Source organism: Telmatherina bonti (assembly GCF_933228915.1).
Source record: "Telmatherina bonti genome assembly, chromosome: 7".
Taxonomy (NCBI): domain Eukaryota; kingdom Metazoa; phylum Chordata; class Actinopteri; order Atheriniformes; family Telmatherinidae; genus Telmatherina; species Telmatherina bonti.
Genome location: NC_136625.1, coordinates 22016669 through 22303025, shown reverse-complemented (window position 1 = coordinate 22303025; position 286357 = coordinate 22016669). Strand labels below are relative to the sequence as shown.

The window sequence follows — 286357 nt, the reverse complement described above, 5'->3', positions numbered from 1 at the left end:
ATGGTTGTAAAATGGCTGGGAAGGAGAGTCAAGGCTGCCTAGTCAGTTTTTGAAGGGTGTAACCTGTAGCCATACCTTCTGCTTAGGGTTGTTTTATTGTTGATAGTAGATGACTTCTTTCCCTGCTGTCTCAAACTTCTCTTCCCTGTCCAGACTGTGGACAGTAAACAATGTGTGTATGGGTACCAAAGTGTGGTTAAATTTAATTGTTCCCACATTAGAATGGATATCCTTCTTTCAGTTTTCTTATACCATTTGAACTCATTTACATCATTTAATGGTTGCTACTCAATGTCTCTGCATGGTGACGCAAGCATTTAGAGGTAGTATCTGTCTGTAGGAACCAGTTTAAGTGACTATCAAAATACAATAACCAGGAAAAATCCGATAGTTGTAATATTTGTTTCTGGTGTGTCTACATCCACTTCTGAAATTCAATATTAGTAAAACTTTGTCTACATTTTCCAGTTTTACTTGTTTTACTTTTGGGATCTGCTCGCACTGTGACTGTGTTGCTTTTTAACAGAAGATATTAAACTGGAAGCAGTGCACATTTTTGCACATCTGCAGATGTAAAGAGACCCAAAAAAATAAGTTCAAAAGATACATGGAAGAAGACATTGGTGAATTCGGGAGAAATCCAGGCATATTTATTTAATTTCTCTTAATCCAATCCTGTTATCAGATAAAGCTCATTAAAATTTTCTGTCTACATGATCACTTGAATATCCTGGTAACTCCAGAAATACGATTATGATCAGATGTGTGTCTGCTAACAGGTTTAGACAGTCTAACGGTTTAAAAAATATAAATAAAATAAAATAAAATAAAATAAATTAAGATCAAATAAAATAAAATAAAATAAAATAAAATAAACATTTCCAAACCTGCTCAGTCACAAAATAATCTGGAGTGGTTCAAGTGAATGCTATAGTGATATTACACTGTCACTGTATACATCAGATATTTTGGTTTTATGGGTCCACATAATGTGTACAAATACTGGCTGTTAAGAAGATGCAGCACTAAAGAAAAAAGTTTACAAAGTAAATAAGGAAATACCTATACAAATCTATGATAAAACTCTATGTAAATTTTAATTTCAAATAGCTGCTGGCTCTGCAGCCCTTTAGAATTCCCCCATTCATTTCCAAATTAAGAGAAGTCAAACAGCTGTCTGAAGCACTGAAGCCTTCTACGCAATATCAAAATAAACAAATAACATAAATAACAGCGTATCCCTTTAACACTGAGATACAACACTGTCCATCAGTGACATAAATCTGTTTCTTACTACAACCTGAATGTAGTAACCTGTCAACTAAAAGAAAACTAAAAGCAGTGCTTCGGTCATGAACGTAATACAGGCATCATGATATAATAAAAAACATTGTTTGTGTGGAGATTCTTGGCAATAAAAGACTTGCACTTAAAAAAAAAAAAACTTCTTGTGTTCCCACCCCATTCACAGAATACAGGTGTCACTGTAAACCGCTGAAGGGATTTTAACTTGCAGCTCTAGAAACATAAAGAGGACATTTGTTGTCTTTGAGTGCAGGTTTTAATTGAGACAGCTCGGCTAAATGTCAGGGCAACAGGGAAGGCTGGATAATAGGGGCTTCAGTCTGTACTCAGTGTTGCACCCTAGAGAGAAACAATCGGATGCCTCTGGACTGACTAAGTTCGGGTTGACTCGGGTGATGTTACACGAACAGCACCCTGTGTGCCAACAAAATGGATTAGGTCCATGCCAGAGGACAATTCCTTTTTTTTTTTTTATCACACAGTCCCTTTTCAGATCTCCTGTGCCACAATGTTCAGCTCACCACAAATACAGTTCCCACGGTGTAAAGGCTAACCTGCTGGGACACACTGTGTTGTTCGTCCTGTAAAGGAGCACTAGTATGTACTTACCTGACTGTCTGTGTAACAGTACTTAGTATGCATGGAGACTGATAAAATGATACTGGGTGAACTTTGATTTGGAAATGTTAAGATGAATAAAAAGAGGAAAATCAAACAAAGAATAGCGTAACAGGCCACAATGAGAGTTAAAAAAACTGTCAGAGCGATTGTATGTTGTTGCTGATCTATAAACTTTCTTTAGGGAACCAGAATGATATACATGTGAAAATGATTCAGTGTAAGTTGATCCAGATGGAGACAAGAAAACAGTACAAGTGCATCCAGGTCAAAGTGTTTTTCTAAACCCATGCAGCCAATATGTGGGTTTTGAACATGAAGAATTTCCCTCCAGGCAAGAGGGAGGACAAGCTCAACCCTTTTTGCTGACTCAGGCAGTCTCTCCATTTTGTTTATTTAATTTACTTTTAAAAAACTCTAAAAGATTTCTCTTTGGTTCATATCAAAGCTTCTTGAATGAATCGACAGATGCCGGCATGAAATCTGGTTAAATGCTCCTCTCCAATATGAAGACACGAATGTTTACGGGACTTTTTTTTTTCATATCTACAAAGGAAATAATCATAAAATAGATCCAGATGTGTTCAGTGAAATGCACCAATGTTGCCACTTTTGATTACAAAGGAAAAGGTTCAGAAATTTTCCAAGTTTTATCTTACATCTTTTCAGTCTTTCCACATTTATGGACTTAATGTTTCAAATGTTTTCAATTAACACAAAAGCAGACCGTAAGGTAGTAAATCACAAACACATGAGCAAACACAGATATATGAAAAGATCATTTTGATTATAGTTCCCTTTATTCATTGTAAAGACTTTCTGAGTCTTCACACAGCACATAAGGATTATTATCCCTGGCATGTTTTCATGCAAAACCCCTTCTCCTCTGGCCACTGGAGGGCAATCCCTAACCTCTAACTTCACAGTGGTTTTAAAAGCTCAAGATGTACCCTTGACAGTACGAATTTGAATTTCTTGTGAGCTGAGTTGTAATGATACTTGTCAAAAAGTGCTACAAGACAAACAAAGAGTCATCAAGAAAAAGTTTTTGATGCAGCAAAACACATACCACAATGATAGGAGGGCACAGTGATCCGATTCAGTATAGTTTCTTAAAGTTAAACAAGCTTTACAAACAAGGTTTGATTAATTTATTAATGTCTCACTTATGCCAGTAACAAAGATTATTGTCTAGATCTTATTATATACTGGATACTGCTTGTGCTTCATTTAGACTTAAAAATAATACATATAGTAATTACAGTGTCAAATCTCTGGCAGTTCTGATCATTGTACATTTAATAACATATATTTCTAATGAAAGTTGTACTGGCAAATTAATCCTTCCAAGTTGCATAACATCAATGTGGAAACTTTCTTAAAGCTGTGCCTTTGGATCCAGCAAAAGCCACCCAGTGTGTACGATGTCATAGTGGGATGTCAGCAAAGTCACACTTGCAAAAACAGTGGGCCCTTCAGGGGGGAAGAAAGAAACATTTGAACTTCAACCTTTGTTTTCATTAGTTATCAGCCTCTTGGAAGAAAGAATGTGTTCCAATGACATTAACATATTTGGAAGAGGAAGTTGACTATAATCTTATTGGACAGCTGCTCTCTTGCATGTGAAAAACCTTCAGCAACTAATAACTGCACACGCTATCAAACATTAGAAACATTCTCATGAGAACATGATAAAGCTGATTAAATAAACGTGTGTCTCCATCTCCTAAAACTGTTTGAGCTGGTAAAAGCAAAGTATCTCTGAGAAAAATCCTGTCTTGTCTACCCAACCTGTAATCTGTCATTTTTCACCTTGCTGCTGACGCCTTGCAGACAGCTGCAATATCTTGCTTTTCACCAGGGTGATTATCATTATATGTTCTGTATTTGCTTCTTAGATTCTTTATTGTCGCTGTAAAACATACAAAAAAACTCGGCACACTCAAGGAGAAGTTCCATTTTTAAAACCAATCCATAATAAGTAGCTAATTAATAGCAATCCATCCATACCACACATGATTCAGGGAAAAGTGAGTGCTGAGTCTTTAATAGTTTAACATGAAATGTTTTTTTCAGCCAGAATTGTTGAAGCAAGTGTCCACATGACGGACACATAGCCAATGGAAACTTTATTGAACATCAAGACAAAAACTCCTACACCATTGTTCAACAGTCAAACTGCACAATCAGCTGCTGTGGATTACAGCAGTGGCAACCCTTTGCATTTCTGGACTGGGGAAGAGTGTTGTGTGAAGAAACATAAATGGAACAAGACTGCAGTGATTTTTGTTGAAGGCTAAAAACAACTTTGCTGCTGACATGGGTACATTCAATCACTTGTCCATTTACATGTTTGACAAAAGTTGACAAAGCCTGCAGAAAATAATCTATGTATGTAAAGAATGTCTATGTTCATGACATTTAACTGAGAACAGATTAGAGACTGAAATTTCAGCAAGTCATCTGTGAAGAAAAAAATTGAGACTTTGAAGTAGACTAACTTCCCTTCACCTCACTCCAATACAAGAGCTTTTTATGGGCATTTGATCGATCAGTCAATCAACTGTTTTAAAGTTCTCAAATAGTTTTAAAACAATTTTAGGATGGATGGATTTGAGGAAGAGCCCTTTACTTACACAGATGTTTGTTCTTTCAGTGAAAGGAAGGGAATTAGCATCCTGGTTACACAAGTTGATGTGAGCCACAGATGCACCTTTTAAAGGAAGCGAGGGTGATGTTACTAGAGACCTTAGTGCTGCCTTTGATACCGTGGACCATGCTAGCTTTCTAAATCGACTTCAGAGCCTTCCTGGTCTCTCAGGTATTGTTTCAAACTGGTTCAGGTCTTTTCTTGCAGCCAGACAGTTTTTTATTAACATTGCTAGGTCGAATTCCTGGAGATACAAACTTCTTACACAAAATTCTTTTTAACCTCTACATGCTGCTTATTGAGGACATACCATCTGAAATACAGTAAGTGAATCAAAAGCTTTAGCCTCCATTCAAGTTCCTCTGCAGCAGGGAGTATTGATATTTTTAAGGGTAAACTTGAAAAAATGCTAGAATGCTGGAGCCCATTGCTGCAATCATTGGGCGAAAAGTACATCCAGTCTAGAATGAACTGGCAACCTGTCCAGGGTGTACCCTGCCTTTTGCCAAATTATTTGCCGGGATAGGCTCCAGTTTCCCTTAATTGGACTAAGTGATTATGTAAATCAATAATTAATTTGACAAATAAGAGTTTGTCCTTATTCTAAACATGCTCAAACAGACCAAGATGGCTGACTAATCAAATGCTGACTTTTTCTGGCTTAAAAATAGCCTTGGCGTGCGGTTTCTATGACCACTTGCTTCTAATCTCCAGATGAGTAGCTGTTTTGCCATAGAGAAGATGTACTTAGCCAGCTCGAATTCTTTACATCATAGTTTGTTGTTGGAGGAGCTGCAAACGCCTTCATGTGGGTTCCTTGACACAGACAAATGACCCACAACCAACATTTAATATTTGTTTTTCCACTCAAGTCTCAGCAATAACCCACGAAAGAAAACTTTTGATAAACTCATAAAGACAATGACAAAGTCAACTTACTATCACTTTAAGAATGTATCAAGGGTAAAAGATCTTATGTACCAGCAGGATCTGGAAAAACTAGTCCATACTTTCATTTTAAGTCAGGTATCTTGACAAGTCTACTTAAAAAAATCATTTCAAAAACCGGCTCTGCTGCTCGAGTCTTCACTAAGACCAAGAAAGTGGATCATATCAGTTTAGTTCTGAGGTCTTCACACTAGATGCCTTTCAATCAGAGGATAGACATTAAAATTCTGTTGCTGGTCTATAAAGCTCTAGAGCTTTATCCAGTATGAACCTGTCAAACTCCTCGGGTCATTTGGATCCGGTCCTTCATCAGCTCTCAGGGTCAGAATCGGACACGTAAAATGCTTCAAAATGCATTCAACTTCTATGCTCCACATGTCTGGAATGAACTCAAAATAAGCCTCAGATCAACTGAAATACTCATTTTATTCTAATCCAGGTAAAGGACCCACCTGTTCTCAGCTGCATTTCAGTAGTTTTTTTTTTTTTTTTTAAAAATCCCAAATTTGCTCTTTATCTTTTAAGCTGAAATTTGTAAATCTGACGATTTTTAAGTAGTTTTCATCTAATGTTCTCGCGTTGTTCTTTATTTCTTGTTTTAAATGTCAAATTATGCTTCTTATGATCTCACGTTTTAATGTATCTGTAAAACACTTTGAATCACCCTGTTGTTGAATTGAACTATACAAATAAACCTGCCTTGTCTTGCCTGAAATAACTAAATGAAAAGCCTCCCAGATGAGAATAGTTTGTGACGTAAGATTAGCATGACAAAACATACGTCAGTTCTCCAGACACCTAAGTTTCTCCCTGCTTTGTCGTCACTTTTTTGTTGTTTTAAGCCAGCTTGTCAAACAAGTAATACGGACTACAAGAAGCTAGAGGACTTAGCTATTATTCAGCAAATACTGCTGCATCACGGTCATGCGTACATGGAAACTGCAAACTATCTGTGACCAAACAGATGACTAATCCTTATGAAGACTAAGATTGTAATTCGGGGCAAGGCACTCAAAAGAATTTGAGTTTAGTTATTTACATATTTCAAGCAAATGAAAACTGAACAATTGTTCTGCACTTTACAAATGAACAAATTACATTAGTAACACCTGATGAATAAAAATAAAACTGGTGGTTTAAGATGAGGCTTTGTATGACCTGTTTTGTTCAAACTTTTGAAATCTAGTGTGTGTGTTTTTTTCTTTATTTATTTGTTTTTAATGCATTTCTTATCAGTGTAAAGTTATTTACAGAGCTCTCCAAGTTTCAGTCATAAAACAACTTGTCAGACAAAATTCACAGTCAGAGATTGCACGTGACATGTGAGACATGCACAAAGAAAAGCCTGAGTGGTCCAAAAAAGATGAGAACAAATCTGCAGTTTGCAGGGCTTTTGGGATCATGTGGTCTGCACAGAGTTGTTAAGATAGACTTGCTTGGCCACCATAACAGCATGTTCAGGGGAGTTGTGAGATAAGAATCTCATGCAAGTGGTGAAGGTGAAATTTTATAGCTTCCTAAGGGATTGCACAAGAGATTTTTTTTTTAAAAAGTGTGGAGAAATGTAGAAAAGGGGCAACAACTCCTGTATTGAAACAACCATTTTGTCTTATTGTCACATTCTTGTGTGTTCTGTCAGAAATTCTATCTGTCTTTTTGTGTTGAACATAAGGATTTATTTTCCCCCTGGGATTTTACTTCAGTAAAGGCAGAGACTGGAATTACCATGATAGAATATCACTTGTAATACAAGAAAAAAGGTTGGTTGCCCTGTTAACAATTTTTTTTTTAAAATTTTCCTATCAAAGATGTATTAACCAGCAACAATTCATGTAAAATGTTATGCAGTTTCCTCTTTCCGCCCTTATCATTCCTCTCCAATGCCAGTCCTAAATATGATTAAGAAGTGTGCACTTAGTTGTGTTTACAAAGTATTATTGTCTCTCCAAAATGCACCATATTTTAAGGTAAGTTAAGGTAAAGGTAAATTTCAGTATAGTAAAGGCAAAGACTACAGTGAAACAAAATGATCAAAACTGAGACTCTGAAGATCCATCAGAAATGACAATAAATTTAGAATGATTAATAAACTTTTGGTTGACTCACATATAAATACACATGTGGAAAAGTCTTGGTCACATGTAAACAAAATATGTTACAATAGAACTTCCTACTTTAGATTACCGGGATACTTGATTGGGTTGAAAATTAAAACTACTTAAAGTATGATCAATCATCACATCATAATCGGGACTAAAATTAGTTTTTTTTAAAATATCATTGTACCCATAATAAACACAGCTATATTGGAAATTTTTTTTATTCTACTGAACTCTGACAGATTTTAGCACTAAGCGCAAACACATTGCACCAAACTTTCATGTCTTTAACACTTTCTATTTCCTCATGCTGAGGCAGATGATGGGTTTTGATCGCATTTTAAAAAACTGAAATTAAGTTAAAACGCATTTTATTTCAAAGCAGAAATGTCCATAATTATTGATCTTCATTCTCTCCAAAAACCTTTTAACAAAGAACTGAGTAAAGGATTTGAGTAGTAAAACAACAATCTTTTGGTGTTAATATTTATATAGACAATAGAAATACTCAACCTTCTTTTCTTCCTTTGGCATAATGGAAAATCCCAAAGAGTTAGAAAAACGTTTATCAAAAATTGTTTCCAAAAGTTCTTACAGACCTCTTCAATCTGTGTCTTACAACAAATGCTCTCAAAGTTACTTTTCTTTAAGAAAAAAAAAAGTGATCTTTATGTACATTTAACATTAAATTTGAATTAAGCACTAGAACATTTGGAAAATACTCCATTAAAGACTTCACCTTACAAAAGTGCCCTTTTCCATACTTGTGCTCTCCATGCATGTTTGAACCCATGTTTTTGGAGTCAAAGATAGACACGCATCTGTCTAATCATTGGCATCTCAGCAGTCTGCTGCAACCCTGTTGCCTCATGGCCTCTTCAAAAAGTCTTTCTCCATTGCAGTGATCCTATTACTCTGAGCAGGTTGCAGACGGACACCAAGAACAAGCCTGATGGAAAAATACGTCATCCCCCGTCTGCCTCACATCATTCTGGTTTGATTACTGTCCATGGATTTGAAGAAAATTGTTTCACCATGATGACAAGCTTTTGAGTAGAGACACAGCAGTTTTTCTTACTTTGCTCTCACTTCACTCATTTACTTGTTGTGCCTCAGCTAAGACTGGTGCTCATGTGTGTTGGATGTACTAGGGAAAATACAGGATTTGCTGGGATTAGGCCTTTGCCACAGACGAATGGCAGCAAGAAAACTTGTTGTGGCACCATCAGATGCATGATCAGCTTTTAATCTTATAGGCGCTCAAAGGGGTGTGGCGGGTTGGAGAGGGCACTGCTTTCGTGCAATCATCCTTAAATCTCCTGGTTAAACAAAGGCTCCAAGCTTTCTGAAGTGATTTGTGTGCTATTTTTGTCATTGTCTTTACGTTTTCAGAGAATATTAATTCCTTTCACTGAAGTAAATAATGACAAAAATAAAGAACAAGCGGGGGTCACTTTTGAGCCACTGACCACGATGACACTGTAACCAGACGTCTGCTCCACCACATGCAAATTATTACTAAAGCCCACAGGAAACAGACAGCTACAGTAAAATTATGTAACACCTGATTGCCATTTTCACCAGGAATTGTGCTTTGCAAAAATCTAAAACTTCAATAATGAAGCAAGGAGAAGATGTTAACAACTTGCATGACTGGTAAGCTGGGCTGACGGAGTTTAGGGCTTTATAACTTTGAAGCACCAGCTCAAGAGGGGAATTCTTTACCTTTTTTAAGCAGCTAAGCATCAATGTTGGAAGGCAGAAGACTGCACAGAATATGTATTTTTGCAACGTTATAAGGTCTTAGGACTTTGTTTAGCTATATTTGTCGGAGAACATTGAGAATTTAGCCCAGTTCTTTGCAACAAATATTATGGTATTCATTAGTTTGTATTTTAATACAGGTAATATTGTGGGGTGGGGAAAAAAAAAGCCTGTAGCACTACACGTCAAGACCAGCATCCAACTGGACTCCAGGAGTCCACTCGCAGCTTCACATGATATCCTCTACTGTATTTGATTTCGTGCTTGTGTTGTTCTCGCACTCATTTGTAAGTCACTTTGGATAAAAGCGTCTGCTGTGGCTGGGGAGAGGAAACTCTGGGGTTCCCTGCTTAAGCAGCAGCCCCCATGACCTGACCCCAGATAAGTATTAGAAAACGGATGGATGATATAAGGTTTATGTGTGCTTTGACATATTTTGTAACAAACTTTGGGTGTGACTGCTTGTGTTTGTTATGCAAAACCAGTTGCGTTTAACATGTAAACTACTTTGTGCTGCTCTGATGCATAAAAAGTCTTACAGAAATAAAGTTTCTATAACTCTAGCAACACTGAGGGAGAAACCACACGTTTTAAAAGCTCAGTTAACACAATACTGTGGCTGTAACAATGCAACTGACAGTATTTTTTCCAGTGTTCAGAACCCAAACTCCATAAATACTTAAAGATAGCAGTATTTTAAATATTGTACAATTATAGGTGTCACTTAATGCAAAGTTCATCTACTCTAATAACCTCGCCTCCTCAACATTGACTGATGTTGGACTTCTAGGATTGTGGATTGTGACACAAACAAAGATAAAAAAAAATGGATTCAGAATTGATAACTTTGTGAGCACAAGAATTATTATTATTATTATTATTATTATTATTATTATTATTATTATTATTATTATTATAAAAGAAATTAAAAGGGTATGTAGCAGATTTAGACTTGTACAGCATCTACACAACGTTGGACTGTGTCACTGCCTTATGCTCCATGTTGGTCCATGGTGGCTTCTAGGCACCCCTGCTTGCAGCGCAGTTACGTGGAAGTTCTGCTTTGTGTTTGATTAGTTTGTCATCGTGTATTTCTGGATTTCTGCAGCTTCTCACTGAATTGGTGCAGAAACCATGGAAGAGAAACTGCAATACGAAGCTGTAACCTTAAGTGGAGTGTGAGAGTACATTTCATTGGCATCAGCTGCGCTGGCCCTACCACATGCCATATACCATATACAATATAAATACACATGATAGAAACGTGAAAAGGTACAAAATCTAATAGTTTAGAGCATAAAGTCAGTGTGTTTACATGACTTATCATGTATGTAATGTGTTACTGAAAACTATATATATATATCCTGAAGATTACATAATCACGTGTAGGAGGATTTTCAACGAGTAAAAGCAGGTGCAGAACAGAACATGCCTAAAATATCTCTATCGGTGTACTAACCATTGCAACCCTTCCACAATTTATTTTGTGTAGCTTGTTTAAATCAACAGGTCATATGAGGTCCCTGAAACATCTCAAAACTGCTGACTCCTCTGAGATCGCTTACATTTCTAAGCTTGCCAAACTGGTTGAAATGACTCACAAGTGATGGTGTGGCTGTCTGGGTAGGATCTGCCCTTACTGCTTTTATTTACTTTTGTGTTCCATGACGATCAGGATATAATTAAGAAATGTTTGCTGAAGTTGTTACGTTACAGAGAACCAGGTTTACCCAGTCCACGAGTGAAAATATTCATCTCTAATTACGTCTGCAATTTCCAAACCCAGTGGTAGTATGTTTATTATTTTGAATTTCACAAAATGAAATTGACAGACTACATGGTACTTATTTTGACATTTTGGGAAAATGTGTTTTATCTGGATTTGTTATCATTGAGATCATGAAGGCAATAAGTAAAAAGATGTTCAGGAACATTTAATCTATGATGTCATATCAACTTCTAATTCATCCCTTTAGTAAGGCATCTTACACAGTGCTCGTCATATCTGTTTCTTAAAGTCAAAACAGATGAACAACATTCATATAATGAATAATCTCTTGCTTTCCATGAGCTTTATCAAAACTTCAGACTAGAAGTTTATTATTTAAAGATAAAGAAACACTTTTAAATGGTATTTGCTTCCTTTTTGTTTTGAGAAATAGTTATTTGCTTGTTTTCTAAACACTTCTCAGCTGGCCTAGATTACCAGGACAGTCACATGCACATGCATATGTAAGTAAATTTAAATGGTGGTTATAAAAACAGGTCAATGTCCTTCCTGGAAGAATAAGCATGTACTCTGTTACACATGTGAACATAGAAAAAGTTGTTTGGGAGGTAAACTGACAAAACAGGCTTCTCCTGTCTTAGCTGGTAAGGACTAAAACCACATAGATGGATGATGAAAAGGAAAAAAAAAAGCAGCACCTTCTGTCCTTCTACCATTGTTTCAGCTCAGGAAGTGCCTATTCATAAACAACTGCCTTTAACCAGGTTGTTTACTTCACAGAATTGGCCTTGTCTTTGTATTCTCTTTCCCATGCAGTGTGTGGTGCAGTGTGAGCAAATTACAAAGCAGTAACTGGTGGGACTGGACTCTGCATTAGATTTACAACAGCTTTCAGCTAGTTGAATCTGGTTTCTTTGTATTGTAAATTGCAATTGTGTTCTGTACACAAACCTTTTCTCAAAACAACATTTTGTTATATTTATAGGACTTTTTTATTATTCTTTCTGAATACACACACACACACACACACACACACACATATATATATATATATATATATATATATATATATATATATATATATATATATATATATATATATATATATATACATACATATATATTCCATTACAGTGATTACAAATAGTTTTGGCCTGCAGGAACAAACAGCTGTTTGTGGGGGCAGGGGTTAAACTTTCACCGAATTGGAAATTTTCACCGAATTTTTTCTTTTGTTTTGTTTTAATATATCATAAACCCACTGGTAACTGAACAAATAGCAGTTTAAGCTAAATTCAATGTCAAAATACAATAAACAAAAGGTATAAAATTCAGGGGTCATATTTACTCTAAACACAGCTGCCAAATCCAAGTGCAATTCTAAATTCTCAGCACACAGGAAGTCAGACTAACCCCAGTTGCCAGGTCGTACAGGGTTTCAGTACAAACTGTATAAACAAGCAAAGTCTGCCCAACAGTTCAAGGAGGACATACTGTAACACTAATAGGTTGGGTTTATGCTGAGTTAGAGCAATGACTATATGAGGTAAGTATATGCAGATGAACCCATCAGGTGAAATATAGTATCGAGCGAGTCTTGACAGGAGAAAACAAAGTGAGAAGTACATGATGAAGGGAATATATGAATGTGAAACAAGCTAAATAGTCTCTAATGTCCAGATTGCTATCATATTTAGATGTGTATAAAATGGAAAATTATTACAGTCTTCCTGTTCCGATTTTCTATGAGTTCAAACTATGCATAATTATCTTATTTGATTAGTGTTAAATAGTTTCTCTGTACTTTATCATTCTGGCTGAAGATGGTGGCAAGAGTGTTAAAGTCAGACTCCCATCATTTTTATCATCATCAGCTCATTGCATTGTTCATAATAAACATATATTTATCTTATGACTGTGAACTTTGAAGTCATTGTGTGTTCACACTAAATGATTAATTGCTATAGTTTAGTGAAAGAGCTGAAAAATACTTTTGATTACTTTGCTCCGACTGATGAGTCAGTACTTGCTGAGAGGCCAGCACTGACAATGAGAGGCAGTACATTTTGAAAGTGAGATGTATAAATGATTTTGAGAGAAACATATACTTATAATGTATCCAAAGTGTGTCCAAACTATTGACTGGTAGACTACTGTATTACCAGTTGGCTAACAGTCTGGACTTCAAAACATATTCTATATATCTATCTCAGCATAGTTATATGTGCATATATTTAAAAAACTATGTCACATATATGAATAATATATATATATATATATATATATATATATATATATATATATATATATATATATATATATATATATATATATATATATATATATATATATATATATATGTATATACATATATATGTATATATATGTATATACATATATATATATATATGTATATACATATATACATATATATATATATATATATATATATATATATATATATATATATATATATATATATATATATATATATATATATATATACAAATATCTCAACCCTAAAATTTACAGTAGAACACAAAGTGATGAAAAACAAAATGTAGGAAAGTTAAGTGTTATTTGTGAGATTCATTGATTTGCCAGTGAGTGGATGATCTTAAGGTTATATGATGTTAAATGTTGTTGAATGGCTAAAGTTCCACGAGGTTTATCCTGTCCGTCCATTTTTCATCTTTGAAAATCTGAGATGGAAGTCTTAATAAATGCATGTTATTGTATCACAAATCTTATTGCCATCATTCATGATCTGGTGTATTGTGTAGGTGTGTGTGTGTGTGTGTGTGTGTGTGTGTGTGTGTGTGTGTTTTCCAGTAAGAATGACTTTTTTTTCAATTCAAATCAAATCAAATTTTATATAGCACTTTCCAAACACACACGCACATTTCACACATACGCACGTACACAAGCTAACCCTTCCCCCGACCATTTCTGCCAAAATAAAAGCTACTAACTTCAGGATTCTATGTATGTACCTGGCTTCACACTGGTGCTAGGAAACGACATCTGGAGGATCTGTCTACATCAGGAGCTGTCCCAATAAATGACACAGTCACAGGAAACGCCCAGGCTGTGGCAGTCCAGGGCCGACACCACAGCCATATGGCTGCAGTGTAGAACCCCTACCAACAAACCCTGCCAGGCCAACCCCCACCACAATGACCAGGAAGGTCAAACAGGCCCAGCCCCCGACACATTTCCCTATGACGGAAAAACACTGGAGTTGAAAGGTTAAAAAGATCAAGTAAGAAAGACACAGAAGATATATATATATATATATCTTCTGTGTGTATATATATATATATATATATATATATATATATATATATATATATATATATATATATAAAAACCAAACTTGGTAAAAAAAAAAAATTGTAAAAAAATATGTAAATACAAAAAAAATACATAAAATACATAAAAAAAATTAGGTAAGAAAATTATGTATAAAAGATTTTAAAAATCAATTATTGACTAAATAAATACGTGAAAAGATGAATGAATAAATTAAATAAATAAATAAGACAAGAAGAAAATAATGTGGGCCTTGAGCCTGTTTTTAAAAATATCTATAAATTCTGCAGCCCTGAGGTCCTCCGGCAGGCTGGCGAGGGCCATTTGTTTTGTTGTTTGTATCTTTTAACTCTTGCTGAGAAAAGATGCTAAAAAGTCTCACCTGGATCACAGTCAAACAGGAATATCCCCTGAACATTTACAGAAGAGTGGGTCTATATAGCAGTGCAAATATTTAGACAGGACACTAGCACACAAAAGTTGTCCTCATAAGTTTGTAATTACTCCTGCTGACGCTCTTGATTGCAGCTAAACTGGAGGTAGTGCTGTCCGTGGTAAATCAACCTATTCTAGACTAAGTCTAAATGATAAACCCTGCTAGTTTTGACGTTTTCTGTCAAACCAGCTGTTGAGTTATTTCATGTGAGTCACTCTAGACAGTTTCCCGTGTTCTTCCCAGCAAAAGTAATTAAGGATAGCTCTTAGGTTACATGCTTACTCATGAAACTCCCCCCCCCCCCCCCCCCCCCCCCATATTAGTCACTAACTGATTGTACTTGCTGTTTGCACAACAGACCACATTGTAGACAGGAGCAGCCAATAAGGAAGTGCAATAACAAATACCATGGTAACAAAAGCTGTAAAGATAACTATGTTTGATGTTTAAAAAAACAAGAGAAGAAGTGCAGTACCAGTCAAATCACTGGACACGCTATCTAATTGTATGCTTTTTAGGAAACTTTAAAGTGGCTGCCGCAGGTCAAATTGATCAGCTGATCACATGACACCTGAACGAGCTGAGTAGATGTTCAGATTGTGGAAATCTGTCTCATGGAAGATAAACAGGTTTATATTTCAGGTGCTTTTATTACTCACTTTGAAGCTAATATAGTCGACACAAAACAGTTTCTTATCGTGTCTTTTGGCTTTTAACTAGATCATTTCATGAAATCTGAGTTGTTTTTTTCTTAATTTCTGAACTGAAATCTGCTTCACTGTCTCTCATAGCACATACAACTCAATTGCATCTACTGTGAAACACTTAAGTTTAGCTCTGAAAATTGCTTGAATATTTTTTATTTCATATTTCTTTATATTTCCTCTCTACCAAATAGTGTTTGTTTATAATGCTGTCATCAAATTCAACCACCCTCAGCGCGGTTACACCCCTTAATAATAGAGTTGTACTTGACACAATACTCACTCAGAGAATGGGATGCCGATGACAAGAACAAAACACTAAAGGATATTCAGATTTAGAAATTTAACAGTGATATGAGTATTAAAAGACCTAAAGAAACCTTAACATTTTTTTCGAAGTTGTAGACGCCCTTTTGGCTTGTGAAAACTTACAAAATAAAGTTGGGGCTTCTTTGTAATTTCACATTAAATTTAAACGCATTTCCCACTAAACCTTTCAAGGAGTTTAATTTATTGCCTGAAACCAAAGGGGACATTTTAAAAATTAAACATCACTGAAGAAACAAAGAAAAAAAATGGGTTATTAAACTTTTTTCTCTCTCTTTTTCATCACATGACCCCTAAGACTTAACTTAATAACATTCACAAATTTGGAAATGCTGTACTAAAGTTCTTAACAGCATGTGCGTAAGGTTAAAAATTGTCTTGCTAAGCTAAATATTTGAACCTTTGGCAGATTTTCTGAGTTGTGAACTAACCATGGTTAATTTGGCATCCATCTTCTATCCTGCTTGTAATCTGAGTTCTGTCCAGCCATTAAATGTCAGTCAAAAATTGACTTTTGACTTATCTCTTGCTCTGTCCCTTTCTCTCTTTCTTTTCCTCCCAATCACGCTTTTACGTTTCTCTGACGTATCATGGTGCACATACAAAATGGCGAGTTTGTCGATATCCCTTAATAAACTGCAAATGTGTGATTTTAGGGGATTGACACGGAGCTGGATTACAAGTAATTTTACTGAAAGACAATGGTTTGTGAAGATGGGAGAATATGTCTTTGGGTGTGTGTATTGCTGCATCAGTATTAGTCCCAAATTATTTAACATGTATATAGATAATATGTTCCAAGTCTCTAAATGACTAAAATGAATATTATTCACTAATTACACTAATATTTTAAGGAACTAATTATTAAAAACAAATAATAGGCTTATTTTTAAGGTAGATAAACAATGATAAACTATCACCAAATGAAGGGAAATTGTCATTATTATTATTATTATTATTATTATTATTATTATTATTATTATTATTATTATTATTATTATTGTGTTTACATAAGATTTATAAACCTTCAGACTATGTGCTTCTCATATATGCTTTGATGTTCCTGACTTCTATTATACACATTCGTGGACCTAAATGGCTCCGGAGCACCCGGGGACCGGGATAATAACTTTACAATTTTGAGATTTTAACCCCTGACCCCAAACTGATTTTTCTGTGCAGTATCACCATCATACACCCTTACACACCATTAACTAAATAACTAGATGATCCCTATATACTATGATAAAGTTGTTTTTTTCTTTAAGAAAGTTTAAAATAAATAAACAACCCTCAGTGACTGGTGCAGAAGATACCCAAGACAACAACAAATTGGAGAAATTAAGAAAAAATCTGAAGTATATGAGCACCCAAAAAAACATCAGATTGGCTTGAAATGAAAGCTGAGAGAAGAAATATGATATAGTACCAAGGTTTTGGTGTTGTTGTGGGTAAATTAATACAGATTTTCCATCTTGTTCTGTCTTATGTTTGTTTTTCTCAGCTATTGCTACAATAAAACTTATTAATTAAACTTATATACCAGACATTTATTGCAGTACTCTGTATCAATGCTAATGGAAAATAACACAGTTTTATGAGAGTGACATGTTCTCCATGTTATTTATCAGAGACTGAAACACAAGATATATAAGTTTACATGATATATAAGTCTGGGATGTTTGCAGCCTTTCCCCAATTCCTGTCATAAATTAATCATAATGTCCTGGAGTATGATGGTTGTCATCACTTTGTCTTGCACCGACTTGATCAAAAATTTGAGTTTGAATTTCCCCTCACGGATGAATAAAGTATTCTTGATTGATTGATTGATTGATTGATTGAATAAGCCCCGCTGGACAATCTTTTTGTGTTTCATCACTATAGAGGGTGGAAGGCATTGTCCAGCTTGTTCTACAGCTTGTGCAACATTGACTTCTCTGGACAGTCAGCGCAAGTGGTTTTAGATCAATCCCCAGCAGAGTCAGGCATCTGGATTCTTGGAATATAACATGGAGGAAAACTCTTTAACATATAATCATCCCATGTGCAGATCACTTCCTTTATTTCCAAGTTTAGGTACTGCAGAACTTTCTCAGCATCCCATTAACCTTGTTGTCTCAATCTGTTATACAGTCCTAAAACAGCAGATAGACACAACGGAGCCTGGGATATGTTTCAGCTGCAATGTCTCAATGAAATATTCAATTTTCTCATTTCTTCTGTGTACTTCTTAGTGCTTTAAGCTCATGCATTTTTTTTCAACCAATATTCTTATTTCACATCATGGTTGCAATAAATATTTTAAAGTTCCTGTGCTTTTCTCTCTGCTTCATCCCTGCCCTGCAGTCTTTTCATTTCCTCTCCTATTCATGTTGGATATAGTGTGTTACTTTGCTCATCAATTTGGTTTTGGAGAGCTTGATCAGCTGATCCCACTGGTAATTGAGTTTTCTATTGTCATGGATACTAAAAAGTCTGCAGAAAAACTGAACCCTTTAAGTGCTAGAGTTTTTAAGTCATGCTGTAAATGAAAAAAATGTTGATCAAGAACCACATGACAGTAAAATAACTCATTTAATTTTATATTGTGGTGTCACCGGTTGTATTAAATTCTATTACTTCACTACGAACTATACAGCATATATTTGGCTTTGGGGTGCTGGGTGGCGTTAGTGTGGTTGATTATTGATTAACTGCAGCCTATCATTTCATCATCATTCGGTGGAAAGTGGTAATAGGTTAAAACTCTTTTTGTAGACATGGCCTGGTGCTGCTCATGACTTTGGCACTTTAATGTTAAAACAGTATGATAACACCTCTTATGATTTCTGCCACCTAGCAGTGCATTCTAGACTTAATGTCAAATTTCCCAAACCTAGAGTAAAATGCAAAGCAGAACCTACCTGATTCTCTCCTGTGACTTTAATGTTATTTTATCAAGCTGTATTTATTCAAGAAAGTAAGGTTTAAAGTTTCTTATTTCCGGGGTTTGGTTACGGGGGTAGCAGCCTCGTCAGGGAAGCCTAGATTTAGCGCTCTACAGCTACAATTGTCAGCTCATCAGAGAGTATCCTGAGGCGTTCCAAAGGCAACTGAGACATGTACTCCCTCCAGTGTGTCCTGGGTTTTGCCAAGGGGTCTCCTCCAAATGGGACATACCACCAACACCTCACCAGGGAGGTGTCCAGAAGGCATCCTAATCAAATTCCAGAGCCACCTCAACTGAGCCCCTTGCAGATGGCTAAGGTTCTTACCCTATCTCAAAGGGTGCATTCACATCAGGATAGTCCGCTAGACTCGGTCCGATTGGGGACTCAGCTCAGTTGGGGCGTATCCATGTGGACCAAGATCGTGTTCCTGCTGTTCTTTGTTCAAAGGCACTAAACCTTTACAATGATATATCCCCATTCCCACCAAAGGTGGTGCTGCACTAGTATCTAGCAAAAGAGAGGACAAGACCCGCATGAAGATGAAAAATTCCTTTTCCTCCTCTAGCGAGCTAAACATGGAGCAGGAAACTATCGCTATCTTGGGTTTTTTATTTTCTATGCAAGTATCCTGCAGTATGAACAACATACGCGGCAGAGGATTCTTAACATGACTGCTATGTATTTACCCACAATGCAATATTACGTCAAATGCAGGATCTGCTTCCCGTATTTTGTCCACTTGAAACGGGTCAAGACCTACGCTTGTAGGCGGACCAGGTCCGCTTCTTTGATACAAATCAGAATTTGTTTGGTGCAGTCACAGCTTCCCAAATGAAGTGGACTTTCCAAGCAAACAGACTAGGTTTCGAATCAAAAAGACTGATGTGAATGTGCCCTAAGGGAGAGCCCTGCAGAGGAAACAAGTTTCAGCCGCCTGTTTTTGCGATCTCATTTTTTCAGTCACGACCCCACAGCTTATGACTATAAGTGAGGGTAGGCACATAGATCAACTGGTAAATCGAGAGCTTCGCGTTCTGGTTTGGCTCCTCTTCACCATAACAGACTGGCACAGATGCTCACTCAGATGCTGCACTGATTCAAATGTCTTCTCCAAGAAGGTATTTTAATGTAGACTGGTTGTAAAAACTCCTATGCTGATCTAGAGCTGGTATAGAGCTATTCCACTCAAATGCAATTATTATTTATTTAAGAATAGAAAAATTTATTTTCAAAATATAAGTATTTTCCAATTACAGATTCTGATTTGTAATTTGAAAGTTATATTTTCAAAAGAGTTTTTTTTTATTCTTCAGAAATTTATAGATATAACTGTAGACTTGTTTAATTATTTGGATGGACATTTGTTATATCACATTCTTTGTTTTTCTGAACAGTCTTTCTAGTTAGTCAGTTGCTTAATATTCTTATTTTGTGTTGCAAGCAGTCAGATACTGTGATCATTTTTTATCGGATTTACCTCATTTCAAAGTGACCCAGGAGACCAAAATGTTCTGGCTAAAGCTTTTTCAAATGTCAGAAAGTTTTTTCATGTTTTCTTTTCCGTTTTGTTGCTTGAGTACAAAATGGAAAATTACAGAGAAAACAGATTTGTGGGAGTTTACAAGTCATCCTTTGTTCTTTGTGGTAAAGGAGGGACCGCCCATGAAGATAAACCAGCAGGAGATCATCGGGGGAGGGGAGAACTTCTTGTAAATTTGGAGCTGCAAGTGCACTGGAATCTGGCCACTAGTTAGCTATTCACGTCATTGGGGTGCATACAGAACTGTGGTGGAACTAGACTGGACTGAAGGACTGGCTGTGGCTGGAACAGTTAATGAACTATAAAAAGTTACATTTGGTTAATTTAGAATTCTATTGTGAATTAATAACTGGTTTCAACAATGGAGAAGCAAAGTACAAAGATGTTGGATGATTGCACAATACAAATCTTTATTCAAGTCAAACGAATTAAAATACATGTTTCCTTCAGAAGTCTGATTATGTCAAGTAGGCTATTTCTAAGTCAGAACAGTTACCAGTTAATGCAGCAGGGGAGGGATGGAGAAAGGGGTTATTTTCCTAAATTCTTTAAATGTTGTGATTATGTTTATGAAAACTGGACCAATATCTGTACTCAGTTCTACAGAAACCCATCATGTTTAGTTTTCTGCTATGCCTTCAAAAACAAGCAGATTGTACCTGAACTGCAGCAGCACAGTCCAAACTGTGTCACTGTGTCATATGTAGTGCCTGGACCAATCACAGCACAGGTAAACTTGAGTGGCTGAAAAGGATTCTGCATCAGACCCAATCACACCAGAGGGCTCAGCCAATTGGGATACTCAAGTCATGGTACATCTGTGTTTGTAAAAACACTGACAGTGTGAGTGTACAGTTTGTGCGAACATGCAGCCCCCGCAGATAGGGCTGGGTAAGAGTGTGTTTCTGAGTGGATGTATGTGAACAACTTCAGCTTGCACAGACATGCATTTAGGAACCAACATTGTATAGAAACACCTATTGGTAAACAAGGTTCATTAATACAGCCAAGCCATTGAAACCTCATATCACCTATGCAGAAATTAATTGTATGATGAGATTTCACGTACTTCTTGCTTAGAAATGAGCCACGACGCAACCTTGTCTCACTGACATCTCTCTCCATCTTTTCCAGATTTACCATGCTGCATCTTGCACCGAATAACAAGCTGCTAACAATTTATTTTTAAGCTGTTCTAAAACACTTTGTCATTCATTACTTTAAAGCTCAGTTCTTTCCCCCTGTTTCATGCTGTTCAGTTGAGAGTCAGTACTAGTTTGAGCCAGTATGAAGTGTTACACAACAACACAGCATAAATGACTAGGATTATAATGGACACACTGACAACAGTGTCAACCTTTAAAATGACAGATGCTCGGTTCATATGCTGTTTTTAAAGATGCTCTACATGTAATCTTTCTGTAGATTACACGAATCCACCACTTTTAATATGGAGAAATGTAAAGGAAAAAGAAGTAGGGAATTTCCACCATTTGATGGCTTTGTGTGAGCACTTGCGAGCTGACTGTATTTGGCCAGGGGGGGTTATTGTGCAGCTGTTGGGGAAAATTGTTATGAGTTTGGTTTGAATTAAGTATTAGACATATATGCATTGATTTGCTGTGATCCTGCTGTGTTTTGTGTCTATGCACAAAGCTTTCTTTAAGTCATATGATCCTTGTCTGGAATGTGCAGACAAAGTCTGAGACAGGAAGAGTTTCCTGCAGGGCATCTGTTTTTGTCAACTGCTTGGTTGACCAGTTGTCTAAAGGTTAGAGGTTAAAGGTAATAAAGTAATATAGTGAGTGATTGATGCTTAGTGAGTTCAGTTTAGTCTTAAATAAGAGATAATGATTGTTTCATATGGTGTGCTCAGCAACTAGGAGGAGTTAAGCATGGTTTATAATCGGGTGTTACTTCAGCATCTGGAGAGAGAGTTCTCTCTCCAAGCTCCAGCGTGTGCTTGTATTAGTTTATAATAAAATGTTCATTGTAAGAAGACAGTTGACTCATAAATGTATTACAACTTCTCAAGACCAGAGTATTTTCCACCACAGTTTTTGGGGGCTCGTCTCGGGATCCTGCGTCAGTCCGCCCAGGTTGGGGATAGACGGGTTGGCCACCTGAATCCACAGATTCATCCTAAGAACCTCAATTAGAGTATTTCAGAGGACAGGACGTCTTTCTCCCACCCGTGGTCGACTACGCCAGGACTCCTTCTGAACCAGTGTGAAAAGACAATGGTGAGAAGTGTTATTCTAAATTTACATTAATTTTCAGACTCAAACTGGAGTCAAACATTACTAGAAATTTATCACAAATTAATAATCAATATTTTAATTAATAATCACAATATTTTTCTGTTTTGTGGTCAATTGTCTTCATTATTCTCATTGTGACAGGGATTCTCCTCCTCACCTCCTCATCGAAAGAATAACTCAAGGGATAAGAGAATAACTTAAGACGAGATCAGGTTGACGTCATAAATAAAATCCTGTGAGTTTAAGTTAAGTTTAAGTTAAAGTTTAAGTTAAAAATCGTGAGTAACAAGACCAAGTCGTAAGTGCTGTGAGCTAGACGTAGCAAGACCAGACCAGTAAATCTTGTGAGTTACAAGACCGAGACCAGTAAATTAGTCAGTAAGTCCTGTGAGCTCGAGAAGCAAGACCAGGCCAACCTTGAGTTAGAAAACTGAGAGGAAAGCCATCTTGAGTGAGGAGGAACAGAGAAGAAACTGTGTGGGCTGGTTTCTGGAGACATTGAGAATTTTGCCTGATAATTCTACAAAGGTGTGGGATTGACCCTCTGTGTACATCCGCTGCAAACAGAACTAGTTCCTTTGCAGTAGGAGGTTGATGTACAGCACCATTAAGAAGTTGAAATCTCTGTCTTCATGTGAGGGGAAACTGGGGTGGTTGTGTAAAATTTCTTGTGTTAAACTTGATTGGACTGATTGTGTGGAGAATTAAAACCACGTCTTGTGAAGCCACACCGGACTCTCGCAGGAGAGCCTAGAAGCTTGTGTGGGGGTAGACAAACGTGGGGGCACGACCCATTCACATGCATTCATCCAACTGTTGAAGTGAATTGTTTGTTTAAAATCTAATTTACTGCAGTAAGAAAAAAAAAAAGAAAAAAGAAAAAAAAAAACAAACAACAAAAAATGTATGAGAGAAGGAAGTGAGGAAAAGAGTGTGTTCATTAAAGGCCTTCTGCTCACTGAAGGAGATGATGTCATAGCATGTTAGGCAGAAACAAACATATAAATCCTGTGTAAAATAGCTGCTTGTGCTTTTCTTCCTAAAGCTTTTATAAGAGCATAAAAGCCACTCCCTGTATGAATGTGGAAACCTTTTCCTAAGGAAAAGCAGTTCTTTATTATCACCTGAGAACATTTTAAAGAGCAACAACATATTAAGAATGAAAAATCAGAAATGTGAGAGATGTGATTTATAGTATTAAGAACTTACTATGTTAAATTACTGTACATTGTGTAGGCAATAAGCTTAGGTTTCTGTCTGTTCCCTTTCAGACATTCATAAGGTGATTTTTATTCCTTTACTACTGCTATTATAAATTTATGCCTAGCATGTCTAAATAAATTTAGATAAACTGGAAATAAATAATGCAGCTAAAGGATGCTGAAACTAAGCATAATGTTAGGAAAAAGAGAAAATTCTTGACCTTAAAATAGGAATGGTGAACCAACGTAACTTTGCTAGAGTAAATTTCCCTTGCAATAAGTTCACTTTAGCTAAATGTGAGCTAACGGCGAGAAGAGAAGTTCTCAGAACAAGTGTATCTTCTTAGCAAGATCATGTTCAGCTTTCCCAGGAGAGAACTGAGTTATGAATCCACTGATAATATAGTCTCTCACACACACAATTACAATGTAATATTCAAGTTACATGATGTTCACAGCACAGAACATGGTCCACATAATATGTTTGCCACAGGATTCAGAAGAAAACTATTATAATTATGAGGCTATGATCTTTATTTTCCCCTTACTGGAGAAGAAAATACACCACATGCCCAAATGGTTCAGTCTCAAAAGCTCGTCTGCTGTATGGTGTTGGACGCATTGCAGCGTTTCCCTTCTAAACCCTTGTCAGCATGCAGCTTGGTCCACAGGGTCCTAAAATTGTCTATCCTGCCTGAGGGGATTCAGAGGAGGGGCTGGGGGAGAGTGAGTTCTTGATCCAGGTCACCGTAGAGTTCTGGGTGTCACGCGTGGTCAGTCAGGAGACTGGAGCAGAAACGGTCCCTACAACCTAAAGCATCATTCCACCTCCCTTCTGTGTCAGCTCTGAGTCCTGGAGCAGAACCTGATATGCAGATGTGGCTGCATGGACCCGGCCGCTGCTGATGGGGCCCGGAGATCCCAGAACCAGAGGGTCTGGCAGAGCCCTGTTGGTTGTGACTGTGAACAGTGTGGATATGGCTCCTATGGTGGACATGTGAGCTGGATTTTCACCTTTGACCTCTGGAGGTGATGGATCCTCCTTGTCCTCAGACTGTGTTTCAGTTGTGGGATTTTCTGGAAGTAAAAGACTAACAATGTGGCCGGCAGGCAGCACAAATCCCACCCCGACTACAGAGTCAGATGATGTTTTCTGGAATGAGCTGCACCCTGATTCTGTCAGAAAGACTGTTCGGTTCACTCAGTTCTCTGTGGAAAACCTGGATCTCCTTCCTTGAACTTTTGCCTACTTTCTGATCCTTTACATGTTACTCTTAATTAATTACACATATGAATCTGATTTATCTACCAGGAAGCTTTGATGAACATGTGTCGGGCACTTCCTGGCATGAATTTCTGATTGTATGCTGATTGGAGGAGAGCATGGTGGCTGTGGCGCGTCTGACTCCTGAGCAGATCGAGTGATACGAGCTGAATGATTATCCACAAGACCAGGCCAAGGAATGAGGCCCTACAACCAAACATTTACTCACTGTTTCTGCTTAGCTTTATACCACATTTATGAGCATGCATAAAATTTTGCACTCCTGCAGACTTCTGCAAGTGAACAATGACACAGACATCTCTGCTCTGCTGCAGGGAAGCTGAACAGTTTATACAGACAAGTCAACTTCTGGCACGCTGTGCCTTATAAAAAAAAAAAAAAAAAAGTGATGAATACTAAGTTTTTAATGTTTGAGACAGAATAGATGTCAAAAGAGAAAAAATAAGCCGCTATATGACATTAAATAAGAAGGTAGTTTTGTAATTTCCCGACTTCAGTGAATGCAACACAAGTACAACAATCTCCGTGTTTTATTTGCTGACAGCTGGTGTTTTATCCCTAATCTGAATTCATTATTTTGAATTAAAGCAGATATGCTCAGTGGTTAAAATACACATCAGATGATTTTTGTTTAAAGAGTAGAACCAACTCTTGCGATGGCTGCCAGTAAACAGACCAGTCTCTTAGTTAACACGCTTAATAAGTAAACAAACAAGTCATTTAAGCCCTGTATGTCCTCAAAATTAACATGAATATGAGGCAGATTATTTGAACAGTATTGATACTTCCAAAGTTAAGCTAACTATGCTAAACCGTTAGCCTTGGCCTTTTCTGTTACACACGTTTGCATTAAAATCATTAAGGAAGAAATGCTGCTGTGAGTGTGCACGTACATGCGTGTGTCGTGTTGTTGTGGATGTGGACAGCTTTACCATCAGTATTAGAAGTTTGTTTCTAAATGCTGCTTTAGTTCAAATGTAGATAGAAAACAAACAGCTTTATTATGACCTGAAGGTCTCTGGCTGTTCAGTACCTGAAGTCCAGCTGTTAAAGATGGGTTTACATCTTGTTGCTTTATGCTTATGCTTATGTTTACAATATATTTGGAATAGAAAGCCAGTCTTATTATGATCTCAGTTTTGTGTGTGTTGCTCCTGAATGGGTCTGTTGGAGTCTGAGAGAGATTAAATCAACAGTTCTGAATGAGCTTTATTTAATATATGCAGAGATTCTTCAGTGTGGTTCTGCTTCTGTCATTTAGCAGACATGACATAAACAACACGAGCAGTAAATCAGAAAGGAAATTTCCAGCATGGATAAGTGTTGGTCAGACTGCTGGGAGTCCAGTTTGACACATGTTCTGCTATGCAGTACTAGAGGATTTTTTCTGGTTGTTGGTTAAGATGAGACGACCTGATAGGAACTTTGCAATAAGTAATTAAATGAATTTGGTTACTTTGAATGATTACCTACCAGATAAATGAGTGGCCCTAACTGTTGCTTTGTATTGTTCATGTTTTACTCCATGACTGTTTAGCTGAAACTGACTATCCTCTGCACCCCCCAGGCCTGGCCCCTGACCGACCTCTAGTTGACCCTGACTTGATTTTCCTTTTGATGCTGTTTGCTCTGACTGTGACGCGGTGGAGGCTGCAGCTCTCCCGTCTCAGTTCTCATTACTTGAGCTTACTCTTTAGCTGAAAACAAGTCCATGTTTTGGCGCTCTCTTATGAATGACTTTCTGGATGCCATTTTCCTGAATGTTTTCCTCCCACAGGTTGCAGACGGGGAAATTTCCTTCTGGCTCTCTTTTCAGGTCTTCCTTGGACCAAAAGTACTTTTTCTGGTTCTGATGTACATGCGCATGCGTAACATGGAAACATGGGCTTTTTTGTGATTCTTTTTGCAGGACCCTCACCCAAGTGGGCATGGTTCCTTCCAAGACTGCCTGTTCAGACACAGCTCTGTGTGAAAGTAATGTTTTAACATATTGTCCTAACCTCATAAGAACCCTTTTCAGGCATTTGCACACAGGTGAAAGCTGCCCTTCATGAATCAGCATCTACGCAGCTCTATTCACTTCAGCCTCGAGATTTTGTCCTGATAAGAAGCTTTAAACATCAGCGCTGGAACCAACATCGATGGTTTAGGCCATTTCAGGTTTTCCTGACGACCCAGACAGCGGTAAAGGTCGCAGAGTGAGCTGCTTGGCACTACAGATTGCTTGAACCTCCTGAAGCTCTTCAGTCTGAAATTACAGAAGAATAACGCACCACCCAACAAAGGGCAGAATAATCCCTGTGGTTGCGTGGGTAAGTGAGATAGTCTACTCTCACACCTGAAGACCAGCCTTCGCTCTCAAGCAAGATCAGTGTGAAGCTGAAGTGAATGGCTCCTCACTATTGTAATTTCTGAAAGATTCTTTTAAAACCCGACAGGCATGAGGCTCCTGATGTTTTGAGAATGTTGTCTTCTGTATGTACTTTTGCGTTCTGATAACAATTTCTCTTCTTATTGTTGGTCCTGTAGGACCAAGAGGAGGGAGAGTGTTGGGGAAAATTGTTATGAGTTTGGTTTGAATTAAGTATTAGACATATATGCATTGATTTGCTGTGATCCTGCTGTGTTTTGTGTCTATGCACAAAGCTTTCTTTAAGTCATATGATCCTTGTCTGGAATGTGCAGACAAAGTCTGAGACAGGAAGAGTTTCCTGCAGGGCATCTGTTTTTGTCAACTGCTTGGTTGACCAGTTGTCTAAAGGTTAGAGGTTAAAGGTAATAAAGTAATATAGTGAGTGATTGATGCTTAGTGAGTTCAGTTTAGTCTTAAATAAGAGATAATGATTGTTTCATATGGTGTGCTCAGCAACTAGGAGGAGTTAAGCATGGTTTATAATCGGGTGTTACTTCAGCATCTGGAGAGAGAGTTCTCTCTCCAAGCTCCAGCGTGTGCTTGTATTAGTTTATAATAAAATGTTCATTGTAAGAAGACAGTTGACTCATAAATGTATTACAACTTCTCAAGACCAGAGTATTTTCCACCACACAGCTCCACTTATTAGACCCCGTTTCATTTTTTCCCCCCTTACACAACATGGATGTGTTTTTTTTTCTTCCTCCCACCCTGCACAAGAACCACCACGATCCAGCCTGTACATTCCGGTGGTTGTCATGGCAACAGGGCAGCATCCTTCTCCATCCTTTGTCCAGTGTTTCCCCATCGTTCAAGCTTCCCAGCGAGAAGGAGGTTTGGATTCTGCATGCAAATCGGACCCCATAATTGAGCCTCAAAGCAAGGAATTGGAAGAGAATTTTGTCACTGACTGAATGTCATTAAGTGGCTTTCACAGATCGTAGCAGGGTGGCACTCCGCACTTCCTGTGAAGGAGCTTGAAGACTTATGTAGTAAACAAGAGGAACAAAATATCCAAATGCAGTGACAGATATTTAAAGTGCTTCCTTTACCAGTGTGTTGATATGTATTCCAAATAACTACACCCAGGTGGAATAAGTGGGTGGCTTGCAGAAAAGGACATGGTGTCCCTTTCAGCTTTGCACTGGAAATACTGGGCTGAGTCAGGCATGAAGTGCATGTTAGAACTCCAACCCTGCCCCCCTGCACACTTGATGTTTTTATTTGGGTCTCAGATCAGCATTTTCCATGAGTGCACGTGTTGAAGTTTAACTTTGTCTTTATATTTCTCTATTGCTCTGAACTGAACTTGTTGACAAAGTGTAAAACTTTGAAGTTCTGCAAAACCTTTTTTTTTTTTTTTTTAAAGCATATGATTGCATATCTTTTAACAGTCTGTCAGTGTCTGGGCACCCAGTCCAAGAACACACTAAACAGGTTATAGATATGCGTGCCTAGTGCAGCCAAAACAACAAAAAAAAAGACCAAAACAAAGTAAAAGTACATTTGATGGCTTCAAGCCAAACAGGATCCTGACACAGGACTGAACTTGGTTTTTACTTTGTGATTGGCTGAGTAGTTCAAGGCAAAGCCAATCAACGAGCAGACAAACACTCTGCTGTGAATGCAGCTAGGATGTAGGTGAAAGGTCTCACAAACTCTGTGGCCCAACCCCCCCAAAAAAGGGAGAACAACGCAGAAGTACATGTTTATGTTCAGTGAAAAAAGAATAGTGTACTTCATATACAAATGTGATGCAACTGTCTCCTTGTCCAGACAGCATGAAAATTAGTTAAACTGAAAAACATGACCCAAAGTAGGCTGAAGCATCAGGAAATGGTCAGATAAGTTTGCTGCACTGCCCTAATGTGCCTTCAACAGAATCTAAAAGGGTCTCTAAACTAGAAAACTGCAGTACTACCAGGTTTTTGTCTTGTAAGATGACCCAGACAGACGGTCACATTTTATCGACAACAATTGTCCTGTGGAGCCGTTTGACACAGCACTTCTGGGATTATGGGCCTCAGGATGCCATAGTGAAGGAGTCTAATAACAGTCTCGTGAGTGCACGAGTTTCCAGTTACTACCCACGGGGTCAGAAAAAAACAGTTTAGACAAAGCAGCTGTTGAGCTCATGGTCAAATATAAGCCAGGCTGAAATGAGACATTTGGCAAAACAAGGCACATTTTCAGATACTTTACTAGTTACCTTAGGGCAGGCCTCACTGCACCATTTTGTGTTTACCTCTTTAACATACTGCTGCACCAGCTGTTTAAACAAGTTTTATGAATGCAAAAAAACTGTGCAGCAATCCAGAGAGTTGTTGGAATTCCTCATGCAGCCAATTAGAACTGCAATGATTTTTTATGTCACCTTTCATGACAAAAAAAAGAAATCCCATGTGCCTTTTATACAAGTTATGTAGTTGCCTTTGTGTAGGCAAAAGCTAACAGTTCATTACCATGAAAGGTCGGGAGAAAGTTTCGCTTGGAGGAACAATTTAAATAGTTTAAAAGGCTTTTGAAAGTAGACCACACCTATTAAGACTGCACGCAAAAGCAAAAAAAATTTAGTGCAACTGTATTTTCTGGACATTTGTGGACAGTCCATCCTCTATAAGAGCAAGTCTACTTAATTAGCTGAAAACTTGAAATAAAGAGTCACACAACTGTGCTGTGATAAAAATAAAAGTTTTAAATGTATCAATAAAAATCACCAGGTTCAGTAAACTTGGAAGTTTTACCAAATCAGGTGCATTACAATATCTCAGTTAACAGAAGGATAAAACTCCTTGAGGAAATCTACAAATGGCATTATGGACAGATCCACCACATTATAACAACTTACATCTGGGTACAGACATCTACATAGTGTACCATACAAGTTGACCCAGTGTGTCAGAACCTGAAGACACCAAACATTGCCATTTCAGAATTGACACATTGAGAGCATTAGTAACATTGAAGACTGGATATTTGAAGTCAGGTCAACATTAACAGAACACAAACTAGGTCAGATTTATTAAGTTACACATCATTCAGCCTTAGCAGCCCTACTGTGCAGTGTCCTTGTGCTTTAGTTCATTTTAGTCACTGACAGACAAGGGGATGATATGGCATCGGCTACAAAACTGTTTTAAAAAAAGTCAATCCCTGCTCAAGACGAGGGAAAGACAGACCCTGACATTACCAGCTCAGAAATACTAGGAATATCATCATCATGTCATATTTGAAGTTGACCAGCCAACTCGAAGCCATTGAAAATGTGGGTTAAAAATTATTTCAGTGGGAGAGGAGATACAGTACTAGTTTAAAAGATAATTTAAAGATTGAGAGGGCAGTGGGAGTCAGTTCATTAAATGTGGATTTAGTAATCCGTTGGTTCGTCGCCCTCCTCATTCAGCAAACAGGTGCGGATCAGGGCTTCGGTCACACCATATGGGTCGCAGTTGGCAGATGGGCGACGGTCTTCAAAGTAGCCCTTCTTGTCCTGGCCGACACTGCGAGGAATGCGGATGCTGGCCCCACGGTTTGCCACGCCGGCAGAGAACTCATGGATGTTTGAAGTTTCGTGATGGCCGGTAAGACGGCGGGCATTGTCAAGCCCCCCTTTGGGATCATAGGCACGGATATGATAGCGGTGCCTCTTAGCAAGTTTCTCGATGGACTCTTCAATGGCTCTGAAAGCAGACAAAATACAAGAATGCATTAGAAATTTTGAAAACAATTTCCCAGCAGGACTGGATAATTCCCTGTGAAGCCATTACTCACTTCAGTCCACCATCTTCCCTCATCTCTTTTGTGCTGAAGTTTGTATGGCAGCCTGCACCATTCCAGTTTCCTGGGATGGGCTTAGGGTCAAATGAGGCAACAACTCCAAAATCTTCACACACACGGTGCAGGATGAAACGTGCCACCCACAGATGATCACCCATGTTGATCCCTTCGCACGGGCCAACCTGGAACTCCCACTAAAGCACACAGAAGCAGTTAATTATTAAAAAACAAACACATTGCTGGCTATTCAAGTCAATATTCAAACATAGGTCAAGCCATTACCTGAGCAGGCATCACTTCTGCATTTGTTCCACAAATGTTGACTCCAGCATACAAGCATGCTCTATAATGAGCCTCTACGATATCTCTGCCATATGCCTTGTCAGCTCCCACACCACAGTAGTATGGACCTGCAAAGATGCAAAGGGTCAAACCACAACAATGCTCTGAATTTCGATTTCCATTGCACAAAGATGTCATATGCGCACCTTGAGGTCCAGGGAAACCATTAGACGGCCAGCCAAATGGGTGCCCGTCTGTGCTCAGGATGGTGTACTCCTGCTCCATACCAAACCACGGATGCTGGTCTGCCACCATTTCCATCACCTTATTGCATGTGATTCGAAGATTGGTTTCTGCAAGAGGAAAGATAGCTTTAGCAACAGTCTTCTTCAACTTCCTGTTTAAAAAAAAAAAACAACAAAAAAAAAAACACAAGTATAAGTGAGTGCTTTGGCTGCTGATTTAAGCTTTTCTTCAGGGACTATGAGTTACTTCAACATGAAATTAGACCAGCTTTGTACAAGTAGAACAAATAAAATTGCCAAACCAGTTCTATTCAACTTCCATGCTGTCAATGTTTGCTGCAATGAGGGAATTTATTCACTTAAGTTTCCAACACTAGAATGATGGGTGCACAACTGCCTTCATGTTAAAGCTCTCTTCAAAGCACTTCTGTGTGCTTACAAATGTCATGTTTACTTTGACCACTTTTTTTTTAATAAAAAAAACAAAGATGGTGCCCACATTCAGGTTTAAATTATATAAAAAAAGAAAAAAGTGCATTTAAAGCCTAAAGTGCTTAGTCTTCACTATACAGCCCTCATTTGGACCTTTGTTTCACAGCTTTACTGGTTTAACATAACAAACCACTAAGAATTAGCCTACAAAAATTAGCTGCTCACCAGCAGGTTTGCGGTTGTATTTTATGACTTCACACAGGACCAGTTTGTTGGGGTCTTTACGAAATGGATCACGAAACATGGCTGCAGGAATCAGATACATGTCGCTGTTGGAGCCTTCAGCCTGGTAGGTACTGGAGCCATCAAAGTTCCACTCTGGGAGATCTGTAAAAGGATGACAGAGGAAAGGCCATTATAGAGCTGCAGGTGCTGTTTGACCACCTCAGGATGATCCAGGAGGCTAACGCTTACCTTCAATGCTTTTCGGTTCAAAATCAAGTGTCCTGGTTTTGCAGCGTAGCCCCTCTCCAGTTCCATCAATCCAGATGTACATGGCTTGGACTTTATCCCCCTGGGGAAGATCCATGTACTGCTTCTTGACAGCTTTACTCAAGCTGGCACTGGCAGACATGGCCATCTTATTTGATACTATAACACACCTGAGAATGAGAACACATGTAAGATTGTAAGCAGAAGCAGGTGTAAGATTGTGATAGTCGCTGAATCACATGTTGCATAACGGGGTTTGGGGGGTTGGGGGCCAAAAACACCCAAACTGCAGCATTGTTTTGTCTTCCAGAAGGGGGAGGGGGTGGGAAAACAGGCAGAGGGTAAAAAGACTTTCTAGTTTGAGATTTTTCCCCCACTTTTGTTGGGAAAAAGACTTTCCATCGAACATGCCAATTAGAATACATTTTTACAATAGAAATTAGACTAAAGGGGAAAAACGCGAACCATGGTTGGGGGGGGGGGGGGGGGGGGGGGGGGGAGGCATAAAAAAAAATAATTTAAATATATAAAAATCGCTTGTTCTTTAGTCATCTATCCGCATCTATCCGCATCTATCCGCATTGATAGGATGGTTTTTCACGGAAAACCAGAACTGACGTTAAGACAGGCGACGTTGCATCATTTGCTTCCTAGTTATGATTCATTAAATACTACACACTACTAAAAGCCTCTCGACACAAAAAGTAGCCCCACAAAACAGCTAAATCTCAAGAAGACAAACTGCTGCCGTCAAAGGAAGATAAACACTTAAAATAAAAAAAGAGTAGGAAGTTACGGGTTAAAGTCTGTTAACAATGGAAAGTCTGGTACAAAAAGTACAAACCACCACCCTGACATATTAAAACAAAACAGAGACCCAAAGCAGAGCAGAAAGGGGAAGAGAATTACCTGGCCAAACGAGAAAACTGAAATAAAAACTAGACGACTGACAGGTCCAGTGTCTCAGACTATGATACTTTACTAGTGTCTCTTTCATTCTCCGATACCAACACCGCGCAGCAAACCACATTTATACGAACAGGAACTGGGATGGCGCCACTGTGATTGGTTGCAGAGGTGATGCAAGGCACATGCACGCCGATCATTGGACAATACCGAACCCCCCTTTGCAAGACCTGAGCCGCGTGTTACTATCTCTGCTCCGTGTCCGTGTGAGTCCCACCGCTGAAACAAATTAAACTGAATAAAATAATACAAGGAGTTTTAGATTAATCGATTAGAAGAGGAAAATGAAAAAGAAAAGAGGGTACCAGACAAGATGGCTTGCTACTTTTCTATAAAAACGTGCCTCAGTGGTGCAAACAGACTCTAACGTGAGGGACTTGATGTTCAGCACACGCCTTCCGGTGTGCAAGTTCGAGACGCCACCATGTGGTAGAAATCAGTAGCGTGGTGCACTGGCTGTAATGGGAGCTTATGTAATCTTCATCAGGGCACCTGAGAATCTTTCTGGTGCAAATAGGTTAAAAGCCTAATAAGTATGTAGGACAAATGTTTTTCACTTTGTTCCACTGAAGTATCATCCTTACTGGTGCCATGACAGCTAAAGAGGTCGATAGAAGTCAGGTGTTACTAATCAGAAAATGATAATTATCAGCAAGCACCTTTCTTTCTCACTCTCTCTCTTCGTGTGTGTGTGTGTGTGTGTGTGTGTATATATATATATATATATATATATATATATATATATATATATATATATATATATATATATATATATATGTATATGTTTATAATGTGGTCAGAAATCAGCTGTATAAAAATATATATATATGAAGATATATATGGTCTCAAAAATCAGCTTTGCAGCCATCTGCTGGGGTAGTAGCATCAGAACCAGAGACTTAAAAAGAATCAACAAAGTGATCAAGAAAGCTGCTTCTGTTCTTGGAGTAACTCTGGAGCCGCTGGAGCTGATTGTCCAAAGAAAAATGCTGCACAAGCTGATGAAGATGAGGATTCTTCACACCCTCTCCACAACACAGTGAAGAAACAACAAAGTGTGTTCAGCGATAGGCTTCTTCAGGTTCGATGCAAGACTGAAAGATACAGAAGACCATTCCTGCCAGCAGCCATCAGCCTCCGGAACAAGACCTCCTCAAATTAGTTATTATTATATACTACAATATTGAATTTCCCTTTGGGGATTAATAAAGTATTTTTCAATTCATTTTATATATATATATACATACATGTATGTGTATATACAAAACGTCTTAACAGTTTGCTGAATTGGAGTATATGTGTGTTTGTTAACACATAACTAATGAAGAAAAATACCAGCAATAAACTCCACGCAAGGCAAGTTTGTTTGTTTAGCCCATATTTCATGCACAAGACAATTCAAAGTTCTTTACAAAAAAAAAAAGATTAAAAGCATTCCAGCGAGATGCAGCAAGTATAACAGAAAACAACAACAAACTTTTAAATGTAAATTAAATAAAGAGAGAGAAAAAATGCATAAAATCGAGCAACAGTTTTTACTACAAATAAATCTGTGAAGGGCTATATGTCAGTTTTTATACAAACGAATTCATGAAGTGGAAAACATTCAAGGCAGTTGGTAATTTTTCCACCAGCAGTGTGTGTGCCAGCAAGTTCACAGCAAGGTCAAACTGTGCAAGGTCAAAAGTTTAGAGGTAGTGGAAAGAAACCAAGAACTAGATCTCTGACTCTCCAGGCCTCAGTTAGTATGCTAAATGCTAATGTCTCTGATGGTAAATTTGGGAAAAAACTGAGTAGGCATAGTCTGTTTGGGAAGTTCACCAGCAGAAAACTTCCTCGATCCAAAATGTTCATGGCAGCACACTTTAGAATTGCAAAGTTGACTCTTAACAAACTTTATGAAATGTGTCCTTTGGACAAACAAGACCAAAGTGGAAATCTTTGGCTACTATGCACTGACCATGTCTTATAGAACCAAACAGAGCATATCAGCACCAACATCTCAAACAAACCCTCAAAACCAGGGGAGGGATGGTGATTTTAGCTTGTTCTGCCACCAGCATCTGGACAGCTTGCAGGTTGTCATAAATTTATTTTACGATATGATAAATCTTGAAAATAAGACAAAGTGCTTTCTTTTTTAAATCGTGAACTGCACCAAAGAGGTTAAGTATTTACCTGTGTTTATCTGTTGTCAAATTTATGTAAACACCATGGAGTGGATTTTTGTGATTTTTCTTTTTCGATAATGGATCTTGGTCTAATTCCAAATATGTTGGAGTCATCTGGAAGGAATTGTAGACACAGGAATTTGAAAGGATTGTTCACACTATGGATGAATATGTGCTGCTTTTCTTTTCCATGTATGTTAATTTATCATTTTTTTAAAAACCTGTGTCTTACTTTGCAGATTTACACAGTATTTATAAATTTGTCTGAATAATAGTATTTATATGGTAGCACAAGTATTAAATGGCCAATTTCCGGTCATAAGTGATACTTTGTGAAATATGTTCCAACTTTCACCCAGGTATAATAATTTTATAGCAATTTTTTTTTGTTAGGGTCAGCAGAATTACTTAGATCAACTATGTTTTATTCAGCATAAAATTTATTGAACATAATAAATTTAGTTACAAAGTAATATTTTTTATTTTAAGTCAAATAAACAAATATATTTAAATGCATATATATTTTATTTTACTACAATAAGGTGTCAAGGAGGTGTCCTTTTTCATCATATATATAGTACCATTCCTGCAATATGTTTGTCAAATCATCTGTTGGCATGAAACTACTTGAATCATGAAACATTTAATTGAACAATGAAAACGCCTGTTTTCTGATGCATTCACTTTTATCTTTGGTGCTAAAGTCTGCCAACCCCCAAACTTCTATTTTAAAGTGAAATAAAGCTATCAGCAAATCCTGACATAGCAGAAACTGCAGCCTGATTCACCCATTATCACTGTTTTTTTTGGTTTTTTTTGTTAATCAAAGCAGTAATCCTTTCAGTGTTAATTTGTTTTTAAGATAAACTTTAGCTCCAAACCTCTGAGATATCGGTCCTGTTGAAAACTTTCTGTGAATAATAAATAAAAATGAATAAAATAAAATAAAACTTTCTGTGGATTGAAAACAAAAATTAAACAAAAAAAGAAAACTTTCTGTAAAGTTGTGGTCTCACATAAATCATGCTAGAGAGCAATAAAATATCACAACAGGCCTTGTTCATATCCTACCCACCTTGTGTCATCAAAATATAGCTTAATAGTTTCTAACTGTTTCAGTAAAGGTTGTTCAACAGGATGACAGGATCCTTCATCCATCTAATTCCTATACCGGCTTAATTCAGCGTAGAGTTGTAGGACTATGTACTGTGTTGCAGTTCGTCTTCTGTCAAACAAACACGCTCACTCAGCCTGCAACCTCCTGGCATTATTGTGCCTTTGAACCAAAATGTTAAGTCTACCTACCAAATCAGTTTACTCGCTCTATAGCTTGTGACTGTACTATCAAGAAATAACATCTTCCTTTGAATCTATATATCCCATAACAGCCTCTGAGTGCATTTTACATTTTTCAGTAAAAAACACAATTTTCTTTGTCACATATCTGTCAGGGTTTGTGGGGTTGTGGGAACCCAAATGCAGAACAGAGAGGCAGGAAGCAGACAGATTATGATAAATAATGGTGTAATTCAGGGGCCTCCAACTCTGCTCCTCTAGAGTTACCATCCTGCAGGTTTTAGTGTTTCCCCACTGCAACACACCCGGACTTAAATCAATGGCTCATTAACAAACAGGTGCAGAAGATGACAACAAGTTGTTAGAGAACCTTTTCATCAAAATAAAGTTGGTTGTACCAGGGAAACACTAAAATCTGCAGGATGGTAGCTCTCGAGGACTGGAGTTGGAGAGCGCTTAATCAAACAGAACGAACAAGAACACTGGACAGAGGAAACATGACAATGGTTTGACAAAGGAAACTAAGAAGGAACAGGTTCAATAAATGAGGAAATCAAACCAGGTGAGTTAATGAATGGGAAGTGAAAACAGGCAATATGCACAAGGGATAAAATAGGAAGCACAAACTAAAGACAACAAAAAAAATCCCACACCATGACTATGTCAGCCAGCTGAACTTGCACCAATAATCTTTTGAGCACTTTTTGTTTTGTTTTACTTCACAATCTCATCAGTTGAGTGTCTCTTTACTGTTTTTCTGCTCACAGGAGGTTACAGTGCCACCTCATGGACTGAGAACTCCAGAACAGTATAAAGATGAGGGAGAATCTACTACTTTGGCTGAACCAGATAATAAGAAGTTGCACTTATGCGCAAAAGAAAAACAAAACTAAGTTTAAGAGTTAATTTGAAAATACTTGGATTTATTTAGGAACAATGAGAGTCATATTTTAAATACACACTTATTCACATTTATAGTGGTTAAATAACACTAAACTGTAGATGAAGTAGGATTCCAATACACAACACAGAAAAGAAAGCTACCTGTATTATCAGAACAGGCAACTTTGTTTATTCATTCATACATTTGTTTATTCATTCATTTATGCATTCATTTTCTATAAACCCTAGCGATAGGGATTTCCAACTCCGGTACCTTGAGAGCTACCATCCTGCAGGTTTTAGTGTTTTCCCACTACAACAGACCTGATCCAAAATCAATGGCTCTTTAACAAAAAGGTGCAGAAGATGACAACAAGTTGTTGGAGGACTTTTTATTTGAATCGAGTGGGTTGTACCAGGGAAACACTAAAACCTACAGGGTTGTAGCCCACGAAGACTGGAGTTAGACCTAGTCGTGGGCAGCTGGAGCAGATCCCAGCAGGCCGGAGGCCAAGTTCAGTTGGACAGGTCACCAGGCCATTGCAGCAATAGGCAACTTATCATAGTTCAATCAAATTGGCATTAGTGCTGTCCTATTTTCTTTCTTTATCATTATTAATGTAAAAAAAAAAAAACAAACAAAAAAAAAACCGTCCAAAAACATACTTTGCATATCTGAGAAATGTTGCCATGGCGAAGTTCAACATCATTGTTCTCATTGTTCAAATACTTTGTGCACTTTGTCTGCAGAATGTGCAGTATGCAAAGTATTCAGATGTAATACTCTGAAATTCAGTTTCTGTGTGCCTATGTGATACATTAAAATATGCAAATCTCTTGTGTGTTTCAAGAGAAAACTTTTCACACAAAAAGCAAAACCCACAAATCTTCAGTTTGGGCAGCCTATTCCATTTGCTGGAAAGACAGAAAAAGGACACATTTTTTCTAAATACACCCACTATTATCATAATGCATTTGCCATGGTTGTTGTTTTGGATTAGCTCAATTACTAATTTATAAACTAGAAATCAGGTCAGAGGTATTCCATCTCTGCTGTGAATTCAGCTTATATAAAGTCATGCTGTCTTTTCAAACCAGCAAAACATGTTGAACTGTCACAGATTACTCGGTGTCAAGTTTGCCTGGGGGTGCGACACAAGCTGTTTCACCAGTCTGTTGAGTTTTCTCTGAACTGATACCTCATTTTTAAAGGGATAAGCAACCCACTTAAAATGTGAGGATGCATGGGAATTGTTATTCTTTGCTTTGTTTATTGATGATATTCTTGCAATTTTGCATGCCAATGAAATACAAAATACATAAAGTTACATTGGAAGAAGACAACAAATCAGACATAAAACTAAAATTATTTACTGTTTCATTTATGAAAAAGAAAGGAGGAAATATTTGAATTTAGTAAATATTAAAATGTGTTTTTTCATGCTTATCTGTGTTGACCATATCTCCATCATTACACAAAGCTTGTTCAGATCTTTGATCTGAAAATGAATTTCATTTGAATTAATTTCACTTTTGACTGGTAGTGTATTTATACATAAACACTTGTGTGCTGTCTTTACGGACATATGATGTTTTCTTGCTCTAGCCAACGACGTACATCTAACATTTCAACTAAATGCCAAAGGAACAGAAAGCAAGTCTATATTTAGCTTTTGAGTATGAGAAATTTGCAGTTTACTGTAACCAGGTTTCTCTTTGCAGGACTGCATAAGTGCCAGGTGAAATGTTACGCAGTACAAGCTAAGGCATTATTATTATCTTTTCATTCTAAAATCTTATTGTGCTTAACCTTTGAGCATGACTCTAATGATGAAATGGTCTCAAAGGCTACACATTAAATAAACTAATAATAAAAGTCATTTGATTTTTTAAATCTCATATTTTAGCTTAATTTATTTAAAGTCAAATAACAATAATTGATTGTGTGAGTATCGAAAACACAGCCAGTTGTTATTCCAGTTTATCCAGCAGAGGGCAGCAGATACCAATGTAAAATCGCATTCGGCAAAACAACTCAAGTACATAGTGAAAAAGACACAATTCACTTTTTAAGGACACTATTTTTTTTGTCAAACCTTGTCTGAGAAAATTCAAACAGCCTTGTCAAATGATGGTTTTAGATTTAGTAAGAAAGTATAAATCGATTTTTTATTGACAAAGTTGGTTCAACAGTTTTTTGTTTTTTTTATTTGCAAATGTATTAAAAGCCTTCAATCAAGTGTATGAAGTCAGGAATGAGGAATTTTTTCCCTTTCTTTTGACTCCCCCTTTTTCCTTGCAGCTAAATATTTCCATAGGCAGATCTTTGGTTAAGTGCAAACTTTCTCTCCAGACTTTATCCTCACTTCCTGGTTTGAATCTCTGTCACTCAGCATGGAGGTTGATGAATAACCCTCCCCAGTCCTTACACCTTCACCCCACTCAGCCTTTAAACAATTAGGCCCTAACCTCTGTGCTCCCTCAGTCATCGTATATCATCCTGTCCTCTAAACCACAGGACAACACTCTACCTTAAAAATTAATAAGGCTCACAACATACTTGTCGCTATTTCAATGCCCAGCATGTCCTCTGTGACTCATCAGTTCAGCTGTAAATCAGGCCAGGAGTAGCCTCAAGGGATTCTGTTTCTCTAAACCTCCTTCAAACCCTTTTATGTGGAGCATCAATAACCAAACAATTTGCAATAACACTTATTGGCATGACAGCATGAAAAACTATTGATTGTTCAAATGAAAATCAACAGGAGCACAAGCTGCAGCTTGGATCGTGGCTTTACCAGATTTTTGTCTATATTCTCCCTGTTGTATTGGTGAGGATGAAGGCAGAGCAGCATGAGGCATCATGGGTTATATTTAATCCAGCCTCGCTGTTCTTTGGGATAATAACTTTTTTGCTCTATTCCAGGACTTGTCTGTCATCTTGACATAGCAATATCTCCCAACTCCAGTGTTTCATAGTCAGTTTCATTTATTTCCAAATACCATTTCACACCCTGCTGGCTTTAACTAGGTATTATACAGCGTGTGGGGAGTGTGCTGCAGATTGAATCGTGACAGAGACAACAACGTTTCTGGTGAAATATACGAGGATATTGTAAGTGGCAGACTTTACAACTTTTTTTTTATTTTACACCATCCTCATTTCTGAAAATGATAGGTAATATCACCTGCTTTATTTATTTTATTATTTTGAATGATTCTCATAGATGGTGGGCAGGCATTTACTTATTTAATGAAAATTTATAATTATTCAATTTATTTTACAGGAGCTTGACTTCTGTTTGCATTCAGTAAGATAATGACCATTTAAAAATTAACTGGGATTTCTATAAGCTGTTATTGAACATTTGTTTAATTCTAGTAAATGTTGAAATTATGCACTTGGCATCCTAAATAGTGTAAAAACAATGCAGTGAGTCTGTTTAAAACCCTTCTGGAAAAGTCTAGACATAAAAAACAGACAAGCAAAAAAGCTGATCAGATGAACAACCAAAGTTGCATCTAGACCATGCCCATACCATGTGATAAAAGATGTGCATTAGTCGATTGCTTTTTGTTTTGGCCCCAAGTTGGGAACTTGAGACTGACAAGATCTTGTGACCTAGTTATCTTATTAATCTTACGGAAATTCGGAAATTTTGCGGGGTTAAAAAAAAGGTCTTGCATACTTTTCTTTCCTTTGCCATTAATTGTCTCGTTGCCCTTCAGCATTATTTGATACTAATATGTCAAACTGAACATACAGAATTTCAAACAAGCATCACCTACAACAGATACAACATCATTCAATCAGAAATCAAATCATTATTTCTACATATGTGCTTTAACTTAATTTAGCTGAAAACACTTATGTACTCAGAATGAAGTGAAACTTTTCAAGCAGTATTTGAGCTTGTTGTAGAAAACTTCATGTTATAAATGATACTTTACATATGAAAATAATTTTAATAAGTTATATTGATCTTGTTGAACAAACAATTCATGTCTATGAACCAGTTTGAAAAAGCAAAGACATTGTTTAATCAGTGTTATTTTTCTTTAAACATTGTCTGATGCTTTCAGTCTTTGGTTCAAGAGATTAACTCTCATGGTTCAGTTTGTTTGTTCGAGCATCTTTTCAGTACATTTAAACAAATAGACAAACAAAATGTTTAACTGGAAATGTTACGTGGTCCTGGGGACCCCCTGTCCAGCAAGTTTTAGATATTTATTTTCTCCTTTATCTGAATGAATGAGCCAGTTCATCAGCATAACCACAGGAAGCTAACACAAACATCTTTGTATTGACTTGAATACTCTTTTTATCCAACATTGGGAATAAAGTAAAAAAAAAAAGAAAAAAAAGAAAATAGTCTCTAAGGTAGAATTTTTTCACTTCACCATTTCTATTTCTTTTTAATGAAGATTTTAACATGCACTGAATTAATTATGCTGTGACATTTTACGAAAGGTAAATGTCATTTAATTGTCAGCGAAGGCTAACGTCTAATGTTAACTGTCACCTTCAACATGAATGTAATTTAGATAAACTGCATTGGCCAACAAGTGGTCTAAATGTCAATCACAATAAACATTTGGAGGTTGATATGTTGTGCTGTCTTATGTCCAGTTTGTTTTTTTTCAGAGGTGGAGCAGATGCCCTGTCGCATGTATCTGCATAAAACTGAGGATACTTGGGGATCCTCCTGTCAGTTTCTTTCCTTGAAATAAACTAAAAACGCTAAAACTGCAACTGATTCTGATAAATTTTACCCATTACTAACCTTCAGTCTCTTTTGTTCAGCAGTAGAATTAGGAGGTAAGAATGAATTTTGTCATCTTCTCCAGCAATTGCCATGCAAACACCCACTGGGGCCTACATCGGGATAGATTACCCATGGATTTGTAGTGCTGTGTTACCAGTAGGTGGTCCTGCCCATGGCTTGGTGGGTGAGCGTGGTATAGTCCCTGCTGCCACTGCCGCTGACATATCAGAGCTGTTTATTAAGAGGATGACAACTCTATCAAGCCCCATAAGCGGGCCCTCGTGCACAGGAGTTCTTTTGTTACTTTCAGGGAGGGTGTCATCAATCTTGCTGCCATGCTACTCTCTTGAGCTGTTGATGGCAAACACGATTCCTCCCTTTCTGCCTGGCCTCTCCCGCCTTGCAGGCTCGATTCAGGCGTGGTGAAGGGGATCGGGGAGATAGGAGGACTTTCCCCGGGAGTGCCTTTTCTTGACAGGCGACTGAGCGAACTGTTTGGACACCAGGGGTGGATATATGGGAACATGTAATGAAAAGACGCTGACAGGACCTGCTTGCTCTGTAATAAAGGTCCTCCTGAGCTGTGAATGGATACCCACATCTTTCACGCTTTTGTCTCCCTTCCTTTCCCACAGAATCAATCTCATCCATTTTAACTAAAAAAGAAGGTGCAAGAGAAGCATCCCAGACAACGGCTCATGGTGTTAAACATTTACATGCAAAGACGTGGTGAGAATACTTATCAAAAAGCAACAAAGTTGATTTTCACCCCCAATTTGAAACAGAATCCTGTCTGTATTAACCCATAAAGGTGTAGGGAATTTTTTCTCACTTTCATCAGTGTAACTTAAGACTGTATGTAGCTCACACAGATGAACGATGATGTATGTACTTACTTAAGCATTGACTGAGGTCACAGACTCCATAAATGTTTTGGACGAGCTTGATATTTTAATCTCTTTTTAGTGAGGGGATGTTGGACCTTTGCCCAATCAATACACAGGGCAACAGCCTTGCCAAGATATCTCATGGTAACTTTTCATTGTTCTGTCTGGAAGCTGAAATGTCAGCCAGAATAGAACTGCTCAAACTGGAGCTGAAATACGTCTGTCTGCAGTCAAAAACATCGTTCTTTTATGACCCAGAAGCTTCTGACAATAATGAACACAGAAAATGCCAAAGATGCCTGAGGAATAGGGGGCAGACTGACACCTGAAATTTCTTCTTTTTTTTTTCCTACTCTCAAATCAAATCCAACCTGTTTAATTCATCAGTCAACAAAAGCCCAGAATGGTAGGGAGGAAGGGGGTGGAGTTGTGGGGCTGCTGCCTTTGTGAGCTTTTGCAGCCAAAAATATCAAGACACTCTCTCACATTAACATTGCTAATTTGTTTGCCGATGGTTTCCAAGGCGCTGAATAATTGGCTTTGAGATATTGTTTGTTCAGGTGTTCTGCATAATTGAATTCTGTATTGAAAATAATGTGGTCGAATGTTGGAAGAATACTGAAAAGAATCATGCACTTTGTGATACATTTTCCTTGAAATGGAGTGATTGGTGTAGATTAATTCTCATCCCAATTGCGACAAGTGATGATTGCAGCACATTAATTTTCTGGCTAATGTACAAAGCACACACGTTTTGAATTATAAAACAACTTACGTTCACCCGTTTCCAATTAATTAATTAATTGTCCTGTTGTTGAAGCTCCTTTTGTGGGTGCTTTTTGAGATGATATGGTTTCCTTTGCACATGATGACCTTTTGAAATGTACAGATTGATTTCACGCATCCATTATTCCACCAAAATGCTGCTTTTGTCAGTGGTCTGCTGTGAGCTGTGTGCTGATAAGCCAGTTAATGTGTGTTGCTGCAGAGTAGGGCCCATATGCACATGTGGAAGTGATATGGCGTCCAGCTGGACACATGTTGACAGAGGCGGATGATGTATTTGATCATAGTTAGTTGCGAGGAGAGCTTAGGTTGGGCTTGATTCAGCTGTGCGATGCTGACCTAAAGCCTTGACTCAATCAGTCACCTTGTCCTCCCCTTGACTCCTAACCCCGTGATCTTCCACACCCACCCCAAAGGACCCAAGAAAAACAAGCCTCATGCTTGAAACCCTCCCTTTGCTCAAACCCTTGTCTGGATGAAAATAAATTATGTATGGAGTCAATGCTTGGTTCTGTTTTCCAACACATTTCAACCACAGATTTTAAACCATGAGCTAAAGAATCATTTTCAAATGACAGTATCATTAATAGAGGAATGATTGATTGATAAATGACCATGAAGCACATGGGGAAATCAAATCAGAAACTGCTTTAGCAGCGTAATTTTAATTACATTGGAAATAAGATCAAATAATTCTTGACATTGACATCATCTCCCAAAAATGGGTTGAGAGAAGCAGTTTTAATCTCATTATCTAAAATTAGAAGTTTGATTTCACAAAAAGTCAACTTATCAGAGTTCAAAAAGGAAACTTGCTTTTGAAACAATAGTTTTTTTGGTTCTTGTTAAACAGAAAAACAAAAGAAGTTGTAGATGTAAAAAAAGCCTTTTGACTTGAGAAATAAAATCTTCAATTTAATATGGTTTTACAAACAAGGAAGCACAGAGAAAAACGACATATCAGACCTCTATAAAGGTTTGGTATATATCTGTGACAGTGTTTTTTTTTTTTTTTTTTTTATTGTTTGGATGTTTCATCCACACAGAACTGACGTTTTAAAAGCCCAAAGTGCTCATCTTTTATTCCCAAAGTTCATAAATCTGAAATCCCATGGTTTGGTTTCCTTGATTGCAGCATATGCATCTTTCCTGAACCATTGACCCCCACCTCTCCCTTAACCTAATTACACAAATCCAACCAGCACCTGCAACTGTTTTATACCAACACCACCTCATGCTTTATAAGTTGGTGAGCATGATGTGGCTCATACAATCTTGAAACATATTAAATATTAACAATGACTTGCTAGCTTACTTATGTGCACACTTTTTCATTCGTTTGTTTGTTTATTTAGATTGTCATTAGCTCTTGACATAGCAGTTGCTATACTTCCTGGGGTAAATATCATCAACATATAAATGCATAACTCCTTTGAACAAACAAAGAGGATGTACATAAAACATTCGACATGGCAATTAAATATAAGGAAAAATAAAAGCTGAAACAATACATATAAGACAACAACAGAAATATACATATACAGGTAAAAAAAAAAAAAAAAGGATAAATATAAAAAATAAGCACTATATAAAACTAAAGGCAACTTTATCTCAGATTTATTGATAGTCCCAACACAGACACAATTTTACAATAGTTATCATTAAACTAAAATGTCACATACACAACATTCTCAACACAGCAATGGTACAAATAGGAGACTAACTCACAATGATACGTAATGGACATAGACCGTGTAATGGAACTCAATTTGGAATGGTGCAGTTTGTTTGTTTGAGCACCTTTGCAGTACATTTAAACAAATAGAGAAAATGTTTTACTGGAAATGTTATGTGAATATAATAAACTTTTGCTAGCTGTTTTCCAAAAACCTCAAGGCCATCAGCACTATGCTGCAAAAGCTGGACATCAGACAAACCTGTGAATGAGAGCGATTGTATGTAATTAAAACAATAATTTTACATGTTTAACATTTGATAATGGTAGTATGAAAAAAGATTGTCCATCATGAATCTGACAACTTAATGCTAAATTGTTAATAAGCAGTTAACGTAAGTTTACTTTAATGTGGTTTAAAACGTATCGCTTTTAAGGTAGGTAACTTTTTTTACCTTAAAAACAGGCGTTTCTGATTTGCTTTAACGGCATGGTGACATTTATTTTGTACATTCCTGGAGCCATTATTGCATAGAAGCATCTCTCTTCTGAGAAATTGTGTTCCATAACTTTTGCTTCCAGGTGTCACGTTCCATTTTCACAACATGCATCATGCAACATGCTAGCAAATGGATGTAAACAAACCGGCCATTTTGAATGTGTACCATGCCTGATTCATCAGAGAAAGACTAGATGAGATTATCAGAGCAAGAAAGTAAAAGAAAAAGTGAAAGGGACACAGAAATAAATAAGGTAAGAGTCAACATCAGACTGACATTTACTGGCTGGTGAGAGCTAATAGTACATGAACGACTCACCAATAAAATTTGCCAAAGTTCAGTCATGCTAGTTTAATACAAATTAGCATATAATTAGATTTTTTTTTTTCAATAAAAAATCCATCTGAAAGTTGTTATGCATCACATCCTTTGTCCCATTTGCAGAAGGGAAATGATCTACCAAAAAAACATATGTACAATGCTGCAACGCTGTGAGCTGTGCAAAAGAAATTTAATGCGTGTGCCACTTCTAACTTTCTCAAAGAGATCAGCAAACATATCCATATAATATGTCAAACATACCAAATTATATGCACAATTATATGTCTTTAAAAAGAGTTGAAACACTTTATCCAACTTAGTCTTAAGCTGGATAAAAATAAGAGACAACTTTAGCAATTTTCTGTGTTGTGACTCCACTGATTTATTCAGCTTTCATCTTGCATCATACCTGTACATCTCTCTCTCAGACAGTAAAAGACAATATAATCTTTTGTTTTTCGTTCTTTCTTCCTCCAATAATGCCTTCTTGCATTTCTTGCAAGAATGGCAGATTCAGTATTCTAAGTAATGTATTCACAAAAACATGCATGTTGTATCCTGTTATTTATTTTTTGTTGTTACTGGAGGCCAGTTTGAGAGAAGCTTATTGTTGGAGCAACTTCACATTTTCCAGGTGTGTAAGTTTGGCTTAGAGAACCTTAAATTTGTGAAATTACTGTCAGACTAAAGCCACTTTTTGGTTGGACAACCAATATTTTTTATTTTCTGATAATATGTCAACATATAGGCTGATTTTAGTGATCAAGACATTCAGCTGACAGAAACATAAAAATAGTCAAACTAGATGTTGGCGAAGTTGAGTAATCCTACCACAGTTAGATTACCTACCAACTGCTGCTTTACTGATGCTGTTTGGACCAACTGAAATGAGGGAGATGAAGAGACACTGCCCTTACTTTGTATTCACATAGTTTTTTTTTTTGCCCACACAGAAACAAAGTACTTTTTTTCTGGAACACTGAATCTACATACCTAATGGCTGATTTCAATGGCGTCATCATCATTTTTTTGTATGAATGTATACAGATGTGCTCCACTTATATGGACATGATCACATCTGAAATGTATTTATTGAAATATATTAAAATAGTCAGTATCAATATCTTACAGAAATAAAATAGTAACATTTTACTGATAATTACCAGTCATGTGATCAATTGGAATAAAAGATGTTTAACCATTACAGTCTTCAATTTGTTACCAGCATTTAAAAAAAACTTTAATTACTTATCATTATTATGTTTAATAGGATTTTTTTTTATTCTTAATTTATATTTTCATTTATTTTATTTTATTTCTACAAATTTTTTATTCTTTAACATCAATAGTTCATGGAGGTTCTGACATATGTTACATGTATGAAACAGACTTCAAGTAAGTTTACTCAAATAATAACATGAAATTAATTATTACAGACAAATACAACCCCGTGATTGGTTTTAACTCCTTCTGGGTTAAAACCGCCTGATTTTTATTGCTACCATGTACATCCTCATGGTGCCAGTACATCTTAAGCTGATTTGGATCTGGAGAGTACGATGACTGGGTGTTGGAAAAAGTCAATACAGTGACCTTCTTGTTGTGTTCTTTAAGCTGTTCCTAAGGAGTTTTTTAGGTTTTATGGGGTGCATTTTCTTGCCTGGAGGCGGGCATTGCTGTGAAGGAAGGCTGTTGCTATGGAGAGTGTGCTTGATCCACAACAATGTTAAGGTGGGTGGTACATGTCAAAGTAACATCCAAATGAATGCCAGGACCAAAGGCTTTGTAGATCACACTGCTTTGTACAGGATGAATATTAGTCACTTGTTGGTTTTAATGGTGTTGCAGAACAACACTATTCTTTTCCACTTCATTGTCACTATCTTTGCATATAAAACTCCCTCTTTGCCTTGCATTTATCTTAGCTGGTTCCCCTGGTGTTATCAAAGCTCCTCTCCTGCTTGTTTTTCAGTCTAGTTATGTATGTGTGTGCATATATGTGTGTATGTGTGTTAGAATCTCTAGTCTGATAATCAGTGACAGAGATGTTAAGGAGTGTGACAGAGTTCTATTTGCCATAACTGACATCTTCATCCCATCACTCCCTGTTTTTTATTAATTTGCTTTTTTTCCCTCTTTCTTTTGCAACTTTCCAAGTGCTGGCATCTGTGGTGTTTCCAGGCGGATACACTGCAGTGGACTGGGAATTCAGAGGATTCAAACAAGGCCACAACAATTCAGGCAGGTGGAGAGAATGAAGAGCTGTGCTTACAATCAGCACAGGAAGAAAAAAATCGGGGGTAGAGAGTGGGGAAAAGGAGCTGCTTCTTAGACTCCCAGACTTGAAGTATTTAGCAGACAAGCTGTCAGATTCAGAGGTTAGGGGGCACGATTGTATCGACAGGTTTTATTCGCTGGTCATAAGTGAAAAAGACTCTGAAAGCAGGCTGGAACCAAAAATGCTTCTGATGCAGAAACACACTATAAATCACCACATGCAGTTAGTCCTGAATAAAAACTGAAAGCACAAAACACCTGCTGAATATGTGGTCAATTTTCTCAGTACTCTCTATTAACTTAAGCATATTTGCTCCATCAGCTAACATGTCCAATCTAATTTGCCCCACATGGCTTTAAATTGAATTTGCACTCGGATTCATTGTCAAATGGCAAAACCTCAGTGGCATTAAAACTGAAAATACTTTGATTATGATTTATGAATATCATGCATAACATTTTCATTTGAGAGCTTTGTATACCTTAACACTGTATGATATAATGTGTGTGAGAGTAAATACAACTGCATAATGGTGTAGACAAGGAGCAGGCGTTTGTTGCATGTTGTGTTGTAGGTGTGTATATGTGTGATTTGTGGGTTTGAGATTTGGGAGATTAGATGGATAAAAACATTTTTTTTGTTTGACCATTATTTTTTCAATGTAAAGCACTTTGTGCAACATTTTTTATTAGAAAAGTGCTTTTTAAAGATTGATTAATTGATTGGTTGATTAATTGATTGATCGATTTTTTTTGTGAGGATTTCAGGTTTTTGTGATCCAATAACTTTAAATAATAGCATTCATATCAACATCCAGGCACCATTGTAGACTCTATTTAATGATTTCAATTCAAACTATTTCAAACATGTTTGAGCTCTTCTGTCTGCAGCATGCTCATTTGCCCATTCACAATTTATGCACAGAATTAGAGACAACTTTATGTTTACTGAACTAGGATTGCGGTAGAGGAGACTGTAATTTGAGACAAATGAGTAAATCTTTTCCTAAATAACTAATTATCTGCTTAGCTGGCAAACTTTGAAAATATAAAATAGGATGTTTGTGTTAAAACAATTTAAAGCAATTTTGTTGACAGGGCAATATTTTAAAAGAATAGTTAGATTCAGAAAATGCTCCTTCCATTGTGGTGGATAATCTAAATACTTATGGCTTGTTTACATCTGATGCTGACATGCATCTTGTGTGGTCCAATCACAGCTGACAGCTCCAGTGCACCTCTTTACACCCAGTATTACAAATATGTCTCCATATGTGTCTCGAGTAACCATTTTGGACTTCACTACTTGACTCTATATGCAAATTGACTTAGAGGCAGTATCACACAGTCATATCTGGTACGCAGCAAACACAGTTTTAACAGCAGATCGACAAGTGTTTCTGCTAAATCCTGAAATACATTAGATCTTTCATGGACATGTTGTTAGTTTTCTTATTAGCAATCACAATAGGTTTTGTTATGTAGTAATTGCAAATGAAAGAACATCAAACGATGGTTGTGGGATGATGAATCAGAAAACCTCGCCAGTGGAAAGACTTGCAAATGAAAGCATTTTAATGCTCTTCTCATTTTGAAACAGTCTCCATAACTTGACTTCCTGTAATAAATGTCCATGTTTTTTGGGCCTTATAATGTGCAACTGTCCACCCAGTTTTGAACTCTTGGTGTACAACTGCAGCAGAAATATTCATGATTTAACTCTAAACAATCAGGGCAGAATGAGCTGGAAAGAATGAACTGTCATCGACACCATGAAGATAATCATAACATTAACAATAACGGTGATGATGTAAACATCCACAACGATGAGTGTTAATGTTCTTTAGACAGTGGTGCCAAGCATGCACTGAGGAGCATTTCAGACCCAAAATACGCCCGCCCCCCCCCCCCTCCCCCCATTTAATTGTGAGTGCTGTCTTTTAAATCTAAATCTTATTTATATTTTATGCATAAATCTCAGTTTGATTATACACTGGAAACTCTTGGAGCAGACAAACACTTTGTACATTTAATACATAAATGGCATTAAATGCTTTAATCCCATGAAATATGTTATATTGGTGTTAATCTGAATAGAATGTGAAGATGTGGGAAATAAGAAAATGTGAGCTTAGAGATGTAGTTCACATAGCATACTGGTTTAACTGCTTTGTGTAAATGTTCAATGACAAACCAGCCATACTTTACCATCAATGCATGCACACTTTGTAGTAATTTGCAAATAATCCTGAAAATATTTGCAGGTATGTCATACCATACCCATTTTGCAAGCTTAGAATGAAGTATCTGTAAATATCCTTATGGAGCTACTTCATGCCACCGCTGTTATTCCTTACTCTTTCCAGTAAATGGCTGCTTTAAACACACAGCGTAATTCACTTTTTTATCATGCCTAATTCAATTCAGGGTTGTCGGAGGAGTTGGAGCTTATCCCAAGAGCCGAGAGGCAAGCCTACATCCTGGATAGGTCACCACGGGCCAGACATAACACAAACAACCATTCACGTGCTCACTCACTCCTAAGGTCAAGAGGATCAGTTCACCTATCACTCATGTGTTCGGACTGTGGAAGCTGGGGTGACAGGGGAACATTCAGACTCCAATATTCAAACCAAGATTTGAACCAGTGATCTTTGTGCTTTTACATGGCAAGAACCCAACAGTGCTTGCCATGTAAAATAAGAAGGACTCGTGTTTCTAAGGGTTTAGTTGGCAGTGGTCCATGACTCCTGATGCCACCCCTTTCTCTGTCACCACTGGTGCTGTGCTCTCTTTTCTCTCATCTCCGTGGTGACCAATGCTGCATGCTATTGTGTTGATGTTTGTCTACAGCAGAGGTGTTGCCTATGTTTTAATGGACCTCCCAGTCCACATCAGTGTCAGCTACAGCATGAGAGCGTAGAGGGTCCTGCCATCGTTTGTCCCCGGGTGTCAGCATTTGGAGGCAGTGTGGAGATGAGATACAGCTGATAATGGCTGCTTTGTTCCTTTGCTAGATGTGTTAAAGCTGTGCTCCTGTGGACCTTGAGACGCCTGGTCAAACAGAGACACACAAAGACTCTGGAAACAACTGGCCATTGCCCATTCTCCACAGTCTGTTGTGCTGCCAACATAAACCACCTTCTGGAGCCTCAACCTTTCACACATAAAAGCACTCTTTCGCCCACTGGAAACGTTGAAATTTCCCTAAAGTCAAATGCTTCTCAAGGATTCTCAATTGCACTTTTTTCCTTGTTTTTCTTAAGGTGATTACCCAGAGATCATAAAACATCATAGAATTATTATGTTGGCTCTGTATTTAAAGGTATTCAATTAATTCAGCTGTAAAAACCACAGCAGGATTTCATGACTTTAAACTGTAGTCAAGATTGATTTTTCACTACTTAAGATATAAACGCTGCATTTTGCTGTTATTTTTGTTTGATTGACAAGTAAAGTATGCACAAAGCCGGCCTGATATCCTGGTGTTAGAAACTGCACGGGAATTACTCTCCATCACTGCACTTTTACAGAAAAGATATATTATCACACACAGTGTTCAGGCTTTGTAGTTTAGTTATAATGGCCATTTTAACACTCAATAACACTGCAAACATCAGTAATGGCAAGAAATGATCTCTAGAGCAAATCCAGCATTTATCCTTATCAGACAACTGGTGTTTTAACCTCTTTAGCATAGTCCCTCGAGAAAATAAGGGAAATGATTAGGAATTCGTTAGCGGGCTTCTATTTTTATGCTGATGACATACTTTTTTTTTCTCCTTGGTGTGCAATGTTGCTAGCTCTTGACATTTTTACTGTCTTTTCTAAACTAGATCAGCTGTTTACCAGCATTTAAAATATGTGACATGAAGTTCACTGACTAAACTTGCTGCAATCAGAGAAGAGTGATAGCAGGCAGAGAGAAAACTCTCCTGTCATGTGAAATATGAACAATTTTCTGAAACCATTCTGAAGCTTTTTATGCATCTTTTGCTTTATTTTAAAAAAAAAAAAAAAAAAAAAGGGAAGAAAAGTTTCTGCAGATTCCTTTTGTTGCTGCTTTTTTTTTTTTAAAGCAGCAACAAGAGGAATCTGCTTTTTTTTTAAAGTTTCCACCAGTTGGTCCTTCAGCTGTGCCAAATGCTTCAACTACATACTATTGAACACAAAGAGGATACACAAAACCAGTAAAGGATGCCACACAGTTTTGTTGAAATCTGCGGGTTTTGTTCATCCTATCATGTTTGGAGCAGATTACAGTGTGTCCACACATCTTTGCTCCCCAGGGTGGCTTCTCTGTGGTTCAGGTATTGTGACCAGGCAGGCGGGCGAGTGGCCCAGGGCCCTGGGCGCTTTAGAGAAGAGAGGACAGTGGCTGCATTTGTTTCCTATTGAAAAGGATTACGGGTCCTGACGGCCATGATTAATCACCCAGAGGCAGACATCTGAATACAACCAGGGAAAGGTTCAACTTTTTAATTCATCCCACACACAATCTATTCATACCAGCTGTTGGCACTGCTCTCCCTCATCTCCCTGCTCTTTCTTCTCAGTGACCATTGCCTTCCACTGTCTTTCTCTCCTCATTTATGGTTCACATAATTATCTAGGGACGCAGTTGCTGTAATTGTGGGGGTGCCCAGACGATGCTCTGCACTCTATTTTTATTGGAGATGGGTTTCTTTCTTCTTTGTGGAAGAACATTTAATTGACTTTGTTAATGCATTTGGGGATCAGTGATTCCTCAACAACAAATGACCTTTATGGCACTCACACATTGTTTATTGTGTGTGTGTGTGTGTGTGTGTGCGTGCGTGCCCAAGCGAGCCACAGCCAACATCAGTGCATGTGTGCATGTGTGTGTGTGTTGATCCACTGTGACCTTTTCTTGTGTCAGGTGTGTTTGTGCAGAGGCAGAGAAATATTTCCCTCAAAGCTCCTTTTCCAAAACACTTCAAATTCACAAACATTTCTGTGCCGCTCCAGCTCTGACAGACAGCTGAAATCCGGTGTTTTGAATAAATTTCACATCTCACCATGTTCATATCCACTCATATGAGCAGGCCTTCTCATTAAGACTCAGCAGGTTATATGATGGTATTGCTAGAATCCCTGGAGCAAAATGAACAGGGACAGCTACACTGCTTAATGCAAGGTAGCCTAGCAACAGATAGTGGGATGGTGGTGGAAACATACCCTCATATTTATGTTTACATGAGAGAATGATTTGTCTGTCAGACTGATGGATCCTAATGTTCTCCTCTCCCCAGGGCTTTTCTTGTGCCGCACGCAGGCCTGACACTTACCCTGAAGGACAGGCACCACCTTCCCCAACACGCATGAATACTTAATACTGTTAGACTACATTTATGCAAAGAATGGAAATGGCACTAGACTGGAGAAGAGGGGGGTTAAAATGCATCAAAACATGACACAGTATGCATCACAAACATTGAGGGGGGCAAAGAGAATGACGGCAGACATAAGGAAAGACAGAGTAGCATATTGTTTCTTTTCTGTAGTTTTTTCTCTCTAACAGCATGCAAGTAATAACATTACATTTGAGTAGAAACCAGGAGTTTCATGTGCATGGCGAGCGTTGACAACTGACAATATAAACTCACGTCACTTCCAGCAAGTACAGAGCTATATGACTTGATAGAGTCTGTCTTTACTGTATGTCCAGCTCCCCCAGGGACAGACTACATCAACTCAATTAGCCTGGCACAGCCTGAGTATCAGCACCATAGATTAGATTTTACTCTGCCTTGTTTACCAGCATCCCACAGAATAATATCTATACAATTCTTGCCAACAGAAAAATGATGATAGTCAGTAGCAGCAGATATAGGCTTCTCCATGTGGTGTGGTGTGGAGTGAAAGGCTAGGAGAGATATAAAGAAGCCTTTGTCAGTATATAGGCATATCCCCGTTCATCCAGGGAACTTGTTTCCATAGTTACATCAATGTGGTTGAAGTGAGAAAATCAGGTATTCCAGCGAGTGATCTTTTACATGAGCTGTGTTCCTTTGCTATTGATTTTCATCCCACTCTGAAAAAGTCAACCCTCCACACAATATGCCTGAGATATTGTAAAAGTAATGAAAGGGTGAAACATGCTGGAAATGTAGCGAACAAGAGAAGAAAAAGACTCTCACATGTCAAGTCCAGGTTTTCAGGTGTTTGTGTGTGTGTGTGGGGGGGGGGGGGTTCGGGCAGAACTACAAACCACAGAACAGAACATGACCAAGGCTGAGACTAACAACCAATCATTGTCAGCAACACTGGCTGATGGCTGTGTTGTTAGCCACATGTCCATGTGTTACCAAGAAATCACCACAGCAGTGTGCTGCATGCTGTAATGCTGATGCCTCTGAGAAGAGAGTTAATCACTGCCGCGCGGTTAGCCACATGCTTGCCTCTTGCAGCGTGCTTGGTGTGTTCCAGGGGTTAGCAAAACACTGGCGTAACACATGATCGCTCTTTATGAGGCTGGGGCCTGCAAGAGGGAGAGGGGGCCCACAGACGATGCTAAAAAGACGGTAATGACAGCCATTCACTGCAATCCAATTATGCAAAAGGGAGTCTAAACAATTCCATCATCCCCTAAATTAGATTGTCCTAACGAGATAAAGGCACCAATTAATCCTGAATTAATTTCTACAGCTCATTTTCCCCAGAAAACACTCTAATATGCAAATTGCAGGGAGAGACAGAGAGGCATCTTTCTGCAGAGGTTTACACCACCTCTGCTCATTGGCTTCTCTTTCTCAATGAACTTATGAACCTGGACACATATTGTGGGGATGAAATGATGGAATGTAAGAAGTGCCATTGCGCCAATGCAGCTCAGGAGATATAAAAGTTAAATGCAGGCTTTTCTGAACTGAATGACATTGTTTCACTGGCATGAGGCTGTGTAATTCAATAAACTGGGAATAGTGTGGCAAATAAAATGATGGAGATCAAGCTAAAGTCAAAACAAAGCAAATATGTTTCAGCTGAGATATAGGCTTAGTCCATTCATATTTAATGGAATAAAATGATTTAAATATTTTAGATATTGTTGCACAATACTGTTTGTAGGTGGAAAAAGACAAAGCAATGACCTTTGACACATGAGCTTCTACCTCATGTGTTTCATAACGTCCACAACCTCCGATCCCATACCACCCACACGCAGGTGGGAAAGAAAAAGACGCAGGATGTAATTTTTTTTGATGATTTGACAGTATCCAATGAGAAGTAATGTGTCCTGTTGACTGCGTTCCAGATGACATGGACATGGATATCCTGTGCATCCTGTGTTTTCTACCTTGAACTGAGACTAACTTTCTCTCTCATTTTACATGCAAATAAAGCCAAAATCAAAGGCATTGTCTCAAAGTTATGCATATGGTGATTTTGTCAGAAGACTTTGCAGTTATTACATCAGGATTTTAGCTGAGCAGAAGCATGAAAAGGGCTTCAGAATATGAGCCAATATTTTGTCTTAATGGGCAGCTTTCTTCCATCTGAAAAAAGGAAGAGCACAATATGTAAATGAAAGCAGCTTTATAAGGAATTCAGCGTATTAAAGCACATCATATGCAAGTGCAGAGCAGAGAAACCAACAGTTGCAAAGAGTCAATGTTGGCTGATGCCAGGCAGAATGCAAATGCAACAAAATGACATCATCATCTTGTGACATCCAATTTTTTGAGCAATTCTCAGCTACTTTCCATTAAAAATGTCTGGCACCAAAGTTGTCTTTGTGCTAAACTGTCGAGTTTGGTTGAGCTACACTTAGTACCTACTTTGCAAAGGATAACGTAAACTAAAGAATAGGTGACAGATTTTTTTTTTACTTGCATGATTCAATAGAAGGAAATATAACTGTTTTTAAACAGAGTACTTTTTGTTAAATGTGAGGCAGGAAGTTGAGCTATCATTACAAAAATTGTAATGTCATGACTTTTTATACAAAGTTTTCAACTGTTGAAGTGAGAATAAATTTAAATAGTTAAGTTGTGAAACAATAAATACTTAAACATACGATCTTACTTTGGCTGCAAGGATTAAAACAGTGGTTAAGGTGGTCAATGGTTTTATAAGACAACATGTCTCATGCATTTCCTTAATATTTAGTAGCAAACATTGAGACAGAAGGCAAAATAACAGCTGCACCATTGATTGTATCAGTATCTGAATATGGTTGTTTTATCTCTCAGGGCACATGTACAACCAACTTTTTTATTCGAATCCAAGTCTATTTTGCTCGGAAAGTTTTGTTTGGGGAGACATGAATGCACCAAACAAATTCTGCTTCGGATCAAAGAAGTGGACTCGGTCCAACAACAAAAGCAGGTCTCGGTCAAGCATCAAGCAGACCAAATAAAGGAAGTGGACTACAAAAAAAAGTCACTTCCTGCATTTTGTGCTGTATTGCATTGTAGGTAAATACAGAGCGGTGGCGTTAAGGGTCCTCTGCCTCATTTGTTGTTCATACTGTTCATACACATTGTTGCAGTTAATTTCTGCAGTGTTCTTGCATATTTTGTCTTGCATAGGACAAAATAAAAACCCAAAACAGCAACGGTTTCATCTCCGTGTTGCAGATGGAGGAAACAGAGTTTTCTTCTTTACATGGGTCTTCTACTCCCTTTTGCTAAATACTAGTGCAGTGCCACCTTTGGTGAGAATGGGGATTTATATTTTTGTAAAGGTCTAATGGACTACTCTGATGTGAATGCGCCCTTAGTGTGTGTAGTCTTGTTTTGAAATCTTTTAAAACCTGTTTCTTATCTTTTTGTGATCTTTACGAAAATAGAATACAAGAACAAGAAGAAGAATAACAAGAAGTTATTTGAAAAAGAATCAAACTGCATTTTACATATAAGCATATTTCTAGTATCCAGTAACACGATTAGCATTGCAAAATGTGCTGCAATGAATTGTAAACAGTTGAACTGGGTACTGAAATGCACATTTATTTGATAAAAACAAAGTGTTGTACACAGAATCTTGTAAATATATCCTCATCAGCAAACAAAGCAATCAAAAATTTTTAAGATCATAATCATTATCATTTTGCATTCTTAATTGTCTTTCTGCCAGCTGTCTGGAGTTGTTATAATTGAATGATCTGCCACATTCCCTTGATAGAGTCTGAGATGTAGAGATTCAATAAAAATGCTTGTTCTGAGTTTTGATTCAAACTTACCTTGATGATGATATAATCTGAGCATAAATCTAAATAAAAATGCAGAAATGTCTCTTTAAGTCTATATTTGATCACAGCAGATGTCTTTATGAAGCTAGTTGGGGCCTTGAAGTGCAGTGTTTTATTGATCTGGTGTGAACCAGCACCACCTGTGCCTCCCCCAGTGATGACAGAAAACAACCAGGCTGTCAGTTGCCAGGCAATATTCACAACCACTGGCCCACATCAGCTAATTACCAGTAGAAATCACATATTGACATATGGGCCCATGCATATTGATCGGCCAGTGCTGCCACGTTCTAAATCAGCAAACGCTAATGAATCATTTCCCGTTTGGGAGAGAAGAAAAAAAAGCATCAGTCTTCTGTCTGACATCATACCTGCACTGCACAAAGCACATAACGTGAGTTACACACACATCAACCCAAACTCTCCCAAGACTGAAGCTCACACACACACACACTCTCTTCCTCCTTCCATGTGTGCCTCATCTCTCTGTCTGTCTCCCACCATCTCTCTCACCTCTGCCATCCCTCTCTGTGCTGCATGGCAGTTATTTTTCATAGCAGCGAGATGGTGGAGGCAGTAAATACCCCTCCCCTCAGACCTGCGGACCCAGAGTGACCCTGCAACCCTTCTGTCTCTGACGCTTCTCCCAAGGTCTCTCATTCCAAGGTCCCTGTGATGCAGCGCTCTGGTTGCAGCGTACACCCTGTAATTCACCGCCCTGCTAGATCACCTGCCAGCAGCTATTGATTTTTGTTTCCCCAATCTCCAAGAGAGAGGGAAAGAAAAGATTAAAAACACTTTGTCAGTTTGGTAGGGAATAAGAATTCTGCACAGGGGGATACCTGGGAGGGCACGGGGTCAAGGCTGAGATACTGTACGTCTTTATGGCTTTAACTATTTCCCCACCAAAAACATCTCTGTCTGCAGCTCTAAGCTTTGCTTTGTCTCACTTCCTCTGCCAAAACATTTCCATTTTTTTTCTGATGGATTACCCATTTGGCTTCTTTTGTACTAATGACGTAAATGTGTTTGAAATATACAAACACACAGAAAAAATGACTGAAGGCAGGACGTAGAGCCAAGTATTTACATGTGTTGCTGGTCTGACTGTTCTGAAACTCTTGTACTGAGACTTGCCAGTAATCAGACCACTAAAGTCCTCAGCCATTTCATGTTTTTATTGGATTTCTTTTTTTTTCCTTTTACAAAAACTGATACATTGCTTTATGGTTTGTTTTATTTCTCTTCTTTTAAACAAACACTGAATTGAATATGTGCAGAAAGCTCAAAACTATGAACCCAGTACTGCCTTGGTTCCCTAAAGTTGTTGAAAACACTCAAAGAAGTTAAAGTATAGGATCTTTGAAGGTTTTTTGTGTTTTCTTGCATCAGAATACTGGATTTCATGAGCTACAGGGCACAGTCTCTCATGACATCTGGCTTGCTTTAGTTCCTCCTACAAATGCTTGATCAGATTGAGAACTGGGAAGTTTGTAGGTCAGCGCGGCATCTTGGATCCTTTGTTTTGTATTTTTCCTAGCATTTCTGAGTGTCCTGCAAGGGGAGGGTACAGTCTGGAAGGATCACTGCCATGAGGATGTTGCTGTTGAACTGTGCAAATGTTCACGTGAGCATCATATAACAAAGTAGCATTCACATGAAAGACCTAACGTTTACAGGTTTAATTCCTTGATTTTCCTTTCTATTCAGCTGCCAAGTTAAAAAAAAAATGTTTTAACTGTGCATTTTAGCTAAACTTGACAATATGTGGATCACTGCCACCATCCTTCTTATCACTTTATAAGTGTGTTTCTGGATTTTAAAATTGCAACTAAATTCTCTTTAAAGCATGTTGAAGAAACTGTATGGGCTGCTAAAAAAAAGGCAAAAAGAAACGCCAGCTCTGGAAAACGTGTTTAAATTGAGGTAAAAAGAACAGCAATAGACATGTGACTCCACAGTAACAAAGACTTATTCAGAATATATTGTACCGCAGAATCTGTTCTCCTCGATTTTAGACACTATAAAGGTTTTTTTTTTTTAATTTTCTTTGCTACTGCCATCTTTCTCCACCACACTGTAGTTTATTTGTCTATTCTTCTCAACTCTCAGAGAGACAAACTACACTGATAACATGCCTCTGTCTTGGCTCTTAGCTTGGCAAAGGAAAAAGGAAATGACTACCTGCCTTTATTGCCTGAAATTAGATTAGTGCATGAAAGCATCAGATTGGTGTTCTGCATGTAAATGTCCGCAGTACTTGTGAGTTGAGTTTTAAACATCTCTGACTTTTGTTCCTTTTCGCCAAACAAGCAAGATGACGAATTGAGTTTTTCAGTTTCTCATTCTAGTCATCTGACAAAATCTACACATTCGCATAGACGCACACTCAAATACAGACATGCTAATGTGATGCCAATACATTACCCCATCAGATTGTGTTATGCATGGACGGCTCTTATCATTTCACCCCAACTTTCATCTCAACGTGGAGAATGTTTTTTCCTTGACATTAGGGTTTGGTAATGGTTTCTTTCAGGGCCACTCTATTTTCCTAAATAAAATATTCATTCACTGGCGAGGACAGTCTTAGAGGAAGTCTGTCTGAAATGTGAATTCATCGTTCCAGTAGATATTTCTTCAATATTTGATGGACCATCAGAGCTCTGTGTCTAATACTGTGCAGTTGTTCCAAATATTCATTTCCACTCGCTTCACTGTCTGCAGTTGTTAAATCTTTTTACAGTTCACAGCAACCACAGTGTAGGATCATTTATTACAAATATTTGGAGAAACTTTTAAACAAAAATCATCCTTCTTCATTTGGTGACAGTATTTGTTTTTTTCCTTTCAACAGGTTATCATGTTATAACTCCAATTTGTTGTGTGAAACCATCAGCAAGTGCACACTAAAGCAGCTTGATTGCATGCCAAGAGGAGGATAAAAGGCTTGGAGGTGGGTACAGTAATCCAAAGAGAGCGGGTGGTCTGCTTCAAGGCATATCATTTTATTCTCTCATGCATATTCACTTCTAAGCCTCTGAGTATGCAGATTAGTCTTGTTTGAACAGCAGACTCTCCAATCACATCCTACTTCTGGTTTTTCCTTTTTCTTCTGCTGCTCCTGCACCCCGCTGTGCATGAGTGCAGGCACAATGGATGTTATATGCGTGGATGTGTGTGTGTGTGTGTGTGTGTGTGTGTAAGTGTGTGTAGGGGGGGATTTTTTTTTTTTTTTTTTTTTTTTTGCTTGTTTGCAAGTTTGGGGGCAGGCGATTTTGAGCGTGCATACGTGAATGAAGTGTGCATGTGCATTTGTGTTGATGTGTGTAGTTATGTGTTTGCCAGACACATGGCTTTGTCTTGTCCTGGCACTGTGCTCGACTCACCAGATGTTCTCCTTTTTTATCATCCTCCACTTGCACCGTGTTCTTTGAGGTTTAGGGAATCTGTGTAGCTCACATTCAACTTGCTCTGTTGTTTTTCTGGTGTTTTGCACAAAAAACAATAAGCCCTTTAAAGGCTTTTTTGGGGGCAATTTTCACAGGAAAAAAAAATGGTGAAATCAAGGTTTTTCTCCTGTATAGCAGCTCATCGCCTGATTGTTTTGGCTTTTCTTTGTTGAAAAGAATAATATTCATGCAATAGAAAAACATAAGCTGTAATATTCCTTTGATTTTTTTTCTTCTGCTTGTTGAATGGTTGTTTGTTATAAATGCTAAAATATTATTTTTTTTCTACTCTGTATAATGCATATTGAAATATTAATATTTACACTATTCTATCAGGTAATCATTTTGCTATTTTTTTCTGTTACTGAGGATACTTTAAATGTGAAAGGAACTGAGAATAAAGCACTATAATCATAAATAATCTAAGGTTAAATTCACAATATTTTTGGATCTTTTAAACCAATTAGTACACAATGTGCAAATGATATTCTGGGTTCTATGAATCTTTACCAGTAAATGAAAGAAGAGGTTCCTGTGTATGTTGTAACTGCATATCCTTTGTTTCTCTGCTTCATGCTCTTGAAGCTGGTCCAGCCTTCAGCTCCTCTAAAACTTGCAAATTTTCTCATCTTCCTTTTCTGCACTCTCAAAAATAGAGGTACAAGATAAGGACATTTCTGTACCTATAGGTACATTTTAAAGAAATGTTCTCTCAAAAGTACAATACTGGTCTTTAAGAGACCAGAAGCACACCTTCAGAGTACGAAAAAGGGTTCAAAGTGACATAAAGTACAAATTTGTACCATTTCGACCATAAGGATACCTGCGGCATTGAAAAATGTAATGTTAATGGCTGTAATGTTACAAACTAGAGCAGAGTTGAGTGATGACAGTAGTACTACTTAACAGTCATTTACTACACCAGACAATGAAGGTCAGATGCTGCAAACTAAGTGTATGGCTGGTCAGTATTTTGAGTTTTTGAAGATTATTTCTAGATTAAAGATAAGATAATATTGCTAATTGGCATGGACCAGGCCTAATGCTGTGAAAACATAAAAAATATAACTTGTTAAGGTGAGGTTGAACTTGATAAGGTACAAAAATAGACAAGAACTGAAGGGTACAGAAATGTCTCTCAAAAGAGTACACCCCCAGCGACAAGCATTTGTACCTTTTTAGGTACAAGCTGGTACCTCTATTTTTGAGTGTGTGGATGCAGTGCGTTTTCATGCTGAAACATAGTAAGACTGGAAAAGGCTGTAGTTGGACTTAATTGTAATTTTTAGCTAGGTAGTCCATTCCTTTGTCTCACAGTTACCGCCAAAATTTGGTGTCATGGAATAAAATTCCATGTAAGAGTTGAGTTTTAATCCAAAGGTACAGCTTTCACCTTTAATGCGAGACTAATATGTGTGTCTTAGGGTGGTGGGTATACTGTATAACTTTAGCCTTCATACAAGTTCTTTGCAAACCACACAGCAGCAGTAATCTGATGATCTTCACTATGACATCATGTCTAATGTGTGCAACTATACAATGAAGATACTTGCTGAATTATTGCAGGATGGACAGAGGAACCTGGAATCTGATCATCACATTAGTGTGACGCAAGCTGAATGACTGAAAGTAATGTTTTTGTTCCACTACTGTACATAAATTGTCATCTTCACCCGTTTGCAGATCACTTGGAATTGTAATTCCATCTTTTTTTCCTTCCATGCTTTGTCTCTCTGCATTCTGGTATGAACTGGAACACGAATATTACAGAAAATGTTCCACAAGTTGTTTTCAGCTTGCTGAGTAGTATCCACCTTGTTTTTGGTTTTTTTTTGTTTGTTTGTTTTTTAATTCATAAGATGATACAAGCACAACACTGATCAATACGCAAGTCCATACTCTGCTCCTACAGGATTATGTTATATTCCCACTATACATATACTGCTACACAGTGAATGGTATCTCCACAATCCTTTCACATCAGTCATCATTTATCTGGAATGACCGCAAATTACACAGTGCTGGGCTTTTGAGCCAGCTGCTAGAGCTCTGCTACAAAGTGCTTTGAAGATGTTTCATCTATCATAATTGCCAATTAGGTAGCAAGGTTAACTATTGACTATTGACAGTTAACCATACAATGTATGTACGTATTGCAAAACCCTGATAAATACGTAGGTTACATGTTCACCTCTGTCTGTGCTTGGTTTATTTAATTTGTCTCCTGATCTTTCATACAAACCAGGTGATCATCTGATGAACTGATCAACTTCTTGCCTGCTGAACATTTCTCTACTTTTCATTATAAGCACTGTGAGTGTGAAACTATATGTTTCTAAGATTATGCTAAAGTTATACATGCATGTGATGAAATTTGTAGCTCTTTCACCCAGAGAGTTCAGGGTTGCACATTGTTTGGAAGGAATGCAGCATTTTGCGCAAAGACTTTTCACCAGAGCAGGGAAGATTGTGGGCTAGGTATAACTGTTCCCATTGTTGTATATTTACATTTACCTGCTGTTTTTGGTGTTCATATGCGCCTGATTGAGAAGCAGGACTGAAGTGTCACTAATGAAAATCATTGCAATACATTGCAGTCACACCCCCGTTGAATTTAATCAAGCTGTCACCTGGTCAGTGCCACAACCCACTAAACACACACAAACACATCAACAGACACACTCCCATCAAAGAACACAGAGAGCTGTCAAATAAAGCAACACTTGTAATTATGGGCGGGGGCGAAATTCAGATTTATTTATTCTAAAATGAAGCCTGCCGATCGACAGAGGGACAGCTCTCCTCCATCTGTCATCGTTGAAGCCACACGCATCTGACACAGGGATTCATTCGTCTTGTCGTCTTTGACAGTCGGATTTTCCCGGCGCACTCCCACCAAGAGTCGCACGGGATTTTTGGAGGCAGTCTAAAAGAGAAAACACTCTGTGACAAGCAGTAGGCTCTTTATGAATGCAAATGAGTCTGGGAAAATTCACAGAACAGCTAGCAGGCTCTGAGGCTCAGGCATCCGTCACATCTCCCCCCACCAGGCACAACCCACGCTTTGCCAAGAGGTCCAAGAGCTTACAGGGGCCCTACAGCAAAAGCAAAGACACTCATGGAAATCTTTTAGCTGACACACGCAGTGAACGCCACCGGTGACTTTTATTTTCATGAAAATGATAAGCTTACTGTTTTTACATGCCATGCACAGAATGGCTGCTGGGCTTTTGGTTTTATTATAAACCATTCATCTCCACATCCCTCTCTGTGTGTTTGAGGATGCGTCACTTGTATCACTTGACATTTGGCTCCCCTTTTATCCTGTTCCAAGGATAGTAAGTCAAATGCAATGTGACAGGTAAACCCCTTTATATCAGTCATCCTTCACCCTGACCCAACCTCAGCTGCTCAAAGATACAACCGCCTCCACCACGCCAAAAAGATCAATAAAAGTAGTGCTCAAAAGTTTGCCAACCGTCGTGCATACAATTAAAACTATCTAGAGCTTAATTAAACCAAGTACAGAAAAAAAATCTACACATATTTAATGGGGAAAATCATATAGAATTTGATATAAATGAATGTTACAGATGCACTACAGATCCAGGACACATTTTTTATGTGATTACGGCAAATTCAACATCGATCCTGCACCTTACCCGAGCTCCTTCCAGCCAACAGCAGTCTCATTGTGACTTTCAGTGGGTCTTTTCTCTCACTCTGCCTTTTTCCATAGTTGTTTTCATCTTTTCCTCCATTGTCGTCGTATGTTTCTTAACTGAATCAGCTCTGATGCCAGTTCAAAATGGTTGGTGTGTTTATACCTGCTAGCTAGTGTGTAGCACAAGCTAAACTCAACTGCAAAGTTGTGTGGAACCCTGGACGAAAAAGTTGTAACGAGTGGATTCTTAGTCTGAGGGTGCTGCTAGGCAGTAATGGCTCCTAAAATGCACATAATAGATGTGACACTTTTTTTTTTATGGTAAAAAAAAATGTTATGTATCATAGAAGTATGGCACCCTCTAGAATAAGGAAATATATTAAGAGAATTAAGAAATGCCTGACAGAAAGTTGCACTTGCACCCTCTTTTCTCTGACCTTCATTGCATTGTGTAAGTTTGTTGTGTTAACAAAAACTATTTCTGACTCCAACAATCCTTAAAAAAAAAAAAAAGGAAATTTAATGCCTTGAAATGTTTACTTAAAGATCCTAGATACTCTTTTTTTTTTTTTTTTTTTTTTTTTTTTTTTTAAAGAATGCACAGTTTTATTGACCTAACGTCAGTCTCCAACAATATTCATCTCATTGTGTGCTGTCAACTTATCGGAAAATAAGATAACGTGAACGGACAAAGGCTGATATATATTGGTTGTGTCATGGTTGCATCACATAGACCTTGCCCTGAAACCAGTGAGATTAATTTACATTTGATTTGGTATGTCATGAAAGAATTTTGTTGGACCATGTCTGCACAGCCTACTTTGCTGTTTCATTGGCAATACAGCCTAAATAAATTACTTAAACCAACAGACGTCAACCATAGGAGCCAAATGTCTAACTGCAATTCACCTTGTCCCGTTTACAAGGGTGCTGTATCATTACATGGGCAGGTAATATGTGTATATAAGGGGAAGATGTTGCTGGGTGTTTGGCCCAGAAGGCCAAAAGTTTTTTGACTTCAGTAATGCAGGTTTATACGATTTGTTTGGCCCAAAGTTACTCATATGCACAATCAACGGAATAAATGATTACTGAACCTGCATATAAAAGAATCAAAGTGGGCATTGCTATTAGAGACAGTGTATGGCGAAGAGGTGCGTCAACCTACTCCTGGGTCAAACACTCCCAGTAGCACATTAATAGACTTAGATCCTTTAACATCAACTATCAGCCACCTGCCAAATTAATAGCATTAACACTGTTATTGATATGAGCCTAGATTTAACAAGAGGTGCATCCCTATTTTTAAACCACATGCTTATAAAAGAAAACATGCTACAGAAATTTTAGATTTTGGATGGTTTATGCAATAAATGGGAATTTGGTTGAGGATAAAACCAAAAAAATCTTTCCCATAATTATTGTTAAATATTAGTTTGATGCAAAACTGGATGGAAATAAATTGTGTGGCATTGCAGAAGCTTATGGAAACAATGCCACAGTGATTGAGTATCATGGTTGAAGCTAAAATCATTCTAACCAGAAATTAGAAGTGTGACATTTTATTTTGGTAGTTACTATTTCCTTTTTTTTTTTTTTTTTTTCCTTTTCCTTTTGTCGCCCTGGTAGTGCATTTCCAGTGAATTACCTGTAATGTAATGGTATGCTATGCTGCTGGAGATGTAATTAGATCAAATAATAGAATTTTAGCTGCTCTGCAGACTTTGTTTTCAACTTATGGTTGTTTTGAGGATTTCCTTTACATGAGGTTAATCTGGGGCACTAGGAAACTGGAACTGGGTGGGCATTTAATTCAAATGTGGTTCAGAGGAGGATGGTCAGCTGCAGCAGAGCGAGGGCTTTGAAATGCTGACTCGGCTCCTGTCGCTTAATCTATTTGAGGCGTGATTAAAGTTTAATTCGTGCCCATCTCCTAATGCTAGCCAGTGTGTGTGCACCTCAGCAGTTGATTCGGTGAGTAGTTTCAGGCTGATCCCAGGTATTTTTTCTCTGTCCCGGCCTCACTTTATTCATGCCTGAGGGACGCCAGGAGCTGCAAACAACTGAATTTTTCATCAAGGTTACTTCCTGGAGAGATGTACCAGGCAGTTGCAGCTTTCTCCCTCGGCCTGTTCCTTCCTCATACATAACTTACCCTGCTGTGACCTGCAGCTCTCTCTGGGAGGAGCTATTTGACCCTGGTCCAGAGTTGAGAATATGGACTGTGGAGTGTTTTGTGAAGCTAAAAATGTCCTGGTTTGCCTGACATATAAATAAAGCTTTGTTCACTGAATAAATCATAATCTATCCTATATAAAGAGTTTGACCCACATTAACATCCTGTTGGGAAAATAGGCTAAATAAGATTTGTTTTTTATTTTTTTTAAAAACTCATTATATTTATATTTTGCTAATTTGTTTACGAGGTGTTTACTATTAATGTTCAACAACTACAGCATCATAAAAGGTGCACAATGGTTTTTTTATTTATCGTGGTTTCAAGTCGGTCTAATTCTTGGTACATTTTGTCTTCCTCTGCGTTTATCAGAGCAGCCTCACTGGATGATGGTAAACACAACACAACTCAACTATTTCAACTAGTTAACATTTCTGTTGGGAATACCCACATGCACATCCACATTTACATTTTTATTCTCAGAAAAACAACTCAGAAACTTCTGAGGAAAAACATGTACTATTTATAGGAATATTTTCACATCAAAATTCATTTGCAATTATAATCAAATCCTGTTTTTATTTATTTATTTTTTTATCAGAATATCAATGCTTGAGCAGCATGTTTGGTTTTAATGGAGGCAAAAGCTGCAATGTATGAAGATTTTTTTTCCTCCCTCTCTTCATCATTAAGGCTGCAAATACAGCTTTATGTGAAATAACAGTAATCAGAGTTATAAACAAGTTCTTATTTATTCTGTTCAGAGTTTACTTTCCCAACAAAATCCAGGCAGTAAGGTCATTTCTGTTTATTGGCTTACAGTGGAATAAATTTGAATTTAAAGTGAAAACAATGAGCTCTTTATATCATATTTCAAACTAATCAATGCTACTTGGATTTTTAAATCAGGATTAAGAAGTTTGAGAAGATGTGGGAGACATTTACACTGGCTGTGAACCAACACAAAATAAGTTTGGGGGGTTTTGTTGTTGTTTTTTGTTTTTTTTAAGCTGAATGATTGGGTAAAATATGTGGGCTTGATCACTTTTTTATGAATGCATTTTCACTTTGACGTACACATTTATAGCCAAGGCACCATCACCTTTATCAGATACAGAAGACAAAAATGATCCCTTCTCACATTATGACCCTGCTAAGCAGAAATAAGATCAAGCAGAATGGCTGTTGAACTGCAGACTTCCATTTCAGGACTGTGCTGTGCAGTCTTGCAACTCTTGAGTGTCAGACATTATCTCTTCCACTACCCTCAACCTCACCCTGCCCCTTGCGACAATTACTAGCCTACCTCCCTATTCAGCAGGTAATGAGAAAACTGACTGATCGATTTCTGTCCGACCGGTGTAAAAACACACATACCAGCCTCTGAAGCCCAGAACAGCTCTGTGTCCACATTATGACTTAGATTTTCAGTGTTAATGACACAGGATTAAATTATTCGTGCAGTTAGTGCTGCCAGTCATAATCAATTTGTTTGTTGATTACTCAACCAATGAAATTCTCACCATTAAGTGTGAGAAATGCACTTAGAAAAACCCCACGATTCCCACAAAGGCAACTGATGCTTGTGTTGACAAACACATGAAATCGTTCTTTAGGAAAATCTGGACATATTAACATTTGAGCGGGAGGGAAGCTGTGGAATTTTGGCATTTTGCTTAAATCAAAATATTCTGCATATTAAGCATTTAGCATAATTTTCCTGTTGCACTGGTGGGTATTTAATAAAGAAAAGAATATAAATTGCCCACAGTCTTTAACTCATATAGCTCATTCCTACATTACCCAGAATGACATTGAATCGCCTATGCTACCAAGTGTTTGGAATTAAAGTAGTGAGTATGTTTGGTGCTAGATGCATTACAAAGTTCAAACCAGGCTGCCTGTGACCCATTTAAATATATTTATATCTACTATGGTAACAAAAGGAAAAAAAAATACAGAAAGATTTATTTGCTAATAAAATACATAAACATGACTGACATTTAACCTCTGACGCAGTCGTAACATATCTGTCGATTACTGAATGCTTAAAAAAAGCTATAAAAAAACTATACTGAGTCAGATATTATTTCCTAGAGTCATAACCAGACACGGAGAAGCTGCATTTAGCTATTAAGCTCCACATGTCTGGAACAGACTCCCAGAAATCCTCAAATCAGCTCGGTTTATTTAAAACTCGGTTTATTTAAGTCAAAAGACCCACCTATTTAAATAGCTTATATTTAAAAGTCCAAGCTCAGTGTGCTTTCAAGCTTGCTTTTTAAAACTGTATCATGTTTTAATCGTGTTTTGTTTAATCTAATTGTTGTTTTTCTTTATTTTTTCTTTTAAATTGAGCTTCTTATTTTCTGAAGTGTCTGCAAAGTGACTCACCCTGGTGTCCAGTTCTACTATACAAACAAACTGGCCTTGCCAAGCTCAAAACATTTATAGCATCTTGTAACTTGATCATTTTATCTCTCAGTTGAAGTCTCCTAGCCACTAGGCAACCCCACCCACACACACACAAACACACAGACACAAATACACACACCGCCCCATTTTCTTTGAAACAACTAAATTAATGCCATTGCCTGTACTCATTAACATTTACCACATTCCAAGTGAAAAAAAAAGAAAAAAATGTATGTATGGGCGTACTATGTACATGTGTATGCATATACTACACACAAACACACACACACACACACACACACACACACACACACACACACACACACACACACACATATATATATATATATATATATATATATATATATATATATATATATATATATATAAATATATATATATATATGTATGTATATATATATATATGTATGTATATATATATATATGTATGTATATATATATATATGTATGTATATATATATATATGTATGTATATATATATATATGTGTGTGTGTGTGTGTGTGTGTTTGTGTGTAGTATATACATACACATGTACATAGTACGCCCACCATTTATTTATCTTTTCTTACATGCAAGGACAGAATGAATGGTTTTGTTTGACGTTGGTGCCACTCTTTTCACTTTACATGAAACCCAGTATGTTTTGGCACCGTTTGAAGACTCTGCAGCCTCACAACCTGGTTTACTTTCTCAGAACAGTTGACAGAAATGCAGTTGATCTGCATCTTGTGCTAAAATATTTTCTAAAATCCCTCATCAAATATGTTGGACAGTTAAATGGAAATGTGGCTGCCGTCAGCAATTCAAGCGTATAATGGAGCAGCCAATGTATATTGCAGCACTTAGCTTTGGACAGGGAGGGGATACTACTAACCTCACACCCAGCTGTATGTCAGATGAAACATTTTCTCAGATACTCCCCTCCCCCCTCCCCAACACCTGTAAAAAGACTTTGATACATAAACAAAGGAATTTTTTTTATATTTAATATTAAGTTTAGTAGTTTTCTTTTTCATTTAACCCCATCAAGGAATTCATATTAGTCACAAAAGCTGTGTGTATTTCGTAAGAACCACTGTGTGCCTGTGTTACAACTACAGGTTTATGAAATGCTTTCTACAAAATGCAGCCTGTTTCAATAAATTCATCTTGATTTATTATTCCTTTGACTGATTACACGGATGTAAATATTCAGCAGGAAAATATATAGTCTGGGTGACAGAGTGTCTTTTCCAAGCACCAACATGCTGTCCTGTTGGGTCAGAGCTCCACTGCCACTCACAGTTATTTATTAGGCAACATATTCACTCTCTATCCATCACTGCATTGCCGCCCAGTCCGGTCACATCTCTTAATGTTTATTACAGTGTCCCACCTTGCCCAGGAGGATGATTGACGTTTTCAGAGAGGACCGAGGTGGGACTTGCGCGCTCTTTCTTCTCCAATCGTGGCTCGAGGGGCGGAGGCTTTTCCATCCATACTCTGATTATGAGTCAGTTACCAGACATAAGCGAAACAATAACTGTTGGTGGCTACTTTGCACAAATCCTTCACAGGCAAGTTGACTCTTTAGCGCGTTTTGGCGCATCAAGCTCTCGATTATATAGGAGGTTTTTATAGGAGGAGCCCAACGCGCTCCACTTTTAATCAGATTAGGAGGCTTTAATGTTCAATCCTGTTTTTCTTCTTCCCTACAGTAGCGGTGCAGGAGTGGCCAAAGCCAAAAGCAGCGATTCAGATCAGATTTCACCTCAACCAGCTGGGAGAGAGACCGAGAGAGAGAGAGAGAGAAAGAGAGCAGAGAGAGGGTTTGTCAGTCTCCCTCCTCCCAAATCCAGAAAAGCTTACCAAGGAAAAAGGAGGAGTGTCGGAGCTGAGAGAGACGCGAGGAATCCAGAGGAATTTCCGAGGATATTTGCTCTTCTTTTCTCCCTCCCATTGATATCAGAATTTAAAAGTTGGAGGGGAGGCAGCAGGGACCCTGGTCAAGGATGGACGAGCAGCCTCGGTTGATGCACTCCCACGGGGTAGGCATGGCAGGACACCCCGGCCTGGCGCAGCATATGCAGGATGGCACGGCAGGGACGGACGGAGAGGGAAGAAAGCAGGACATCGGAGACATATTACAGCAAATAATGACCATCACAGACCAAAGCTTAGACGAAGCACAGGCGAGGTGAGACTAAACATGAACAGCTGGGATATTTCTCGGAAAGAGGAAAGATTGAGTGTGAAGATGGTTTGTAGAAAGACTGCCTCTAAATGAAAGCAATAACGCCCACTGAAGTAGCGTGACGGCGCGAAAGACCTTTAAAAAGAGCCGAGAAACTTGTCACAATTCAGATTTGATGTTCTGTAGCAACTTTTGTGGGAATATTTTGATCCCTATTTTTAATTAATGAGCGATTATTGCAGATTAAGAAAAGCCCTTTTTTTTGGCTGTGGACCTCTTGGCACCTCTGTTAAACTGACACTCTTTCCTTGTTACAAAGGAGCTTAACGTCGTAATCCTGTGACACAATAACATGATACAGATCCTATCCTATAGTTTGCACTCAGCATTATTATTAATAATGAGACGACATTTTAACAAAACAAGCAGTGGTGTAACTGGGTGCGTTTTGTTGCATAAGGTTTAGTAATAGAAATATAAATGAGTTTTCCATATAAAGTTTCAATCTGCATGTAATAAGAAATAACATGATTCATCGATTATTACAATACTTTCCTGTTCTTTGTTTAGTAATTTTATGACAGTGCATGACAGAAACATTTCAGCCAGATCCAGTCCTCTAAGTAGCCTATAGCTTTTTGTTCTGCTTTTCCACTTGTTTGAATATTGATTTGGAAAGTGGTGTCTTGTCCTCTTTTCAGGAAACATGCACTCAACTGCCACAGAATGAAACCTGCTCTCTTTAACGTCTTATGTGAGATAAAGGAGAAAACAGGTAAGCACCCACACTGATGAGAATGATTTAGATACTTTTTTAAATAGGATAGAAAAGCCTTCCTTTAGACAACCGCAGCATGGAAATGTAGATTTATAAGCACAAAGCAGAGGAGATGAAAGCCTAAACGCAAGCTACTGTTGATGAATTTATCACATATTTCCACATGTACTGCGATGACTGAGGTTTCTGTAATTGGACAGCAGCATTTTCATTTGGGTTTCTTACTCTTCCATATCTGTTTGATGGTGTGTGCTAAGTGAGCTGTTTTACATGCAAAGGCAGGTCAGAAGGATTTTCTGTTTATGTTCGCAACGAGGGTTAAAGTCATGAAAAGGAATGTGTGAATTATTACTCGCACTTAACAACAGATTAAAAGAAGAGCAGCTTGCATGATGAAAGCCTGCGGATATTCTCTGAGGGATGTGGCAGGGCGCTGCTTTTCAAGAGAGGAAATAAAAACAAAATATCCAATATGGCCTTATCTGGGAACACAACTTTGAAGCTGTCTGCGAGGTTATTGAGGGAACCTTGTCAGCTTGTCTGCTGCATTGTCGCATCACAGCCACGTGAGACGGCAGAGAATAAACATGGGGACTGAGAGGTATAGAAGCAATACAATTTTCATTGATATAACATGAAGTGTTCTCTCCTGACATTGCACTTGCATGAGTCAGAGTTTGGCACAGGTCTCTCCAAAAACAGGAGAAAGAACATGTAGACACTTAAGATTTTCATCAGATTTACAAAGAGAGCAGCTCATGTGGAGGAAGCTAGAAGAGGTTGGGGCCCTGCTTCTAAATGGCAAGGCTTAAAAAAAAAAAAAAAAGTGAAAGAGTAATGCCTGGTTCTTTGTAAACTGTCTGGCGTCTCCCTGGGTTCAACCAGAGTTCGTTTCCAAAAAGAAGAACAAAGTGACTTGGACCTTTTCCTGGCTTTTCCCCCTGCCTCTCCTCTCTTCCCACCGTTCTTGGCAACCAGAATTGCACAGAGCTTCTGACGAGTGAGAGGCTCCCCTCAGACTGCAAATTATCCTCCCCTCTGTTTAGTACCAAGTTTGGAAATGAACATGTTTCACCACAGTTTGAATTTTCTCTTTTGCTCATGTATTGAACTAATTATTTGAACTCTCTTTCTTTTTTTGTCCTAGCTGAAAAACATTCCCCAAACCTCAAAATAGAAAGCTCTAAATATCAGAAAGGAGTTAAACGGTAGGAATAGCGTAAACACCCTCCCCTCCCAAATAAACTAAAAAAAAAAAAAAAAGGAAAAAATCTCTCCTGTCTACATTTAAAGAGCTGAGCTGCAGCTCATCTTCACCCATAGGAGGGTTTGTGCAGACGAAACTGAAAATCCTTTCACTGCAGTGACAGAGAAAATGACTCAAAGCTTCACCATGGCATTTACAGCCAAATGTGCTGAGTGCAGTGTATGCGAGCGGAGTACAGCCTGTAATTTGTCAGGACTTTTTTATATTCTTTATAAAGAGTCAGCTTCTCCTTGCTTTTTACATTGTTGCAGTCAGAGTGTTTCTGAGAGGAGATGCGAGCGGGAGGAGATGAGTACAGCAGCTCAGATTTGAAGCGCCTCGACCTTTTAGTGAAAGACACGAAGCATTCCTCTACATCAGTTATTGTTTGCCGCATGTAGTTATTCACGTGTGAGCTGCGTGCACCTCTTCTGCGTGGTATATCAGTGGTGTGAGTGTTGACAGCAGCAATATGGGTCATTGCCGCAGTGAGGTGTCCATTGGCAGGCAGCTGACAAACAAGGCTGGAGCGCATGCCAATAGCGGACAGAGCAGGCCTTAACTGATGACCCCACACCACCCCTCTCCCTGTTTATTTGTGCTGGGGTCGTTCCCATGTCACTGCGTTAGGAGTATTTAGCAAGCTTAAACAAGCTCAGGTTCACACTCTGGCTTATGGAAAACCAACGACAAGGTCTTGTGTTACCGCTTAGAGACGTTCCTTTTGGCGGCCGAGGTAGTATTTCACAGAGACGTTTGCCCCGTCTCCCGGCCTCCCTCGACTTTTTTTTTTTTTAAAGCTATCATCATTGTTGCTACAGTTCCGGAGAGCACTTAGAATTTGTTTTCCTGCGCTTGCTTCACATCCTGTGAACAGAACTGGAGAGTGTCTTTGTTTGTGTGGAACCATTACGGCGAAGGAAGCTGGCACGTACAGGTTGACTAAGTAAGAGAAGCCAGACACCAAGTCAGTGTTTCTGGGTGTCAGATTTCAGGCCTGCTAACTGCCGCCCCCCCCCACCCTACCAAGTCCTCTCTCCCTGTATCTCTCCATCTGCGGGCCTGTGACTGTTTCATCAGGCCACTCTGTGTCAGCAGCCTCACATTACTTCCATGCAGACTCAGGTCAGATGGAGAGCTCCTGCATGACTAATATGATCAGACGGATAATGCATTACACCGCTTGAACTTATCAAAGCAGGAGACCTGCTGAATAAGTCCATCCTGCTAACTGCAGCCCCTATCCTCAAGCCTGAGCTGCTAATGAGACACATTGGAGATATTTAGAGTGATGCTGGTCAGGGTTTCTGCCAGAACTCACGAACACAAGGGAAAATGTTCCGCTTTTACTGATTTTCCTGTTATTTGTTACACAGCAACTAACCTTTGTGTTTGATCATAAATAAAAATAAAAAAAATTAAAAAGAAAAAAGAAGAAAAAACATGCTGAGCAGAGATAAGTATATTAGCAGCAAATCATCTCATTTCAGGAGCTAAAAAAAAAGAAGAAAAGAAATGCAATTTCTTATTTTATTAATGAGCCAAATCATGAACTGATTTCAAGAAGTAGGACGAAATTGAATATGAAGTATTTAATATGATGAATAGTCTGATAACTAACTGATAAATTAATCTGATGATTGTCTCTGTAAGCTTTAAATGGACCTGCAGGTGCATGGTGATAATGTTGAACTGCTAGCACTTCCTGTAACATCAACATTAAATGATGATGGAGTTACTCGTGGAGTTCCCATACAGCAGTGGATAAACTGGTCACTATGGCTCCCAGTGCTGCTGTTTTTCAGTATTTAATTGACATGGCTGTCCACGATGAGTTCAGGGGTTAGTGTTGCCTCTCTTTGTTACTCTCTTCTCATCTCCAGTGACAGATGGAGGCATTAGTCTCCAATGTGGTGCTGTCCTGAAACTAATGGCTATGTCCTTGGTTTCCCCGTGCTAGCTGGGAGACTGTATATCTGTCCCCGGCATGGAAGTGCAGAAGCAGCAGTTTACCCCCCCCTTCCTCGTTCCCCCCTTCCTCCTCTCCATGTTTTAGTTTCCACAGAAATAAGATCGAACAGGACTCTTTCTGTTCTCTCATAAATAACTTCAAATAAATAACTTCAGAATGAATGGGAACTTTCCTGAGGAAAGCGGGTTTAGATTTGCGAGTTTATAAGAAACTCTTCCTCCACTTACCCGAAATGGTAATCCGAGTAAATTATTATCGTAAACATGCAATGTGTTATTTTCACTGGGGTGCGCACATTGTAAGATAATCTTTGTCTTTAAAAAGAGTTGTAAAAAAAATAAATAAAAGGGAGCTCGGTCACAGATTGCTCTTTAATATCCAGATGCATAGCAGTTCACTTCAGAAGCAGCATCAAGTATTTCTGCTGTTCCCTGTCCTCTGATATAAACTCACTTGCAATTAGGACAGCTAATATATTATGCAAATGTTGACTGGCTTAATTGAGACATGTTAATCATGTTTTAAGAGGCTAATTACAGCCCTGTATATCTGAGGTGGGAGTAGTAATTAGCCGTGATAACAGATCTGGCTGTAGTATGGTCGTATTCTGTGTGGCGACATATGACAAGCGAGTGTGTGTGCGTGTGTGTGTGTGTGCATTTGCAAAAGCATAGGTAAGTAGTGAAGCATAGTCTTCGTGAGATATTCAACAGTTTGACCCAAATAAAACCACTTTTCTTGCATTTAATTTCCGTTTAGCTTCTTTACATGCATGCAAGTAAGTGTGAGTGCAGGAATGTTTCAGTTAAGGCTTTTCTCTGCATGCTTTTTTTTTTCTTTTAAATGTAACCCTCAAGGAAATTTAGAAAGAGAGAGGGTCAAAATATATCTTCGTACCTATTCAAGCAAGATATTAAGTCGTTGCATCAATATGGTGTGTTTCCTGCAGTTTTAGATCTGGTTATCTGATGCAGCAGTACTGACCATTCTAAATGCTGGGCTTTTATACATGACTGTGTTCTTAGTTTTCTGACAGAGATCATATTCACATCCATTATGCTAAGAATGCCTTCCCACTTATCGATATAAAATTGCTTTAGAGAGGAAATTTGCTCTATGGCAGAGCGGAGTTTCTTTTTTTATCAGATGTTTGTCTCTCGAGCAGCTTTTAGTGTCTACAAAACAGCTCCGGTGACATTATTGCCGTAGCAATTGCCTCTGCCATTGTTTTTCTTATTGGTGCTGTTTGGATTTGATTGGATTTCGCACAGTCTCACAGAATTGCCCCACACAGAATGACTTGCAAAGCATATATATATTCTCATATTGCTGCTGTTGAAACACCTGCAGATCTTATTATTGATATGTATGCAGAGCTCTGACTGTGCACTTCACCTCCGAATTATACACCTTGGTTTCTCGGTTTTTCATGGTGTTTAAGTCTTGTGCTAGCATGCATACAGCTCTGACCTTTTTTACTGTTTGACTAGAGCGATACTTGCTATTTTATATATTTGAAAAAAAAAGGTAACTCATACATTCAGAGTTTTTTTTTTTTCTTTCATTTTAATGGAGGTAGGTCGTCTGGCACCCTGCCACTAAGATGTAAGTGACGTGTTGGCGGCATGCTGGGGTTGTACAATGGACCCCCCTGACTTCGATGAACAGTCAAACATAAAATGGCAAGCTCTCTTCCCTGGCTGACTTAGTAAAAATGACACAAATTAATACATGCTGCTTAAACAGGACCAAGATTAATGGTTGCCTTTCGCAGCAGCTTAGATCCTCTGTCAGTCGCTGCTCACTGCCCAGATGGAATCAACACCAATCAATGAGGCTGCCGACTCTCGCTGGATATCAGCTCAGGATGCTGAGTGGTACACACAAATCTGCACTTTTGGATATAAGCTTTATGTAGAAATGCTTACCTTATTCAATAAAAAGTAAAAAAAAAAAAAAATTAAAAAAAAGACAATTACATCCTTGTATTCCTGCTTCTCTCATCAGCTTCCTACTGTATAAACTCAAAGGCATATCTTGTATTACATCTCATACAGTAGGATGTTCAATCAGGTGCCACAAAGTCAGATGGGGAAGAGCAGTGAGGCTGATGGCTCAGTAGTGATTGGATGTTTCAATTACTGATAGTAATGCCATGGTGTAGTGAGTCATGCAGTGCAGATAGCACCATTTATTTTAATCAGGACAGGAGAGAGATGGGTGTGGATGTGTCTCCCTCATTTCAGAGTACTTCCACATTTAAATGCAGAGGGGTGTGTGCATGCTCTCTTTCTCACTCACACTCCCCCTCTTTCTTCATGTCACACACAAATGCATGCACAGACACACACACACGCACATGCTCAGGTAGATTGAGGGTGGAGGAGAGGTTGCCGTGGGTAACGCTCAGAGACAAGGTACTCTTGGTGAGCTATTCTAATTTATGTTAATAAACCTTGCCGTTGCCGTGAGAGACAAAGGGGGCCACAGATGAGCCTTGGTAACCTCGGCACCTTCAATGGAAGGAAAAGCGCACACAAAGAAAAGCACAGACACACACAGTGAGGAGAGAGGAGATATTGAACTGTAGAGAACGACACAAATACCATGGCGGAGAGCGATGATAAATTTAGCTGCACAAAGAGTTGTTTTGTGGCTGCAAAAATCAAACAGTCTCATGCTAGCAATTTTCACTGTGGTGTACGGTGTCTACTGTGTCAAAGTGTGTGTCGGAGGGGCAAAAGTAGGCAAGCAGGCAGGTTGTCTCTGGGGATTGCTTCTGCTAATTCTGTGGGGCCACCAGAGACACGGGGTGCTGCACTTTTGGATCACGTCCCAGGGCAGATGTGACACCACAGGTAGCATTTAGCACAGTACAGCAAGAGCATGAATGTTAACAGAGGTCAGCACTTGGTATGGTTGCTTGGCAGTGTCAAGATCATCTCTGCGAGCTAGACAGTGGAAGTGGTATCTGCTCTTTGAGGCACAAAAAGATCTCTCAGCATGTATGTATCAAAGAAAACTTGCATAAGCTAATATTACATGAATTAAGATGATTCTTATTTGATTTGCTGCTAAAATGAACTAACTATTAAGGAGTATTTAATATTAGCTTGCGTTTCTTTAGCTAAAGAATCATATAATTAAAAAAGGCATTGTTGAGCCAGTTTTAATTATTAACTTCTTGTGTTGATTTGATTTGCTTTACTTGTTGATTATGTGATTTAAATCATTACCAGGCTATTATTGTGCTTCAGTGTCAAAACTAGCCCATCTCTGAAATTCTACGCGTAACATCAATGAGGATTGATGACACAAGGATGCCTCCTTGCTGGCTCCCACTGCTGTAGAAATCTGTATCCCAACTCAAAGAGTGAAAGCTGTGGATTTCCTCTGTGCCTTCTGTCTGCCAGCTTGCCTTTGGCGATGTTAGTTCTGGACAGTTAACTCCCACTGAAATTATGTTAATTGCTGTCATTTTCTTTTTTTTTCTACTTGAGCATAATCAGCAAATTATATACTTCTGTTCATTTATTACCGAGCCACTCCCAACGGGTTTTTTACCCTTCAAAGATCAAAAGTTAGGAGGGGAGGCAGTTTGCTCTTATGATATGTGTGCTCATGTGTGCTGTCAGCAATTTGTAATTTTGTGTATTAGTTTGTTTTTACATCATCCTTACTGGGTCATAAATGAAATGTTGGGCATGTTGTTTTAGTTATAGCATAGGACAAGACAGTTTATCATCATGCTGAATGCATGGCTTCTCACACTGTCATAGTGTTGAGAAATCTTTGTGCTGCAGGCATCCAAGGAGCACACTTTCTGTGTGAAGTTTGCAGCATGAATATTTGTTTGGCAGCGTGTCAGGTGGGTCCTTATCCTTTGAAGTTATTCTCATTTTGGCTTTAGCTCATCCACTAGGACACTATAATAGCTGTACTTGCTTTTGCAGTTTAATTACCCCGACTTCATGGTGTGTGTGTGTGTGTGTGTGTGTGTGTGTGTGTGTGTGTGTGTGTGTGTGTGTGTGTGTGTGTGTGTGTGTGTGTGTGTGTGTGTGATTTTTTTTTTTTTTTTTTGCATTGCTGCATAAGTTAATATAAACAAAAGCTCCCAAAAAATCAGATCTCGCACATAAATATATTACAGGAAGCCTTTCACTCTTCAAAATATTCTGTGCAGCCATTTTCATCTCTGATTTTCTGCTCCTCTGTGAAGTGACAGTTGTTTATGGAAATTCCCCAGGAAATCATTTTGTATGTGTATGTCTGCACACATAAACACAAGCATGCACCATGTGGTTGTCTGCTGAACACAAATAGACTCCCCTCAAAACTGCTACATGTTATTATTCCCAAAATAGGATGGCAAGTGTGTTAGTTTAAACTGATAGGACAAGAAATGTCATATTCCATTAAGCCACGCTACATGACATGAGGACAAGTATTTCCAGACATGTATTCATTGCTTCTCAGGAAAAATTAGAGGAAATGTTAAGTGAAAATGTAAGGAACATCCATCCAGCTTCCCCGGAGCAGAGGATACTGTCAGAATGTGCAGGTTGACTGTGAGCTTTGTTGTTAAAGGAAGAGTTCAGGGTTTCATATTTAAGCTTTCACCAATCCGTCCTAAGATTTGAACCGACAACCCCATCACTCCACGCGTTTCTTTCACGCCTCGAGGCGAGCAGCTCCTCTTCTTCTATTATTTTTTATTTTGCTTGCTGGCACCACCTTGCAGCCTCTTTTATTGGACATGTCCTTCAGCACCGTGTTAAGCAGTCTCCTCCCCTGGAGACATAAAATTCCTTTATGTTCCTATTACTTGAGTTTACGAAGAGCGTCTTCACCCCACCCCGCCCCACGATAAGATCATATTGATAGATTGATATTGGGAGAGCTGTAGTGTGATAAAGGCACGGGGGTTAAGAGCTTCTTGGATAGTTTAACCTTGATAAAACAGTTGTTTCAGTGAGGCTGATTTTGCCCCATCCGTCTTCATCCGTCAGGGCCCCGCTGAAGTATGCAAATGAAGGCAGTAGAGGGAAGCGCCGTGTGCGGTTAAATGGGGCGTTGCGAATGTGCGGTGTACCGCGCAGACGGGGTGATACTACTTACTGTCCAAATTTAGTGTGTCTTTTCTGAACACTACCCCCCCCCCCCCCCCCCCCCCCCCCCCCCCCCTCCTCTCCATTGCCCCTTTCCTTTTTTTGTCTGCATTTCAAGAATATATATATATATATACACCCTGACAGAAACTGTGCCCTCTCATAAAAGGATTAAAGCTTTGGCAGAAGCAAAACAATTTATGTGTTTATATTATTATGGATTTTAATGTTTTTTTTTAGCTCTACTTTCGTGGCTGCTTTTTTTTTTACTTTCAAGGTGCAGTATTTGCATCTACATGTTGTAGAAGACTTTATTGCATTCTCTGCCCATACATGGCGGTTTATGGTGCTAATTAGTGAGTCTGGAGGTGTAAGGGTAATAATCTTTGTGATAATAACTGTTTATGCCTTAACACTGCACTCCATTCACAGTTTATGTTGCTTGGGCAGATTCATTTGCCTGATTAGTTTTGTACCTACTCAGCAGCATTAAGGTTTTTTTTTCTTTCTTTCTTTTTTTCATACACGTGTTTGTGTGTGTGTGTTTGTGTGTGTGCGTTTGATTCTTTCATTTATCTCATGTGTCGGCATATTGATTGATTCCCCAGCTCACTCATTATTTTGTTCTGTTCTTCACAACTCATTTTCAGAGAGAGGGCCAGCACCAAGGCCAGAAACAGATACGGCGTCTCCTCTCTGCTGTCTGACTAGCCACCACACACATAAAGCTGTCAATCAGGAGCTTTCCTGACTGCCCTTTTGTTATGGAACGCCAGCTCTGTGGGTGGGTCCTCTGGGTGATAGATGGCTCCGTGAGCCTATCGGACTGCAAGATGCATCCATCTCTGTCTGGTGTCTGTTAAACAAGCTTGGGAAAGCAGCCATATAGTCCTAACCATCACTGGCCTCCACTAAAAAACCCCATTAACATTAATGAAGGATAGCTTTAAAAGTTCTTCTGTAATAGGCTTGAATTGGATTTATGAGTCAGATAGTTTGCCAGAGAGTACGTCATGAAAAACGTTGCTGGTAGATAAATGGAAATGAGCCTTTCAAAGGTCTTGGGACACTGTTTCAGGGAGGATTTCAGCTTAGCTTGGAATATTTTTTTTTCCTTCTTGTCCCTCAATCATTTTCTCTCACTGCTCTAAAAATCAAGCAGCAGCTTCAGCGGCTGCGAGGGAAGGCGAGGTGTTTGATGTTTTAAGCCCTTGCAAAGATAAAGCTGCTCATCTTCCACACGCTGCCGCTGCCTCCACAGCAAAAAAAATAAGTTCTTAATGCTTCTTTTTTTTTTATTTATTTAGTTTTTTTAAGGCCTTTCATCCCAGCTGGCACTGGCCATTTCAATATCTTGCAACTACCACTTTACCTGTCTGCAAGGTCCCTATAGATGGCTGATGTGAAACTGCCATTAGCCAGCCAATTCCTCTGCCACAGATTTCTGTTGCCAGTACGCGGTAATCACAATGTTGAAAAGGTCTGATTGCACTCCATCTGACCTACAAAGTGTGGCATAAATGGGTTTTTTGAAGGTCTGCAGTCGGTTGTTGATATGTCATCATAGTGCATTAGGATTGTCAGAAGCAAAATAGCAGTTTTTGAAACCTCTCTGTGAATGTTAAAAGGATGCACAAATACACTTGGAACAAATCAGGCAAACAAGGCCTCAGTCAGATTGTTCCGTCAAAGCATCTTCCGTGCAAGCAGCATTATGAGCATTTGCTTCAAATAATAATCTTTTAAATAATTTTGATTCCTCTTATATCCTCCCTCTGTCTTCCTTTCTTTTTGCTTTTTTTCTGGCTACTCTGCTCTCTGTTCACCTCTGATGTCATTAGTGTTGGAGGGAGGTTTAGGGGAGGGAGGCTTTGCTCTTCTTAATGAATTCTGCTGTGTCTTTCCTATCCCCCACCTAGTTAACCCCCTCCCCATCAATGCTCTAGGTGTCAAATTAGAGTAGCTGGGAAAAGGGAGAACAAGGGAATGAGCAAGGTACATCACACCCCAGCTCATTTCTCTACTCTCCTTCAAATCACCTAATACAACATAATATTCATGAATAGTATCCATGTAACAACTGTGCAAAAATGGTTGGATGCGCTTCACATATTCACTTTAATGATTAAGAAGCTGCTATTGCAGTTAATAACATGTTACTCACGCGCTGCTGCATGCTGATAAGTGAAAGTAGCCAATTGCATTTGTTCAAGCTTTTTCAGTACTTTTTGTTCCATTTTCTGCAGTATTTTTTTTTAGTTAAAGCTACAATATGTGATATTTTACACCTTAATAAAGCAGTAACCAGCTACTGAATGTATAGATGTGACTTGAGCACATAGTCTCTGCCCCTCTTCTGCCTTATAATTCCTACTCATAAGCTTTCTGTTTTCCTTAGCCCGTCCTGCAGCGAATTTGCACCCTCGGCTCTTTCAGAGCAACACTGAAGCCTCCACCTACTTCATTTTTAAAAGACTCACACAAAGAGCAGGATATGATTTTGTCCAAATATTTTATTCCAGCTAGAAAGATTTATGAGATGCTTGAAAGGCTGAATCTTAGGTTTCACTGGCAGGTTTGGTTGTGTTTGCTTTGGTTCGAGTTGCTGCTCAAGCACAACATGCAGTAGTTCTCTGAGGTCATATATTACCCCAAATAAATAAAGAGTCTAAACACTTTTCTACCACTTGTACTGCAACACTTACTTCAAACAGAAGTAAGTTTGTCATGCAGGCATTGAAAAAAAAAATTAAATTGTAGTTGTAAACTAACAAAATGGCCTTGATCAGTGTTGTATTAAAATATGTTACATATCGAATAATTTTTTAAATCTACTGTAGTTGACTGTAAAATATTTGGCACATTATCCCGATAACAAAGTAGGTTGATTCAATTGAATTCAATTCAGTTTAATTTGCATAGTGCCACTTCACAATGTGATTTTAGGAGACTTTACAGACACATCAATTTGAGCCAATTCATAATAAATAGCCTAGCTAAGGAAAACCAATGGATTGCATCCAATCTTGACTCTGATCCAATTCCCCATCCTGAGCATGCATGAGGCAAAAGAGGAAAGGAAAACTCCCCTAACAGGAAAGCAAAACCTCCGGCAGAACCCGGCTCAGGGAGGGCAGTCATCTGCCTCAACTGGTTGGGGTGGAGAGGACAGAAAAGACAAATCAGCATTTACCACAGCTTTTATCCCGGAGGACCTGCAGAAAAATGAGAAATATGTGACTAAATATGTCATATATTTATACATAGAGAAAAAAGAGCAGAGTTACAGCTCATGTTGTTTAGTTAAGTCCTTTTCTAAATATCTGAGAAAGATTCAGAGCAGTTCTTTTAAGAGACACTGAAAGGTAAAACTTTAATAAACAAAATTTTAAAATGATGTTTGCACCCTCCCCAACCCCACACCTTTAGGCTGGGAACCACTAACACACAATAAACTGGGAATCATTTATATTTCATCTGCTGCTGTAAATACTACAGTTTCCAAACTCCAGTAAGCAGAGGAGATTGTTAAATTGCAACATAACAGTGTGATAATTTGTCAAGTTCTATATAAAAATACATATAAAACCAGAGTCATTGAGATGCTCTATGCAGTTTCAGAACGCTACTCTTTCTTGTTTATTTTATGGTTCATCCTGTGATTGTAAACTCAAGTTGTGCAGCCGATTATTGTTCAAAGTATGTATTTAATATTGTACTACAGATCCCAAAGCAGAGATGTTCTCATGAAATTCTTTTTTCTGCAAGTCCAAGTCAAATGGCAAGTCTTATGGCACAAAATTAAGTCGCATATCACTCACTATGATGTGCAGTAATTTCCCACGCAAAGCTTGCTGTCTGCACTCTATTATAATATGCAACAATTTTAAAATCAGTCCTCAACCTTTATGTACCAGAATTTTGTAACATCACTTTTAAATGACAAATACTCTTACCCTCTCCTCTGGACAATGTTTTGCTTTACTGAATTTGGAAAAACGTTACATTTATTCAGATTAGTAAATATACTCTTTACATAATTTGCACAACGCTTTTTATGTGGAAAAAAAAATCATCTGGGCCCGCAGAGAGATTTTCTAAATAATACTGCAGTTCATAGCATAGTCTTCCTGAATGTGGAGAGAAGGGCTGCTATGCTACATTTGAGTGCAGAGATCACCAACCGTCCTGCAGGTTTTGGACATTTCCCTGCTGCAGTTCTCCAGATTAAAAAAACAGCTTGTTGTCAAGATGTGGGCAAGCCTCTTAATGACCCATTCATCATTTGACCCAGGTATATTGCAGTAGGTAAATGTAAAATCTGCAGTGGCTCAAGAGGTCCACAGTCCACAATCTTTCACTATCTTAAGAAATATCTCAATATTTTTTTTAAAGCTTAAAATAACTGTTTGAGATATGCAAAGAAAACATTAATTAAAAATTTTTTAAAAACTGAATTTGAAAAAAAAAACAAAAAACTGTTTTGTTTCCAATTTATTTAGATCCAGTACCTGCAGGTCCAGCAGCTATTCCTTACATTCACAAATCTGCAACAGCTGTACTTTTCTAATAAACACACGCATTAAAACTGTATTGTTTACAGTGGGTTTGATCCTTGTTTGATCCCAGTTTGATATAATGATAACAATGACTCAGTTTATGGAAAATGTGTTCAGTAAATGTCTCATTCTTCCTCTAAACACATTCATTGGAGCCAATCTGATGAAGTTAACATTATTTTTGTACAATAACAAGCTAACGTTTACACTGTTGTTGCTCCTAGCTTGTTGCTAACAGAGATGCTAGCATTAGCTTACATATTACAGTGACTAACCTCTCCAGGTGTGTTGAGTAAGGTGAATGTGAAAGGTCCAGAGTCCTGCATTTTTATACCACGAATGTTTCAATCTGAGTGCATGTGCAGACACATCTATGTTTGTGTGACATTACGTTAGTGTTACATCTGGAGAAATGCTAGCTCACAATATAGACACCAAACCATAGATTAGACAGAGAGATCATTGAAAAAAAAACATAAAAATAAAAGATGGTTCACAAGTCCTAAATTCTGAGTCCAAGTCAAGTCTCAAGTCACTGGAAATGCGATTTTAGTGTGACTCGAGTCCAAGTCAACTGACTTGAGTCCCAATCTGTCCCAAAGTTAAACAGAAAGTATGGCAGGCTGATAAGATCAAACCTTTTAATTTTTTTAAATACCAAAGCCATTAAAATGACACGTTTTATTAGTTCCTATCAAAGGCTTCCCATTAACAGCGGCAACAAACTGATGTGATATGTGATCCCGTCACAGAGTGGAATAAGATGATCTGAAGGTACTGAAGGGCTTAACCTCAGCTTACCTCGTCTAAATTTGTTTCAGTTGTCCTTTAGGCTCTGGATGAGGGTGTGAACTTGCTTCACTCTCAGTGCGTAGGTGGACTAAGTAGTAGTGGAAGCGATGATGATAACATATTGAAAACCTCCACAGCTCATATCTGCAACATTTCAGCAGTTAAACTCAGGAATGAGAGGAAATCAGCACCTGTTCCAAAAGATTACAGCTGCAATGCCAGCAGCAGTTTTTAATGATGTTTAAGTGTTTCAGGGTGGATTTTTTTCTGTGAGCCTGGCAGAGCTGTTGTTGTCGACTTCACCCCGGCATTAGTAGTTGATAGTCCTGACTCAACAGAGAAGTCGGCATCCCCCCTGTGGCTGTGCTTACTCACTCCTGAGCCCAGCGTTTAGTTTTCCTTGGCAGACCCAGGCCACAGCTCATTAGACTAAGAGAATGTGCTTGCCTTAATTAATGATATGTAAATATCCTTGAATTGGCCACATTTGCATATTAAGAGAGATTTGCGGAATCTGTGGAGTAATATATTTTAATTAGGGATTAATTAAAAATAATGGGAATTTCATTTCGCCTGGCAGGTTGTGTTTGGTGTGAAGCGTGCGCTGGGGCTCAATCTTTGAACGTGGATGCTGCTACCAACATGTGAAGAAGGCACTGCTCTTTCACCCACTATCTGTGCTGCATACAAACGTGCTCTCTCTCTCTCTCTCTCTCTCTCTCTCTCTCTCTCTCTTACGCACACACACACATTGGCATCACATTCCTTGAGATGCCAGAGTCTTCCCAGGGGGTCTTCACAAAGCGCTGTAGCTTTGAAAAGGCGGCAAGGAGGAAGTGAATCCAGCTTGAACACCCACAGTATGTTTTTGGGGATGGTCCCAGTTTGGCTCGGTTTCATCTCCTCTCATCTTTCTGCTCTTTTTTTTTTGTGTAGATGGGGAATGGCTCTCAGACACGGAACACTAGTTATGTTGGCAATTATGTTAATGGAATGCCATTAGGCCATGATTGTGTATGAGTGAATGGAAAGAGAGGGCACGTTCTTGAGACCCAAGTCGATGTCTGCTTTGATCCTCTTCTAAGAGACTCTTAGCCAAAACATTCTAGTGCGTTCTTTAATTTCCCACCCATAGATACGCATTACAGTTTGACCATCATGTCAAAGGCTGTTTTATTTTAGGTTATTCTTACTGGGTAATGATGTACTCAGTGTATTCTTTCCTCTGACAGCCGTGAAAGTAAAGCTGAATAGAGACAAAGAAACCATCTGTCATCAGCATCACTAATGGCAGTGATAGTGCTGCCACTATCACCTCATCTCCTAGGTGGAAATCATCCCTATTACCAAGCATCAGGGCTGCTTCCTGCTTCCTGATGCTCCTCTCAGCACCATCACACACAAACATTCTGTTGCAGTCCATCTGCAACATGGATTTTTGATGCATTCTGTCATTCGTAGTCATTTTTGTGGAGCACAAGCTTGCACTGAATCCCTGCTTTTCTCCCAGCTCCGGTTAAAGTGCAGCGCTCCTTTGGCATTTGTGATGTGTCGTCAGCGTGCTGATGTTATTGATCCAGGACCTTCCGAATTCATTAGGAGATCCAGCCCAACTGTGCCGCATCTTTATTTATGTTGCTGCGCCCTCCCTGGCCTGCTTCTCTCTCTGCCTCACTTTCTGTCTGCCTTCCTCTTTCATCCTCCATGCATTATTCTTTTATTATTCTTTTACAGCTGCCTTATCGCTCGCATTTTGGTGAGGATAAGACCTGTCATCTTTGGGTCTAGTCTGAGGGGATGATGGGAGACTTCAAGGGGGAGGAGGAGAAAGGAGGAGGGAGGAGGGTGGCTGTAAAGAATGCCTGCTGTCCCCCTTTTTTCATCATCTGAAATGGACCTCTCTCTTCCCACCCACCCCCCCTCCTCCACCTTGCTTCTCTCTTTCACTCTCGCTTTTGCTGTCTCCCTTTGTAATGAGAATCTCTCTCTAATTGAGGGAGCTGCAGCGAGCTGGCCGAGGGCGGCAGGGTTAGATTGTGATACTGGCTACGTGACCGTTATGCTGATAGAGGTGGCAGATCAATAATTTAGGCCCTGACCTTAATGGTGGTGTTAAAACGCTCATTCCTCTGGAGTCTGGAGGCCTTAAAGGTGCAGAGGTGGATAACAGCATGGAGCTCACTGGTTGGATGTGGAGGTGGGGGGATGGTGGGCGAAGCAGATAAGAAAGATGGGGAGAGAGAGAGAGAGAGAGAGTATTTGCAGCCAGCCTCTCAGTCTGTGAAAGGAGGGATCATGAGTGATGTTTTTCCTGCCTCAACATTCACACTTTCACATTGTCACTAGCATTCATCCTCTTAGTAGCTATATGAATGCCATAAGCTTTTTTTTTTTTTTCCATTTTGCTTTCTTGCATGTATTTGGTATGTGCTTGTAATCCTTTTTCATAAAAAAAAATCCTTCACCCCTTCTCAATGATGCACAGAATATATCACCAGACAGCAGAAGTGAACAAAGACTGCAGTAACGAGTGGGTTTAATCTGGTTCTGGGCTTGTCTTGTGCCTCCTAGCTTAAGGCCATGCTCATTGAAGATTCGGACAGCCATCGATTTGATTCTGAGGGACATTAACGTCACAGCCTCATGCGTCTCTCTGAATCTCCGAGACTCATTCCCTGCTGGCAGGATGCGACCATCCCAGCTCTTCTCTGCTCCTCCTCACCCACCCAGCCACCCTTAGGGGATGATATATTAGATATAACCAATTCAATTTTATGCAGCCAGGACAGACGCCCTGGGGACATAAACACACACGTTTTTAATACACTCCTCACCAGGAAGCCCAATGCGCCAGAGTCTGCGGCTGCCCCGGGTCTCCTCTCACACTCAATTATTAATGTAACGGCCGTAGTGGCTTAATTAAATAATAAAGACAAACTCACTGCAAAGGAATGGTCCAAGGACAAGCCAGGGGAGAGGTAGCTTCTCCAAATGTGTGATTTTGACATATATGAGAAAGTCATAAAATTTTGTGACAGAAGTGCATTATAATAAAATTTACATTTATGGTTTGTGTGTTTGTGGCTCGTCAGGACCCCGTTTTAATGTCATATAGTAAATGAACGGCTATATTCCACCTAAATTACTCTGTGACAGCAGTTAGCATCATAACTTTTTTATCCAAAAAGGCTTTCTTTAAAATAAATCATGTGAAAGAGTTGTGGGCCTTTTCGTTCAAGCCTCGATCTGCTCATAAATCAGCCGTCTTGAGAGTCAGGTCAAACTGGGGCTTGTGATTCCTCAACTACATAAAAAGACTGATTTCCTCGGATTATGGATTCCTGCCACCTCGAGGGCAAGCCAAAGGAAGAACTCTGTCTCCAACGTGATGAAATGTGGCGTTATCTTTTACTTTGTTTCATTAGATTCACTGGAGATTCCGGACTACCCTCAAAGACTAGATTTTCCAGCTCTCTACAATGAGACATCCTCTGGCCTCAGGGCAAAAAAAATACATTTCCTTGCTCCCATCCCCGTTTCTCTGGGTTCATGTCAGTTTTAAATCGCAATTAATTATTCAAATTCTTTTTGAAACGCGGGGTTACATTTTGAGTGGCTTGTTCGGAGGCAAAAGCAGTTTTTTTCCCCTACTAATGGCAAGTAAGCTCTGCCATTAGATTGAAAAATAGGCCCATTGTGTGTGTTGACTTGGTGGCGTACTGCGATGAAGGATTGCGACAAACTGGAGTGTTTAAATCGGCGAATTGAAATTAATGCCCTCTCAAAGCCAGGCTTGCTGACGATACATTAAAACTAATACTCCAGTGAGGTCGAGCAAATGTTTGTTTATGTACATGAAACGCGCTTGGAGAGAATGAAATGATTGGATTTTGCCAGAGTAAACACTTATATTAAAGAGAAAAGACAAAAGAAACAAATTGTATTGCAATGAGGTGTGGGTGCTTTTGGTTTATTGTTCTTCTCAGATTTTCGAGTAATCCTCACAGACGCGTTGAAAAGATTGTCTCTGTTTGGCCTCTTTTAGGTGATTTCATTTTTACCACATCCTCATCGCACCTCCCACTATTTTTTGCCTGCTGACATATTGAGATGCTTTCAAAGGTCATGCCTCAAGTCTGTCTTGTCACATTACTTATTCAGGCAGGTTTTATTTATTCATGCTACTTTTTGATTTTAATAATTTAATGCAGTGAAAATGTTTCTTTCATAGAGCAATAAAGTGCTCGCAAGCAGCGTTGACTTCTCTAAAAAATATGGTTATATGGCTTCTTTATCCAGCATGGACAGTCGTCCATGTTAAGTGTGAGCTGTTGCTGTCAGTTAGAAGCCGTAACGTGTATCGATTGAAATTATCCCTCACTGCAGCTGCAGCCTGACGACCTCTTAGATGCAGCGTGAAGAGTGTATAAGAGGCTCTTTTTGTACTTTTCCTTTGCCTTTAGAATTTACTGCCAGCGGCTGAGAGTGGTATTTATTTTCCTCACACTCTGCTCTGCTATCCTGGAGTTGGCAGAGTGATTTTGTAGAATAGAAACATTATAGACTGTTAGTGTCAAAGTGTTAAATGTGATGTATAGAGCTGGGGGTTTCAGAAGGAGGAGGGTGGATGGGGTTGAGGTGGAGGCGGTAAGGAGGTGAGCACTGCCAGCCATGACTGGAGCAAGGTGCTCATGGGAGAGGGGAGCCATCCACCATGTGAGGGATGGCAGGGTAATGTGGCGGGAGGTAATGGCTTTTCTCAGTCCGCTGAAACAGAAGGGAGATCATTAGGGGCTGCTGTGCCGCACAGCGCAGTCCGTTTACCCCGACTCCGCCAGCGCCTCCTGTCAGAGCAGGGGTGTGGAGATGCTCATTGTATTTGTCTGTCTGTTTTTCTGCAGCGCTGTCAGCGTAACTCCAAAGAGGATAGAGTGTTTGATTATTATTTTGGGCCTTCCTTACCAGGATGGATAGACACTGACACTTTGGCTTACAGCTGCACTCAGATATTTCCTTACCAAATGCTTCTGCAGCTGTGAAATCAAATCCGTGAGCTCTGCCAAGCCTAATGACAAAAACAAAAATTCTCGACTTTTTCCTTTGCTTATTTGCCTATTGCTTCTCCAAAAAGCAGATCCATTATGTTGCCTTTGACAAAATAGAGATTAAAAATATTTGAGGTGTCAGTGCAGGTTTTTCTTTGTTTTATCTCGGTTATGTACAGTTAAAAAGATCAGAAGTTGTAAATTTTATGTGTTAGAAACTGCAGCATTAGAAATATCTTGATAGTTAAAAAAAAAAAAAAAAAAAAACCTAAGGCCCAATCAAAAGAAAAAATGACTTCAGAGAGATAGTTTAAAAAAACAAAGAGAAAAGGCTTTCAGATGTTAAAATGATCGTCTTTAGCAAATTAAAGATAATGCCGTTTTATTTTCTTTGAGGTAATCAACACTTTTGCTCCATGTTTGTGCAGTTAAGAAAACATCACAGTGGTTCATACTTAATATCATACAAAGCACATTTCAAAAAAGTGGCTTTTGACCAAGAGCCTTATCCTAGAAGCGCCGTATTACCAAAGTATTGCTGAATATTTGGAAACATCTGTCTGCCTTTGAATAAGAAGGACTGTCTGGGAAAGGAAGGCATGCAAGCTGTGTGTGAAATGTTTGAAATAAAGGTGTGCTTTGTGCATCAGTGAGGAGTCCTCACAACCGGTTAACAGCACTTTGAGCTGTCGGTCGATTTTTGCCCTGGTGAGCCTCCAGTCCGGCGTGACAGAGAAGATTGGACGTCATTAAGGTCTACACTCCTTCCGCTGTCCGGGGGTGTGTGAAATGGGCTCTGCTGCTGCCAAAAGTGTGGACTGTTATTGTGCATCTCCATCATTCATGTGAAATCTCTCAAAGGGCTTATAGCATGGATGACCAGAGCTGCACGGTCATCTTGTGGTGTTGTTTACCTGTTCTGTATTGGATGTTTTTTTGTGTGTGTGTGCATGTGCGTCAGTAACTACATGCTGCTCTGTTAGCTGATGGTGGGTGAGTTGCATCCTAACAAGGTCCATTGTCAAGACTCATTCAAGCCATATGAAAAAAAGCTTCAGAGAAATATGATCGCTCCTGTAAAATGGACCAATTATTCCCAATTGACAGCCTTCAAAGCACACTTTTATTGGTCGATTCAGCCAAATAAAATTTTATTGTGCAAGCGGAACGGGATGCTGTCATTTTTGCATAGCTTTTCTAAGCTTAGCCTTTATATGATCCTTGTTATTACACCTCTGTGACATTTAAACTTTATTGAACAAGACTTTAAAATCTGTATGCAGTCTATAAAACTGGAATTTATTTCTTTCAGATGGGAGGAAGGTTCTCCAGCAGTACAGTCCTGACTGCAACAGATTGACATAGTTTTGCTACGCTTGAAATAATATATATCTATATCTATATCTATATCTATATCTATATCTATAGTATATATATATATATATATATATATATATATATATATATATATATATATATATATATAAATATAAATATATACACATTTATGTCTGCCATTTCGCTGATATTAATTTGGCTGTAAACAAAAGAATGAGTCTTAGAAATGCACATCACAGATCCGAGGCCAAACTGAACATGGTAAATGATGCAGTTTATCTGTAAATGAATTCAATAATAAAAGATTGGCCGAAGAAAAGCAGGGAAAATATGCATTTAAGAGGATGGTGTTGATGTGTTTAACATGTAAATATAATATTTAAAATAAAAAAAAATAAAAAAAAACACATTTCATTCATTTTCAATCAATTAACGATCAATATTTTTAGAACTAATTTAGAGATATAAAATGGTTATGGTGGAATAAAGTTTTATCTTACTGGAGAGCAAAGGCAATGTTACTTTTGAGAAAAAAATGCATGTTCTCAACAGCCAGGCAAAGACAAACTCTGCCTGACGGAAAGATGTTGGTGGAGAGGTCCTGCCCCCCTCCTCTGTGTAATTAAAAAGGGGTGTCTGTCAGGGGCTGCTGCTGCTTTGTGTGGCCCCATATGTTTGGGCGCTGATACAGGGAGGATTATTCTGTTTGGAAGCCTGATAACAGCCTGTTTATAACCTTGGCACAGGCTGTAGCCTAATCTGGCAGCAGCACATCTTTCCCCACCTCCAATTCCCCAAATTTTCACAGTAAAACCATATTGGTTATTTTTCTCCCCCAGCTGGGGGAAACTGCTCCAATTCAAAAAATAATCTTGTGTATTACCTATATCTCTCAAATGCATGTATGGTCCTACTCCTCCTAAATATGAGCTGACGATGTTTACCCTCTCAGTGCAGTTATGTTAGTGAGCCTTAACACAGTTATTCAGCCTGTTTTAGTTGATCATCTTTCACCACTCACTCAGCAAGGAGCTTAATGCTCCTTCTTCTAAATGTATCCTTCTTTCCTTTTTCAAGGTTGGAGTCGAACGGAATACATTTTCCTCTTACCTTTTACTGCAGTTTTGAGACGTCAGTGTTTCTTTTGTTGGAAAGTTTCATTTTTTAATCTGCTGAATTAGTTCAGTCTTTTGTTCTGAGTGTTCTGCAATCATGCTGCTTTTCACAAGACTGAGTGTGTCATGATTTCTGTTCTACTATTGAAAACTGCTTTGTGATTTAAAGTCTTTTGTGCTTTTAGAATTGCACCTCCAAATTAGACTAATTGTTCCTTGATGGACTTTATGCAATTTTTAGAATGCTATTGTTATTGCTCAGTATGCCGACCTGCTATTCACTGCTTTAATTCAGATCAAATATGATCAGTGGTTTTAGGAAATGGTTGCATTTATTGCAGCTTAGATTAATTAATGAATGGCCTTATCCAAGGGGTAGCGCTTATTCCCTAAAATACACCACAAACAACAGTACACATATGTGATACAAATGAAAGTGTAAGATTTCTGCCAAAAGACAAAATAACGGAAAATTTTAAAATGAAACAGTAATAAAAATGCAAAATGACCAAAATAACCATGACGGTTAATTGAAAATCTGACAATGGTCTAAATGTGATACAAAATAATTGCAGAGAACAACAGAGATTCAAAGCATCTTTCACGAGCCATTAAACAACAATCAAACACTTAAGAAATGGTAAAGTGTAAAGTGTAACAAAACCCAAATGAGACATATGATGAAAGTAAAAGTATTTAAATGGTACAGAGAATATAAAAATTATACATTTTATGTAATTTCACAATGTATTATTGCTAAAAGAAGAAAAAAATAAATAAAACAACATGAGACACAGACTGCCTAAATTAAATGTAAACTATTCATTCAAAATGCTAAATGACTAAAGGGAGAACCAATTCAACAACAAATAAATGCTGCACTTTATAATGAGACAGTTTCCCAAATAAAGTACAGGCAGAGCGCAACTTCAGTTAGTTCACATATTGACCCCAAAGATATGTAAAGTACCCAGACTGAGGTAAAGAATGAGTAAACTCGAGGGGAAAAGAAAACATTTAGCTACTAAAAGTGTCCTAGAAATGACAGCTTTACACAAAACAACTACAAATAACACCTGCTTCATCTGTTTTGATTTTTTTTCAGCCTGGATATATATATATATATATATATATATATATATATATATATATATATATATATATATATATATATATATATATATATATATATATATATATATATATATATATATACGTGTGTGTGTGTGTGTATATATATATATGTATATGATATTGTTTAGTCAGGGAGCAAAGTACCTCGCCTACACCCTGAGTCACGTAATTCCTTTTAAGTCTCACCTTAAATGTTCATGATAATCAGTGGGTTCCTACTTTGCTGATGAGTTACCAGGGTGCTGAATAACAGCCGCTCTCAGTAATGCACTGTTCTATAGCGAGGACCCTTAACCAGCACACTGCAGGGAGAGCGAGTGTTCGGAGTGGCAGGCAAAGAGAACTGTCAACCTGTCACATTTCTCCCTCCTCTTCCCCCTGATAAATTAAAGTTACACAGTGTGCGTGTTGTAGCAGCGGAAGGCTGTGCAGAAAGCCTGGCTCCTCAGGTCTCAGGAGATAGCTGGCAACTAGGTCAGACTGATAATGTAATCCGCTGACTGGATCCTCAGCCCAATACACCCAGAGAAGAGAAGCATGACAGGAAAAAAAAGTGAAATGTAGGAGGAAAATGGGAACTTTTATGTGCTGCACGTTACTTTGCTGGTTCCAGTTAATCGAGATTTATAAAGGAATATATATCCATGCAGGCTATTGTGAGGAAATGCACTGATTACATACCCCCGCTGCTGTGTGCATGTTCATGTGTATCTGCTCAAACCTGCTCATTCAAAAAGCATAATCCGTGCCAATAAACCTCACGTTTCTCGCTGGGGAATCGTATTTACACGGTTTTTCGTTTTTCATGTTATCTTTGCACCACATACTGCACATGCACAACAAAATAACATCATGCGAGTCTGCAGGGAGGAAGTGACAAGAATAAGTTCCTGCATCAGCAAGGTGCATTTTCATTCCCATGCAGTACTCCAGAGAGGCTCTGTAGGCCCACTGTGACAACTCTGCCTCCCTGCAGGTGTGGAAATGAAACAGGGCCTATAAATAGCCTCGGCAGCTGGGAGTAGAACACTGTAGAGTTGGAGGGGGGGGTTGGAAAGAGGTCCAGCTGGGGATGCAGGTGTGTAGAGGCTGACGGACAGAATACGACTGTTGTCTCACCCAGGGGGCTGATGGGGGAGGTGAGGTGAAGCCACTGCATGATCCAGTTTTCGAAGTTGAGAACTTGAACATGGCGGCATTTAAAGAATTGTTTAGTACATCTCATCATACTGAAACACCTTTCTAAAGCATCAATATGTGAATTTGCTAGAATACTAATGTAGTGATAACAGTTGTGGATCATCTGCAAAACTGCATAAGTTCCCAATAATTAATATATTTTGTTTATTTGTTTAAAAATACTAAAAAGAAGAAATAGCAAAAAGATTGTGGTGTTTTGTTGGACCGTCATTTGCTTTCACAGTTGGTTCGGCAGCCGGAATCCGTTGTGCTCAAAAAAGTGTTTGATGTTGTTTCCATGGTTACAGCAGTCTGACCATTGCTCTTCTGCAGACAGTCAGAGTGCTCCTTCTTCTCAGTGTCATCTGCAATGAAGGAACCAAATCAAGCTAAGCAGAAATATTCTGTCCGCTTCAATCTGTGTGCGGTAACAGTTAATATGGATCACTGAGTACAGAAGTAAGACGACAAATAAAGGCTTCATTCGATTTATTAGTGAACAGCGTTCATTTCAAATGCATAGTGTACTGTTTATTGATCTTGCAAGCTATTCAGACTGTTCTCACTTTTGCATTACAGCGCTCATTATATAGACGCAGCTGAATCCAGCATCAGCAGAGGTGGCGCATGCTGTCTGTCTGAGTGGCTGAGATGGGAGCAGGTCTTAGCTTAGATAACCAAAGTGTCAACAAGCTGCAGTGGTATCCCTGTGTCAGTGACAACATGCTGCTTATCTTCTTTTCTCTGCACCATTAGAAATAGAAAGTTCAGCACTGGCTGCAGCTTTTTTTTTTTCCCTCTCAGTTAGACTCTAAAAAAAGCCCTGATGCAACAACAACTTCTCTCGTGAGCTTTCGCAGATATCTGCTGTCTGTCCACTGAGCAGACCACCACTATGACCAAGGTTATATCATTTAACACACTGAGCCTTTCCATCTGCATTGGGTTTGTTTTTTAAGATTTAAGTGTTTATAAGCAGTAATGACTGAATCCACCTGTGACAGCACATCAAAACTAAGTCAATCACTGGTGGAACATACGTTCAGCAGCTTTTAGTCATGCTACCCATATTTTAGGGGGATATTAGTGTTTCTGGCATGTGCTCCTGGTGCCACGGGGCTGTCTGCATAGTATATCGGCTTGCTTCTTTTAAATAGAGCAGTGTTGTCTTTATTTTTTAAAATCAAGCTTCAGCTTTTAGGGCAGAAAATTCTGCTTTCATTTCCATCGGCTGACTTGATATGCTTTTCATGTAAATGACATCTAGCACTTGCACACTGGTGCATGCATTAATGCTTTAATTCCTCAGTACTGTATGCTTTTTTTTGTAGCTAGAGGCAAAATGACACATTCTCATCAAAAACACATTCCCCCACTTATAGTTCCACTTCACGAGGACTCACACACACACACACACACACACACACATCTCAGAGCTGATTGACGGCAGGAGCTCCCTCTGACCTAGTATTCTGCTACAGTGGGACGATCCCACAGGCCTGTGATTAATGACTAGGCTTTATCCACTAGTAGAGTGGTAGGCCTGCCAGCCAGGCCACTTAGACTGCCTGGACCACTACCTCCGCTGTAAACACAGTCTCCCTCTCTGCCTGTTTCCCTACGTCTCACTCCCACTGCTTGCAGGTGCTGCATTGTCATATTCATTGTTACAGCTCTAAACCTTCATCCTAGTTGACCAGGCTTCAAGACACACACACTCACCACACAACAGCATTTACACAACACCCTCATGAACTTTCCCTCCCCTTCTCATTAGTCAAATGTTTTTTTTTTTTTTTTTTGCATTATTACTGCATTAGAGCATTCACCTCACAGAAAAGAGCTCTTTTTTGTTTATGCAAAGTACCCGGCTGTAATTTTTTTCTTATGCAAAGCATACAATCACCGATCTGGCAGCTCGCAAGCAGATGATTTTAGAAATCTAAAGCAGTATGTAAGACTGCTTAAAATGATTTCTTTTTTTTTTTTTTCCTTTTTTTTGCTCTCTAGAACCTCAGACCAAACTAACCTTTACCGGTGTCTCTTGTACAGCAAACCATACAAGAATTTCTGTCATTGTGAGCACGTATAAACAAACTGTACGCACCGCAGAGCGAGGCTGCTTTGCCTTGAAACGACTTTCTCCCAGACAAACAAACTGAGACACAGCATTTCCTTTTAAAGCAAATCTATCAAAGGTTGGGAAACTAATGGCAGCTTGAAGCTTTTCAAACATTTTTTCACCTCCAAGAGTCTTCGCTGCAACTTTATGATTTTTCATGAGAAGATTTGAGAAGGGGGGGTGGTGAAATGTTGACATGTATAGTGATCATTATCTGATTGACACCAGAAGCTTTAACACATTCACATTTGTAAATGTTTCCCTTCAGTTTGAGGGGATTTGTTACTTATCATCTTAATTATTTTCTAACTTTTTCAGACATTTATGATTAATGGGAAAGCTGATTAAAATAAGTTATTTGCATATGTTTGAATAAACAATTTATCCTTTTTTTTACAGTCAAAAAATGAAATATTAAAGGGTCCAAATGAGTTGGGTTTTTTTTAACTGTGATAACTTCAGATTGTGATTTGATGATTTTATTTGTCAGGAATGTGAGTAAACAACAAATCCTTCTATCAGAATTAAAAAAAAAAAAAAAAACAATGTCATTTTCCATAATTTTCTGACATTTTATTGACAAAGCTGTTGTTAGTCAGTTCAATTATTCTGCTAGTTGATTAATAGAAAGTTTTTTGACAGACATTTAATGACATTAATTTAACTATTTAGAAATGTTTAACTGCAGCCCTGCACAACAGAAAATTATATATATATATATATATATATATATATATATATATATATATATATATATATATATATATATATATATATATATATACATAAACAACGCTTGTACAGTCTTAATGATAGTTGATCTAGCACCTAAATATTTAATATTTTAGGTGCAGATCAGAAATGCACCGATTATGCAGATTAAGCTATGTGAGATTTATTTCACTCATACATTAATTTTCAAAGATTTTTTTATTAGTTACAGAGATGGAGGAAGTTTAACTACCTTTTAATATTTCACTGGATGATTTAATTAGAAATAAGGCAATTGTTTTTATGTGTAAACTATGAGTAACTGAATAAGTAATTAACTTTTAAGAGATATAGTTGAGTAAATAAAATAAAGTGGCATAAAAGAAATAAACAGAGTGGCAACTGGAATAAAGTGCCTTCAAAGTGTACTTTTGGTACTTGAGTGAACAAATACAGTTGCCTTTGCATCTGTGACCCCAATCCTAGAATGTCAATCTATGAAACCCACCACACTGACGGACAGTATACTGATATTTTTAGCTTTGCAGCGGTTTGTCATGGGACAACAAAGGGGTCCCTTGTAGTTTTGTGGGGTATGATCTGAGCATGTGGAAGGCTGCAAGGCATCAGCTGTATGAGAGAAATGAAGGAAGCTAAAGAAGCTGCCAGTCATTTAAGCCATAAAACCTTTGAGTCACTCTTGCAAATGAAGAACAATATTAACATTCATTACACCAGCCCTTATCTGTGAGTTCATGTTGTCTCTCCTGTATAGGATAGTTGGTCTCTGATGTCACACTTCCTTGATGCACAGATAATCTATACATACATAGATGCCCATTTTGGATTTCATCTATATATAGAGAGGACAATAGGATCATATCTATTTACGGAAGTCATATGGCTAACATCATTATCATGCCATTCAAAGCACTCAGTGACCACTTGTGCTTTATGGAGAAGAGCATTGTCATCATGGAAGATATTGCTCCCAGTGGAGATGAGATGCATCATGGGATAATCTGAGTAGCCACTCAAATTCTTTTTTAAACAGTAGGGGAATAGCACAGACTTAATCACATGACTCTAAATGAACTTTGTCCATTATATTGGTCATAACGTAGCAGCAGCATCTCAATGTTTTACTGTACACTGTTTTTACTGTTTTACTGTGTAGTTTTGTTCTACAGTGAGACAGCTTTGCTCTCTGGCAATGGCTCTGTAAAATTCATGTTCATACGTTGTCAAGTGAAGCTGAGCACAGCGAAGCAGAACCACAAGCACTTCTGTCTATGAGCAGCCATATGGTGGGCGTCCTTGCACGGTAGCTTAAGGGAGCCTTTCTCCCTAAAATGGACCAATTTTGTTCAGCACTGAACCTAATCTCTCTTAGCCTTTTGTGCTCATCAGACCTTACCCCCACCATCCCTCTATGTATATCCCATGTCCCCCACAGACCACCTTGAGCAGGACAGCAGTGTGGACATCCCATGTACCCCTAAACAGTTGCTCTATACCCACACTCATTGAAATGCCCACCCTTGCTTGCCTAGCCCTATGCTGTGCCTCCAGATGTGGCTTAATTTACTGCGACTCTGCTAATTGCTGTAATTAAGGATTAATTACTGTTAATTACCTTCGCATAAACTCATCAACAGTCAAAGAGCGGGGCCTTATGAAATGTGCCACATGCAGGAACACACACCGCAGGGACTTTAGGAGGATTGTTTTACCGGACCTTTTGTTTCATGTGTTGTTCTGGTGCGTGGGGAGGGCTTGTAGGGTAACAGACAGGGCAGGACATTAACTACCACGGACGATGTCCTCCTGCCTCTTAACACTTCACACATCACATCCTCACCAACTGTTGTCCTGGACAGCTTCCCTTCACCGGCTATCATTTGATTAAAGGCCGACATTTATTTGCTAGAGTTGCATGACAAATATGGGTTTTTTTCAGTGCAACTTTAAGAAATACTGCTAATACTAACCCTAATCCCAAATGCAATACCTAAAAAAGGATGTTTTGTTTTTGTTTGTTTTTTTAGATTTGTTTTCTTTTTTTTTTTCCCTCAGATGTTTCCTGTTTTAGATCATAACTCCAGGCCGCTTAGATCAGCAACTGTGTGGCAAGCTGTTTGGCTGCTCGGTTAAATAAAGATGGGTTCTTTAACCCTTTTGACAACTATTCAGCCTGGAATTATTTTAAACTTGAAACTTGCTTTCTAAGGTTTTTTGCTCTCTTGTGTCACCTTCTGCTTCACTGAAAGCAGCACGGAAGTCTGTCACAATGTCATATGGGTTACTTTTTTATTTTGTACTTCCAGTTGCTTCAAACCCAGCGCTGACTGAATTATGTTCGTGCACAGACCTGAATGGAGGCGGATGGAAACTGTGGCTGAAGACAAAGAGCCTGAGAAGTTACAGATGGAGAAGACAAGCATTTGCTGTCTCCATTAGATACATTGTTGATAGTGGCATTGTGCCAAAAATAGGAAGAAAACTAACGTGTCCACCTGGATGTCATGTTTCCATGGGCTGATAAATATCCGTGACTGCTGTAGATACCTTTGACCTCAGACTGAACGCCAATTCTCTACTTCCCACTCAAGACAAAAGACAGATGTAAGTGCATTATAGTGTGTCTTTTGCCCTCTATGCAATTGGCTATAGAGAAATATGCTTCTGTACCTCAAGAAGGCTGAACCGAAGATGTTCAGTTGGGAGTATTACTAAGAAATCTGAGATATATGTCATTGTAATGGAGACAGTACATGCTACACAGTCTATTAAACAAATTCGCAGGACATTTTATCCCACTCATTTCAAAGAATTGTCAAAAAGCTAAGCTGGAGTAAGATGTGAGAGTGAGGTTAAAAACTTCCCTTATTCCATACCTTCAAACACCTTAACAGCATGATTGTCTTTTTCAATGTTTTTGGTTTGAAATCCCAGCTGCCGCTTTATGTTTTTCATCCTGTGATTATCAGTCACCTGTGTACTGTCGCATTAAGGCAAACATGCCTAGAAAATATGTCAGGAATGTGAAACGTTACCAAGCCTGCTCAAGGTTTCAAAGATGAGTCTTTTGTGTACTTTGTGTTTCCCTGTGCACTGTCCTCTCTCCATAGAGATGTCTTTGTTTCTGCTAGCGGGCTCCAAGCTCGTGACTACTCCTCAGCTCCTCAGCTATTCAGCCTACTGTTCCCAGTACAGCCTGGAGCTGTTAGAACTGCACAGGCTGAGCATGAGTTTGATTCAATCAAGGAGATATATATTTTAAGACACCTTAAGAAAGACTGACAGCCAGGGGCTAATGTATTGCCTATTTTGAATAATTAATTATTTTAATGAAGCCTTTTTAAATGGGAGTGCTCTGCGTTGGTGGCAGGGCGGTGCTCGGAATGGTCTTCTCCTCTGGCGCTGGCTGCCTCATTATCAGGCCAGCCCCTCAGGCCTCAAACTGGCCTGCTTAAGCCTCAGATGATGACGATAATTACCGTTATTAGGAGTAGCTGCAGGGGGAACTTGTTCTGAAAAACACCAAGCTGAGATCTTCTCTTGCTCGCCGCCGTCACTACTGCCGCATGAGAAACTGCCGATCGCCAGTGGAGAAGCCAGAGAAGGGAAGAGACAGAGGGAGATGAGAAAAAGAAAAAAGAAAAAGAAAAAAAAGGAGGGGAATGAGGGGAGCGGCCACCAAATCCGCCTAGTGTGACGCCTGTCAGCTCGTCTCCCACCAGCTGTCACCTCCCAAATGCACTAGGGTTCATTTTTTTAATTGACACCTCGCTTTCCTATTCCATTTCTATTTTTCGCCTTTCATTCTCCCTCCATCACTCTCTTCCCTCCAAGTCTGTACCAGCCACATCTCCTCATCTCTGCCTGTCCCTCCAGTATTTCTTTGGTGTTTTTTCCTTGTCCTTGGTAATCCCCATCCCCCCATCCAGTGTCAGATACAACGCTTCAGCTCTGCCCCCTTTCTGCACATGATACTTGAGATGGCTGATAAAACATAAAGCTGCTTTAGAGGTGCTTTATGACTTTGCCCTTGTGTACTGACGTTGTACAGCTTCCAACCATCAAGTAATGCAGAGAACATTTTGGTCCTCAGAAAGTTTCCGATCAGTTTTCGGATAGCAGTAAACAGCCCAATACTTATGGGATTCTTTTATTGTGACCTACTATTTTTCTGCAGTGATTGCCTGTAAATATATTGGTTAGCAAACTGATATGATGAAAATGATGGGCTCCGTGCCTCATTGCATAATGCTTGTATTATTGGAATTTGTGAAACAGAATATCTGATGTATACAGATCATGACAAAGTAATGAGTCAGTGGACAGAAAAATGATGTTGTAGGTCAATGATCTTGAGGATAATATTTATTTAAAAATGCCAATCAATGTTAAGCTCAGGTTTCCCAGTTGTGATGTTTTTCTACTTTCTTTGTTTTTTTTTCTCCTTTTTTTTTTTTTTTTAAAGACCAGATCTTTAGGTTAGGCGTTAGTTAGTATTGTTGTTGATACAGAAAAGTGGAAGCTTTGGTTTTAGTTATTTAAACAGGTTTCAATCCATAAAAACAGAAACCACCAAGTTGATCAATACATAACAACAAATGGGATTTAAAGTAAGGCTCACTGTTGCGAGAATGTCTTAAAATTGTTGACATAATAATCTGTTGGAGTTATTTGTAGTGGTTGTAAGAACCATTACATTTTATATATAAAATAAAGCTGAATGAAACAGGAAATACCTTATTTGTATAATTTTTCATCTTTTGAACTAGAACTGTTAATATCACCTGACTGACTCCCTTTTGTCTGTTGTGGTTTAATAGCACATGAATGGAGGCTTTATCTCATACTCTGAACTTCAGATATTCAACCTGCTGCATTTTGACAGACATTTATTGACATTAACTTAATTGATTTAGTTCCTAAGCAAAACACTGCAGAACTATTGTGGGCACATTGTGGTTTTTCATCTCAGTGACATGAGGCGGCTCAGCAACTAGCTCAGCAAAAAAAAGTGGTGGTCAAAGCGCTAATAACTCTAAGATGAAAATATATCTATAGATCCATCATTCCATTCATTTCTTCTTTATAAATTACTTGCATATCAGTAAACTGTTATTAATATTATAATTATACTTTTTTTACAGTCAAAAAATGAAAAAAGTATGAATATTATTATTCAGGCAATCTGTCCAGGGTGTACCCTGCCTCTCGACTGACAACACCTGGGATAGGCTCCAGCCCCCCAGCAACCATGAATTTGTGCATAAAAAAACGGATAGATATTCAGACATACTCTTACAGAGCTGCTTGTTTATCGCCCACATTAAAGAGGAAATTCCTCACATTTTGTATGTCAAAGTCTCCTACATGTGTTGAGGATTACAGAGAAGACAGTCACATGAAGTCTGATAAGTGTCCTCATCTCTGCTATTAGTCTTTGGCTTTTATGCTTTCAGCCGCAGCTGCTGCATTGTGGGAACTGTAGTCAACAGAGTCTGACAAGGATGAATAAAGAGGATAAAATTACGCAAATTTGCAGCTTTCTATTTATCAAGTGAAACATTTTATCCAAGTTTGCTTCAAGTACAGTGAAGAATACATCAGAACTATTTAGGTTTCAGCTATTGCTGTTATGCTATTTTGTTGTGATCACTAAATACTAAACTCAGCACTTGCCCTGTTTTTATCAGTGTTCAGATTCAGTTAAGTAGAAATGACCCCAAATGGAGTAAATTGGATTCACTGTAATGTAATAATCATTTAGTGTCCTCGGTAATGATAACAGCATTGTTTAGGACTGCAGCTTGCCTCTACTCTGTAGGTCAGTATGAAATATGGCACCTTGCTGTGTCTTATGAAGGCTGTATTATTAGGACTGTATCAAATGCAGATGAGGGCAGGAGGCTGAACTCCTGGAAGGAGCGGGGAGGGGAGGGTTTTTGTATTAGTGATACTTGTCATGTCTGCTGTAAATCACACTGCTTTTTTCCCAGGTTCCCAGGTTGTTGTTGTTGTTTTGTCTCAGAATGCTGTGTGGCAGGGATGAATGGTGGTGATGTTACATTATCATGTGGCTGTCGCTTTCACTCCTGCTGACTGCTCTGTGACAGGCCCACACACACACGCACACACACACTTACACATTTGTGTCAGGAGCACGCCTGATTTATTAACTGCTGAAACCCTAGATGACGTGTGCCCACACAATCAATACAGAACGCAGCCACTGCCTGGTCCTCTCTTGGGTCATGTGATGTGGACAAGAGCTGGGCAAGAAAGGACACACAAACCCCCACACACACACACACATCTACACTATAGGGATGCGGAGTGTATTGCATTACTTTATTGATGGGAAATGGATCCAGTCCAGTGTTGGCTGCTAGCTGCCAGTCAGAGGCAGGAGGGATAAACTTTCATCATGGCTGTCAGGGACATCACTGCTGCCTTGTTTGATTGTAAATCTTCCTAATTGTGACACAATACTTCAACATCATTAATTAAACATGTTTTCATTTAATAGCGCTCGCAGGGCGCCCGGCTGGGACCTCAGGGTAGTCTGCCATTGTGCACAAAAAGATTTTTTTTTTTTTTTCATGTGCCTTATACCTAGACTCCCCCTTTATGAGTGGGTGGATTAATTGCTGTGTTTATTTATACTCTTGTTATTTTACGAACAGGAGGCAGTGTGGTGATAGGCATGATCCAGCCTGGAAGGAAGGAAAATAGCAAAAATTCATTTCGTTAATAACCCAAATAAAAGGCTTATTGTTCATTATTCAGGAAACAGCTTGAGAATTGTTTACGATTCATTTTTAATGCTTTGCCTTTTTTTGGGTTTTTGTGGCCCACATCTCGGGAAGGAAGGAATTACACAAGAGCAAGCACAATAGGAAGGAGTGAAGAAGTGGGGGGGGGGGTGAAGGAAGCGGCAGAGATGGGAACTGTGTCCTCTCATTGTTCAATTAAGTCTGTCGGTAATGATCAAGATGAGATGATGGCCATCTTCCTTTTATAGATACTAATAAGTGGCTGTCCATGGAATAAGAGAATGGCGGGATGGTATGGACTCCATGCCTTTGTCACGACAATAGACTGTGAAATGTGTTTAAAAGGTTTTTGGTGTTATTGTGCCACATGTGATTTATAGTAATAGAGGGCACGTCCCTCTGTCAGGTGATTACGTTAATGTATTGTCCATGGTTGCAGAGTTCACAATGAGCACTCTGACTAGCATTGGGGACTAATCGATTTCATTGCTATTACTGAACAGAAATAAATAAAGCTGATGGCTGTGGTTAGGGTAATTATGCCACAGCACAGTGAATTGTTTGATTTTCCTTATTAATTGTATTTATTTAATCCATTTCATGCTTTTAGTTGTGCACTCGGGGACTTGGAGGGAATAAATAAATCACTCTTAGGCTCATTAGATTCCCCCTCAGGTTGGGATGTGCCACTATTTTGTCAGAATCAAATTGGCGAGTGTTATAATTTCCCGCTGGTGTGATTCACATGAAAAATATCCACATATTCATCTACCAGTCCATGTGCACAAGCGCCCACTCACACATGCACATACACACACACATTCTTGCCTCTGCTCCACATCTGAACTCCTGACCTTTTCCAGCCGTCTGATAGCCATTGACATTTGCCTCTTGAGCGGAGCTTGCTCACGTGTTGGAGCTGATGGGAATGGATGATGTTGTTGCTTGAGGAGAAAAAGGGAGGGAAAGAAAGGGGGTAGAGGAGGGGGGTCGCCGAAAGGGAGGAGGAATAGGGCAGAGGAGCTCCCCACGCAGCCCCTGGAATCCATCTGGACTCCCCGCTCGGCAGAAAGGTCACAGGGCGACTGAGCCTTACATCCTCAATACAAAGGAGCTGCTGCTGTGACCTGAGACTGCTCAGCTGCAGCGTGGCTTTGCTGTTCTGTCACACAGCCTGTCATTTACCCTCACTGTCTCCAGTCATCACAGAGGAGACATACAGTATGTGGGGTGGCACCGTAATAGATTCATGGAATAGAGTGTCTATGAGACAGGCCGCGGCAGCTTCGTCTTTGTCCTTGAAGACAGTGGATGGAAAGGAGGGCCGCACCTGGTCGGCTGCTTTCGGCACCTCTGAAAAAAAGGACGCTCTGCTTCTTTAGCGAGGGAGCCTTCTGGTGGCAGAAAGAGGCAGGGCAATAGAGCTGGTTGTCAAAGCGATGGTAAAATACATGGGTGCGTGAATCAAACAGCACAGCTCTATTAAGGCTTTGAAAGAGTGGCGTCTGTTTACATTTATCTTCCATCTTTAAGAGAGACGAGGAGTGTGTAAGGTAGTGAAACAGTTTTGTTTTTTTTTCGTCTTTTTATGTATCATTTGGCTGCGAGTGTGTGTGTTGTATGTGCGTCGGCAGCTCAGCACGCCTGCATTAGAGGTGTTCACACCTTCCAATCCACATCATGGTGGATGAGTGTCAGCAGAGCGTCTATAATCAGGATCAAACACTTTCTTACCCGAACAGGATAAATGGAACATTGTGGTAAATATAAAGACAGCACTTTTGATGTTACAGGTGAAGTATTTAAACGGCAGGTCAGTGGTTATTTGTTTTTATACTTGCAGAAACAATCAGAAATAATACAAAACATATAGTTCATTCATTTTTGTATTCAAACTTGATGTGACAAGTTCAGATAATCATTAGCTACAAACTAAACACAGTCAGAGAAAATACACGGCAGAGACAGATGAACTCTGGGAGGAGGCTGAGTGAATTTTTACATTAAATGATGGTCAGAATCAATGAAATGATCGTTTTATGGCTGCCAGACTCTGTAAGGTTGCAGGGTTTTATGGCATGGGCTTGAACTTTTCTAACGATGGACATATTTCAGGAACTTTTCTCTGCAGGGAATAGCAGAATGAGTGGTTTGATCTTTTTTCAGCCATTGTAAAATAACCCCTTATACTATGCCGTTGAGTCATTTTAAAGATGTGTGTTAAGATAGTTGCTTAGTGGCAGCGTTTTCATGTCCCCCTGTTCTGTCTTCTGTAGTGCTCAGTATCCGTGGTGCCCAGGAGGAGGAGCCTCCAGATCCCCAGCTGATGCGTCTGGACAACATGCTGCTGGCAGAGGGTGTGGCCGGGCCAGAGAAAGGCGGAGGGTCTGCAGCTGCGGCAGCCGCCGCGGCAGCCACCGGTGGCGTTGGCGCCGACAACTCAGCAGAACACTCTGACTACCGGGCCAAGTTGTCTCAGATCCGACAAATCTACCACACAGAACTGGAGAAGTACGAACAGGTGGGGACCAGCAGCTTTTTTCTTTAGTATCTGCTGCTCTCAAACATAACTGGTGTTCTCTGGTGGAAAGTATATCATGGATAATGCATGCTCAGTTCCTCTGGATGTAGACAATATTTATACTGCTATTACATCTTGATATATAAGTGTACTGGATTCCTACGTCAAGCATCATTTTAAGCTGTTTGCTCAACTGAAGAAGCAGAATCACACACACACACACACACACACACACTTAAAGCAGTTATCTGCCATATAAGCCGTTCTCTGTTTTAACCCCTTAAAATCCAAGGCATTATCATGTCTAAGAAGTGTTAAAGCACAACTTACTGAAAGCTGAAAACCTGCTTACTTTATTTCTTACCTTCACAAGAGAACTGAAAGATTTTTTACAAACTATTTAAGTGTGAAAACCTTAAATACATTAAAAAAAGATGTCTAAGCTATTTTTAATGAACATTTCAGTTAAAAAAAATCATTTGCTGCATGTCTTGATAAGTATTTAGCCCACCTGTGTCACGTTGAGCTTGAAAGAAAGAAGTAAATGTCATGTTAGGTCTGAAAGGTTTAAACACGAGGATGTTGCGTTAAGTCCTAATGGATTCAAATCTTATTTTCATGTATTAGATTTTCCCTTAATGTTGAGGTGAGGTAGAGTCCGATGTCTCTCACTTTTTAGATTCATTCAAGGTTTATCACCTCTTTACAGACGTATTAGTCTAAAAAGTCCTGTTGTGAGTTTTACTCTTAATTTTTTTTTTTTAAAACTTCAAAATAAAGTTACGGCTTTATTTCAGTTCATTTATTCATTCATTTCAAGAATATAGATGTCGGTGCACCTTTGAAAAACATATGAAATTGTATTAAATTTAAGCTCTAGCACTGACACTCCTAATCTTTTCTCTTAAACAGTGAATGTGATCCTCTATCACTAGTCGGTTCCAGTGTGTTGAAGTGAATCCGTCTGTTTAGGATCATTATTGCCTGATTCAAGCTCGGCAAAACTCCATCTTATAAGCCTTGAACAGGAACAAGTGAATATATGCAATGGATGTTTCCTTTACAATTTGAACTTGTCCCTGTTGAGTATAATAGTACAATGCTCTTGAAATGAGCAGTCGCAGGACAACTCATGACAAGCCAAGCTTTCAGAAATGCTAGCTTCAGCAGGCAAGCAGCCATTATATCAGTCACACACCAGCTCTCTTCCAAGACTGTAACGTCTTGTCATTCCCTCGGAAGTCTAAGCGTTCTGGGTTTGTCATCTTCTCCGAGGAAGGCTAGTCATCGCTAACTGTCACAGTCAATATATACCTGAGCATTTTTGTGTCACCACGCTATGTACACCCTGCGTGCGTATGAGTGAGTAGTGTCTAGCGTGTGTGTGCAAGCAGAACGGCTGCTCAGTGCATCACTTTGACTGACGTAACCCTGGTGTTGACAAGCAACAGACACCTTGACTCTGAATGCAGTCATATCCAGTGACTGATTCAGACAGAGAGAGAAAGAGGTAGATGGAAAGATGGAGTGAAAAGAGACGAAGACAGTTTAAACCTCTTGAACATGAACGGGACTGAAAGCCTGCTGTCATTTTAGATTTCGCTTCACTCGTCACATTTTCTCTTCCATTGAAGAGAAGTCTTTTTAATATTCAGAGTGCTGCGAGTCTCGCTGCCTCCACCGCATGACTCCGCTGCCACATTTGTTTGGTTTGAAACATCGCGCCGTGTCTGCTGCTTTAATTTACACTGTTCTTATTACCTGTAACACCACTGCTGCTGCACTATCAGCAGTGCTTGCGTGAAGCCAAGGCCCACCAGTGAAGGTGCAGCCTCTCCAGAATCCAATTTCACCCTTTTGTTCTGTCAGAAGCTGTCGAGCCTCTGAGATAGTTATTCTTCTTATGAATCCCGTCTGTCTGTGCATCCAGGCGTGCAATGAGTTCACCACCCATGTGATGAACCTGCTGAGGGAGCAGTCTCGAACACGACCCATCTCGCCAAAAGAGATCGAGCGCATGGTCAGCATCATCCACCGCAAGTTCAGCTCCATCCAGATGCAGCTGAAACAGAGCACCTGTGAGGCCGTTATGATCCTGCGCTCACGCTTTCTTGATGCCAGGTCTGTGTGTGTGTGTGTGTGTCTGTGTGTGTGTGTCATTGTGACTGGCCACAAAAAATTCCTCCCTTTGTTGTGATGGGGTTTTTTTTCTTGTTTTAAGTCATGCCGTCACTCAGTCAGATCCAGTTGCTTCTTTTGATGTTTCAGTCCGACTATGGTTTTACTTTCCCTCTTATTTCATCCAGCTTGAAATCTTTGTTGTAATATTTAAAAACCTTTACAAGAGAGGAGAAGAATTTCATCATTTTATTTATATGACAAATGCTGCTCTAATGATCATCTCCATGTCTTTGTTTCTGTCTCTTTCTGTCCAGACGAAAGAGGAGGAACTTCAACAAACAGGCAACGGAGATCCTAAATGAGTATTTTTACTCCCATCTCAGTAACCCCTATCCCAGCGAGGAGGCCAAAGAAGAACTGGCCAAGAAATGTGGCATTACTGTGTCACAGGTAACCGGAAAGGACGTCTTTTCACTTGCTCCATTGGATATTTTCTCAAGTGCTGGTCATCAAACTGGGCACTGCTGGGTTGGGAATGGTGAAAATAGCTGACAAATAGCATGTGAGAACCAGTTGGGGCCAAATACTGTTAACAGTGAAAAAGATAATCCATTTACAATAATGTATTAGCAGAGATTGTTCCTTTCGTGGCCTCTATTTTGTTATGTTTGCAGTGTTTTGGGATTTTTAATGTTTGTAAGTTTAGTTGCAGACTATGTTTTCTTCATATTAGTACCAATTTTCTGTCCCAGAAATTCTTGTAAAAAGCAGAAATGCAGCTCAAGAAAAGTTCCTGGATTAAAAAATGTTGTATATCTGGGTTGGTTAATAAAGGAAAGCAGTCAATCAGCCTAAAGCTTTTTGCTGCATTCAAGGGAAACATTACAGCTCAGCATTTATGTTGGGGTAATATGATTTAACAGGCCATAAATACTGAATATGCTAAATGTCCTTTATTTTAAGCGAACAAGGTGTTTTAAGACAAAAACAACATTTGTAGACGCGTACCTTTTTGCCAAGTGTAGTATTCTCAGTATCTAATTCTAAATTAGACTGCATTTTTCTCTAATCCAATTTATTACATTAATAATTACATAGATTGTTTATTTGTGCTCAGTGTCTGAATACATATGTGAGCACTCCGAGCCAAATTGTAGAGGACAATAAGAAATGAAAATAATTAATTGATTATAGCTGTTTACAGCCGAACTAAAGGATTCCTGTTGTTTGTCTAAAAACTTTAATCTTTTAATTTCATATTTAAACTGAAATTCCCTTTTTTTTCCCCAAAGATTTATATATATAAAACTGCATTCAAAACCACTCCACTCTGCCATGGTAGCAACAACAGCTTGTACTGCAAGGTGCAGGAAGCATAAACCAGACTTTTTGTGGACACACTGAAGTTAGTCCTGTTCTGATTAAACTCACTGGTGTTCTAACAGGTATCAAACTGGTTTGGGAACAAGAGAATCCGATACAAGAAAAACATCGGCAAGTTCCAGGAAGAGGCCAACATGTATGCAGCGAGGACTGCGGTCAATGCGACCAGTGTGTCGGCTCATGGCAGCCAGGCCAACTCCCCGTCAACTCCAAACTCAGCAGGTGAGTTTTGGGTTCTGATTTCAGGCTGTTTGGTTGCGTTAAAAGACACTCCTGATCATCCTCTGTCAAACACTGGAGCAGACTGGTGTACACAGCGGTCTTCTCATACCTTAACCGCAGCTGAAAAGTTCCTTCGCTATAAATAAATAGATTGCCCGACTTTTCCTTAATGAACCAAGAGGTTTGCTTTGGCTTTCCTGCTGCCCCTGTTTCATTTCTTCTCTTGGCTTTTTTTCCTGCCTCTCTCATTTTCTTTCTCTCTCTGTTATTGGCCTCTTGGTCTTGTGGACGTTAATTTTTCCTGCCTCTTGTCCGGTTGACCTCATGTATGCCATTAAGCTGCTCAGAGGGCAAGCGGAGTCTTTTGTCATATAGAGACTTTGCTACTGTATTGGATTAGGACCGGGTGTTGAAATCAAGTTACGCGATGGTTTCTTTACATCTGGGGAGCTGGGTTCCATTAAAGGACGAAGACGATTCTTTGGACCTTCCTGCGCATCAATTATTACTTCCTTAATGAAACACTAGCAGCCCAGACATTTAACAGTAATATAATCCATACGCTTTGGTTTAACTTAAGCAGTTTTGCAATGAGAGTCCGTCTGATTGTTTCTGTTTGTGGATTATCCTTTGACGTAATGGTTCATCTATTATTTTAATGTTGACGTTCTGCTCATGCCGTGTGCAAGTCGTAGAAACAGCCTTTACAAGATGCCTGCCACCCTCTCTAACTAACCCTCTTATTGCTCTTTTGCTTATGCATGGTCATTTTAATTCCTTTCTCTATCCCTCTCTTCTTCTCAAATTCTTTATTCTGTCTTCTAATCTTTGTCCTGCTCTCTGTCTTCTTCTCTGCCTCTGTGTATTCTCAGGTTCTGCTGGCTCTTTTAACATGTCAAACTCCGGAGACTTGTTCATGAGTGTACAGTCCCTCAATGGGGACTCATACCAAGGGGGGCAGGTTGGGGCCAACATACAATCCCAGGTAGGCGCCTCTCCAAGCTTAGCGCCTTAAGTGACCAAAAACCGACAAAGTCCTCAAGATCATTTGTGATGTTTTTCAACCGCTGACCAGTTTGGGAATCTACATGCCCATTATAAGCTGACCTACACAGTGAGACCGAGGTTACAAATTGCCTGAAGCCTTGCATTAATGCAGATACCATTGTCAAGTCGCAGCTGAATAGACGACTGCAGACAGTTTTGGAAACGTTGCAACACTCATCAGCACTCCTGACAAGGGTTCACATAGCCACTGGTGCACTCTGGCTCCCTGACCTTGCCCCAGTGGACAGTTATGACCAACAAAGTGTTACAACTCTCACCATAAATTAAGAAATCACCACCCAAGGTGAAATTCTCTCCTGGTTTTAATGCTTTTAGCATCATTTCATTATCCTACACTTATTCCTTTAGCAATTCAGATGCTTGAGGTTACCAAATGCTTTTGGCCATTCATGAATATGTGGAAAGGATAACCTTGATGGGAGGTGACGATGTCACTGGGGTTAAAATAAATAGTTAAAATAAATAAATAGCTAGATAAGTTACCAATGCAGAATGGCCTTACTCAGAAAACTAGATCAGCATTGCTTTGTGTGTAATTCACATCTAGTTGAGCAACAGATATCAATATTTTGACAGCCTTTAGTATACACAAAAGACTTGTAAATGTTTAACCCATGCATTACACACTGCTGTGTTTACAGCATAACTGTCCATTCGGTGATACACTGTTGATAAATCTGATATAAACTATGATGTTCTTTTGATACATTTAACTCAATTTTTTTAAAATCATTGTTAGAAATGCTTTAAAAAATAGTAAAGTTTAATAATTAATAACTTATTTTGTAGTTAGATAGGATCAGGTGATCACACATCTTCAACTCCAAATTCATAAACCAGCATTTCCCACCATTCATTTGTTGACTATTTCTAACATAGATCTGCATAATGGCAACTTGATTATATTTCTGTGTCATGTTGCGATACATATCAGGCTCATGTGCGTGAGATTCTGCCAGTGACCTGACATCAGTAATGTACTTCAACTTGTCAGCGCAGCCTGCATTTTTTTTTCCATTTGCTCAACAGATAAAAGGCAGTAAGAAAATTAAGGCTTTGCAAAACAGAGATCTTAAGTGTATTTCCCACCTAGTTCACTTTCTGAATGTGGCAATGAAGTTTTAGTCAGCTGGGAAAGTAGTTCAGGAAGTTAGATACATTTTTAAAAGGAAGCAGCCTTCGACCAATCTCTCCAACAACAATATATAGTGGAAATAAGATAATATCATGTTTCTCAGTGGGGTGTGAAGTGGGTTTTTATGCACAAGCAGTCTTCATTTACTCATGTAAAAAGCAGTAATTAAACATACCTTAAACAAAAACAAAATGATAATCAACATTAATGTCCTATTTGATTGTTCACATGGGAACAGTTTTATGTGTTTATAACTTATGTCTGCATGTCGGCATATTTTAGTAAACAATACAGACAGCAGTGTGTTATGTACAACAACTAATTTCTTTTTTTTTCTGGAGTGGATTTTTCATCAACAACCACAAATACTCTCATAATTAATTACTTTCTGTCATTTTTTTTTTTTTTTTTTTAGCATTTTGTTCTTTTGCTTTGTTTGTTATCGAGTTTGCATTAGTGGCCAAATCATTCAGATTTGCTGTTTGTAACCTTTTCCTGTTTATGATACCCTTTTATTATCAGACTGACCTTTCCCTGTGCATTGCTGTCTTTGTTATCCATAGCTTTTGTCTGACCAGGCCTTTTGTCTGTGTCCCTGCTGTTTCAGGTGGATACCCTTCGCCATGTTATCAGCCAGACCGGAGGATACAGTGACAGCCTCGCAGCCAGCCAGATGTACAGTCCACAGGGCATCAACGTAAGACCTGTAAACAGTCTCCTTCTGTCCTTCTTAACATTTTTTTTTGCTGTTCTGCTTGATGTGTATTATAGAATCTAAATCCGTATGCACACTGGGATGCCACTTAGCAGACTTTGCCAGGGCAGGCAAAGCCCCCCACCCCCACGCTCCACACGTTCCCTTGGTGGCAGCCAATGAGGCAGCTACCAGGCTGAGTGCGAGCTGGACATGTCGGAGGATATTAGCGTTAGTGAGGCACCTGCAGTCGACAGAAACAAGGACACAGGTGTCATCTTCCCTCCCGATGCCTCTCTCTCATTGGCACCATAGGACATAAAGAATAGGACATACTTACCGTCCCTTTCGAGTCTGACTTCACAATGCGAAAGTTCCCTGTTACTAATTCTTAAAATAACTTCCAAACTAGACTGTTCAAGGCTGCACCAGTTTCTTGGTCTCCTTGCTGGTTTGAGAGGGGTTGGGCTAGGCAGGGCTGGGTTGATTGGAACAGGCGACACTGGAGGCGGTGTGTTAGCATGTAGATCCATAGCGACAGGGTGCGCGGGGCTGAGCAGAATCAATACGACAGTCACAGGGACAGAAAGAGCGGGGCTTTGGGCTAACAGTCCAAGCACATTGGTCAGATCAGTCATCCACAGGAACAGCAGCACTGACAGCCAAGCCTGCAACACCCCTCGTGCTAAAATAGGAGCACGAATGCATACAGCTTGCTACAAAACGCAACAGGCTCAAATGGCAGTTGTTGTGACTTGTGACTTAGACAAAGAGAAGCCGAAAAAAGTACAAAATTAAACTTGAATTGGAAGTTTCATTTGGGGGTTTTTGGAATCTGAAGTTAATATGTAGTTTGTGCATATTGCAGAACTCTTCATTACAGAGTGGAAACCAAAAACCTAAAAATAGCAACATTATTTTGCATATAGAAAAGATATATATATAAATGTGATTAGTATTGTATTTCATATAAACATATATGTGGGGGAGGGGGTTAAAATGTAATTTTCAGGATTATGAATAGGTTAGCATAACTTAATAAACTGTGTTTGTATTTAAATTAAAATAATAGCTTTTAAAGTTTGAATGACATTCAGGGTCATTTGAATGCATTCTTGAACACATTCAGATACTTATTAAGAGAAACTGAGCCTATCGTTATTAATTTGATGATGATTGACTATTTATCAACATAAATCAAGCTATGGCTACTTTAAAATAATAATTGTTGTAAATAGTTTTATTAAGAACCTCTCAGATCTTTTATAGATTTAATTTTTTTTTTTAAAAAAGAAACTATTCAACAAATCTAGTCCAGCCACTACATTCTGTCAAAATAAAAATCAAATCAAAAACATACTTTAAAAACAAATAATACTCATGGGGTTTTAGAAATGAAAATAGCTGTATTAGTGATGAAGACTATAGGTTCTTCATATGGTGTTTTGATAGTAAAATCAAAAGTGTCTGTGTTTCAGTGAAGCTTATGAATTAATTTTTTTTTTTTTTTTTTTTTTTTTTTTTTAAGGAGCCCAAATGATATTTTTTCCCTCAAAGATTTACTTACTGAACTCTCGTAGTTCACCTCTCCTTCTTTATCCTTGAACAGCAATTACACCCTTTAAATTGCTCGTGGGTGTCGCCTCTTTGAGAGTGGAAATGTTTTTTTTTTTCTTCCCCCTCATTCGTTTTGCTTCTGAATGAGATGACAGACGGTCTTTACGCAAAATAACAGGGTTTGGAAATAAGAGGCTGCCAAAGCACATTCCCAGCTCTCACTAATAGCGTGGAAATTGCTATTAATGTCCTAAATGGTCTTTAGTCGACCTTTTATCATGATTTGAGATGGCTTCCATTTTAAATAGCTATTTTTTATTGTGATAATTTATTCTTTTATCAACCACCTCAGGGGTATACTCTGAGATACATGAAAGCTCTGTGTATTCTGTGTCTCATCTCCTCTGTTTATCTCACATAATGTCAGCTGTGTGGAGGGGAAATGAGAGAAGAAGCACAAGAATAGCTTTTTAAATCTTTTAGTGGTTCAGTGCTCTGTCTGTTAGAGTGAATGTTGTACACACATCACTGCTGTGGAGAACGTCCTTCATCTTTGCTTTAAGTTAAGAATTAATCTTTTTGAAGATTATGACGAATCTCAACATAACACTATCAGCTTGACCAGAATCCGAAGATGTTTTTTTTTCCACCTTGTGGATAAAAACTAATCAAAGCAGGATGACTGACCATGCTAGTGTTACCTTTCAAATGTTTTTTGTTGTTGTAATTTATATTAAAGACTGCAGCTGGAAAATATATATATATATATATATATATATATATATATATATATATATATATATATATATATATATATATATATATATATATATATATATATATATATATATAATTATTATTATTATTATTATTACTATTAATCAACAAATATATATATATAATATATATATATATACATATATATATATATATATATATATATATATATATATATATATATATATATATATATATATATATATATATATATATATATATATATATATATACACATATATATGGGAGGTAAATGCTATTTAATTTCTTTGAAAGATTAATTCTATATTCATCTTCTTCAATCCTGTCTCTTATCTGAGGTCTTCGCATCAATAAAAGTCTGTCCTGTGTAGACTCTTGCTCTGCAACTATCTCTCTTGCTTTTCCTTGCCTCCTCTGATAATGTCCTCTTTCATTGCATAATAAACCATTGTGTGCGTTTAAAACCACCATTGTATTAATATCTAGTTGTTGGTAATATGTCACAGGATCACATGATAAAGAGTGTCACCAGTTTCATCAGTGGTTCATACTAATAAATACTGTGGGATTATTTTAGGCCCTGGCTCCAAACTAGCACTGGAAGCACTTGGATGGTATAACCCACAAACAAACTTAAAGAACTACCACGCTGAGTTTTGACTTGTTAGAGCTGCGGAGCAAGGTTTATCTAAATTTCTACCATATTTAGCTGTTTGGTAACACAGACAAACCAAAAGCTCGTGTAATCTGTTGGTCAGTTTTTAACATTCTGTTTGGTCCATGTGGAGTGTTTAAATTACTGTTTTTTTCCTCCTCAAAGCTGTTCTTGTTTCAACACTAATTGTTGCATGACTCTTAAAACTAGTGAACTTCTACATGGTACAGTACGCTTTTAGGTGAGGGCATGCAGCTTACTTGTGCACATAGAGAAAGGGACCACTTAAAACTGTTGTTATTCTGTGTAGACTAAATGCGCGGCATCAACCTTCTTGATGCACAATTATAAATGAGGTTTTGAAGATTTCAGTGACTACCATAGATGTTTTTTCTCTTGACCAAACATATGTCTTGTTCTTAGTTAAAGAAAAATAAATTCAGGTAGTTTGGGGTTTAACAGTCTGAGAATCTGAGAAGCTTTAGATTCACCATAGAAAGATAATATCAAACTTTTGATCTCACTTCCAGCCATGTATCAGAGGCCTTTCAAAACATTCCTTAAATGACAGGACTTCTGTGAACAAACATAATCGTTTTTTGTTTTTTGTTTTTTTTGTAAATAGTTTGATAATTTAATTCAGCATGGAGCGTTGGGTATTAAAGTAAAATATGTGTAAATGAATTACATAGTATGTGCATTTACAGAAGAGAAGCACTGCACAGTTTTGTTTTGTTTTTTTTTAAATATACCGTAATTGTCCATTAATTAAACTCAGCTAAACACAAAAACGAACTCTTCTTAAAGCTATGAACTACAGAGGACCAACTTCCAACCAAATATTTCTAAAAGCTTGGGATTTTCTAGAAATCTTAAACCTGTCTACAAAATCTTGCATTTCACAGCAAACTAAAAACACGAAATGAAATCAGACCAATAAGTTCCATCTTTGTGTTTCATTGTATTTTTTTCTATTGTTCATCACTATTTTACCTCCTTTTAAAATAGCCAATTACAACTTTGTATCATAAAGCAGTAAGGATTTTAAAACTATTTAAAGTAATTTGATTAGATTTTTTATAAATTAAACTTTTTGAATGAGAATCCATGCAGTTTACATCATGCCTGTGTTTCCTTGTTTCCACTAAACCGACTTTTTATGTATCTTCACAGACAAACGGTGGCTGGCAGGATGCTCCGACTCCTTCGTCAGTGACATCGCCCACAGAAGGACCCGGAAGCGTCCATTCAGATACTTCCAACTGAATATATCCATCTCTTCACCTCATCCACAGAAAACATGAACTGATGTTGCTTTTCACAGTATTAAACAAAGGAATTCACCGTTCCACAGTTCAGCGAGGTCCTGTGAAATCCTAACCTGAAAAATGAAATAACGTTTCCTCTGCTTGTGACGTTGGACTTTTGGGATACAAACAAGAAATTTCACAATGAAAAACGAAACACTTGCAATCAAAGGAGTTTGTACAGATTTCACATTATAATCAGAAGGCTGGGGTTCCTTATTCACTCGTAATGCTTTCACCCATCATGATGAAATGATAAGATAAAGTAAATAAACAAAATCATTGGTTTCAACTGAAAATACTTCATTCTACCTCTCAGCCACTAAGAAGAGTAGAAAAATTGTCAGTGAACATCATTTGTTTTTGTAAAAAATGAAACTTTTGTCTTTGCAAGCAAGAGGCACATCTTCTTATTTACATTTTGTTGTCTCTCACCTATCCTATGGTACGCCATTTAGACTTAAATATTGCTCAGTTGTTTACAATGTGTGCTCGATAAAAGTATGTTCATCTTTCCCCCTCTGTCTCAGACGAGTCAAAACTGAGTTCTGTCCGGAGATTTTTACCTCTAAGGTAACCCTGTGAAGTATGTTATCTGTAAAACAATAAATAAATACTTGTCATCAAATCAGACAAGCTTGACATCATTCATTAAGATACAAGAGATTTCACCTTGAATTGTTTCACGCAATGCCGGCCTTGGATCTGCAGCACGTCAGTGAAATGGCAGTTACAGAAAAAGCAGAAAATCTGCTGTTTTGTTGATCTTTGCGGGACGAGGAGAAACAGTCTTGATTTTTTTTTTTTTCTTTTGTCATCATCACAGCAACAGAAAGTTTGACAATGCCAAAACGCTTAAGTAACCAAAACGAAACCATGAACTGTCTTTAAGCACCTGGTTTTGCAAAATACTACCACAATTCCACCTTTTTTTTCCTTTTTTTTATCTAAATCAGTTCATCTTAAACAAAGCGCTGATGCCGCAAACCAGGGAATAAAGAAGCGTCATTTTCAATACATGAGAAAGTTTGTCAAGGATGTCTGTAACTGAGTTTTCAATACATGAAGCCACAATCCACTTAAACAGGGAAGTCATTATGCTAATAGAGTTTTACGTGCTTCCACAGTGGATCTTTGCTCCGGTATCTACAATGAAGCTCCAGAGACGTATGAAGCATGAAGCCGCTCGTCAACGTCAGAAAGGAAAGACAAATTGTTGCAAAGATGATGTTACATTCCACATTTTGTTGATCTGTGTACTGTATAAAGTGTTTATTAACTCATAAATCAATTTATGACTCAACTGACACCAAAAGAAAGGAGTTTATATTCGTCTCAGTGCTATCAGGCTGATTTTTGTTGGTATCAAATACGTAAGAACAAATTTGATCAGACATTCATGATATTATGTCAAATTACATGTTTCCTGAGCAATCTAACCTTGTTTATAGTTTCTTCTTTTATATGTGGCTCATTTGTGTTTGTATTTGATTATTTTTAATGGTTTGCTTAAACCTAATAATGGCTAATAATGTTTTTTATTTTGGGGTTTTTTTTGCTTGTTCTTGTGAATTAGCTCATGTTCTCCCAAATGTGTTTATGTGCACTGTTGTGCTTGACTTGCTTTGTTGGAAAGGGTTTCAATGCATTAAAATTATATGTAACATAGCGCGTCATAAATCACCTTTTTTCATCACGGGGCTTACAATGGAGGGAAAACTTCCCAAGGAAAGGATCAAAAGCATGATAGCGCACGATCACTGCTGCAATATTTGAAAGTCAAGCTGGCTTACAAAGCCAGCAGACCCTCCACCCCCATCCCCTCACCACACGCATAAACACACGCACACACACAACAGTCTCTCACTTGGTGCTGAACGTACTGTTTTTCAGCAAAAATCCCTCATACAAATAAACAGGAACATTTGTTGTTGATTATTTTCAGTTGATAATATGCATAATATGATCTGAATTATGTAGGCCTATCTCTAATTTGTTCATGCAAAATTAATATCTACTGAATTTTTGAAAATTAAGAATCGTTTTTAAAAATGTTCAGTTGTTTAGTAACAAGAAAAGTCTCTTAATGGTCCCTCCGGTAACCCTCTACATTCATTTAATTCTTGTATTCAGTTTTCAGTGTTTGCATGACCTGAGGTAAACAGTAGATTGTTTACTGCATGAAGGTGGGCTGCTTGTTTCCATATTCTTTCATTCACTTATTTGTTTTTTGGGCAACATTACAGCTATTGGAAAGGACAGAGATGCTTTTGTGAAGAAAGAAAACTATTCCAAAGTGTGCTGTCAGATGAGATAATTTTTTTCTGTCATAATATGAGTTTAAATCTTGTAAAATTAGGCCGATTCCCAAAAAAGGTGGGGAGACAAAAGCAAATAAAAGTAACAACAAAAAAAAAAAAAGAAATCTGATAAATTGAGACCTTGAGCTCAATTTGAAACCGTCCAGAAAATATAAGAAAATATTAATGTAAAAAAAAAAAAAAAAGCAAAGCTCTTTGAAAACACTGTGCATCCTTTTAGTACAGCGTGTTAAACTTGGTAGAGGTTTGATCACACTGTGGTGTTGCTATACTGCCTCTGTTACTGGAGAAACTAAGATTCCTGCTTTAAAGGAGCGATGAAACCACCAGATTACAAAGTACTCTACTTTATGCTGTTAAAACAACTCAGTTTGAGTTGAAGATCTTGAGTCTTTAAGTAGGTTAATGCACATCCAACAGCACAAATAAAACCTTGGATTGTTTCAAAATGACCAACATCCTTTTAGAAAGAAGGGAAAATTAACAAGAAAAAAAAAATGCCTGTAATCAGTTTTAAAATGGCAGAAACAGCAGATATGCTTTTCATTCGACATTTGGTTAAAAACACTTAAAAAAAACAAAACAGCTTTATAACTTTAAACGAATTAATGCCAACAACTGCATTCTCACTGGCCCAGCTCTGTTACATCTTACATCCGATTTTGGAAGCATGTAGAAAGAATGAGTGGAAGAAATATTGAATATATTTAGGTCATCTTAGTCTTTGCATTTGCTGTCTGCTAACATAGATATCAAAACCAGATAGAAGAAAAGAATGGTGATATCCTCTGCTGAAATACTACAAACAACACGGCTGACATTATCTGGCTGGACAGTTGCATGTCTGACAGAATTACTTTCACAGCAACTGAATATTCATAATTGGCCAAACAACAGAGACGAGGGTGTAAGGGAGCAGTTGGCGGTAAAGTCTGCGGACGGTCACAGGCCTTGACTGCTGAGCGAGTGTGAAATGCCAAAGCCAGACTGCTCCCCTGCACCCTGAGGGCAGCGAAGGAGCCGGCCGGTTCTCGCCAGCAGAGAGGGCATCAAAAGCAATCTGACAAGACTTCACCCAGAAACATCTTCTGGCTTGTGCAGCATCGCTCAGCACCGCAGTGCTGATGATGAGGATGATTATTCCAGCATCAAGCCTGCAGCTTTGCATCTGACATAAAAACGGAGTGAAAGAACTTGTTCAGAGTCTGTGTTTTCTTCTCTTTCCGCGAGATTTTCTTACGCAGTGCAGTTTTAACACCTCCTTGTTCCTGAGGTGGTGAGATTTTGCAGGCTGATTGAAATCTAATGCTGCTGTTGACATCTGTCTCCCCAGCTGTCATTGTATCGCTGTTTAAATTACAGCTGTGGAAGAGGGGCATGGGTGGGTGGCCCAGACACCTTGTCTTCCCTTTTCAGCAGAGGCCAGCACACTGCTCTAATGTGTAGTGACACAACAACCCAAAACCCTGCTGCTGCTGCTGCTGCTGCTGCTGCTGCCCACATAGATCCCTGGGTGCTTCATCCAGAATTCCCTCATTCACACACTGTCACACAGAAGTGTGAAAGAAGGGTGCGGCACCTGGATGTCTTAAATCGCCAAGCTACAGGACTTGCTTATTTCTTGTTTTTTTTTTCTTTCTTCTGTTTGTTTTGTTTTGTTTAGTTGTTGTCTGAGTCAATCCCAATCGGAAAAAAATATCAGTGAAGACAGAAAGAAAATAACTTGATTTAAACAAAAGCAGAAGTGTCTGTCTTTTTCCACTAGATGGTGATGTTAACATGTTAAAAGACACTTTTTATTTACTATAAATGGGGTAGAAGTTATAATTATGATTAATATATACATGTGTTTGTGTATAAAAAAATGTCATATGATATATATTCATAAACATATAAGCCATGTAAGCTAAGGTTTATTATAAAAACAGAAAGCATGTTTATGTTTTGTTTCACATGAGCCGGAATTCTAAAGATTGTCCATCATTCCAGCCTCAGGAAATCTGTGGAATGGAGCTGCTGGAAACAAATGTCTTTATCAGCTAATAAGAAACCAAATAAAATTATTATGTCTAAAAAAGAAAAAAAAAAAAAGGAGTCATTATGGATTTCACAGGTTATAGGGACATTTTCAATTATTTTCTGATTTTACAAAAGCAAAAGTGAAATCTAAAACAGGCTAAATGTTATCTTTTCTTGGTGGCCATATATATATAGTAAATACAGTCTGTGATGGATGGTTGATCTGTCCTGGTTGTACCTTGGTTCTTATCTAGTATCAGATCGGGTTGTCCGTTTTCTAAAAAAATAAAAAAATAAATAAATAAATAAAAAAAATCGAAGGTTTCTAGTACTGCCCACGCCAGAATGACTAAATGAAAACTTCTGGCTCTTCAGTAGGAACTTCGCCTACGATCCCTGCTGGCTCTACGCAGCCAAACTCAGAGGTGTGGAGCATTTAAAAACAAGCAGCGGCCGCTTGGTTACTCTGATATTTTGTGTTAGAGCTCCCCTGGTGGCTGCAGTTCTATCTTACAGCCACACAGGGGACTCACACTGTTGGTTTGTCAGTACTGGTTCACATTCCTCCACGCATTCGCTCCTCCTCTCCCCCTCACCCTGCCTAACCCCTCCACAGGCTTGCACTAGCACTTTCTCTGAGACAAGAGCCGTTTCTGTCTCAACAGGAAACAACATGGCAGAAGTTGCTGTCCAAGCTGAAAGAAGAAGCGAGGGGATTGTGGTAATTTTAATAAGAGCACTTGACATGAAAATAACAAGTGTCCGGCAGTGTAGGAAAACGTTTACAGATTCTTGGACGCACATTGCGCAACCTGGCGGTGCGCAACGCGTGAATTGTCTTTATGTGGAACCACATGCAGTTCTTGTGCAGACAATAAGTTTGAAGCGTAACGTTGGAGTTTGTATGCAGTGCTTTTGATTAGCTCTGCTTTTAGGCAGGCGATCAGCAGATTACTGCAGCATGTTTGCGTTCATCTCTCCCCTCAGATCCACGATGACTGGCCAGGCTACAGTTTAGACCTCTTCAACTATCCAACTCACTACTCCGGAGATTTAGACTGTGTCATCGTTCCTCATGGCGTGATTATGGACAGGTACATGACTAAAACTCTGCATATTCCTGCTGTCTGAAAGATAATGCCCCCAGATACTTTTCTCATTTGGTTCCTCTGATCCCGAAAAATATGTTGAACTCACTCTGGTGTGAACTTTGTGGTTTTGGGAATATCATCTGTAAAAATGAAAGCGATTATCCTTAAAAACAAAGAAGCAACAATAGCTCTTAACTCACTTTAAACAACAACAACAAAAACCTTCATTTTTCACTGTATTTTCGTCAGTCACGAATCATAATCCAGCAGATATTTACTGTAAATAATCCATAACGCAATGGATATGATGTTAAAAGTTTTGTATTGGTCAAACATGAGCTATAAAGCTAAAGTTGGTGCTTGCAGCTGCTACTGGTCCACTATCTCTTCTCTCAATTGAAAACAGTGAAACGTGCCGTTTCATAGTAGGCCTAAAGCAGAAATGAATCCTCACATTTAAGAGTGCAATTTTTAAAACTTTTTTCTATCCTGCATGTTGGAGATGTTGTCCTGCTTCAACACACCAGACTCTAATGAATAAGTCATTGTACAGAACTTAACAAGAGGCTGTTGGATCCATTTCATTAGAATCAGTTGAGTTTGAGCAGAAAATGATGTAAACCCCACAGGATTGTGGCCTACGAGGACTAGAGTTTGAGATCGTATATTTTAAGTTAAGTTTTATTTTATTGACAGTATATTTACATGATGTAAGAATTAAATCTAATTCTTGTGTTTGGCCAACTTGAACCTACTTTTAAAATGCTTTTAAACATGTTTGTTCATCTCTCTGTCAGACTAACACTTCCCACTCAGTTTGGCTCAAACTTGTTTAGTGCTCTCTCCATTCCCCACAGTCACCATCCCAGGCTTTGGCCTCGAAGAGAAAGCTGCCAGTAACAATAGAGAGTAAACACAAGCAAACAGTACATATAAAATATACAGATCTGTAAATATGTACAACATGGAGGGTTTAGTATCGCAACAATTTATCACCAGGTAAATTATTTATCCGTTAGTTTCTGATGTTTTAGGACAACCAGATCGCCACGCGTTGGAGCAAAATACTTGGGTCAATAAATCGAGTCACCTCCTGTGCTTGTATGCAGGATCAAGAACAGTAGTCAGATTATTTGGCTTTGTTGAATGACAGTTCAGCTCATTGGTACACACACTTTTCACCGCTACCGGCCCATCTCCAGTACTCTGTATCGCTGACCGGCTCTGCTGGCTGATGATTAAAAAGACTGAATTTATGGCTTCCTCTTGAAAATTGCAAAATTCAGAATTTCAAATCAGAAATCCTTTTCAAACTTAATATTTTTGGAGGTGTACACTTAGTAATACACTACATCACCCTGGCTTAGGTGTTTTGTTATATGTAAGCTTTGAGTCCTGTGAAGGAGTGCAAACATTTTGCAAATAAACCTGAAAAGTTTCTTATGGCTAAACAGCTCAGTTAAAAAGAAAATGAGGCGACAAACTCGAGACATCAAAGAGGATGTTCCAAAAGTAAAATAAGTCAACAAAGGTGTATATTTGTTTTTAACACATTTTGAATCATCAGGACTTAAACAATCAGTTTTTGCAGCATTTTGTGTCACATTTATTGTTTACTTTGTGTTACACTCAGAAGGAAGGCTTTGTTGATCTTGGAAAAGTAAGTGAGAAATATTTCATTCCTCTCTCATGTTGTTTCCAGGACAGAGCGTCTCGCCCGGAACATCATGGATGACCTGGGGGACCATGACATTGTGGTTTTGTGTGTACTGAAAGGAGGTTACCAGTTCTGTGCCGACCTCGTGGACAAGATAAAGGTTCTCAGCTGCAACTCCAGCCACACAATCCCCATGCGGGTCCACTTCATCCGCCTTAAAAGCTACCTGGTGAGCCCTTTGCCCACTGCTGTAAAAACAGCCCTCATTCCCTTGACAAGTGTGATTTAAAGCAGCTGTGGGAGCAGTAAGGTGCTTCTCACATTGGAGATAGTCAGCCATGCTGAATATGTGTCTCATGACTTGGTCAGAAGATGAGTGTCTTACATTTTGTACAACATTTGGACAGTGGTATCTTTGTATAAATTTGCCTTGAATATGTTGTTTACATGCATGGGAGAAAATGACCAAAGACAGCATGATATCTTATAACTTAAGTCCATTCATTTTTTGCATTGATAGAAATTCTTCTTTTTTTTATATATATATATATGTGCCATGCTTGTATTATATGTATAATTTTATGAAATAAACATATTTATCCCTACAGAATGACCAGTCAACTGAGGATCTTCACATACTTGGAGCAGAGGATCTGTCTTTTTTAGCTGGAAAGGTAGGAATCTTTTCAAAGGCATCCCTGAAAACAACACTTAGGAATGAAAACAACATTATAATGTGCTTCATTACAACAAAACAAGATAATCTAAATAGTCTGGAGACAGTGTTTATTGCTAGATGGCATAGCAGCCTCAAGAGGGCAGCCTTCCCTCTAATCTGCTGCCTCCTTCAACCCGACGAAATGGTTCCATGAAGGAAATCAAAGATGGCAGTTTCTGACAACGGTGATCAGATACCAGCTGTTCTAACCTAATTGTTTAAAGGCTTATTCCACTTTATCTCAGTGGTAGCAGCATGTGGAGTTGGTGTAAATATGAATGCACAGTGAGAGGGTAGATCAGGAGGATGACAGTGGTGCTGTTGCTTCAGGCTCGCTCTGTGGCTGCTTGTCTTGTTATCATGTAATCAGCTGGAGTGTGTGCTGGCTGTTAACCAAGCTCTGACAGAGCATATACATCATCTCCTAATCTCACTGAAACTGTACAGACCAGTGATGCTGATCACAAGATTAATTTGAGTGCTTGAAAGATCATTTTTATGAATCGGACATTATTTCTTTTTTTTTCTTTGGCAACTAAAATAATAAGACAAAAAACACATTTGACTCAGTTTAGGACTTAAAGATAATTTAGGAATAAATGGCAACAATAATCTTACACCTCAGTTAAAATAGATATAAATAAATGAATGAATGTATCTCTGTGACAGCAGAGTAATCCTTCAGGAGGAGGAATCCAGCAGGAGACTGCTTTGTGCTACATTATGTCATTACTGATTTATCTGTAAATTATTCTCAGTCTAAAACCTGTCTCCGAAGCACTCAGTTTAATATTATAGATACTAAGGAAAAGACCTGGAAACAGAGAGTATTTGCTGTTAAACAGCTGAAATAATTTTTCACTGCAGCATTTAAAAAACGGTACCCTCCTGGATTAAGCAGACGATTTTAAAACACCATGAAAGCTTGATTTGTGCCTCTGTGTTACATTGACACAGATGCCACCATTTAAAGTCCCCATAGGTTGTAAAATTGCCATTTGCATCTGCAGGGGGCTTCCTTACCAAAACATCCCCAATTATCCTTTTCTATGATTATCTTAAATGTACAGCTTGTAACTTATTTGGCTTTTTATTTGCAAAAGTCAACAGTTGTTTTCATAAATACATATTTTACCAAAGTCTAATCAAAATCATATAGAAATGAAAGCGTTCTTGTATCTTAGAATGAGTTCTTTATAAACACGTAGGTGGCGTTGCACCAAGCAGACGGCTGCCATATTCCGTTGCCCTCTTTGAATGGAGTTGCTGAAATGAGACAAACTTGTTAGCTCTATGCATTTAGCTGTGAATCCCTGTGTGTTGGGGTGAGAAACAAGCAAAATGACAAGCGTGGATCATTCAACTTTCCGTTTAGCATTGAAATAGAGGACCATCCACCTCTTTGACCTGAGAAAGGGAGGAAAGAACAGCCAAGAAAAAAAGGAATAATAACAAAAAAAAAAATTAGTCTACATCGGTGTAGCGTTTACCAGATGGAGGCAGTCCATCCAACAACCTCTTTATCCTCCCATTTAAGTTGGACGATTTACTGTCACTTCCTATATAAAATAGCACAGGCACCTCCGTACCTTTGTGACCTCCTGACTCATCACCAGCCCAGCAGAGCCCTGCGCTCCTCTGATCAGCACCTCCTGGTGGTCCCTCGGTCTAGGTGTAAACAGTGGGGCGATCGGGCCTTCGCAGTGGCAGGGCCCAAACTCTGGAACTCTCTGCCTCTGAAGTTACGCTCCATCATGGACCTGCCTCTGTTTAAGGCCAGGCTAAAGACTCATCTGTTTAGATCAGCCTTTGGCTGTTGAGATTTTTACTTGCGAATGAACTGCTATTTTATATTTTTACTTGTTTTTATCTTTGTTCAGCACTTTGGTCAACTAAGGTTGTTGTAAAGTGCTTTATAAATAAAATTTGATTGATAAATGGCGAGGCGCCAGAGAGCACGACTTGGTTGTTTGCATTTGGTTAGCACACCATGAGATGGGAGTAATTCTCACACAACATGACTGACTTGGCATGGTACCAGTTTGCCATCAGTTAAATTATCTGTCAGTTGTTTTGGCCTCTGGTTTAATAGGTCAATCAGATCATAACCTGTCAGAGCAGATGGCTCGTTGGATCACCATTCAGCTAATTGGAATTTACACTTTTCACTGCTACCTGCCAATCTCCAGTGCTCTGGTAATAAAATTTCAGTTGACTGCATCAAGTAAAAGCAAGTTTGAGGCTGTCTCCAAGGTTTTCTCAAAGGTTCATCTCTCAAATAAGAGCTGGTGAATAAATCGTATTTGCGAGGGGTCGGACTGGTTGTGTGCATGCAGACATCATCAACCTTTTATGTGGGTTGCTTAGGTGACTCTATGGGTAACTTCATGACGTTTTCCAACAGGCAGAAAACAAAGGAACTGCCTGATTGGTGAAAACCACATGGAGTTATCATAAGAATGTAGTGATTGTTTTGGGTTTCAGTTGCGGGTGTTGTTAGCCCATCAGATCCCATCTCGCAAAAAAAAGAGAGATTCCCTGTAAAAACAGTAACAGTTTAGGTTGCTGCCGACTCTTCTAGCAGTAGCGCGCTAGAGTATCTGCTCGGCACTCTAGATTTGACTCGCCTGTACTGTGTAACATTGCAGTCAACACAAACAACCCTTTCAAATCTGATTCGTAGCATCTGATTGAAATCATCCATGAAACTCTTAACTACCGTTAACCTTGATCTAGATCTGCTTGTCATAACAGGTCAAAGTCGTTCGTCTGAACATGTCAGATGTGCATAATTTTACATCAGGGCTACTTTTTTTTTTTCTTCCATGTAGCAGATATACACACTTCCACTTCTTAACCCACTTTTCCACATAACTGCACATCTGCACGTGTGTGTCAGGAGGAGAATCACAAACTATGACTACAAGAGTCAGAAGTCATCAAAACTATTTTTAGCTCATCTAATACAGTATAAATGAGCTAATCTGAGTATTTCCAGTCTCACACATCCCTTAGCTTCACATGAAAACAGTGTCACACCCTGTAGCCAGGCAATTCCTGCACTAGATAACATGAACAGGATATGATGTATAAGGCTTGAATCACTGCCTTGTGCTTTCCTCACAGAATTTCAAGTGTATGTGTGAAATCCCTGAGCTCCTTGTGATGTACAGCTAAATTTAGTAGTGCGTTTGTAACTGAAAGAAGTGCAACTTCACTGATAAGAATAACTGTAACTGTAAAAACAGTTGTGGCTTTTAAAGTGTAGTTTATAGAGTTTCTTCTCCTTACTTCACATATAGTGTATAACTCATTTGTTTATGCTTCTCCAGGGTTTTCTGCTCCCTGAATATATCTGTATGAATAATGAGGTTTTAACAAAGCCTCACTGCATGCTTGGATGAATCCTTTGTTCGTAGAGTAAACTGGCAGTTAGGTCCAGTTTTTATTTTGACCACATAAAGATAGGAATTGGACCTTCTTGCCAATTGTCTGCAGTTGATTAGGCCGACATTTGCAGCATGTCATTTATTTCAGTGTGACATTCAAAGCAGCACTGCTGGAACATAGATTTCCAATCAGGATGGAGCTGACGTTTCTCTGTCACATTCTTTTCTATAATTCCTGACTTTATGGAAAGTAAGAAAAAACTTAAAGGCTTATTATAAGTGATTGAGTGTTTTGACATCTTTTGAAATAAAAAACTCAACCATAATCATTTCTTTTCAGCTTTATTTCAATTTGACTGTACAACTGATGTAAAAGTTGTTGCACTATAGAGAGTCACTCAAATGTAACCTTTATTATCTTTATGTTGATCTCCCTAGCTTTTCTTCAGGTGGAATTGGCATACCTTTATGATAAAAATCTGTGTGCAGTTGACTAGAGGATGTGAGGGTTTCTTATCCATCTTATGTAGAGACTAATTCTATGCTTCCCTCTCTTCTCTTCTCAACATGCCCTCTCAAGAACGTACTGATTGTTGAGGTGAGTCAGTCCTGATTTATTGTTTTGCCTCCTCTCCACAAGAGATCATTTTTGTCATGTTGATACTTATCAAGGTCAAGAATGGCCCTTTGAAGTCTGTTTTCTTCTACAGGACCTGGGAAACTTTTTAATGGTCTGTCCTATATTCAGGAGATCAGAGATGTGATCACCAACTTTACCCTGTTAGCATAACAAAGCCTTATGATGGGCGCACTGGGAAAAAATCTTTACAGGAAAGAAATCTGTTTGGTAATTTACTATATGGAGCGTTTTCTGGAAGTAGTGACTGCACTGTGAGACGTTTAGAAATGATAGTCATTCGTCAGTGTACAGCTATCTGGGAAGATGACCTCAGTCTTTTTTTTGGCTGTGGTTGCCATAGCATCTATCAATGTGAAAGACCTTGTTATAATCTTTTTTTTAGTGTATTGCTTTCCCTTTGAAATTAAGTTGTGCGTCTTAACTTTTGTTGTATTATATAGATTGTTGGACAGCCTGGTTAGTTAAAATTAAGCATATCTTGTAAGGATTGTGCTTCTGTTGAATGAGCAACACAGCTAAATGTCTTAGTAGTGCCTGCAAAAATGTCTCAAAAGTCCCTCCAATATTCTTCTGTTAGTATTCACTCTTGTTTTCGGATTCAAATGTTGCCAGGTGGGTATCAGTCACACATGTACGACTGGCATGCATTGGCACCTGATTAGATATCAGTATGAGATTCTGGAGCACACTGACTAACCAGACGTAGGTCTGTGGCTTTATACTGCCTCCACTTCTCCAAAGTGTTCTCCAAAGTCTAGGAGGTTTGATATATTTTTTGTGTAAAGTATCACATGTTCTCCGTGGAAGTCTTTTTAAGACATTTTCCTTTTAAAAGTTACGAAACATGAGCAGAGAATGACTGTGAGTGAACTTTAGCTTTCTCACTTTAAGATATGAAACTGTTTTGTTCTGTGTTTCTACTTTGGGATCCACCAGATTTCTCAACCCAGTTTTTTTTTCTTCCCCTTTACAGGGCATTGTGGGCACTGGAAAAACAATGAAAACTCTCCTGAAGCACGTTGAGGCCTTCAAGCCTAAAATGATCAGAGTAGCAGGGTAAAGATGTCATAAATAAAATCAGCCCAGTGGTTCTGCTTTGTGAATTACTCAGTTTTTAACTTGTGTTGAAGATTCACACAGAAATTAAAATTTTAATAGGTGATTGTTTCAGGTGTCCCTGTTTTAAAACTTTTACTGTCCCTTGATGTCCAAACATGACCTGACACTGATATAGTTTTCTGTTCCCCCCAGATTACTGGTGAAAAGAGGGCAGAATTGCTCACCGTGTGTTCCTTACTGTAAGTATCAGACCAACCCTTTTCATTTGCTCATGAGTCAGTACATGATTCATATTTTTTTTTAAATTGTTTCGTGTGAGAAATAGAAAAATTTCTTTTTATTTGTGGTTTCAGATGTTGGCTTTGAGATCCCCAATCGTTTTGTGGTTGGATATGCGTTGGACTACAATGAGTATTTCCGAGACCTCAATGTAAGTCATTTTTTCTTTTCAGACAATAGACCTTTTCCATCACAGGGGTTTTTTTTTTTAATTCTGCAGGATTTTTTAAAACATACATTAACACATTTCCACCAAGATTACCCAGGCTTAAAGAAATGCCCTTACCCCTAAACTTTCCCTTTAAAAAAATTACTTATAAGAACAGCAGGACTTTTCAGATTCCCCAGAACTACTGATGGGCAAAATGTGCTGAAGAACTCTGACTGGCAGATTGTACTTTCAGTGGTCTACACTTCCACTTATAAGTCTGTGTGTGGGTGCAAACATGTTTGTTTTTAATGCAAACATTTTGATTTGATTTTACCTAAGGTATTTTTCAAGTTTGATAAAATGGAGCTATGAGAAGTGGATGGATGATGAATTCCAGGGTCTTTTGAGTTTATTTGCTAAGGACATGACAATTTTTGATTTGGCAACTTCATACAACAGAATGTGTTGAAGAAAAGCTGACAATCTGGCAGAGCTGAAAGTAGGACACATGCAGAAACAAATTCAGGACACATTAAAGGTAGAGTATGTAAGATTTTCAATATTTTCAAAATAAATTAACTAATAAAATAACTACAATCATAATTAGATAGTTTTTTTTTTAAAGCATATAGGTTCCAGTCTGTCCATATTTGATGTGTTATTAAATTACAAGTTTAATTAATGACAAAGACCCTTCTTAAATGTTTGTCTACCAGTAAAAAATTAGTGCTTTTTGTCATTTGTCATTAATTAAACTTGTAATTTAATAATGCATCAAATATGGACAGACTGGAACCTACATGTTCAAAAAACTATCTAATTATGATTGTAGTTGTTTTTTTTTTATTTTGAAAATATTGAAAATCTTACATTCTCCACCTTTAAAGAAAGTAAAACAAGATTAAAGAATCTGAAAAACCATTACAGCTGAAGTAAAGTTCATAAAGTCTATTATATCTGTGGTTAAAAAAAAGTGTCTGATATTGTAAGAACTAAATTAACCAAAAAAGACTTTCTCGTTGACACACTGACTCGGTAATTTACATTTGACAAACCGAGGCAACTCAGTCCTGGATCAGTGGTGCATTCTAAGCCCAGTTTCCAGGAGTCAGTTGTCTCGTCATCCAGAGGATTGGATCGAAGTTAAGATTTGATGCATTGTGTTGGTTTTCCCTAACTAGACTAATTATTGTGAATTGGTTTGAAGTGATGTGTCTGTAAAGTGACCTGAGGTGAAATTGCTGTGAAGTGGCGCTATACAAATAAAGTTGAAATGAAAGTAGAGTTATTAATAATTGCAACAATTGGAGGCTTGAGTTTGAAATACCAGCTTGAAGTGTGGATGCATGGGAAGATGCTTCACCTCAGTTAGCTGCACTATCTCCATCTTCAGCTTAGAGGCATGATAGTGACTGGCCAACTTAACAACAGTTGTTTCTCACCCCTCACCCCCCAAACATGACATACAGATGAGCAATGACAGCACATAACTCTAGGTTTTAAAGGCATATGTGAAAAGGCCTCTTGTAAAAACACTCAGAGTCTGAGAAAATCTCATTTGGCCAAAGCAGAAAACTGTTTTCAATAGTTATAACCTCTGAGCCCTAAGGTGTTATGCATAAGAAACTAGCATGCAACTGTGATCAGTATAACCACATGGGCTCAGAAGTATGTTGGGAACACTGTGTTTTTGTTCTGTACTCCTTCCAGAAATTAAATCTGAAAACATGTTATCATTTAATGCTACTGAAACTGGATTAGGTAGTGCTGTGGTCAGAGGAGTTTAAATTTCAGCTGCTTTTGGGAAAAATGGACACCAGCTTGGGTGGGGGGGGGGCAGTAGTAAGAGTCTAGAGTTTTACTAGTAAAAGATGGAAGAGCCAACATTTGTGAGCATATGGGGCTGTATCAAATAGTGCTGCACAATACTGGAATAAACTGACTTGCGATTTGGTCTAACAAACATGAAACATATTGTGAAATGATTCATAATGCGATGTGAAAAATGAAGTAATTTTCAACAGATGACTTGAATAACACTCTAAGTATGCAGCACTCCTGCCATCTTGTTGACAATTAACTTGCATTGATCTAACCGTATCAGTTATTCTGGCTATCTTTTATTTCTTGCTTTTATTGTGCTAGGTCCTGATTACATGTATTGTTGTACAATAATAACAACATAAATTGTGTTTTACCATAAAGGTTTGTTTATTGCAATTGGAAATAAACAAAAATGTGTGTCAGGTACCCTTGAAATTGATGAGAACTTAGTTAATTTGCCGCCTACATTGCAGGATGGGCAATGTGACTATTGCATGCATGTACATTGTTATGATGATGCTCAAAGGATGCATATCACGCACCTTCAGTATTATAACTTAATCTGCAAAACTTGGAAGTTTTATTGTCATAGAGTACATGTGCTTGACTCTCATGGCTGCAGATCCATCTCTTTAAAAAAAAAAAACAAAGAAAAAAAAAAAGCATGGCGAATCATAATGTGATCCGGACGGTTCGTTCATTCATTCTCTGAACCGCTTAATCCAATTCAGGGTCGCGGGGAAGCTGGAGCCTATCCCATCTGGCTTTGGGCGACATGCAGGGTACACCCTGGACAGCTCGCCAGTCCATCGCAGGGCCACACAGAGACAAACAACCACTCACACTCACGGGCAATTTAGAGTAACCAATTGACCTAACATGCATGTCTTTGTATGGTGGGAGGAAGCCGGAGTACCCGGAGAGAACTCACGCATACACGGGGAGAACATGCAAACTCCACACAGAAAGGCCACTGAGCCCTTCCCCAGCCAAGGATCGAATCATCTTCTTGCTGTGAGGCCACAGTGCTAACCACTGTGCCACCACGGGCTGCACAGTGATCCGGACGGTGATGACCATGAATTGCCAAGTAGATGAAATCTTGTGTTCAGGACAAATTGACACAGGTTCCTTTTGCAAAAGTGCAACAATTACAATTGTCAGCTTCAAATTATTAAAAAAGTTCTAATTAAAAGGATGGCCCTGCGATGGACTGGCGAGCTGTCCAGGGTGTACCCTGCCTGTCGCCCAAAGCCAGCTGGGATAGGCTCCAGCTTCCCCGCGACCCTGAATTGGATTAAGCGGTTTAGAAAATGGATGAATGAATAATTAAAAGGAACAATGATGCAACACCATAGTAATCTTTTCATTCTGATAATTATTCTTATACACTTTACAAATAACATTTCCATTGAAACACACAAAAAAAAAAATCATTTCTTTTGTACCTGTGATTGTTAAAGTTCCAAATAAATGTAATAAATTAAATATAGAAGTTTTTGTTAGTAAAAATCTTAGTAGAAGAAAACTTTACAATGGGCTATGTGAACTTTTTTTGCATCCTGTATTTTCACTCTCCTTTTTCTTTTCTCTTCTGTTTTTAGCACATATGTGTGATCAGCGAAAGTGGAAAGAAGAAATATAAAATCTAAAGTGAATGAGGCAACGATAACAACTGTCCAAGCATGTTACCTTCCTGCAAGCCCAGACATTTCAATGGAAATACCATAAGCTTACAGCTGCTATGATTACATCTGACTTTCAGTATGTGTCTGAGAACATTCCATCTACCAGACGTGTTTTTCAGCAACACACATATACAAAAAAAAAAAATATTTTAAATGTTTTTAAAGAACGAAAGTTTTCTGTTTTAGAAAAAAGGATTCACATAGTACATTTACCACTAGAAGACTTTTACTTGTTTTTATGAGTTCAGTCATTACGCTAACGGTTTCTCGATGCTGCTTGTTTTGTTATGTTAAGAGCTTGATAGTAGTGATGTGTGCTGTATGAATGTTTTTTAATGAATACAAACAGAAGAAACTCTTGGAATGAAAGGGATTTAGTTTGAAGAGAAAATAGGTGAAATGTTACATTTTGTTCTCTTTTACATCACTTTTTTTTTTTATTTTATGGAATTCACTTCTATTTCTCAGGGTAACAATGTAGTACTGACCATACTAGATTTGCTTATTACCTCTGTTTTTTTTTGTTTTTTTTTTGTTTTTTTTTTACTTAACTAGAATACTTTAGTATTTTCTTTACTTCTTATTACAGTTTGTCATATAATAAAGTATTTTTCAAACTTTCAGAGTGCTGTTGTGTGCTGCTACACTATGAATGTTCCCTTGTGATTTAAGTAATTAATTTGAAGTGGTTTCTTGGTTGAGCTCACAAGATAGTTGGCCTGTTTTGCAATATGTTTTTCTTAAAACTGTGATATTTTAGATGGGAGCACTGAATTTCCTCTGCACACTCTTTAGAGGATTCTTGGTGATAAGCAGCTGAATTTTTAATTAGGCAGAAAATTGTTAACCAGTTTATGACTGCAATCATCTGGCTGCAGCCTGGAGTATTTGGTTGGTATCCTTTGGTTGATATATAGGTTAAGTACAAATGAGCCAACAAGTGGAAGAAAAGCTGTTGTATTGAGCTGCTGTTCTTTTTGTTTACACCTGACATGTGATTCCCAGTCCCTAAGCTAGGAACATGAAGTGCCATAAAGATAAAATGTGTCTCTTTCTCTCTTGCAGCTTTAAGGGTCTTCTGAGGATTACAGTGAATTGATATTGACCTTTTAACCGAACTAAGTTACAACAATAATGTCTTGAAATCCTCCACAGGGACCACATAACTGCATTCCCCAGAGTTTAGTCAGTATCTTTATTGAAGGGAGTGTGGTCTTCCTTTGAAAAATAACTATACAAAAGTGTGGCACAGATAAGATTTTATTTTGCTGTATTATTGGTTTATTATTGATGCCTATATGTGTTGATACAACACTGCTCTACTTGGTTAGCTGCACTATATTTAGTTTTCTTTAAAATGTATTGAGGCATAAAGTGCATAAAGTGGACATGATGTAAACAATTACTGCACTTATTACAAATCATTGTGAAATTTTTTTTAAAAAATTTTTGTACAAAAGGTTTGGTATTAAGATTACCCTATATTTAGAAGTTATTTCATGAAGCTAATATCCACATTGGATTAGAACTGGCTGGACAAGTCAGCTTTGTGAAAGTCTCCTCCTTTAACTGACCTCTGCAACAAAAGCTATCAATTCCACGAACAGGTGGCCCCTTATGTTGGCGAGGAATGAAGGGGCAATTGTCAGAACCCTGAGAATATCCGTGTTAAAACAGCAGTCTCTGCCTGAATATGTATTATAAAAGAGTGGTTTGGGGTTGTATTTCAGCTATACGCTTTGGGGATCATGTCTGCGCGATGACAAAGAAAGGATTATGTACTGTGGTATGTGTGAACTCATTCCATATCTACTGCCATCCAAATGCCCACCTCGACCTTACTATGAACTCCAACATGTGACTCGTCGTTCAAACTTGTGTATTAAACAACCTCAGGTAGCAGTTAAAAGACATGAATGCAATGTTGAAATTTATCTGAGTATCTGTGCCTTATTTCTTGCGAAAATCATATCTTATGTACTCAGGAGTCGACTCAACCCCTTGGGCTTTACTAGAACGGTTAAAAAATACAAGCTTTTACAAGCGTGGCGGTGACTTTTTGTAAACTCGTGGCTGATTGGCTCGATCAAATACAAAATCGCTTTGGATTGGTCGGCGGTGTCCTATTGACTGAAGGTGGACTCCCTGAGTGTTGGGAACAGTGAAAGAAAAAAAAAATTCCAGCTACAAAACTGCACCATGCGCCTCCACTGAGTAGGCTTGGATTAATCACCGGGAAGTCATTTGTACTCAAATTTTATAAAATTGAGACAACGCCTGAGCAGATAACAGCGCCCACACGATGTTTTTACTTTGTTTATCCGTTTTCATGGACAACAACTGCTGCTTTTTGCCGCCTGTAACGACGATCCTCAACAACACAGGTAACTTTGTTAAAACTCCAGGCGTTAGCATGGGTGCTAACCGCTAGCGGTCTATAGCCGCAGTTGGTTTGGCTTCTGCTTTTGGCGACTTTATAAGGTTTACAGATAGTGCTCACCATATGTACATAGTTGAACGAATCTACAACATCTCATGCAGACTTTCAGTTTTTTGTGATGGTTCTTTGTGACAAGTAACTAAGGCAAAGCTCCTTTTGTTGAGCGCCAGAGAACAACAGTTTGGCACGCTGTGTCCGTGCCTTATCGATCTCAACTTGTTAAAGAAAAAAAAAATCGTTTACACAAAACTTTCGGTTTACCACAACAACAAACAAGGTACACATATTCAAGCGACTTATCCTTCTAAACGCAGTTTTACACACTTTTGTAATGTGATTTTTTAAAGTCATTGGACGTTTATTCCACCCAGCCTCCTGCCTGTACTCCACTTGTTGCTGACCATTCATGATGCTCGACTATCCACGACCACGTTGTTTTCCAACTTGTTGACAACAAGGCAGTTGTGTTTCTGGTAAAGTGTTGGGCTGTCACTGCCTGCCTTATCATATCACTGCCTTCACGTTCCTTTAAAATGCCTTTTGATTCTATTTTCAGTCATTAAATTCAGATTAAATGCCAGCAACATTTGTAGGAAACGTATTGCATTTGTAATTAAATCATAGTATTTTTTTCTTACATGTATAATGAATTCGGCCATGACGTTAGCAATTTTACAACATTTAGGAGTATATTCTAAGTATAAATTAAGTGAGTGCCTTTATCAAAAGGGCATAAACACAAACCTTAAGATGTGTTCTGAATTTTTTTCCCCAACATATTCTCCTTGTGGATACGTTTTTGTTGTCATTTATAGGTTTAATGGAGAAATCCTCCTTTGAAATGCTGACGGGACTGTAAATCACTTATTTTAAGTGCAAGCAAATATAATTTAAGTGTTTTTTTTTGTTTGTTTTTTTTTTTAAGTAAGAAAGATACAGGCAAATCAGATCAGACTTACCGAAACATGCTGGCACACATCTGCATGTTTACAGTTTTGCACGTTTTGTTATTTTTTAATATATGATTTAAAATCAAAATAACTAATGCAGCTAAATATTTTATATGATCCTTCTGATTAGAGTAACTTCTTCTTATAAACAAATAATCCAGAAAACATGAAACCCATGACTGCACAACTCCAAATCATGAAGTACTTTTTTTTTTTTTTTTTTAAACTACTTGGCAACTTTTAAACCTTGTTCTTCTCACTTATAATAATAGTATCACGAATAACTTTGAATTAACTTTTTCCCACCACCTGTCTAGTGAAACTGTTTAAAGACAAGACAAAAACATCCATTAGATCAAAGAGTGTATTCAAAATCTGTTACATAATGCAGATTGTTCATAATTGACCATGGATGGTCTGCTATTATGAAAAAATGAAGTATTGATTCATGTTGTCTTACCAATTGTTGAACAGTGTGAGTTTCCAGTACTTGATTCTTAAATCTGTTCTTGATTCACCCGAAAATGAAAGGCTAACAATACATTCAATGTCTCTCTTACAGATGGACCAAGGCATCCTGCAAAAATTGAGATTTAAATCAGAGCAGATAGTTATTTCTTGCAGCCTCCTTGGACTACCTTTTCAATGTGGGTGTTTACAAGCAACAGGATTTTAATTGAAGTTGAATGATGGCATCGCATTGGGTTACCTCTTGTGAAGATGATGAGAGACGAGTGAGATCCTCTTTCTCTGAGGTAAAATCAGCTGAACCTATTCTTGTACCCAGTTCTTTGCAAAATGATGGCATTGTCACAAACACCGGTAATTTGTGCTTCTGTCAGCTGTTGCTCGATGGATTTTTCTGTTTATTCTAGGAGTGTTAGTTTTAGCCTGATCCGATTTATGTTCTTTAGTGCTCATATGTTTCCTAATTAGCAATGATAAATCTTTGGAGTCAAACACATGAAACAAAATAGTTTTTGATGCAGACCAGCATATAACAAGATTTGGCATCTTAATTAAACTGATTACTGATGGAAGTAGGAGGAGACAAAGACACTGAAGCAGTTTGTTCAAGTCCCTTCTTTCAGATTTTTAAGCTGTGACCTCTGTAATACCAGACAGGACGCCATCTGCTCCTGTGATATTGTGTTGCCTGAATGAAGATCTCTATAGAATGGTGGAAGAAAAAAAAACAGAAAAAGAAGTGTGTGTGCTTAATATAGTCTGTTTTCTTTGATTTCCTTCACTGTGTTAAATCTAATGTTCTGCTCACAGTTCAAGTCTCCATGTTCCTACATTAACAATTTGTAAATGAGACATGTAAAGCTCATTATGTTGTTACTTTAACAAGCTAGATGGACTGAATTTGATTTTATACTGACAAGGACTCAGGGGAGCAGATCTGACCTCAACAACATGATGAATCAATTAGAAAATAATGGAGTCAGTCTTATTAGGTTTATTTTTCATGTATTCACATGGCTGAGTTTGTAAGTAGGGGCAGAAATAAACATTTTTTGGTAGACTGTTAACATATCTAGAGAGCAGGGACACCTTCTGTTATAAAAGTAAGCCAATCAGTAGTCTACACCAGCAGCATACTGTTGGAGCTCATTCAGCAAAAACCGCTTGGGATGCATTCACCACCCCACTGCTGCTCAGAAGAAAAGTAAACTTGGATGATATGCTTGCTTTTGGTATAACAACCATCTTGCAACAACAATTGAATTCTGTAAATAAATATTTGTTGAACATTGATAATATCCCCAGCTAACATACAATGTACATTTCATCACATAGCACAAGTGTAGTAAATAAGAAACCTATTTTAGGATATTTTGGTTACAGCTGTTGAAGACTTTTGTCAGTAGAGCGGAGTCAGTGGAAATCCTGGTGTTTGCTACCCCTTTAATCAGGCTGCCACACTAACCGATTCATGTGCTAATTTTGAGGCGGAAACCCCCTGTAGTCTGGTGTGGGATTTTCTGGAAATTAATGTGGCTTTAATGACTTCAGCATTTTCCCAGATGGATGGTTACTTTCAAATGCATCTTAACAAATGAGAAGCCTCAGTTGATTTTACATCTGTCAGAAGGTGTTGAGAAATGTCTTATTATAAATGGAAAGCATATTTCTGCTTCTGCTGTAAACAAGCAGTAGGAATGAATGTCTCAGAAAAGCTAGGCTTATTTGTAGATTCTTGGTAACTAACTTTGTTAACATTAATGCAATAGAAATCTGAAACATAGAAGTTCATCATGCTGCTTCACAGAATAATGTGCAAGCGCATTCTATTTTGTTTTTAGTCCTTCATTTATATCTTCATTTATTTTTTTTATTTATTTTGCTCATCTTGAACGCTTTACCTGTCATGTGTTGATTTTTTTTTTTTTTAACCATTCAGATAGAAACGTTAATGTAAGCTGCTAATCATTATCTTTCATATTAAAAAAGAAACAAAAATAACTGCTGCAATTCAGGAAATTTCTTTTTGACAATTGCTGGTGCTTTTATTTATCTATGTCTCTCCTCTACACTGGAGTGTCTGTCTGTTCTATCAGCTGAGTAGTGCATGGTATTTAAACATTGCAGCTAAATCCAAATGGCAGACTGTCTCTCCACAACTTGGATTCCTCTTGTTGAGGGATCCTCAATCCTGGTCCTCGAGGGCTGGTGTCCTGTAGGCTTTCCAAGTATCCCTGCTGTAACACACCAGATTCAAATCAATGTGCATTTAGCAGACATGTGCAGAGGATATCAAGTTAACAGCACAGAGATTTTTAGATTGATGTTGGTTGTGTAATAGTCAGTTTTCTATTTTAGCTTCTGGTCACATTTTCTGAAATCATTGATCTGATAAATATACTACTGGTCAAAAGTTTTAACTCACTTTCCTGATGGATTTAATGGAAAGTATGTCCAAACTTTTCACCAGTACTGTATGTTGCTTTTTCAAGATTTGTCATACTTGCATTTTAATCTCTTGTAGAACAATAGAAAAAAGAGTGGGTTAAAAGGGATTATTTTGGATGGCTGTATGGTCCATATTTAGCCCTGTGTGGAGGGGTGGGAGTATTGACTGCCCCTGTCCCCATAATCTTGGCTTCATTAAACCTCATAGTTTATCTAATTTAGGAAGGCTGCCTTCTACAGAACCCTTTGCACAGACATCGTATGGTTAACTGATGGCAGTCGGAAAGGAAAATTGACCTTCAATTGGATAGAAGTCTGTTACTTCCTGTTGCATTATGCTTGCATCTGTAGTGTCTCTACTGTACACAAGAGTTGGCTGTGCAATTCAGTTTTTCCTCACATCATCTCAGATAGAAGAGCCTATGATATTTCTCATGGGTTTTTAAGATAAGTTATTCAAGCCTAAATGGTGAGTTGTTGTAGATGAAACAAAATTATTTTTTTCCTTTAATGACAGTTTTCTGTTTGAACGCCTCTTGCTACCAGTAAATTAATTTTATATTAGAAAAATGGCTGCTTATGAACAAGCTGAGTAGGCAGAAGTAGGGCTGCACAATTAATCGGATTTTGATCGTGATAACAATTTTGGTGGCCACAATTAAATAAACCTGATCGTCAATGATATTTACATTCAAAACGCGACAAATGTCTCTGCGCTGCTGCATGCATCTCTGATCACTCAGGTTCTCAACCAGTAGTCTGTCAACCACCAGGGGGCGAACGCATGGTTAAGGCTTCATTAAGCTGCCTAAACACCAAGCCTGCACACTTTTTTTACCAGCAGCCAGTTAAGTATCATTGGATTGGTTGGACATTTGAGGTGGGCGTAGTTAACACGGAAAAGCATGAAGCGGTAAGATGTCACTTCTGCGTTTTTCCTGTTGCAGGTAAAATGGATTATTTTGATTAAACAACTGATCGAGGTGGTAAAAAAAATCCAAAAATTTTTTACAACACATGGCATTAAAATACACGAACCCTGCCACGGACAAGTTGCTGGTTAAATATGAAATAAGCAGCTTCGTTGCACAAAAAGTAGACATCGCCGCCCGCATTGATCCCTCCCGGCTTCAAACGAAGCTTCTCATGGAGGATGTAACAAGACTGATGAGAGCAAGTCATGTTGAGATGGAAAATTTTCCAGACATAATGAATGATCGCGATTAATAATTGTTATAACAATATTGATCAAAATAATCATGATTATTATTTTTGTCATAATCGTGCGGCCCTTGGCAGAAGCAAATGTTCCCAGTCTGTGCTCTACCATCCTTGAGCAGCTGTGGATTGTTGACCTGTCACTTCAGCACTAACTCAGGGTGATCCTTTAATAATTCAGTACTCTTACCAACTGATATAGAATTGCACTTGTTTAGCCAGTAAATAATATTTTGGATGCACCCCTCTGTTTTACACAATACCAATGTGGGTTTATCTGCAACATAAAGATACATAACAAACCTTGCAGAGATTATGAGTGGGCATAGTAATTAGTATCATACTTTGGAAAGTGTTTTTCTTTGCATCTACTGCATTCGTTTTACACTAGACCAGCCCTTTATTCAACTCTGAAGTGGCAATGTTTAGTTGTAGTCTTCACTGCTGTATCAGAAATGCCAGGGATTAAGAATGCATTCACATCGGGACAGTCTGCTAGTCTGATTGGGGACTTGGTTCAGTTGGGGGTTGGAACATTATTCTAGACTGCCTCTCCATACCAGAGGCAAGAAAATATGGAGTTGCATCGTATATCTATCACTTTTACCAAATCCTTCCACAACTACCATTTCTCCCATCCAATGCTGCCTATTGCCCCATGTGTGTGTGTGTGTGTGTGTGTGTGTGTGTGTGTGTGTGTGTTTTGCTTGTGTTTACCAGAGATGCTGTGCACTGAACCCATAATGCACTTTGTTTTGTAGCCCACTTCCTGTATGTGGATCGCTTGAAATGAACCAAGACCTGAAATAGTAGATGGACCACATCCGCTTCTTTGGTTCGAATTAGAATCCGTTCTAGGATTTGAATCAAAAAGACTGCTGTGAATGTGCCCTACATGTCACAAGCATTTAGATGCAAGTGTCAGGATCTTCAAAGATGCCACACAGAAAAGGCAATAAAAGGTCTTCTCTGCCCAAGCTGTGTGTTACACCTACAACTGTGGTATGCAGACAACTTACCACATGTCTGTATAGACTGTAATGATACTCCTAACCTTGTCCTGAGCTACAAGGCTGGAACGCCCAGAACTCACCAGTGACCCTCTGTATCATTATCATTGGCTTTTCACAGCATAGTGCTTGGTTTGGCTGGAATGTGGTGTAGAATTTAGCAGCTTGCAGAGAGTTTGGTTTCCTCACATTTTAGGGTTGTATACCTCTGTGGTGTTTTTAAAAGTGATGTCATCTGGTGCTGATAATGTCATTTGGAGATTTTTAGGTTTTTAGACATGTAAGGACACCTAATGTGAGATATATATTAGAGGGCTAAAAATGGGCAAGATGAAAATTCCAGTTAGTCTGTCAGTGCACTCAGTTGTTAGATACCAGAATGTGTGGTGTGTAAACAGCTGTGCAAGTGAAGTGAATGCCCTTAAACTCAGGGGTGGTATTGGTTTACTTGCTCACTAATCTCTGTGGTGATGCTGTCATTTTACAACCTTTTGGAAAATGACCACATGCGCTGTGGTACTTACATGTGACTTATTATTGTTCTTCATCTAAGAACAATTGTTTTACTTATGTTTTAAGATTATGTGTGTACTTAAAATAAGTTCTTAGAAGGTTTACTGTGTATTTTGGTTTGTAGCCATAGCTCATTCAGCTCAACACAGTTTAAACCTATATAAGAAAATGTTTAAACTTCTGTGTCACTATATGATAGATAATTTCATGATATTAATGTTCATTAAAAAACACGTTTCATGCACTACTAGGGCACTTGTGTTAATTTGTGTATTGAAAAAGCAAGGAAACGTTAGAACTCAGCAGATTCCAGGAAGACAGCACATTATGATAAGTGTTTTTTTTTACATTCCCAGTTTACAGGTGTTTTTAAGAAACAAGCATTCATTCAGACTGGTTGGACTCAGAATAACTGACATTTACTAAAACTGACAGCTATTGTGATTTTTAAAAAAAAATTTTTTAATAGTAATTCTCAATTAAGTAATTGTTTCATTGATCCAGCACATCATTTGCTGTGTTCATCGTAACAACAAATGGTATGGTTTCATTAGAGTTTGTATGTGTGTATTTACTATCATTATTATTATTAGTAGTAGTAGTACTATTATTGTTGTTATTTTTCCTTTTGGACACCAATGACTTTCTGTCGAAAATAAATTAAAGTTTACATTGAAATCTTTTCCCGGAACCCTGAAGAATCTGTTTACTATGAGGTTTGTTAATCGGGAATCTGGTATCTGGTTAATGAAATCTGCTCCTGCATTGAGGCGCAGACCAGACTTTTTCATTTCCAAGAGACATCCAGCAGAGGAACTAATGCCTTCAGAATGCCTTCTCCCAGCTGCCTCACCCAGTGCAAATATCAGTCTGACATTCTGGTGATTCATAAATAGGTGAGAGGCATTCAGTTGTGAATAGGAAAGGATAAGTGTGCGTTTTTGAAGTAGGTGTTCTTTTCATGGGCTTTACTTCTCTCCCCCACTCTCCCTCAACACGTCATGGTCTTCTCGTTATTGGCAATTTCCCATTGGCTTCTTGTCATGCTGTCTCATTCTCAGGTTTTCCTGGATGTCAGTTTATTTTCTCTAATCTAAGATGTCAAAACTTATATTATAAAAACAAAAAAAAAATTAAAAAGGGGGTGGAGGGATTGAAAACATGATGGAAATGTGGGTCTGATTGCCACAAACAGTATTAACTTTACTAGTGGCAATGATAACACTGCAAGGCATGTGTCTGTGAAGAGGCCCACACCCCCTTCTGTTGTCCACATCTAAAGATCAGAGGGCTGGAAATTGCCCCGTGCTCTGCATGCTCAGTCAGATTCACTGGACTAGGACTGACTTGCCCTGGAGGCACGAGGCATGCAGGCATTTCAACCATCCTGCTGATTTATAGTTATATCACCAGAAGCCCTTCTCTAGGTCTGGATTTAAGTGTTGTCAAGTGTTCTGAAGGAACACAGGAATCAGACAGGCACAGACCTAAACATGAAAGTGCTGGTGTTGCTGAATAGCCAAAGCTTGGTTGCACGTTGGAAAACCTGTTTTGCTGGTTTTATTAAAATACATGGGTGTCAGCTGCACCTGCAGCTTTTTCTCCCAAGCACTTAGTGGTACAGTGGGTTGTTACTTTGTAGTGTGTATTTGATTCAACAGGTTTGTTCCTTTCAGGACTTTGACATGAAAGCAGAAAAAAAACTAAACGGCAAGGCCTCTATCAAAATGCAAAGAGCACAGCAAGACATGCTTTGTCAGGATAGACACCTCAAGGCACACACGACAGTGGCATTAAGCAAATTTACTGTGAGAATTGAATGTATATTCTCGGTATCTGCACACACAGATCTGTTTCTTGGTTTATTCCCTTTAAAGAAGTAGGAGAATAGTTTAGATTTGTTAAAACATTTCCGTCACATGTGCCAAATTTATACTCTGATGAGCAGACAAACCTCTTGCACATTCTTTGGTTGCAATAGACACAAAGCTCTGTTAACGTGCATATAATTCATTCTGGTTTTCGGACATTTAACTCAACATATTAGCTCAGGCAGCGATATTGTTAATGCAAGCTCATCGAATTCCTCACACTGTGGGGGGGAAAGTCTATGCTTCTGGGGGAAGGGAAGGGCTTGTTTGAGCGGGGGGGGGGGGGGGGGGGGGGGGTAGAACAGAGGCATTCCGGAGAGTCGTACTGGTATACGAAATATGATATAGGGAACTCTGAGTAAAGCTGTTGCAAATATGATACCTCAAAGGTGTGGGGCTATAGATAGTCTGTAAACACAGGAGTGCGTGTCCATTGGACACTGTCCAAAGCACTGCAAACATTATACATTCCTCTTACTTAACACCATGTTCAAATGAATGAATGACTTGTATTAATCAACAAAAATCTCTTTTTAAAAAAAATAAAATAAAATATATATATACACACACACACCTCTTTTGTGAAATTTCAAATTACTTTTGATACTGATGATGATCTGTCATTTTTTGTATTTGTATTGTGTGTTCCAGGTTTAAAACTTTTCAATTAGATTCAATATAATTTTATTGACTTATTTTCAAAATGCAAATCTTGTATGAATATTGGTTTTTTAATCCAGTTTTTTCCCCCCCCTTTCTGTCTTTTCAGAATGACTCTCGTGAGTGGAGGAATTTGGCAGAGGCTCCAGCAGTCCAGTACCCAACAGAGGAAGAGCCATTTTCATGGCCGAGGCCAAAAACTGTGCGTCTATGTCGTACATCCCAAGGGTTTGGCTTCACCTTACGGCACTTCATCGTATACCCCCCAGAGTCGAGCATTCACTGCTTCCCGGTAAATTTCTGGATGGTATTTGCTTTCAAACAGCAAGTAAACAGCCTGATAAACCAAATTCTGTTGCTGTGAGCAGCCCACTCATGTGAGTGTTTGTGTTTTTACAGGAGGAAGACCATGGCCGTAGAGGTAAGAAGAAAAACTCAGCTGTTTGTCTTACTTTGTGGCGTTTATCATTGCTGAGTCAGAGCTATGCTTCTGACTTCTATGACTCATAATTCTGTCACTCTTTGGCTCTTTTTCCTTCCTTATGGGATAACAATGTTGGTCCATTGTATCACCTTTGTGGAACCATGAAAGGTTTAGTCACTATCACCTGTTTATGTCCTGCACTGACCCACCTCATTCAGCTTCACTCTGTTTCTCCTGCTCTGTGTCCTGCACCATTTAGAAAAAAAAGGGGGTTTAAAAAGCTTTCAAAAAAGGAGGCCTCAAATTTTACAGGCTTGAATGTGTTTAGCCTTCTTTCCACTGGCTAAGGGCAGTGTTGGTCAGTTTATGACCTCTCGTATCAGAAAACACTTCCTATAAAATCCAGAAGTATGCAATCTTAGGTACCTTTCAATTTGATTTTGTTTCATGGTGCAATGATTAGATTATGAAATGATTATCAGGATTTTCATGCATCTTTTTTCCACATTGAGGTGGTTTTTCCTCACTGCGTGGCTTCCTTTTATAGTCCATTCAAAAGCCCTTAATTCAAGTCATGAAAAGAAATTGTCCCTACTATCTTTTATTTATGTGGAACCCTAAATAAATCCAACACATATCAAACATATTTTAAATGTTGTCTTTAAAGACACACTACAGAACTTTTGCCATTGTCTCCGTCCCTATCGACGGCTTATTTGGCTTCCATCTTGCATCCTACCTGACCCTATTGGTTCTCTCCAGCCAGCAAAAAACAGTCTTACGATGACTCCTGTTTTATTCCTTTCTCTCTTTTAATTTTCTTGTGTTTCTTTGCTGAATCAGCGATGTTGTGTGTTCAAAACAGCCATTTCCTTATTTTACTGTGAAGCTAATGACAGATGTCACTGTGTCAAGTGACAAGTCTGGGACACAGAGTTTTAAGGTAAAAAAGTTACAGAATGCGTCTTTAAGTTTCCCTGGAATCTTCAAGACAAAAAGGTGCTAACAATGTCCTCTAACCTGGGCAGAGAACGGAGCTCTTGTCACATGTTTGTAGTAGTACTATCATATTTTATTTGGGCTTTAAACAACTTCCATATAGAGTAGTTCTTGTCCAACCTTTGTGTATTCCCATCAACATAAAAACCAAAATGTTTCCAAATGCTCATCCTCAAACCCGATGAGGAAGTCTCATGCTCAAACAGTAGTAGCAAGACTAGCTGCTAGCTTCCTGCTAATGTTGTTCTTTACTGTTTGCTGCTCGGACACTTTGGGGGAACGGACTGTTGCGGCAGCAACATGGTGGCTTTTAGCTCCCTATTGACTTCCCACTTGTTACTGTAATACCAATATTATTAAAAGTAATAGTGAATCAAACAGTGAATCAGCCAACCCCAAATAAAATACCAGATAAATTATTTGATTTAAAATGTAAATTTATTGGTTCCTTGTGTAACATTTTAATTTGGTCAACATCTTTTTACAGTAATGTGTTTGTTTGTTGTTGTTTTGTTTTGTTTTTTTATGCTGTCACTGCTACTCATGCCCACAGATTTTGGAATCCTCCAGGCTAGTGAACATAATAATGGACAACCAGAAAGGAAAGGGATTATAGTTGCAGTAATGCCATTTTAATTTTTATGATTAATTTTTTTTGTCAAGGAAGAGGCTGAAAGTAAATTTAATTTCCAATGTTGTAAACATGTCAATAATTCAGTTGTAAGCTTAAAGTCGCGTGTGCCATGCTTCATGAAAGAAGCAATAGTTCTGGACTTATTGGGGATTCCCTAAAGCGTTTTGTTGAGTCTGTGTACTTTTGGTTTGGATGGTAAACTGCACGCTTTCACAGAACGATTCAAAATGTTCCCATTCTAGTGTAATCATTGTGCAGTGATATTTCACTTCACGTCAGTAATTACACTGGATGTTGGTATTCTTTGAAGAAAAAAATAGTTTTCTCAGGAAACCACCACAGTAATTCATCTTGTTCTTATGGAGGAAGTACAAAATTTAGTCTCCCGAGTAGTAGTAGCAGCAAGCTTTTTAAATTTTTCAGTCAATTATGGGAAACCCCACTAAATTCTTGGGTCATATCATTTGAACTTGTAAAAGTGTTTATGACACGGTGTTGCCAACAAACAGGAATCATGGCATCTTTTCAACCTAACATCAGTCTCTGTGGAGCATAAATATTGTAGTTTTGTCAGTGTTGGGTCCCGAAAACCATTTTGACCCAGCCAAAGAGAAAATAGAAAGCATTAGTAACATTATTAGGTAACAGAAACCATTATTAGGTAACAGAAACTATAACAGTGAGTCAGACTCAGACAACAGTCATCCTTTAAACAGGTGCTTATTATAATCATTCATCCAATTCATACCTTTTTTAGATATTTTGTCATAACATTTTAAAACAAGGACTGATTAAATTGTGGACTAAATTTGTAGTTTTTAATTCATTATTCTGACATTTGACCTAATTGAGTGGTTAACTTTCAAACTTGATCTTTTCCGAAGTTGTTTTAAAAGGAAGTTCTGTCCAGGAAAGTTTCATTCTTTAAATAAAACAAAATATGTAACTTAGGTTGATGGATATGAAGGTGGCTATAAGCTGTGTATCTTAGCACTTTTTCTAAAGTTTCATTGTATTTTATTATTTCCAATGACAAACTCTTTCAGTGACCTCCTTTTCTGCAACAGCAGGTAATTTCTCAGAAGTGATCGCTGAGTTTGCTTTTGTTGAACATTTAAATGATGTTCCACCAAAAATAAAAGACTGGCTCATTGTCCAGAGCTCTGCAGCTTTGGTACGAGTAAGCCAGAGAATATTAAAGAATCCTGGCAGACTTATAATTCTGCACACATAAGGCCTTGTAGGCAGCACGCCAGAACTAAAGAGGAAACATCCAACCTGAGATGGTTTCAAACCAGACAGGGTCAGCAGTCACAGTAATATAGGAAAGAAATGGAATTGCTGGCTTACAGAGAGCAGGCATGAAGAGGGTGGGAGGGATCCATGTTGGCGTATCTCTACTGTCTGCATTTTTTCCTTTTTTTCCTTTCCACAATTCACTGTTTGGCACACCCTCGACAGACTTAGTACTCTGTTATATATGTATTACATTTAGAATGAAAAGCTATTTTATGAACTGGCCATGCATGTATTTACTCATGCTGTTTGTTGCAAATAAGAATATTTTGGCTGTAATTAAGTCAGATGAACTTAAATAATAAGCTTCATCACAACAACAGCTATAATGAGGCTACAGAGCTTTTAAAGGCTGGTATGTGAGTCTTTACTCTTTAAAGTATTGCATTTGGGTTGTAAACAGTTTAAGCCTCTCCACACTGTCACACCACCAGTTCTCTTACTCCATTAGACTTATTGCATCAGTTTCCTCAAACAAAGCTCCTCTTCTATCACACTGGGGTCAAATTTGGATGCACCCGCGAGCTTAACTCATCACTCTCCTTAACATCAAGAAAGTATTTCACCTCATTGACAGCCAACTATCTGCCTTCTACACACACATTTAGAAAAGCTTGTTTTGGTTATTCAGTGTTTGGCCTCTAATTTTTTTGCAGTATTTATTTAATGCTCACCCTAGCCTTACATTTAATAAGTGTAAACCTGAGTTAGTTGAAGGAACATGCCACTTTACATAATTTTTTGTATTAACTCAGTTTCAAATGTAATCTGTTACAGTTTTCATGAAGGAAGGCTGTTCTGAAACATAACACTTTTTAACATGCATCCTTTGCAGGATATATGCTTGTTTGTGCCTGTACAAAACAGTGATTAAAAAAAAAATCCATTTGTCTCTACTGCCTTTTGGCTATGAGCAACACACATTTTATTTATTAAAAAAGCAAGAAATATATTTTAGATAATTCAGTGTCAGTAGCACTAGAATTAAGATAAGTGTAGGGAGGGTCTAGGATATGTTAAGGCTGTAGAGTGTCAGTGAAAATATTTTTTATTCACTTATTTTATTTATTTATTTAATTTTTACTGAGTCTTTATTTATTGAATTATTCATACTAACAAAAATTCCTTCAGTTAGATGTTTTGGCTGTTTAAAGAAACAAATCTTCATAATACCACTAGAGGGGGCAGCTCCTCTTGCTGTAGTTACATTAAACTTTTTCCTGTATTATGTAATTTGAGCCCTCATGATGTGATTTAGTAATCTCGTGTGGAAATGGGGGGGGAAAAAACTGGTCATAAGTGTTTGTTTAGAATTTGTGAGATTAAGTGTAAAACTACTTAGTGAATGATATTTCAGCCTTACTATTTTAAAATGTAAATATTATATACATGAAATGCTAAAATAATTACTTTGTGAGTTGTGCAGCCGAGCACACCTTCACTCTTCCTCCAAACCCTTTTTCTGTCACTATTCCCCCTTTTTATTCCTTTTTGTTCTGTGGTCATGTAGCTGCTAGGTGACAGAAATTATCAAACAGATTTTTTTTTTTTTTGAGTCTTTGAACTATATTCCTTAAGGTAACAAAACTAATCTTTAGTTTTAACCAGTGTTTCTCAAACTTTTTCTTCCAGGAAAATTATGCCTGATAAGTTAATATAGTTGCAAGAATCTGACTTGCAGTCAGAGACCTGCAGGTTCTAACAGGTGCTCTGCACGAAAGTTGCTTCACATGTAACAGTATATGAATAAATGTACATAATCAATATTTCATTGGCAGATTATGGATGGGAATAATATTTATTTTTTCTTTAAATATAGCGTATTGTATTGAACATTTAAATGACAGTATTGCAGTGGATTGGGCACTGGTGTTTCTTTTGGAACTGGAGTAGTGATTCGGGCACAGAGTTTGAACAAGGAACAGCAGAGGCTTTGTTTTTGCAAGATGTCTGGTTCAAAATAATGTGGCGGTGAGTAGCAACCTTTCAGACAGATAATAGGATACCGTGCAATATGATGCAAGTCATATTAAGTTTATTTTGCACAAGATCAATACTGGGTTATGTGCATGCCATGTGCATGGGGTCATACATCAAGTGATGGGGTCTAGATTTGGCTGGGAGAATACCACAAGTAACTGATTGTGTGGTAATTATCATTAGGGATGGCACGGTGTGGGTTTTGGTTAAAGAAATTTGACCTATGCAGGACTCTTAACAAAGCAGCCGATTTAATTAATTGACCTTTCCCTCTGCGTGGTGAAGATGGGGTTGTTTATCAGCATCCATAATCTATTCTAAGTCTTGGATAATGTCTTTTTTATTAAGCTGCATTTCCTGCTCGAGGAAGCGAAGCAGGTTTTCATCTTACATAAAACTGGAATGGCTTACTGATGCGAGGGGATGTAATAAGAAACCATCTTTTAACACATTTACCGTGAAACCAAGGACAAGATTTCTTTTATCCCTGCCTGTCCCCTCCCTCTCCTTTTGTCTTTATTCTCTGTCCAGCTCGTCGCCATAGAAGCGCTATTTGTTGTTAGTAGGTTGAAAACAGTCCGAGCAGTGCCTTAAGCACCTGTTTCCAGCAACAGGTCTGGGGTGGCACGGCACGGGGCAGGTTGACGCCGTATGGTTTGGTAAACCATGATCTCTGTTGTGTTTTGGCAGTTGAGGAAAACTAAATGGCGAATTACCGCCACCATCTGGTCTGAGAACATCTTTTTATGCTTCAGTGTTCTATCCAACATTTTAGAAAGTCTTTTATTCTTGCAACTGTCAGATTTTTATAACTCCTATGTTAAGGTTTTTAATATTTTTTTTCTTGAACTTTCTTGGGGTTTTTTGTTATGTTGCATTCCACAGTTTCTGTCTTTGTACTGTCTGAATGTGTGTGATGTTGGCTGACAATCAAATCACCCTAAAAGGGATTAATGAACATTATTTTATCTAATCTAATAAAAGACCAGAATGTTTCCAAGAGGAGGAATTGTCAAAATACTAGTTCCTTTGCTACATTTTTCTAATCTCATGTGCTCCCCCTATAATGTTGCCACCTCCCAATCTGAACCAATCATCAACCAGTTAATGGCTTGTCTATACAGAACTGGGTAATTATTTTCCTCACATAATATTTATTTACATTCTGTGAAATCTTGCAAAAAATCTACCACTTTAAGTTATACTGTTTTACAAAGCCATTTTTTCAAATTATCTTAATGTATTTTTCTTTGTTTGTTTATTTAATGTCCTGCTTGTTTAGCTTTTAATACATCAGACATTTATAGTTTGTTTTTCACATTTAATTTTTCCTCTTTGTGGAAGTAAGATGTATTTTCCTGTGGTAGTCAGTCATTTTCTTGTTTTGTCATATAAAGATATGTTGACATGCCTGAAACATCCATCATTCCCACTGGAAAAATGTGAAACTGTTTGTTCTTTTATATGTGAAATCTTTTTGTGGCTGTAATGTATTCTTGTTGTCGATACTTTCCATTGTTAAGCCTTTGAGTAATTATTGCTCTTCATATAATCTTTCATCAGGGAGGCAGCGAAATAGGTTAGAACCTATGGACACCATTTTTGTAAAGCAAGTCAAGGAAGGTGGCCCTGCTCATGCAGCTGGACTTAGCACAGGTAACAACCAACGACCAGTTTCTTTTTTCAGTTATTAACTACACTATCTGTAAATATATGGTATTTGACTGATTTCAAGCTATTTGCTTGAATTTTTCTGGTTTTTCTTTGCCATGACCATTACTATTTCACTTTTGTTGTTGAAGGTGATCGAATAGTGAAGGTGAATGGAGCAAGTATTATTGGGAAAGCCTACTGTGATGTCATATCTTTGATCCAAGACAGGTATGATTGAGTTTTTTCATTTGTATGGTTATTGTGGCTCATTCAGTGCACTAGAGGTAAAACACTTTTTTTTTTGTTTCTATACAGTGGTGATTTTCTTGAACTGTGTGTGATGCCAAAAGATGAAGACATACTGCAGTTGGTAAGTTTTGAATTACATTGGTGTTATCACATCAAAATGTTACTTTCTTTTCAAAATTCTCCTCTTCAATCCTAAATAAATTTTTGCTCTGCTGCAAAGCTGCTCTAGTTTAAGGTGTTCTTGTTGGGACAGTAGTCATGAGATTCAAGTGGACAGCTTATCCCATCAGAGCTCTCTATCTAGGCCTTCTAATCAGGCCAGAGCAGACTTTCTGTCCTCCAGAACTACTGCTGACACCACTGCTGAAATGGCCTAAATGAAGTGCTAGAGCACGCATTACCAAAAATACCCATACAGGCATCGTAATGTGAACTAAAATATGCAACTCCATCTACAAAGGGCATAAATTCGGTCTTTAAAAAGGTTTTCTTTTCTGTTTTTGTCAAAGTTGTCTAGAATTTAACAGAATGTTACACTTCTTCAAAACTTCTGGAAATCAAGTGTAATAAACATGTTTGTATCTTCAACTAATTGTTTACTATCTTAAGAAAGTAGCATGTTAATAGTGCAGAGGAAGTGGTAGTCACACACAGATTATTGAGCACTTGTATGTAACACAAAGTTGATAGTTAAAACAAATGTAACATGGCCTCTGCATATCCTAGCTAGATTTCTAATAAGCATTCTCTCTCTATATATTGTTTAATCTGTCTTTACACATCTCTGGAAAGCATTTAGGGAATGTAGAGTTTCAAATTAAATACAAGTAAATCATAAGGGTCAGATGTCAATAGCTGCTGCAAATTTTCACCTGTTGATTATTTAAAATTTAGTACAGAGATTTACTTTAAATGGTTCAAATCTTTTCTTAGTTTGGATGAGTTGCAGGATTGCCTCTGAAGTATATTATTCTGCTTAATGTTAATTTTGGTTTTGCATGTCTCTAAACCTGTTAAGTGTATTATTGAGCACTCATACCTAAGCACTCTTGAGATGACACCATTAATCTTTTATTCATGATGCTAGGGACTGTAGCTGCTATTGATTTAGCACATCCAGGGTAAAGTAAGGGTGCAGACTTCTGTTTTATATCCTCAGGAAATCACTGTAGATTCTTTTTCAGAGTAAATAATAGTCTTTTCCTATGACCCGTTTATTATCTGGCAGCATCTTATAAGTTATTAGAAATTAGAAAATTAATATTTCTCTGTAAGCATCTTTCGTTATCAGATTAAATCATGATAATTAACTGGTTAATTTTCTTAACTTATTTGGCATTTGCAAATATACTGAAAACTGGTTACCCCACACGTCCTATTTAAGGAATTGAATACACCACAAAGACAGTTTAGTGTTAAAAACCAAAAGAAAACTTGTTTTTTTTTTTTTTTTTTTTTTTTTAATGTTTATTCATTTTGAATTTGATGCCAGCAACATGTTCTAAAAAAGCTGAGACAGGGGCATGTTTACCAATGTGTTGCATTACCTTCCTTTTAACAACAGTCAATAAGCGTTTGGAAACCGAAAACGCTAATTGTTGAAGCTTTTTAGGTGGAATTCTTTCCCATTCTTACTTTATGTGCAACTTCCATTGCTGAAAAGTCCAGGATTTCCATTGTCATATTTTGTGCTTCACAATGTGCCACATATTTTCAGTGGAAGACTAATTGCTGAAATAAGTGGGAACGTCCCTGAAAATTTTTCTTTGCTTGCTTTTTTGCTCCACAACCTGTATGTAACCTTTCTGCATTAGTAGTGCCAGATGTGCAAGTTACCCATGCCATGAACACTAACAGCCACCATACGATCACATTTTTTGCCCTAAAAACAATCAGGATAGTCCTTTTCTTTTCGGCCTGTTGGACATGGTGTTCATAATTTACAAAATCAATTTAAAATGTGGACCTGTCAGAACACAACATACTTTTTCACTTTTCATTTGTCTTATCTCAGATGATCTCGGATACAGAGAAGCCGGTGGCATTTCTAGCTTTTGTTGATATTACTTTCGCTTTGCATGGTTGAGTTTTAACTTGCACTTGTAGATGTAGTGACAAACCGTGTCAACTGATAATGGTTTTCTTCAGTGTTCCTGTGACCATGTAGTAATATCCTCAACACAATGATGTCGCTGTTTAATACAGTGTCATGGAGTTATCGAAGGTCACAGTCATACAGTGTTGATTTTCAGTCTTGTTTCTCCAGATTCTCTGAATCTTTTGATGATATTATGAATGGTAGAGGATGAAATCTCTACATTCCTTGCAAATGTACATTGAGAAACATTGTTTATAAACTGTTGGACTATTTTCTAATGCATATTTTTCCAAAGTGGTTCTCCTTACCCCAGCCTTGCTTGTGAAAAGCTTAGCATTTTGGGGATTTTCCTTTTATACCCAATCATGACCTTTCAAATTAACCACTATCACCTTTGGAATGTTTCAAACTGGTGATTTTTAGCATTCCTTAACTTTCACAGTTTCATATTGCCACTGTCCAAGAGGGTGTGGAAGAGCAGAGCAAGGTTTAATTGTGTTTTAGCTATCAAGTTGGAAATGAGTAAATAATTTTTAAAAAAAGAAAAAAAAAGAAGCTTCAGTTTGAACACTAAATACCTCATCTATTTATTTAATTAAATAAATGTTAAAAAGGATTTGCAAATCATTGTTCTCTGTTTTCAATTATATCTATGCAACGTGCCAACTTTGTTGAAATTAGGGTGCAAATCTCAAATTCATTGTTAGTTATGTTCTGTCTTAGTCAAATAAATAGAACGTGAACATTTCCAGAAAATATCACTCTTAACCCTTTTCCTTTATTGATGTATTAAAACAAGTAATTTCTTCTTTATGATAACATTTACTTTCACTCCCCTCCTTTTTTCTGTCAGCCCTCCCTGTTCATGCTTTACTTTACTAGTTCACACAGTCCACACTCTCCTTTGCATTGTGCTGTGATACCACTAGACTGTGTTGCACAGCAAATGACAAACATCCACACAGAAATATCTAGTGTAGGCAAGCAAACTGATATCTCACCGTATGAATCAAAAGATTATCAGAGACACAAGCAGAGAGACATTACACTGTAGGAGGCAGCATGCACCGAGTGCTTGGAGACAGGCAGCAGTTGCTTAGCAAAGAGGAGGGGAGATTACACATTTAAGGAGTAGAAATGGGAGGGAACTGTATGCCATGAAAGCAGAGGAAATGGTAAACTGGGAAAAATGGACGTAACAGCATGAATGATGGGGTGAAACCAGTAGATAAAATCAGCTGACTTCACTGTTTTAAACAGGTTGACGCTCAAGGAAAAAGGAGAGAGGATAAAGGAGTGGGAGGGGGAGCTGTACCATCACAGCTGAATGTATAATCAGCAGCTGCTGCTTCTGTCATGTGAGCAATAGCAGGGAGGGAGAGCGACATAGACTGGAGGGACCTATTTAGTTAGCGTAATATTCAGTTTGAAGATGGATGGAGCCATGAAGACCTAACAGCAGCACAAGAGGCAAGCTTCTGCTCCTGTCACCTCACCCAGGACAGAGTGTCACAGGCGGGTTGTAACGTGGCAACCCTGCTACATCCTTGGATGAAAAAATCCTTGTGCACTGCTGCTGCAGCTCTAGTATATTTTTAGCATGTCAAGCCCATGCTGTTTCATCTCCTTCGCTCATGGAATCTGTGCTTTTTCTTATATTATGTGCATATTGCTCTTCTGGTATCTGTCTCTAGTCCAGCCTCTCCCATGATTTCTTAACGCTCTTGTTTTCACATGCTGTGATGGCAGCCTTTTTCTCATCAAACAACTAATCTGGTAAGAAAGCGCCATTGGATAGCTGCTTGATGTTGACATGTTGCACCAGCTGTTTGTTTGTGCATGTCCTTCATGCATGTCATCATCATTATTACAAGATGTCATCTTCAGGTTCTACATTACTGCCATTCAGTTGCCTGGGATGTGTGTGTTATTGTTGGAAATATGCTTAGGATTCAAATGTTACGACTGCAGAAATGGCTGATGGACTGTGCCTGCAGTACCTGTTAGATTTAGAGCTCCAGTTGGCATCTTAGTCCAGCCTCGCCCCTTCTTCATCCTCTCTGTCAGATGTCATTAGTGTGATAAAGGCTACTGACCTCTGAACTCTCCTGCCATTTAAAGGGAGTAACCAAGTCTGGCACTGATTGCTGTGACATTACAGCTTTATGTAAGATTATGGATTGAGACCAGGTAATAACAGGATCAAAGTTCTCAAACCTTTATGTGTCACTTGCTTGTTAAATGTGCAGTATGCTATGAGTAAAGGAGAGAAATGCTATTCGCCTTACAAACACATAGTAAATGTATTAGAAGAAGCTTTTGGTCAGTTTATTTAGATAATTGTTTTGTATATTTTGTAGATTTTTAGATGTATCTGTGAGGAAACTGTACAGGCTTTTATGGCCATGGCTGACAATCGGTCAAACTAAAGACTAAATATAGCTATTTCTCAATGTGGGATGGGTGACCTGCTGTCTGTCTGAGGTTAGTCCATCAGTCTGAGGTGGGTAAATGTTTGTTATCTATAAAAATGGATGTTCATTTTATATCTGTTTTAGTTAATCACTTCTGTTCAAATATTTCAGCGTAAGCTGTTTAATATTTGTTTGTACTGTGACACAGTATATACAGAAAATGTTTGTTCTGTAGAGTTGTCGAAATGAACACTATTCCATAAATATCCTTTTTTTTTTTTTTTTTTAAGTTCTTGGAAGCTTTGGTTTCATTTTCAGCATTTTATAATGTTGGTTTGAAACAACTTGTCTTTTAGAGACCGCAAACAGCAATGCTGAAAAGAGAAAGCTGCGTTCTAAAACTATTTAAATACTAATGTTTAGCCTGTGAAAAACATTGTGCGTTTATTAAAATGCATTAAAATTTTCATAATTGTGAATGCAAAGAAATAGCAGATGAAGAGCAATGACACCCCTGCACTGTTGAAACGCCTCCGCTTTCTCGTTCTGCAACATGTACTGCCTACACACACAGGCATCCAGTAACATTTTTAATATCACTCTTGACTTCGCTGTAAGCATCTAGTACCACACCATTGGATGTTAAACACACTTGCCATTTGTACTTAGCTGTTTTAATTCTGCTTTTTTACTCTGTTTCCAGGCCTACTCCCAGGATGCCTACCTCCGTGGCCCTAGTAGCTACAGTGGGAACGCCTGTAACATCCCTGAACCACCTCCAGTATGCTACCCAAGAGTAGACTGTAAGCCTGCGGGCATGGCCCAGGCGACAGACTCAGTGGGACAGGTCTGCCGAGGGCCATCAGCAGCTCCTGACCATGGTTATCGCAAGGAGATCACTGTGCCCCCATCGCCTCCTCTTCAATCATATCCAAAAAGCCAAACTGCAGTCTGCATGCGCAACAACAGTGTTAGGACTGTGGTGGTTCCTAATACAGCCCACATTGGTGGGATGGGTCCAGCACACAGAATAGATTACATGGACCCTGTATTTGTTAGGGGAAGACCTGGGTCACTGGCCCAGTATCCTCACCCACGAAAGGCTGATGTTTATCCCAGTGGTCCAGGAATGGTTCCATTTGGAAGCCAAGTTCCTCACTATCCAGGCAATCATCAAAACATTGATTGGCGTACTTACCAAACATACAAGGAGTATATTGACAACAAAGGAATTCATTCCCATAGTAGTCGGACCATTCAGGAGAGGCTGGACAATTTGCGAACTGCTAACCAGGCCTCCTTTACCACAAGTCATCACATTCCCCGAGGAGACTGGGGACCTAAGGCCCTACGACGCAGGAGTACTTCCCATGAGCGGTCATATCAAGGACCTTCACCCCAATTTCAGATTGCCCCACGTGCTGCCTCACAGGACCGCATGATCAGTGGAGAAAAGATGAGCCATGTAAGAAACTGGCCCCCCAGAAGTGTGTCCCAGGATGCTCTTGTTCACAAAGGTCGGGCACGCTCCATGGACTATGCTGAACCCGCAGAGCTGGCTCGGCCAAGTGAGAGGAGAGGAGGGTATGGAAGGGCAGAGCAAGGTACAAGGCCAAGCAGACAGTCTATTCCCAGACATGCTGTGCTCTATAGACCCTCTCCTGGATACAGCGGTGGAATGAGGGGTGCACAAAACCCTTCCCTCTACTCCAAAGGACCAGATTCTCCTCAGACACGTTCCTCGCCCATGCTCTCCGACAGGCCCTCACATTTTGGAAAGAGCACAAGTGCCGAACATTCTTTTCCTGACCAAAGAATCTTAGTGAAAGGACATCATCCAGGCCACGCCAACCAACCCGGCCAGAACAGGGTGCGGGCAAAGACCATGCATCCTGTTGAGACAGGGCGTGATGCAGGATTGGTAGGACTCTGGTCTTCATCATGCTCTACTCCAAAAGAGATGCCTCAGAGGCCCAGCATCCTCAAAACTCCCCAGACAGATTCTCAGAATCAGGTCAATGGCCAAAGCCCTACAGAGACCGAGGTAGTTCTTAGAGAAAAACCACCCTCTGGAAAGAACCCCAGTCCTCTACGGCACCCCTCCTACATCCTGGCTGTAAATGATGAAGGAGCAGACTCAACAGCAGATGTGGCGGCATGCTGGCTTCCAAATGATGCACGACGTGAGATGCACATGCGTCGCCTCGAGGAACAGCGTCACACGTCCTGCTCCAGCAATCTGGACGAGTCCCTGGACTCCATTCCATTCATTGGTAAGAGAATGATCACATGTAAGTCTTTCTGGTGTGTGTTGTCTGACAACAACTGCAGGCAGTAGTAACATTGCTACGACTTATAAGTTTTAGAAATGTGAACCTCATTAGCTCCGTAGACTTTGGCAGATGGACCAAAAGCCAAGTTTGAATCAACAACCAGCTTTAGTTGTTAAGTTGTGAGTTTATTGTGCATATGAATACAGAGTGGAGCGCATGCTGACAAAGTATCTTCACTGAAACATATTAAAAAGGTTTGAGACTTTAAGAGAGGTGTTGTGGGATGTTTGACTTGACCAGGATTTAAAGAGTAATTTTAATTGTTTGTGTCTTGTTCTATATTATGTGTTCTATATGAAAAAATATTAACTATGATGTTGTATAGTTGTGATTTAGAATACAGCTGAAGATATTTCTGTATTTAATGGGTATTGACATATATTTATTATGTATGTTTTAGCACTTGTCCGTCTATCTTGTCGGCAACTACTAGTCTCAAGAAGCCACATAATGTAAAGGAAGGGTTAGTTTTGTGAGAATGGTTAGGCTGTTATTCAGTTAATTCTTGCTCTATTTATTTATTTTTCCTTTTAGAAAATGTCAGTATGTGATAATCAAAACAATCTTAAAATGCATTGGCTCTTCAATATCAAAATATTGAATCTTTTAATGTTAGTAAAACTCTGTCAATGAATGGGTGAATGGGTGATCTTTACATAACAGATCTTTTTTTTGTGTTCAGCATGCAGACCATAAGAAGGAACTAACTAGGTCACAGGCTGACATATTACTGAAAAATTTTAGTTTCAGTAAATAGGTCTCCTTGAACATCTGAGATGACTGTACCACATGGCAAGAAAAACAAATGTCAATTGAAAGTGATCCTTAATTGACCAAATTAATTTCAAAGCTACACATTCACCGGTCTTTAGAGTTCTGCCTTTTACTTTTAATGGGGGTATAATGTCAGTTGTGAGGGAGGTCTGACAGTCCAGGTGCAGACAAAGACAGCACTGAGTGAGATGATGTTGTATCGCTGCCATTTTGGGATTGGTGCCCTGGTCCTAGAGAATAGAGCCTTGATTGAATAAGAGTCTCTATCAATGCCCTGTCTGAAAACTTACAAGTTTGAGCCTCATACATGAGAAATCAGTGTTTGGTCTTATAGTAAAGATTACAGTTTTGTTAAATCAACATACAGTTTTGTTGCTTTGCTTCTTTAAATGAACATGATTATATTTACACTGTGTTTGAAGGTTTCAGAGATTTTTCATTGTAGACTGGTCTTTGGAAGACTTGCACATTTTACTAAATTAACATATCCAAGTTTTATGTAAAACCACACTGAATGTGTTGGCCACTTGTTGCTTTTTTTGTCATTTTTGGCTTCAGTCTGAGCTGCTCAGTTTTTGGTGTAGATTGGTAATGTGCACTCTGACCTACAGTTGTAATCAGAAATACCTTTTTTAATATATGTAATTATACATGTATGTATGTCCCTCTGCAGAAAATATGACAAACATGTAAGTATATACTCTGTGCATGGTTGATGATTAAGTTGTGTTGTTTTTGTTATCTCTGGTTGATGTTTGCTCAGCATTATGTACTTAAAAAAAGTTAATCAGACAGAGAGGGAATACTTTGAGGTTGTTAGCCAAAGTGTGCAGCAATTCAGGTTTTAACCTTTTTTATTCTTTTGATGGGAAAAAAAATGTACCCCTTTTTTTTTCTTTTCTTTTCTCGTTTGCCCAGTTTCAACATTGGGTACAGACAGGAAGTAGGGCATTTGCTTTTAAATTTAGCTCCAAAAGCCCCTTGGCAGCAGGGAGAGCAGCTTTGTACTGAGCTGTTTCAGGCATGAAGAGTGGGGCGATATGAGTGGGTGATGACTTAAAAACTTCCTTCTTTTTTGCCTTTTAAAAAAAAAAAAAAAAAGATACTATATACTGATCTGTTTACACTCAGCTGGGCTTCAGTATGTTAGCTATGGTTCTAAAAGAAAAGTTTTGTTTTGTTTTTTATCATTTAAATCAAATAATAATGGAATGTTGTTATCAATATTATTAAATTCTCAATTTAAGAAAAAACAGGTAAAAAGTATACTTATGGGTTGAAAAAGTATGCAGTTGAAATGAATAGGCCTTTGAAACGCATAAAATGCTGATCAGATATTATAACCCTGCTCGCATCAAAATCGGCACTTGTCAAAACTTTCCATGAGCAAAACACTTAGTCTCATATTGTTGCTCCTACGCTGTGTGAGTGGACACGGACATAACACCAGAGACCGTGTGTGGATGTGTCATGTTAATGTTTCACATTTACTGATTATTATTGGTTTCTCAATATGTTGATGATAAATTCTTATTATGTAAATGTATATTAAACACATTAATCTGACATAAATCATCCTCTGGAAATATAAAACAGTATTTACAAACTACAAATCTATTTAAATTGCTGTAATTTGTATAGCATTGATTTCATGGGCATATTTATGCATATTCAGAACAGCTTCATATTTATGGCAGTCATTGAGAAACTGGCCTCCAACAGGGTACATAAAAATACAAAACCAAGAAAACGGAAATACTGGAGAACACAAACGTATGAAGTTCATTTGCATTTCTATGTTTACACTGAATATTTTATTGCCCTCTCAGATGAGCCAGTCAGCCCCAGTGTGGACCGGGAGGCTGCTCCTATTCCTCCCTCTGCTGTGATATCTGTTGCACCATCCATAGCCACAGCACCATCCAGTCAAGGCTCACCATGTCCTACGATCCGTCGTCAGCTGTCACATGACCAAGGTAAAAAGCATTGGGTTGGCTGGCCGATGAACATGGATGTTGAAAGCCCATTTTATTTTTCCATGAAACAACCCAAACTACTATATCTCTTTTATAAATGTTCCTATAGCTCAGTGTAGCTTTCACTAACGGTCATCATTTTGCTTGTAAACTACAAACAGAATTACATTTATACTTTTGACATTGCTGTATAGAGTCCCTGCGAAGTGCTTTGCTGGACTCTGATTCAGCCAGTAAAACAGAGCGATCCAAGTCTTATGATGAGGGTCTGGATAACTATCACGAAGAGGGAAGAAGGTGAGTTCATCTAAAGACAGGATCATTTCACTCCTTTGCTTATTGGCTTCGTCTGACCTTTCCTGTTTTTTGTTGTTGTTGTTTTTTTTTCTCCTAAATGTATTTAGAAGATCTTCAAGTAAGCATATGACCAGTCTCAAAGGCCTGAAAAAGGTGAGGAGCAATCAGCCTAATTATGATGTGCAATTGTTTTTGTTTGATGATAATAGTTTGAGTTTACAAGGCTGATTGCGGCCTAATTTTTACCTGATGAGCAAATGCACTGAACTCTGTACAAGAGGTTATGCCACTAAACACAAATCACATCGATAAACCTCAGAAAAACTTTGGTTTTTTTTAACCTTATTTCAGGAGTTAGTCATTGATATAGAGGAAATCGGAACATTATTCTGCATCTAAATGCACTCGCACTACATGATTTTTTTTTTTTTTTTATGGTATAAACAATCTGAAGAAAATGTTTGATAAATATTAAATGAATAAGTTGTAAACTTGTTGCTTGATACACCTACTTCTTAAAAATTGGACACTTTCATATAACATTTTGTGACATTGGTGTGCTCTATATTGGCTGGATTACTAGAAAGTGTATTCTTCAGACAATAGGATGTTGAAGTGACTGTGTAACCGTGACATCCTCAGCCTGGTTTTATCTGCAGATCTTTGTTGCATGTCATCCTCTCCTTACACCTCCCTATGTTTCATGTTATGCTCTACTGTCACTGAATAATGCCATTTATTCACACATGCAGGCTCTGGATGGGCATAAATCCTCAGGGGATTCTGGATCCCGCAGGGACTCTTCCTCAGATATTTTCTCTGGTTCTTCCAAAGAAGGGTTACTTAACTTCAGACAACTTAGTACGGATAAAAATAAGGTATTCATTTATGTTCATTTCCCTTTTTAGATAACATTGTTAATACCTAATATTATGAAGTGTGAGAATTTTTCTTACTATGAGTGTCTCTTTGATTCTGTAGCGTGTCGGCGGAGGGATGAGGTCATGGAAGCAAATGTATGCTGTTTTACAAGGTCACACCCTGACCCTCTACAAAGATAGGAAAGATGCACAGTGTCATGCTTCCGTGCAATCTGATGAGGAACCACTTCGGATTAGCATCAAGGCCTGTCTGATTGACATATCCTACAGTGATACAAGACGCAAGAATGTGCTGCGATTAACCACCTCAGACTGCGAGTATTTGTTCCAGGCAGAAGGAAGGGACGACATGCTGTCATGGATAAAAATCATTCAGGAAAACAGCAACCCAGACGAAGAGGTGTGTGTCTACGTTAAGTAAAAGTACATGTCTGGTGTTCACGGAGGAAACAAATGAATTCAAACCATGCCATTGTTCAGTGTTAGAGGAATTACCAGTAACATGTAGCAGCTTGGTAACAATGTGAGGTGAACAAAAGCTTGCCTCAGTAAGATGGAGATGATCACAGACATTATTTCTGAAATAGTTAGCAGTGACTAAAATTAGAAGTTGTTTGAAACCTGTTCTGCCTGGGCTGAACAATAACACACTCACTGGGGTGTGAAGTGACAAATTCCACATGAGCTTGAGAGCCAATCAAAGAGCTCCTTTCAGCAGACACTTATTAGGTGATGTTTTCTGGCATGAGTTCATGCCGATATGTCAGCTGTAGATCTGGCACCATCAGATGCATTTGTTTTAAATGTTCACTTGTCACTGCCCCTTTTATCAGTAAAGATGTGATTGGTTGAGTACTGATAGAAACATTTAAATTCAGAGTTGACTATTTAGATGTAAAATAAACTCATCCTTGATGAACTTCACCACATTAAAACCACACTAGATAGAAAGCATGTTGGTATTTTGTGATGTTTAAATGTTTGTTTCAATAATAAATATCTAAAAACATTTGTTTAGGTCTAGTATTTGTAATTTTGTAATGAGTTTGTTTTCTTTCTGGTTCACTAGACACGTTAATAACGGACTTGATTAAATGTCTGAATCTTTGCTGTATTTTTGTTGTCTTTACAGAATGCTGCAGTAACAAGTCAGGACTTGATCAGTCGAAAGATTAAAGAATACAACATGATGAGGTATTCGGACGCCACACTAAAGGACCAACTGTCTATTCATTGCATTGCACGGCAAAAAAGAATTAATTCATTTTATTTCTGTTCAAATTCTCATGCTGTTCAGTGCACCAAGCAGCAGATCTGAACCCTCCCCAAAAGCCTCTCGGCAGTCTCTCAGCATCAAACAAGCCTTCCTGGGAGGTAAAGCAGATGGTAAGAGTCACAGCCCCCATTCACCCAAGACAGGAGAGGACCGAAGGGCTCTAAAAGGTAAAGACACCTTTTCTAAGCACAGCTAATTCAGCTAATGGATGTGTAACCTCAGATGGCTCAGTTTCTGTATATGTACTTCCCCAGATGATTCTAGCCCTCCTCGGGACAGAGGAGCGTGGAAAATTGGCATTGCAGGGATCATGAGGAAGCCTTTTGAGAAAAAGACTCCAGCTGGCGTTACTTTTGGTGTTCGGCTTGATGATTGTCCACCGGCGCAAACTAACAGGGTGGGTTTGCTTTGCTTGTGCTAAACTAACCAGTATTCTTAGCAAGTAATGTAACATGTTGCTTATAAATGCATACAGTAGTTTTTGTAGGTTACCATGGCTGGTATTTATCACATCAGTGTGTTGTTGACCGTGTTTCATCTTCGGTTAACTGTCCTGTCCAATGATTTTCTTCTCTCATGCAGTTTGTTCCTCTCATCGTGGAGGTGTGCTGTCAGGTTGTAGAGGAACGAGGACTGGAGTACACCGGGATTTACAGGGTTCCCGGAAACAATGCTGCCATCTCCAGCATGCAGGAGGAACTCAACACTAAAGGCATGACTGACATCGACATCCAGGAAGACGTGAGTGACTGACAATCAGGTTGCACAGTAAAGCCAGCTGCTGCTGCAGTCATTTCTACAGCGAGGACTGCTTCTTTTGTAACGCTGTGTCACTCTTTTATCACTGCAGAAATGGCGGGACCTTAATGTCATTAGTAGTTTATTGAAGTCGTTTTTCCGAAAACTTCCAGAACCTCTTTTTACAAATGGTAAGATTATGTTCTGAGAGTTATAATTAAGAAATTGCAGATGTCAGGTCAGTGTAGAATTTTGTCTTTCTGAACACCCAAGTTAGATTTCATACTCTGTTTACAGAAAAGTATGCAGATTTTATCGATGCCAACCGAACGGAGGACTCTGTGGAGAGATTAAAGGAGCTCAAGAAGCTGGTAAGTAGAGCCTGATCTGCAGAACGTGTTTGAAAACCATTACAGTCATTGACCCTGAAGCTATGTTGCTGCTTTGTCCGTTCTTGCAGATCTATGAATTACCCATTCATCACTTTGAAACGCTGAAATTCCTTTGTTCTCACCTCAAGAAGGTTTCTGACAACTGTGAGAAGAACAAGGTGAGAAAAGTTCAAACATGAGTTGATTTATTTTAAAGTTTCTGTAATTCAATTTGACTCCATTTTAATTCTTAAGATGGAACCTCGCAATCTGGCAATTGTGTTTGGTCCGACGCTGGTCAGAACCTCTGAGGACAATATGACCAACATGGTGAATCACATGCCGGACCAGTGCAAGATAGTTGAGAACCTCATCCAGCAGTTTGACTGGTTCTTCACTGATGATGGGGATGACGATCCAGTAGTACGTTTATTTTCTGTCATTTTTGCTTAAATAAATCTGACTTTGAGCTTCTTTGTGCTTTGTATATGGTGGATGTAATAGCATCTTATTGTTGCTCTTTCCATTGTTATTTCAGACTACAGCTGAGCAGGAAAGCACAGTGCAATCTCAGCCTGTACCTAAAATCGAGCACCTGCTCTCTAACATTGGCCGTACCACAGCCTCACCAGGCGAAGTCTCAGGTAACATAACAGCAGTTTTTTTTAAAATTTAGTTTATTATTATTATTATTATTATTATTATTATCACTCTAGTATCAGCAAATGTAATACATTATCATGACAACAATAAACTAAATTGCATTAATTATTATTGTAGTAGATGTAAGAGATATGACATAAATATGCATTTTAAGATGACTCTAAAGTGCTTCAACAAGAAAACAGCTTTACTTTGTCATTTTTCAGTGGACAATATTGAATCAATCACTGGAAAATTGTTGAAAAATGCATTGCAGTATGCCAAGCCTTTTTTTAAATTTCTTTTTAGGATAAGTCTTTATTGTTTTGTCATTGACAAAACAATAAAGACTTGGTTTGTTTGTTTTTATTTTTTATTTTACTTTTTTTAAAATTTGTATTTGTTATTGTTTTGCCCCAAGATAAAACTGTCCAAGTTTTATTTTTGTTTCTTTGCTTTACGTATTATTTCTCTTTGCTTCTGTCATTTTTCTCCCTGTGCTTTACTTGTGTTGAGACGACGACTCCTTTTCTTTCAGTTCTTTTCTTCCCCTCCTCCTCGTCTCTCACATAATCCTGGCCTGTTCTTTCCCAAAGAAAATCTTAACAAAACAAAACAAAACGGTGGAAGTTTTAACCCTTCTGACATGTTCCCTTCTGTATGTAGTGTGTTGTTTTTCTCCCTTATCCCTGTCCAGCACTCACACATTGCCCAATCTTGACACAGGCCAGGTGGGCGGCGTCTATCACTCGATGATGTCACTGATGGACTCTGTTTTGTCAGTGATGGACAGCTGGGACTGTAGGAAGAAGGACGAGTGTTGTGCCCAGTGTAGCTGCCTAGTCTGCAGAAATCCGCAGCTCTTTTAAATTTGGGCGAAAGGAGGAAAAAAGATAAAAAAGAAAGAAAGAGAAGTCGGTGTTTGTCATTTTTCCTGTGGTGTGCACGTCTCATATTTTAAACCAGTACCCTAAATTGAGGGGATACAGAGCGATGCTGCTGCACTTTCTCTGAAAGCCCTTCTGCTGTCTCTTGTCTTTTAAGCTGATCGCAAGGACAAGTAGCATGGTACGGTCAACCTCAGGTTCTCTCCCAGTCATGTGGCATAATCTTGTCATGATGTCTGAGGGTGGGGTCGCAGTGTCTGGACTGAGCTGGATGTTTCCCAGCACACACACGTCGACACAAAAACAATCCACACATACAAGCACAACCTGGCCCACTGAGAATTTAGCCATTCAATGATGCACAGTTCAGACAGTCATGTAACACTGAACATGGCTCTGCATGTAGAGATAAGTGTATTTGCTGCAGATTTTAGGTTGTTGTTGCTGGTTTTGCTTTTAGCTTGTTTTTCTGAAGTTTTAAATGCTGCTCTTGTGTATTTTTTCTTTTTAATTTGTTGTTTGTGATCTTATTTGAACATATTTTACGTTATTCAACATTTTATAATTTCACACCATCAGCTACAGATAGAACAAAACCACATTTGCTACTAGTTACAAGTTTTGATACATTTTCTCATTAAATTCAAAGGGAAAATGCATCTAAACTTTTTAACTGGTCATGTACTATCACATCTAACTCTGTAACATGATGTTGCATATTAACATCAGTCTCTGGAATCTAAACAAAACAAGCACCTATTTCCACAACAGCAACTTTTAGCACACATGAGTAATTTCAGGAAATTGTTGTACTTGTTGAACCTGGAGTTCAACAGTAATGGTGCTTTCTTATGTGTAATGTGGCCTCAGGGGCAAGATTGCTGTCCTGAATATCACTCTGTTTGAGCTCAACTAGACAATTTAAGTGGACTACTGCCCTTGTCCCGGTATGACATTACAGGAGGGAAAACCATATATTGACCAAAGTATCTAGTATGACAGGTGGTGATAAGCACCCTTACAGCTTGTTAGGTCAGCTGAAAAAGTTCAGTTTTATTCATCAGAAATTAAAAGAAATGGCAGTTTCCCTGCAGATTGGTACCGTGTTGAGCGATGAATTGGACAGCTTTACCGCCCTGTACGTTTTGCATGTGCTGCTTGCGTCATTTTATTTTTTTTATAAATTAAATGCATGGCGTCTCTGCAAGTTATTTTACCGAATTTGTCTTCTGTGTACCGCCTTGTTCATTTACTTCTGTATCAAAGTACTGTAGAGCATGCGCAGAGCTTCTAGACCAGTTTAAGTCCAGTCAAAAGCATTGTTATGGGGGGAAAAAAAAAGATTAACTTTTCTTTTTTTTTTCCACAACAGAATACACAAAGGAGAAACTCCCATTTGCATTATCTGCATTTATTAATCAGAGATTCATCTTAGTATGATTTCAGCCATACAAGCATAGTTATTTACGAATGTTGTCTTTTTACATCCAAACAGTGTAATCACCGCTCTGAGTCTTATATCGCATTTTTATTGCAGACCAAATATGTAATCACTATCTTCTTGTCATCAGATTAGCTACTTGCAAAGCTAGTTTTTCTAGTTTTTACTTGTCACCTTTACTTTGTATTTATTATTGTTTTTCTGTTTGCTTGTTTTTGTCTCACATTTGGATGCTTTTCAGAAATATAAGCAGGAAAGAGTTTAAGACCCATCCATGGTAGCATGTATGCCGTGTACAGTACTGCAAACACACACTCACCTGTAATAATGGTTTAATGCTCCTAAGAATTAGTAGAAGATGTAGCCTACTCCTGTGTTGGAGATTTATTGCTTCTCTAGCTTTGCTCTTCCTCAGAAGACAAAAGTCACAAATCTACTTTTTGGTTTAGTGAAATTTAAGCATCTTGTTTCTGTTTGTGGTTTTCACACATGACTCTTCGTCCTTTTTGATCACGCTTCGTTCCCTCCCCTTTTGATCATCAGTATTCAACCATTTGTCACTGAGGGCAACTCGCTGTCAAATTCTTGGAATACTGCACACAAATTTTAATACTCCAAATGTTTCCCTCTGCATGGTACAGGAGCATTGCAAACACATTCCTACGTGCTACCATGAATGACCCCTGACTTTTTTTCTCTACATATTTCTATTTAAAAAAATGTAAAACATTTCACGAATCCTTTGTTTTGCCTTTTATGTTGTTTATGGTGGCAGACTACATGTTGAAGGGCACTGCTGGAGCTAATCTGTCTTGGAGTGAGAGCTCCGTTTTATTAAAGCTCACCTGCATCAGCTACATAGAAAACAAACACTCACTGACCTGTTCAGCTCAGGCCCCTCAAGTCTCAGTCAGACAAACTCATCTCCCTCTCCTCTGTGATGTCTTGAATTGGGAAAGAATGTCTACAGCTGGTTGGTGGCTTCATGTAATGCTCTGTGACCAACGTGTTTGTCCGTGAAATGCCGTCGTTTCATCGATACATGAGCATGAGCTGCTTTTTGTGATTTGGTTTACTGTCCGGTTTTCATCCTCTCTCATCTTTCATCTCAGGCCCCCTTCTGTCTTTTTCCCACTCTTACATATACTGCTTAGTGCGGCTACTCATCCTCTTGTCTCTTTCTCTGCCACCAGAAACGTGTCATCTGCTTTCATGTAGTTGCTCCCATTATGTCCATCCTATCTGTCACTCTTGAGTCTAAGGAAATTCTAAGTCTGCCTATTGTATTTACAGAAAGTCATCAAGGTGTCTTCAATGTACTAACAATTCTTCTCCTTTTGAAACAGACTCGGCATGCAGTGAATCCTCCAAATCAAAGGTAAAATTTTCTTAAATCTTTTTTTTTCCTCCATAAATGTTTAATTTCTTTTAATTTGTAGTTTTGGTAGTTTTAATTGACACCTTGTTTTTTCTTTTTTTGTATCAGCAGGGCTTGTGGGGGTCAGGGAAGGACCAGTGTAGCAAGGAAATGCTGCGCTCTTCTTTCTTTGTCAACCGCAAACGTAAGAAGCCCAAGGACAAAGTTCAACCCAGCAGCTCGGATGATGATTTGGACCCTGTTTTCACAAAGAAGGAGCTCCCAGAGGAGGGCCAGCAGCAGCCTCCGTGGTCCCCAGATAGTCAGACTGAGGAGGAGGAGCAGACAGATGAAGCCAGCGAGAAAGAGAGGAACATAAATGACTCAGAGGATCAGCTGGACAAAATCAACAGGAAAGAGACTCTGCCTCTTCCTTCCCTGCCTCCAGAGCACATTTCGTCCAGGGTTCAAACCGGTTCCCCCTATGCCTCGCCACCCCATTCCCCAAATCTCAGCTACCACATACCAATGGCTCACCAGTCCTCCCTGTCAGACCCGCCTTCTAACTACGACGACACGGTGTCAGACCTCGGTACGATGAACAGCACCAGCTCACAGGCATCAATGCCCCGGGTGAGGCGGGGAAAGATGGCGGTGCTGGGCACAGAGGCCTGCCCCAGTGGGCTGGGAGCAGAGGTTTGCTCCATTACCTCAGATTACTCCACCACATCCTCCATGACATTCCTGACTGGGGCTGAGCTCAGCACCCTCAGCCCCGAAGTTCAGTCTGTGTCTGAGAGCCGGGGCGGAGAAGATGCAGATGATGAGAGAAGTGAGCTCATCAGTGAAGGAAGGCCGATGGAGACGGACAGTGAGAGCGACCTGTCAGTGTTTACCGTCGGGAAAGCGGATCAGCGAGAACTGCACGAAGGCCCTCGACCCCTTCCCTCACACAGACTCATTGAGTGCGATACGCTCTCCAGAAAGAAAGCTGCGCAGCAGAAAACTGACAGCGAGTCGTCACTCGATGGAGCTCATGGTGAAAAAGATCCCAACAGACAGTCAGCGAAAGGCCGCTCCACGGGAAGCCTCAGCTCTTCGTCTCGCAGCGAGCTGGATAAAACGGAGCCTGCGTGGAAGCTGAAGATCACAGACCGACTGAAGGTACGTCTTCGAATGTCAGTGGACGACATGTTTGGTGTGGGCAGCCAGCGGAGTCGGTCGCCAGAGGGCCGCAGTAAGAAGAAGAACATCAGGCGGAGGCACACAATGGGAGGGCAGAGAGACTTCGCAGAGCTGTCTGTTTTAGGAAACTGGTCGCAGCAGGTTGGCATCGGTTCAAGCTCGCGGTCAGAGCTGTCAGCTGTGGACCGGCTGAAACCCAAGTGTAGCTCTCAGGACTTCTCCATTGGGGACTGGATTGCCCGTGAGCGCCACCGCACCAGCAATCCTGAGGTCAGCTTGGACCTCTCAGAACAGCAGGAGGGTCTGGGCAACACAAACTCCCAGACCCCCGGAGCCTCGGCCTCTTCCGATCTCTCACGTCGTCCGGCCGAGACGTCCAATGGGGAAGTCCCCCAGAGCAGAAATCTGAGCCTTTCTGCCGCCGCTCACCCACATAAACTCACCAGTGCCCAGGTGGTTCATTCCCGCTTCTATCAGTACCTGTGAGGTGTGTGTGTGTGTGTGTATGACTATATGTTCTCATTCTTTAAAGTGTGTAATTAATTGGGAGTCTGTCAGTATATCGTCTTTGCGACCAATCTAAGTGGATGAGCATGTTTACGAAACCTGTCTTGACGTGTGTCTGTTAATGGTGTGAGTGTGCTTGTGAGAAGAGAATTTCTGCACACAGGGATGGTTGATCGTGCTCACATTTAAGGCATGAAACATGTTTTTTGTATCTTTCATTTTTGTTTCCTTTCTTTTTTCTTTTCTTGTTTTCTTTTTATAACGACTTGGGAATTTTTCCCTTCCGATTGAACCCTGTAATGCAAAGAAGCATCACAGAGACAATGCTCATGCAACAGTGAGCTTGTGAAGTACATTCAAGGAAGTGTAAACACTCAAGTTGAGATTATGTGGTTTAGCTAAGTGGCTTATTAGGATGACCTGACCTAGAGTGAAGAGGAAGTAGTTAAAGGAAAAATAATAGAAATTTTTAGTATTGCAGAGGAACTATTTTTGTGCAAAGGAAGTTATGTTTGTCAGTGAGGCTGTCGGTAACCGAATGAAGAATGTACAGGCATGCTTGCTGTAATACTGACTTAAAGCTTTACATGCTTGTGTTTAGTTTTAAAGTGTACATATCCCTATTTTTCTGTGTACTTGAATTGTGTTTTTGGTACAGCCTGTGTGTGACTGCCTACAAGCTCTCTGCTGTCAAAGGGGGTTTTCCAAAGGTACAAAAGTGACAAAGAGACACTGGACTTATGCAAATGGAAATATAGTTTGTATTCATCCCTGCTGTGTGGTTTAAAAAGCAGTGAACAACATCCCTCTGATGCAAACATAAAGCTGTGTTTTGGTGTTTGTGGTTCACACATCAGTCAGTGGACTGGCAGTGGATTGAAATGAAAAGTTGGAAAGGATGGTAATCGATCAGGAAATAATGTTTCTTTACAAAAGAAAGTGCCTCACTACGAAATGTTAAGGGTGCCATACTGTCTTTGTTGAGATACACGAAGATGTTACTGTGAATGACATTTTTATCATTGACTCAGTCATTTGACAGGTAATGAAAATGCCGAGCTTCCATTCTTTAGGCATTCCACTCTGGTCTTAATGTTTTATACATCTTTTTCCTCTTGTTTTTTCATCTCCTGATTTTAACAGAACTTGAATTTTAAATATTCATTGTAAGATAAGTAATTTAAATGTACAGAAAATGCCATGTTTTAGCTGCTTTAATTTGCATTTCCATCATATTGCAGGATTAAGTACAGTATTGTGAGAGATGATAATGATGCTCATGAGGCCTGAATGGGTGTTGTGGGCATTTTGGTACTTCTCAGTGGAGACGTTTGTTGTAGGAGGAGGACACATTGAGATGGATCATACGTATCAATCAACGCGGTGTTCCTCTGATTGTGAGAGGTGTGCACAGACTCCTGAAACACTGGAAATAAATTTTTGTCAATGGCCGCTATCTGAGTTTGTGGTTTTATTTCTTGTCAGAATCTGAATTTGTTAATCACAGTGATGCCAATCCCTTCATTCTCTTAAAGAAATGAATCCTGCAAATATCACTACTGGTTTGTTATTGGACTTCTGTGCTCGTCATGGATTGTCCATAACGAACACCATGTTCCAACATAAGAGTGTCCATATGTACACCTGGCATCAGGATTCTCTGGGCTGCAGTTCGATGATCGATTTTGTAGTCGTATCGTCGGACCTGCGGTCACATGCCTTGGACACTCGGGTGAAGAGGGGGGCAGAGCTGTCAACTGATCACCACCTGGTGGTGAGTTGGCTCAGATGGTGGGGGAGGAAGTTGGTCAGATCTGGCAGGCCCAAACGTGTTGTGAGGGTCTGCTGGGAACATCTGGCTGAGTCCCCTGTCAGAGCGAGCTTCAACTCCCACCTTCAACAGAGCTTCAACCATGTCCGGAGTGAGGCGGGGGACATTGAGTCCGAATGGGCTGTGTTCCGTGCCTCTATTGCTGAGGCGGCCAGCCGGAGATGTGGCTGTAAGGTCGTTGGTGCCTGTCGTGGCGGCAATCCCAGGACTCGTTGGTGGACACCAGCAGTGAGGGATGCCGTCAAGCTGAAGAAGGAGTTCTATCGGGGCTTCTTGGCCTGTGGGACTCCGAAGGCAGCTGATGGGTACCGACAGGCTAAGCGGCATGCGGCTTCGGCTGTCGCCAAGGCAAAAACTCGGGCATGGGAGGAGTTCGGCGAGGTCATGGAGAAAGACTTCTGGACGGCTTCGAGGCGATTCTGGTCCACCATCCGGCGGCTCAGGAGGGGGAAGCAGTGCTCCATCGACACTGTGTACAGTGGAGATGGGGAGCTGCTGACCTCAACTCAGGACGTTGTGGGTCGGTGGAGGGAGTACTTCGAAGACCTCCTCAATCCTACCAACACGTCTTCCAAAGAGGAAGCAGAGCTGGGGGACTCAGGGGTGGACTCTCCTATCTCTGGGGCTGAAGTCGCTGAAGTGGTCAAAAAGCTCCTTGGCGGCAAGGCCCCGGGGGTGGATGAGATCTGACTGGAGTTCCTCAAGGCTCTGGATGCTGTGGGGCTGTCCTGGCTTACACGCCTCTGCAGCATCGCATGGACATCGGGGGCAGTGCCGCTGGATTGGCAGACTGGGGTGGTGGTCCCCCTTTTTAAGAAGGGGACTCACACTCTTCAGCCTCCCTGGTAAGGTCTGTTCAGGGGTCCTGGAGAGGAGGGTCCGCTGGATAGTCGAATCTCGGATTGAGGAGGAGCAGTGCGGTTTTCGTCCTGGTCGCGGAACAGTGGACCAGCTCTATATCCTCTTTTTGGTCCTGGAGGGGGCATGGGAGTTTGCCCAACAAGTCTACATGTGCTTTGTGGAGAAGGCGTTCGACCGTGTTCCCCAGGGGCTCCTGTGGGGGGTATCCGGGAGTATGGGGTACCGGACCCCCTTGTGCGAGCTGTCCGGTCCTTGTACGACAGGTGTCAGAGCTTAGTCCGCATTGCCAGTAGTCGGATTCGTTTCTGGTGGGGGTTGGACTCTGCCAAGGCTGCCCTTTATCATCGATTCTGTTCATAACTTATATGGACAGAATTTCTAGGTGCAGCTGAGGTGTTGAGAGGATCCAGTTCGGTGGTCTCGGGATTGGGTCCCTGCTTTTTGCAGATGATGTGGTCCTGTTGGCTTCATCTGGTCGTGATCTCCAGCTCTCACTTGAGCGATTCGCGGCCGAGTGTGAAGCGGCTGGGATGAGAATCAGCACCTCCAAATCTGAGACCATGGTCCTCAGCCGGAATAGGCTGGTTTACCCTCTCCGGGTTGGGAGTCAGGTCCTGCCTCAAGTGGAGGAGTTTAAATATCTCGGGGTCTTGTTCACGAGTGAGGGAAGGATGGAGCGTGAGATCGACAGACGGATCGGTGCGGCGTCTGCAGTAATGCGGACTCTGCGCCGGTCTGTCGTGGTGAAGAAGGAGCTGAGCCAGAAGGCGAAGCTCTCGATTTACCAGTCGATCTACGTTCCTACCCTCACCTATGGTCATGAGCTGTGGGTCGTGACCGAAAGAACAAGATCTCATATACAGGCGGCTGAAATGAGTTTCTTCCTCAGGGTGGCTGGGCTCTCCCTTAGAGATAGGGTGAGGAGCTCGGTCATCCGGAAGAGGCTCAGAGTAGAGCCGCTGCTCCTCCGCATCGAGAGGAACCAGTTGAGGTGGCTCGGGCATCTGGTCAGGATGCCTCCTGGACGCCTCCATGGTGAGGTGCTCCAGGCAGGTCCCTCTGGGAGGAGACCCCCTGCAGAGTTGGCAAATGTGGCTGGGGAGAGGGAAGTCTGGGCTTCCCTGCTTAGGCTGCTGTCCCCGCGACCCGACCCCGGATAAGCGGCACGAAGACGAGAGCTTAAGCGACTATTTTTTTGTCAGTGATGGTGGTATGTATGGTTGAAGAGATTACAAAAGGGCACCTGAACATTTAATTTAGAACGTAAATGGCCCTTGAACTTCTGTGCACTTCCTCTGATATAAATATACTTCTCTATACTGGTTTATAGCAAGGACACAAGGAATGTGAACAAAGAAAACATGTCAAAATGCTTTATATACAAGTTACACATACAATTAAGACTTAAACAATGTCAGTTTTTATACACTTTGTACACCTGCTGACCACAAACCACTGACAATACAAACAGAAGTGACATGAAGAAGAAAGAGCCAATAACCCACAATGTAAAAACGTCACCAAATAATGAAAATTAGGTGTAGTTGCCAATAAGCTTGGTAAGTTTAGAGAAACTGCTAACTAAATATTGTTTACATTTGTGGTTCAGTATTTTACCACATTCATTCCAACAGATGGATGCTCTATTTTATTTAGATTTATCTCCTGATCAAAGTTTCAGAAAATTCCTTAAAATTTTTCTCCATTGTTATTTTTTACTTGGTTAACACAATTTTCATCCATTTTTGCTCATTATCAGTGTCATGTGGGATAACATTTCACCCACAGTAAGGCACAGTGACTAAACCAGCAAGACATCAAATTAGATATTTAAGAACAGAGAAAATGCGATTTAACTCCATTTTAAGACTTTCTGTGTGCAACAAAAGTTAAACATTGTACCTTTTTTTTTTCTACAAAGCAGCCATAAGGACTGAGGCAGCCAGACATCCACTCACACAGATAACAACTGTAAGACACTTAACAGAGATTCAGAGAAACAAGTAGGAATAATCATACTCGGAAACACAATAATCAGTAAGTTAGTTGGTTATCAGAAACTGGCAGCCTTACAATAGTTTAAATAGTCAACATAATGAGCTAATCTTCACATGGGGATAGTTTGTGCTGCAGAACGCTTGTTTAAGGTGTTTGAGGACTGGGGGGATGAGTTGCCAATGGGTGTATGTTGATCCTCTATTTGTCCACCAGAGGGAGCACAACTCCACATCTCCAGACAGATGAGACTTCACTTCTGAGTTTTATTCATCCTCCATCTGACTGGTTTTTCTGCCAGAGCAGCCAGAGTTAGGTGAAAAGAGGTGCAGGCAGAAGCCCTGTTTGCACATGCGAGTGCTTCAGATTAGATCAAATATCAGATTGGACTGCAGACAGGGTGGAGTTTTTGGGTTAGAAAGATTTGTTTGCATATTGTGCTGTGGTCCAGTAGCTGGCCAGGGGCTGCTCAAAGGTTTAAGTTTAACTCTCGTCCTCATTGTCTTCCTGCTGGTCATCTGTCAGCACTTCTGGCTCCCTGAAACACTCCTCAAAGAAGTTGACCAGTGATTGACTGAGGTGCTGCTGTGTACCCTCACTGTGCAGGTAGTGTCCCTCATCTGGGTAGATCTGTAGATGAAAAAATATTGAAATGGCGTTACTTATAGATGCATACAGACTTTCCCCATTCATTCGTCTGTTCTGGCAACTATTTAACCAGCATATTTCTAACACTTTAGCTGCAGTCTTAGTACTTTTGGTCTATTAATTTGTTTGTAAGATTATGAAGAAAAATATCAGGCTGAATTTCATGAAAGGTGGAGATTTGAAGTCACTTTGATGCAGATCTGAATCATTAGGTTTATCACAATAACAGAGGACTGGAAAATGTTTTATACTGAACAATTAAGAAACAGACAAAATCTTACAATCTGGCAGAATTATTGGCAGCAGAAAACTTAACTAACTTCATATAAAATGGACACGAAAATGTGCTTTTCTGCTCAGGCACACTCACTGCCAGTGGATGGCTTGATGCTGCTTTGTCAAATACAAGTCAAAAAAGAACGTGCAAAGAAAAATGATAACTAATAGGAAGAGTCCTGTCTGTAATCCACACCAGCGATCTCTTCAAAAGATTTTATACACATTATGACAACAGAAGAAGTTAAAAAAAAACAAAGGACACCTAAAACTGCTGGGAAGCTGAAGTTTTTTATAAAACAATAAGGAAAACTACTTACTTTAAAACTACAACATTTAGTCTCATCCGTTCACAAAACAGTTAGTGTGATACAAAGTAGAGGTGATGCAACATTATCCTGATTTCATCCTTGTAGTAATCATTGGGATTTCAGAACCAGCATTATTGTTTTAATCAACACATGATGTTCTACTCTGCACCATTTCCAGTTAAATATGAGGACTGAATTATTTTTAAAGTAGCTTTTTCTGTTTTTACTTACATCTTATGTTTTACAGTTTCTCAACTTTTAAAAGGGGGCTTGATCACTGATTAAAACTGAATTATGCCTTTTAACAAGTTGGGACTCTTTGTGAGATGTAAATAAAAACGGAATGAAATTTTCAGAAATTGTCATAAAATAACGTCTCGTACACCAATAAAAAATTTCAAATGATGAAAGTATGGATGGAACAATAAAAGGCTGGAAAAGTAAGTGTTCTAAAAATGAAAAAAGCTGGAGGAACATGTTGCATTTAACATACCAACATCTGAGTTAGTTCAGGCAGATAACTCGAGCTTCTTTGTTGTTTCTCACATATTCGGTCATTTAATTCATATCAAACATCTGTATGGTCTGTTTAAGATGCTGACTCCCTGTCATGCTCTCTGCTTCGTACTTGCCGCTGCTGTTGCCTCACCACAGGATCAGCTGCCTGCACTCCATACAACTATTCCTGCTGATGCTCAAACACGGAGGGTTTTCTCATTACTCTCATATCAAACTGTGAAAATCTGAGTTAGGAGATGAAAGCCTGATGGCAAACTTCAATCTTATTCTATTGCGGTTCATTTGTGTTGTTGCAACAGGACAACCTCTATATTATTCAGTAATTAAATGAATATCATAACAGTTCATTTAAACTAAAAGTTTGTATTAGTTATTTTACATCTAGATCCATCATTCAAAATGTCTACAGTGGGTTTTTTGGCAGAAAAAAGAAGCATCTTAGTAGTAAAGGTTTCTCGTGTTGCTCACCTGTAGGGTGTAATTGGCCTTCTCACTGATTAAATAGTTGATAAATTTGGCTGTGTGCTGGAAATGAACCTTTTCTGTGTTTGTGACAAAGATAAGAATTTAAAAATACACATTAGACTCAGAGAGTTACAGGTTCACATACTGCAGAAGTCAGACAAAAAAAAGCACAAACATGGGCTACCATCAGCAGTTGGGTGAATGATTAGGTACTGTTTCTCCTGCAGCTGACCTGCTCTGTGAGCTAAATTTGCCATCTGGAAAAAAGAGGGAGAAAATAAATGAAGGCTTGAGTGTGATAAATACATTCTTTCATAATATCCATTTACTTTCTTTAGGGCTGCATCTGTTCAACAAGATTCATGATTTGGAAAAGAAAACAAAGTCTGAAACTTTACCGCGTATACTCTGGAATCCGTCTTTGGGCCGAGGTATCGCTCTGAAAATGCAGAGGCTGCAAATGTGAAAAAAGAAAACTAAAGTTAGAAAGATCTGGTGTCTTTAGATACCGTTCCATTATTAGGAATCTGTGACACCAAAAAAATAAAGGTCAAACCATAAAGCTCAAAATCTGTGATGGGTGAGACGGCTGCTCCACATTTCAGCTGGGTAAACTCCGATGAGCTCAAAAGCATTGTTGCTAAATATCCCCCATAGGCCTATAAAAAGAAAGACAGGGAATCAACAAACCACTGTTTGAACTAAACGTCTGTGAAGGCATGTGACATCGTGAAGCAAGGTGGAAAACTATTTACCATCCTTCTTCTAAAGACTTAATTTTCTTACCTTTCCATGAACTCCCATTCGGTTCTTGTCAATGTAAGGCTCTTTGGATATAAACCTGAGAGAGAGAGAGACAACAAAATAAAAAGAATAAACAAAAAAAACCTACCGAGCCCTTAAGTTTTAGTCGTGCTTGCAGTTGTGGGGAAATTCTCACCTGAGTGCCGCCAGCTGATCCCTCTCCTCCAGCTTCCCCAGCTTCCTGCGGACCTTGTGGAGCAGGTTGGTGCCCTGAAAGCCGCTGCCGTGGCCGTCAAAGCGGATGACAATGGTGCTGAAGCTGCTGACTAGAACAGTGGCCCAGTCCACCTGGAACTGCTCTGTCACCATCTGCCCACCAGGCGTGCCATCTCTATATGGGTGATAGTAAACTTTAAGGAATTATTAAATCATCTAAAGCTTACTTAATGTTGTCTAGATGCTATAAATATATCATAACTATCTATGGTTTATTAACACCAGGGACAGGCTTAAAAAAAAACCTGCACTTGTTGAATTATTTAATACAAACAGCCACAACACAGAAACTTGTAGACAACATAATGTTTGTCAAATAATTTAAGTCATTTTAAAATACTGATTGGTTCTTTTAAATGTTTACAGATGAATTTCAAACTAAAACATTTCTTTTTCTGTAGTCATCTAAAAGTGGAAAGGAGCTGTTTTATTATTTTAGAGGTCCTCTAGGAGAAATTTGCAAACACATCAAATTCTCAATAATATAATGATACTCAATCATCAGTTTGTGATAAATGGATTGGTTATGTTCTGCTGCATATTGCCAGCTATCTTTCTGTGGTAGCAGCTGCACCAATAACATGCAGTAATAGCAAAACATGTACGTAGTGCTGGTTTATCATGCAAGATAAAAGAAGGGGATAAAAATTCACATTAAAATGCAATTTATTGAGGCAAGTCTTACTATTTTTTTTTTTTACCAGGGCCAATGTTTTCCTCTCATTAGTCCATCTTTCCCCCTTTTGACACTTTCAGCATACCTCTCAATTCACAGCTGAACCGATAGGTCCTGACCCAAATCACCAATGTGATGGACTGGGAGTAAGAACTGGTTATATTTACACGTTAAATGTAAACAAATAATGAACAAAACCACATTTTCTCTGAAACTGTTATAAGTCCTGCCTTTTTAATGATGCCCTTCAGAAATAATTATGGCATTCATGTAGCAGTTCATTGCTTGTTTGAGGTGAACCAAATCTGCCATCAGCTACGTATTATGTACTCAGGTTTTATAGCGCTGAATGAGGAAAAGCCTAAACTAAAAAAGCAAGGTGTTCAAGCAGTTTGGCAGTACTGTCCTCTATAGGGGAAAAATAACTCATTTTGGTGGAAACTTTGGGGTTTGCAAGCATGGCAGACATCAATAAAAGAATATAATACATGGAAGAAAACTTAAGAAGCCGAGGTCAAGAGAAAACCTGCAAATGTGTTTTTCCCTCTACACTAAGGACTCACTCCATTTAGTTTGTTCAGTGATAATGGCATTCACTTTAAGATGTTGAGTCAACCCAGTGGTTCTCAACTCCGGTCCCCCCCACTGCCCTGCATGTTTTAATAGGCAACCCTATTTTAACACAGCTGAATGAAATAAAGGGCTCGATCGCTAACAGGCTGCAAAGAACTTGATGAGGAAGTTCAATAATCTGACTCAGGTGCTTTGGAGGAGGATCATGTCTAAAACGAGCAGGGCATGGGGGCCAGAGGACTGGAATTGAGAAACACTGAGTTAAACCTTTAAGAGCAAACCCAAAAAATTACACTCACACTAGCAGCAGCAGCGGGTATTGGGCTGTATCTACAAATCCAGCTGGCTTCAGAATTTGCATTGTCAGAGCTACAACAGAGAGAACACGGTTAATGGGACATCTTAAAACATTGTAATAAGATGCATGTACCGATTATAAGCATGAACACTTACTGTAATCATCTATGGAGATGGTCTTATTCTCCACTTTGGGCATCTGCATGTTGTTGTATGTGTTGTTTACTTTTGCATTTGTCTCCACATCAAAAACCTCTGTGGGTCCAGAGAAAACATGTTACAATCTGTAAGACAGACACTTGCAGATCGCATTAATATATATGGACCCGACACTCACTCTGTTTGTCCCAAGTCCTGTAAACAGCAACACTTGGTATATCTGGGCCTAAAGAACAATTAAGGAAACACAGTCAGTTGACAGTGGTGAAATAAGTATAGAATGTAAAAATGCAATGTCAAATATTATGCAGGAGGACAAGAATAAAAGTCTCATATGGCAATTGAGATGGTGAAATATAAACCCCTTTGTGCCTAAACAGCCCCGTTACTACTCTCTACATTATTTTACTTCCATTCCATCAGGAAATCCAGTTCATGAAGATGGACACCAGGACTTCCTTTTCTGTATGAGCCTCGTAAAGAAAGTGCTTTCTACAGAAACAGTGATTATGTTGCTGGGTGTTTCAGAAATCCTGAAGTAAAACCTGTGTGAGCCACTGGCATTGTCAGTAACTCCCACACTCTTGCAGCTTTGACTGCTGGCATGCAGGCAAAACACTTCATTTGTAGCTAATCAGGAGGCTCCAGCAGCAATTCAAGGTTTCCTGCTGTAATCCAGTTCATCATGAGCTGTCAGTCTGAATTCTGTTTTATTGTTTCTTTTTTCTGAATTCTGAGTTATTTCTTTATCAGGAAAAGAACTGTAAGCATATTTTAGGTGAATGTTACTCACCTTTGCAGTTGAGTACAAAGTATTGCATGTCGTGGCTGAATGAAACGTCCACATAGCCACACTTGAAGTCACAGGACAGGCAGCAGCGGTTGAATGGAGAGATTGTGTCGGCACTGTTGAATGAAATAATCAAAGTAATAAATCTAATTTTGAACAGCCCTCGGTGATGCCACAGGAACGCCCAGATACGCTCATCTTCTTTTAACTCTCAGGCTTCACATATCAGGACATCTTAAAGTTTGAAAAGTGAGCCATAATAACTAATTATTTATTTGTCATTATTCATTTAACAAAAACCAAAAGAAAATTTATGTGCCACACATAAATTGTTCATTTGATGTTAAATTTATCAACTTTCAAAAGCTACAAGACCTGGTAACTTTTTTTAACCTCTTTGTTACCACCGGATGGAAGTGTACTGGATCGCTGGTGACCCAGTGGTAATGTAGAGGCTACGGTTTAAAATTAATACGCCTCAGAACCAGAGCTTTGTTTTTCATGTGGCTGTAACTTCTATTAGAATCCTACCTGTACAAATGTCTCCGTTTTGGGTTATCCTCTGTGCTCAGAAAGTATCTGCAAATCATCAAAACAATCATCAAGTAACAAAATAACTGATTTTAAATATGTGAATACCAAAGTATGAGGGCGTCTTACATGAGGTTCCTTTCATGATTGTAGGCTAAGATGCTGGTGACATCCCAGTCTCCAGTGGTCAGGGACTGCAGGATGTCTGTGCTCGTGTTAGCCTAAAATACAACCCATTTATTACCCATATATCGAAGCACAAATCTGACTATGAAGAGGAAAAGTTTGCTTGCACTTACCATGGAGGTGGACATAGAGATGTGGAAAAACTTTCCTCTCCCACCCTGAGGAATCGCTCTGGTGAAGAAAAACTTATGGCCATCTTTAGAGAAAAGTGGCGGCTCGTTCTGCATAGAAAAATAAGCATGTTTCCCCTGTAATTTAATTGTTTATGTTGATAAAATAGGAGACATATACTGTTTTCTAATTAGCTGCTTTATGACAATGTGATGGGACCGTTTTCATCACATACCTGTCGATGCAGCCAGCTCTCACTCTCATCCTCGTGTTTCTGAGAAGAGAAAAAAAAGGAAAAAAAGAGGGTCAAGCTTTATTCAACTAGACATGCAGCTCTACTTCCAAGAACAATAGGGTAAAACCAGAATCCAATGACTAGTTCATCTCTTAAACACAATATTTGAGCTTAAATAGTAGAAAAAAAAACATTAAATATGTTGAAACTTGAAATGTATAAACTTGACGTCAGGAGAACGTTTGAAAAACAATTGATGAGCAAAATTTTCAAATGTATAATGATGAAAACAGCAGAACAGTGCATTTCTAAACATTGATATCCTGTCAGTGAAAATCATTTGCTTTCAAAAAAGAATGTAAAACTTTCACATATTAAATGAGCAATGATGCTGTTTTTAATGTTTTTAACAGCATCATTGCTGTGATGATGATGCTGTTTTTAACAGCATCATTAATAATAATAACTAGGAGGCTCCAGCAATCTCCTAATTAGTTTAGCTTGACACAATCGATAAAAAACAACCTTCTTTGTGTTTTACAGAGATTCATGTACAGGTCAGAGAAGCTGCTGAATTCATTCAAAGCCTCAATGTTTTGTATGAGCTAAAAGATATTTTAAACACCTGCAGAGAACCTAAATATGCACTTTTATTAAATCTTAAAATCTGCATTTCAGCTGCAGATTTGGAGCTTTAATTCATTTCTCAGGCAGCATGATCATGTTTGTGAGTTCGATTTAAAATAAACTACAGTACAAAAGTTGTGGAAAGGAGGAATTATGTTTTCATTTTGCTCTTCTTACAGAAAAAAATCCAACATCACCAGCAGAATTTCTTTAACACAACATTAATGTTATATTTTGTGTCACCTTAATGCAGACTCCAGTGGTCGCCTCGCACAGTGTCAGGATTGAGTTGTTCTGGGCTCTGTTCAGCCAGTTGACAGCCAGTTTGGTGTTGGTGGCCCATTTCACCATGGTGATATAATATTCTCTCCTGAAATGAATTAAAGGCGAGAAAATGTCACACCTCTGAAAACCTCTGTCTCCTCTGAGTCACTGCTTTCAGCATTTGTTGCTCTGTACACAATGAGGCGCCGACAGGCTGTCACTCACCCTATCCGGGGGTCGTCAGGTTTCTTCATCACCACTGTGTGCAGGGGCCCATGGAGACTCACTACTGACAGGTGCACTGTGGGATTTTCTTCCCCTGCCTGCAAGAAGCAGCATGAAATTAGAGACATTCCCACACAACACTTTCTCTTTGTCAGAGTTAAATTCTCTTCAATTCTATAACACAATTTACCGTCAATGACAGATTTTCAGCCACATGGTGCCAGCTGAAATGATTTGTGAGCACAGTTTACATCAGCAGATCAGAGATTTAAATGTTTGCTTTTTAAAATACATAACTGGAAATGTTAATTAACTCCAATGGCACATGAATAGGATTTAAATTAAGTTCAGTGTCTAGATCAGTGTCTAAAGTTAGCATTAAGACTGTTTACACATACATCTTTTTCTTTTTAATACCTCATGAAAGAACCAGATGTTGTGCACAGCAGATGTTACTTGTTTGAAGTGATGATATAGTAGAGAGATTTTTCCTGAAATGTGTGAAAATGTTAGACTAATTAACATTTTCTGTTAGCATCCAGTGCAAATTAAACAGAAATATGTTCCCTCTTGCTACAGGCTCCATGTACTTGAACCCAACACATGTTTGTAAATCCAAGTGGAGCAGCACATTTCAGTTTCAGCAGGGTAATCTGCACCAGCTCAGTCTTTTCTTGTTTTAAAGTTGTAGTGCTGTTGTCATTTAATGCGTTTAAATATAAAGTCCTTCTGAATTAGCTGAACTGGAGGATACGTGTGGGTTTGCAGTCCATACCTTTGGGTAGTGATAGTCCAGGCTCGTGGGATACGGTGTCCCTGTAAAAAATGGAACTTCCATTTTTGGCACCAGGGTATCGTTGACGGTCATGTAGGCCAAACGGAGGCCATCTGGAGACCACCAGTGGGCTATGTGGGTTTGCAGGGTCTCTTCTGAAAACAAATAAATAGATAATAAAAAAAAAAAAAATGCACAGATCTGTAGTTTTGGAAGTTTAATTAAAGCCTGACAGTAAAAAAATTCACAGGTCTTGATAATCTGGAAGAATCCTCTTTGCCTAGTTAAAAAATAAAGGCAGAGGTTGTGAAATGAGAAAGTGACGTCTGTGTTATCTGAACTGTTTGTAATAATTCAAATTTCCTCGAAAGTTTCTCCATATTTTTAATGAAGTACGTCTTCCTGGTAGTCTGGTAGTCCATTTAAAATATACTAAATCACTGACGCTGTAAATTTTCACAGTAAACATACAATGTAGATATGTTATTTGCCAGTCGATCAAAAAAGGATCAAAACCATACTGAAATTAATATGAATCATCAAAAAATACATATACAGCTTTTCCTGCTTTGCCTAATTCATGTGTTTTAAATTATCCTGGTAGGAAATATATCCTTCTCATTTTTTTATCTCACCTTGTTACTCAGCCTACAAACAGAAAAGAAATGCAAAGCTCACATTTGGCAGGAAACAGAAAATGTACATTACGGGCACTGTATATCATCTACTTTCCATTTAGGCATGTCATCCAGTAGAGGGCAGACAAGATCCACAAAAAGTACCTCAAGGACTATAAACACTGCACACACATCAAATAATACCCTTCTTACAGTAAAAAAAAAATCATATTGGCCTTGATGAGGATTCACACTGCTGTGAATCCATGGCCAGAGAGGACTGAAGAAACCATCAAGCACTGAGTTGCTGGCATTTGACTGAGTTCTCAAGGTAAGGCCGAGTGGACCTTGGTGCAGCGCAGCAGTTTTCAAGGCTGCTGTGCAAAGAAAACCAGTCTTCATTACCTCTGCCATCACCCAGGACTATACAATTTATGCTTTTATCTTGTGAAGCTCTGGGCTTTAATAAGACTTATCTTGCTTCTTCAGGATGTTATTGTTTGCTGACTTTGAACATTAACCACTGGAGAATGGTATAGCTGAACTGGTTTCACTGGGATGCCTTATAGGGAGATGCTAGCTCCTTAGTAACTAGCACCGATTTGAATCCCAATATGGGTCCCTTTGCTGTATGCCCTCTCTCTCTCTCTCCCTCTCCTGCGTTTCCTATCCAGCTACTATAAAGGTTACTTGTGCCCAAAAACTCAAAACCAAAATAAATAAATAAATAAATGAAAATAAAATGAAATAAAAACATAATATTTTCCAATAAAATCAGAGCAGAAAAGTTGGATGGTTTTATGTTGCTTGTTGTACATTGCAGTGACACATTGCTGTGTGGTGGCTTGGCAGTGCAACTGATGTGTTACATGGAAGATCAGCTGTCAGAAACAAGCCTGCTGCTTTCCAAACTCCTATTTAAACATGAGAATCACAACTTCCAAATCTTTGCTTAATTTGTTGGCAAAATCTAGAAAGTGAATCCTGATGAGAACAAGCTGTCTCATTTATTCCAGTTTAAAACCACACAACATACAGAGGACACAGATATCGTCTTTCCTGCTTGAATCCTCTGACTTCAATGTGTTTAGTTGTTTGATCAAATATGAAGCCCACGTGTTTGGTAAAGCTCTGTTATGACAGCTGAAGAATAATCATTAACACTAGTAATTAATGATATTTTTATCTTTTCGAAGCTTCCCTTTTCACCTGAGACATGCACTTGCATTCATCTGAAGTGAAATAACCTGTTTGACCTCTAAATGCACTAGCACTAACACTAGCACTAGCAATAACATATGAAGTTTCTCAAACCGGAAAAAGAACTTGATGAGGAAGTTCATGACTCTGTGTCAAGTTCTTTGCAGACCGTCAAGGAGCAGTTCATTTCATTCAGGTGTGTTAAAATGGGGTTGCAGCGAACTGAGAAACACCGTTATACTAGAAATATTTCATACTTTGATGTGACAATGAGCCATTGGGTACAGATCTTTTCATTGTGATAACTTTTTTCTTTTGGGCATTTTTGTTAATGTAACTACATATTCTAGTTGACTCATCATATTTAAGGTAGTGTTTGTCTGTTTTAGGTTTTTTTTTTTTTGCATTCTTTGTACATTTCCATGAATTTTATCTCTAATAATTCCTATAAATGAATTTATTCTTTGTGGGATTAGCATGTACTTGTAATATGTGATTTTTTTATTGCATTCCTTTACTTGTAATAATATGGCCTCTTTGTGTTCATTTTTAGGTCAGTTAATACTTTTTATGCAGATTAATTTTTTTAAAGATACTTTTTTAAGATATTTGATCTTTTTTTGTTTTCTGCTTATAGTCATTTTACATTTCTGTACAATTTTTGTTTGTGAAATTTACTTCAACTTCACAGTTACTTTGTGCCTCTTTGTAATTTTTTTTTTATAATTCCACCCTCCTTATTTTTTCCTCTTTTCCTTTTGAAACCGATGAGCAATCCTTCCTTGGCTTCATTGTGAGGGATTTGTGAACATGTGTGAATGTTACATCTTTGGCCAAACCTCTGCTCATCTGAACAACATGATGCATACTGTTAAATCTGTGTGAAACACATCTTTTTTTTTTATTATTAGCCACTGACAAATTCTTACGACAAGCAGCAGGATAACAGAAAAAAAGAAATGTGCTCAGTAAAAGAATACCTTCTTTAATGTCTATTCTGTGTCTGAAACAAAGAAATAATCCCATTAATGATAAAAAAAAAAAATGATTAGAGCCGACCCTTAAAGCACTTCATGCACTGTAACAGTATTTTCCCCCAAAATATGTAGCTTTTGTATTTACATTTCCCTTTCAATTATTGTCCCAAACAGCTCTATGAATAAAAACATGACTAATAATTACAAGTGTGCTAAAAAAAAAGAACTTTAAACAAGATACCTATAAATCTCTTTAGAAATTAGTGCAGTGGAATAAATAGATCCAAACACAGCAGCACATATGTAAACAAAGCCCTATTAAAGTGCTGTGTAATTATGATGTCTGTCCCACATAAGCTGTAATCACAAAATGTCTCACATTAAATGACACGTATGCTGACGTCTGAACATCTGCTGAGCGAGATTGCAGTGCTGCAAACATGAATTAATTAAAAGCGTCTAAACACAAAGATGAGCAATGTAGCGATGTGTAGAGCAGGAGGAGAACTGAAATGTAGCCAGCTGTGCTGCTTCAGATGGAATTATGCACATAAACATGCAGCACACCTCAGTGAAATCCTGCCTCCGGCACATTTTGAAACACTCCATTAAAACGATTTTCAGATTTTGCTAGATAAACACAGAAATATGTCAAAAACTTTGTGGGCATGTTGCGGGGGAGAAAAGCTCTAAACCAAGTGCACCCCATCATCCAGGCACCAAACAGCAGACACATGCAGGTATCGATCAGCCAGTGAAGATGAAGGGGGCATAGCAAGCAGCTGTTTAAAACTTCTACAGGCTACACTACTCGCAGCATAAAAATAAAAAGACAAATTTAGTTGGTAAACACGTTTGGATTTCAGATAAAGTTAATGGGAAATGACATGTTGCTGTGCAGATCTAATGGTATTATCATGTCAATATTGTTTGTATTCTTTGGTGACAAAAAGCACATAATGAGAATATTATGAGAAAATACTAGTGGTATTACCTACAATTGTGTGCTTACTATTAAGCACACAGTCATTTTTGTGAAATATGGCTCCCTATTATACTTTATACCAATGGCACCCAACATCAATGTTCAACCTCATTAATCGCATTATGTTTGAAGATGAGAAAATCCTTTTAACTATTCAAGATCATGTTGAAAGCCAAAGGGAAAGGAGGATTTTATACTGACTTATAAATAGACAGCTGTTGTGGAAATTGGATGCTCACTGAGTACTCTCGCTCCAGCACGGTTTCATTCAGTTCCCCGAGTTTGGTTGGAACAAAAGTGGCATCATGTTTTGGTGCTAACAGCTCAGTCTCAAGGCAAATAAAAAGTCATGAGAAAGTCTGGACATTTTGCTCTGGTCTTTTCATGCAGTTACCACTCATATAAGCGCATCACAGTGGAGGACTTTCTGCTAGAGATTTACCCCACTGGATGGAAATGTAAAGTAGATGCAGATAAATGGCTGGCTGGAACCCACAGGAGGCAACATGTGATGCAGAAATTAGGCTGTGGGAATCTTTTGAGAATAGAAGATGAGGGCATTTACTGCAATGATGAGAGCACTACATGTACCTGTGTGTGATGAACAGAAAGCAGCATACAGGTCAGCAGTGAGGACTAAATCTCACCGGCACACACACACACACTTGTGCACAGCAACATCAAACACTCAACACTACCTGTTGACAAATTCATACATTGTCTCGCCCACGGATGTTTTGGATATTTTATTGGGGGAGTTGAGGTTATAAAATTTCACAGAAAGTTCAGAGTAAATGTTGCACAACATTTCTAAAACATTCAGGTTGCCAGTGCGTATATAGTTCCTGCACCACCATCTCGTACTGGGACTTGTCGCCTGTAGAGGTTAAAATATGGTCCCTTTTCTCCAACAAAGGAGGCTTTAATCCCCAAAATCTAAACAAAAGCAAGTGAAAACAAAGTTTGAAACTAAATTAAGTGTGACAATCTGTCATTTATGACTGCATGATCGATAGATGGACTTTTTCACCCGTTAAAACAATCACAAACTGCCACCGTATAGCAGGAGATGGCCAAGTCTGGTCCTCAACAGCCACAGTCCTGCAAGTGTTAGGAGTTTTCCTGCTGCGACACATCTGACTTAAAACCGTCAATAACTAGCAGACTTGTGCAGCATTTGATGTCAAACTCTGCACAATTCACAAATTAAGGCTGATGTGTGTCCGGTGTGTTGATGCAGGGAAACTCCGAACAGGACTACGACTCTCGAGGATCAGAGTTGGCCACCCCCATCCCAGGATGTGTTGTTAAAGTCATCTTACCCTCATACAGCCAGTCGGCAAGGCCATTGAAGATAACACCCTCTTTACCGGTGGAAACCAGGCGGATTGATCGACTTTCTACTGTAGTTCTGTAGTAAATATTGTTTTCAAATATGAAGATCTGAAAAAAAGAAAAGCAGAAACCATCAATAGTTTTGCCATGGTTATGTATCACTGCATTGCTGGGAGAACACATAGATTTTACAGCGAATCTCACATTTTATTCTATCCTAAACACAGTCCTAATGCTGAGATGCACAGATTGCGATTTGGAGCACTTTAATACATTGTGTTGACAATGTATAAGACAATGCATATTGTGTTAACAATATTGTTATTTATGACAAATAAATGCAGAAAACACTATTAGCTGCTATTAAAAGCAAACATCTGTTTTTTCCTTGCTATAAACTACAAGTTAGGCAAATGACGGAGGTCTTCAAATCAGATAATACAGTTCATTTAAGTCAGTGGCTACTTTGCTCAAACAAATTTTGACAGACTATTGGAAGATGTCCACTGTCCAGTGTTTTTACCATTACACCTGAGACATGAATGTGGGACTAATTGGTTTCTGACCGTACTGATGTAAAGGACTGCTACTAAAACTCATCAGTGAAATCTAAATCATTAACACTAGCAGAAAAGAAAATGCTTACAAGCCGAGATCCAGAGAAAACTGATCAATGCAACACTGACTCAGCTTTGAAAGGGTGAAATTTAAACTTTGCTAAAGTTGTAACTGAGCTCAAAACATTGATTCAGTTTTGCAATATTAACACCGAATGATTAAATAATATGTACAGTTTGCGCGAGCGTCCATCACTGAAAGAAGCTTTTTGTCAGCAACAGATGCTTTCCAGTATTTGCTTATAAGCCTTTCTTATACCACTCTCGATTTATTACGGTCTCCGTAAGAATTTTCTGGGGAACAAGTAAGAAAAAAGAATACAGAAAGAAGCCGGGACAAAAAGTAATTTTAAAAGGTGCAAAGATGAGAACGGCAAGATCAAAGATACCTGTGAGGCTCTGATAGCAGGGTTTCTCAATGATGCTTGCCTATCTATGAATGCAGTTGTGAAACATCCAGTTTTCTCAGACATTACTTCCATTGGTTTAATTTTTTTTCTTTAGTAACCCACCCTGTCATATGTGTCAATATTACCTCTTCTAAAGGCTAATGGCTGTGTGTGTCTGTGTGTTGGTGTTGACCTAGCCTTGCTGATTGCACTGTCATGCTAGAGTAATTGCTCATAGTTTAATGAGGGTAGCGCTGCAGGATTTATCACTCTGCTCTTCTCACTGTACACTTGACATTCACTGCACACACATACACGCACACCCTATTTTTCCACTCTGATGAAATGCTTGATGATAAATTGTTCCAGTTTTGATAAACTTAGTGGGAAATTATTACATTCACAAAAAAGAGAACTCAGCCAACATCTCCGGATCAGACAGAAACATAAGACCAGAGCTTGTCTCATTTTATCCTGCACAGCCTCCAAGGCTCATTTAATCAAATGCAGGGCTACAGCTACAGAAAGGAACAATCAGGTTCATCATTACCATATGCAAATTCCTGTGCAGTCTTCCCTTGGCAGACAGCGCTACATCGTACACTTGAAATGTTAATATTTTCCCACATAAATGCATCTGTAATCTAAACAAATTATACGATGAGTGCAATTATAGCAGACGGAAAATCTTTGAGGAGGTAGCTGAGGAAACACTGTGCCGTCTGTTGTCTGAGCAGCTCCGTCTAAACAGAAGCTAATTTCAAACCAACAAGGAAACAAAATGGAATAAATCAGAGACTCTCATAAAAAATAATCAATGGCGCTTTGAAGCTCATTGATGGTTAGTTTAGATGGATGGATAGTTTAGTTCATTGCTTTTTCTGAAACAACATTGTACAAGTTTGCCATCCAGGACATGGCACTTATCTCCAAATCTGTACATTAATTCAGAAAAATAAAACTGTAAAAACAGGTCACAATATCTATTTTGCTTAAAAAATGACAATAAAACAATAAGGTGGAATGATAAGGTGTTTTTTTTCTTTTAAAAAACAGACAGGTGGAAATAGTGATACAACTCAGTGCTGGTTTTCCCTGTATGATATAAAGGAGGTGGGCTGCAGTGCCACTAAATAGTACTATTGTGTTTTTGTCTTCTTGTCTCACCGTGGGCTAAACAAGCTATCAAAGCTGGCTGTCAGCTTACTTGCTGTTTTCTGCTTTTCCTAATATGTTTATAAAGTTTTACCACTTAGCCCTGTGGTTTACTAAAGTTTTAATGGGTTCTGGACAAGAGGGAACCCTTATGGCACAGAAAAACAACACACAACTTAATCTGCAGTGTGTTTGCTAACATGATAAAAAAAAACAACAACAAAGGATTGTTACAGACAGAAATTTGTTGTCAATGAAAAACTACAAGTTTGCATAATACTTTAGTAATAAGCCTTAATAAGCATGCTTATATTTCAACAAAGTTGCAAACAAGAAATCCTGAAAACTATTTTTACGAAGATCTTTCTTATGAAGATCTTGTATCACAAGTTAAAAACTAGTCAATAAATTAACTATAATGTTTTAATCTTAACTCACAATAAAATACAACACACATTTATGCAGCAGTATAACATCCTTTTACCCTAGAAGATATATTTGTTTATATCGATAGTTGGAGCAAATTTTGTATAATTTTACTAATGTCTGCAGCAGATGGTATGCTTACTTGTGGTGCATTTTCATAGATTATTAGTATGTTAGGAAAACGATACCTAAAACTATCAAATTCAACCCTTCAAAGACAACTGTTCTCATTTTCTAATTACCCACACAGAAACCCACAGAGATAGTTTGGCAAATTTCACATATGCATCAATGCTTTAATGCCATGTGTTAAATGCCTGTATCCTCTGCAGCAGCCCAAGCCAGAGGCTGAACCTCAGATGCCATCTGCCACCGTGGCTCTCACCGATTCAGGAGTTGTCACAAAGTGAAAATAATTCTGGCTGACATTGATGGAGGTCAGAGCAAACAGAGGTCCTGCTGAAACCTGACATGCTGTCATTACAGAGTAAGTAAGACTCTTATTACCGCAACTGTTGGCTGTCCTACTTGACAAACTATAAATCACTAATGTGTCCGATTCTGGTTTATCTCCCCCAGAGTCAAATTTACCGTCTGTAATCTCAGCAGTACATTCTGCTTACCAGCTGCTGGCCTTGGGGTCCCCATCCTGCAAACTGCAGCGCAGCTTCGTGCACCTCGGGGGGGTTTAAAGACCACGTTTCCCTGTGGGGAGATCATATTACCAAACAGTATTTGCTAGTAGGTTCACCACCTGAACAATGCATGTTTTCTCTTTGAGTACAAAGCTACATTCATAGATGTAAGATGTCATGTTTTTTTATTTTTATTTTTGACTTGTAGTGATGTTGTAGCCTTCATCAATCACCAGCATCCTTTTTTTTTTTAAACGATAGACTATAAATACAGAGCAGTGGTGAAATAAGCAGGCACTGAAGGACTAAAAACAGCTCATGCAGGATGCAGCACACCACACTAAACTGAACTGAAAGGTGATCCCACAAGGAAGAAGCGAGAGCAGGGAAATGTGACTGACATCACTGAATAGAAAAACGTAAGGTCAGGGAGAGGGCATACAGTCCAGCCGAGGGTCTTTGAGAGGAAGGAGACAGACAGAAAACACAATGGAGGTGGCTCTTACTGTGTCACCAGGCTGTAAATGATGTACTTGGCCAAGTAGGAGTGTTGGTAGATCTGTGGAAGAAAAAGCATCAGTCACACAGGGACAAAGTCTGAAAATATAGATGTTGCAGGAGATAGCAAACAGATATTCTTACCGGCTTTACATCGAAGGCAAATAGTACATGTTGCATGTCTGGGGACACTTGATATTTGGCAGCTCTCGTTCTGTCCTGGATAATAACAAACACAAAACAGAAAAAAATAAATGAATAAATAAACAGACAAACAAAACATTTAACCCAAGAACAGTAGCAGGACTCGTGAGGCAAACTGGACTCACAAACAGCTGGCTGGGCACGATAACCTTGCGCTCCTTCGAGTCAACATTAAGCATGATAACGTCCCCGTCCCTCGATCGAAACAGCAGTTCATTGTCTGTGAATGATGAAAGAGAAGCAACCATCAGTGTTAAAAGGTATGATCCAATATGCAGTATTTCTTCCTTTCTCTCTTTCTTCAATAAGATGGACTAAAATAAAACTGGATTTGAGAGCACAATAAAATAAAAGAACAGCATTATCACCAACATTACTCAAATCATGATTAAACTTGCTACTTCAGTGTAAAGTAAGCCTAAACATATTTCAGACTGTCTTTAATTTACAAACTCAAAAAGTTTATCTAAAGTCTTCACTGATTATGAAATGACCTTCCTGAAACTGACACCTAAAAACACTACATGTGAGGTAAAAATTTTATTACGTTGTCCAAGGATTTCTATCTGCTTGCATCCTTTTATTTTTTCACATATAGACTCACTTTAAGGACTTTGGGAAATTAAAGCTTTCATTAACCCACCAAACTCCAATTTAATCTAAGATTTCTTTATATCTTTCAATATTTAACTGCGGATAAATGACTGATGATGCTGCAGTACTGTGTACACTGTAGTGCAATAATCTGTTCCTGTACACTAAGTTTTGCTTTGTTAGTTGATCTCTCAAGTCTCTATTAAGTTAGTTTATTACTCCACAACTGTGTTCAGTTAATCTTCACTCCTTTGGTTTACAAATTCTTTCATTATGTGGGCACCCGCGTGGTCTAAAGTCTTACAATCATACTCATGCCTTGTAGCTTTCCCGTTTCTGCTGATGATTTCTACAAGATCTTCAGTGCTCATGGTTTCTGCTGCCCCACTGACTGTCCCCTTTTATCTAAAATGAAGCGTTGTTTGAGTTGTTTTTATGTGTCTCACTGCCATTCTGTTAAACCCTCCTCTTAAAACAAGTTAAACCTGAATGCAACGAGTCTACATCTGATGTACTTTATTATTCCCTATTGATTATTTTAGTCAATAGTAAGCAAAAAAAAAAAGCGGCTACACTCTTTCACTAACAACATGCATTAAAAATCTTTTTTTTCTTTAGGTTGTTTTAACTCCAAGTGGCAAAGAATTACCAGAAGAAGAAAGACACAAGAGGGCACCATAGCACTGAACTAATGATAAATGTGTTGTCTTAAAGGTAGTTAGGAAACGTCAAAAGAAAGCGTATTAGTCATCTTTGGAAAACAAACACTGCCATCATTTGTAATCAAGACATGTTTATACTAAAAATTGGACAGATAAGAACTGCTGACATGGCGTTTGGTTTATTTGTGAAAAATTGATGTTTAGGTGGTGGTGGGGGGGGCGATGCTTAAAGTGACATTCAGACAAGAAGACTGTTGCATCTAATACAGCTTAAAAATAAGGCAAGGCAAATGTGTAGATTTGGACATAAAAATACTCAAAACAGCTTTGAATAAAAACTACTCATAGACTTTGGTCAAAACCACTCAGAGCTTTATAGACCAGTAACAAAGTTTTAAAGTCTATCCTCTGACGGACAGGTAGCCAGTGGAAAGACATCAGAACTGGACTGGTGTGGTCCACTTTCTTGGCTTTAGTGAGGACTCGAGCAGCAGAGTTCTGAATCAGCTGCAGGTGTCTAACAGATTTTTTAGGAAGACCCGTAAAAACACTCACAGTAATCAGATGAAAGCATGGACTAGTTTTTCCAGGTCCTGTTGTGACATCAGATTTTTTATCCTTGATATATTCTTAAGGTGATAATAAGCTGATTTTGTCATTCCTTTGATGTGTTTTTCAGAATTTAAATCTGAGTTCATCTCTATACCCAGATTTCTGGCCTGGTTGGTCGTTTTTCAGGTGTACAGAGTGAAGCTCTGTGATGACCTGTAGTACTTTCTCTTTGGCTCCACAGAGTGGCCTAACTGAGGGGAATAACTTATGGCCTTCATAATGTTTGGCAACAAACTTAATGAGACAACAATATGAACTGCATGGCGAAGGCTGTGAAGCATAGTGGGAAGGTGGGAGTTTTCCAGCATAAAAAATCTCCCAATACACCACAGCATCAAGTTATTGGAGAAAGACAGTACAACAAAAGAAATAAAGTGGGGAATATATAAGCGTTGTATATTCTGTCATGGCAATGGAAAGAATAAATGTCAGACAGATGCCAGCTATTCTATCTGTGAAAGATCAATGGGAAGGTTGAATCATTCATCTTTGGATCTGAGTCTGTGTGAGAAACTCAAAGGTGAGTCCAAAGACTATGAGGCAAGATGTGATCAAAGCGCAACATGGATCAATTACACATTGCTGTGAATGAAGCCCACAAAATATTGATGAGAACTGCTTAAGTGTGTGGTTGTCCCGTTGGGTTTCTTATCAGAAGGTCATTAGCTCTGAATAGAAGTTGATTGCAAAGCATTAACTTAACTGACAAGTACAATGTCACGCAATAGACTGCTGGAGTTTCATCAGGTGTTAAAGGCTTTTTTTTTGTCTCAGAACTGTAAATGAAGGGCACAGATGCATGAAAATGCAACTAATTATATATTGTTGAGCTGATAATTTAAGTAATTAGAGGAGCAATCTGCCAACAAAACATGACAAACGTAAGCTTGTAACAGCTCTGTGCACTACATGCCTGATGACGGCTGCAGTCAGATCAACACAGTTTTATCTAATTTAATAACTTTTTTTACATTATTTAACACTTTGCTCAAGTATTCTTTATATATAATTTTCACAGATTTCTAATGTTTACTGTTGACATGATTAAAAACTAAAATCCAGATTTTTTTAAAATAAAAGAGCAAGAAATTGTAAAGGCTTCTTTTCATTCTGATCAAGGAAGGTGTAGGCATATTTTTTATTTAAACAGTTTATTTTTATTTGTTTTGACAGCTCTGTCATAAACCTTTTTTTCCAGAAGCTTTTACTTGCTCAGATCTTCTAAAGAATCTCCAACTCTGTACATTCAGAGACCTTAACTAACCTTTCCTGTCGTCAAATCTACCCAAGATCTTAACAAGTCCTTTTAAATCAGCTTTCATTCACTGATCCCAACGCTATTTTATTTCTTAAAACTCCTTTTTTCTGTCTTTCCTTTCTTACTTCCTTTTTTTTTTTAGTCTGCTACATTGATATAGATGCAGAGGAGTATTGAGTGGAAATTGAGAGCGACATGAAGCTAATGAAACTAAGTCTGAATTGTACACTTTGTATCCCATCAAGGTCAAGAATCTGTACACGGATGCATGCTCTACCAGCGAAGCCACAGAATCACCTCCATCTTTTAGCTTTTATATAAGAAAAATTGAATTTCATTAAAAAAAAAAAATCTGATTCAAAAGGAGAAATTTTATCACAAAATAATCATTGTTTTTAATTCTTTCAGCCTGGAACCATGTGAAGATGTTTTCCTTCTGAACACCAGGGGGTGCCAAGATCCCCAATCCAACATGTGGGAGCTCAGGTGGCATCTCCCGTCTCCCTTCACTTCAAAGGTTAGAAAGGCCACAGTAGAATCCCCGTATTAAACATCTGTTCAGTTTAGATTGTCTTATTGTAAATATGGTACACAATAGCTGAAAGGCTGTTTTTGTTTGCCATGGAGAGAAAAACCACTGTTCTTATGACCTTATGTGTATTTATATTACAATGTGTTGCATCTGGTTGCTATTGAAAGGAACACTTTTGCAGTTCTGTAACAAGATCTATTATTTCTGCTTTATCTTAATAATGTAAACCACAGGTGGCTGCAAAAAGAAGCTTTTCCCATAGCTTCTCAGGCTTTGTTTGTTCAGTGATTTGATGTAAATTGCAAACAAAGTGAATATCTATCCCATCTGTGTGGTTTCACACACAAAGCTGCCTCAGATCTCATTTGACATTTGCAACTTGTAGGTGAAAAATACACAAAAGTATACTGTAAACACCCTTACGCACTTGCCACATTTGGCTACCTAATTTCAGTTACTCATCCAGGTTGATTGGCTAATGTCTTCAAGGCTACCTGCTAATGCTTTCTAAAGAAATATTCAGATATTTTATTCATGTGTTATTCAGTTGCTTCTTTTTTTAACCATCTTTTTCGTAGTGCTAGTGGGCTGGACACTTCTATGATATGCATATGGAGTCTTCTGAATCGTGAACAAAAATGTCAAACTGTCATATCTGCACTCCAGATATGTCTTGTGTTTTGACAAAGGATTAATATTTAAAATGTCAAAGCAAACTGGTCACTCACTGCTGAGCCATTTAGCATCTGGGTCATGGATGTGGAGGTCTGGACCAAAGACATCTTCTATAGTTACTTTCTTCTTAAGGGCAAGGCTGTCATCTTCTCCTGTCAAGTGAAAAACCAAGTTAAATAAACATGCATACATTAAGTATGACATACAGAAACCTGTGTATATATTTAGAAATATCCTGGTGACTTTTGAGATAAACTCATTAGCATTTCAGGCAAACTTAGTCATTTTAAAGCAAACCCTTGGAAAGCAAGTCGCTTGTAGATTTTTTTTTTTTTTTTTACCATCTCACCATATCCCACTGCTCTTCTTATCTCCAGAGATACTGATGTAAATCCAACATTTATTCCTTGAAATGGGCTGAGTAAATTAGAACAAAGTACTAACAGGTTAGGAGCCCCTGATGTTGCTCCATTAGACTAAGAGCATCGGTTTGCATCTGCCTGCTGATTTTCAGCAGAAGGCTGGCGGCTTCTTCTTTACCCAGAACTCATAACAAGAAGGGAAGCTGGCAGCTGAGCTGCAGGTGGAGCGGATGACTGAGAGTTTGGATGTAAGGATAAAAACATGACAAATGACTGAAGCCTTGTTTTTCTGCTACAGATCTACCGTGGAAACAGTAAGTTGTCACAAAGGTGGCAATGTGCAATCGCCAATCTGACTGATCTTTGGCAGGAATCCTGTTGTATAAATGTAAATACTCTCTTATACATAGTGGAGAGTTTATCATCTTTAAGAATCAGAACATTTCTGTTGTCTGGCAAGACACAGCAGTGAGGCAAATTGTATCTGTGATGCTGTGCTGATTTGACAAATGGATGAAGCTATTACTGCATAATAATTTCCATTAAACAGACCTGAATGGCATCACACATTAAAAGGCCCATTAAGCAGTGAGGCGATGACCTCGCCTCTGTGTAAAACTGGCAAGCAATCGCTATCCAAAGACACAGCGTTATCTGTAAAAGCATACTCTGCTGAAAAAAGGTTATCAGATTAAAATCGCTGCCTTGCTGCCACAAAGCAGGATGCTGCAGAGTTCTAAAAAAGATGTTTGTAATGCTGAGCCTAAAGCCAATGTATGTGTGTAGGACATATGTGCACTGAAACAGGTGTGTGCAAATGTTCTTGCCTCTTGTCACCATGGTTACATCTCTGTTGCCAATGTCTCATAGATATAACAGATTCCAGTGACATTTGGTGGAGCATCACTTCATGGCTAAAATTAAATAAATAAACAGTGAAAAGTGCAATGTCTTTCCTTTTATAAAAACAAAGAGTAATGAATATCAAATCCAATCATTTGATTTAATTCACAACCAGGCAGGAATATGACTCAATTGGGCTGTTCTGTTATCAAATCATCATTACCTTCCTAATTTATTCATTTACCTTAATTGTTTGATTATGTTCATTTGCATTATGTAAATTAACATTGTGTTATCAGGGAATTTTACAGAGGGGGGGGGGGGGGGGGGGCGGTTCAAATTTACATTTTATATCTGGTTTACTGAGGAAGTGCAGAGGTTTGAACAAAGCTGCATATAGATGGTATATATTGTATCACTCATTTCTGCTAACAGGGACATAGATTCAGGATGCACAGCAATTTAATATTCATTGAATAACCACATTTATATTTTATGGTAAGAAATGGTTCATTTATGAGCTTTAGTGCATAACTATATTCTGAGTTATAGTTATTTCAAGTGTTCTGTTAAAGTGAATTTTAATCCATTTTTTGAGGTGAAAGACTGCAGGTAAAAACTTTTTTTTATCTAGTTTTTTTTTGCCGTTCTACATTCATAATGCCCCCTGTTGTCGACTATTCTAAAGAAATGCTTTAAAATATAGGTTTTTGTTTCGACTTACATTTCATCTTTGAATACAAATGAGTATATTTAATACACAACGCTGCAAGTACATATTCTAACATGAAGTTAGTAACTAATCAGCTGGGGAAGTGTGTTGCTGTTATGAGGGGTTGAAACTTTGATCCAATTCACTCGCTTCAGGTGGTGTGAGGAGTGAAGTTAGACTTGGAGAGCAAATAAAAGCATGCATTTTCTAAGACATTGGGTTAGTAAATTGAAGCAGGCAACAATATTAAGTGATAAAATGTTTGTGTGATACATACGAGGAGTCAGCAGGATAACAGAAGTGACAATCAGGGAGCAGATGATCAGGATGACCAGCAGAGCAATGGCTATTCCCCTCCAGTTCCTCTGAGGCGGCGCACTGCCTACCAGGTCCTGAAAAACAACCAAAATATGACAACGCTGAAGACACAAACCGAGGGAAATATATTTTTTTAAGCAGCTATAGCTCAAAAAAAAATTTTTTTTGAAAATTATTTCTTTCTTTTAGGCCGATCTGCCCAACAGATGGTGTGGATCGATGACCTTGGATGAAGAGCGGTTTTTTTTTTTTTTTTTCATTCATTCAATTCAACTCATTGCACCTGACGCAAGCATTTTGTATTGTCACAGTCGGTGGTAGAGATTGGCCAAAGGACAGCTCATTCTCCAATGCCATCATCTCAGTAATGTTTCTGCAGAAAAAGCTGCACCATCGAGCTGCTCCCTGCTGCCTGCATACGAAGAGTCCCCGTAGTTTTGCCTGATAGCCGGCGTGGAGCTACAGCTCCAGAGCAGACACAACGGGCAGAATAATGAGCTGCTCTTCTCACACAGCCAAGCAGATGGTAGATGGCTAATCAGCACAGTTTGACATGAATCTTCTGCAAAAATCCACAGGAAATACAAAATATTTTAAAAGCATATGTGCAGAAAGGCAGCAGTGAAACGGCCTCAGAAGCATGGCCGGTACCCTGATGCACGTATTTTTGACTATTTCGATCTGCTAACAATTTCAGTGCTGTTACTGTGTGATTCACTTGCACAAACACAGACCATCATCCACTTTTAGACATGCTGTGCCCACTAAAAAGCAGAAGAAGCTTACAGTTTTCTGGGCAACTGTAGATAAAGGTTAACCTTTTGAAATCAGAGCTGTCGTTCACTCCTTCTTGTTTCAGGCTTGTGGCATCTTTTTACTTTCAGCATTTAAACTGCTCAGAAATGTCATCATCTGCCCCTTCGTATCTTCTATAGGAGAGGGTCCTAAACTTTTTCTTCTGATGAATGAACTCCAATTCTCCCTCAGTGCTTCACGTCACATAATGAAACACTATTTGATGTTTAAGTTGCACCACAGTCTTGTCCCTGTGCAGCATTTGCTTGTTTTTCTCATCAGTTACCCACTCAGTCATACTGTGTAGCCTTTAACATCAATTAACGAAATATGAGTTAAGATTTATTTTTTTTATTTAAGTTTTTTGATAATATGAATGTAGATGGTTTTCAGAAGTTAATAGAAGTGGGCTGCATGGTGGAGTAGTGGTTAGCACTGTGGCCTCACAGCAAGAAGATCGCTTGTTTGATGTCCAAATACATGCATGTTTGATTAATTGTGAGTAAAGTAAGTAAGTTTTATCTATAAAGCACATTTAAGCACAGTACACACTGACCAAAGTACTTTACAGAGTTAAAAATACCATAAGAGAAAGAAAGAAAACAACAGGCAAACACAACAATTAAATGGAAAAACATCCTCAAATGAATCCCTCTGACAGACATGTAATTACTGTGTGGAGAAGGCCAGGGAGTAAAGGTGAGTTTTTATCCGAGACTTAAGAGCTGAAATGGAGAGGGCGCATCTGATATCAGTTGGTAATTGGTTCACAGACACGGGAAAGCCACAGCAAAAGTTCTGTCCTCTCTCCTTTTTAACCTTGTCCATGGAACATAGAAATTCTCCAATTAAAGGTTAACCCTTAATTGGTTACTTTGAACTGTCCCTAGGAATGAGTGTGAATGGTTGTTTGTCTCTCTGTGCTGGCCCTGTGATGGAGTGGCGACCTGGGTGTACCCTGTCTCTCGCCCGAAGAGTGCTGGGATAGGCGCCAGCTTCCCCGTGACCCTTAATTGGACTAAGCAGTTTGGAAAATGAATGAAGTTAATAGAAGTCTCTTTGTTTAAATAAGAAAAAAACTGACTATACTGAGAAGCTGGTGAACTTTGGGAAATGGCTGAGAAAATACTCGTTTGACTCATTTGAATCAGCTGCAAGGTAGCCTGGACATGCTAGTTACCAGCCCTGACTCATAAATGACCAGCTGAGCCTGGAACTCCATATTTAGCATTCTGTCTCTGCAGGCTGTGCACACCTGACTTTCTATTTATTCTACCTCATTTTCCTGGCACATCCACTCAGCTGGCACATTTTGGTCTCTCCACAGATGCTCTGTCTTGGTTTTGGTTGGGTAACTTGGCCAAAGATTTGTCCAAAATCCAGCCCACAGTGTGGCTGTGCTTAGTCAATTATAATAAAAGGTTCTCTTCAAGGATTATTTTTTTTATATTTGGTCACATTCATCCTACATCAAGTACTCTCTCTCCTTCCCTGCCACTGACTTCATTTTCTTTTGAGGTCAGGTTGCAACTCAAGTATAATTTAAGCAAGGTGGGGGCACCGAGTTTTTCCACATTATAGTAGCCTTTCCTGAAAACTGCACTTGGACTGGTTTCCACATTGTGTGTGATGAATCCTGTCCACTCCTACCTCTTTATATCTTTATACCTCTTTAAACACATTCCAAGTACCATATCTGCCATTCCAGACAGATATTTCAAACTTTCAGCTGAAGAAACAAATAGGGAAAAAACACTGTCTGCCCGTGGGGGTGGGGGTGGGGTGATGTTACACACAAAGCGCATAGGGAAATGATACACACAAATTCCCACACAAAGTCAGAAAATCAGTTGCTCAAGATGAAAAATGAAGCACTCGAGTGGTGTCAGGATGTAGATTAATCATCTGATCTTCAATTAGCCTTCATGTAGTGAGGCTCAACATAAAGAAAGCAAAAATCACTGCAAGCATTTCAGGAATAGTACTCATTATCTGATTTTCAAGGTTTAAGAAGCAAAAGTTCCCTTCATTTGAAACACGTTTATTATAATGCTTATTTTGCATTTCCATATTTACAATTACTTTAGTACTCACTCTAAGGATGCAATAGAATAAAAAAAAAACCCCAACATTTTATACATAGTAACCTATCCTAGAATAAAACTACAATTCTTTCAACTCTAAGGATAAACACCTCCTGTTGGGGATCTTTGTATTTTAATTGCTTTTATGATTTAATAAACAGCCTCCAGAGGGTTAAAAGGTTAAGTCTAGAAGTCAGGGTTTCTCCCACAAGCCATGTATTTAAAGGTCACTAACTATGTGCACAAACAGACCACAAACTTGCAGATTAATCTTGATGTTCACAGTTAGTGAGGAACCGTAGAGGTTCAAGCTATCCATGTAAGTCCAGCTGTTGATAACCATGTCACCAATTAGACCTGTTCTATGCCAGCCTGTCGGGGTGAAAGTGTTTAGAGAGCAACTCAGTGAACCGTCCACGAGTTAATGAGGGCTCTGCGCACGTGAAAGTGAAACGGAGCTAAAACTGCTGAGGAGAGACGATGCTTTGTGTGTCTTAGAACCTCTGAACTGGCAAATTGCAAGTTGTTTTCCATTAGACGTCCGATAAAATGTTTGAAATGATTTTATGTGTGTGTGTTTTTGCTTTATTTATGCACCAACTGTCTCTGCGCAGTTTGTCTCATGGCAAAGCAAATCAATACTGAAGGCAGTGAGTACACATAGAAAAACAGCAGGTACATCAATAATCTGATTTATTGCTGCAGAGGAAGGGATTTTCACTATGAGCTACACAGACTTGTAAACCTGGATTCGTAAGATATTAATCTCCCTGTGTTATCAGATCTTGATAGGAAAGAGATGCTGATTTCAACAATCACTTCAGACCTCTGACCAAGCCTGAAATAAAATGTTCAGCTACTTTGACAGGCTTGCAGATAATGGCCTTGTTCCTGCATCTGATTACTTGTTCTCTGTATATCTGCATTGAAAATGACTCAGAGTTGAGGCAGGCGAAGTGATTTGAATGCAGTTCAGTGCAGCCTGTATCTAATGGAAAGGTAGAGATCTACAAATGTGGCATGTGGATCTGCTGACCGAGTAAATGTGCCCACACATTATGAATCAAACATATGTGCTTTATTTGTCCAGAAAAGCCAACTTTATGTCTTAAATACAGCTCCCACAGGCCCTGCAGGTTAAGTCAAGCAGAGGAAAAGCATGATTTAACAAGCACGAGTATCTCCCCTTCTGTGTTCAGCATTTCTGTAAACAAGCATCCGATCAGTGAGTTACAGGTCAAAGAGCTCTTTCGTAATTTTGATCAATAGACAATCAAGTACCGTTGGGCATAAGCCCTTTTTATTTTGTTTTTAGGTCTCAATATAACCACTCCAGTCGACCTGGTCTGTCAATATACCGAGATATGTAGCATCAACTTTTGGAAGATGTGCTTAATGCTTTATGTACTTCCTGTGGCAAGCTAATCAGTTCCACCGAGCCATCAGTGCAGCTGTCAGTGGTATTTAAAGCATCTTCTTTATGAGGAGTACTGGAAAAGCCAAGAAGGTTTTTTACAGAATAATAGTCCAAAAAGTTATGCAAAATATAGTACATTTCACTTTACGAAGCTCAAAATATGAAAATCAAGGCACCAGTCTGAACCCAAAGATGAGCAAACGCATTTATGCTTGCCTGTAATAAACGAGACAAGTAATCATCATATACAGTTTGGTAAACTGTTTGTGTAAATGTTCTGCAACAGCAATCATTGAAAAAATGCCATATCTTGTGAAATAGTTCTTACTTGTTTTAAAGCAGCATTACATAACTCCCTGACCTTCAAACTGTTTTTCTGACTTGATTTGATGACACACTGACATTCATTATGCACATCCCTGGAGCCATGATTGCCCTGCAGCTTCCCAAGGCAGAGAAACCACATTTCACCATTTTCTTCCAGCAACTGTCCACAGGTGTCAGCTGCATTTTGCGTTATGGCACCTGGTCAGAGTCCAGCAGCTGGATATCAACACGGGGGGCATTTTGAATGCACAACATGGCTGATCAGACAAAGAAATGCAAGAGGAGATTTCAGAAGAAGGCAAGGAAAAGAAAAAGAGAAAATAACAAAACCATGGAAGATACAAGCGTCAATATTAGCTTGACTTGCTCTGGCTGGAGACTGCTTAGAAAAGAGGCAGGATGCAAGATGGATGTCAAATTAGCCTCTGTTTGGGGTTACAAGTAATATGACAAACAAAATAACTTTGTGATATCCAGATAATCACTTATCAATAAATGTAGACCAATATAATGTTTTCAGGTCCCGATATTCATACTGCTGTCTATGTTGGTAGATGTGAGATAATTAGGACTGCCACCCTCCATAATTGCAGTGCCACATGTCGGTTCAAAACACACAGCGTGGCCATCAGACTTGTCTTTAATTATTTGTTTGAATGGTAAATGAATACGGTTTAACTGAACTGTAGTGCTTTTGTTTTATCTTGTATTATTAAAACTACTCTGTCTACCACACTGTACCTGAAATATGCAATCCAACGTTTGGACTTTGATTCCTAGAAAGTTCACCCGTTTGCTCTTTACTTTTTATGCCTGTGCCTTGTTATCATGTATAGTAGAAGTTTGTCTGTGACTTGCCAAAGGACCACAGATGTAAATTAGCAGCATAATAAGTCTTTGCATATTAACATTTTGTGTTATTTTACTTATGCTTATTTTACTTGTGCAAGATGTTACTTTTTAAACAAATAAGAAGAAAATGCAAATGAATATAGAAACAAGCAACAAAAGTTGGATATGGGGAATTTTTTTACCATTGTTTCCATCTTGCTTTTGTTTAACTCAAAGTTATAATGGCTTAATAACTAATAAAAATAACTGTTGCAGTTTTACAGAAGATTCTGTAAAACTGCAACAGTTATTTTTGGGTTCAGACTGTGTTCATTCTTGCTGAATAGAATATTTTAGTTTCTCAGCAGTCTGTAGTTGAGAGAGAGTTGGACTGCAGACATGTCAGCTAAGCACACACATTCTGTGTCCTATGACTGAATATTACTTTGTGTTGTGGAGAAGAGTGTCTGGTTTGTTCTGTCAAAACACCGACTGACCTCTTGGGAAAAGAGATCACTTTGATGGTATAGGTTTCTCAAAATTTTCAATAAATACATCTGCATTGATGGTACCTTCAACAAGTGTTAGTCATCCATGCCACTGACATGAATGCACCCCAGTGAAAGTAGCAAAATGCTGGCTTTAACTCCTGTCACTGATATCTGCCTGGATGGTCTTTTTAATCTCGTAAAAGGTGAAACATGGGCTGCAGTGACAACAAAAGACATGCCTGCAGTCTTTCTGTCCATCTGAGATGAGCTACTCCCCAGAGAGTTCAGCTGGGTCATTGCACAAAGATAACACATAGCCTCCTGCTTACATAATTAACTTCTAGATTTCTGGAAGCAGCAGTAAACCATGTTGAGTGGAAATAGTTTTCCAATGTACTCGTAAGTCGACATTCTTCAATAAATCGCATTACTGAATTTTGACATGTCTGAAATAATTAAATTAAATTAAATTAAATTAAATTAAATTAAATTAAATTAAATTAAATTAAATTAAATTAAATTAAATTTTCCTAATGCTGTGATACTTTGGGGTTTCAATGCTCTACATGATTTTTTACCTTAATCTTCATATTCAAATTTACCACGATGACCTTTTTTTACATTTCACATTGTGAATGTTTATATACTAAAGTTCTTTTAAATTTTGTAGTGAGAAACAATTGCTATTAACTCATCAAAGACAATCCTACAGAATTCAAAATAAACTGGTAAGTGCTTCTTTTATACCCAAGCCTGACACCCTCACTTCTCACCATTTAATCTGTTGATAGGAAATTTCAGACTCCAGTTATTTTTTATATAATCACAATTTTCTGTGTGTTGTTGGCATCAGACTCTAGATTGCAACCCAATTTAATTGTAACACAGACACTGAAAACAACTTTTTTCTGTAGTGTTTTGTGTTTGCTAAATAAGGCTTCAAATTACGTAAGAATTTGTTTTGTTTATGTAAATGAGGTCTATTTATATCAATTTCCTGAAAACTGTGATCACTCATATCAAAATATTCTTCAAGAAGCCTCAGTGGTTGCATCTTAGACTTTTATGAATGAATTCTCTCATTTAGTATTTCTCCTGTTAAAATGCTGAAGAGGAGTTTCTAAGACTAAGTCTGAAAAGTAGTGCTCTGTTTTTTTTTAAAAAGGGCAGTTTTCTCAGCAAATTATTAGTTATTAAGTGTCAAAGCTCTGATTGGTTTATCCATACAGATGCTTTATCTCTGTGTGAAATGTGGAAGGTTTCACCAACCTACTCAGCTGCTGAATGCAAAGCTCCAAACTAAAATTGAAATCAGGCAGATTAAGCATCAGAAATTGATCTGTTCTGTTCAAGATTACCTTACACAGACATAAAGAATCCAACTCTAAATGGATAATTCATTTAACTGATGATGAGCATGCTGAGTGACATATTGATATTTCCAGGGTGCTTCTAATGCAAAAGTGCTTCTATAAAATGAAGGGAAATCTTAACCTTTGGCAGCATCTCAACCTGTGAAACATTTCCGGCTGCCTGCATTAAGCTATTTCCTCCCGTTAGGCTGTGTGAGGAGTATGCATGCTTGGCTCACAGCTGATAATAATAAAAGCAGCATCAATAAATGAAAACTGCAACCATTTTCCCTCTCCTCTTCACAGACACTCCTAAATAAATCCTGTCCACTTCACTACTGTCAGCTCAAAAGGACATAACATCCCACAAGGGGAAGCAACATAATTTCTTTCGGTCTATTTGTTACAATTTCTATTTTGTTTTGAGACAAAGGGGCTATAAGAATAAAGCATCTTTTAAGGTCAAGCTTCCTTTACCCCTCCACTACTCACTCCGTCTAATCCTCTCTCCTTCCTACTTCCTTTTGTCTAACCATCTCTTTGTCTCTCTGCTGGCTGCTGAAGTGTGAAATGGATCTTTCCTGATCTCTGAGCACCTGGTTTCCAAGGGAACCAAGAGAGTTATTTGAGCCAGATTTGCAGTGAAGAGTAAGTATAAAGTACAGTAAGTACAAATATCATCACTGAGTGTGTGGGGACCATGACGGCTTAAGAAATGAACTCTCCAGAAAACACACTCAAGTAAGACACCAAAGAAGATGGACATCTAAAACAAAGGTAAACTTCCACGGTGCAAAGATACTGGACACTCGACACATGATACATCAGTCCACTGTAATCCAGTCACTGTCTGAGAACAGTCAAACACGAGAGTGAAGCAGTAGCCTGTGGACATGGCGTAAACCTTCTTCTGGAATGGCATCAATTAATCATGGGTATTCATGAGTGAGATTAAGAATTCATGCCAGCTGGCTTGTGGTCAGCCGGACATCATCCTGCCTGTCCAGTCCTTGTTCACTTTGGCAAATTTGAATTGCAGTTACTCTTAATTGAAGCCAAACAAAGAAAAACAAAATGTTGTTAAGTGATTGAGCTCAACTCTGATAGCCACACACAAAAAGACATTCATGAATCAAGACACCTTAAAGTCTCTGGCTAACATATGAACAAGTACGGTACACTTTACTGTACAATGAACAGGAATAAAACCATTTACCTCTTTTTGGTGTAAGAGCAAATATACAGGGAACAAGATTAGATATACAATTAAAAGGGATCGAGGACAATATGACTTTGTGTGTCTGAGATCTTATTGGTGTCCGTAGTGACTTCCAACTTAAAAACTCTAAAAAACACAACTCTAGGACACCTTATCAAAAACTATTGCACCATGCCAATTATTCATTTAACAACTAAACCAAACCTGAAAACCTTATGCCCATGTTTAAACGTTGTAATTTTAAATATTATTTGTCTTGTAAACTGTTTATCAGTCTCTTAAATCACTGGAGAAGATGTGTTGCCTCATTCTTTTCATTGTTGCCTTACTCATGCAGCCTTTTTCTGATTGTCATGAACTCAAACATTTACAAAAACTTGCTAACTGAAGCCTGTGGCGTGCACAGCTTGGAGGTTTTTTCTGTAGATTTTCTAAATGCTGCATGGTTTGACCTCAGGTAAAACCTGCTGGAACTTCTATAAAATCAAGAAACTATATATATATATACATACATACATACATACATACATACATACATACATATATATATATATATATATATATATATATATATATATATATATATATATATATAGGAGCAATTAACCTAACATGCATGTCTTTGGACAGTGGGGGGAGGCCAGAGTACCCAGAGAGAATCCACCCAGGGAAAACAAGCAAACTCCACATAAGAAAGGCCACCATTTAAGTGTTTCCCCCAGCAAAGGCTCAAACCAGCAATCTTCTTGCTGGGAGACCTCAGTGCTAACCACTGCACCACCGTGCAGCCGACGTAATAGCAGTTAAAAAAACTCTGCAAGTTCATCACTACAGCAGCATCGTTCATCTCATACATGCTGATTTTATGTCCTGTTGATGTGAACCATCACTACACTCAACTTTGTTCTCACAGCTGCTGAACTTTTGTATTTCTGTCCTGACTAAGTAAAACTTTTAACATTCTGTCAGGTTTTGGTGTGTGTGTTCAGGCCAGTTCAGGCTAAGAAGTAACACATTCAACAACATTTGAACAGATAGCAAATAACATACGGTGACTTGAAGACTGAGAACACACAGACCACAACCAGCTCACTTGGATCAGTTAATTCATTTCATACTTGGGCACTAATATTTCTTCTGGTTCGCTGGATGCAGGCCTTCATTGGGCAGAACCACTTTTGCTATCTGGGATCTCACTTAATTTTTTCCAATGATCTGATTGTAATTGAGTGTTCTGGCCAGGAAAAACAATGTGAGGAGGTAAGTGAGAAGAAGATGCACTGCAAGTACTCTTAGTTGATATTTTTATAGCATGTCAAAATAATGCTAAATGATTTATATTCCTAGCTTTTATACCATTATCTGAGCCCACCTGGAAATAAATTATTCAACAAGTGACAGTATGCTTTTTTTTTCCATTGGACAGGACACTTTGATTCTCTACTGAAGTTGTCTCTGAGTTGACAATCTTCAAATAAATATATATTGAGTGTAGCAGTTGTATTATTATTAACACACAGGTTACAATGATATTCTTAATACAATGATGTTCTTAAAAAAAATTCTTCAAAGAAAATCTTCTCTGGTCAGGATTAATAATTAAAGAAGAGTTCCAGCAAAAAAAGTAGAAGATGTGTTCACAGAAATCTGCAAAAATATTTATTCAGAAACAATGTTTTCATTTTTTCCATCAGTATAAATGCCTTCCAAAGTCTGGTGCTCATTCGTGCAGCAGGACTTTTTTCCAGCATTTAGCAGCAGGTGGTGATGGAGGAATCTGAGAAGATTGAATCCATCTTGTGAAGTGACAGTGAAATGAAGTGAGACACTGGCATCAAAAATATTCCCAAAGGAAATGACAAATTGTTTTCTTGAATGTTGTCTTTGTTGTCAGCAACAACAACACACACACACACACACAGCTGAGAAAGTCTGTCACCAAAGTTTCAATGGCTGAAACCACTTTGATGGAGAAACCAGTGGCTTACAGTGTGTTGCCTCGGCTCTGGCTGCTATCCGCTGAATTTGATTGTTTGTAAAAATCCTCAAAACAGATGGAGAGGAAATCCATCCTGATCTGCGTGAACTAAATTAATATATCAAGATGAAAAGCTGCTGGAAGAGAGCTGTAAAATTGATAAATGGGTTTCACAAACACAAAAACACACACATGGAGACAGCTCAAGGCATGGCCGTGAATGTCACATCTGCATTGGGCTTACGGCACATTGTTCTTTCCAGTGCAGTATAGTTGTAGAACCTACATATTTGATAGGGTTGTTGAGTGTACCCAGAAAAGTCTAATTTTGAAGATTATTTGGAATTAATCGAGAGAAAAATACTCACAGATGAGCTTTTGTTAAATTCACTCAAGCTTAAATTTCCAGATTGTTTTCTAGCTTTTCACGGTGTCTTAACATCATGTTTGTAATCATGAAGCTGGCAGCTTCTTTGTGCCAATGTTTGATTGACAGAACAAGCCAAAGTAACTCAATGCCAGTCTAAGACAGAAGATTACAGAATTCAACTATTCAAAAATTACTTTTGGAGCCATTTTTACACAACTTTTAATTCAGACTTCATCATTTGAAAGATTTGGAAGGCTCAGCCACTTTGCCCCAGTCTGACACAAAACTTACTGTTATTCTCTGCTTGGGAGGAAAATAGTTCAAATGGTCACAGCCTCAGAAAATAAACTCAAACTTGGCTGAAATGATCCACATGCGCAAAAGGACAAATCTTTTGGAGGAATATTTCATGACAAGAGTGCCCAAGTCCGGTCCTCGAGATCTGTTCCTCACAACTTTTAGATGCAAACCTTCTCCAACGCATCTGAATCAATTAACTGGCTTGTTCCCTGGCCTCTGCAGAGCTGCATGACATGCGTATGGGGGAATTCAGCCACTTTATTCAGGTATGTTGGAGAAGCATTCACTCTAAAAGTTTCAGGATAGCAGATCTTGAGAGCCAGACCTGGGCACCCCTGTTTTATGGTCAGGTGAAACATTGTTGACTTCTTTGCAAGCAATAATCTGTTTAAATTCACAAAACTGAGTTATTCAATCTGATGAGCCCTTTCTAACTGTTAGGCGTGCTGATGGTATCAGGATTTGGGAGTATTTTACTGTTAGTGTAACTGGAAGTTGAAACAAACTTAAGTGCTCCAAGAGAAAAATGGAGCACTTAAGGAAAACACATGAAAGATTGCTCTGGAAGAAAGTGAAGCAACATTTCGGAAAGAATTTCTGAAAGAAAATAAGTCAACTGGACTTCAGAGTCCAATTAAAGAGCCTTATCACGATTCAACTCGCTAAGGACCTAAAATATTAAATGTGTTATGGTGTAGGCCATGGGTCTCCAACTCCAGCCCCTGTGAGCTGCCATCCTGCAGGTTTTAGTGTTTCCCTGCTGTGACACACCTGACCCAGGTCAATGGCTCATTAACAGGCAGGCGCAGAAGATGACAACAACTTGTTGGAGAACTATTTCATTTTAATCAAGAGTATTGCACCAAGGAAACACTAAAACCAGCAGGGTGGTAGCTCACGAGGACGGGAGTTTGAGACCCCTGGTCTCAAACTGTCTGTTAACAAGACGAACCAAAACTTGTTCACCAAATTTCTAATTTTTCCCAATTAGAGGTGAACTTTGTGCCATCGTTATGTGGCACAATAAAGCTATTGTAGCAAACCGAGTATGACTGACATCCCAGTAAAAGATTAATTAAAGTCATCATTTGTATTTTTTCTTTCTTTTTTTTCCATTTGTGTGGGGTTTCATCTTTCTACGAACAGGACAAAGAGAAGATGAAAGAAAAAAGTGTTTCTCTGAGGATTTGATTCATAGCATGCCTCTGGACAAAACTGCCATGGTATCTTTTAATCATCAGAGAAGCACAGCACATAATAACGTGACTAAAGTAAAACTGCTGAAGAACAGATCAGTTAACAGCGTCCCTCACTGTTTCTCTGCCTTTGCTTTTTCATACAGAACATGTATTCTCATTCAACAGTTTTCTTTACCTTTTCTTTTTCTGCAGGTTACTTTTGATCTCCTCTGTCTGGACGGACACTTTAATATACAATGAAAATTTATGTTACCTTGACTAAGACAATACACCAACTGAAAAGCCCTGCATACAGCAATGTTGCAATGCTGTTAAACTAAATATCAGAGCAGCAACTCTTGGTCTTGTTGCAATTTTAGTTAACCTTCAAAGCCTCATAACCTGCAAAAATGTGAGGTTGTTTTCAGCATTGCTCAAAGTGCAGAGGGTGTGTTGTATAAAGAAATTATAAATGCACTCCCTGAGAATATAATGAATTTCCTTTTGAAAGCTAAAGTATTTTGAAAGCTGAATAATTTGATTAATACATTCTTCAGATTCAAACTGGATTCAGAAAGTTCGAAACATTACTTTATTGTATTAAGACCTGCATTATAGCCACTGTCAGCAGCAACGTTGTTGCAGTGAGCTGGAGTTCAAATTTCAGATGCATATCTTCCCTGTTCTGTACTTCCTTTCCTATATATCAGTTTCTTTGTCTCTATATCATTAGCACATGCACGGGAAGGCATCTGAAAGTGATATTATCAACCAGCCAGGCCAGTGAAGGCAGTCTGTTTTCAAAGCTCCTGCTCTAACAGAAAATCCTGTTGTTTGTACAAATCGTGTATCCTGAAAAAATGAATAAAAACTAAATAAAAAGCATCTGAGGTCAGTCAGACATGAAAATATATGATTACTTTTCAATGAAGGGGAAATGCTGATTGTGCAGAATAATAACTGTTACGCATATCTCACTTTCAGCAAGACTTCTGATTTCCCAGCAACCTTCAACAGAGATTGCACTCCCCTATTTTGATGTGAACACCTCTAAAGATCAGCTATGCTGCGGTTCACTCTGCAGGTCTACTTCTATAAATGAACAAACAGGATGCAAAAGTAAACACTTGACATTTAAAATATTCAACAGTGCTGGCAATGAGGCACCAGAAAGAGAAACATTTTGAAACAATAAAATTATACAATCATTAGAATTGTGCATAAAATCCGTGTTCGTGCTTTTCTCTACCAGTTATGATATTATAATAAAGAACACCCCTTCCCATTTCTGAACTTTCAGCCTCTGTAAATGCAAGGTAATAATCAACAGCTGTTGCACAATGAGATTCATAGTTACAATGTTCTCACCCCATTGAGTAGGTTTATTTTTGTGAAGCACCTTTCCACCTAAACTATGATATAAACACAAAAAGTATTAATGTGAACCCATTGGGTGTTTTCATACATGTTCTTCTCCCTTATACAGAAAGAACTGTTGCTTGTTTGTTTACTTCCATTTTCTAAATGTGGAAAACCAGATTTCTGGCCACAAACACAGGAGCTGTTTCTTTTTTCTTTTCTTTTTTCTCTTTTTCTTTGATAATTTATGAAAACACAAAACTGACACCTAGTCACTGAATGGAGGCTACACCTGTGGGTTGACGTTACAACAGAAGCTGAACAAGCGTCCAGAAGTTTACAAGTGGTGTATGCGTACGCCCCCGGACAGAACATTGTAAAAGTAAAAAATAAAGCAAACAAAATCTAAAACTAACACACACACACACATACACACACACACACACAAAAAAAACAGTTCGTGGTGAATCTTTCGGTTCCTCTTGATAACTGAGTCAACCCTCCTGCGTGCAATTAATGAGAAAACGAGCGCTGAACCGGTTAAAAGCGAAATTACAGGCAAACATTTGCGCACAGTTCACATGAAAACCCACCTGATCGTACTGCTGAGACACTTTGGTCGGCCCGTTCGCATCTTTTGTGGAAGTCATGACGGTGAATGAAGCAGGGAGGAAAAGGGGAAGACGTCCGCTGCCTGCAGGTGCAGAATAATGAAGCGGGGGTGGGCGCAGACCGAGGCGCGGAGAGGCAGGGGAGAGGGAGAGAGGCGCATAAAGTGTTCAAGGAGATCCAGTGATTTGCTAAAATAATGAAGAGACCGTGGGTGCAGGCGAGAGACGCGGCTGATGTGCTGAAAGCTGTGGAGAGCCGAGATGTGGGAGGTTCAGTGTACCTTTCTGGGTGTCATCACTGACAGGCTGCAAAACTCACGCGTGTGTGGGGAGCCCCCCCCCCCACTCCCCCCCGTTTTTGGTGAGAATTTTCTTTTGAATTTGCACCATTTTATTGCAAGTCGCCTTTATTTTGAGAGATTGCCCATTTGAGCCCACCTTTCATCCATTGGAGGGTTCGAAATCCTTTCAGCAGCAAAAACTAATTTCACACCACAATAATAGCGAGGTTTTGCCATCAGTATCTTTGGAAATGGGTTGCAGCAAAGCATTGCTTGCAGAAATATCGAGACCAAACAGAAAAGTAAAGGCAGAACGAAAAAGAAAAATATTTTCAAAGCCCCAGACTGGAGTTTTCTGCAGTGCCTGAACTGAAATGTTTTGTCATTTCCACATTTGCCTCACTTCTTGAAGGGTAGCCTAAAGTTTAGTCTCGCTACTTCAGAAAATATTTAGTTTTTTTTAGAGCCCCACTTCCCCACCACTCATCTCCCCTGATATGGAGACCTGTCAATTAGTATTAGATCACTGTGGGCACTCATTACTGGCAAGCCCATTACACAGGAAATGGAAAATGGAATCAATGCAAGATAAACAAATTACTTTCAGTTGCCAGTGTAGTTTTTTTTTGTTTGTTTTTTGCTTTTGTCATTTGGGATTTATAGTCTTAATAAAATATTTACTTTTATATACTTTATAATCTCAATAAAATCAGAGCACATCCATGATTTTCGAGCCACAGCACAGTGTTTCCATACCTATGGAAATCATTTTCACCAATATATTGTTAGTGTAGCAGTATTCTCTGCCAATAAAACAAAGGACTGCTGCTGGCCTGGTTTTCCAGAAGCAGTTTCCTTCCTCCCACATTAAGCAGAAATAGTTCCAGTTCAAAACATTGTTTTTACGGCAAGACTGTGTCACATGAGCTTGCAGACACACACACACACACACACACACACACACACACACACACACACACACACACACACACACACACGTACATATCTGGTTTGTATTGACTGTGGGAACTCTTCATTGACACAATACCTTCCTGAGCCCCTCACCCTAACCTTAATCACAATTTTATGCACAACCCTGCACCTAGTTACCCAATTCTAAATTTGACCTTAAAACCAAGTCTTAGCCAATTAAAAATAACTTTGCACCCATGGGGACAGAAATTCTGTTTACAAATTAGCGGGAAGTATAAGTTGGTGTGGAGTCAAATTTTTTTCCCTAACAGGCAGGAAAAATAACTACACACACCTGCTCACATAAAGTGCTCTCTCTCTCTAGAAAGTGCTCCTTTAGAAGTGTTGCTCAGTCTCTGCAGCACTGCTGGCCTTTTGAACCATTCCTCTGTTGGAGGGAAAGAACTGAACAATCGCAGATAAGAAAGAAAGAAAGTCCATGACAAGAGTCCCTGGCACAGAGGTGGGTACGTTTGGTATCAGTATGAAGGAAACGTTACCTCAGTGCATATGCAAAGCAGTACCCTTGCAGGGAACTGACTGCCTTTGTAGAGGAGATGGTGCCTCCTTTCTGTTGCATATTTTGAAATGAACTGGTTTAAACAATGCAAACTCAAATATATTGTGAAATAGCAAAAGTATTTATAATAAAGGTAAAATTATTGGAGCTGCGTGTCTATTTCAGTTGGCACTATGGTCCTGTCTGCAGTGGTAGACCCCTGCCTCTGTGGATTTGCTACTGCTCTGTTCCAGTTGTGCAACAATTGTTAACTCTGTGCTGTTCTTCCTTTTTAAATTACTCAGAGGATTCCTCAATATCAACTACTCTCTCAATCCGATGCGTGTGCCATGGAGGAGTGTTGCTTCCCTTAATACCTCTTCCTCTACGTCCTCATCTGTGTTCTCCTTTCTGAGGCACTTGCTCAGCAGTTCATATCAGGAGGAGGTCTTCTTTATGGATGCTTCTTGTGACATCCAGGGGAGTGACATTAACCAACCTTACCTCTCACTATTATCATGGCTTGCAGTGACTCAGATTGCTAAACTGTGCATAACTTACACAAAGATAATGGGGAACATAAAAGAATCACCTGCACAGGTCATGACTCATTCTAACCTAACTGGTGTCACTAAGGATTACAATGACATCAAAGAGGAAACAGTAAACAAAAGAATGAACTGTAGAGTTTTAAAATGCTGCAGATGAAACATATTTTGGTGACTCAAAACCTATCAGGCCATACACTGTACCAAACACAACATTTGATGCACAGCACCACACAAGGCCTGAGGGAGCTCCGCAATCTCTCACTGCCAAGACTCATTTCAGCACCATGGCTGTGGACAGCTCCACTAACACACACTCACGCTGAAATTCTCTTTAAACCTGAATGTTTGATAGTTACTGTCCTCTCTTTGTCATTCATTCAAAATGTTTTCCACTGTTGCTAAGTAAAAGGCTAAACTCAGAGAAGCAGTCAGAGCTCAGTCTTGGCAATTAGTTGGAGAAAAGTAGAACAATGATTTTAAGGCAGTTGGATGCTAATAGGAGACCACCTGAGAGGTAGTGCTAAGCAAAATGCACACATCTGGAGTCAAACTCAGATAAACAGGAGTATGAAAAGGGTTTTGGTTTTTTTTTTTTTTTTTAAAAAAGGGATTTTCATGTCACAGTAGATATAGGTGCCTAGCAACACTTATTTCCCCATGAAATAATCAGGGTTAGTTGTTTTAGCAACCACAGTATGGCTGCTCACCCAATAAAGCACATCTAACCCTGCACAGATCAAACACACGAATGAACATGAATACATGTTTACTGACATTATTAGTAGTAGTATTTTTTCAAGGGAACCAACATTTATTCCTTTATGTAACTGTCAATGAAGTCTTCACCTGCACACTAGCTCCCCCCAGTGATTACTTGTCGGACATCTTCATTCTCATTTAAAAGAAATCAATTAAAGAAAAGACATATTTCATAGAGAACCTTTTTTTCTTGATTGATAGAGAGAAATGAAAGATTAAACTTAGTATATAAATAAATGCACATAAAGTCCACTGAGATGTGGAAATGATGATGGAGGGAGATTCTGATCCCCAGGTTTGCCTGTCGGCATGGTTATCAGTCTGAAGATGAAGACAATAAGGCAACCACACACACCAAACAAAAGCTGGGTAAGTTTTGTTAGGAAAACTGATCATTATCAGCTGCCCTCTCCCCAGAGGCCAAACAGCAGCGCAGAAGAACTGAAGGTGACTTTTAAAACCAACAATGCCAGACAGAAAACCATTATCCTCCTTGTTTACGGTAATGCATCCCTGCGGTCTTTTTTTTTTTTTCAGCATTAAAAATTGCTGCTATAGTGATGAGGGGGAAACACAAACACTGCCAGCAATTATCCAAACTAATGCAAGCGAATCACCTTTCTTTGCAAATCATTCTCACACCAGAATGTGTGTTTTTCCAAAGCACAACATGTTGCAGTCTCAACACAAAGCTTCAATAAATCCTCTGCTTATTTTTTTAAATGAATAGGTTTTTTTTTTTTTTAAATACTGAGGTGTCATAAAACCTGAACATTTTGTTTTTTTACCATCTTGTTACGTGATGATGTCAACTTCTCACTACATCTAACACAAAGTCAACTTTATGATGTGAACACTTGTTGCTCCACATTACACAGTTTTGGCAATTTTGACTCAAAATATTAAAAGGAGATAAAAGGAAAGGGCAGGTGTCTTGCATATATCACCAACTCATATTCAAGACATTTGAGTTAACATCCATTCTCCACAATTTATTCTCCAAATTCTCAATCGTGAGTTCAGGAGCAAAGCACACATTGTAATGAGTTACCCTGAGGATCCGTAATTCAGCCACACACAGGGAGTTCTGGACAAATGACCAGTTTATTGGTGAAGGAGTATGAACAGAAGATCAGTCCGGGGGAATCGTCTGCAGAAGAAACCAGGCAACAGCTGGGAGGTAAACAGGATGGCAAAATACTCATCCAGGCAAAGACAAGGCTCAGAGATCCAAAGACAGGCAGGGTCGGTAACCAGAAGATCCAAAAGGTAGCGGTGTCCGTCGAGGGCAAGGCAAGGAGGGTAATCCAGGGGCATGAAGCAGAGGGTCGGCAACTGAGGAACAATCCGTAGACCGCTGGAACAAAACTAGACATAGGTCTGATTATTATCTGGCAGAAAAGGAGGGATTGGAGGGAGCTTAAGTAGGCAGTGAGAGAAAAGGAAACCAGGTGAACTGAATGAGGTAGCAGAGGCAATTAGGAAGCCAGCAGGTGGATCGAGTAATCAATGATGAGCGCCAGGAGATCAGGGTGGCAAAAACATGACAACACATAGTTTACATTTCCTTAGGAGGTCCTGTTAACTCAAGTTTATACTGATAAAAAAGCAACAAGCAAGGGATATATTATTATCTAATCATTTTAATAAATAATTAGCCTGCTATGCCATGATGTGTGGACAAACTTGTTGTACATTATCTGGTTTGTCTTGACTCACAACCACATGCAATGATTTTATAGAAGACATTAGTTCTTGACATCTATTCTACTGCGTCAATAATCTGCCAAGTCAGCAGTCAAAGTACCAGGCTGCTTTGATTGTGTCTGGTTTTCATTGGCATTTTACTGGCTTCCACTTTAAGATTGTCTGTTGTCAGATGGTAGATCAATGCAGTCTCCCACATTCATTCATCATCTGATGGATTATAATTGACAACTTAACTGAAAAACCATAGGTTTGTGGCTAAAATCCCACCCTTCTGGAACAATAAAAACTCAATCGAATTGATATGTAATGAATAATAACAAGGTAAGCTGGAACCTTTCAGAACAGAATAACCAAGTAGCTAACAGTAAGGAAAGTAAACAGTAAAAACTAAGATAACCTCTTGGCAAATCCTTCTAAGGCATTTTAAAGAAAGGTACATGTCTGGTGGCAGCTGGAATGTGCTGCAGTGTCCTCTGTCAGAAGGAGACTCACATCTAGAGGCTGAGTTATACATAGTGGTTTATTCACTATACAATAGTGGTCTTTATAATATATTTTGTGTCTGTTTTGTTTATTGTGTAAATGGCAGCAAGTCGTTAACGATAGAGGATAGAGTAGAAAAACATGTAAAACGGCTTGAGCACTACAACTTGAAAATATACAATTCATTTGTCCAAACAAATTTCTTCTCACTTTCCCCCAGAGCCACCCCTCCAAAGCATCTAAACTTGTTTACATGGGGTTAAGGAACAAATGGCACTTGAGTTTGATCCAATCATTTAGAACAGGCAAGTTAAAATGACTGGATAATGTTTGTTTTTTTTGTCCTTTCTGTTCCACGGGTGACTTTTTTTTCTTTCTTTTTTTTTTTTAATCTTTGTGTAGGAACATGTGTGAAGATGATTTTAAGCAAATCTGGTAATAAAAAAAAATGGTCCTTGAAAACATCTCCTACCTTCAAGTCATTAAGGTGGGCTTGTCCATGAAAAAAAAATTAGTAATATATGTGATTCATCATTCATTATTACTAAAATTGGCAGGTTTTGTCATAGCACATATTTTTGCAATGGGTTTGTCATTTTTTAGTTTTATAAGAGTTAGGTATTAGTTTTATAAAACATGTGCAGATGTTCACAAATTAGCTATTTTGGAAATGCCCATTTCTTTCTAGTTGGTACAACTAGAAAGGCAACGGTCTGGTAATGACATCGCCTACTGTTGAGAGCCCAGAATTATGAGACAACTTGAATGCACCGTTATTGATCAGTGGTAGTAGCTTTACTGCAGTCACAGTCTGAAGTTTTGCCAGATTAACAGGAACTTTTCTACAGGCATGCAGATGTCAACAATGAAACAATAAAGGACAAATGATTGAAAAGAAATGTCAGATTTTAGATGAGATGGTTATTTCAGTCAATAAAACAGTATTTAAAATTATGCTTAGATGCGGTAAGTGCTTCACGATCAGGCTCCAATGTGTCCCAATACTCTGATACTACATGTCAGCAATTTATATGTAAGTGTCCAGTAATGCACAAACTTGCATTTAAAATCAGTGCTAAAACTCAATAAGATCAAGTATCAGGACTTGCAGATGGAAGTGGTGAAGTTTTATCTTCCAGACACTGCTTTAGCAGCTTTGACACAGATTCAACTCAAGACAGACAGGCTAACTCTCGAGGCTGGAGTGAAGAGAAAAATACACGGTCTACATTTAGAAGTTCTTCAAATATTTGAAAGAATCTTTTCGGAAAAAGTACTCAGGAGAAGAAAAGATCACTATCTGAAACAGGTCTGACTAGGAACCATGACTCAATGCTGTAGGACAGAACAAGCACAGGAATTCATGGTTAATGTCATATACAGTATCTAACTGATGGGAGATGACTCTTAGAAAATTTTTTACTTCAAATGGTTATTAAACTATCTGTAGCTGAGACGTGATTACGCCTCACCATCAAGTGAAGTAAAAGCTCATCATATAAATATAAATCAGCATGACTGACTTCATAGTTCATACTGATCCTGTCAACGAGGTCTGCTGATATAAAAACAAGCTGTTCCATCTCAGCAATGCTGCCTGCTGTCAGCACAGCCAGCTCAGCCATCAGTCCTGTTCCCTTCACCTTCTGACCTGGCCTGACTCCTTCAGCTGGTAGAACACCTGCTTCGCTCTGAATAAGGGTGGTGGTTTGCGTCTCCGCATCTCTGCTGTGCTGGGGCTGCAAATTACAGGTTAAAGCAAAGAGATGTACTGTGGGCAGCACCTCACAGTTCATCACAGATCATTACTGTTCTTTTAGGTCATCAATCCAGCCCAGAGGAAACACAACTCCCTATAAAAAGCAGAGAAAATTTCCGACTGCAAGCAGAGGCAGTTTCTCACTGTCTGGACATTACAGTGGAGCAATTAACAAGTGTTCACGTCTTTAATCACAGTCATTATTGGTCTTTTGCCAAGAAAGGATTTTCCAGGGGAAACAATTAATCTGCCATTGTCTGGTCTGTGATTGTTAGGACACACATCCATGCACAAAGTAAAGAAAAAGAAAAAATCATTAAGAGCCCTTTAACCTCATTCACTGACCCTCATCTATACTTAAGGGGAAACTGCCTTGTTGGTCAGTGTTACACAGTGATGCTTAGCCTGTGAACAGTTTAACATTGCACTTTTTTTTTAAACCTACGCCTTCAGATTCACGAGGATCAAATCAAAACAGTTAGAATTTCATTTTTTAAGTCAGAATAGCAATTAATGAAATAGTTGTTTTAGTTAGTTAGTTTGTTTGTTCCAGTGCAACTTGGCTGGTTTAAATGGGAAATATTCAAACACCAAAATTGCTGATATTTAACCATTTTTGTTGAACAAAAACATATTTAAAATACAAATATATGTTTGAGATTATAAATAACTACAGAGATAAAAAAAAAAAAAAACAAAAAAAACTCATCAGTTCTTTGAAAGCTTTGATCATGTAAATCCAAGAAAGCTTTTTGTAAAATTATGTCAAAGAAAGGCAACCAAATATATAAGAATTCTAGTTTACTCATGTGAATATAATGGAATAAATCTGTTTCTGCCGTTGAAGTTAGCAATGGTGGTTTTCATGGAGGATTTTATACCAAGTTTCTCTTTAATTTATATATTCATGACCTTTCCAGGCCGTTGAAGGCTCCTGAAACTGTCACATGGTCGTAATTTGCCTGTAAATTATGTTATTACACTGATGACCTTGTGGTTTTCAGTCCAACTAGCATGGGCCTTCAGCAGCTCATTTCTATTTGTTCATAAGGAGTGGAACATAACATTAAATATAATGCTTATAAGATTGTCAGATTTGCAGAATCAAACAGGGCAAATGTCTAAAATTACCCATGTTGTAGTTGTCTGAGAACAATCAAAGAATATGTAATAATGTTAAATACTTTAAACATTTTGTTGAAGAGCAAATGATAATGGAGACATTTCCAAGCAATGCCATATGGCGTATGCACAAACATTTTCCCATGCAGGGTAATGGGACTAACTTACAGTTCGGTACTGTAAGATACCTATCTCTCATTAGATATTGGCCTCATTAATATAAATATAGAGATGTATGTTGTGTGGTGTATGTTTTTAACCCTAGTTCTTTTATCTTGAACTATGAGTGTATAATAAAGATTGAATTGAAACTGTATTGATTATCTGAGACCTATTTTTGAACTACATTGAACGTGTGCTTTAGGTAAAGAATTGTACCTTTAATTTGAGGTAATTCGCATTCAAATCTAAAAAAAGATTTTAGTAATTACAGCTCTTAAATGTTGAGAAACATCTTTTTCATAATATCTACAAAAAATGTCACACCATGTTTCGGGTCATTGCTCATCTTGGCTGTTTACTACATCTGACTGAATCAGAGCAGGCGTACATCCTTACAAACACTGGCTGTTTCTGTCTTCTTACACATCATTGATAATCCCTAGCCATATCATGCCTCCACATGTTACAGATGTGATGTCATACACATCAGATCAAATCTTATAAATAATTTTTTCTCTCTATTATATCAAGTAAATTATAGCTGCATCTGTCAAATAAATCCTGCTACACAATTAGTCAGGCTTATTAAGGCCATCCATCCATCCAGCCATCCATCTGTTCATCCATCCATCTTCCATCCATCCATCCAACCATCTATCCATCCATCCATCCATCCATCCATCCATCCATCCAGCCATCTTATTAGATAAAGAAATTAAAACAGTTTGAGTTAAAAAAAACAAATTTTAACCATCATAATCCAAGAGGAATTTTCCAAGGGTTTAGGAGCTGAAATCCCTAAAAAATGTATCAAATGTAAATGTGAATCCAAGCTCAAAACATTTTTTATCTTTTCTGTTGCGTAAAAATGTAAAAGTAATAAAAGAAAATTGCATCAACGTCAATGTAAGTCAATTTTCACATCCAGGTCTCTGATCATTTTACCTTTTCCTTTGCTGTTTAAGCTACAATGTTATGAGAGTGCAGGTTATCTTAACTTTTATATTTAAAACTTAACTTTTATTCATTTTATTAATCATTATTATTATTTTCAATACCCAGTTTGTATTATAGCAGTTTTTCATCACCTTTAATGCCTCATGCTCATGACTGCAGTTTTGATTTGGAACAGTGTACAATGCTGCTATTTGTCCTCATAAAATCATTTCCATATATTTCATATGCAGTAAGAGAAAAATATTTCCCTCCTGTGAACCCTTAACAATTCCCTAAAGCTGAACAGCTCTTAATCTGAGGAAAAGACAAACTCATATAAACAACATGCCACAGAGCACCCTGACAGTGAAATGCCTCTAAACTTAAACAGAAATAAAGTCTTTTTAGAGCACTGTTTGACAAAAAGTACTCTCTCAGGGACTAAAGTCAGACCCTTCTGAGGCGAAATGCACCCCTGGTGGAATCAGCTTAGAAGGATCAGTTATGCAGCGGGTTTCTAATAATGTAAAGACTCAATAATGTAAAGCTTATTTTGTTTTTACAGAATTTTTTGCGGTCCTTTGATAAAACACCCAGACATTTTTTTTTTTTTTGGTATTGCATCAGTGTGAATGTTTCATTTCACCCTAAAGCTGCTCGATATTCATTATAAATTCAGAAGACTGTGAAGTCAAGATGAAACCTAAGGCTAACAGTTTGCAGACCCTCAATGTTTTCAAAAAGATATTGTCTGCAGTTAAAGACTGAGTTACAGAAGACACCAGCTTAAAAGCTTGTTATATGACAGAAGCTGTTTGGATATTTCAGCATCAGGAATTTCTTCAAGTCTGTTTTAATTTGATAGCTGGATTTATTAAGTAGTCCAAAACCATTGTCTAGCCAGTCATGGAACTAGTCGGACCATTTAAATTTAGATCATACGCTACCTGTGAAAAGTTTGGACATGCTTACCCAATGGATTTAATAGGAAAGTGTGTCCAAACTTTTGACTGGTGGTGTACCTGCATCAAAAATACCTGTTGTTGCTTAGCCCAGCAAAGGCAGTACTCTCTGTCATCTCAGCATATGGCTATGAAGTGTCAAAATACCTTGTTTGCTTGAAACATATATTTGCATAATGTCTGCCTGGTGGCTAGTTTGACACGCCTCAAACAAAAACAAGCAGCTGCCTCACATCCCCACCATTTCTAATCAATCAAAGCAGACTAGGCCCTTCAGGGAAGCGGTTTTTTAGAAAGAATGATGCTGAAATAAAGGTTTCAGGCACAAGTGCGGTTTCTGCTGCAGTATGAAAAAATGTCTTTATGGCATTCAATAATGTAAACCTGCAGAAGAAGATAGAAACATAATAGAGCTTGAAATTACTGTCTTACAGCACAATTTCTTATTAACAACCTAATAGGGTTTTTAAAATAATAGTAATAATAATCAAAATCATGCTAATTTAATTGTCTAGTTTAACGTTGGATTCCTCTGTTGACATGCAAATGTTTTGTTTTAAGCTTGCTTCAGCCTGTGTTCAAATGACACGTTTTGCACCTAAACTGTATTTAGAACAAGATTCATTTCAGAATATGCCAGACTTTGCATGAAATCAAATTTTCTGTCTAGAGAGGGCAACAAGGAGGATCAAACTGCTAATCTTCTGTGTTCCTCTGTTTGAACAAAAGCCAGCAGTGTCAATATGAGCAAGCACTGTTGCCAAGTGTTGCTCAGAGGGAATTTCTTTGTTTCCTCTCTGTAAATCTGAGGAGATCTGAGCCGGAGTCTCACATCATAGAGTTTGCATCCTCTCCCTGTGCTTGCCTGATGGACAAAGGACAAATTGAACACGGAAAATGAGTGGACGAACCTAATATTAAAACATGAAAGCATGTAGATATGGTAAAAATGTGTCATCATGACATGTAGAAAAATTAATCACCGGAAGCAAAATTCTGGGGAGATTTAACATTTCAGCAGTTCCTCAGCTGGTTTTCTAACATGAAGAAAATAGTGAAGTAAAAGAATTTCCAGTTGCATGGATATCAGCTTTACTAAACAAAAATCATCTTTTACTAAGTGGCAAAGTGGGAGGAGCATTAAGCGAAAGGACCAATCGCTCTTCCATCTCTGCTGAATGGTTTCTGACTGAATCAGCCCTCGGCAGTCTCGGCAGTAAATGTCATATCAGTGAATATAAGCAGTGAACTTTTTAATTTGTCTTTTGTTATTTTGTCACTTAGTAATAATAGTTCATTGAACTAATATCTACTTTGTGGACTTATTTTTGTTTTGATTTTTGTCCTAAATCCTTAAATAAAAACCAAGTACAGCAACATTTTTTCTCATCAAAGTCATCAGTATGCATTAATTCAATATGTATGGTTTGTTAGTTTGTTTGTTTTTTATTTTAACATTTGAGTAATTTGCCAACAATTCCAAAGACACTGGAAGGCAAATAAAAAAGCTGAACAGTCAGTGACGACACATCTAATGAGAGGGTAGGAGTCAGACAACAAAACAGGGAAGAAAAGGAAGAAAATTTAATGGGAAAAAAAAAGAGAAAATTGCTCATTAAAAGCAGTGCATGAGGAGTCAGGATTTATTCAGAAATAACAGCAAAAAGAAAATATGGACAAGCACAGTGAGTCAATAGGCATTTCAAGAGCATTACTTGCTCACCCAGTCCTTGTAAAACAGACTTATGAGCTACATAAACCTGTTTCCTTTCTAATCAGCGGCCTATAGATGGTCATAAGATTTTATGAAGAACAAAAACTTAGAATTTTATGCTGCATCTAGGAATTTACTGTGGATAATGTAAAAAAATAAAATAACAACAACTATAAAGTAAAACAAAGTGTTGGCAGCAACATGGGAATTCTCATCAGGAAGTTACAAATGGCCAAAAATAAAAGGTCAAAAGTGTAAAAAAAAAAAAAAAAAATCAGATTGCCAAAAGGGGAATGGCATGGGATGTAATTAATATATCAGAACTGTTGAATTCTGTTAAAGAATGGAGTAGTAGAAATACAGATGGGAGTGATTAAAAACAGATTAAAAATATAAACATGAATAGTGCTTCATTGTTATTCATTTGTTGTGGTCTCGAAAGGTTTCAAACATTCGACTATTCTACATCTGCAAGGATCCCAGCAGACAAGCAACAAAAAAACACCCAGTCTAATTTATGTTTAATTATTCTCTCCGTCTCTCTTCATTAGTGCTTCAGATCCACATGAGATTTTTGTACCAACACAAAACGCACACAAATTATTTACCGCTCTTCCTCTCTTGCATTCATTCTTCAGCACCTATAGCAGCACAGTACCAGTGAAAAGTTTATACTGTGGGGAAAGAAGAAATTCTCTGGATAAGCTGAACCAAATTTACAGTAACTGTACAAGTGGGCTTGTTTATAAGAGGAGAGGTTTTACTGTGTTATTTGAAAGAAATAGTGCCATGCCACTTTCTTCCAGAAAAAAAAGGTTTCTAATCCTGGAATAAAATCTTCCTGAAGTAACTAAACAACATCCACCTTACTCTGGCCTGTAACTATGTTACTGTCAAGCTCTATGTCCACACTCTCAAATCAACTAAATCTAGAAGTTCTTGCTTATCAGCAAATGAACAGCACCTAATCATTTTATCCAGTCCCGATAAAACTGTTCAAATGTGTATTTTATTGCTTTATATGTTAATTACAAATATTACCAGAAGCTCTCGACAGACAGGCTTTTTCATCGTTTATCTTAAATGTGCTGTAATCCAAAGCTATGCTGAACAAATCAAACCCACTGTGCTCCGAATTATAAATAGCTAAAGAAAACTAATAAATATTCCTTGGAATGAGAATCAGATTTTAGAGCCAATTATACTATAGTACAAAAACAGCTCTACTCTACTGTTCCATTTCTTATTGAGCCCACTGCTGCTTTGATACTGTTGATCATGACATGTAGATTTAAAGACTGCAAGATGTAATTGTTTTAACAAGACAGTGTGATGCTTCTTATCTCATGCACTAATGAGACTCTATGTTTCCATTCATTTCTAATAATTAGACAGTACTACAGTCACTTAAATGGTTGAAAGTTCAACACAGAATCACTTCTTCTTACAAGTCTGTGAGGCTGATAATGGCTGCATGCATTTCCCAGTAGTCTATATCCCTATCCCTGAGTTCCTCATTATGTACAAACTGGTCAGGTCTCTCAGGCCGTCTGGACTGGAACCTTTAGCTGTAAAAGGAATTAGGTCCAAGTCTGCTGAAGGTTCTTATCTTGAACAAAGTCAGCCTACTGGGGAAAACTGTTTGCTGACCTCAGGTCAGTAACAACAGTGTCTCCATTCAAAACCAAACAAAAAAACATTTCTGTCCTCACAAGCCCATCATAGTGTGTTCAATACAATTGTGAGAGTGTGCATCTCTTAACTTGTGTTTCATTTTCCTGAAAAATGGTCATATTTGTTATTATCATTCCAGTAAGACAAGCTAGATGTTGGTTTATGCATCATGACTTTATATCACTTTTCATTTTTTCTTATTTTGTAACAATTAATTCTAGGCCTGTGAAGATTTGCTTATATGTGTAAAATAAAGCCCCACCCCTACGGAGTCAAGGACACCACGATTCTGCAGGTTCTTTAAGGTTTTTAAGGTTCTTTTAGTCATTTACAAATGTCTTAATGGTCTTGGGTCTTCTTATTTATCTGACCTTGTTTTAAGTTATGAGCCCTTGAGGACCCTGAGGTCTTCTGGTACCGGCCTTTTAAATACACGAAAGGCTCAAACTAAAACATACGGCGAGACCTCGTCCCAGTTTTATGGTTCTTGCCTTTGGAACAGCCTGCCAGAGAACCTCAGGGCTGCACAGTCTATAGATGTTTTTTAAAAAGAGGCTCAAGACCCACATTTTTAGTTTAGCTTTTACGTGAATTTTTCTTCTTTTCTAATTTGTCTGTTTATTTATTCTTTTTTTTTTTTAAATAAATACATTTATTTACATATTCATTTATTTTTTTGGTTGATTTTTAATCTTTTACATATCATTGTCTTACCTAATTTTATGACTTTTTTTTTTTAACTTCTTATGTATTTATATATTACTTAGATTTAATTTTTATTGTTCCATAAAACTCTTTATTTTTATTTAGTTCCATTTTTATTTAGTTTATTTTATTAATTTTATTTATTTAGTTTTATTTAGTTATTTTATCTAGCGCCAATGTTTCTTTTTCCTCATGAGGATCCTCCATGTTGGGGGGGGTCGTCCTGGCGGGGATTGTTGGTAGGGGTTCTACGCTGCAGCCATATGGCCCCCATATAGACCCCGGCCATCCCCTGCCTGGGGATTCCTTGTGGCTTTGTCTCTGATTGTCTCTGATGGTCATTCCTGGGGCAGCTCCTGACATGAACGGATTCCCCAGATGTGGTTTCCATGCAGCAGAGTCAAGCCAGATACAGAGACAGAATCCTGAAGTTAGTCGTTTTTATTTTGGCATAAATGGTCAGGGGAAGGGTTGGGTTGTGTGCGTGCGTGGGTAATGTTTGTGGAACTGTTGTTCATGTTGTTGAGAACTTTGATAAGCCTCTGCTTGAAAAGTGTTTATAAATAAAGTTTGATTTGACTTTATTTGAAATCTACCTCAACTGAGTAAAGACTTTATAATGAAAAAAACTCACTTTTTGTCTCTTAAGTTGTCATAATTGATTAATGTTTAAACGCTGTCTTGTGCTGGGGAATGGAAGACTACCGAAGTCTGAATATCATCAGAGATCCTTGATTCACTCTCCAGCACCAGATGGTGGTGCTATTATTGTTTCCCTAGAGGAAGAAGTGGTCCTATGGGTCTCCAATTAGAGGGTTTTGTTATCACTGGACTGCAGTATTACATAAAAACTAGGAGGACATCTGGTACTGACAGAGTTAGTCTTGTGGCAATATTCATGTAGCTTTATTCTTTTCTGAAAGATCCTTTTCTCTTGATTTTCCAAGTCATTAACATTTATTTGTCATTTATGAATCTGAATTACCATAAAACTTTATGAATGTGCAAAAGCATAATTTCCATTTTTAATCAAAAATGTGTTTTTGTTGTCAAAAACATTGAATAACAGTGGAAGTTATACAAAGGAAGAGATGCTATGGAACTGAAATTAAAAACTGGAATTTTTAACCTATGCATCCATCCAATTACTTTATTTGCTCAATCGAAGACCTCCACACGGCCATATGGAGACAAATCAGGCAAACAACCATCAACTAGAATCATCAGTTAACCCAACATGTGCACACATGCACACAGAGTACCTGTTAACATACCGAACACAGTGGGAGTGAGCAAACTTACAAAGTACGGCCTCATTGTTGCCAACTTACACACAGTCAAATTAATAGAATAAATGAGGATATTAATTTAAAAAAAAAAAAAGAAAGCAAGAAGAAAACTTGTTTAGTGAATCAGATTTTTTGTCATGTTCTCACTGTTCATTCATCTTAATAAACACCAAAAATTTGGATTTTAGCGTTTAGTTTTTGTTTCCAAACTTGCTGAGTCTTTATTTTAACTTTTGGGTTTCCAAAAATGATGCATACTCTTAACATGTACCTGGAAGATGGAGTTACTGTTTGTAAATATATACAATGCTAAATTGTTTTTTTTATGACTTTCTAATGAAAGTATAATATTGCAGTCATTTTATGCTCTTTTTTATGTAAAAAGTCTAATATATTATTTTTGAGATCGCTGTATATATAATAGTAACCTAACTGATTACTTTTTTCCATTTTTTTTTAATTTCACCTAGTTTTTATATGTTCAAAGTAAAACTATTTGTCTGTCTTATGAGAAGACAAAACTACTCCAAGATGTTCAAATGACCCTAAAACTTACCTTAATGCAAAAAGGTTAATTTCCTATGAGGGATTACTTTTCAGCATTTTGTGAGCTTTGTTTTGATTAAGCTTCACTGCTTGTAAAAGTCTTTCTGCTAACGTTTTAGAGGCTAAAATTAATTTGATTCAGCAAATCCCCAGTACAACAGCTGATGATGCACCATGGGAGTAAGAAAACACTCTCTGCATTACAGTGCAACTTTTGCTTAACCACAATTTATTCCATTACAAAGGGTGTGGTATGATGGATCCTGTTTGTCTGATTAATTTACTTTTTATTACATGAGATGCAACTTAAGATTAAGACGAAGAGTACAAAAGCAAAAAAAAAAAGAACATTATACATGCACAATACACTTATTTTGTATATCAAGCAGATGCAGATGCCATAAAAACTACATTATATAGAAGCAACTTTACATTTGCTGTGATTTACTGGTAATCAATATACATTTAGACCATCATGCTGCCTTTCATAAATATCCAGACAGTCTGGTGATTAAATCTGACAGGTTTTTACATATAATAACTATGTGTTTCTGCCTAATTTTCCCGATGTCAACCATGACAACATAAGCTGTCATTAAAAGTGTTCATTATCTCATCAGACTCTTTGAAAGATAAATAAATAAAGAAATAGCGCTGACAATTCCTCAAGCCCTCGTTGAACATGCTCTTTAACTGCCTAGTGACAGATTATTGTAAAAATATATTATCAATAGAGAGATGCTCAAAAGCTTCATAGTGCAAATGCAAAAAGGGGACACACATGAATCTCAGAATATTTAGCACTCACCTTCCACAGTTTCTCCACGCGTGATAACTTGCACGACTTCATCGTGAAAGAGAGGCTGCAGACAGTGATGTGATCGCAAAGAGAGACGGGGGCAAAATGAACAAGTCATAAAAGAGACACACCTCAGTCCTCTCAGAGGAATAACCCCACTGTCAGCATCCACGCTTTATGCATTAGGGTGAAGTGTGTGTTGGTGTGGCCTATTTCCAACTGAAACACTGCTCTGACTTCTGAAGTAAAGACCATGAACCCGACACCTCTGCAGTCACATCCGAGGAGGTCCGATCACTGAGGGCATATCAGACAGAGCAGGGTGCCACTGATGGCTGTACACATTTCTGCAACACAACCCCAGAGGAGGGTCAGGAATCCTGCCAGAACACCCGAGCCCTTTACGACAATCAGCACTGAACCACTTACCTGGGCCATTAGCCGCATCTTGCCGTTTAGCACAGATCAGCATTACACTGTACACACACTAAACAAAGCCACTTTATGCTGCATTCAACTAGGGTTGCTTATCCCACCCCCCTTCTATAGTTCATCCACAACATCAGATTTTCCATGTTGATAACATGCAGCTCACACACCTCTGGGCTGGTAGAAGTTTGAGTGTTAGAGTCTGAATAAATGAAGTCAGTGGACTAAGAACTGATACCTGGAAGATGTCACATAAGTATATCTGCACCCTACAGGGCTGTGCCGCAATGCTAAATAGAGCCTGTAATGTGACAGCTTCCCATTAAGCTTTAAGTTGTTTAAAAACAAAGCAGGCAGAAAACTCAGATTAAAATAAAAAAAAGAGTAGAAAAAACGATGCCAAAAAACTAAATTCAAGGTTTAAAGTTTATAATAATAACAAATACCCATATGGCTTCCATTCACCAATAAAGGCGAATATGAGATAACTACAGCTAAAGAAAAACACAGACAGACTAAAGGAAAGAACAACAAGAAGGAAGGCATGGACCCCTGTGGAAAGTTGGTGTGAAGTGTATGTTTGTCTTTACACAGATGAGTTAATGTCAGTGCAGCAAAATGTCTTCCTAACCAATCCAGCAATAAAGACCATGTATTCCCACGGTACAGCAGTCAGTCTAGTGAGAAGAAACGCATCAATCATAACAGTTCAGCTCTCTTGTCTTTGGAGGGTTACCATTTGACGGGCTGCCAGCTCCGGAATGGTGAATTACTTGGTAGCGCTCCCCGTTCTTTCCACCTCCGCTCCACCAAACAATCATTATCTCCGCCATCTCTGTTCTGCTCTGTGTAAGCTCCACACTGAACATCATCTCAGAAGTCAGAGCCTGACTGCCAACGCGGGGTAAAGCAATCCTCCTTCCATTCATCCCCAGAGCTCTGTGCCGCATTCAGACTCCTGACTCGTGGATTAGAGGAGCAGGAGGGAAATATTGACTGGAGATGATGATCTTCACACAGCGAAAATTCTGCAATACAAACTGTGCCTGACAGGGAAAAGTTCGCCACAATGACTTCAACTATACATGTACCTGTGCACAAGAGATAAGCCTGCGGGTGTACACACACAAACATTTAAGATCCAGAAAACAGCTGTAAGCTTAAACTGACTGACAGCCTCCATGCTGAGTTTTACTGGTTCCAAACTACAAACCCACCTTCATGGCTTTAGGGACAAAAGCTTTCTCGCCTGTCGCTCCTCTGTTGTCCGAAATGCACACACAGATCTGGTGAGGATGCAAAAAGAAAACCTACAGGTATCTCATGTGTTATTCAACAGCAAACTAAACCAGAGCCTGGAGGCGGAGAGGGCTTTCTCGGTTGTGACATCATTTATCAGTAACAGGCCTTTAGCGCTACATCGCTTTAACTTCTTAAACAGGTCTCATCAAAGAAATAAATAACTGTAGAATTCCTCTAAAATGGCAAAGCTACAGTGCTCATTGATTTAATGGCTCACATCACCAGTTTACCACAATGTCACAAATGTATTGTAGAGTCGAATGAGGAAACAGTGTGCATGTGTACATTGCATTTACATAACTGACTTAACTGGGAGTAAGCAGCAAAGTAGGCAGTTAGGTATTTCTCTGTTAAAGATAAAATTTTCAAAGAAACTATGCAACACAGTAAGAGTTTGTGATTTAAATTAGATTATGTAAATTTTTGGCCAATCAAACCAAAAAAGCCCAAATGCCACTTTATATACACACACACACACACACACACACACACACACACACACACACACACACACACACACACACATATTATACATATATATATATATATATATATATATATATATATATATATGTATAAATATATATGTATATGTATATGTATATATATATTTATATAATTATATGCATGCACTTTAATTTCTGCTTTTGCAATCTAACCACCACAAAGCAATCAGAAATATAAAGGAGGCTCAATAAATATATATGTATAGTAAGTACGTAAGTAAGATATATAGTAAGTAAGGTTCAGCTATTCTCATTTTCAAAAGGCATGTACACAATAATGTGAAATTACCAGTGAAAAAGACAACTACTTGCTGTTCGGCAGCAGAACAGCAAGTCTGTCTGAATTTATTTCAATGTAAAACCATTGCACTGAAGATGCTTAGCTGAATGCTTTAGCTGTATTCACATAATCTCACAATATGGCACCGCCCAGTGGGTTATGCAGAGATGCATGCACTTTAATTTCTGCTTTTGCAATCTAACCACCACAAAGCAAACAGAAATATAAAGGAGGCTCAAAGAGTTTACAGTCACTACTGATGTTTTACAAAAGGTCTATGTGAGTCTTGTTCAGAGCATCGTTGTTGTTAACATTTCTGTGAGGCTTGGACATCCGCCTGTAATAATCAGGAACAACCTGTACAGGATGGTGGAAATGGCAGGAAAGATAGATGAATGTCAGCTAGACTCTTTAGATGAATTTTACAGCTCAGCCATACAAAGAGTTTGAGTTACTCTCTTTAGGGTGGCACTATAAAGCACCCTTGATGGAAAAAAGGATCTATAAGAGTTCTTTAATGCTCAGTGCAGTAACTGTAGTCAACTGATTACAGAGGCTAATACATTTAGATACAGATTATGTAGCTGGTTGACTGTCTGTCTGATGTGTGTTTGTAAAGTGATTAAAGTTTCCATTGTAGCTTCTACTGTATGCACTGACATATGTCTCTATTACTACTGGTAGGACTAAAGACAAATTTCCTGCCTTGCTGACACAATAAAGTACTTCTAATCTAATGAAATTGTCTTTTTGGTTTCACTCCTCCCTCTCCTCACTAACTACCAAGCTCTAGCAACCACTGCAGATCATGTTGCATGCTAAGTCTATCCCTTACTGAATAAACCAAGCATGAATGTCTTAAAGTTTCACTGTTTACAAGCAACAGCTACCATACCAGCAAGATACCTTAAAGCTACAGTGTGTAACAGATACTGACACCTGGTGGTGAAAATTGTTATAGAAGTGGCCAAAATGAAACATAAGCAGGTTTTCCTCAGTGAGTTTGTCCAGTGACTATGACTGGCAGCAATGACTTCACAACAGGTAACTACTTCTAACTTGTGCACATGTGTACAATCTTCTTCTATGTGTCTTTTAAAGGTGTTAGTTATCTCAAACAGTGCTTTAGCACCTATCAAACAAGTTGTAAAGCTCAGAGTTTTTTGTCCAGTCAGAGACACCATGGTAAAAATGGTGGTACAAAAATAGCTGGGTCCATGCTCGTGGACCCACAACAAGTAGGTATAAATGGTTTATCGTAAAAGAATAAAAAAATAACTTTTATTTTAGAAGCAGATGGAATAAATTGCAGGATATGAACACTTTTGTGGGAATGTTTTGAGCAGTACAATTTTCTGTCATACAAAGAAAGGAATATATATTAGCTTTAAAAACTACAGCAGATTCCCAATGCTTGGAATGTTGTTTAATAAAGAAGTGATGCAACTCAGTGGTAAAACATCGGGTTGTTACTGCATCAGGCCCCATATATCAGCAACACCGTGACCAGAGGTGTATAATCCAGGTGCCATAAAGTAAAAATCCTATGCGACAGCAGTTCCAACCAGTCACTAAACCAGTTGAATTTAATTAGCTCAGCTCCACTGCAAGGTATATGAGCCTGTTTGTGAAAACACCTGTTCAAATTGCATAGGTAGATCCAAAAACATGGCATGGCTTCTACTTTATGACACCTGGATTATACACATTTGACAATGACCTATTTAAACATCACCACTTTTATGCAGTTACACTACTGCTACAAATCTAAAAAGGTAGACATATTAATAATGTTTGTGCCTCCTTCCTGGATTTACAATGCTGTAATACAACCCGCTTGACTTTGCCTTTATCTTTAAATGGTGTATGTATTAGCACAGGCATACATCCCAGTGAAAGCACAGGCTTGCATGTGTCCAGATGTTTCTTGGGGTTATGTCGCTGCTGTATCATGGCAGGGTCGCTAAGAGAATCTGCCAGTGTGACACAACAGATTAATGCTGCTTGCTCTCCAGCTGGAAAAACACTGGGAGAAGAGGCTCAAGAAAAACAGCAGCTATCCCTCTGTTCTTCATATTCTAACTGGCAGAAAGCTAACTTTTCTTTGTTTACTTTAAGTTCTGCCTTTATTTTTGAGGATTTATAAATAAGTTGCATTTAAGACAAGGTGTGGAGGGGAGGATGCATTTCTTTGCGCCAAGGTTCTTTGAAAGCGAACATTAGCTGTTGGCAGCTGACAGGCACTAGTTTTTTAGGGGGTTTTTTTGCAGCTTGCTGCCACATCCTGAAATAAATATTTGGTTTTTCACCCGCTAGTATTAAATAATGTAATTAAGTGATAGATTGCTACAAAAAGCTTTTTATCCATGTCTCCAGGTCATGGCAATACCTCATAGTGTTCTATTTTGACCACATAACCTTTTCTATCCTCTTGAGATAAGACTTTATGAAGGCGTGATTAATTTCTTTATGCATTCTGCTTGAAAATGCATAATTATTTTAGCCTTATTCATCAATAATATGATGGGTGCAAATATCTTCAGCAACATTTGCTCTGGAGCTCAACTCTTGTGCAGTTCATTGCTGCTTACAGCGCACTCAAGAGTCAATGCATTGACTGGAACACAACAGTCTCTAGTGGCAAAACAGACACACTGCATGGAAATCTACACAAACGATTTCCTGCACCTGTGAGTAAAAGGACACGTTCTACTGAATAATGGCATTTACTATATGAAGTATTAGATGACAAGAGTAAATGAATGGCTTATCTTTTACAAAGTGAGGTGCTGGAGGTGATCATTTGTGTCGCTGTTAAAACTTAACCTCAAAAATGTATGAATGCTTACTGAAGTTATAAATAAAAAAACAGAAATACAAATTCAGTGAAGAAAGGAAATGATAAAGAAGCCTGGTTAAAAGATGGTTATTTTTAGCTGCACACTCTTAAAGTACTTAAAAGAAGAAGGAACATTTCAGATTGACTGTAAAGTTGGATCTGAGAAAGGAGGAGGGAATGGGACCAGTATCGCTCAGCTTAAGATGAAGTAGAGGAAGGGGTGCTTTTCTTTTTTCATCATATAAATATCTAATCATCTGAATCAAAACATCAAACACATTAGCTGCAGCTCAAGAACAACAAAGTAAAAAGATTTGAAAGTAACATAAATGGTGCTGATAATAAAGTAATGTTGCTGTTTAATAACAGCTGATGATGTGCATGCTCCTTCCTGCCACATGACGCTCAAGCTTGGCATCATCACGGGGTAATAAGGCTTCTCTGTGTTTAAACACTGACTAATGTCCACTGTCAGCTAGTGGGAATAATACAGTAAATCATCAAGAGGAAGTGGTACAGTCAAACAGCGAGGCAGCAACCTGCTGGGGTGCTGTTGACAGGTATGTGGAGGTGCTGGGAAGGGCAGTTTGACATGGGATGATCGATGGTGTGTCAACGGATGCTGAGGTGCTGAGCAGGGGATGAATGACCTGTTGAGATACCCTCTGGAGCTTGAAAGGAAAAAGCTCTGATCGATGGTGACTAAATCTGTCAGCAGATACAAAAGCAAACAAAGAAGAGAGGAGGCTGGTATTCATTAGGCAAAAAAGGGAACATATGGACTGCACGTTGCATGACATGAGAGGGGAATGTTCAGTATGCAGTATGAAAGCTGCATCATCTCCAGACAGCATTCAGTGCCACCAACAAACAGCAGAGTGTGTTCCCAGAGCTTACAGCCTCACCCTCCCCACCTTTGCAACCATGGCAACGTCGACCAAGAAGTCCTGCTGAGGATGCTTTGTTGTCCTGAGGGGAGGAGCTACCCAGGGTGACAGTACGTCTGTCTCCTGTGCCCTTTACTGCATACTGAGTTAACTACACAGTTTTATGGCTATTTTTTACACCTCCTTCCACATTTTAGATTTAGATTTCAATTCCTGCTATTCTTTTAAGGATGTTTTTACTTCTGCGCACGTATTTCCTTTTGTATTTATGATTGTTGAAGGGAACCTTTCTAATTGTCTTCATTCCTCCTTTGAAATTTACAATCTTCAGATTTAAACACAAGCCTTAGAAGTTGATACAGTAAAGAGTTATCAGGTCTGTGAACTGCAAAGCAATATGACCCTGCTTTCATTATCCTGAATTAGTTGAGCTAAACAACTCCGGCTTCCTCCCACTGTCCAAAGACATGCATGTTAGGTTAATTGGTTACTCTAAATTGCACATAGGAGTGAGTGTGATCATGTGTGGTTGTGTGTCTCTTTGTGTTGGCCTTGCGATGGACTGGCCACCTATCCAGCGTGTACCCCGCCTCTCCCCCAAAGACTGCTGGGATAGGCTCCATCTCCCCTGCGGACCGTTAATCGGACTAAGCCGTACGGATAGTGAATGAATCAATCGTTGAGCTAAATATCGCTGAGCCACTTAAACTTAGATGAATTGAACCCATCAATCCCTTCAGACATAACAGCTTCACCTATGGCTTATTGGTTAGCTGACCGACAAAACAGAGCTTCTTTTATTCATTAACTACTCCCCAACAACTTGCATGTTTAGGATTTACTTGCCACAGAAGTAATGTTAGAATATGCAGATAAAATTTAGAATTCAGTATTTCATCAATGATTAACATGTTCTTGACCAGACAAACAAAAGAGACACTAATCATGATACTTCCACCAAGTTTCATAAGTAGAATGAAGTTCTTGTGCTAGAATGAAGAATGTTCCCACGTCAGACTTTAGCTGTGTGTTTTCCCTGTCTTGCCATCAACTGTTCTCTTGATGATTGACTCATGAAACCACTGTGCAACAGGCCTTCTGCCTGCATTCAGTTGTTACCTTATAAACTATTATGCACCATGCTGATTGTTGGTCACCCACTACTGAGACAAACAATGTCTCCGAATTACCTCCACTTCTACCTCTATAATGCTGTCTAACAGCAGATTTGTGGGATTCAGTTTCTACGTCTCCAAGCTGATTAACATTAACAGCTTTTTTGTGAGTCCTCAATACTCTCATTTATTCATGAAATAATATAAAACACTTCCAAAAAGATGTTGCTTGGATCTGACTTTGATGCATTCTGTTGTTTAGGTAAAATATGGCATCTAATTACCTGAATATCATACCACTGAAAGAAAACACCTGACTCTGGACACCAGGTTCAGACAGCTTTTTACTCTTGGTCTTCCTCTTAAAGAAACCACTGGAAGTCACTAAATGTGTAAAAGCTCTGTAGGGTAATGTAGAACAAATTAATAAGACTGCATTTTTCATGCTTCAACATCTGTGATGAACAAAAAGTAAAAACTAAGAAAAACTCCCAAAAAAGAAAGAAGAAAATGTTTTTATCCGATCAAATACAACACTGAACAAGCAAGCATATTGGTTATTACTCACTAGTAGAAATGAGTGATGTATTAAGTCAGCATCTATCTTACAACCTACTTTTTCTTCTTTTAAAAATAAGGTTTTACTCTAGCTCTGTATTTTTTTTTCTCTTTCCTATCTTCGCAACCTCTGATGAATTACAAGCGGTCCAATGATACCCAGATTTTCTTGGATTTTGCTGTTCCTCTGTCATATTATTTGTGATAAAATATTAACTGCTGCTGAATCCATATTTTTATTTAAATATATAAGTTCATGCCAACTTGCTACCATGAAGCAAAACTCAATCCTTGTGCAGCTGACAGAATGAGAACCAGGAGGTGTCTCAGCTCCTATAAGTGAGGGAAGTTTTATGCTGAGGAATATGCAAAAATATATTGTAACTCTTAAGCTTTCAAGTGCCTGTATCCACACTGCCACATATTTAACATGCATACCCATCTTTCTGCAACGTTAAAAGACATGGGCTGGGTCACGACACAAGATCATTGTGGATTAGTGCATATAGCACCAAGTCCAAAGACAGGTCTGTGAGTAGTCATCACCTGAAGGATATTGTTAACCCTGCAGCAGAGATAATGAGGACAGTCCAACACTTCTCACTGCCCTCTTTCTTTTATCTGGCTGCTCTTGGTGAGCTCTGTCTAACTGATTTAACTCAGACTCGGAAGTCAAAGGAACCACTGCACATAACTAAGACTTGGGAACTAGGCCAGACTGTTTCACTCAGATCTAGAGTATCTCTACAGAGAAAGCATACGGATAAGCAGCAAGTGTGTGTGTGTGTGTGTGTGTGTGTGTGTGTGTGTGTGTGTGTGTGTGTGTGTGTGTGTGTGTATTTTCAGCCCTGGGCAGTGAGTCTTATCCGATGTGAATTAAATTTCACATTTAAGTCAAGTAGTCAGGCAGATTTATGATTTACTTCCTTTGAACTCACATTTTCCTGTGGTCTGAAACAGAATCAGTAAATTATGTATGCAGGATTTTACCTAAGATTAACCTTGTTTTGAACAGTTTCCCAACTTTGTAAATTATTCATATTAATTAAAAGATTATATGGCAGATATAAAATACAACAGGGCTCCCAAGGCTGGGGAATACATCCTGAAATAGAGTGATAACAGCTCAAAAATACAGATATTACGGAACTTTTTCTTTGTCTCTGAGCCTGCATATTTCACCATGTCAAAATTGCTTCTTTACCACCGATTTCCCTAGAGGGACAGTTTGCATTTTTTGTGCTGCAAGGGCATCAATATGGGTTAAGTCAATTTTAAGCAGAAACAGTCCATTAAAAGGAAAATTACAATTTGTTTTCTGTGTCCCTTTTTTTTCAAGAAGCAGTCTGAGGGGAAGAAAATGGCATTAAAAAGCAGCATGGCACTCTGAAAGTAAAATGGCCCTGCAGGAAATGTGCTTTCACTAATGACTCGTACTAATAGTTACACATGAATACGCAGTTGCCATAACAAAAACCTCAATAAATGCTTGGGTTCTGTTTTAGCTGTTTTGAGAGAAGCTAAGCTGAATTGAAAAAACAAGTTTTTATTTTGATGTGTGTGTAACACAAATTGGGGGTTATGTTAAATGGGTAAAAACAGTGATGTACTTACTTAATCATTACTAATGCAAGTACCAACTTGCACTGAAAACATATAGCAGAAATCACCAGGTTATCAAAAAAAATATCTGCAGACATCCCTCCTGCATAAAAGCAGGAGGGAAAAACTACATTTTGATGTCAAGGAACTTAAATTAAGGTACAGAGAGTCTAAATATCAGCTTATGGGGTACAGTGTCATGGAGTTCATGTGTCACACAAAGCTTAACCTTTGAGTCCTATGTAAATTGTTAATGCCTCTGTTAAAACAAACGTAGCCGAAAAGAAAAGAAAAGAAAATACTCTTAGGATTAATATGAACATCCCTTCAGAATGACACAGCTGTAGCTCTTAACATCTATCAAATTATACAATACATGGGCATTATGTCTGCAAAGGGCAACACTGATAAAAGTCAAACAGAGGAAAATTAGAGAGGTTATAATGCACAACACCGGTGAGGCTTTTAAAATGGCCCTCTCGGCAAATTATGAACCATTTCTTAAAAAATGAACCATTTTTAAGAGAAAAAAAATATTCATTTTATTTAATTTTTTGTAAAAGAAGTAAGCAAAAAAAAATAATGAAAGTGAGAATATTTTGTTTTAATTTACTTTTAGATTTTCAATGTTTATTGAGTTGGATCCAATATGTTCAAAACTTTACTATTTCATCTTTTAAATAAGGATGCAGTGAATGTACTTGCAACTAGTTTCATTGCTTAAATGTCAGATATTATGGATGTTATTGCTCCCGCTAAGATGAATGTTGTCTCTGGACGGAAAAAGACTTCATGGAGAAATTCCACACTGGTGAAAAATGAAAAAAGAGAGTGTCAGAAAGCCATGCACTGATGGGGTAAAACAAATCTACGAGTTCATTGTGACATGAATAAAGGAAAATTGCACTCAAAATTTACAGTTTTACAGAAGTGCAAGAAAGTGCTATTTCTTTGACATGATTACCAAAAACTGTCATAATGCTCAGGTCTCATTCGCTACAGTCGACAGGCTGACAAACGCTACTGTGTCAGTCGCGCCTGAACTTTATTACACCCAAGCCTGCAATGACTTTGCCAAATTCTTCACAGACTAAATCCAAAACATTAGAGAAGCAGTTGCTTCATCATTCTGCTGTCATGATGTTGGGCAGGACCATTGCTTTTATTTTTTTTTAAAGAAAATGAAAGATTCTTTTATTCCTTCTTTCAGAAAGAAGCAGTTTGTTCATCAGCAGGTTCAGGAAATATATTTCCTGGGCATCCTCCCAGAGCCACTGAAAACAGCTGTTATCAAGCCTCTGTTATAATGGGAAAATATAGACATACAAATGAAAAACTACAGGTTGATCTCAAATCAGCACAAATCAGCCACAACACTAAGACTGGTTTGACCAAAGATTAATGACATATGTGTCTGCCTAGTTTTACTGGACCTCAGTGCTACATTTGATACAGTTGACCACCACATATTTACTTAAATGACAGGGATGCTGGATGGGCCTCTCTTGCACTGTACTAATTTGAGTCAAAAACATACCCAGAGAACAAGAAGTACTTTGTGTCAATATGTAACGTCACATCTGAGCAGACAAGAATTACATGTGGAGTCCCCCAAGGGTCCATCCTGGGACCTCCTTTGTTTAACATCTACATGCTCCCACTGGCACACAATAAACAGACTATTTGTAAATGCATCAAGGAGTATAATGACTAGATGTGCCTAAGCTTCCTTCAGGTGAACAAAAACTTCTTTGGAGCCAAAGAAAAACAATAAAAGGTCACCACAAAGCTTCCTTCAAACCACCTAAGAACCCCAAACAAGCTAGAAATCTGGGTGCAGTGATTACCTCAGGGCTAAACTTTGAAAAAACACACAGGAAATAAAACTATCAACTTACTATCACCTTTAGAACATATCAAGGGTAATAGACCTCATATTTCAGCAAGACCTGGGAAACCTAGTCCATGCTTTTATCTTTAGTCAACATGATTATTGCAACAGTGTCTTTACAGGTCTACCTAAAAATCACTAGACAACTGGAACTCATTCAGAACTCTGCTGCTTGAGTCCTCACTAAGAAGACAGCAGCACTCCAGACAGCAAGCCAGACAACATAACTCTTATGATTAATCTTTTATTTTAATACCTACCTATGTAACTAATGTCTTTGTCCAACTCCTCCTCCCACTTTAGACTTTTGGACAAATTAATCTAAATAGATGTTTATGTTGTTGTGTAGGAGAAGACTAAATGTGGATGTGAATGTGTAACAAGAGATGGAACAAAAATTTATTGAACACATGTTGTTAGATATTAAAACTGTGAGAAGTGGTTGACTTAAAAGTTTTGGTTTGCAGTGATTTTTATGCTTGACCAGGCAAATAAAATAGACAATTCACTGTCTTCCCAGTGAAGATTCTTTGGGGGGTAAAAAGATAACCATCATGTATGGATTAAACAATGACGAGCCGTGCATTAGGCAGTTATAATGCATGACGCAGAGTCTAGAACACCACGACCCACAGCAAAGTGCATTATAACGCAGCCAAGTGCACGGATCCGAGTTTTTTCATCCGCTTATATCATGGTCCCACACAGTAAACATCTTATAACAAATTTTTATTTCTTTTTCACAAATTTTGCTAAATATGCTAAAGTTTAGGAACTTTTTCATGCTGGCCTCGATGTACTTTTTATGCTATACAACCACAGTCAAGCTACAGCACGTTTCTCTCATTCACCTGTCTAAATCAAGCTGATTTGAATCGGTGGATTACCTCATTGCTATGGTGACGCCCCATAACAGAGGGATATTACGGCAATTTAACACGCTGAACTAGTTGTGTGTAAATACAGAAATAATGTCAGTTGTCATTAGAATTGTCAATGACCATGGTATAGATAAATATAAACTATATGAATCATGTAATGTTAAAAGTGTGGACTTTAATCCTTGTAAGATATGCATCACTGTCTATTGTACACACTCAATGAAAAATTATTACACTTGCGAGTCTGACATTTGACTTTCAAAGAAAAGACATTTCAAGTGGGGTCATGTGTCTCCAGGCTCCAATCTGAAGTTAATTTTTTACCTTTACAACCAAAGTTAATTGAGCTTACATTTGCACTGAATTATGTTGAGGAAATGAGAGGAAATGCTGCTGATATCTCCCTGTGGGTGACTCAAACTCCAACACAAAGCAGGCTACAGATGCATGCACACAAAGCAAAGCAACAATGAATCAATCCCACAACAGTCAATCAAAGCTCTCCACAGAGGAGGTGGCAACATTTTCGTGAGCTTGGGAGTGAAGAAGAACACAGCAACAAACGAACAAGTAACGCAGTTGTTGACAAAAGTCTCCTTCTTTTTCTGTCTTTTCCCAAATGTCCAAAGCTCATCCTGCATCTGCAGCCGAGGGATTTCAGAGGCTAAATGAGCAAATATCTGGATGAACAAAAATGAATTCATGTCTTTTCCAAAACTATTTCTTGCCTTACGCTGCACAAAATAACCAAAAACAAGAAAAGTTCATTCAAAGTTTTCCAGAGGAAGCAAGCTTTTGAAATGCCAATTCTTGGAATGGTTTTCCATCTCTTGAGGCAAAAGGCAATTTCATGCTCCAGCACAACTCAGGGAGACCTCAACACTGATGGAGACCTCAAGGTTAAACGTGTAAACGTTATAAATATCTGGAAAGTCCAGCAGTAAAATAACAACTGTTTGCCACATAGCAAAAAGAAGAAGCTTCAGGAGGATTTTTTAAAGAAACGTTTTAGGCTTTTCAAAGAACTGTAAAAGAAGATTCTCATAGACTAAGACCTTGCAAGGAAGTAACAATATTAACAATAAGAAAATAATATAGGAAGTGGTGCTTTTGTCTTCAGTTTGGCTCTGTGGGTTTGTTGTTGTTGTTGTTGTTGTCACTGACAGCTCTTAATGTAACAAAAATCAATGAGACAAGTATCACATTAACACATGTTTGCTGTAGGTTTAAAACTTAATCATCAGCAAGGGACACATGTCTCAACCAGTCACTTCATCAGCTTGTCATGCAGACAGACAGCTCGCCTTTTGCCATTGACGTCACTGGCTCAGGGTGGGGACTGATCAGTAAATATCTGTGTCTGATGTCTTCATTTGGAGACAAAGTACTGCATGAAAGCAGAAACAGATATGGCACAAAATCCGAATACCGAATGTGAAATAAGGCTTTTGCACTATGTTGTGTGTATGTTGTCAGAGAAGGAAGCTTACAGAAAACCGTGCAAGTTTCATAATTCATATTTTGTTGTATGTACATAGATATCAGTCAAAAGCAAACTTGACATTCAGGATTCACTTCTTTTGGTATCTTATCACCTGGTGATGGACGAATGTATTATTTTTGCCTCAGTAATGCAAAGGATTATTAGCCTATACTATGTTTATATCTCCAACTATCTGTGCATGCAAACAAATGCTTGAGTTATAACTACAGTGTACCCACAACTAAATCTAGAACACTGTACCACAGTAACAGAACCATAAATGAAAATCAAAATACACTGTCAGTGCACTAAAATTTACCAGGAAACCTAACAACACAATTCCAAAGTAAAACAGAGAACTGTACAGAAGAGATACCAACATCTTGTACTTTCCAAAAAAAAAAAAAAACTTTTTTTTTTTTAGTATGTAAAGCATTTGTGCTACTTTTTTAATGAACTGCTTTATAAACTAAATTTGATGGATAGTTAGATAAAAACTAATGGTTAGATCAAACTTATCCAAGGGCCTATCTAATTTTAATAAACCTATGTAAACGACACTCATCTTTGCCACTTTCTTTGCAAACATGTCTGTTTGCGCTTTACAGTTTCAGCACCACGGTCAGCAACAGAGGAACTCAAGAATCCACTGAAGAGATGCTCAAAACAGGGTGGAAAAAAACTTCATAAAATCTAAATACTGTTGCTCTACACATCACCGTCACAACAATCATTTGACAATGATGTGGATTTTTAACCTTTGCTTGAACCATTTAAACATACCCTTTCAGTAAGACTGCAGCAGCTTCTGCAGGCCTTCCTGGACATCTTCCAGTGTTTGAACAGATCAACAAAAACGATCAAATACAGCACAATAATGACAAAAAATCAAGCTCTGAAAACTTTCTTGAACAGCCTGCAAAAAGTTAAACCAGTTACCTTTTTTTAAACCACCAAGCAATCCATAATCTGAGTTACAATGCAAAGTGTGTTTGTGTCTTTGAGGAGAATTATTTATAATGAAGTGTGTCATTATTGCAAATAAATAACAAGGCTCTTACATCCTCATCCTCCCGCAAACATTTTTTGTGGTACTGCACGTGAGGTCGGCCGTCGGCGTGTTGTTGACAAATTTTCGCTCCGTTTTCCTCGTCTGCAACCTGTCCACCCAGAAGGTGGCTGGCCTCAGGTGGGTGCGGGAAGGAATTGGTTGTATTTATCTTCCCGGTGAATCTCTGATACAACGAAGCCATTGTATAAACGTCCAGTTGAAATGAAAGAACTTAGAGCATGTCAGAGCCACAAACGAGTCGTTTTTTTTGTTTTTTTATGGATTATCTGTTGGTTTCTGTGCGCTTCGAAGAGAACCGATGACAGGGAGCCAGTTTTTCACCTCCGGGATGGAGCAAAAAGATAAGAAAGGGATGCTTGTGAAGTAAATAAGCATCTGTGGAGGACTCACAAAATGATAGACCGATTTAAAGCTGAATCTTTCACAACGATATCCTTTAGGCTTTGTCCAGGCGCGCGACAGACTGATGGCTGAAGGTGTCAATAGTTCCCCTCTTTTGTATTCAGAACACGTTGACTTCCCTTTTCAGTTTCCTGATGCCTCCTTCACAGCCAGATATCAGGCGGAAGCGTTGAGTTTTCATCAGATATTTGATCCTCATCAGAGTCCGAGGGACCGTCCGCAAAACAAAAGAGGAGAAGATAATGATTCGCCGTTTCTTCTTTTTTTCTCTCCGTTTGTCTTTTTATTTATTTATTTATTTTTTTTTGGTTGTGTTTCAGCGTGACTGTCCTCGCGCAGGATAAAGTGTGAAGGACGCAGAGAGCCCGACGGTATGGCTGTTATCCGCAGACGCGCTCTGCATGAGAAGTGACCAGCAGCAGCTTTTCCACTGGCGCTGCTGTCATGGAATAATATCCTTGCGTGCTCCTTTGCGCACAGGCACGCTCCCGAAATCCAAAGATTCTCCCGAATTTACTTCCATTCAAAAAAGCAGCAATGTTCAAGCTTAGCTGGTTTCTGATTTCACCAGTGAGATCGTGAAATTTTTTTTTCCCCAAATGACTCCATGCGGTCCCAGGACGGCGCTCGAGTGCCTCTCTGCGGCGCTGAGGATTAGGGCAGGCTGACCACGCATCTCTGAGGGGTTACTGCCCCAAGTATGCCTATAAAGTATTCATTTTCATAAAGATTACATACATCACGGAGTGCATCTTCGGAGACTAAAATATTTTCATGACATTGAGAAAAACACAGGAGTCCAGGGAGCATCTATTTTTAGCATCTGTACAAGATTAACTTAGTCTCATAAAAATGTTTTTAGAACCCCATCTAACTGGGAGAATCAAACCATGAAATTGTCTATCCTCCCCTTAATTTATGCACCTCCACCCCCTCCTCCCATCTGTCTGGTATTTTCAGTCAACTCACATCCACATGTGTATTCAGCTCATAACATCACAAGTGATTTCATACTTGAAATGCTCACAGACGCCAAATCTATGCAGTTCTCTGTTAAATGCTGAATATTGGCTTATATATGGTGGAGGAAGGGGAAGGCTCTTGGGTCAAAGTGTTAAAATCTCTGCCATCCCTGTCATGAATGCCACAGGCAAACACACCACGGGCTTTCACTGTGACAGCTCAAACTATCACTCCACCGGGGCTGAGCTGTATTTCTGGGAAATAGGTCATCTTCACAGAGGTACAACTTCAAAGCGGCACTAAAGCGCGGCTCAAAACAACTCAATCCAGATTTTGTTGAATGTCACGGCGGTGCATCTCGTATTAAGTGAAATCAAGTTCATTTTGCAATAACTCACAAAGGGGTTATCAGTGTGGCCTCACTACAGTCGTAGAAATGAAATATTCTGTGTCGAACTTTGAACAAAGAGTAAACTTTAATTAATTTTCTTTAAAAAATGGTGAGTCATCTCAAGCTCTAAAGGAATCGCTGGAGGTTCATTGATTCATAGGTTGAATTATTAATGTAATCTCAACAAGAGTATGTATCTGAAATAAGGAATATTTCTTTCAAAGGTTTGGACACTCATTTCAAAACAACAATGTAAAATTTAATGGGCTTTGCGTGATTAAATTTTGTCCATGTCCTTCCGTTTTTATTTAGTTCAAATATATTTTTCACTGAGTCAAATGAGTCACAAGGTCATTGTTTTATATACACATATATTGGAGTTTCAGAAGACTGTCGAGGGCTGAACCTTTTTTGGCTTCCAGCAGTCTCACTAGTGGCTTGCCTTGGTCGGTGTCATCATTTGTTCCTCTAGTTCATAAATGCCTTTCTTGAGCCTGCAAACCCTTGGGAAATAGGTCCGAGCCATCTGACATCCATCCCAGCTTCTCTGATAGATGTCTTCCAATCTCCCTCACCTTGTTGGGGAACTATTGTGAACTGCCTGACTGCTTTAAAGCTCCCCTCAGGACCATGCTGGGGAGCATAGGCTCAGCTTGAGTCTCCTATCGCCTGGTTACAGATGGAGCAGCAGGCTGAAGCCATGCCTTTTCCTGCTCTCTCACAAAAACTACTGCAGTCAATTTCTGCATTATGGGTGGTAAAAATTTTGGAGAGACTTGTAATAAAAGTTGTAATGATGACAATAGCTGCAGCATGCCTAGGACCTCCGCTGCTAATGTTGCCATTGGGACCAGCGCAAGAATAAAACCTAGGAACACTGTAATTACATTTCAAGCACACAACAGATGCATTTTAAACCCAACGAAATTGTGCAATTCTGAGTACTTTATGAATCAGCGAGTGATGGTTTTATGAAGCTTTGCTATGCAAAAAAAAAAAAAAATCCATGAGTGATTTTCCTGTCAGATCTGGTGAGGGATTAATGCACCAGCATTACAAGAAAATTTACTGAGCTGAATGTACTGACATTGTTTTATCATATAAAGACCAGAGGGAAGTCATTAGTTTTCTTTTTATTCTTGAAATAAAATAATACTGGAGCATGTGTGATCATGTGGTCTTCAGAGAGCTGGAGCACTCCGAGGCGAGCTGCCGATCCCACAACAGCATGAAAAACTTTCACAAAAATCAGAACTGAAGTGGAACCAAGAAGTCAATTTCTGCTATAAAAATTGCTGCTTTACTTTGTAAATTTGCATAAAGCGCATATATTGGTTACAAAGCCTACCATCTTTGTGCAGTCAAAGAAGATTAATGCTATTATACACAAGACTGTAATACACTTATTCTGAGTATATTCATGTATTTACATTAACTGAGATGACGCTAGGCCAGGCCAACCTGTTTCCATCAGCAAGCTGCACAACATAACAAAATGACACACAAATTAATTGGATGGAAGAGAAAACAGATCAATCAGTCCATGTCTGCAGGGAGTGCAGTAATATCTAATTTCCTCTGAACATCACTCAGCTGAATAAGGAAATTACAGCACCTCTCTCTACATGTCTGTAACATAATGGAGTTAGTTACAGCCCACCATAATCACATTTTTGCACCATTTTCCATTTGGCATTAGCTGGACTTCAATGATTTCCCCAGATGCTGAGCTGAACCAGCAATGGTAACAAGTTTCTTTATCATCTCACTCATGTGTTGGATTACAGTCAGTCCTTGCTGTGGTCTGGGCATGTTTAGTGTCTAAGTTTAGGGTATTTTTAAAAAAAATCCTAATAGATTAAACTGGCTTGTATATGTGCCTGTATACAGGCCAAGATCATTAATAGATTTTTTTTTTTTTTATTGATCATGTGAAATTGTGTTTTTCATTACTTGTCATGTTGGGGCAACATTCAGGCTCTATCGAAAGATTTAAAGCCATCACATTTGTCACGTTGATCACTGCATTTTCATGTAGTGAAAAATGTAAACATCACAATTTGCAAAGAAAAAAGTGTTTTTAAAGTCTTAAAAACAAAACAACTATATCATTATTAAGCATCTAATACAGGTTTACATGATTTATTTATTTATTTATTTATTTATTCATTTATATATTTGATTCTTTATTTACTTATTTATATAATTTTACAAACCTGTTGTGCACATATGCCACGATTTCCATTTAAAATAAAAATGAGCTATACACACCAGCACACAGACAGCTCAATATTATTATGTTTCACTGCTGACCAGTCAGTCTAACGGTGGATAAATACATTACTCATTAGTTACTTAGACTTGAGCACTTCAGACTTAATTAACACTATGACTTGATGCACATCAGCAGGGGGTCCACACAAATTTACTTGATGATATATGAAATCAAGCAACATAAACTTATAATTGTCATATAAATGAGTAAATGCATCAATATGAATTTTCAAAAATTAAAATCCCACAACAGATACAGATACATGTAAATATTATCATGCAGAACTTATTTAAAGTCCCACTTTTTTTTTCCTGAGCCATGTGTAATTTTTTATTTTCCATGACTGAGAGCAGCTGAGCATGCTGCCGGTTGGAATATTATCTTCCACACAGGATAAGTGCAATATATTACAAATGAAGGCAAGCCATGCACTGAGCCCAAATTGAAATGGCAGCAGATAAGTCACTGCGGAAATGGAGTTTAACGCTGGCTGGTGATGTAGAATAGACTGGAGCTGCGTTTGAGGCGAGCAACAGACAACAACTGTGGATTGGGGTGGCGGCAGATGATGAGGAGGAAGAAGACGGAAAGGGGGGGGGGCTAGGATGCAGAGAAACCAAAGTAGAGCATGTCACTGAAATTTCTGACTCACATGTGTGTATGTTTGTAGGGAGAAAGTGTGTATAGCCATGCACAGGCTGAAAAAGGATTGGGATGAATGAACTGAAGGAGTTTATCATAAGGAAAGTAGTGTGAGGCATCAGAGACACCAGCCTCCATCTCCTGCTTTATTTGGTTGGTAACGCCTTATTGGTCACTTACTGGTCCCTGTACTTCAAAAGATGTATTTTGTTATCTAGAGTGCTGGAGGAATCTTCTCCGTATCTTAATACTGCTTTGCTGGAGGGCCATATTGTCTCACAATAAATCAGAAAGCAACTTAAAAAAAAAAATCTTTTTTTGCAGCCTGCACACATAAGAGCAGCATCAAGATGGAATTTAATCAAATATCTGTACCTAGTTGACCTCAAAGCCAAACAGATTTTTCACATAAAGCAAAGAAAATTGTGAAAATAATGAGTGCAAAGCAATCATTAGGAAAACAATCCAAAACATACTTGTATACCTGTATATGCAACTTTTCCCCAATGTGACCAATCTCCAGTGAAGTCATTAGATGGCAACATTTGCAGAGAATAACAATGAGGCACTAAGCATTCTTCACAGCATATCAAACCAACCATTAAATCAAAGTCAGAGACTAAGAAAAAATTAGACAAGAAGAATTTGTCCATCACGATCCTCAGAAGGGACATCAGGACCCGTTCTCCTCCTGCCCGTCCAGTTCTTATCGAAAGCAGCCAGTAGCCTGTTCTGTCAGATGCAGGAGACTCACCCATAAATACAGACATCCCCCCACAGCGTGTCATGCATGCTAAAAGGGCCCCTTACCCTTCTGGAAGAAGTGCTGGTGTCTATCTTCAGCTGGGTGGCTATGAGGACAGACATGCTGTAAAGTGTCACTTTCCTTCCCCTCTCGTTGTGCTCGCACCTTTGTGCTGTGAAGTTGGGGTTTTGCTAGAGATGTTTGAGACATCCCCCCTCTCTCCTCTTCCTACCTCCCGCCCTCCCCTACAGCTGTGGGGAGAGTATGACCTGGGGGTCCAGGAGCCCAACCAGAACACTTCCCTCTCTCCTCGTAGGGTGAATCAATCACAGAGACACTGGCATCACCCGCACAGGAGGGGAGGGTGGCGTTGACAGGTTTGGGATAGGAGGGGGTGCTTCTCCTTCGCTCAGGCTGCTCCAAGTGCTACTTATCTATCCGGTCCTTACTTCCCTCCCTCCCTGGCTCCCTCATTGCTTTCCTCTCATGCACACACTCTCTCAGCAAGACTTTTCTCAGCAAAGGTGGAGTTGAATAGTGTAAGTAAATCTCTCTCTCGCAGACTCAGTGTTCCTCAACACATCAGACCCAATACTGCCTGCTAGGCACTTTTTCCTTTGGGGGTGTGCATCTGAGTTGGTGTGTTTTTCCAATCTCAGTGCACGCACATATTATGAAGAAACAGATCAATTCAGTCAGCTTTGCAGCTTGGTTGTGATTAAGCACAAGTAATATTTATGTTGCCTGTCTTCCTCATCATAAAATACTCCTCCCTCCCTTCTCCCAGTCAACCACACATACTCTCTGACACACCCATCAAGCCATGCTAACAGGACAGAAGCCTGGCACTGGTAACACAGCAGGTTTATTTATGTAACTTTGCATGTTGAAATCTCTGGGCTGAGATTGAGCAACCAGTTTATTCAACCCAAACAGCCAAAACACATAGGCAAGGAGAGAGAAAGTGAGTAGTGATATTTCTCAATGAAAAACAAAACGGCTTCCTCCCTCTGCTCACGTCTTAATCTCATCAGGTCAACAGAATGTGACAAAAGCCGTAGGCAGAAAACGGTGCAAGGCGAGAAACCCAGCAGAGAGAGTACGAACGTCAAAGCCTTCATTACCTATTCATTAAAACTGGTCCGCTGTGGGATCCTAGAGTGGTGAATCTCAAGGCTCCCCACAGTCAACCCCCTGTCTCATCTGAACTCAGGGGCTTAATCATTACTCAGATTTATGCTGTTGTTCAGCATTTGGATGCGTGTGAAATCAAGACGGTGTAGTCGCCTGAACACTGACATTAAGTAGCACCAGTCATTAAAGGGGCTATCGTATCATATAAAGCTGCATTATCTAACAGTCACGAGCAATATGTGTGCTGCCTTGATGTGGTCTTCCCAATTGTTCAGTGGAGAAGTGTATAAAATAAAACTGAGCTGCCTGTTTTCTTATTTCATGGACAGCAGCATGTTTTATACCCTGAACTGGTTTGAGGTTTCACAGCGTCTAATAAATACTTATATAAAAAGTCAGCCAAATCTCCTTTCCACTTTGGCTCATGGGCATACTTATAGCAAGAGTTTCCCCCCTGCAGCTGCAGCAGTTTATTTCTAATAGCTGCCGGGTCTCTGCTCATTTTTTACATGTTTGATTTCCACACTGACAACAATCCCACAAGGGTAGCTGGAGCAAATAAATAACCACGCTTATTTAAATGTGGCCAATATAATTAAAGAACATGAGACAGTAAAATATAACAGAACAGCTGCACTTTTTTTTCTTTATGTTAAAAAGGCCATCGTGTGAAGACAAGATTAAGATGAGCTAAAGTTCATATTTGCATGCACACCACAAAAGATAAGGTTTTCATCAAAGAGAGTAATTGCCCTACAGGCTGTACTGGGAATAATAAAGTCTTTAGGGTTCATACAAGTCATGATGGCTGTAGCTGGAGCTACTGCTGGTAACAAGCTGATTTTATGCAGCGGCATTCCCTTTCAACAAACCTCTTCATTGGTCATTCTCTGCATTCATTTTAGTCACTTTTAGAACCATGACTTACACCCCCATGATTATGAATTTTGCTAGCTCACAGTAAGTCACAGTAATTGCAATTAGTGTAAAAGGTCAGCACGGTTATTGCTCCAGAGCGCGGAGGTGACGCGGTGTTTTATCATGTAGACAGACCATAAATAATGCACAGCATGAATTTCTTTGCGTGTTTGCTTTAACTTCACTGCATCACTTACATAAAATTTGCTCCATTTTTCAGGTGAATGAAGATGCAGAATGTGAGCTGCCATCAAGGCGTTTTAGGATCTTCTATCAAAATGTTGTCATTAAAAAAAGTCTAAAACTGATTGGACAGAAAACTGAGGATATTTATAGCAGACTTTAATATTGAAATAAGAAATTGTAAATCAAATTTACTCAATGGTTCAGGGGATTTACCTTCAGGACATTTGGCTTGCTGGATCCGATGAGAAAGAAAAATGTGTTATTCAAAACTGTGGGGATAATCCCATTATCAACTTGTGTTTTGATTTAGCTTCTGAATTTAAAGGATAAATCATAAACTGTTCAGTAGATAAATGTGATAAATACCAGCTAGCTTTATTTTGAACGCAAGAGGTGCCTGCCTCATAGGTTTTAGCACTGTGAGAAGTGATGTTCAGTAGTGTTCACAAGCATTTAGAAATATGTTGGGATTACTTTTGGTGAATTTAAAAAATGGCAACATTGAAGTGTAAAAGCCTGCACAGAAAAATGTGCTTTCCCCTCAGTGTGAATGTTAGCATCAATCGTGAGTGTATAATCTAGACTCACTTCTCAGTTTTGTGCTGCAATACAACATTATGTCCTTTGCCCAGCTCTGATCTTGACCTTCAGCCAGACCACAGTAGCCTTCCCTTGGTAATTGACTCAAAGGCCCCAAGCAGCCTTTATGCCAGAACTCCACCCAAATATTCATACTGCTGTACTTGGTATGCTTTTCAGACAAGCTGCTACTTGAGCTGAGGCAAGGGCAATGGTGCAAAGACATGAATAGAGAACACATCACTGTTTGTCAGAATAGGAATGGATCAAGCAATGCGTGCACATCAGGCTATGCTGTGTCTTTATCAGCAAGATGCAAGTAGTTTCACTACAGGCTGAATGCTATCATGCCATCCATCAGAGGTGACAGGAATGCAAGAAATCTGCACCCCAGGGAGCAATGCAGGAGCGTGATTGGGTCCAGGATGAAGAGCTTTCGGCGCTCAAGGGTGGCGAAGAGCTGCAGAACCTAGACTGCTTTTATAAACACGGTTGTCATCTATAGCAAACTCTCCCTTAAGAGCCAAATCGTGGCACAGCAGTTAGTGGTGACAGATGACTGCTGCTGAATGGTGTTGTCCCTTTTAACTGCACCTCCCTGGTTGTTTCTGTATCTCTGGATTTCATTTCACTGAACAATGGGCTATTGTCAGCGGCTGCATTATCGCTTTCAATACATTCACTGGACAGAATAAGAAGATGGTATCGAAATGTCTGCATGGAATATGTTTATGTGGGAATCAGGAAAACTGAAGTCATTTAGCAATTGTTATTAAGGCTGCAGAGCAATACAAACATATTAAGAAGGTGATTCAAAGGCCATCGGTTCAACACAAAAAGACAGGGAGCTTGCTCTTGCTTTTATAAGGTATTTCATATATACGTATTCTTGCTACATAAAAAGTGTTTTAGTATTACTTTGTCTGCAGAATTTCATACAAGGGAACATTAAAATTCAGGTCAAGGTGCCAGTACGTCCTCGACACACACTTTCAAACAGCCCTCAAACAGGTTTATATAAATAAATTAAACTTGCGATCATGTTTTTTTGTCAAAGAACAAAAGACACACAAGTCACAAGAATCAGCACAGGCAGCACAACTGGAAAAATTAAATAAATAAATAAAACTGCTGAAAGTAAAATTTTCCAATCATTTCAACAGACTGACTGGCTCTTAGTCTCCTAATAAATGTAAATAATGGAAGTTTAGAGTGGAATTGGGAATACTGACCTTGAAAACACCACTTAGCACTCAGTGTAGCCAGGATGTTAGATAAGACTAGATACAGCGAGGTGAAATAACAAGTCTATGTTTTGCCATATAGGAGTGAAAAAGATATTCAATGTCCCATCCAAATATCATCAAAATGTGATGAGTAGTTGTTCCAACCAACTTTAATAAAATTTAAATAATAATAATAAAAAGAAGATTAAGAAAACTAAAATATCAATAATATTTTATTATTCTTATTAGTAATAGTAGTAGTATTTCCAGTAATACATATTATTACTGCAAGTATGAAAACAATCTCCCATGAAAAAATTAAGAATTCTGCAACAGCATGAACAAACACTTTGCTACTTTAATTTAACTTGAACATAAACATGTTAAACCCATTTATCTGTTGACACAATGTGAACCTGAACTAGAGTTGAAAATGGTACTATTCAAAAGTAGATCTAGTTCATTTTGTTATGTTGTGGCAGCAGCAAGAAATCCAGTGTTGGATGTTAAATAATTGCTTTTGTTCTGCTTTGTCCAAAGCAGCTCTCATGTTGTGTTTTAAACTAAATAGTTGGGACATTAAATTGTCAACTACACCATTTCAGGAGAAATTGCAGTCAGATTGTTAAGACTGCCCTCATCTCTTGCTAACTGCTAAATCTTTAAGCTGAATCACTTGATCTCTGAAAGGCTCAGTCAGTCATGGTACCAAATTAGTTGCAAAACATTCAAAATGGCTAAACTTTTCCAGGTTTTTATTGTCCCTGTCACAATGTTTTTAAAACGTGTTGTCTCTGTTTAATTTAAATTACTATAATCTTCTAATAAGAATAAATATGGTCATTGTAAATGTTCCAAATGTGTCTTAGTGTTGTTTATATTAATTATCACTGAATTCTCTTTCATTTATCTTTAGACATTTTTTCTTGCAAAGGCAGCTTTTATTAGAAAAGGTTTCTCGAAAAAAATAAGGGAAATCACATAGAAAACAGATCTACTGCTCTTTACAGTCCAATATTGAAATCACAGCTTATATGTTTCAGTGTTTCAAATTTAATTTTATAAGCTGTGATTTCAACATTGGACTGTAAAGAGCAGTAGATCTATTTTCAGCTGCGACCAATACTACTATGACTGATTATTGCTGCATGTATGGCACTTGATATTTTAATCATATTTAAGGGGGAAAAGGGGGAGATAAACAAATGGGGTTTTGTGTCTGTGTGCCTGTGTGTGTGTGTGTGTGTGTGTGTGTGTGTGTGTGTGTGTGTGTGTTTGTGTTTTTTATTTCTCATTGGATTCTTGACTCACTAATAAATCTTTGTTAATATGAACTCTCTTATTCTCATTATAGGATCATATCAAGCAAACTATGCATAATGAGATTTAAAGAAGAAACAAATTTCCAAATTTTCCACAGAAAACTGTTCTGTCCTATAAGAGAAGTGGCTGAGCAGCTTGGAAATCCAGCCAGGTTTAATGAATTCTTTTCCATGCAAATTGACTGCAGATTATACTGGAAGCAGTGTCTGGGAATCCTTAAAGACTTGAAAATTGGCTGTGGAAACTCCAGACTTCAAGGCTGTCAAAGTATTGAGCTGTGTGCATTGTTGGCACATATAAAGGGCACTCAGAGGTAGAGCTTCTTGTCACAGGGGTGAAATTTGTTTGAATAAACTAAACACAATCCAGTAAATGCTGACAAATTGGAGAAGCTTGCCAAGGAAACCTGTTGACTTTGTGTCTCCAGCAGAGGGCAAACTAACTCTAGTATGGACTGAACTGAGCAAAGACATCTGATCCAATGATACAGACAGACAACTGAATCCCCACAGAAACCAGTCAAACATACGCAGTTGTCAGGACTTAAGACAAAACAAACTATATGACAGGTGGCTTTATGGAAAGCCATTAGTTTTCCACGTCATTGTTTCCCTTTTTAAGCTTTTTGGGGAAACTGAAAGGACTGTCAAGAAAGAGATTTCTCTTAAAATGGCACCATCAAACAGTGCTATTGCATTATAATTATCAAAGAGGTGAAAGGGGGCAACTTGTTTTCTCTGTCTGTTGTGAAGAGGCTTTTCACAAAGTCCTCCCTTGGGCTTCATGAGGAAAAAAGGAAACTGATTTCATGCGTCAACATATTTTACTCCCACTGAAACCGCAATCAATGTTACCCCCCATGTAATACGAGTTAACTTCCTTAATGTAGAGATGAAAATGACATTATGAAAGAGTTATACAAGGCCATTACTGGAAAGAAGAGATGAAAGATATTTTTACCTTTGTATGCTAATTTGTGATATTTCAATTTCTGAAAAAAGAAATTCCCAAACCAGTAGCAATTAATCAGGCACCATTCAAAAGTTAATAAGCACATCTAGTTAACGTTCAGTTTGACACACTACAACCATTACTGACTTATTACCAAAGCTAAATGGTTTTATGTCATACTGGGTCAAGAATTTGACAAATCAATACTTAGATGTTTTTAGTCTTTGGCGCTTCCTCTTCTAAATGCAAACAGAAAACTTTGAGCGCGCAGATATGATCTAAACCAAATTATTTTGCTTATACCTTGTGATGAAACTTTATTTCACACGATCACCACCTGCTATTCCCAGAAAAGTTCATCTGAAACACATCTTCACCCCACAGCACAATAACACTTCCAAAAAGCTGCCTTTATAACCTCACTTCACTGCGTCTCCCTCCTTCAGTGCGCGTTTAAAAGTGCTACAACAACAATGCGCGTTGGCTCCGATGGATCTTCAGCCCAATGCGCGAGGCAGGAATTTACAGCTGAGTAACTACAAGACATGAAAAGGATTGTGCTTAAAATGTAACTTACCTTGTCTCCTTTGGAGACCCCCCTGCGGTAATTCCCCGCACCTGCTGAGGAGTTCATGGTCTCGCGTGGAATTAGTCCGCACCACTAAGTGATTCTCTGTACGCTTTCCCTGCGCCTCGTTCTCTGCCTGACACATGAACGCGTCACCACGCACACGCTCACACTGCTAACAATCACGAGGATTATCTTGTGCTTTTTTTTTTTCTTGAACCTCCAGGCTGGGAAGCTGAAATGTGGTTGGCAGCTTTATTTCACTCGTAAGAGAAGATGGTCGGATCCACTTATTCGCGAGATTTGACGCCAGGCAGCCAAAGCTATTTGGAAGTTTTGTCCAATGAAAAAGAAATCAGAGCTTTGTATGCGCAAAGCCACTCCAGATCATTAAAAGTTTCTGTCTGTGTGCCCATGCAGATCATCGCAAGGATCTTGCCTCACAATAAGTCTCAAAGCATTCCTGTGAGCACGAGAAGTTTTCTTTATACGTTTGTGTTTGCGTAATATGAGCTGACCCACAACCGGTTAGGCGTCCTAAGCGCAACAATCAATTAAAAAGAAAAAGAAAGGAAGGAAATATTCCGCTTTGTCAGCAAAAGGGGTCTTGTTCTCCCCGGAGTGAGCAGCCGCAGCCTACAGGGTCCACATTAAATTGCACAGTTTGTCCAACTCTGAAAAGCTCAAATTTGGTGATTTATTTCTCATTTTCCGTGGATATGGTGTTTGAGTGCTATTGCGTGGCCCAGAAGCAATAAAGCCCGTGTCTATCTGAAGCTCATTTATGAACATTTGTTTCTCTTTTAACTCTTGAGTTGGATACAAACTCAGCCCGGTGCGTCTTCTGCCCTCCGCCGCTGTTCGTGGCGACTTCCGCACAGAGTAGGCAATTAGAAGCTTGTAGCTGTGGCTGCTGATCAAAGGCGAAACCGTGTCACCCTGTAGCCCCTCAGCGGTTAATATGTTTTCACAGGCTTAATGAGGAAGGGGGAATGCGGAGGAGTTCATTAAACAGAGTAAAGTGTGAATTTAGTGAAACCACAGGGATCTAAGTGGCGGTGCTCTCTGCAAATAAAATGACCCGGAGCTGGAGAATCTTCCCCAAGTTCTACTGCAGGCATCTAATTACAGGAGACAAAGGAAAGAATTTTACTTTATCCTAATAGCTACAAAAATAAGATTCATATTAAGGTAACGAAATGTATGCAAACCCTGTTCCTCTTCTTCATGTGGATATTCTTAGAATACATGATTGATTGTAGTGAGTTAATAACTTGCAACTTGCTGCAACTTTTTTTCCCATATTAGCCATTGGAAAAATACTCAAACTGCACAATGTATTATATCTTACCCACATGCACACAGATTAGTTAGAATACATCCAAAACTGAGTTGCAATGGACAAATTCTTATACTTTTAATATTAAGGCCTCTGAAAACAACAAAGTTGTGTTTGGCTGTCAGAGCAAACATTAGCAATATTTTTTTTTACAGGAAGTCAGTTATACTGAAGACAAATAAATTGGAAATAAGGAAGGTGAAATTGAATGGACGAGGCTGAAGCATGTAAATCTGTATAATATGTTCTTGTCTCTTTATCTTTCTTTTCTTATTTACAACCCTGCTTTTAGAGATTCAGCATCGACTGACACACACACGCACACACTTACGCGTCCAAATGCTGAATGATCCACAGGAAAATAGCTTTCAGGGCACATATTTGAAAGCATCCAAGTGGCTGCTAATTGAGGTAAAAGTAGTGTTAATTGAAAGTTTTCACCCTTCTTCAAGTTTTAATTACAATATCCTCTGATTAATTTATTATTCATGTTCTTTGCATGTCCTCTTAGCCATCAGTTAAATCAGCATTTGTTCAGGCTTATATTTTTAGCAATAAAACAGCAGACTGTGACAGGGTATGACCTTCCAAGACCTTTTTATCAATAACACATTTTCAGTCATGTGATATTTGAAAGCACTGTGGATCTTGTCTTCCATTTCCAGATCCCATGACACTCCCTGTAGGAGCACTTTTTAGCCTTAAGACAAGATATGTTAAACAAACAGTGTACATTAATGACTTTTTGTATGAGCTCAAAAAATAGTTGGAGATATTTGGTTTTAATACTAACAACACCCATAATATCTAACAATTTTTTAGGTTTATTTATTCCATCACCACTTTTGATATGGAAATCTACACAGGCAAGAAATCATTGACTTCTTGCTGAAAATCCAATTTCTTTCCCAGTTGGCCTTCCCTTTTTCTCATTAAAATGCCAACAAAGATGACCACATGAGCTGTAGGACAGTGAATAAATCTCTGCCTTTAACATGGCCGATTTAATGGACCTGAGGATCACTGGGGTTGTAAGTGAACATTTAGTGAGGGGACAGGCCACATGTGGACAGGCAAACCCTGTTGTGATAACGACTTGAATGACCAGAGGAAGTAGCTCTATCAGCTTAAAAAGCTCCTCCATTTAATGATGTGTGGGCTGCTGGAAGGCTTACATGAGTGACATGACACTGAATACAGACAGCAGCAGTACCACTGCCCTTAACTTTCATTTCAACTCCTCCACATCTCCTGAAATTACTTAGCATGGTTGAATGCAGGAACATAAGTCATATGATGCCCATTAAATTCACCTCAAGTGTGTGACCTGGTGTGGGACAGTTTAAAAGTCATTTTCCTAAAAGTCACTTGAACAATGAAGCGCCAGGACAGCTATGGAAGAAGCACGAGAAACAACCATTAAGGTTCAAGTAAATGCTTTCTGATCTTAAATGTACTTTAGTTATCCATCTCTCAGTTCAGTCTATCTTCAAAGTGAAACTTAAGGCTTATGTTTTTATGATGATGACATATATCTACTAAATTTAGATAAAACTTTCAGATCTAAAGTTTTAAAATCAGACAGACCAGCAACCAGTGAAGAGGCCAGGGAGTCACTGCTGCTGGCTAAAAGGCAAAAGTATACAAATATGTATATGTTCTCAAAACATATTAACAGCTAAAATATTGTTTTGATCACAAGAAACTAAGTCATTAATATCTTGAATAGGTACCAGCTGTACTGTATTAACACAACCTTTCTGTCTCTTACTTTGCCTCTGTTTAAAGGAAACAATCATTATGAATGTGTGGCTTACAGCACAGTCATATCTTGCAAAAGACCTGAGACACAAAAAAAAAATCCTGAATCTGAATTTTTATTGATGTCAAACTACTTTTTCACATTTAAGTTAACTCAAATACAAAAAACGTATCTTTGAAAACCCATTCATATCTTTATCACTAAGTGAGTTAAATCAAATTAACTGATCCAACAACATAACCTTCTCATCTAAGTTAGAAACGGTCACAGTTCCCAGTCTTGCACCAGTAAGTGCAAGTACCACAATTTTGATTACATTTGCGCACCACTTTCATCTTTAAATACATGCACTAACTTCAGCTTCATTTCCACTGAGGCTTTAACAAGCAGATTTCAACCATCGTCAACTCCCTTTTGCTCATTTTAGTTTTTTCAGTTAGTTCATTTTACTTCTCTCTTTGAATTATGACTCAGTTATACACCTGACATTTTACTTCAACTTTGAAATGTTTTCACCACAAAACACATCATTTTAGGCTTTAAATCTTTCTTCTAACAACGGTTTTGTAACTGCTTCAGGTGAGTGTCAAAAAAGCACATCTGAACCATTTTGAACACCATTTTGCTTATTTCAGTTTAACTTTTAACAATTTTTACCACATCTAAACACCATTATGAGCTTTAAATATTTCTACACTTGGCTTCAGTTTAGTAATAAATTCTACGGAGGTTACAACAACCACATTTCAATGATCCTTAACTGTCTTGTACTCATTTTAGTTCAACTTTCAACCATGTTTACCACATTTCAGCCTCCATTTGTGATTAAAATACTTCGGTTATTTAGCTTCTTGATAATTTCAGCTTTCTTTTGCATTATATTTCAAGATTTTCACATGACAGCATTCACACTGCCGTTCAACGAAACAGCAAAATATTTTAGTTCCGCTTATATTTTCTCCCATTTCCATCATCATCTTTGACCCGTATCTCCTTCCGCAGTTTTGACTCTACCACCACAAAAGTTATGTCAAAGCATGCATCTCGATTAGGAATAAAGTGCTTTGACTTTTGGTGTTGTAATTCTTACAGTTTTTACGTAATTTGTAAGAAACTGCAACATTTTGTCCGCCAGGACTGAATGGGATTTTCTACAATCTCTTAGACTTATGGTTTTTAAGTTAGGGAGCTTCCAAGGTCAGAAAGTCGACTTTTTCTCCCACTGACTCCCCATTCTAAAGAAATTTGACTTTAACCAGGACCTTCGTTTTTTTAACTCACCGCCATTTGAATTTTTTTCACATTAGGGTAAAATATATTACAGCCATGCGTTCCTTGAAGCCTTCTGGCACTTGTGGTTCAAGAATTATTTTGACATGACTTTTCGTTTGCGAACAGTTTGGTAGTTCGAGGAGTTTTTTCCAGCCCTTTCTCATCTCTGAGCTTTGTGTCAGTATCAGTGAGATGGTAATTTCAAAATGTCCCTGTTGTCATAGCAACGTTAACGGGGAAGCAGCTGTGCGTGTGTAAGATTGGAACCACACACACCTCCCCAGATACTAGGGCTGTAACAATGTGCTTTTGTTCCGATTCGATTTGATTTGGTTTTTTTGGGCGCTGTTTCAATTAAAACTATTATTCTCCTGATTCTTCGACATTGCTGATTTTGTCGACTAAAATCCAGCAGCTTATCAAGGTCTACACATTGATTCATTCCTTTGAATCTGGTATGTTGGAACAGGGAAATGTAGAAAACGTTCAGGGCAAGGGCCAAAGTTACTGTAGGGGCATCTACCTGCAAAGTCTGTCCACAGCCCCTCCCTCACACTGATTAGGACCTTTGCAGGCACCTGAGGTGCTAACAGAGGAACAGGATACATTCAATTATCATTCCACAGTTTTTATTGGCTTACAATGGATATCAGTGATTAGGTGCTGTCATACAGTGATAATATGAGGACACACATTTTAGAGCCTCCTTTCTTATTCTTTCTCTCCTACACACACACACACACACACATACACACACACACACCCTCACACTAAACATCCTACCTGTTAGTCTGTTCACAGCTCCTCCCTCACACTCCTTATCTTCGCTGTTACCACTGCTTCAGACCCGCCCAGTCTTTGTTAAACACTGGAGCACAGACAGTAGCTGCATTGGCACCCATCAAAATTTCTACAGAAATTTTCTACTTCCATTTATTCTTTTTCTGCAACCATTCAATCCTCACAACTGTTGCAGGGAGACAATTCACAAAACCACATGTCAAAAAACACCTTCCTTTGCTTTCCTAATCATTATAATTCTGTCAGAAATAAAGGTGTCACACTATGAATGATACTACACCAAAGATACACATTATTAATCTCACTTGTGTTGTTTCATTGGTCTTTATGAAGCCCCCAATGTCTTTGGTCACATGATTGCAAAGATTTGGTAGAAAACTCTACAGTATTTCAAGACAGTCTGCTTCATCAGAATGAAACAGGCTCTGGGGTCTCAATGTCAAATGTCCCTTCTCTACTGATCCCTGAACACTCTTAATCAAGGCTTTTTGGATTTGTCTCACTTCAGATTGTGACTGCTCGTAAATATTATCATCCTGTGTGTAACCTAGCTCTGACACCAGACTCGCTCTCAATCTGGGAATACTCTGTTATTTGTATCTGGATCCTCCATTTCTGTCTGCTCTGGCTTCTGAACCTGGCTAAACTTAACAAATTAAGGAACAGATTTTGAATTTCTTCCCTGGGATGAATAAAGTATCTTTGATCTGGATCTTGTCTTGGATTTTGATCTCTGTTTTCAGGGATAGGCACACACTTCTTGAATGCTGTTTACTCTTTACTCCTCACCCATCGCCCCTGCATCAGTCATTACCTTGTTTCATCTCTTCAAGCTTATATCCCTCACTTCTCCTTGCCACCTGACTGAACTTTACCCATCATTCCCAGTGCTCGCTTGCCTCTGCACTCTGGCTGAACTATTTATCTGCAAATCTACTTCTGTAGCATCCTGCACGTGGCTCTTCATAACACATCTCTACATACTCTTCTGAGAATCACCTTCCAGGCAACACTTCCAGCATTTTCAGTTTGATCATCAGCCCCGAGCTTCTATTAAAACCACTTGAAACCTTATTCTTTTATTCTGTTGCCACTGGCCCTTCGAGAGTCCTTCAGACACAGTCGTTACAGAAACTATGCTAGGGTACAAATTACGGTCTTGGTGGCTGGTGATAAGCACGTGTTTGTTTTGTTTACAGCTATTCTTTTGGAACAAGTGAGCTCTGAGTTGAACATGGGTCTGACTGAATTGTGAGAAAAGAGACCAGGGTCTTTTTTGATCCAGATTTGCATTAGAAATTAAAGTCATGCTCTGTCAGTTATAGATCATCTGAAAACATATCCATGTATCCATGTCTATATTTAATTTTAAGTTGTGCTTCTGAAAATGGCTTGAGGTATCCTATCTACTGCCTTGTTCAGTGGGAATGAAAGATCTAATGTTCCCAGTCCGTAATATTGGTATAGGTTAGTGATGCATTAATCTCAATATGTTATGACTGTACTTTCAAAAAAGTCTTGCAGGAAAAATAATATATTAAATCCAACATATTTGCATCAACATTTCAGGTACATGTAGATGTAGAACAGGGATAGGCACCTCCAATCCCCAAGATCCACAGTCCTGCAAGTGTTAAAAGTTTCCCTATTGCAACACATCCTGATACCCCTCAGACTTTATTGGCAGACAAGTGCAGAAATACACATCAAGCTCTGCACTAGTCTGCTAAATATGCATTTATTTGAGCCAGCTGTGTTGTAGCAGTGAAACTCTGAGGACTGTGGCCCTCGAGGACCGGGGTTGCAAACCCCTGCTGTAGAATATAGGCAAATGTAAAACTGTTGATTGGCCTTACTAAGAGCTGGTCCAGTTCTTTGGCAGCACATAACAGGAATCCCCCAGTTGAAGCCATTGCACTTGGCCAGCTGATGTGTTCCTCACTCACTGCTGCTAAATTGGTGATTGCTGAGCTGGCCAAAGACCAAAAAGTAAAGTTTAAGCTGTGGTGCAAGACAATCATTGTTGAGGATGGTCTTGGCCTTTTGCAACAGTATAGGTGATTCTCTTCTGATATAAATCAGATTCTCATCCACAGCACTGATGGCTGATTTGCTTCTTGTTGATATGTCTTGTGACACACACACACACACACACACACACACAAGAAAAACTTCATGGAGGTGTTGAAGACTTTAAGCAGTGAGGAATAGTGAGGACTTTAAAAGTTTTTTCTTTTAGAGATGGTTCAAATTATTGGTTTCATAAAACTAAAATCAAAAGGTGATGCAATATTGTGACTTATAAACACAACTGACTCGATACTGGATTTTTTAATCTCTAATCAGGATTTGATCCTCTTAACTTTTGTTATTAGATCACTTTGAAAACCTGGAACTATAGTTAGATAAATAGCTAAACAGCAAAAAAAAAAAAAGTTCCAAATCTGTTTTTACAGAGATTAAACTTTTCCATAAACTCTGAAAAACACAGACTTAGAAACACGGTTGAACACACATACACATATATTATTACACTGACCCACAATTTGCATCAGGTTTCAGGGCCAGGTCTCCGACTTTCCGGTTACTTAATCTTAGGCTGTGGTCAAGAGCAACATGTAGACTTCCTGTCGTATTGCCTTTCAGATACACTCCTCTGTAGGGCTCCTGTTTACCAGTCTACTGACATCCGTACATTAATTACAGCTGGATTTTACAAGACAGAACTCTTAGAATTTACAAAGAAATCATGTAGCTGCACAGAGTTTGTGCAGAGAGTCTCTGTATTTGATTTATTCTGTCTTTGAATTATGACTCAATTATACACCTGGCAGACAGTGAAACCTCTTTTCTTAATCTGTTTGATGCAGAGTCCAGCAGGACATGGATGCTGGAACAGACATGGACTTCTATGTCAGGAGCTGTCCAAAGTGGGCATCAAAAAGTTTGCAAAAACAAGTCATGCAACCAAAAGTTGAAATTCTTTTGCACTGCTGAAAGAGGTTAATAAACAGTTTTGCTATTAGTCAAATGTTTTTGTGTTTTTTGTGCTTGGTTTTGTGTTTATGTAAGGGCTTTTCTGGGTACCATAACCTGCTGTCTAACAGAATAACCATACATCAGTGCAAGGAATTTCCAACCCAGTTAGTGTTATGATTATATTTGAGTGATGAATAATGCAATTAGTAGCTGTGTTGTTTCCCATTGCCAAAAGATATACGCTGGCCCAGAATGATCCTCATAATGAGTCAACTCTTCAATAACCTTCACAATCACATGTGCAGATTATTGTCTTATTTAATGGAATTAGTCCATACGAAGATTAAAGGAGACAGATGATACACAAATAAACCTGCAGCAGATTTGATTTGGACAGATTTGTGTGGGATTACATTATGTTTACAACTCCAGGGTTAAGCAAACATTAGCAGCACAAATTCTAAGTGGCTATTGTGGAAAGTACTTGCTACAAAGCTAAATTTTTCAATTTTCTCATTCGAGCTTCATTGCCAGCCGTTTGCCATAGCTGTGATGCCTCTAAAAGCTCTCAATTACAGACATCAAGAGGTCAAGATGTCATCTAAGATGTGATGAGATGAGCACAGAAAGGAAAGCGTCATTCTGATACTGCTGCTCCATTACATTATTCTGCTAACACCCGCCTTCATGCATCACCTCGGCAGCACGCTGAACGTGCAACATGAGGTGGAATCATAAAGGAAGAAGTGAACCAAATATCTCATTTTGACAGAAATGCAAAGGTCTACATATTCCAGCTCAAAAACGATTACTCACCATCAAAGCCTTTTGTCTGTGTGTGCTTTGTTGTTTTGACAAAGAGAGGAGGCCATTCATCACTATGAATGGAGGGAGACACCGTGAATTTTCACCATACTGTACTTCAGCATACTCGCGGACTGTTGGATGCTTGTTTGTGATTTACGGTGTATGATTTATGTTTTTTGGGATTGGAACACAAACCTCTCCTGCATGTGTAAATATTTAATTGTGGGAAAGGTAACACTGTTCACTGACTTGATTGCACAGTTCAACGGCACATTTTATTACTACAACTTCACATTAATCATATTTCATTTGAACTACCCAGCGAGAGATCTTTGATATTGGTAAAAGTTTACCTCAACACAAAAGTTGGTAAACTTCACAAAGTTGTATTTAGTTTCCCTCTAATTTTTGTTAGTCCCCTGAACTTTTTTTTTATAGTAGTTATTCCACAGTGTTTTAAACTTGAGAGATTTGTGCATTTGATTAGGCGGCATTTATATCAGTAGATACAGATAATACTAAGTAGTATATGTAAACCTCGGAGCAACATATACTGCCATCTAGGGAGGCAGTAGCTCAGAAGACAAATTGGTGCTTGGTGGTTTATCCCCAGCTTTTCCTGTTTACATGCTGAAGTGTGTTTGGGCTAGATACAGATTTCCACATTTCCCGCTTAATGTAATTCTTACAAGGTAACTCTAAGTACAAGCAGCGAAGCAAGAGTAACATAATTCAGACAATTTCTTCTACATCTAAACGTTTTTCAGTAATGGAATTTAATCCAGATTTTGCCACAGGTGCTGTGCAACCTTTGAGGGGTTGTTGAGGTGGTGTAATGCAGGGGTGGGCCATTGACAAGGGGCAGGGGTCACCAACTAAGGTCCTTGAGTGCTACCATCCTGCAGGTTTTAGTGTTTCCCTGCAACAACACACTTGATTTTTTTTTTTTTTTTTTTTTTTTTTTTTTTTTTAAAGTTCTTATTGTAATTAACTTAATGTCATCTTCTGCACCTGAGCTGTTGGTGTTGGGGGACTGGAGATGGTGACCTCCTGATATCTATAATATGAGTTGTCTGATAAATATGTTTAAGTACTAAAACCAAGGAGTGTTGTGCAGAGTTTGATCCTGAGATGATGCAGACACGATTCAGAATTCCATGAAATGGTTTATCAACAATCTGGCGAGAATCAGCAGGCTGCGCTGGTCTTAAATACAGGTGATACTGATTGCCAGATGGCGATCAGGTATTGCTCCACTTACCAGAAAGCCTGCGCCCACCAGGGAACAGGAACCACAACAGGGATCCTCAATCCTGGTCCTTGAGGGCCGGTGTCCAACAGGTTTTCCAAATGACCCATACTGGAAAACTCCTGTCTCAGACTCAGCAAGCTCTGCTCATGTCTGCTAAATACACATTGATTTGAATCAGGTGTGTTGCAGCTGGGACACTTGGAAAACCTGCAGGACACCGGCCCATGAGGACCAGGATTGGTGATTTGTATTGACAACATGGTATAACAGCATAGTTCCATGCAAAGACTTCACATGCAACACTGGTCTACCTTCAATCTGTTTCTACCACTTCAAGACACTTTAAGCACTGAGGCAAAACTTTTGATGGAAGAAGTCCTGAGCTATGGAAACACTATGTAGTCGGATCAAGTACGCTTAACAACCAGACTGTTAAAAGAAGAGGATGTGCAGCACAAATGTCTCTTTAGCATCAACCTTATATGTTTTTTTTGTTTTTTGTTTTTTGTTTTTTTTTTTTACAAAAGAATAGGGAAATACTTTGTTTCAATTATTTCATGTGATTTGAAACTATTTACTGCCACTATTAGGGCTCGTATCTCTGTATTCTGTTTTTCAGATCTTCAGATCTAACACAGGTTGTAAACACTTTTCAGAAGTATGGTGGTCATGGTTGGTTAAAAAGGTTTGCTGAAATGTTCCTCCTGAAGTTATGAATTTTCTTCAGTCATAAACTGTTCACTCCTCACTGTTCTTGAGCTATTTTCAGACAGCTAACCACTCTGGGGTTTTTTTTCTTTTTTTTTTTTAAATTATAGAGATTGAACATTGTTTTATTTGTCTGATATTAAACATTTCAAACAAGGTCTATGTTTTTGTCTACTTCTAACCTGCAGAAAAGAATCTGTTTATCTTCCCAAGAATGTATAAAAATGTCTTTTACATGTCTGTCAAGCCATGAGTTAAATGATTTGAAAATAAACAAAAAGGTACCATTGCATTTACAAAGAACTTACTTCAAGACACCTGGGAAAGCCTTTGTCAGTCTTAAGATGTTTTTAGTGTCATCACCTTCCCTTATCAAACTTTGAAGTCCCTTGATAGCCAGTAGAGACAATTCAGGCAATTCCCTAATGGACTCAGCCATCATCATTTATTCAGCAACCTTCAGCCCCACACCTGAATTTGGGATTGTTTTTACCCACTTCATGCATTCTCTGTATCTTTTCCCAAACTGTTCAAGACTGAGTTCAATACATGAACACATGACAGTTTGTATTTTGGTCCTGATCTTGGAAGGTTTGAAAAACTAACCCGACTGGCCTCATTTAGACAGTGTATATATTTCACTACTTAGTGTCTTTTTTTTATTTACTGCAAAGTTTTTATGCTGGTATTAGTTTTAAACAAAACAGACAGACACTGGTTTATGATTTATATGTAGTTGCCTGCAGGAGCACTAAAGCAAAGTTGATCCTTGACGACTTTTCACTGATCAACTTTGTAGCTGTGGGTAATGTAAACACTAAACAGTTAAACAACAGCAACACCAAATTGCATGAAATGATTTTTAGTATAAATGTTATGAAATGTGGGTTATGTTCCCAGGATTTCTATTACAAGAGACTCTAGGATTGTTTTTTCACTAATTGAGTAACCTTAATACTACTGACCTAATGTCCTAATACACAGATGTACACAGCTGTGAAGTTTAGGACAGATGTGTAAGAGTTTCAGTCAGCTGTTCTACTCTGAAAGATGGCTTTTTTCCCCTTGGACACAATCCTCCAGAAGTCCTTAATCATTCCTCAAAGGAAAAAACAAAGTTAGCAAGACAGAGGTGGATAAATACATAATCCAAAAGATTCTAACAAATGTACAACTCTCATCTTGTCAGGAAAAGGTTGAACAAATTAATGTATTCTGACTCACAGCTTAACAATATCAGGAATGTCTATAACAATCACAATTTTAAAACAATGTCATGGTGCTTAGCACTGTGGCCTCACAGCGAGAAGGTCGCTGGTTCAATCCTTGGCTGGGGCAAGTGGCCTTTCTGTGTGGAGTTTGCATGTTCTCCCCATGTATACATGGGTTCTCTCCGGGAACTCCGGCTTCCTCCCACCATCCAAAGACATGCATTTTTGGTTAATTGGCTAAATTAGGTAAATTACCCCTAGGAATGAGTGTGAGTGGTTGTTTGTCCCTTTGTGGCCCTGCAATGAACTGGCGAGCTGTCCAGGGTGTACCCTGCCTTTCGCCCAAAGACTGCTGGGATAGGCTCCAGCTTCCCCGCGACCCTGAAGTGTATTAAGCAGTTTAAGGCACAAATGCTAAATGCTAAATTTAGCATGCTTATGTAGTCTCACAAAAGAACCAATTTATTTTTAGCTTGCTTAATTGCTTGTGTTCCCATTCCAATGCAGTTCAGAATTTTAACATGCTGCAATTGTTTTAATACAATGTTTTTCCATTTAAATGAATTTTATTTGAGATCAAATGGTGTGTACTTTTTTGTGTTATAATGGCTTTTGTTACATACTGTGACACCCACACACACACCCACACACACATATCCATGCAACATTTTATAATTATTGCTCACAAGCACATCTTTTATTCCACTGCATATATATATATATATATATATATATATATATATATATATATATATATATATATATATATATATATATATATATATATATATATATATATATATATATGCAGTGGAATAAAAGATGTGCTTGTGAGCAATAATTATAAAATGTTGCATGGATATTACTACATGTGTTTCAGATTTCAGTGGTCTTTTCGTATAACTAAGAGTGATAGGGATGCTTTTATTTTTATTGGTATTTGGACATCAAACACACCAAACCAAGCCTATGACAATGCAAGATCTAGGATTTTATTACAATTCATAAAATATTATAATTCCACTTTAAACCAGCACTATCAGTCTTAAAAGTTAATAATGAAGGAAGGATCACACAAGTCAAGGTTTCTCAGAGAATTGTTGCTGGCTGTTTAAAATAGTAACTAAAGAGCTGCTGAAATATTTTAGTTTGAGCCAAAGTGACAGGTGATAGACAACCCATTCTTACCCTCATAAAAGATGTATCACATGGCTAAACACTGGGATTTAATATAATTGCATTGCTTTTATTTACAATGGATACTTGACCATACCTGTGGATTACATAAAGCAAATACACACTATGACTTTGCATGACAATGGAGTAATATTGTCAATTGTGGTATCAACACTCTGCAACTTGTTGCATTAAACTATGACAAATTATTGTGCCATTATCTTTTGCATAATTATTAAAATTATTTAAAACTGAGAGGTTACAGTTCTGTTTAATAAATACACCCACTGGCCATGTGCAAGTCTGTATTAGCAGCAATAAAAAAAAATACAAAAAGGGACAGCATAGGCAAATGGATGGATGAATACATGAATGGCTAGATGAACAGATAAATTAACAGCTCCTGCTCATTTACAATATTCAAATCCTTGAGACCTAAATTTGGTTAAACCATTCCTGACAGAGTAAAGCAGATAAACACATTAGAGGACAGGTTTTTCTCTTTGTTAATTTTTTTTAAAGTCTAACATTCATATGGATAACATAGATCATGAATGTGAAGTTTATTGAAGTTTTGCATTTACATAACAAAAATTGTGTGTGGGGAGCAGTTTAATCTCATCACTGAGGAAAAGACAAAAAGAAAATGGTAATAATGAATTTTCTGAAATTCATTCGGAAAATTTGATCACAGAATTGAAAATGTTCTTTCCACAACATGAAAAAAGTCCAAATCTTTTTGGACCTGAACAATGTCAAATATACATAAAAAGTGACTTGGTTTTATATGTGGGCACAATAAATGAATTAGTCTCGTCTGTGAGCCTGAAAAATTCCATAAGATCCTATCTGATTCAACAAACCAATTTATGCAGTGAGGAGTGTTTTATGAGCCATGTGACAAATGAGTCGGGAGATACTGCAACAAAAGCTCTTCCAAAGGAAGTGTCTGATTGCCTAATGATTGTCTGCTTTGCCTCTCTCTCTCTATTTAAAACATTAATGGAAAATGGAAAAGTTCTAATAATGAAGACCAATTACATCTGATTCCAACCAGATAAGCCTCAGATGACCTATCACTGTCTTTCTTGGGGGCATTCAAAGCCGAAACAGGGAACCATCTCACCTTGCATCATTGTAGCACCATCAGGATTATTGCACAGTGCTGTGTGTGTCTCTGGGGAGCTGGAATGCAGCAGAGAATCCAGGATGTAAGAGAACTCTTAGAAGGAGTGTGAGTATGAAGTGTAAGACATTGCAGAGTGGGATTTAACCTTGACTCTAATAAGGCCTCTTGGGTATGCTTGCAAGGGAGCTCACTGCTTTGTTACTTTTTTCATATAAAATGTGTAGAGGGTCTGAAACTTTCCTTACTGGGACACATGGATAGTTTGTGTGAAGGTGAGACAATATCAGAGCATGGACATGATATGAAAGAGTGCGTTCAACAGATGCAATGAATTAAAATGCTGGCTTGATGTTTTTATCCTGTCATATCAATGAGTGATTACTGAAAGAATTCAAGATATTATGTAGATCACTGCTGTTTTAGTTCACAGCGTTGTTGGATTGTCTATCTATCTGTCTATCTATCTGTCTATCTATCTATCTATCTATCTATCTATCTATCTATCTATCCATCCATCCATCCATCCATCCATCCAGCCATCCAGCCATCCATCCAGCCATCCATCCATCTAAAGACACACATGCAGAATAATAATAATCCTGCTTGTGCTAGCTAGCTAGGTAGCTATATAGCTAGCTGCTAAAGCCTCTGCATAAGAGGTGGTCCACACTAAACTTGCTGGCTTTGTATCTGCTCTCGGCTGTTTCTTTGCATGAACATAAGTTGTTGGCAGCTGACAGCCGACAACATGGTCACAGTTTTGCAAAGCGTAGAGGTAGAGAAGTGAAGCCTGTTTCTGATTGGAATCTTTGATAACACAAAGTCAGAGGAACAAACAGAAGAGGGAGGCTTCCATGTGTTTCAGCAATATGCAGCCATATTTTGATATTATTATCAAAAACATGAATGTGAAGTAGTTTAAACATGGACACGACAGTTTTGTCTGTTTGACCTCTCTGCCTGTTCTTATTCCTAATATCCTGGTTGCTCAGTCTGTGCTGCCTGAGAAAAGCTTTGCATTACACTAAACTGCAGTTGAATGTCCCATAAACTGCTGCTTCCCTCCTCCAGGAGTAAAAGCTGCCTCGTCTAGAACCTGTTTATTTGGTTGGTTGCCTTGAAAGTGAACTTTTAGTTATCACAGCAGACTGATTTTCTGACACCCACCCCTACTTTTAGCCCCCTCTTCCTTTCTCTATCCTCCCACTCTCTTAGCTCTTTGGATATGTTCCCCTATGATTATAAATAGATTCTAATTAGCTCCTCCAGCCATGGGCAATAGAATTGTTCATCAAGTAGAGACTGCACTCAGAAGACTTCATACATTAAAGCCTGTGCAAAAGTCAGAAGAGTAGCAAATCCCCTCTGCCTCAATTAAATTTTTTCTGCAGAGCAGGGATTAATTTCCCTATATTTTATCAGTTCGAAAACAATTCTCTGGTGCAATCATGGTTAGAAAGGACTGTAAGGTCAACCAGATCTAATGACTGAAAGTCACATAAGCTCTAAAGATCCAAGTACAGAATGAAGTAGGCCTACAGACAAGATTGTAAGGTTTTGGCAACAAATTGATAGATTTGGTTTATTTTACTAATCTATTTGTATTTATTTATTTTTGCTGCTTATTAATGTCTGAAACTTTTGAGAAAATGCGTACAAGTATCTGAACGTAGTTGTTACACCCTTTCATATATCTAAGACCTACTGCTTTTAGTTTGCACTGCTTTTCAAAGCTCTTTCAGACAAAGGCTCAGTTTCAGAGGAATGAAAAAGAGACTCATGTCTTTCTCTCTTCTGTTTCTTTCACATAGCCACCTTTAATTGATTCTGCTTGTTTTATGTGCTCAGATCCATCAAAATTCTTCAAATTTTCACTTTGTGGCTAAAATGAAACCCCTCTCCCTTTAAAGTTAGCAGTGATTTCACATCTTACTCTGCTACATGTCCCAGTTATCACAAGAAATTATGATGCAAATTTGTCTCTGAAATATTTAAACGTAATATCTCTTTGAAATTAAAGATTAAAACAGACTCTCTACCCTGGAGCCTTTTGAAGCTTGTGTACTCCCCATGGTTTTTAGCATTCACACTGAGCATAATTCTTGCAACATGCAAAAGTTTTTAAATTTGTTCTGGATTTAACAATGGCGAATAATTAACTGGCTTTCCAGGAGACCATTGTGGACAGAATTCAACAATACCTGTTCATCTGTAGACAAAGAGCTCGGCCAGCATCTGGTTTCATGTTTCCCATCTCCTCTATTATATTATTGTCTGCTCAGCTGGCAGATGCTCTGTTATTCTGCAACTGCCTTTTGCCCTACCTTGAGCACCATTAGTATTATTTCTCTGAAAATACCCCCCCTGTAAGTAATAAACAGAAGCATGGAAAAGCAGTGGCTGTTACCCTGCAATTGGGTGTCATCAGCAGTTTTATTCTTGGTGCAGGAGTTAAAAAATGATCTGATGTTTTTCAGATGATGCTGCATCTCTCTGTAGTAAACACTTTTCAGTAATGGTGTTTTTCTTTTTCTATTCACAAATGCATCATTTATGTGAAAAGTCTTACAACATCCGGACTGCTTTCAGCAATGACAATGCCACAGATTTTCTATATCAGGTCAGTAAATTGCACATACAGAAGGAACTGAAATGACCTCAAGGAAAACAGAAACCAATAAACTCAATCAATCATTAAGAAGGAACAGCTAATCACCTGTATTCCAAGACTTTTCACTCCCATAAGGACTTGTGTGGCTAACAGAGTGCAAGAAGCCTCACTAAACCCTGTTTCATCTTTTAGTCATGGCATTTCCCTGAAAATAAGTCCCAGCGGCTAATAGCCAAAGGGAAACATAAGCTCCACACCCAGAAAATAACTTGTTGAACATTTTTCTATTCAGCATGTAATTATGCTATAGTTTTCAACAGCGACTTAATCTATGTAAGATATTTCTACTGAATGGAATAAAAAAAAGAGGTACTATTATCCATACAGATAACTAGATGCATGGACATAACTAACAAATGTAAAACCTTGTGTTACAGCTCAGTTCAGTAAAGACAAAAATCCTAATCCTACGATGTGTTACAATAATAAACACAATGCCTCTCAGAAGTGGAAAAAGAAACCCTGCAACAACTGGAGGACACCAAGATTAATAACAGTGATAGAAAGCAGAAAGGAGTTTGGGCAGGAAGAACATAGTCAGACTGCGTTTTTCATGTTAAACTGTTAGGAGGCTTTTCACCTGACTCCTGCATCCATATTAGACAGAGCCATACTGCCCTCTGTCTGTTCCCTAGCAAACTAGCGCTTCATTGAAACTAATCAATATTTCTTACTTTTTTTCTTGTAGAAGTTTTGCTGATTATCCATCAATCGATCCATTTTCCTAACCAAGCAGGGAAGCTGGAGCTAATCCCAGCAATAACTAAGTAAGATGCCAATTTTACACTGTCTAGATCCTGACTAAACATCCAGCAAACACAGAAAAAGAAAACTTTTTTAAACATAAAAATGTCTGTTTGTATTTCATTATATTAATTAATTTATTTATTTGTTTGTTTGTTTATTTATATATTTAGTCATAAGAGAGCATTTTTTTTCATCCCTTGTAAATTATAATACAAATGAAGTCTGAAGTTTGGTTTGCTACTTTAACAAATGGATTTTGGAAGTGTTAAAAATGATTCACTAGAAAGCTGATACTTTCAAATTGTTCAGCATTTTTACCACCAGTTCAAACATGTTGTAATTCTTAGAATAATAATTCATTTGTTTGTATAAGCATTCAGCCAGTTTAGGTCATTACTAAGTAGAGTGACCTCTGATAAGACTAAAGGTCTTGTGTATTTGATGGACTGACATCTTTTGGTTTTGAAAACATGGGAATTAAACTCTCAGTGGTAGTGTCAGTGGTACAGCTCTATAAAGCACCCTTATTTGTTTCAGGGTAATTGGGTCAGTGCTGGTTAGTGGTGTAAACACACACCAGCTCACAGGTCATAACTTAGAAAGTGACACTGATGTGTTCAATGCTTCAAACTTGACTGACTCAGCAAATGCTGCTGACTAGAAATTTGACATTTAAAACCACAATAGTTCAGTGCACTTATAATACTGCTGGGTTACTTGTGAATGAAGTTATAATAGTAGACAGATAAATTCCATATTATCTGGTTATCTCATGTTGCTTCACAGAAATGTAAAACAATGCTGCTTCTGCATAACAAGAGAACAATGAGCTTTCCACCAACCTGTAAACAGATATGTGAAGAAAACAATTCAAAATAAAATTAAATAAAATAAAGTAATTAATTATTTTTGGAGCAAAATAACATCTTACATTTCCCAAAGAGTATGATATGACCAGGTTACAATAAAAATACATTGTCATAAAAATTCCAGTTGTGTATCATGCTCATTGTAAAAGATGAACATGCTGTGTTTGGAGTTTATGGTAGTTATATTAGTCTAGTGAAATACTATAATTGTAAAAAAAAAAAAAAAAAAAAAAAAAAAAAAAGGATGTTGTGTAAATTGTGAATAAGAACAGAACGCAATGGTTTACAGATTTTATAAACTTATTAGCCCATTTTGAATTTGATTACAAGTACACAGTTAGAAAAGGGTGATAATTATTGTGTAATCTTCTCTTATCCTCCAAAGACTCTCTGCAAACTTTTAGGAAACTAGGTGACCAGTTGCTAAATATTTAATGAGAGGAAAGTTTTTTACAATTCTTGTTGCTTAACGCTCCAGACATATTATACTGGTGAAAGAATGCAAACCTGAATCCTTTGAAGCCATAATGTTGTAATGAATGTTGTATTTGATTAAGCAAAGTCTTGCTGAAATATACAAGGCCTTCCCTGAAATAGACATCTGGATGGGCAACAGACGTTGCTCTTAAAACTTTATATTTCTCAGCATTTATGGAATCTTTTCAGATCCTAACAAAATTAAACAACTGGCACTAATGCAACCCTTACTATCAAAGATGCAGGTTTTTAACTGTCTATTGATAGTGAGTGGGATGTTCTCTTTTCTCTTTGAGCTTGTTACATATTGTTGTTGTTAGTCTGTATGACAAAGGGATTATGGTTTCCAAAAAGAATAATTTTTTTTCATTAATCACAGTAGTTTTCCACATCGTCTCAGACCATTTTAAATCAACTCTGGCGCAGAGTTTGACCTTTTGACCTTTGGCCTTGTCCATTGTATACAGATTTCTACTGATTTATTGAATCTTTTCTTCCTATACTGTTGATGGTAAGAACTTTGAAGTCTTAACAATTTTACATTGAGGAACATATTTATGAAATCGCTCCACTTTGTAGACAAAGTTTGTCGCAGATTTCTGATCCTCAGCCCATCTTTACTACTGTGAGGCTCGACCTCGCTAAAATGCTCCTTTTCTATACAGTAATTTTACTAACCTGTTAACGTAATTACTTGTCAAATTCACCCTCTGGTGTTTTTGATTTGTGCTTTTTCAGCCGTATTCCAACTTTTTTTTTGTTACATGTGCTGCTGCTGTCAAATTCAAAATGAGGTAATATTTACTATGACATGGTAACTTCTGTTCCAGCATAGGTATGTTGTTTATATTGTAGTGGGAATAAAATGTTTATGAGATTTGCAAATCATTGGTCTCTATTTTTATTTACAATTAACATTGTCCAAACTTTTGTGGAATTTGGGTTGCATATTTAATCGTTTTGATGAGTTAGTCAGCATAAAAACAAAACTCCATGTTGTCCAGCAGTTGATGAGAAGTAATATTATCTGCTTTCTATATGGACTTAATTTAGCAAATAAGAAAACCTTATTCTGATGATCATATATTCATTAAGTATTGATTGTATTTTATGTGTCTTCAGTTGTGCTCAATAACAAAAACGACTTGTCTCATTTTAGCCGGCAGGGGGCGCTTTTAGTTTGGGAAATAGGTGCCAAGAATCACCATTTAAAGGAATATGGCTGTGTTTATTTTCATGTATTTTTCGGTTGACTTCAATCGAAGAAACTCGTCTACCGATGTGTAAAAGGGTTTCCATAAAAAGTCAAATCAATGCAAATACCCAGCACCCGCCTGCTATATCACATAATATGTATAGCCGCTGAAAGCCGACCCCAGGGGACTTTTTCAAAAGTTAACCCCTGCATGTACAATTTGCAGGCTATCATTTTTTGGGAAATAATAAAATATCAGCTGTGTGAGGGCGTGTGTGTGCGTGCGTGTGTCTCGGGTTGGGGAGAGGGACATAGAAATAGGAAAAGCAGGAAATAATATGATCCATTTGAAGAGCACCATGACGTCCTTTTGCTAGTGCACTAAGCGGACTCCGCAATAATAAAGATAAACAATCTTTGCGTTTCTCAACGACCGCCACGAAACCCGAAGGCTGTTTGATTCACTGATGCCAGCTGCTGTTGGGGCAGATTTGCATAAAGTGGAGCATTAATTGTTGACCGTCCGTCTCCGAGAAAACAAAAATCCAGTATCCGTGTTTTTGCTATTCCCTAGCCATTATTTTATTTACTAAATGCCCATATCCCTCCGCAGGGTCAGAGAGTATTTTGAAGAAAATTGTAAAATGGTTAGCTTGATGTTATATAATTTGGGTTAGTGTCGTATTTAAACATTTACCAGGATTTTGTAAGATACAAATTTCTCTACAAACTAAATGGATTTTGAAATATCTGTCCGCTGTACCTCTTCTTGGACGAGGTGGTTCTAGTTTTTGAGGAGCCCAGAGGGGCTGTGCTTCGGTGCCACTTATCATTAGATATGGCCACCGTTATAGAGTACACCGTAGCGTCATCTTCAACTTAATTTTGTGATATTTCTTGGAAATATTGCAGTTTAATCAGTGTGGCAGAGAGAATGTTTTTTTAGACAAGCTAATGTTTGTTTTTATATGTGTTTGGAGCTGGTGGTTACTGCGTGGCAGGCTGGTTACGAGAGTCTCCTAACTGGCTGCTTGGTCCCGCAGCTTGTCGCAGCTGAAGAAAATAGAACCAGTTGCCAACCCAGCGGTCGGCACCAAACCTTTGCGGGTTGTTATACTTTCCCCGAGGATTCATATTTAAACCTTCGTCAGCGGAGTGGTGGTTTTTCATCTGGTTGTATTTGTTTTTTCTTTTTCTTTTTTTCCTCCTATATGTTAACGCCAAATTTTTGGTTGTAGACTTGGGTGGCTAACACCAACTAGCTATATAACCCCAACTCGTGCGACGACAGCTGTCATTGGAGAAAGGAAAGGAAAGTGATCCCCTCAAATGCGCCAGCCGGTGAAGCGGTTTTCTGTTGGATTTATGTCTACTGCTTTTACATCAAATGGGCAAAGTTGGGAATAACATTGCAACGCTGGAATATAATGATATGCTCTGTGCATTTCTGAGAACTGCGGCGTTGTTTCATTGGAGAGAGGCTAGCTAGCTCAATTAGCTTGCTAGCTAGCTGGGTGATAAAAGTGCGACGTTTCATCCCCCATTATTTTGGGACATGAAGAGGATAATCCACTGTCCATAGGGTTGGAAGGTAAGGATCTTGTACAAACTTGTAATACTTCTAAAAAATAGCTTTATATTCCAGAAACTCGCCTTTTCAAGTGAGCCTGAGCCAACATTATCCTCCAGTCTGATGTTGGGGGGTTTGTCGCCGCCTTAGCTTTAATGACTCAGACTATTCAATGAAACGGAGCATTAAATGGAGCAGTTTATAGGTACTGTATAACAATATATATATTCTGCTTTACGCAATTCAATTAATCAGCAACCTCCTCACAATAAAGGTTAGTTGTCAACGAATATTGTAAATAATAATAACAATAATAAAAATATTTCGTTGTGTAACGAAGCGTTCTCACTTTTTTGTTGTAACGTTGTAGTTCCCCGGAATAGTTCCCTTTCCATTGAATAGACCGAGCCTTTGTGTGGTGGTGGGCACAAATCCTGACCATTACCTTGCACTTAGTTCCAGATCGATTATCTTGGAAAGGTTACTTGCAAGTTACCACTATTCACGCTATGATCTGTTGAAAAAAGCAAAGGCTACAATAAAAAGTTAATGTATTATTGGTTAGTGTTTTAGCTTATGCGATAGTTACTAGTACGATGAGTTGGCCAACTAACTGCAAGCATTTGTAACCTGTTTGCTATCCCAGCCGCTTTCGAAGTTGATATACTGGCTGTCTTTAAAAAAAAAAAAAAACCCGAAACAAATCTATTGCATGTTATGGGACTTGACATGGAAAAATTTCTCCCATCAATTTCTGTCACACAGAAACTATGTCAGTGTTACTTTTGTCTGTGGTAGCCGAAGAAAAGGCGACAGAGCGCAACACAACAGGCTAGCCATCGTTAGCTTTATGCAGCTGCTTTGTGCCCAGGCTTGGGTTAACAAAAGCTAAGGCTAACATGTTGTCAGTTGTTTGTCTGGTGGTTGTGACTACCCAAAGGATCCAAACATCACATATCCCAACAGATCGTCTTTCTTTAGGAGTGATTTACCTGGTTATTTTACTCCTAAAATGGTCTTTCTTAATCTAGCATTTTCTTTTTCCTGTATTTGTTACTCCTCTACTTGCACTGTTTTGCCGACGAGTGTGATGACCTTATGGTCTCCTCCCTTGCATGATAATTTCTGAAAAACTGTGAATATCCTAGTATGTTCTGAGAAGGATGTTGGTGTTGGACCTTGGATACTGGTGGAGGCCAATACTGGCATATGTGGGAGAGAATTACTTACTGGTCAATCAAGCAGTAAAAGATGGTGATTGGACTGTGTGGTTACTCAAATCTTCGTTGTTAACACAACTGTTAGAAAGAGGGGGCGTTGGATTTTTACTTTGATGCCCTAGGATTTCTTTGCCACTCTTACCTAACAGTCTGTGCCCTCAGCCCTCTATAGATAAAACTGCTTGTCAACTATGCATGAAGACGAGCATTTTTTTTCTTTTAAGGCAATCAAGAATTCAAAGTCGGTAATTTATTACATCAAATAATAATTGCCTTACTATTATCAGAATTCATTGATTTTGATTTTTGCATCACAGCAACTGAGGGTGGCATATTTATATTGAGACTGTCTTTTTTTTTTTTTTTTTTTTAAGTTTTATTATTATTCATTGATCCCAAATGCTTTATACAAGCATATTCCACTTGTGTATATGTGTTGATGGATGAATGGAAAAAGTGGATGGGAATTTAAGAAGATTTTTTTCCGATATCAAACCAAAGTTGCCATGTTAGATACCTGTTTGTGCCTATCTTAGCCTGCATAAGGTAAAAGTTGGAGGATGCAATATTCAACTTAAGCTATGTGAAGTGTGGTGATTTTTAATTGTTTAGTGTTTACACATATGTAAATTAATAGCAAGGTTTTATGCCCACGTAGGTTTCATGGTATGGTGACACACACTGCTGCTTTGAGTGTGGTAGCCTCTGTTCAAGAGTTGCTAGATCTACTTTTTAACTAAATTTTCAGCTGCATTGCTAAATGTGCATGCAATAGAGCACCTGTAGTATTTTTAGTTTTAAATTTAGAATGTGAGAGAAAAATATTTGCCAAAAAAGGAGCCATATCTGTTGTCTCAAGATATTTTGGATTGAAAAGGTTGTACATGCACCATACATCTGACAGCTGCAAATGCCATGACTCTAAAGTTATTGCCAGAGGTGGCGACGCAAATAATTCACTGCACCACATTTGCTACAAACAAGTTTATGGATGTCAAGATTGTATGAAACTAAGGTGGGCACCGATTTCATTCTCAGATAAAGCTGAAATGAGTTTACTACATGTACTGCTGATTTAAAGAAACAAAGAGTTGTGGGTTGAGATGACCAGTGCTGTCCGAATCGTGTAAAAAAAAAAAGACATGGTTTTGACTAATACTGTTTAGAAAAAGAGAAACTCAGAGCTATGACCAGGACACTGGATAATAGACACTGTTAAATGTTTCTTTGGTACAGTGGACAGTCTTTATAATGATGGAATAGGTAAGCTCTG

General features: G+C 38.5%; 6 protein-coding genes across 12 annotated transcripts in view; 4 read left to right on the top strand and 2 right to left on the bottom strand.

The window, feature by feature from the left end:
* Window positions 1-30200: 30200 nt before the first annotated feature.
* Window positions 30201-33766, bottom strand: glula (glutamate-ammonia ligase (glutamine synthase) a). Its single transcript, XM_079243411.1, has 7 exons — window positions 33664-33766; window positions 32737-32924; window positions 32488-32649; window positions 31792-31938; window positions 31586-31713; window positions 31298-31497; window positions 30201-31206 (listed from the first exon to the last, which is right to left on the bottom strand). The coding sequence occupies exons 2-7, from the start codon at window positions 32900-32902 to the stop codon at window positions 30894-30896; spliced, it is 1116 nt and encodes a 371-aa protein (XP_079099537.1). The 5' UTR covers window positions 32903-32924; window positions 33664-33766; the 3' UTR covers window positions 30201-30893.
* Window positions 33767-71951: 38185 nt separating this feature from the next.
* pbx1a (pre-B-cell leukemia homeobox 1a) lies at window positions 71952-120290 on the top strand. Of its 4 annotated transcripts, none has more exons than XM_079243339.1 (9): window positions 71952-72400; window positions 73099-73172; window positions 108564-108808; window positions 110739-110929; window positions 111244-111379; window positions 112375-112534; window positions 113407-113519; window positions 115345-115443; window positions 119576-120290. In XM_079243339.1, exons 1-9 carry the CDS (start codon window positions 72216-72218, stop codon window positions 119666-119668), a joined length of 1296 nt encoding a protein of 431 aa, XP_079099465.1. In that variant the 5' UTR covers window positions 71952-72215; the 3' UTR covers window positions 119669-120290. The 4 variants fall into 4 exon arrangements, 3 of the variants coding, with proteins under 3 accessions (XP_079099465.1, XP_079099466.1, XP_079099467.1); XM_079243340.1 differs by having other exon boundaries at window positions 71955-72400; window positions 115345-115434; XR_013771367.1 differs by lacking the exon at window positions 113407-113519 and having other exon boundaries at window positions 71955-72400.
* Window positions 120291-124658: 4368 nt separating this feature from the next.
* Window positions 124659-137168, top strand: prtfdc1b (phosphoribosyl transferase domain containing 1b). The gene is made up of 9 exons (XM_079243278.1): window positions 124659-124770; window positions 125037-125143; window positions 126843-127026; window positions 127406-127471; window positions 131485-131502; window positions 132518-132600; window positions 132796-132842; window positions 132957-133033; window positions 136462-137168. Exons 1-9 carry the CDS (start codon window positions 124723-124725, stop codon window positions 136507-136509), a joined length of 678 nt encoding a protein of 225 aa, XP_079099404.1. The 5' UTR covers window positions 124659-124722; the 3' UTR covers window positions 136510-137168.
* A 1699-nt stretch (window positions 137169-138867) lies between these two features.
* On the top strand, window positions 138868-175445 carry arhgap21b (Rho GTPase activating protein 21b). Its single transcript, XM_079243342.1, has 24 exons — window positions 138868-138929; window positions 140498-140690; window positions 148233-148415; window positions 148523-148544; window positions 155020-155112; window positions 155259-155337; window positions 155425-155479; window positions 160574-162143; window positions 164807-164953; window positions 165148-165250; window positions 165358-165403; window positions 166003-166128; window positions 166232-166531; window positions 167264-167325; window positions 167429-167574; window positions 167662-167804; window positions 167990-168148; window positions 168258-168336; window positions 168443-168516; window positions 168606-168695; window positions 168772-168939; window positions 169055-169160; window positions 172833-172864; window positions 172976-175445. The coding sequence occupies exons 2-24, from the start codon at window positions 140622-140624 to the stop codon at window positions 174512-174514; spliced, it is 5391 nt and encodes a 1796-aa protein (XP_079099468.1). The 5' UTR covers window positions 138868-138929; window positions 140498-140621; the 3' UTR covers window positions 174515-175445.
* Window positions 175446-179705: 4260 nt separating this feature from the next.
* Window positions 179706-261965, bottom strand: LOC306758903 (A-type potassium channel modulatory protein DPP6-like; the record flags this gene model as incomplete). Its single annotated transcript, XM_079244329.1, has 26 exons — window positions 179706-179852; window positions 181445-181518; window positions 181626-181698; window positions 181840-181895; window positions 181998-182100; window positions 182228-182282; window positions 182382-182576; window positions 184010-184079; window positions 184164-184262; window positions 184345-184392; window positions 184960-185072; window positions 185488-185535; window positions 185617-185708; window positions 185787-185894; window positions 186020-186058; window positions 186890-187016; window positions 187136-187233; window positions 187911-188065; window positions 193012-193132; window positions 196235-196316; window positions 196753-196805; window positions 196889-196963; window positions 197074-197168; window positions 201335-201433; window positions 203476-203590; window positions 261909-261965. The coding sequence occupies 26 exons, from the start codon at window positions 261963-261965 to the stop codon at window positions 179706-179708; spliced, it is 2397 nt and encodes a 798-aa protein (XP_079100455.1).
* A 21207-nt stretch (window positions 261966-283172) lies between these two features.
* The window catches only part of kmt2cb (lysine (K)-specific methyltransferase 2Cb), a 78327-nt gene continuing 75142 nt past the window's right edge, over window positions 283173-286357 (top strand). For all 4 annotated transcript variants that reach the window (XM_079243514.1, XM_079243513.1, XM_079243512.1 and 1 more), the window contains exon 1: window positions 283173-283885. The gene's annotated coding sequence lies outside the window, so the exon portion shown is untranslated. The remainder of the gene's footprint in view (window positions 283886-286357) is intronic.

Bases quoted from the DNA above. Each gene is read 5' to 3' on its own strand.
- glula (XM_079243411.1), bottom strand. From the start codon at position 32,902: ATGGCCATGTCTGCCAGTGCCAGCTTGAGTAAAGCTGTCAAGAAGCAG. The intron at 31,939-32,487 runs GTGAGCAGCTAA...TTCCTCTTGCAG, and splicing joins ATACAACCGCAAACCTGCTG to AAACCAATCTTCGAATCACA. The intron at 31,498-31,585 runs GTAATGGCTTGA...TGTGTGCTTTAG, and splicing joins CAGAAGTGATGCCTGCTCAG to TGGGAGTTCCAGGTTGGCCC.
- pbx1a (XM_079243339.1), top strand. From the start codon at position 72,216: ATGGACGAGCAGCCTCGGTTGATGCACTCCCACGGGGTAGGCATGGCA. The intron at 73,173-108,563 runs GTAAGCACCCAC...TGTCTTCTGTAG, and splicing joins TGAGATAAAGGAGAAAACAG to TGCTCAGTATCCGTGGTGCC. The intron at 110,930-111,243 runs GTCTGTGTGTGT...CTTTCTGTCCAG, and splicing joins TCACGCTTTCTTGATGCCAG to ACGAAAGAGGAGGAACTTCA.
- prtfdc1b (XM_079243278.1), top strand. From the start codon at position 124,723: ATGGCAGAAGTTGCTGTCCAAGCTGAAAGAAGAAGCGAGGGGATTGTG. The intron at 127,027-127,405 runs GTGAGCCCTTTG...TTATCCCTACAG, and splicing joins TCCGCCTTAAAAGCTACCTG to AATGACCAGTCAACTGAGGA. The intron at 133,034-136,461 runs GTAAGTCATTTT...TTCTGTTTTTAG, and splicing joins AGTATTTCCGAGACCTCAAT to CACATATGTGTGATCAGCGA.
- arhgap21b (XM_079243342.1), top strand. From the start codon at position 140,622: ATGATGGCATCGCATTGGGTTACCTCTTGTGAAGATGATGAGAGACGA. The intron at 168,149-168,257 runs GTGAGTGACTGA...TTATCACTGCAG, and splicing joins ACATCGACATCCAGGAAGAC to AAATGGCGGGACCTTAATGT. The intron at 169,161-172,832 runs GTAACATAACAG...CTTTTGAAACAG, and splicing joins CTCACCAGGCGAAGTCTCAG to ACTCGGCATGCAGTGAATCC.